At 42.0% G+C, this 240,204-nt stretch overlaps 2 protein-coding genes across 20 annotated transcripts; one reads left to right on the top strand and one right to left on the bottom strand.

Annotated features, from left to right (window-relative positions):
• The first annotated feature begins 17,611 nt into the window (after positions 1-17,611).
• Positions 17,612-129,212, top strand: svila (supervillin a). Of its 15 annotated transcripts, none has more exons than XM_030398404.1 (42): positions 17,612-17,694; positions 20,416-20,461; positions 87,450-87,513; positions 88,794-88,885; positions 90,387-90,450; positions 90,584-90,726; positions 90,818-91,544; positions 94,133-94,216; positions 95,313-96,185; positions 96,633-96,800; positions 97,454-97,488; positions 98,920-98,984; positions 99,434-99,570; positions 100,742-100,837; positions 101,346-101,676; positions 103,205-103,270; positions 104,039-104,555; positions 106,116-106,299; positions 108,711-108,828; positions 111,125-111,178; positions 113,285-113,341; positions 113,534-113,699; positions 115,735-115,818; positions 117,080-117,166; positions 118,216-118,393; positions 118,501-118,673; positions 119,439-119,594; positions 122,166-122,302; positions 122,885-123,032; positions 123,121-123,266; positions 123,432-123,607; positions 124,276-124,429; positions 124,543-124,822; positions 125,055-125,209; positions 125,336-125,441; positions 125,930-126,137; positions 126,348-126,481; positions 126,594-126,749; positions 126,885-127,028; positions 127,195-127,316; positions 127,584-127,739; positions 128,312-129,212. In XM_030398404.1, the coding sequence occupies exons 2-42, from the start codon at positions 20,458-20,460 to the stop codon at positions 128,396-128,398; spliced, it is 7,032 nt and encodes a 2,343-aa protein (XP_030254264.1). In that variant the 5' UTR covers positions 17,612-17,694; positions 20,416-20,457; the 3' UTR covers positions 128,399-129,212. The 15 variants fall into 15 exon arrangements, with proteins under 15 accessions (XP_030254264.1, XP_030254253.1, XP_030254252.1 ...); XM_030398393.1 differs by lacking the exons at positions 17,612-17,694; positions 20,416-20,461 and adding exons at positions 21,096-21,393; positions 127,911-127,930 and having other exon boundaries at positions 128,312-128,449; XM_030398405.1 differs by lacking the exons at positions 17,612-17,694; positions 20,416-20,461 and adding exons at positions 21,254-21,393; positions 21,558-21,651.
• Positions 129,213-171,894: 42,682 nt separating this feature from the next.
• Positions 171,895-229,698, bottom strand: znf438 (zinc finger protein 438). 5 transcript variants are annotated; one of them, XM_030398718.1, is made up of 4 exons: positions 229,487-229,698; positions 189,326-189,421; positions 174,802-176,580; positions 171,895-174,620 (listed from the first exon to the last, which is right to left on the bottom strand). In XM_030398718.1, exons 3-4 carry the CDS (start codon positions 176,550-176,552, stop codon positions 174,023-174,025), a joined length of 2,349 nt encoding a protein of 782 aa, XP_030254578.1. In that variant the 5' UTR covers positions 176,553-176,580; positions 189,326-189,421; positions 229,487-229,698; the 3' UTR covers positions 171,895-174,022. The 5 variants fall into 5 exon arrangements, 4 of the variants coding, with proteins under 4 accessions (XP_030254578.1, XP_030254576.1, XP_030254577.1 ...); XM_030398716.1 differs by having other exon boundaries at positions 229,422-229,698; XM_030398717.1 differs by having other exon boundaries at positions 189,260-189,421; positions 229,487-229,697.
• Between the last annotated feature and the right edge of the window lie 10,506 nt (positions 229,699-240,204).

Consider the following 240,204-nt stretch of genomic DNA (forward strand, 5'->3'; position numbering starts at 1 on the left):
ACAAAGTACGTCGTCACACTCAGAATTTTTTAAGATGAAAGGTGAAACATGTAAGAATTGGCAGACTCTAAGTGCTCAAAACAAATAGAGGGCAGCACATCTCTAGTATATTAACAGCTACTGTGGGACAGTGGCTTAAAAGGACACCCCCCTACATGTTTATTTGTTACCTCAATAGCTCACCTGGTAGGAGTTCTGCAACAAAAGCCTGTTGCAATTTTTACTGGAGCGGCACGGGTTCGAGTCATGTTGTGTTTCCTTTTTTTTTTTTTCAGTCAGGTATATTTTATTTTATTTTATTTGTGTACCATCCATTAGTATATAATATAAAAGAATCAGCTGGAAACATGCAATGTACAAAATAAAATAGACCTATTTAATAAATGTTATAGGCTACATGAGATGCTGATAAAAAACAATAAAAACAATCTTAGATTAATTATGTTAATATGTTGGTTGATGGTTTCAAATAACTACTCTTGCCCTCTAAGTGTGCTGAGATTAGCCTTCTGTAAAGTTTAGATAGGCTATGTATTTTATTTTTTTTATTATTATTATTATTATTAAAGTTACACATTCGGTAAGTGTTTGATTATTTTGTCTTAGTTAGGAAAGTCTGGTGCCTTTAGTCCCTTTCACATGGTGGAAGGTATACAGTTTATTATTAATTCAACAACGGTATCGGATCGGTATCGGGGATCGACAGATACACAAACAGAGCCGTTTCTTGCTATAAGCGGACTATGCGGGTGCATAGGGCCCCCGCGCAACTAGGGGGCCCCCTGAAGTTGCAAGGTCTGCTGCAATACCTGAGGAATGATCCGAAGGAAAAGCTGTGAAAAGGACCTGACACCTGGCCCGCTGATTGGTCAGATCTGGTGTCTACCACGCCTCGTTGCTATGACTACCAGTACTGCTAAAGTAGGAGGGGGCGGGGAATAGAGCTCAACAGTGACCGCCCACTTTTTTAATGGCTCCGGTTCCGGAAGTGAATTTGCCATTCATTTACTCCACTGACGTTTAATAAAATCCTTATATAAAGAGTTTTAGGCCTGGAACCAAGCCAATCAGCTAGCAGATGAATCGTGACCATAAAACATTTAATTCGGCGCAAAAAAAATGTTGGAAAACGGAGAAAAAAGCAAAGGTACAAGACTGTGTACATAATTATCTTAAGAGTAAAGCAACTACTCATCCCATAAACCATTGCAAATGTAACAGCGACGTCTCTGATTGGTGGAGCTCGCTGTTACCATGTAAATGTTTACCGAACCCGCAAATTTCATGTTCGGCTGAACCCTTAATAAACTCTTCTCCTCATCACTAAATGAACGCAGTAGGTCAGAAAGTGAAATCATGGTCGCTCTGTGGTAAACGATCGTAGAGTTCAGTGTTAGCAGTAATTAGCTAACATGAAATTCGCGGGTTTGGTAAACATTTCCATGGTAACAGCAAGCTCCACCAATCAGAGACGTCGCTGTTGCACTATAGGATTGTGGGTAGTGTAGTACTTATCCATGACATCGCGAATAAAACATGTTTTTCTCAAAACAAGATTGATATCATACAGACTTGTGGCTTCTACAGGATCATATATCATCGTTTGACAATCTGATAGCTCATGGTAAGTCTACTTTGGATGGTTACGACATTATGGCCAATAATCAAAATCTATATGCAGAATATGAATGGCATTTTCACTTCCGGAACCTCACTGTTGAGCTCTATTGCGCCGAGCCGTAAGTTCAGGTCATTCACGGCATGGCGACCAAACTAGCGTATTCATCTGGCGCAGCAAAAAGAAGAAACTCGATGAAGAAAAACGCTCGCTGGATAAAGGTATGGGTTTTTTTTTTTCATTATGTGGGTTGGAGGGGCTAGCTTAAATGCCGATTTTTTTAGCTAGCTTAAGTGTTTGCTTTAGGAGAGGGCTAAAATAAAATGTATCTCTTATGTGAAGGCCATAACACTGATTGACTGAAGTGACACCCGTTTTGGTGAATCACAGCAGGTCCAGTTCGTTGGCATTATATTTGTGAGGGAGGGTGTGTGTGTTAGGCAGATATCCTCCTGACTACCAGGAAAAAAAATATTGTCCAATCACATTTTTTTTTAATTCCCCAATCTTTGTAAGGTAATTAGAATACTGAAAACATTTTCTTTGAAAAAAAAGCTTTTATTTTTGCCATATCATATGTCCATGTTACGACCCTCTAGTAACAGTCCACTACAGTGGACATTGGAATGCCATACATGTGAAACTGAACCTTGATGGCAACCAAGGTGCTTCTGAGAATGACTCCCTTTCTTTTCATTTAAAAAAACAGAACAAAGTGGAGGAAATAACTACAAATGTCCACTACAGAGGACATTTTTAAACACTTAGATACTATGCTAAAATACAGTTTAAAAATTCAGACAATGTTTTAATGTGTTGTTAAGAGACTTATATAAAATATGCCAACAACATTTCAAGCCAAAATTTGCTCAATAAAAAGTATTATGTGCTTACTTTTCCTCTTCCCATAAAATGTGCTTGCCATTTTCCTAAATGAGGAAGAGAAAGGTACCAAAGCCCCACCCCTTCACATTTGGTATCATTGAAAAGCCCTAAATGTCCTCTGTAGATAGCAGAAGGAGTTAATTTAGTAGTATAAAGTGGGTGGGAGATATTCAGGTTTAGAAATGTCCTCCACAGAGGACAAATTTGAACTACTGGTAGTCAGGAGGATATCTGTCATGTCTGCTGGATCCTCATCCAGTAGAGCTGCTTGTCCATCATAGACCTCCTCTGCTCTTCAATATTTGTCACATAACATCACTTTAGGATTGTTTTTATGATTAATTTATCAATTTTAGTGTTTCCTCAGTTTGTAGGTCTCTAATGTGAAGAGTGCTAAACAACCCTAATGCATATGAGGCCTAATGTTACTGTGGATTATTATGGACTATTGTGGCAGTAGATTATTGCTCTGAGTGGATTATTGTTAACTCTACTGAGCTAGTTGCGTCTTTCTTTTCCACATTTATTAGAATATTTATTGTGACAATATAATTTGCCTACATTTAGTTATGTTTTTGATGTATTACTTTGTTTTATTCAAAAGAATCATAATAACACAAATTAAAGTCAATTTAAAGTGAACTATACTATATAGGACTGTTTGTTCTGCCCACAGAATATATTAAGACCAAATCATCAGTTAAGCAAGTAGTTCACTTTGTAATACTCTGTGAAATATAAACTTGGATATTCCTTCAATATCACATAAAGCTCATCAGTCATTTATCTTTGTTTGATAACTCTTTAAAACTGCTTAAAAGTGACTTTGAAATTGGTTGCATGCTTTAAAGGGACACTATGCTGTATATTGCAAGGTTTAAAATAAAAGCAGATTATGAATTTCTCCATTAGTGTAACATAACTCAATTATATAGTATGATAATTTGCTAAGGATCTGTTTTGCTTGGTAACCTGAGGAGTTTCGTCTTTGCAGGAGCAATTCTGAAGTATGTTGGAGCCGCAGAACAGGAAGCAGCACTGCCGCCTTCAGCACCAGAGATTGGCAAGCAGCTCTCATATGCTGGCAAGGAAGCAGAAATGTTGAGGTTGGGCAGGGTAGATCTGCCTAAAACACAAGACTCAGATGATACTGATAATCATCACAAAGTGGTGTGATTGTGTTATATAGTTCTGTATGGTTCCTTTAAAGTATTGTTTTTATTGTTGGTTTGTTTTCATTGTTGCATATTTATTGTATGCTGGTTTATTGTGTTGGTCCTGAAGGGCTTGTGTTACATTTGAAAGGTTCCTTACTACCTTAACAGTATTATTCTTGTTAGTTTTTTGTTTTTATTGTTTGCATATTGATATGGATGCTGGCTCATTGTGATTTTCTTTTCTAAGTAATAGCCTATTTTATTTTCTCTACAACTTTAACTTTAGTTTTGGGTGTATGTATGTTATATGTTTAATGTCAACTTAAAATAAAATAAAATTGAGGAACACGCCATCAGTTTCATTTATTGACCTATCAAGGATCCCTGTTGTTTACCTTGTATTGTCATTTTCTATCAGTTCAACTTACTAGTGTTGGTCAACTTAAGATGTTTGATTTTAATTTGAGAGAGGTTTTCACGACTCTAGCCTGTTTTCCTCTTAAAATGTAATAGATTGTTGCATCTTTATGGATCACCCAAAAAGGTCAGGAATCTATCCATCGTAGTTTGACAAAATACGGGCCCTCAAACAGCATCTTGCATAGGGCCCCCAAAAAGACAGAAACGGCCCTGTACACAAAGTCCAGGCATCGGTATGGGTATTGGGACTGAAAAAGTAGGATCACAAGGTGAGAAAGAATCCGCAGTGTTGTGTTTGAGATGGACTGTTGAAAGGTCCGACAGACTTTTGAGAAAAGTTCTGTCCTTGTTGAGAATAGCTGAAACAGGTGTAAATCCGTGTACCCTTCGTTCTTTGGTTTTTCCATTTCAAAACCAAATTAAAATAACAGAAAAACAGCTTTGTTTGGGGGGAAAAGATTAAAAAAAAATTTTTTTTAAATCACGAAAATTCCCCCCATGTCGAAATGCAAGTGGTTGGACTATTATAACACACAAACAAATCATCCTTCTGGCGACTTTTTTTTGTCAAAAGCGACTACCGACAAATCTAGCGACTTTTACTGGTGTTATTGGAGACTTTTTTGGTGTTTGGAGACTGACTTGAAAGCACGTATCACTCTGCATTTACTGTGCTCAACGAGCAGCGGGTGCTGCCGTGAGTCCCTCCCCCGTCCAAAAGCACTCACAGGCGGTCAGTCTCTCAGTAGCCTCGTGCAGCAGTCCAGCCTGCAGTCAGAGCAGAGAGTAGACACACAGCACTCCGCCTCCAGGCTGTGAATGAATCGCGGATGCGCATGGCCGCCGCTGCTCCGGCGTACAGAGCGGGGTGTAAATGTAGGCTACCATATATTACCAAATAATAGCCGGGTTTCAATTAACCACAGGGTCCCCTTTAAACACTGGGTGCAGGTGTATATTTTGATAAATAACCGCAGGGGAAACACCCCGACGTCATCATCATGGCGTCTACCGTCACGTCTCTTTAGTAGCAGCAGCGCAGCTTTCTGTGTGAATTACATGAATTACAATTACTGCGCTGCCTCCTAAATCCGAATTTTCCAAATATCACAATAACAAAACAGTAAAAATAAAAAAACTTAATTTTCACGTTATCCTTCTTTTGTTTTAAAACAGAATAACAGCTACAAAATGTGTGATTTTGTGTTATTTTGTTTTTCCGTTTTTCCGTTCTGGTTTTAAAACAAAATAACAGAAAAACAAAGTTGTTTTTCTGTTAATTTAATTTGGTTTTGAAACGGAAAAACTAAAGAACGAAGGGTACACGGATTGGTATATCTCAGACTCCACAGACAAATGGCTGTTAATTCCTGAGTAATTATCACCATACTGAAATTTCTTAAGAATTATATTCTTTAATTTCTATATATAAGACTGTGAAAGAACTACAAACACTGACTTAGGAAACATCCTAGCCTCTATCTTGGAATACTATTATGCGTCATTTTGCACAGGTTTGTGTTCATAAACAGTAGAGTCCAATCCGGTAGAGAGACATGTTTTTCCATGATTATAGACTGATGGCTCCACCCATCTGTCTATGGCAGTATGTTTCCAGATGTAAAGATGTGTCATCCAGGGGCTGACAATTAGTGAAAATCAGTGAGCTTGTGCTGAGAACATACTCTGACTACCAGACACCAGGACAGCCAGCAGCTTTAAGCTGTTTTCATTTGAGGGAGCACTGATGATAAGGCCACTGCAGGAACGGATACGGATACAGTTTTCAGCCAGTAGCAGGATCTATTGTATACTAAAGCTACTTCCTCGGTGTTACACAGTCTGTTTCTTTACACAATATTTCAGCTCCTGAACACTGAGATCCAGCTGTTGTTGAACCACTGTGGTCTTTCCACTGAGGAATTTGACTGTTGAATTGTTTCTAGCATCTCAATAAAAGGGGTCAGGGGCTTAGGGAAGAGGCTATCCAACCCCTGTAACTGACATCATCCTTCTCTTCTCCACCCATTCTCTAACATGTGGCCAAAAATGAGAAAACTTGTTTTTGTTCGGTGTCCATTATGGCTAAGTAATGCGACAGTCTGTTGCTCTGGTGAGAAGGCCTCAGGGGGCAGAATGCCGCATTTTTTTTTCCTTAGACAGACTGAGCACAGGAGAAAGAATTAAGTGAGGGCAACACAGCAGATTGTTTCGATTTCCTGAGTTGAAAGCTTGTAAAACAACGCTACTTGAAGTGACACAGCAAAAACATTTCCTCTGAGAGTTTTGGGAGAGCTGTTTGCAAAACATTACCTCACTTTGTGAAAGTACACCCAGATTAGCAACATGACTGCCTGGCCAGCTGAGAAACTTTACATACCACACTGCCACCAGCTGCCACATTGTTAAGAAAAAGGTATATTGCAGCATCCAAGTCCTGCATAGCCAGCTGCTATTTTCTGAGAACCCTCCTTTTTGTATCCATCTGACTGATTATGTAAATTACAAAGGTACACAGAGTATAGCTATGGAGAGGAAACCTCTGTCTTTAATTATTCAGCCTGGCTAACAATGCGCCACAAACAGTGCAAGGCCTTCCAGCAGAGGCTTAACCATGAATTATGGATGAATTGGAGAGTCCTTAGTGGCAGCAGAGTTTGTTTTGGGAGATAGACCACTCAGGTTTGTCCAGTAAATACTTAACATCTTGGCTTTTTGACATGAACTCAACTTGTTGGTTGTTTTCACATCTGTTGTAGTTTCAGTGCATTCATATGTCACAGTTTAAGGAATTTCCCATAAGAAAATACTGTGGTTAATACTATAAGTTAATACTATAAGTCACAGCTTTGTTAAATAGTGTACATTACTTTACGAAACAGGTCCCATGCTACATTCTCCCGTAACCACATTATAAGAAAAAAAAACAAGAAAATGAATGATTAGTGTCATGCGATGTTACAATATATTTTTATTTAACATCTTTTAGGTTTATCATAAAACCAATGACATTTGTGTCTCCATGGTAGAAGCATCTCTGGAACTGTAGTTTATGCTTCTATGGTTAGAGAGCAAAAGTGTAAATAGTTTGGAGCAACATGTATTGTGTTAAGTCTGGAAGGTTGCCTTAATTCTGCAACTACAGACAAATCATGATATCGATATGTCAATAGCATCTGCTGTTACTGTTAGATCCCGAGTTTACCCCTGTACAGGAAGTACTGCACCAGCTCTCCGTTATAAAGGGTTGGGTCCCTAAAGCTACAAAGTTACCCAGAGTTGCTGCTTTTCCAATTCCTTCCGTGTGGATAGGGTGCCTAAATGGCCTAACTATGCATGCACGGGACCATCCTTCCCTTGGGTGTCTCGTCCCACTTCTCAGTCGTGGCAAAGAAGGTATCTCTCTGCTGCATGTAGAGAGCCACTTCCTCTTTGAGTGTTGAATTATCAGGAGATACCGGACCAGCTCTCCAATATAAAGGATGCGTCCCTAAACTTAAGGTGTAGTATTACGTTAAAAAGGGATTTCAATAGGGACTGCTTAAGCTAGTAGCGAGGAGACTCGCCTACATTCTCACTGCCTACATCCAAACATCTACCCTGCTTCTTCTGGTTAATCCCCCCGTGCTCTGTTATCCTTGGATCCAACTGTGAATGTCTTGAAGTCCATTCTGCAATGATAGGCTGATCACATACTCCGTCTTGTAGGTTAATCTAAGGCAGGAGAGTGGAGGAAGAACCTTGTGTCCTCTGTTACTGCGTTTTTTATACTCTCTCAGCTGGCCATCTATTTCTTATGAGGGAGATTTTGCTTACTTCCTCATGAGGCTGTGCAGCCACTTCCGGTATCACCATAACGTACTAGTCAACTGTTGTACCTCTTTTTCTGCAAACTCATTGTGAAATCTAAACCTTAACCCCACCTCAGCTTGTACTTTTGTCTGATTAATCTCTTAATTTTTTTGTAATCCTGGCAACAATCATTACACATTTGATTATTAATACTATACTCTAATAGCGGAGCTCTTACATATTTCTTAATCACTTGTTAGAACTAGGTATAGAGTGTCCTTTTACTTGCCAATGGTATATGGCCAGTGTGTAGAGATCTCAACTCTTTTGACATTACCAAGGATAACTAAACAACAAATATGTCCAAAAATGTGATGATCGGTCATATTTTGTGGTTGATATTTTGTGCTTGGTGTTTTGTTTCTTTTTCTGTTGTGCTCGCAGAGGTGAATTGAGAGGCTAGTCGGAACTTCACACTCACCAGAGCTGCTGACACACTCACCTGCAGCAGGTTGGAAATCAGCGCCTCCTGACAAGCCCTGTCCACTCTACCTCATGCCAGATGATTTCATCAGTTAAATTAATACAAAACGATGATCCATCAGATCATCATTTTGTATGACTGCTAGTAATTTCGTGTTTCTCTCAAGGATATCTAATGTGTTTTGTGTTCTCTCTACATCCAGTCTTCAGCTGCACTTCAACTACCTGTGTTTCCAGCTTCAACCGTCCAGCTCTCTGCATCTCTGCAGTCAAAAGCCTTACCCTTTGCCCACCGGAGCCTCAACCTGCCACGCTACCACCAGTGCCACCGTAGGCTATCGCACCTCCACCTTCACCTGCCCAGACTGGGCGAGTGAAGATGTCCTGTGTGGATTTTTCTATACCTTTACTTGCATAACCCTTGTGAAGTCAAGAAATTACATTCTATCATACTTCCTGCCTCATTGTCCCCTTTTGGGTCTACACTCCACCAACCGGGCATAACACAAATAGACCTCATTATTACCATTTGGCCAGAAATGTTCAATATGAAATAAATGATTGAGTCAAAATGAAACAAATAACAGGATACAACAGATGAAACATTAACACAACCCAGAAATTGTGAAATAATGTATTAGTTTTTAAAAACTCTAAATCCTTTTGTTAACAAAAGTTGTGGTGGTGGTACAACAGAAGGTCAGTGACCATACAGGCCAAGCCACCACTGTGTTACTGTCATGATCTGACAGTGACAAAGCAGCTGTGGAACCAGTGGTTGGATCTGTGTCTCTGCTGTCTGTTTGACACACACACATAGTCACACACATGTAGTTTTTTCAACTCAACTTCAACTCTCAACTCACACTTGACAGGATAAAGAACAAAACAAAATGGCAGTTCCCTCTAAATATCAGAATTAGAATATTAGATAGATACCCTCACTGAGTTGTGTTGCCAGAGCCTCATTGATAAATCCTCCAGGATGATTTTGTCCTTTAATATGTGGTATATCAGTATATCTACATATGTGGGGAATGATAATTAAACTGGAATTTATGTAAAGAAATGCCGCAGATATGTATAAGGAAACACTGTTTTTGAAAAAAAGGTAGGATGATGAGACAATCTATGCTTACACGTTTTGGTGAATGTTTTAGGAAACAGTTGACTCTCTTCACATTCTGCGGACATGGTGCAACATTAGCATTCATTTGGAGTTATGTTTCAGGTAACCTGATGGTTGGCTTTTTCATATACTCACTTCATGATAAGAGTAATTAGAACTCTCTGTTATTTCAAAGTCATATGGTCCTTTTCTTCAGAAATGTAAAACATTGTTTTGGTTACATTGTTATTGCTGATCTTTGCATGATAGTTCCGCAATTTGACGTTTTCATCTTAAATCCTTGCAGACTGGCAGGCTAGGAGCACGGGTCGCAAATGTTAGCTTATAAAGCTCCGCTAAGAAGCCAGGTAATGAAGCACTGTCCCTTTTTATTTGATGAAATTAAATCCATCATTTACAATTGATGATGTATGTGGTTTCAAAGGGTTGTCTCATCTCATTAGCAGAGATTTGGTCCTCACAATCATAGCAACAACAGTAAACGGACAAAACCAAATCGTTTTAATCATCAGATCACGAAGCCATCTCTCACTTGTGTTTCCTCTCCACTTCTCCTATTCTCATCTTGTTATCCCCTCCTCTCATTCTTTCATGTTTCTACTTGTCGCGTCTCTCTTGCGTGCAAAGCCTTCCATCAACACAAGTCTGACCTCTAAGCAACGAGCAGATTGTTTTCTGTTCTATCTCTGATCTGAAAGGGCCCACTGATCTGTTGCGTTATTCATGTTTGTCATTACTCTTTGAACTGCAGGGGCACATGCTTTCCCAAATATTGCTCATTTTTCCATGTGACTTTGCTTTTGCTGGAGAGGAATAAGAGGTGTGGTTAGATGGATGTTCATACACCATTGCATGTCTGCAGGGTCAAAAAAGGGTGAAGAGTTTGAATGTAATGCAGAGATGGCATAGTGAGGACAATCACTGAAGACAACAGGCAGCTCACAAAGCCAAAGCTTATCATTTTCATCCACCCTGTTCTCTTCATGAATTATCTTAATATTAAAATGTATAAACTGCTGAAAGTTTTGAGTAGGTCTTTTGCCACAATCACTACCCAGAAGTCTATGATTATCCAAGAACCATGACCTTTCTGAAAATAACTGTGTGTTGTGTCATTCATTCTGGCTCGCAGCCAAACCGTCTCATTTCATTTGCTGTTACTTCGCCACAATTAGTTGCAGATGTGAATGTCTCATTGGTTGGCACCATCACAGGTCTCAGTAATCTTAGAAAAACACAGCCTAAAAAAAATAGATCTCTCTGACATTCAGTATCCTTTATTGAAGGAAAGTTTTACACCTGTTTTTCATTTCTACTTCCACCAAAGGATGGCTGTACATCTAAACCGTGTCACGTAGTGCGGTCACATGGAGTTGCTCATGACATTATTGTAAAAATCAGAGTGTTTCATGAGCAGAATATTTGATGACACAAAATGAAACTGAGTAAATGTATGTGCTGCATGTTCCCAAAAGAGAACTGTACAATGATGCCACATCCTTTTTATAGTCCACAGTAAAAAAAAATAATATATATATATATAATATATATATTAACTGGGTTTGCCAGTATTCAATATACTGTGACATAAATTGCTTCTCCAATACAGTTTTATTGTGCAGTGTCAGAAGACGCTAAATGAAACACTGATTACCATGGAAACTAGTCAAAAGTTCTGAATATACAAGGACTGAATGACAAAATAAAACATTTCTTACAGTTCAACTCTAACTCTAGCCTGGGCTACTTCCAGAGGCTGTAGAAAGCATGCACCTGAATGAGTGAGGATTTAATATGTAGTGGAAATGTATGGGGTCAGTCAGGAATTTAAGTGTACCAGGATCACATCCACCCTGGAAACGTTAATCCAGCAAGCACACACTCACACACACACACACACACACACACACACACACACACACACACTGTAATACTATTGGCCTGTCTACTCTTTGCTGGTCTTTCTCCATCAGTGAGCATTACAAGATATGCCCATTAAAAAAAACACAATGGCCAATACAGATCTGAAGTAATACAGTAGATTGGAATAATAGACAGATTTATTTTCTTACCAGCGTTATATAAGAAAATCAGTACCAAGTACAGAGTACAGAGCTGGAGCTGAGGGCCATTAGTTAAGCTTCACATAAAAAAACTTAAAGCAGGGAGAACATCAAACCTGGCTCAGTCTAAGTTAAAAAAGTGTCTAATATCTACTAGAAACTCCAACGTCAATCAGTCTGTTTTTATTTTTTGTTGAATCCATACACAAACAGAAATGTAAAAACAACAACTTGTGGTTATACTCTGAGTTTCCCACTGTGAACATTTCTTAGCAAACAGTGTCTGGCCACCAATTTTGTATTTCTGTTTGTGTTGAAAGTAAAAAATTGAGACACAAATGGTAAACATTGAGCTTTTGCAGTCTTAGTAGGTTTATTATTGAACTTTAAAGTGAGCCTGGCCAGCTTGCCCCTGTCTCCAGTCTTTATGCTCAATTTAGACAGGTGTCTACCAGCTCCAGCTGAATAGTTAGTACAGACATGAGAGTAGTACTGATTTGTTTGTTGAACAATAAAGCCAATAAGTATACTTCCCAAAATATCAAAACAGTTTGAAATTGTAATTATCTCTGATAATTTATCATTATTAATAGCCAAATTTAGCTTAAATGTTGCGTAATGCCTCAAAATGTTACTTAAATTACTTATTTCTGTTATTTAAAGTGCACAAGTATTTGGCAATAGACAACTTTTTTGCATAACCCGTTTCCTAGGTTCCTTTCCCGAAACAAGTGTGTCTGTCATTGCGCACCCAAAACAGGAAGAGGCATTGTTTTCCCCGGTCCCAATCCAATGGTAAGGCTATATTTAGACCAAATCCGGTGGTGCTACGAAACGCCAGTGTGGGAGTGTCACTCCTTGATCCATGTGTGTGATGTGTTGGGAAATGCCCTGATCAGTTACCTGAAAAGCAAAGCTGCTTTGTTGTTATGCCACTTGCATGCTGATCCTACTAGTTGTCCTCATTGATGGATTTAAAATAACAGTAAACAACCAGGATGTGAGGTGGATTGTTACTGTGTATTCTAAATTGAGGCACAAGACCAAACCAAGTGATCACAAGTGAAACATAGCATGAAACAGACAAATGTCTGTTGTGTCCCTAATTAACATCCCCTGACACTGACCCATTCTGCTCAGCCTATTATCTCCGGTCATGTCTCTGTCACATTCAACTGTGATTTCCGTCAATTATGCAGCAATTCTAATTGGCAGCTTAAGTGATGGGCAATGTTGGGAGTAACATGTTACAAAAGCAAGCCTTACAGTAATATATTTCTTTTGGCAGTAACGGAGTAATATTGCGGGTTACAGATGGATGTTATGTAATTCCCTGAAAAAATGCTGTCTGTTTCCATTTGTGAAAGTACCAACTCATATGCAGACTGGCCCTGTTATAAAGTTGCCCTAATACCATCTGTTGCACACAGTTCTCACACACAGGGACATACAATTCTATTTTTAATTCCATCATTGCTAGCTTTAAGGATTTTACTTGTATTGTACTATGAAACACTGCTGTAGCACTACTTTCCCAGGGTTCAAGTATTTTTGCCATCATTATCATCTTTGAATCTAACATAGCATTAGCATCAGGTAACATCATTAGCTACCATTTTAACTTGCTATGAATCAACAACAATCATAACCAGTTGTAAGACAAAAGAGACATGGCTTGCTTAGTTCTTGTAAGTGTTCTGACTGGGAACACCACAAACTGGCAATGCTCATGCACCATTTTTTTCAGCAATCTGCACTTTGCAAGTGCCAGGTGAAGACTTTTTTGAGTCCATGTCTCCTTCTTCCTCCACTGGGCCAAATCTTACAGGCCCATTTTAAAATAATAATATATTAAATCATTGGATTATAATTAGAAATGCATTAATCTGTAAGCAAGACTAATGTGGCAGCTGCTTAAAGTGGAGCTAGTTCTCATATTTTTTCCACATTGCTGGGTAGATTAATCAATAAAAATATGATATCACTAAATGGTAAATAATTAATATTGATATTTAGATTTGTGCATTTAGATTCTGATTCTGAAACTGCAAAGTAACTATTGCTGTCAATTAAATGCAGTGGACTAAAAGGCATATGAGTGGCTGCCAAAATGCAGTGGATAAGAAGTGTGAATTAGCATAAAAGGGAAATAGTCAAGTACAAGTACCTCAGGATCATGTTTAAGAACAGTACAGAGTGAATACAGAGTGAATCTACTTACATTCCATCAATGCTGGTCTCTCTCTCTCTCTCTCTCTCTGTCTCTGTCTCTCTCTCTCTCTCACACACACACACATAGAAACACACAAAAAAACTGATGCGTCAGGGTGTCTAATTTTCATGGTATGAATCAATTTGAGGCAAAGTTCACCTTACTGAGAGTGTTTGTTCAGGGTCATATATCATATGAAACTGCTCACATCCAACAGCCTCTCTCAGGGGTGCACGATCCCCCCGTGAGAGCATGGAATATGATGGTGGTGGGAAACTTACCTCTAAAAAATAAAAGCCTCACCACAGCAAGGAGGACAAAGCTTAAATCCAAGCGATGTGCTGTACAATCAAAGCTTTGCTGAAGTCCAGAATTATACCAATTAGAGTACCTTGTTGGCCTCGAATGACATCTCATTTAGCTAAATTGGGCATCCACTGTAATTAAAACCCAAGATATAGATTGGAGTGGGTGACAGTTTCTTTACACAAGTGCAACGTTGTTGACAACTCTGTAATTTTCTATAGCTGAGTTTTTCTCGCAGGTCATTTCCTGCTGAGGTTGATGGAGACCATCGTAAGGCATGTGGATGATGAAAAATGCCAGAGTACACTGCTAGTTTGACCTCATTACTGGAGCTTATACTCGTCACGGAGTTGACGAGGGGCGGAGCGGCACATTTAAATGCCCTCAACAGACACGACATCCACATGCCAAGAATGCACTCTCATTTAGCATGCAGCAATGAGACAGACCCACACAAACTCCGCTCGCCTCATTACTCTGAAGCCTCACAAGCATTGGCATGTCACTAAATGCTTTACAGGACTCTAAACAACAGAAGCGAGCAGAGCATGCAGGGAAAGTAATTGCATGTAAAGCCGTTACAGCTCTTGCGATAGCCTTTTGATTGACCATATTCTTTAGCGGTATCATTGTGTTGATTAGGGGGACTGCAGATATACAAGTGACTGCCAATGTTAATTAGCTCTAAACTAACTCTGGTGCAATGCTTCAAATGGCATCATTTATGTTTAAAATTGTAGATGGTCCCTCAACAAATAAAATAAATAAATTTAGTACAGAAGAAAACTGCTAAGAGTGAGAAATGTTAGGGAATACTGGGGATATACGGGATACGGGATGGTGGAGGGAAAATGAAACTTTGTAAAGCTAATTTTTTAACGAGCTAACAAACTGCCTTGTTGATGACAACACATTTCATTCAGTCTGCCTTTCTCAGTGAATCCAATAGTTTATGTAACTAAATGTCCCCACAAATCCTTTTCTTATCGTTGACAATGTTTGTCTAATGCCAATGTTAAGTGTGTTTGCAGGAATTAGTTTGTCCTTTAAGCATGGAGGCCTAAGGTAAAGGTGTGGAGGTCAGCATGGTAGATGGGTATGCTAACGTGTTTAGCTCAGCAGCTACACTGAAGATTGGGGCTTCTAGAGACTTGGATTACAATGGACCAGCTGTATGGAGCTGTGTTTGTACATTTACATTTACATTTACTTTTTACTATATGGGTGGTCTTATCCTTTGATAGAATAAGAAATTACTTGTTGCTCTATGAAATACAAAGTTGATAAAAACTGTGTTAGGTGCCCTTTGAAAATTTGAGCATTTCAAAAACCAGAGGATATTCAGACACTCCAAATATAGGAAAATGTATTAAATGAGGAATGGAGGGATGCCGTTTAGCTCGGTTAGTAGAGCGTGCGCCCCATGTGCCGAGGCTCTGCAGCGGACCAGGGTTCAACTCCCGGCCCGGGTCCCTTTGCTGCGTGTCAGTCCCCCTCTCTCTCTCCCTGTTTCCTGTCATATCTTCAGCTGACCTATCAATAAAGCCATAAAAAAATATTCAAACAAAAAATGAGGAATGGAATATTAAAAACTCCTCTATTATTGTGACTAAATCAAAAGGCCAGTCATCACTGATTGCATCACTTTCCCACAATCTTTCCCTTAACGTAACCATACCATTTATTATGATAATAATACATTTTATTTATATGGCACTTTTCATGAGACTCAAAGACACTTTACATTTGAACATAAAAGTAATACACTATAGAGACAAATATCATAAAAGCAACAAATTGCAAGCAAATCTAAAAACCTACATAATACAACATTTATCACATGTCATTAAACGCAATTTTGAAAAGGTGAGTTCTGAAATTTCATTCACAGATAAGCACACATATTTAAAATGTTGTTGTTAAAAGACTATGGTATGAATATTAATGACCCTTAGAGCATGATGATTAATGGTTTTGGTAACTTAATGACCTTTTGTCCAGCAATCTTTGATCAGCACTTTGGTCCATGGTTTATATTAAAAACTATAGTAAAGATTCCATGAAAATTTTCAATACATTTTTCATGGTGCCTGTAGCATGAACCCTTTGGGGTGATTTGTGTGACCCCTTGACCTATGAAGTGTCCTTGACCTTGGCAGCATGGCTCTGTGGATGGCAATATCTGTTCATTAGCTGTTTGCCCTCTGATCCAGGTTGAAAAAGCTCAACAGCTATTGGATGGTTTTCCTTGACCTTTGGTGCAGATATCCATGGTGCCAAGAGGACAAATCACGATGACTTTGGTGACCCCCTGAATGTTCTTCTTGTGCCAGTAGCAGGACAAAGTTTCCTCTCTTCCAATAACATAGTTCAACACCTATCTGATGGATTGCCATAAAAATGTGTATAGGACTTCAGAGACCCAAGAGAGTAAAACAAACTGACTTTGGCGATCCCCTGAATTTTCATCTAAAGCATCCTCAAGGCAAAATTTCCCTTTGGTTTGTGACTAAATATGTGCCCTCAAAGATGAAATAAAACTTATGCAATTTCCATCATTTTTCATAACTCAAAACTAAAGCCCCTTTCACACAAGTTGAAATATTGCTCCAATATTCTGCCTTGGGGGGACACTTTCATTCCTCCCAGATGAGACAGCCAGGCAGCTCCTGCTGTTTACAGGCAGTGATTATGTGACACCATTTTTCCCTATTGTGTTGTTGTACTGTCTTTGGCAACTTTTACAGAAAACAGAATCACTACATTTAATGAGGAAAAGTCACTGCTACCGAGTTTTTCAGTGAACACCCAGAAAACAGCATCCCTCTCCGACATTTAAGTGAGACATTTTTAGATTTACAGGTGGAAGCATGCGAAAAAAAAACCCTGGATATGAGCATTAGGATGTGTACCATCACACCTTGTTTGGTCCAGTAACACCAGCATGTTGCATGAAATGACTGGTGCAACTTTATGTCAACACTGCTTGGCTCAGTGTGCACTATGTGGCTGTAGGCTCTTGTTTTCAACTTTTTACCTAAAGGCCCATTTCCATTTGCAATCTAGAAATATCAAAATCTGTTTTACGGAGCAAAATGTATGCCATTTGAAAAATGAACCTTGTGTGTGTGTTTTATACAATCCCATTTGCTTTACTTCGGTTTCATCTTCAGGTCAAAATGACACACAGTATACTCACATAATCAAATTGGAAGATTGCTATATGGTAGACAATCCTTTTGACTTTTATGACCTAGTGGTATTTCCTCTAGAGATACACCGAGGAAATACAGTATATTTTTAGCTGCACTGCTGATTAGGGAAAGTATGTCATTGTTTACTGCATCCGTTTATAAACTTACATCCCACTGACAGATGTAATAAGATTGCAGCCTGTAGGGGCCACTGGAGGGGCTTTAGCCTTTCAAGATCTCTGGGTATGTATTCACCAACCCCCTACAAATGTTATTGGCTGATAATCCTGAATGATGAAAACTGATGAAATCTTCAGTGGAGGCATTGTGACTGTTCATTTTTCTGCTCAGACATGACTGTGCACTTCGATGATGATGTTTCTCAGATGGTCTTCACTCCATCTTATGATGTGAACCTCATGGTTGCCTGTGCTGGTCAGTATATGACAATCTTTGATATTTGTTATTTTTATTTTTATTCATTGTTTTTTCGGATGTCCCTCTGTAAAGTGTCCTTGAGTGTCATCAAAGGCGCTTTGTAAATAAAATTTATTATTATTATTATTATTATTATTATTATTAGTAGTAGTAGTAGTATTAGTATATGCCAAACCCATATGTGCAACGTTACAACCTCAAAGACTGCTGAAGCCACATGTGTTTCTCATGCACCAAATGGAGCTATCAAACCACTCCTGAAGTGCTGGAGAACCTGGTCTTGTTTAGAGAGCATAACAGATTGTATTTCTGTCAGTGGCCCACAAGTCAGAGCAATAAAATATATCTCATGACATGCATGAGTCATAACATGTAATTAGTATTTCTGACCTTCATCTTTCTCTAAGAGACCATTTTGACATATGTGAACAAATATTGACCCAAGTCCATATCAAAAACTTGTCTCAGAGGGCTTTACAAGCTGTGCAATATACAGGAGACTCAGTCAGTAGATCCTTGATTTCAAAGAAACAACTCCATTACAACCCAGATGATATTTAAGAGAATAGTAAAACATCTATATTTTGATTAATTCATTAATTATAGTTCAAATGATTACAAATTATGTAAAGGTTGTCGCTCACAAAGAATTATCACCCAAATCTGCCAGTCCCCTCACTTATATGTAATGAAGAGAGAAAGTGGCAGGGGGAAAGGGAGGGAGGACAAGAAAAAGAGAATGCACAAGAAAAAAAAACTCACCTTCATATTTTGTGTGTATTCTCTGTGACACATTCTACTGATACAGACAAATGCAGGGAAAAACTGGCAGGATGTAGATATGACTGTTGACAGGTCTTTTGCAGGTCTATTTTTGCCAAGAAATTCATGCGTGCTGCCGTAAAAATAGGTAAGACTCAGAATCTCTAGACGACATGCTGCTGCAGCCTCGCTTAACGCACGAGTCACAAAAGCAGTCCGTCTGCTATAATCTGTTATTATGGACGCCTATATGAAAAGCAAGACATTCCAGCACACTCACACAGCAAGTGTGTCCAGCCTGTAAGCTTTTTGAGTTGCCAACTACTGTCAGTTAGCTAAGGGCCCTGTCAGAGGGGCCGAAGTGAAACCTATGCTTTCTTTCTCAAAAGCTATTTGAGGTGCTCCTTTTTCACTATACTATTATTTTTAACCCACACACACACACTCAAAACATTCTTCTTCATCTAATCTCTTTCATCTCTCTCATTTCCATCTGCCCATATACACTACATGTAGTTCACAGTGTCCATTGAAAGAACAAGCAACTGCCTGTTATTCTATTCTAAGGGAGGTGTCAGAAGACATCTGGTATCAGCAGTAACAGCAGAAGGTCACTTTGCAGTGTGTGCCCATATGCTGTCTGTGTGTCTGATTTACAGCTTTCATGTCCTTGCTTATGGCATTTATGGAATGCACAACATAACAACATAACTGTTATCTTTTTCAGCATTGTTAAGTTATTGGGTTACTGCTCAGCAGCAACATAAGCACTGTGTTTGAGATTCCTGTATTGTAACAAAAGAGTCCTTTATCTTTCATGGTTAGCACATGATTGTGTTACCAAGATGGGGAATACATTTGCGAACACAATGCTGCATAACTTAGAATATCATCACTCTTTGAGAATGGCTAGACTGAAATGTGGCCTACAGGTCCACCCCTTCCTCCTTCTACCAATTAACTCCTCCTCTGTGGTTTCCATATGGCTGCTGGTGAGTTTTATGTTCACTACAGGCTCATCAGCTATTCTGACTGCGGTCTGGATCATTTGTTTGCCATTGGCATGTTTCCCTGAGCAACATGCTTTGACAGTGGCCACTGCAGACTATTCAAAGGAGGCAATGTGAACAAAGAGCAGAGGTGACGAGTCAGGCCAACATAGTCGGTCACATGATTACCTTTACACCTCAGCGACTCACATCTAATTTGAATATGGCTTTCAATACCATGCCCTAACCTCCCAATAATGTATCCTCTCCTTCAACCGGGTCTGACAGCAAGAGAGGGTAATCTGTTCACCACCACCATTTTGCATTTTACAAGCCTATTAAGAGCTGGCGTCACAGAGAGAGGAGCAGCTCGAGCTGTGGTCAAATGAAATGTTCATCTGGCTCGTTTTAATAGACAGGACATGGCGACTGTTAACTCTGCCATTAGCGCAGATTGAGAATTGATTGTCTATTGCACTGAGGCTGACCCCATAAGTCATTGCAGGAAAAACACTTTCAGCGTGTTTGTGTGTGTGCATGGATGTCAGAGAGGTGACTGTCAGGCTAGAGAAGCATGTTCAAATAAACATGTGGGAAAGAGGACAGCAGTAAACATGTTTGATTTATTATAAAGAGAAATGTAAAGGTTGAGCTGACGGGCCGCTGGCTCAGATCTGTCTGACCACAGGTAAACACATTAACTGAATGCATAGAATTCATATTCCTATTAGAGTTCAACAAGAGTATTGAGATCATTACTAACGGAATTAAAATAAAAGCTTGAAATGAATCACTGGAGAACACAGAGGCGTCAGTTGTACACAGAAGTAAAATCAGTGAAAACTGGGAACTGTGTATAAGGTCACTACTCACATGGTTTCTACAGTTATTTGCATTGTATCACATTCTCTTCAATATTTTGTCATTTTGTTGTTTGTGTCTTTCTTTTTCTTTTTTTTTTTTCCAGATGTAAGACGATGACCACGGCTCTGAAACCAAAAACAACCAGATGAGTAAGTTCACTAGTCACGAGTAAATAAAACTAACCAAGTCTGTCCCAGTTCATAAACTAAAAGTGCAATATGTAAGAATTGGCCACCTGTTAAGTTCATGCTCTAAACAAATAGGAGGCAGCATAGCAAAGTAAAACAGTAACTGCCTCGCAAATATTAACTAGTTAGCTCCGTTAGCTTTGCAGCTATAGCAATCTGGACTGGGAGCTCCGAGCAGCAGAGAAGTGTTTACACGGCTAGCACAGGATATTGACAAGCAGGCTGTGGCTAGCTGGTTAGCATGCTAACATAATTTGGAAACAAAACATAGATTAAATAACGTCAAAACTGTTATTTCTTCAAATTATGACAATAATTTATTTACATTTGGAATCTTTCAACCAAAATTATCAGTTAAATATTGAATACAAAATACAACTTTAACAAATAGCCCATTTATATACTATATTAAGCACTAAGCTGAGACGAGATGAGATAGATAAGAAATGAAAAGGCAAGAAAAGGAAAGAAAAGAAAACAAAGGAACAGAAAAGGAAAAGAAAAGAATAGAAATGAAAAGATCAGGTGAGATCAGATATGATCAGATGAGATATTTTGAAGTAGAGAGTAGAGAGCACAATAATGCACTGGAACCAGCATATAATCCACAATGTACACAATCAAGAAGAAGTCAACTCTAGTCAGGCCACAGTTGTTCACAAAGGAAGTCTACACTACGCCCTTATTCAGTAAGGCTTTTATTTTGAAAACGCTGTCCCCTCGTTGTGTTACTGTAGTTGACTTGACAGAAGAGAAGAAGTTTGCGGCGCTGTGCGGGTCAGTGTCTGTGTGTGACAAAGGAGTGTGCGTGCCCATGTGTGTCTTCGGGATATTCCAGGCGTGTGTGTTGGTGGTTTCACAGCCGTCAGAGAGGGACAGTGACCCGCAGGGAGGTGAGTCCGTCAGCGTCAGTGTCTGTGTGTGCGTGAAAACCAATTCCGCGTTGTTTTCTAGACTCTGGATTATGTCAACGTGTTTTCGCACAGCTGTAGAGCAGAGCAGAGGAGTTTGAAGAGAGTGCTGTTACTCGCAAACTAAACGCTTTTTTTTTATTCAGCTCACTTTGAAGCGTTCAGGAAGGTTGCTGCTTTATGAAGAAATGATACGTTCATCGCGTGGACACTGAAACATTGAGTGCAGTGTTCATCCAGGTGAGTCCATCCTCCCGACAGGTGGAGACCGTTCACACTAGCAACTCCATCCACACCGGTGTTTCGGATTAACACGCGTCTATGTTAACTGGCGACCGGAGCCGAATGCGTCTTTGGTCGCCGTAGCTACAACATATGTTGAAAACGGGAAGAGAAGACGTAGCTGTCCTCTGATCTGCCTCTTTGTTCAGGTTTTCTCTGGTCAAAACATACCTGATAAGTGTTTGGGCTCCTGTTTGATTAAACGTGTCTGACCCTCAGTCGCTGTATCAAAGTTGCTGGTTGTTACGGAGGACGTTGTAAACAGGAAAAGAGAGAGCTGCTCTTCCTGTGAATGTGTATCTCCAATAAACCTTTATTAAAAACACGTACTCGTGTCTTCTCCCTGTTTGAGTAAACATGCATCACATAGAGGAACTATGGCGCCCTTGTAAATAAAAGAAATACGGGACTTGAACTCACATTCACTGAGGGAAAAAAACACACCAGCGCACTAATCATCCCACTATGTCAATCAGATCAAACAGGTGACGCGCGGTATCACCTATTTCTCTCCTCACAGCAGACACACGGACACCTCTGGGTCGCAGGAGGAGGCCAGATCAACTTGTGACCGAAGTGTCTGTTCACCGCGTCTGTATGGTGATGATTTATAACACAAATAAGCATAACCTTTATGAAATGCACGTACTCATCTTTGCTGTCTATTTGAGTAAACATTCTTCACAGAGAAGAACTGTGGAACCCTTTTAAACGAAACAGAGAAAAAAACAAATAAAACATGGGACTCGAACTCAGACTCAATGAGGGAAATAGCAACCTAAGGCGTGATAACCAATCCACTGTACCGGACTAACCACAGTTTGAATGATAACATAGCCTCTCAAAATAAGCAGACACCTTTTGGACGCAGAAGGTGGCCAGGTCAATTTGTGACCACGGTCTCTATGCACCAAATTTATAATCAATTTATGTTAGTGTCTTATCTGTAAGAATATGTTATAGGCCACTTTAAATGTGTAAGAATGACAGTCTTACTGCCCAAAAGATGCAACAACTGGACAATACTAAAATGTATGAAAACTGTCCTCCTCTTTATCTGCTCAAAATATAAGATAGACCCAGTTATTTTCCATCATTCAAGCATTTTATTTCATTTTACTCCAATATAGAAGGTTTTTTTTTTTACCAAGAAAGATCATATTCTTTTGGAAAATCTTATTTGTGTTATAAATCATCACCGTACAGACACGGTGAACAGACACTGCGGTCACAAGTTGATCTGGCCTCCTCCTGCGACCCAAAGGTGTCTGTGTGTCTGCTGTGAGGAGAGAAATAGGTGATACCGCGAGTCCCCTGTGTGATCTGATTGGCAGAGTGGATTGATTAGTGCGCTGGTGTTTTTTTTTTTCCCTCAGTGAATGTGAGTTCAAGTCCCACATTTCTTTTATTTTTTTTTTTTGTTTACAAGGGCTCCATAGTTCCTCTATGTGATGCATGTTTACTCAAACAGGGAGAAGACACAAGTACGTGTTTTTAATAAAGGTTTATTGGAGATGGACATTAACAGGAAGAGCAACTCTCCCCTTTCCTGTTTACAACATCCTCTGTAACAACCAACTTTGATACAGCGACAGAGTGTTAGACACGTTTAATCAAACAGGAGCCCGAACATGTATCAGGTATGTTTTGACCAGAGAAAACCTGAACAAAGAGGCAGATCAGAGGACAGCTACGTCTTCTCTTCCCGTTTTCAACATCTGTTGTAGCTACGGCGACCAAAGACGCATTCGGCTCACGGTCGCCGGTTAACATAGACGCGTGTTAATCCGAAACACCTCAACCAGAAAAGTAAAAGGCGGAGTAATGAGTCCGCGTTAAGACAGCTTGTGAAACTGGAGACTCAGGCTCAAGGCCACAATAGACGATTTTGTTATCTCTGAACGGAGCCCACGGCACCACATGTATATTATGTTACACTGTGCATGACATCCAATACTACTGCAGAGGAGAGAGGACATTGGTCTGCGGCGACGGCGCGTGCAGCTGGGGATTAATCCCATGCCAAATTGCCTTTAAAAAAATCAGCTACTTTTAACTTGTCAATCTCATTTGTTAAGATGCATCGCACTTTATACATGACATCGAGTCGTGCTTAACTCAATACAACATTTCTTTAGTTTGGCGTGTATGCTTTACATCATACAGCGTTTATCAGAATGAACAAAAAAAGTTTTCTTATTAGCAGGTGCGTTTCCACACTGTGTTTTGTCTGCTTATACATCATTGATGGGCTTTTACATGCAACTAACCAAATGCGAGTATTCTGAAGTCTAATGCTGCATGGAGGAATCTCTCACCACTGAATTTACTGTAGGGTGCTAAAGACTCATTAAAGATATTAATATATATCCTGGTTATAATGTACCAATGATGATGAGCAAAGCAACTTCGAAGTCTAGTTGCCCATAAAGTGTCTGGCACAGTAAAACCAAATATCCTGCAACAATTTATGGATATTATATGACTTTGATTCCCTGTACCCTTAAGGGAAACTTAACATTTACAAGATTTGCAGCAGTATGTAACTTTGCACAGTAAGTCTATATCAGTTGTCTGTATCTGTTGCATCCAATGTAGAATATGCCTACAGCCGAGAAAGTGCACATTTTGTCAAGTAATATCGTGCACTTTAAACAAACACATATCCACATGCACACACAGAGCACTGCCCACGTGTTTTTTCCTTACCTTCTTATTTGGCAGGTGATCCGGTAAATCTGATAAATACCGGTAACCTGTGATTAATAGGAAGGCTCCACACTTGGAAGCAGGGGCGTAGCCATCATTTCAGAAGTGAGGGGGACAAATTGTTCAGAGGTCTATTGAATGATTTATCATCCTCCCGCATTCAATTGCACCTCTCCTTAGTGGCTAAAGAACCACATAACCACAAACAACACAGCACCAGGGGACTGACTGTAGTTCTTTAAAATTACATACTATTAAAATCTAAAGTCAAAATCTAAAGCTGCCAAACTCCAGTTGAGTTGACACAGAATGACCCTCGAGCATCTACAGGCAGGGGCGGACTGGGGTTGAAATTCAGCCCGGGAGCTTGGTTTGGAGAGGCCTTTTATCCGATTGCATGACGGACGCAAGTGGAACCATAATTTTAACATGAATACTTTATTTGCACTATAATAACTGCAGGAGAGGATGGGCTTATTGTTTCTGTGTGACTGGAATTGGAACATCAACATATGACATCTTAATATAATTCTATGCAAAGACCTATTGCCAACCCAGTCCTGCACACTGCACCTGTACCTGGCACTGTTTTTTTGGTGGTTCCTGCTCAACTTTCCTCCTTCTCCTCTTGCTCCTCCTTCTTCTCCTCCTCCTCCTCTTCCATCTCCTCCTCCTTCTTCTGTCCCTCCTCATCTGTCACTTCCTCCTCCTCACTCCTATGACTGGCATTATCCTGTCCCTCTGCATCAACTCCATGACTGACACTGGCCTTGTCAGCTTATAATAACAGTAACAGCAACAAAGATAAACGTTATGGCACTTTTGCAAAGAATTCACAAATACAATATAAAAATCAACAAAAGTGCCTCACACACACACTGTAAATGAATTACTCACTTTCATGTATTTTTCTTGTGCTGGTAAAAATGGCTATATATTAATGTAGAAACAGAACAGGAAAACAGGATGTATAGCCTATATATTCAAATAATATCTTTTTAACTTTGAACACAGACTCTCTCCTGAAATATGTTTTCTTTGCAACAAGGAAATTTGTGCGCTTTTCTGGTCAGCCAGTGTGGATTTTATTTTTAATTGAAAAAGCAGATTAAGGATTTACGCAGGTATGGTGTAACATTGCTGATAGGCTACCTTTAATGTTCTGTGTAGGCTTTATCTGATCAGGATTTCTGTCTTTATGTCTTTGTGGCGTTTATGTTTTGAGCCCTGTCACTATGTGACAGACAATAAAGTTTTTTTAATCTTGAATCATTAGCTAGCAACATCATCACTAGCAAACAAGCATGTCGGTGCTGTGGAACTTCTTCGGAGTAAATGAGATAAAACACAAGCCATCTGCAACCTATGCAACGGGAGCATCTGCAAACAGTTTCAACACGACAATGACGTCATTGATCGGATCAGTGAATTAAGACATTAACGGCCGATCTTACAAATTGCACAAAATGCAAAATATCGGCCGATCCAATCGGCGGACAGCCTTTCTGTGTGCCTTGAACTCATCCAAAAACACAAACTAGAGTTCTCAAGGGGCCTGAAATTGCAACCCGACCCATCGCAGCCCGACATACCGGCATTGGGTCTCATGAATGACATTAACTGTAAGTCTGGCAATTCATAAAATAAGATAATACTTTATTCATCCCACATAGGGGAAATTTGCAATTTTGCATTTCATGTTGATAAAGTTCAAACCCTGGATTATTAGCCTGCAAACTACATTAGTGCACTAAATTACATCACAAACTCACATTAACTTAGGGATATTGCGAGAGACTTCGTTGGATTTCATACATACGGTGTTTGTTTCACTTCAGAGAGTTTGGGGATAGGGAGGCAATTGTATTGGGGTGATGGAAACACCTAATTTTGTGTTTTCCACGTAATGGTCTCACTGTGTACAGTGTGCCTTACATATTGGGGCCAATACCAAAAAACTAAAAGACAACCCTTTTCAATGTGGCATCAATTTCAACATTCTGTGGGTATAAAAAGCTGGTATTGTCAGTAAGTCATTCCAAGTTCATCATTCAAACAGCCATGAACACACGACGTCACTTAACGGACGAGCAGTGCCACCAGGCCATAGCGCGCCTTCGGGTCTGTGGCAGGCAGTCAGATGTTGCTCGTGAACTTGGTGTGTCTCAAAGTGTCATCAGCAGACTTGCATCCAGACACAGAACTCCTGGCAGAGTTCGTGACAGACCCAGGAGTGGAGCCCCACGAGTGACAGACCGCAACGATGACCAGTACCTAAGGACCTATGCACTCAGACATCATTATGCAACTGCCACACAGCTGCAGGCCCAGTTACGAGATGTGAGGGGTACTAGAGTTTCCAGACAAACCATTCAAACCGACTCCACCGCTTTGGCTTGAATGCCAGAAGACCGTTGCAGGTGACTCCACTGACACCAAGACACCGCAGTGAACGTTTGCGGTGGGCACAAGACCATGTGACCTGGACAATGCAGCAGTGGTCTACCGTCCTGTTCACTGATGAGTGTCGGGTCACCGTGCACAGAAATGATGGTCGTCAGTGTTGCTGGAGAAGGTGAGGTGAGCGATACGCCGAGGTCAAATTGGTCCCCAGGGTTCCCTTTGGTGGAGGAGGAGCAACAGTCTGGGCAGGCATCACCAGTCAGCGCAAAACAGATTTGGTTATTGTAGATGGCTCAGTCACTGCACGTTCTTACCTCAGAGACATCATAGAACCCATCATCATCCCCCAATGGCGCCAGCACACCCCCAACTTTCTGTTCATGGATGATAATGCTCCACCACATCGTGCCAGAATTGTCACAGCTCGACTTCAGGAAGTCAGAGTGCCTCATATGGTATGGCCAGCAATGTCCCCAGACCTGAACCCCATAGAGCACGTCTGGGACCAGCTAAAGCAGAGACTGGATGATCGTACCCCACCCCCACGTGACCTGGCAGAACTGCGTGTAGCACTTGTGGAGGAGTGGAACGCATTGCCTCAGAACAACATCATGAGGCTAGTGAGGAGCATGAGACGTCGCTGTCAAGCTGTTATTGCAGCAAATGGTGGAAACACCCGCTACTGACATTATCAATTTTTGTTATTTGGGGCTATCCTTGTTATTGTCTAAATTTTTGGGATAATAAATATTGAACTAATGAAAATGGTGTTTCTTCTCATTCATTATCAGTAATATCAAAGGGAACTTTTACTTATTTCATTAAAATTCAGACCAGGAAAAGCACTCATGTAAATAACAATATCCCTAACTTATTGTGAGTAGTGTAAATTACAAAATATATTATAAATTATTGACAAAAATGTACATGCTATGATTATATTACTAGTACTGGTTGACTTAAAATAGATCATTTATAAGTGGTGTTGTTGATCAGCATACTTGTGAACACCAGCGCATGTTATAGTAAAGTTCATGTTACCAGTGTGAACGTTGTGTTTGCATACAGAGATGCTGTTGACTTTACCCCTGACTGCCTCCTGCAACTCTGATGGGGAAAAAAGTTTGCTTGACTTGCATCCGGGGGATATTTAACGTTATGTTATCTATCGCTAACCTGCGGCTCTTTGAACTCTTTGAACAAGTCCGCATGTCTGTCAGCTGAAAGTGGCATGAGTGCTCCTGAGGACCGTCCTAGGCTTATTGAAAAAGCAGACGCATGGAGCGAAATATGGAAATATTTCACCTATGTTACTGACAGTAAGGGCACGGACACCACAAAGCCCGTCTGTAAATGATGCTTTAAATATGCAATGACAAAGAGAGCCAACATGTCTGTCTCGCTCTGCTCTGTGACTGTCTGTCACCGTGAAACCACGCCCACTGGTTGCAGGCAGTGAGGAAGCAGAGAGAAGCTGCACACAGACACGCTGCCCCGCTGTCGCATAAAGTTCATGAAGTACCGATACTCATAAAACGTGAAAAAGTATTGTTCCTTTCTAGTATCTGTTTACCGTGCATCATATATTGATCATAGTAGAAAAAGCACAGGTGTAATTGTTTACTGCTGTCTTCCATTTGGGTCAGTGGCGTGCACAGACTTTTTGAAGGGCAGGGGCCAAAAGAAGGGCACTTTAGCGCACATTTTGGCTCCCAGGAGGACACTTTAACGCGCTTTTTCGCTCCCAAGAGGGCACTTTAGCCGCGTTTTGGCTCCCAAGAGGGCACTTTAGCACGCTTCTTGGCTCCCAAGAGAGCACTGTAGCGTGTTTTTGCTCCCAAGAGGGCAGTTTATCATGCTTTAACCAGCCAAGGGGGCAGTTTAGTGTGTTTTGCCAACCAAGAGGGCACTTTGGCACGTTTTTTGGCTCCCAAGAGGGCACTTTAGCACGTTTTGGTTCCCAGGAGGGCACTTTAGCCGCGTTTTGGCTCCCAAGAGGGCACTTTAGCACGTGTTTTGGCTCCTAAGAGGGCACTTTAGCGCATGTTTTTGCTCCCAAGAGGGCAGTTTATCATGTTTTAACCAGCCAAGGGGGCAGTTTAGTGTGTTTTGCCAACCAAGAGGGCACTTTGGCACGCTTTTTTGGCTCCAAAGAGGGCACTTTAGCACGTGTTTTGGCTCCCAAGAGGGCACTTTGGCACGCTTTTTTGGCTCCCAAGAGGGCACTTTAGCACGTTTCGGTTCCGTTTTTCAACAATTGCGCCACGAGGGGGGGGCAAATGATTTGGGTATGCGAGTGGCAGGGTCCTGGTATTGTGCATGCTGGCATGGTGGACACTGGAGTTGCGTTATCAATACTATTATTATTAACAACTGTACTTTTCCCATAACGGACAAGTCAAAATGTCTGTTATGAAAAAGGCCTATGAGATAACGTGCGGGAAACAAAATGTCTCCTGGCAAGATTACCTATTTTAAGTTTTTGTGATAAACCAACAAGTAAAGTCTTAATGTTGAAATCCTAAACCACAGTAGGACAGGTAGAGTATAGTCTTACACTCAGCTATGTTTACATGGTTTTCATTCTGATTGAAGATTTCAGATCAAAGTTGACTGAAGTCACATTTTATCTGAATACATAGATGACACAGACATCTCTGTAAGGATCCCACATATTTGATTGACACTGTATGCACTGTCCTAATAATAAACTAACTTCTGTCAATATCTACACAACATTTTGATTTATCAGACTGTAGTGTCCCCAACATCAGTTTGGTGCTTTCGAACGGGTGGCTAAACCAAATCATAACTGACTAAACTGCACTTGCTCTCAAAACCTGGACAAATGCAACCAAAATCTATCTACAAGGCTAGATGGTGTGAAGTGAACTAGAAGAAAAACATGTATTTTTGTACTCTCTTAGTACCAACCTTTAGATAGGATCCATCCATTGTGTCGCTGTATGTTTGTGCAAGTGCAAACATATATGCACACTCTGAATCCCAGTTCGGTTTTGTGGTGAATGTTCCCAGGGTCTCCACCTTGTTTGTTTCAGAGTGAGAAACTGCCAGCCGAGGTTAGTTACATAAGCCATTTGGGTGTTACATCATTGTTTTGGGGGCCCTGGTCCAGAGAGCTGGGGCTCAGTCTTGGGCTTTATATGGGTCCGATGGGCCTGCTGCCTCCCATAGACCTCATCTGAGGAGGAGGTGGAGAAGGAGGCGGCGGCAGGGGAGCTATTGGAAGCAGATGCTCAGTGATTCTCTCCTGCTGGGAGTCATGGCCCAGCACCAGTGATGAAACAAGCTTCCGCCTGTAACATCAGTCTTGAACACAGCAAAATGTGTTTGCATGTGTTGTGGGATTTTTGTCTGTCAGTGTTTGCTGATTCACTGATGTACGTTGGAAGAATGGTTTGGGTGGGCTTGGTTTCCCATGACATCAAAGGGGAAACATGCAAAACAGAAATGATTTATAGGCCTATAATCCTCCAAACAACCCCACCTCTTTTGTCACTGCCAGTAAATCAATCTCAAGAAAACCTATAAAAATTCATAAAACCATTGTGGGCAGTAGTTGTAGTAAACAAATATTTGGGGGAAAGCAAAAAAGTAAAATGTCATATTCTGAGGATTCTGTGGATTTGTTATACTTTGGTTCTTCAGTAATCTGGATCAACAGAGAAACCATGACGATATACACAGGTCAGGCATAACATTATGACTGACAGGTGAAGTGAATAACACTGCATATCTCTTTATCATGGCAGCTGATGGGATATATAAGGCAGCAAGTGAACATCTTGTCCTCAAAGTTGATGTGTTAGAAGCAGGAAAAATGGGCAAATTTAAGGATTGTAGTTTCTGGGCTTTCTTCATCAAAGGTGTCGGTGTATAGTATGTTGATCAAATGATTCTGCGGAAGCCAGGCTGGTGGAATGTTAGAGCAATCTTTACTGAAAACAGATCTCAATGCCAGCGTCCGTCCAGGCACAGCTGCTACCTGGGTTTCTCAAATTTATGACAAAGTTCTGCTCAATGCTTTGCCCTTTGCTCTAACAGAAATCCTATCCTTCGATCTTGGAAATCTAGAAAAGTACCACACCCTTCTCCGCTTGTGCGGGCCTTTTTAAAGTCTAATTCCTTGCATCGTCCCACTTATTCCAATTGGTCACTTTGGTGGATTGAGGGTCCATCTATCCAATAGTAGAAAGAGAAGTTAGTCTGCCTCCTCCTGTACATTATCTAACTTCCGCTGAGGTCACTTCTTGGAACTCATAGCCTGAAATGGACCGAATTGTCTCTTCATGCTTATATGGCTATGTATACCTTAAGTCAACTCTAAACAACTAGTATGGGAGATAGATTCAGTTTTATTTCTCCATATGGACCTGTCCTCTAGCTAACCTTTACGCACACACATAGAGAGCTGTTTAATTGCTCCGGGGCCCCTAGATATGTAAACATCATATCCGCCATCTCTCTTACCTCACAGTAAGGGAAAACAACTATCACTATTAAAGATTAGCTCTGAATGTGTAAGTGTGCAGACACCTCAGGATTTGAGCGAGTTTGAACAGGGCTAAAGGGTGATGGCTAGATGACTGGGTCAGAGCATCTCCAACACTCTTGTGGGGTGTTCCCAGTCTGCAGTGATCAGTATCTATCAAAAATCGTCCAAGGAAAGAACAGTGGTGAACCGGCGACAGGGTCATGGGTGGCCAAGGCTCATTGATGCATGTGGGGAGCGAAGGCTGGCCCGTGCGGTCTGATCCAACAGACGAGCTACTGTTCTTCAAATTGCTGAAGAAGTTAATGCTGGTTCTGATAGAAAGGTATCAGAATACACACTGCATCGCAGTTTGTTGTGTATAAGGCTGCATAGCCACAGACCAGTCAGGGTGCCCATGCTGACCCCTGTCCTTGCTGAAAGTGCCAACAATGGACACACGAGCATGGAGAAATGGAAGAAGGTGGCGTGGTCTGATGAATCACGTTTTTATTTACATCATGTGCATGGCTGGGTGCGTGTACGTCGCTTACCTCGGGGAACACATGGCACCAGGATGCACTAAAGTAAGAAGGTAAACCAGCAGGGGCAATGTGATGCTTTGGGCAATGTTCTGCTGGGAAACCTTGGGTCCTGCCATCCATGTGGATGTTACTTAGACATGTGCCACTTACTTAATAGGGCTGTCACTTTTTTGTGACGAATTTCAAATGACACGCAATTTATTTGAATGAATTCTAATGATTTTTTTTGCCTTTTTCCCGGTCGAGAATTATGGAGGCTGCATTGGCAATTATGAATGAAAGTTTTGACAGCATTTTGGGTGCAAATTCAGGAGGCTCATCAGAAGAGCAAAATCTCGAAAGATGTTTAGATTGATAACATGCATGGCAGCATGCGGTAAAGAACATGTTTCTATCTTTCAACAGGCTCACCAGTTATTATTATATTAAACGTATCCATATCTAACAGTTGCGCTGCTCCAACGATGGCTCTGGTGCGATCGATCCGGGGGATAATGTCAGTAAATTGAAGTTAAAACACAGACTTTGCTTATCCCGTGCAAATGCGCCGCACGAAACACAGACGTGGTGGGGTAATTTCTAAATCACTTGAGGTCACCAGGTAATACTAGTCCCTTGCGAATACAGCTGCTTTGTTAATTATTTTTCCATCTACGTTGTTGAACCCGAAATACTTACATACACTACTTCTCAGATGCTTTGGTGTTGTGAATGTCTGCTCAGTACGGCTCTGCTCGCTAGTGTCCTCCATTTTCGTAGCAAACAACATGACATTACTAGCTGAATTGATAGGTCAAGGCTCAATAGGGCATGCAATAGGTCAAGCTGATTTAGAGCGCCCTCTGCTGGATCACAAGTCGAACTACTTCAAACAGTCTGTTGCTCTTATAGACTGTACATTTTGATTTTGAACAGGTCATCACATTCGAATACGAATGAATTCGAATACTTTTCCCTCCACTTTCAAACACATTTTTGAATTTCGAATAAAAAGTGACAGCCCTACTACCTAAGCATTGTTGCAGACCAGATGGCTGTGGCCTATTTTAGCAGGATATGGTTGGAGGGGGAAAACAACTTGTTTGAGGTGTTGACTTGGCCTCTAAATTCCCCAGATCTCAATCCAATCAAGCATCTGTGGGATGTGCTGGACAAACCACTCCCATCCATGGAGGCCTCACCTCGCAACTTACAGAACCTGCTGCTAACATCTTAGTGCCAGATACCACAGCATGCCTTCAGGGGTCTAGTGGAGTCCATGCCTCGTTTGCCGCTGTTTTGGCAGCAAAAGGGGGACCAACACAATATTAGGAATGTTATGCCTGATCAATCAGTGTAAAGCCCATTAGCCTGAGAGAGCATGCTTTATAGTGGTTTTGTGAGTGCAAATGTCATTGGTACTTTCAGACCAAAGCGGTTGTCATTTTCATGCACAAGTTGTGTAGATAGCAAATGTACTTGAGCCCACCTGTGCTCCCCTGGGTGTGTTGGTCTTAAAGTGAGGTGTGGTCTGGAACACTGATGGCGGCTTACTAGCTTGAGGCAGCAGAAAGCGACAGTGCTGTAGACCAACAAAAACTTGTCTAGATGCTTTCAGTTATTTCACAGCCTGTGAATTGTGCACACACAGAGGGATCAGTTTAATATTAGTGTATTTCTTCATGTGCAGTCAAACAGAGTTCTTGATGGGACAGATGATTGTCAAATGGCGGGGCAGAGGGTCCAGCAGCCAAGTACCACATCTCTGTCCCTCAATGAAAACTATTGGTACTGTTTAATATGTGTCAGGCCCTAGCGCACCTGGCTCTTAAAGGGAATGGGAGTAAGACTCGGATTGGTTTGATATGTGTTCAAGCCAAAACATACCCATGGCTAATTCAGAGTAATACCACCTCTTTGCGTGGTGTGCCACACTTGACACCAAGATGATCCAACGTTTATCTGTCAAAATGTACTTTTGAACCTTTACCCTTCTCTACAGATAAAGATTCCTGTTATTTTAAGAACATCTGTGTGGCTCAGTGGTCTTAATTGGGCACCATGTAAATTCAAGACCTGAACCTGATGCAGGTCTCGATTGTTACAAGGTTTGCGTTTGTTCTCTCAGTCTTTTCAGATTCTCCACTTTGAACAGTCTAAAAAAAGGCAAAAGACCTTTTTTAGTAATTTAGATTTTTTCATTAGCCTTGGTCGGCAGTTAGATGGAACTGCACCAAGATTCAGATTAAGCTGATGAGTAAGTGAAATTGTAAAGGTATTTGAGGATGTAGGATTGGGGGGTTCAGGGAGGAAAGTAAGTTTAGAAAGCCAGATATTTGATGGCAATCACTTACTGTTTGTATCAGTTGACATTGATTATAATAATTATTTGCCATGTGATGGTCAAGAAAAAAAATGTGCTTGTTGCAAATTTAGCAACATTCCTTGTCAAATTGTGCAATATGGATAAAATCATCACTCACGGTATATGGAGTTTTGGGTTGTTAATATATATCTTGTGGCTGACATTAAAAGTTTCATCACAGATTGATTTACAGATTATTTTCTCAATTAACTATCGGTCTATAAAATGTCAGAGAAACATGAAATGCCAATACAAGCTCCTAAAGCTAGGGTTTGTCCCAAACTTGGCACTTATGAGGGAACCGCCCGAGCATTGGTTCTAGTGAGTAATGATTCACGTTAAATCAATCGGCGCCTAAGTTTGGTGCCTAAGAGTTCTTCTTTGGAGTGACCATACAGAGAAAGAGAGACAGCGTGACATGACCCCTTCCAACAAGTCACACTTTTGTCATGGAAAACAATTGCTACAATATTTGTAACGCAAAATAAAGACACAACAAACATCAGATATATCCAATTCAGCAAGAGTGTACCGTGTTTGTTTGATAGCCTTATTTGTGCTTTTTTCACTGTCTTTGTTGACATTATCGTAGCTCACACGACGTGAGCCAAAATTCAGCCAGTCTGCGTCAGTAATTCCTCGCAAGTTGAAACATATCTGAGGTTTTTTAGGACTAGTGCATTGCCCGTAGGAAGCATGTATTTCTATAGAAAAGTGGGAGGTTAAGTAGCTTTTTCATGGATGGCCAAATGAGGCTGTGTTTGAAGGTGGGACGTCAGGGATATAATTGGCTGTTTTTGACTACTTTTGATTATACCATTATATGTCACCTTAAAAACTATTTACCTTGCCTTACTTGGTGTAATTATTTTTAGCACAACCTCACATGTGTGACTGTACAGTTATTTTTTCATTTTAAGGTACTATATTAACACTATGGACCTAAAATCACAAAATAACATAAAATCAGAGTAGAAAAAGTTAGTTTTTTTACTGTGAAAACCACAAATATGTTTAATGGACCAATTGCATTAGTTATAATGCAAATATAAATTGTTGTTTGCTAAATTGGTGCATAAGTTTTTGAAATTTACAAAGCTATGTTTAACTATTTACATTTAAATGCAGGCAATGCCTCAGGCTCAGGGCTCAGCTCATTCCTGCCTGTTCCACATTCAGCCGTCTCCTCCTTGGTTTGCCTCACAACACGACTCCACTACTCACTAAACACACTACACCAAATACTACATAACACACTAACTATACACTCCAAACACGCTATATGTCACAAATCTCTCAAATCTCAAAACTCGCTATCTCTGTCGCTGTCTCCAACACATCACTGCTGCTGTCAATCATCCGCCGATGTCCCTCCCACATCTTCCTGTTCCTCAACAACCAAACTTGCTGCTTGGACACTTTCGTGACAAAAGCACATTTTTACTGTTTCTTCCTGCACCAGACATAAAGCAAACGTAACGGCAATGTTCGCGAAAAAGCGTGTTGGACATTATTTACACTAAATCCGGTTTTGGACGTGCCGGTGCGCCCGCTCCGTCAACTTGGTAGGTAACGTTAGGCCGTGTGGGTCGGCTAGCGGCTAGCAACTAGCTACACACAAACATCCACAGATTCCGATCCCACTTTGTTGACCGCGCGTCTCCGGATCGCCTCAGACCCGAACAGACTCAGTCTGGACTTGTTTAATCTCATTATAATCCACAACAGTCAGTTAGATGAACAGAACAGAACAGAATGGGACCGAACCGCCGGCAAAATCCCGGTCCAGCTCACGCCGCTGCAGGTATAAATCCGCTTGTGACAAAAGAACATTTTTACTGTTTCTTCCTGCACCAGACACAAAGCAAACATAACGAAAAGGCGTGTTGGACATTATTTACCCTAAATCCGGTTTTGGACGTGCCAGTGCGTCCGCTCCGTCGACTCGGGCGGTGGGCCGTGTAGCTAGCGCTAGCTAGCGGCTAGCGCGGCTAGCGCTAGCTACACACAAACATCCACAGATTCCGATCCCACTTTGTTGTCCGCGCGTCTCCGGATCTCCTCAGACCCGAACAGACTTGGACTTGTTTAATCTCATTAATCCACAACAGTCAGTTTAGATGCACAGAACAGAACGGAACTGCCGGCAAAATCCCGGTCCAGCTCGCGCCGCTGCAGGTATGAATCCGCTTGTTTTTTAAGGTATGTCGTGGGCTTGAGCTCTGCAGTGATTGGCTCTGGTGCGCACTTGGCCACGGTGTGCAGTGGTTGGCTCTGGTGCCCACGTGACTGTGGTGGCTCTGGTGGACAATGCTTGCAGAATTTGTAAAGCATTTATGAAATAATTTATTCACGCTATCATTGCAGTCCAAGCAAATGCTTATTGCACACCACTGAACCACGCAGCAGCCATGTTGAAAGTCTCAGGTCAGTCTGATCCTGATCCGCAGAGATATTTGAGGAACACACACACACACACACACACACACACACACACACACACATACACAGAGACAGACAGACAGACAGAGATTCCTTGTATTATAGATAGATGTCTGAAACCTAGGGCCTGGAGTTGTGCAATATCCAATTTTTTTTACCTTTCATTTTTTTCAAATTTTCCCAAGGCACATGGTATCACCACCAGCTGGTTACAAATAAGGGAGCTGCCAGTCACCACTACAGTATGCAGATTTTCAGTGCTGCAGTGCACTTCAACTGTAATTTATCATATCATGTAACGTTTCTAACATGTAATTATGTTAGTTGTAAGGTAACATTATATGTAAAGCAATCTGTAATTGAAATTTTAGAAGTATTTTTAGCGTATTTTCTTGTATGAAAAACGCTCAACAAATATCATCATTCTCGCAGGTATTCATCACATACGTCTGGCGGCGGGAGCGGATTGCCAGCTGTATCTTTTGACGTTAAGCACACTTTTGGACGAGATGCCAATGCTGTTTGCATTCTCTGGCCCAGGGACACTACTACAGCAAAAGCCATATTTCAATCTGCTACATTACTGACAAATTATAGTTGGCTAGCTGGCTACCTCACTAACATTTGCAAGCAGATGTCACATAGGTATGAGCAACATGATGGTTGTCAGGGACATGGCTAATGATGGGGTATATAATTCACTCACAGACCAGTTAGCAACTTACTGTGAAAACACTGCTTCGCTCTATCTGTCCGTACTACTGCCTGTACAAGTAAGATAAAGTTGCAGATTTATCTGATATAGATGTTGCAGATTTATGTTGCAGATTTATCTGATATAGATAAATCTGCAACATTAACGATATGTTTGCAAAAGGCCCATTTAGTGGCCATAATCAGTCAGGCGCTAGTCAGGATGGACTACGACAGCTGACGAGGAGAAAGTGTTTACTGGTAATTAGCACCGCTGCTAAGCTGAAAAATGTTCTCTTTTGCGGAGAGGATGTCATGTGAAGTGTCTTTTTACACAGATTCTTTGTGTGGCAAATTTGTTATTTACGTATTCTGCCATCACTTATATAGCATAGACAGTTGTTCTGCTGGACACACACTGTTAAGGCATTTATACACATTGTGCAGCAGAACTTTGTAATGACTGTGAGATACTATTAAATACCAATGGCCTTCAGCTCGACTTTTGCTGACTCAAGTGACATCACTCGAGGACACTCATCAGATTTTGAGCAGCTTGGAGCCACAGGTTGTATACACATTCTCATATTGACCAACTATAATACAGGAGTTGTTGTCTGTATGTCCGTGTTGCATTCTAGTCACTATTTAATTGTAACAGGGCTGCAGGGCCACTTGGTTCACAGACCTTACTTGCAGTGGAATCTGTCAAGTGTAGAGCGGGTATAGGCTGATATAGGTTACAGAGACAATGCTTCAGTGTTGTCCAGTTATTGACAGGCATTGGAAGTGTAAATGGAGTCTCAGTGTTTGATGTGTAGGTGCTGACCATCCACTCCAGCAGTTTATATCAAGTATATTAAAGTGAAACTGCGCCGGAGATGCAGCAGCTAACGTGAGTAGTTCAAAAACCCTCTTTTTCATAAACTCTGTGTACACAAACAATGTTCTCAATGCTCGTGTTCATGAGTAGAGACCCTGGTGATGCTAAGAGCAAAGTTTCATGTTGTGTCGAGCCTTCTTAGTGTTCTAAAAATAGCGACTTTGATGCCATTGTATCTCTGCCCCTAGCACTCACGTTCAAAATTAACGTGCCCGAAAATGCAAATACGGTAAATCTTAAAAGTGCCTCTATCGTTGTAAGAAGGCAGCAGGGTGAACAGTATGTGGCTGGGTTGGGTGTTGTGTTTTAGTATCCTTTGAATTCTGAGCAGACATCTAAGGAAAAGGTCAATATAAGACCTTAGACATCTAAGGTCTTATCATATTGATATAAGACCTTAGACATCTAAGGTCTTATGTTGAGTTGAAATCCGGACACGCTGCAGTGACTATTTTAATATGTCTTCAGGACCACCTGGCGTTCCGGGTCCTGGACACTGTGGAAGGAGAAAGTTGAACACTTCTGTCTCAATGGTCATCTTGTATGTACATCAGACCATTTGTTTTTCTCATTAAACAGGTTTTCTAAATGTTTCTTCCATCTTAATCTGTGCCAATACAGTAGAGTGCATTTATCAATTTATTTTTTATTGAATTCTTAATAGCAGAGTATATGAGTACAGGGTTGGTCATACATTTCTGAATCTTGGCATAAACATATGACATGTCACAGAGGAAAAATAAAACTTGAAAAATAAAGTAAGAAATATAAGGGGGCAATCTAGTCTACAGAAGGACAAGAAGCTATGCTGTATTTAGTCTCTGATTTCTTTGGCTGAGTTTTCGTTAGTCCTTGTGTAGGTCCAAAAAAGATCCCAAGAGGTCATCCCATCCTCCTTGTTAGCCGACAGTTTGTGAAGCATAGACTCATAAGATGCTGTCTCCACCATTGCATTAGTCCAGTCTTAGGAGATTAGGAGATACAGCAGTTTTCCAGTGTCTTAAAATAACTCTGGAAGTTGTGACCAAGCCCACCATAATCACAGAAAAAGTTCTTTTTGATACACTACTAGTTAACAATAGAGGGGAGAGTTGATTGACATAGCTTTGCTGAGCATTAGATTGCTAAGGGCTATTACGGGTTCACCTAGTTTTATTGCAAGCCCACCCAACTGTCTCTGATTGGCCTGCATCTGTCCTTTTCTAGGATGAAAGCTTTGACAGCTTTGTGGTCCTTGTGTTCCGTGCTAGAAACATTATCAACGTTTTTTGACTAGAGAAGGTGAAAAAAAGGGCAGACTTCCGCTGAAAAAAAACAAAATAAATATGAGAGATTTTTGTGGCCATTGTTGTCCTCTGGACAATGGGAGGAAGGGAGATTGGTGGTGCCATTGCTAATGGACAAGAGTCTGCTCTCAGCTGTCCTCCTGTGTCCACACATCCCTCAGTGCCCTGTAGTCGGCTAGAAAACGAGAGGAAGCAAGGTCAGTGGGCCACAGTGAAATAGCTGTTTAATCACAACACAAAAGAGACAAATGTTAGCTAGTGTGCTATTTCCTGAATGTATTATTAAAGGTTATCTGGTGTTAATGGGTTGTGTCTGTTTGTCTTGCAGTAGTTTTTTTTTTTAAGACAAACAGCCAGCAGTGGAGCTGATACAGTAGATTTTGAGTCATAGGTTCCTTTGGTAAACCCACTCCTCGGCTGTTGCAGCTGTAGTCTCTCTAGAATAAAGGACCAGCAGCAGGGCTGCCCACCTTGCGGACATCCAGCCTGTTAGCTCTGCCTAGCCCAGAGACACTTTCGCAGCAAAGAGCTTCGCTGGAGAATGAGTGACACGAGAGGAGATAATGAGAGCAGCAGTAGAAGAGGTCTTTGTGTTTACCAAGGAAACTAACTCATAAAGCACATTGTCTGAAATGGAAGAAAACAGACATCCACCTTCATTTTCCCTCTTAATCAAAGGCCTTTTGGCTACCAGCCAACTGACTACCAGCCAACTGACAGCCCCCCTCCCCCAGTCAATGAAGATCTCTACTAATTAAAATGCCTTACCCAGAAACTATATCGTTTGATGTCCAAAAGTATAGATGTAGTTAAAGTCAGCTCCTCAGACATGTGCCACACATGCAGTTTTTTCTTATTGTTTACTCATTAATTTCCCAGCCATATTACTTTAACTTTCTAGCTGCACACGAGTGAACATGCAGGGACCGGACATTGAGATGGTCACATCTTGACAAGTACCTGGGAGTTCACCAGCATTGCGGATGGGATTGTTTCAGGTTTGATGCGCAACTATATGACCAATTAGTGCTTGTATCTGCTGTTTCAGACCAGCAGTGAAGTGCACAGGTCATACTGCTGACATGGTCTTCTAATTTTGTTAAACCAGCACCTCATTGGCTCTGATGGACACACTTTAGGCTGTTTATAGATGCTATAAGAGATTAGAACTCAGCAGCTGCTGTGTTGACACAATAGGCTGTGTGTTGCCAAGTACACACACACACACGCCCAAGTGCGCGCACACACACACACACACACATACAGACACACACACACAGAGGCTTGAGTGACCTAATTGTGTCAGTCAGTGATGGAGTGCACTGTGAGCTTTAGTGCAGATCCTGGTGGCATGCTCCACTCACCAACATGTTTATTTCGAACTCTGAAATTCTCACAGCAAGAAGCTACACCAGATTCTCAATCCATCCATTAGTCTATAGGTTAAGTAGGTTTGACTGTATGTTTCTAGCATTTATACTCTAATCAAATAGCAATATTCAGTGTTTCCCACAGAATGACTGCCTACCTGTGGCATGTGGTGGTGGTGGTTGTTGAGTTTTTGTATCATCATCCTCAATGATCTATGTTACTGCACGTGGCTACTTTTTCATCATTTATATTCCCTAATATTTGCCTAATAATAATAATTCCCTAATATTTGCCTAATAATTGCCTAATATATCAGGCAATTATTGACTCTGCTACACACACCTCTCTGAGTTGGACGCCAAAGTTGACAGCACCTCTTCGGATCTTTGCTGATTAGCTGGGCTTGTTGTTACAGTTGTTATGTCTGCAGATGTTCAGGTGAAACTGGCTAACGTGATTAGTAATTGTTGTATCCACTTCATGGTTCTCAGCAAGGTCATACATTTTTTTTTTTTATCACTCAGATGATCTCTGCCTCCCTTCGACATACCTCCTATATAAGTAATGTTAGCCTAATGTCCATCTACAGTTCAAAGCATGGGAGCAATGCCATGATGCAATTTGATTGTCCAACTGAGCGGGACAATCAACAATCAGCATATGCTGCAGACTCTCGATAATGTGTGCTCCGTCTCTGCATCAGTGCAGAATCTTCCACGTCCGCAGTCTACTGAATCTTATAATTGAGACATTTCCACACCTCTACAAAAAGACATCACAATTTGGATATTTTTCACAGACTTTAACCCTGAATGTTTTTTCTACATCCTGCCTTGTATGTGTTAGTGAAAGATTCCTCATTAGATCCTGATGGAGCTTGTTGCTTTCTGAGTCAGATAGACATGACTCATGCTGAAACAGGATACTCCCATAACAGCAGGACTGAATCTAACAGAGGTTGCAAATAGCCATTGCCAGTTGTTTGAGTCCAACATATTTTTAAATCACTTGACTTCATCATTTCTAATTGATGGGATTCGGCTTCAGTGTTCTGCTGTGGATGGAAACCTGGTACTCCACACAGGTCAACTCTGCCCAAATATCTGTAACATACTGTGTACTGATTCAAATATCAGACTGATGCAGCTGATTGTGTGAGGTTAAAGTGTTTGATGTTTTCAGGTGCTGTCCATCCCCCCGATGTCTAACCAGTTGGCACTATCAGTGATATCTCTGTCAGAGGTTCATGGATGAATTAAAGAGGAATCATCATAGAATCTAACTGCTCTGAGTTAACAGGTGTGCATGGACACACACCTACATCTGGTGCTGCTCATCATTGTCCCTGGTCTGATGGCATGTTTGAGCTAAGACCTTGCCTTTTATAGGAAAACATTCATACAGAAGTAGTGGGAGTGTGGGGTTGTGTGGCTCTGACAGTGTACACATGTGCACGCCCATAGACACACATTCCAACTGTGCAACCTTGATGCACAGTACAGAGCTGCTGAATACTTACCATTACATCACCTATACCAATGTATCTATTATTAATCTGATTTGCTTCAAGCACTTCCTGCTACAGGGACTCATGTCAAAGCCTGACTGGGCTAGAATACCTAAGGTCCATGAACATTACAGTGTTTATGGACATTGTCATGTCATAATGACATTGACCCTACAAACTCAGACAAAGAGCTGAAAAAGTATTTCATGTGAATATTTAGTGTTTTTTTTTAAATGGTTACCAACCAGTGTTTGGGCCTTTCTTTGCTTGTTACTGACACATTCACTCACTTTAATCTAGGGCTGACCTGAAAGCTTCGAGGCCTGATCACAGCTGTTGATCATATGCATTTAAGCTACAAGGAAATGCCGCTCTGACTCTGTTGATTTGTTGTTTAATCTCTTGTCTCCACTGGTGTGATGTGTTGCATTCGTCAGACATCTGCTGCTTGTCAATTGCATTTTTTTTCTTTTAACTTTATATTTAAATGCAAAGTTTTAAAGTTTTACAAAGACAGACAAAACACATAGGCTAAACAAACAAACCCGAACATTCAGGTCACCGGGGGAAAGAAAACACGCTGTTCCAGGAAGAAAAAAAAACAAAAAAAACACACACAATAGTATTGCTCCATGTAATATAGGGTTACAGAGATCCATAAGTGAGAGAAGGGAACTGCTCTATTCTGTTTTCTCGTTTACATACAAGAGCCATTTCAACCAATACTTCTGGCCTTTATTACGGTTCAATCTAAGAGAAAAAGTCAGCATCTCCATTTCATATATTTCTTTTACAGTGGCTGACCACTCTTCCACCGTCGGCGGCTCCCTGTTCAGCCATTTCCTTGTTATCGATTTCTTGCTGGCTGTCAGTAATATCTTAAGAAGATACTTATCCTGGAAGTTGAGATCAACTGGTAAATTACACAAGTATACAGTCTGAAAATTATACTCAATGTCAAAACCAAGAATTAAATGTATTTCTTTAACTACAACTAGCCAGTACGGCTGAATGACTGGACAACAACAAAAGATGTGACAGTGGTCAGCCATCAAATTATTACATTGCCCAGGAATGCCCAGATTCTGTTCTGCCACTCACCCTCTTGGGGTGATAAAAAACCTGATAGTATTCTTCCATGTAAATTCCCTCCATTGCCCTGAACTGGTGGTGGAGGAGTTTATTACACATATGTTTAGCCAATCGTCCTCTGTCAAAGTTGTATTTGCTTCCCTCTCCCAGTTACATTTGACATATGATGTTGAACTTTTTTTGTAAAGTTGCCGGCGTAAGTATATTCTAGAGACCACTTTCTTATGGATTTTACCTTTTATATGCATCAATGAGAATATTAATGAGGTCCAAGTCACCTTCCTTTAGGATTCTAATATTTCTATCGAAGTGATGCCTAAGTTGCAAATATCTGTAGAAATCGTTTTTGTCTAAATCATGGTTTTCCTGTAATTATTGAAAACTGTCCAGGCCAGTATCAGATGAAATTACACAATATGAAGTAATGCCTTTTCGTGTCAGTTCCTTAAATCTCATGTCAAGTTGTGCTGGTCTGAAATCCCTATCATGCTCAACCCACCTTAATAACCGTGTTTTCCTCTCTAAGTGTGAATTACAAACCTCTTTGAACCCGATATTAAGGGGGATTTTTGTAAGGTCACTTAGTTCACTTGAGTATATGGTCTTGAGGGTTTTGTCACCCAGCAGAGGTTGAAGAGGGATATCAAGCTGGTTCAACTCTAGTTCTTTCCATTTTGCATCATAATCCTCTTTACACCAGTAGACTACATACTGCAGTTGTGCTGCTTTGTAGTAGTCCTCCAAACGTGGGAGTGACATCCCTCCTTTATTTTTTTGGCAGGTATAATGTTTTATAGCGTATCCTTGGTTTCTTGTTCTGCCATATAAACCTAGAGATAGTTCAATTCCATTTGTTGAACTGTTTAGTTGGTACTTCCACAGGCAGCGATTGAAAAAGGAATAACAGTTGAGGTAGAATAATCATCTTTATAGTTTCTATTCAGCTGTACAAATCAAGTGTCCAAGTTGTTTTTAATTTTGTTTGTGATAATACCATAATTTACATCATATATGTCTTCAAAAGTCTTGGGGATATTAACACCTAGATATTTCATAGTTCTAGTTTTCCATTTAAACTTAAAGGTTTTACGTTTTTTTTCTGAGGTAAGTAATTAAAAGAGAGAATTTGAGTTTTCTCTATGTTCAGTTTGTATCCTGAATAGAAACCATATTGGTCAAGGCAGGACATTAGCTTAGGGAGACTGGTATCGGGGTCAGACAAAGTCCAAAGACCAAAATATCGTCCGCGTATAAACATGTCTTATGTTTTCTTCCCTTGAATGAAATTCCCATAATTTCCGGGTCTTCCCTGATTTTCTGAGCAAGTGGCTCTATAAATAGAGCAAACAGGATGGGGCTCAATGGACAGGCCTGCCAGTAGGGCTGCAGCTATCGATTCTTTTTGTAATCGATTAATCTAGTACTTTATCGATCGATTAATCGAGTAATCAATTGTTTTTAAACAACCAAAACAAATAATGCATAACGAAAATAATGTGGCTGTAAAATGATCAAGCATTTCTCAAAAAAACAGAGGTATTCATTCCAACTCCAACATTTGGCTCCAAAACTAAGCCCATTTATTAAGTGCCAGTGCCAATAATTAAACAACAGTACAGTTAAATCAACTTACTGTAAAACATGTATAACATGTAAAGCTGTGAATACAAACTTAAAAAGTAAAGGCCATTTGGCCTTGGTTTTGTTTTCTTCATACAACATTACAAAAAAGGATTGCACCTTCTGCAAATTACCCACCTGAGAACAAAGAATGAATATAAAATATCTAGCCAAACAGGTACACAATGTGTACAATTTATAAAAAAATACATGTAAATAAAACAATTATAAATAAATAAAATGAATAAATTATAAATAAGACTTTTTCAGTCTTCATTCCCCAAATCCATGATAATCACACTAATCCACCAATCACAAGGAGGCAAATACACTGTGTGGGAAGACTAGGGTCCTACCTACTCCACATTATATGCGTCCTCCTGGAACCAAAACTTATCCTGAACTGTCAGGAATCATTTCAATGTGACAGAGACACATTGGATTAGCCGGTGGAGGCGGTGTAATGCACTCAAACAGAGTTTATAATCACAAAACAGCCAATGTTGCACGTAATTCATGATCATGTCTGTATAAAGTGATGTTTATTTTTGCTCTTCTTCGGCGGCTGTTTCAGTGAGTTTTGGGCGCAGAGTGATGAGACATATACCGTTGAAATTTGTAGAGTCCCAGCTTTCATATGACATGCTGTATGTAGCATTAGCATGAAGTAACGTAATCGCTAACGCCGATTTTTCGGACATGCGCCATTAGCGTGTTTTTTCTAAGTGCTCCTTTAGTTGCTTGTGTCGGAATTGAGTTTCGATTAGGTGAAAATGATTATCATGAGCGTTTAGCCGAGCTTCTTCCCGTTAAGTTGGTGTGCTGCATTAATATGTTGCTACATGGTTAGCATGCTCGCATGTATAATGCAACATGCGCAGCTCGGGTTGAAGAGGTTAAAAACATCAAAGCTAAACATCATATCTAGTCAAACCGCATCACGACATCACTACAAATACAGAGCTAAATTGTGTCAGCCAGCTAAATTCAAAATGTATGACGCGCTGGTGTGCTTCCTGAACAACGGTCCGTGTGGAACAATCAGATCCCTGCGCGTATAGTGCGCGTCATAGGAATTTAACGAGGCTTCGAGGCAGAGTTTTTGCCTCGAGGAATTTTTATAATCGAGTAACTCGATGAATCGTTTCAGCCCTACCTGCCAGCATCCCCGCTCCAAAGAAATTGTACCTGAAAGACCACCACTTATTTTATTCCGGGCCACTGGTGAATTATATATGGATTAAAGACATCTTATAACTGTATCATTAAAGCCAAACCGTTGTAGAACTAAATATAAAAATTCCCACTGCACAGAGTCGAAAGCTTATGTGCGTCTATTTTTAATAAATCCTATCTGGTCCGTGTCAGGGATAATATTTTCTAGTCTGCTAACTATAATTGAGGTGAATATTTTATAGTCGGTGTTCAAAACAGAAATGGGTCTGTACGAGCTGCACTCTGTCTTATCTTTTCCTGGTTTCGGTATTACAGATATTATAGCTTGTTTCTAAGATGGTGGAGTCTCGCCCCCCTTAAGCTCATAATTAAAGCATTTTAATAACAGTGGGGTCAAGGGGTCCCTAAAAGTTTTACACCATTCTGTGGGCAGTCCGTCTCCCCCAGTTGCTTTGTTTGTTTTCAGTTTAGAAATGGCCTCATCAACCTCTGCTATTGTAATATCTGCAGTTACCCGCTTGTTTTGTTCTGTGCCAATAGATGGCAAGTCTGGAGAGTCTAGGAAATGCTTTACTGTTGCTGGTTCTGCTAATTTGGGTTGAGTGTATAAATTCCTGTAATATATTTCAAATGATTTATGTATTTCTTTTGGCTTAAAACACATCTTGTTGGTGATAGGGTCTTTTAATTTATGAATGGATCTTTCAGACTGCTTTTCTTTGTGTCCAGGCCAATATTTTTTTCTCTCGAGGCCCATTTTCATAATAAGTTTGTTTGATATATTTCAGTTTGACTTTCACCTGGTCATTGAGTTTCTTATTTAGTTCTGATTTTACAACAGATATTTGTTCCAGTAGGGCAGGATCATTAGTCTCTATATGCTTCTGCTCCAGTGAGTCTAGTTTATTAGTCAAGTCATTGAGTTGTTAAAGTTTTTCTTTTTTCTTTTGTGATGTCCACATTATAACTTTCCCGCGTAATACTGCTTTTGCAGCATCCCATAAAATACTTGGTGACACCTCTGTGTTACTGTTAAATTCTATGTAATCCCTAATTTCTTTTTTAATTAAGTCCTCAAATTGATTGTCATTTAGCAAGGAAGTATTAAGTCTCCAGATGGTATTTTTGTGTGGGATGTCCAAATGTATTTTCCTATAAACTCCCGAGTGATCTGATACATCTCTAACACCGATGTTACAATCTAGGACTCTGTGTCTGTCTGATCTAAACATAAAAAAACCCTTCTAGAATAGACTGCATGGGGGTGGGAGTAGAAGGTAAATTGTTTAACGAATGGGTGAAAGTCCCTCCATACATCAATCATACCAATCCCTTTAATCATTTTCTTAATGTACAGAGACTCAGAGTTCATTCTCTTTGTTGGGATTTTAGAATCTAGGGTGAGGTGCATCTCCCTGATGTTATCCTCCGGCGGGAGCCCCCTCTTTCTCAGATCCTCCATGGCCTCTGCTGCACTGTTATACAAGACTGGACCACCGTCAAAAAACACACAAAGCTTAGCCGGTGGCGGGGTCTGGAAACGGAGGCCCTTTTCCTTTAGAAGCTTTCTGATGGGGGCGTAAGCTCTCCTCTTCTTTTGAGTCTCTGCTGGATAGTCTTGGTCGAAGTACAACCTATGTTGGTCGAGGCGGATCTCTCCTTTTTTCCACGTGGAGCGAAGCACCAACTCCTTGGTTCTGTACTCCAGAAAATAAATCACCACCACCACCGCTGGCGTTCTGGGGTGGTTTAGGGCCCAGTGCGCGGTGACAGCGCTGTATGCCAAGTTCAGTGTCCTGAAGTGACAGCTCGGCTTTAATAAAACTTTCAATAAACTCTTGCAAGTTGCTTCCCTCTACATCCTCTGGAATCCCGAATACACAAATATTATTTCTTCGTGAGCGTGCCTCTAAATAAGTCAGCTTGGCTTGGATTTGGTCTTGATTGATCAAAGTTTGAGACAGCACATCTTTTGCCATGGCGTTCCACTCCTCCATGTCTGATACATGCTGTGCTGCCTCCTCGGCTCTGTCTCTGGTTTCTTTCAAATCGGCCACAATTTCGTTCAGTTTTTCATTAACGTCCTATTTGAAACTAGTCAAATCTCTCTTCATATCTCCGGAGAGGTTGTCACGGAAACAGCCCAATTCCACCTTCACGTCCGAGCGGATAGCCAGTATTTCTTTGTGGATGGCCCCAATGCTAGCTTGTAAGCTATCCATAGCCTCAAGTTTGTCATACACGTCTCCACCGTTTTTTCCCCGTCGTGTTTTCTTCACTTTTTTCTTGGTTCTGGGTTGGTCTGCCTTTAGTCGTTCGTGTCTTATCCCCTGACATCATAAATTTGCGATTTCAAAGGGTTGAAACAGCTCTAATCTAGGGGTTTTAGCAGACCACAGTGTTCCCCCCAGTATTTTCTGAGACTGTGGCGCCGCCATCAAAAAGCCACAAATAATGCTCAGAACAGCACCAAACTTCAGCAACATTAGAAACAGGGTCCCAGCACATATTTCAAGGCATCAAAAACTCACCACTCGGTAATCGACTCACAGGGCTTCCTCACAACGAGCCTGCAGCTGGAGAGGTGAGTTTTGTTAATCTATTCCAACAAATCCGGCAATGATATCAAATGTTTGATGCCTCGAAATATGTGCTTGGACCCTGTGTCTAATGTTGCTGAAGTTTGGTGCTGTTCTGAGCATTATTTGTGGCTTTTTGATGGCGGTTTTATATTTGGACCCATTTAGTGCAGTGTATTGTTGTTGTGCGGTCATTTCTGAGGATGCTAAAACTACGTTAGCTAGTGGTCTGCAAACTTGATCTCTCGAGAGGGAGTCTAACACAGTTTCACGGTGTGTTAGACCATGGATTAAACTTACACCGGAATAACACACCAAATTTGTGATTTGGTGTGCAAAGGCCTTGAGACTGACGGTGCAGGAAGACATCGCCTTCAGCTGTACAGAACTTTGAAGCCCCTTTTAAGTCATTGTTTTTTTTCAGCATATCACAAGAGTAATTGACTGTTCTTTGCTAGCTTGTACCTATTTATCTCATGGATCAATTAGTCGTGGATCCAGTGGCTGGACCAAGATCTTAGTTGTGCAGCGTTAGATGAGCAAAGAGAGTCAGCAGTGGTGTATAGATCCAAAATATTTTTACATTTTACTCTGTGAATTGAGGATTTATTTTGACCTAACCCAATGGAACTGTGGAAATACAAAGACTATTTTGTTGAATGTTGTTAGTTAGTTAGTTAGTTTGTCTTAGTTCAGTAAGAGAGAAAACATGGAAGTCATAAGGTCTGTGACGGTATTTAAGTCCTTTCTAGACATTTTGTGCTTTTATTATGTTTGCTTATTACACCAAAAGCTGCAGATAAATTGTGAAACTCTTCCAGCTGAAACTATGGGAGCTGTCAGACTGTCACCTCTTGGGGTACAAAGTGGTATTAGGAGACAGGATGGGCCAGGACTAACTGGTAAGCATGCTAACTTCAGTAGACATCTCTGCAACACAGTACATAGACGTCTTTGAGGTAACATCATTCCTCAACATTATTCTGGCCATGTCTTACACATTAACCTGGCAATCAGTCAAATATTTCCTTGGGAGTTAACTTAGACCAAACTATTTGTAAAAGGAGAAAACATCGCCTTATGTTGCTAGAAATGGAGCAGCAGATGAATGCCGTTGCTGCATGTCTGCTATAAAGCAGTTTTTATGTGTGTTGTAAATGACTTACTTTCAATCTTTAAATAGTTGCCATGGCTCACCCTACCTACGAATTGCAGTGGCCCAGTATATCACTGCAGTATTAACATAGTCTTTCTTGTCTGGCAGGGTGTTAGAGTGTTAGAGTCAAACCACTAAATTTGGTGTCCTCTTCAAGTAGTCCTACCCTCAAAACGTGATAATTAATTTTCGCTTGTGCACATTGAAACTTTCAGATGAGTTTAAAAAGACTGGCTCATCACATCTCATATGACACATAGGAAACGGCACCATCCATGAGGTTTCTAACATACAAAAAACTATTTGTGCGCATGTGACACTTCCGCTGCTACAACTTCATTGTGGCTAATATTTACTGCTTGTTTAGGAAGAAGGCTATGGTATTCCATTCTTGTATAGGCTTTTCCATGGAGAAGATTTTTGTACAAATATGTAGCTGACAGTATATTGATTATTACAAGATTTACTTTTTAATATCAGCGGTGTGCTGCTTTCAGTAATTTAAAAAGAAATGGTCATCAGTTGCTTTAGGTCAGCTTTGAATTCTGATATATAGCACAGCACCAGTTTAGTTAATCTCTGACCTGGAGAAAAGCTAACTGTCAAACTGAGAGGGAGAGATGCAGCGCACTCACAAATCTCCTGCAGGACGCAGAATCATGTCCGTGTCTGTGTTTGTCAGTTACAGCCAGTAGGCAATTTGAGGGGGTATGAGGGGGGATGCTGTCCCCCTTGTTAGCAAAATTACCAAAAAGCATCCCCCTTCAGTGTCCAACATAACATTTTTTTCTTACTGGCCCGCTTGGCCAGTAGATTCGAGTTTTTCCCAGCCACGAAAAAATAAAATAACTATTTAAAAAAAAAAGACTTTTTTTCAACTATTTATTGAAATTGTTCCCATTTAATTGTTTAGAGAGTCTGTCCCTGCAAAATCAGTATGATCTGGCAATGATGGCAAAAAGTAATAGGGGTTTGCGTAATAACAAGTGTTAAAATTTCTAAATTGAAAATACAACATATTTGATATTTTGAGATGTATCATTTCTCTCACTCCTATAATTCTGTGATCATTTTTCAGGTGATTGATGGTCTGAAAGCACTGTACAAACAGTACCGTTATTATTATTACGCTGTTACTGTGATGATAAATGACACTTAAATATTGAATCTGTGTCTATAATAACCACACCCTGACATGTAAATGTGACATGTGTCTTGATTCATTTAATTTAACTTAAAATATGGACAACTGACTGCATAATATATGAATCAGAAACAGAAATGCTTTACAGCAGCTCCCATTCAAAGTCAACAACGACAATGACAACAACAACGAAGCCTACTGCAACTTTACCTAACCTAACTAACCCACTTTTTTTTACCATTAAATGTTATTTTATACATTATCATATTCTGTAATGTTCTGTCACGGAGTACATCACTTCACTGCTAACAGAAAAGAAAGCAGCTCACTGCCAGTTGCAGCTTCTTATCGTGATCTGCAGTCTTTGTTAATTTTTTGTCATGATTATTATTAGTACCCATCAAAAATCACAGTTACATGTCACGATGTGGTTATTATGGACATATTCAATATTTAACTGTCATGTATCATCACAGTAACAGCATTACATACATTAGCAGCTGTAAACACATAAAAACATTATAAAACACATCATGTGGTCCCCTTTAAAACGCTGGGTGCAGGTGTATATTTTGGTAAATAACTGCCGGTTCCAAATAAATGCAGAGTCTAATTTATTTTGAAAAAATATCAAGTGACCACTGACACTGCATGTTTTTCTTCTTCGCCTTTTTCACGTGTTGTGCCCAGAAGGATGCCAGAGAATTCACAGAGAAGCTGGCGAAGTTTGTGACATTTTCATCCCGGATTTTTGTGAGGAGGGAATTAAACGCCTGTCCCAAATAAACGCCTGGTCTGTTAAGTGGTTGAAACAAATAAACGCCTGGCTATTATTTGGTATTTGACGGTAGTTCCCGCATCATCAGCACGAGCTGAACAATAAATCCTACACAGCAAGAGAGGCGGGACTTAAGGCAGAACAGCCAATCATCAGCCGGTCAGTCCCAAAGCCGGTGTCATGTTTGAAGCAGCAACAGGAGAGGGAGGGGGAGAGGAAGCAGCTGCAGCGAGCGCTAGGGGTGGGCGATACTGCAAATTTTGGTATCGATCCGATACCAAGTAATTACAGTGCCAGTATTGCCAATACCGATACTGTTTGATTTTGTACTTTTGCCTTTATTGAGTTGATCATGATTATGATAGTAATAAAACACAGGACAAAGATTTTAGCCAATAAGAAAATAATATTTAACATAATTAAATCTATAACCTATCTGCATGAAGCCTAAATAGGAATACTAATGTTCCTTCAACAGCTACAAAAGAGTAATTATACTCTGCCATATTCATACTTCAGGTATGAGGTAGGCTATATATCTAAATATAAGCATATATTTTTGAGTTCCTCAGTGAACCTGAGTGAGCAGAGTGAGAGAGGTGGAGAGGAGCACTGCACATAAGAGAGACGCTGCGCTCACACAAACTCTGTGAAGAAAAACGAGTGATTTGCTGAACTTATAGAAGAGAAACTACAACAAAAATATCGATCTCATCACGCTAGTATCGATCTGATACCAGTACTCACCTTGGTATCGATACTATCGATATTTGGATCGATCTGCCCACCCCTAGCGAGCGCAGACACAGAGGGGCCAGAGAAACTGGCTGTAGTGAGGCGTTTGTGCAAAACTGCGGATAAACGGCAGAAAAAGTGTGGGTGTTGAACCCTCTCACCGGTAAAAGTGTGGGTGTTAAAACACCCACGTCCCCCACGGATGCGACGCCCCTGTCCGCGGTCAGCCTTCGCCGGAAAAACTGCAGACACACTTCACAATACATTATGCCGTCACGGTGGTTCAGCCAGGTATACTGATCCCTCCACCTCGGGAGAAATCCCCTTTTCCTCCTGTTGGACTCATAGCACTCCTTCGCCGACATTTTTCCGAATCACTTAACCGCCGTCACTCTGAGCATTTCCCGCATGCATTCTAGCGAATCACGATTGTCGTACGGGCAGTTACTGGCCAATCACTGTAATCAGTGTAATCAGCGATTGGTCTGGGCCAGTGACTGACCAATCGACATGCCCTGCACCTACTTTTACTGGCCCCGGGCCAGCGGGCCATGAGTTATGTCGAACCCTGCCCTTGTTAACCTGCCATCAGTCCCCATCCGCTAGTAGCAGATAGTGTGTTACAAATCACAAGCGGTCGCGATCAGCTCCAACGCACAGTTAAGTCAAGCCGAGCAAGGCTGCTTTGCGATCCGGCTGCCCGGTTTATTTTTGACGGAAGCTGCAACAAGCTGCACAGCGCAGATAGTGCCAACCAGAAGACACAGGAAAGACATAGAGCATCAGGTCAATTTTCAAAATAAAACACCATGTGCAGACTCCCAATTGTATAAAAACGAAATAATGACCAGATCAATAAACGCTTGCTATTAATGTTCTATAACCAGAATGTTACTTTTTGTTAGCATTTTAAGTGTGTCTGTTCAGAACATGGTGGCTTATGTTATGTTGCCAGTTGTCATTTTTGTGCTGGTTTATAGTTTAACAGTTATAGTTTAAAAAGCACTCTGTTGGACAAACTACGTATTTACGCCAATTTTTAATTACCCCAAGCATGTTTTCCTGCATTATACTTTTTAAATATAAGGTTTTAAAATCTTATAAATCAGCTGGTAAATCGATATAGCCAAATACCAATAAATCAGTCGGGCCCTGCTATTTTGCACAATGTTCAATGTGTGTCCTTCCAGGAATTTAGACGCTAAAAAATTCCAAGGGCTCATGTGAGTCATGTAATTTAAAATGACCCTGCTTGTAGTGTATTGTGAGAAACATGAGAAAACCCTGCCTGAATAAACTGCATACAATTTAAAGGTGTATTTACTCATTACTTTAATACAGTTATACAAAGACAAGTGTAGTAGGGAGAGAAGGAAGATAACTGGATAAAATGGAATTGTAGAATTAGAAATGTCACGTTATGGTTAAGGCGACCTGCAATGTCCTTTGGGAGGTGTACATAGGTGTGTCGGGGCAGGGTGGTGCTCCCGTTGGACCATCCCCCTCGTTAAAAATTGACAAATCACCTACTGGTTACAGCTATTGCTTTTCAGACTTGTGGGAAAGTAGTTCCCTCAGCCTCTGAGCAGTTGCTTTGCCTGATTTACTGTCCCTCTGTTTGACTCATCAGGGCTGCTGGAAAGAGTCAAAAGGAATTCCCTCCCTATCTCTGCCGGGTGACTCCTTCCAACCCGCTCCCACCTCTTCACCCTCATTCCTCATTGGAGCTCATTAGGACCAGTTCCCAGTTCTATTCATTGCTGCCACAATGTCCGTTAGCGCTGTCAGACAGACTCCAGGTGTACACGGCTGTCAGCCATGAATCATTGGCTGGGGTCCTGGTGACCCACTCCCAGATGCCAGGCTGACTCTGAGTGTGCCTGTTGCTGCCTGAGCAGCCAACTCTTGTGTCACCGCCAATCCCACCCTGTGGTTTTGTGGGCTGTGGTTACTGGTGAGCCGCCAGTCGCTTCCAGTCTAGTCATGTGACTCCTAGTCCTTCCAGTCCTGCTCTCTGGCAGTCTCACTCTTTCTCTGTCCTGTTCTTCTCTACTAATCCTTGCTATCTCTCTCCTCCTTCCTATTGATTCTGATGTTGGATACTGACTTTTACTGGAGATAATCTATTCTACAAGTAACAACTGAAAGCAGAGGAGCTATGAAAGGTACAGTTCCTTGTTCATACATCATCTAATCTGTCGTACCCTCTGTTTTGACCATTTTGTCTTGCTTCAGATGTACGGTTGCACTCACCGCCCTCTGCAGTGGATGCATCTGCTTATAAATGTGCTCTGAGGGCCTATTTATCCACCAGGACCCTGGGTGGCAGGCTTTTGTGGAAGAGGGCATCTGGTTTGTGTAACAGCAGTTTTGTCTTCCGTTGAATAGACATGTAGGTCATGGCTGTGTAGGATGATATAGGTGAGAACTGGAAAGGCTAAAAGCTACAGCCCCTCTACCCCCTCAGCTGTCCCCTGGAGCTGTCATCAATGGTAGCTGTCAAGATAAGGTGCCCTCACACTATGAACACAGCATTGACTTTCCGGGGAAGAAAAAATAAGCAAAAAAAGTACTTCTCTTCTCTTCCTTCACTGTCTTTATTGCTGGTGCTGTGCCCTCTTTTACTCATCATTTATTTTTTCCCTCTTTCTTTCCTCCACTAACCTCCTTATCTGCCCTTTCTGAAGCCCTTATCGGCTACTGCTCTGTCTATTTGTGCCTGGAAAATGACACCTCCAAATCTTGTCTAAAGGGTGCTCTGGGGTAAACTTTGCCTTAGGCCTTGTCTTGTGTATGCTGATGTGCACTGCATCTGATGCGTAAAAGATGAGTTTGTGGATTGTTTGGTAAGAGGAGGAAACTTTTAAAACCAGCTCAATACATCTGGAAGCTTACATTGTTGTCTGGAAGACAAAACTTTGTTGATCTGAGTTGAGTTGGGGTACTAATGGGAGTGAAAGAGCTGCAAAGTCAAGTTGAGGGCTTTGCTTAGCTGTGCCTTTTGCTTCTAAGGATGTGATTAACAAAACAAGATTGCCTTTCTCACGTTCATAGAGAGGCTTTTTAAAATGGTTGTTTTACGGTTTGACATAGATGGTTTTTAAAGAGGAGTAAAGGAATCCATCTGTCTCCTCTGGCCAAGAAGTTTACATTGTTGTCCTCAAAGGAATGATTTTTCTCCTTCACACGTAAGTGGACAGCAGAGTCTTGACCTGAGGAGTTGACGCTCCTGTTCAAAGATGGTCGTTCCAGTTTGACCCACAGAAGGGCTGACTTACAACATTACTTATTACCCATCTACAATGCAGTACTGAGTTCTCTCCCCAGACAGCTTAACAACCATTCCCACCTGGGCTCACCTAGCGCTAGCAACCCACATGAAGGCCGGTTAAGTCAACGATTCACAAGTGTCCCTAACGACTCTGAAACTAACCCAGAGATTGCACAGATTACACATCCCCCCCAAAAAAATCTATTTTGGGGATTTTTGAGTGTTCTATTTTGAAAATTAACCAGATGTTATGGGTGTCCCTAACGACTCTGTAAGGATACTCCCTTGCAGAGTTTGGAAGCCTGCATCTCCCGTCCTGTTAGTTTTAACTAAAGAAGCCTCGTGGATGAGAGGTGAAAGGTCTTCAAGAAACCAAAACCACTGAAGTCCACTTGTCTACGATACGGCACTTAGAATTACCATGACCTGGATGACTGAGAACCTTCATCAACAATTTATCCCATAAATGAGGCATGGGAAATATTTTAATGAAGGAACTGTCAAATGTTTGGGCACTTCTGTACAAAAAAATCCTTTGGTGATTATCAATTCCTCTGATGATTATAAATGACCTGTAATAGCGAAAGAGATCATCAGCGGCAAGACTGTCATTTTTATATAGTTATTATTAATGCTTGTGCTCAGGTCCGATCACATCTATCACATATAAAATCACATATAGATACATTAACTCGTTGCGATCCATCCTGCTGTCTCTCCGTCACTAGCTTCCAAAATAAATTGCAAGTCTCACCAACACGCACAAAGATCTTTATAACAGCAGGTGCTGGTGTCGTACCGCTTTTGTCCAAAGGGGCAGCTAGAATAAACAAAAATTGAAAATTCCTCGTCGTTTCTTTAAAAACAGAGTTTTAGCATCATGAAACATGTCCATCCCAAAGTCTACCGAGCATTTTACTATCCTTAACCCATAAATCTACTTCTGCTATTGATCCCAGTCATATGAGATGGATTTGTTTCTTTTGTCTTTGTCTCTCCAACCTGTTCTTGTGTGTCTGTTCTCATTCTCCATCTTTTATTTCCTTTCACAACACTTTAAACAGACTTTTATTTATTGGTGCTGGTGGTTCAGGCTCAGTGCCTAGTTTGAATGATGTCTCCTGCTGCTGGATGGTTTCAGGGCTGAACGGTCTTAGTCTGGTCTGTTCTGTCCGAAGAGTCATCCCCCGTTCATGAGCTCTGCATGTTATACAGAACATTCCTTTTTAAACAAAGCTGCTGAGTCTGAGTTTGCCTGCATGGCTGACCCTCATCAAAGGCAGTAAGGGAGAGGAGGGGGTTTATTAGTACACATATTTCCAGTTTTTCTGCATCTCGAGACATTGTTGTGGTCTATCTGTAACTGTTTATGGAAAAACAGGAGTCAAGGTTTTTTTGCCCTCAGTTTTGTGTGTTTTGCTGACAGTTCAGTACAGTCGGGGCATGTTAACAATCAACATTCAGCTCTCATCTAACAAGGGGCTGAATTGAAATCACATTTACTCTTACATTTCTCTGCTGGCTTTGGAAGAACTAATGTTTCTGCCCTGCTAATTAGCTCTGGAGTGGCCGAACCCCATCGCTTTTAAAGTTTTTTCAAAATACAAAGAGCCTGCTGAAGAACCTCAGAGATTGACCCTGTTCCCAGACCTGCTTTCTGAACCAGCTGAAAAAAAATCACAAATAAATTGTTAGGGTTTCACACTGCCATAAACAAATTAGTCGGTTTGATAGATTGGAGAATAAAGTGGTGTGAGGACTTGGAAAGCCAGGAAAGGAGAAGGGATTAGGGGATCATTGTGGTTGTACTTAGTACACAACACTAGATGGAGCTCTTTGCCGTGGAGCTCCAAACCAGAATGAAAGTCAGTTTTTGTTCATGATGATAGTGAGAAAATGACAATTCAAATGATTCTGTAGCCAATTTTTCTAATAAACTATGATCCTCAAAAACATGTAATTAAAGATCTCTGCCTTTTGCTTTTATGTCTCCCTCGCTCCCCTTTTTCCTCCGACTGGCAGTGTCCCTGTGCCCTCACTTTGCCCAGTGTGTCCTTTGTTCATTGGCCAGCTGAAACAGCCTTGTCCTTATTTTTGGGTCTCTGTGTGTGTTCGATTCCCTTCCTTCCTGTCCACCTGTCCGGTGCCTTTCTCCACTGTGCTTTTGAACCTCTGACGAATCATCAGCATGATGAATGAGACATTGAGACACATTGTTTAAAACCCCAGTAGTGGATGGAATACATCACATGTAGGTAAGGCTGTGCTATATGGCCTTAAAATAACATCACGATGCATAATGTATATCTCGCTATTTTGAAATCTTCTCAAAAGGATGAATGATAGGACAAGGTGACAAAATCAGATATCACAATTTTTTTGACCAAATGCCTCTATTGATATTTTGACATATATGACATATTTTTATATATTTTTAACAGTGAAGGGATCACTGTTACTTTCAAAAACACAGTAAGATTTTTGATGAATTATATTAAGTAATGTGGATATAATGACTAAATGACACAATACTAACACAATAAGATTTGTGTTAATACTACTGGATACATCTGAATATTGTACAAAGAAAATTCTGCTCTATGTGACCTAATTCCTTGATTTCAAATGCCATTTCAAAACATTTGTACAGACATTCTTGTTCTAGTACAAGTGTATTAGAACATGTTGAACAGTCTGGTATGTTAAGACAGTAACATCACTTAACAGTAATGCAGCCTTTTAAACCAGAAAAAGACATGTCATGCTGTAAAGATATCCTAAATCTTTGAAGATATAAAGCTATTTAATAACGATAATTTTGTAATATTGATATATTGCTCAGCCAGCTCTGTTACAGCTCTCTGTATCCCTGTGACTTGATACAAGCTGCAAAGTATTTTCAGTTTTCCCCGTTAAGTCAATGTTTTACAGACTAAGATTACAAAAACAGTAGATTATAGTTTATGTTAAAAATCAATGAATGAAATAATCTATTCTATCTACAGAGATTCATCAGTGTTGGAACTTCTAGACTACTTTTTAAATTTAGCCAATAAACAATGTCACAATTTGATTAATTACAATCCATTATGTAATTCGTGGTCTTTTTTCTGAATTTGAAACACTCTGTAGACTATAGCCAGACTTGAAACAGTCTATGATTTTTTTCTATTTATCCCACTAAAACACATTTATGATAGCATATCAGCCATTCTTTTAACTGTAATCAGTAAAGGAAAGCGACATTAAGTAAATTTGTCTAATCAGCATAGCCATCTAGTTGGCTACATTGTTCCTTTAGTTTGTCACAAGTATCTGCTAGTCAGTGTGGTTATGTAGAGAACATTAAATACCACAATCTGTTCAATTGTGGACACCCTCACTATTGATAACGATCCATTATTATTATTTTTTTTTAAATTAAGGACACCACTACCCAAGTAGCTCAGTTTATTTTAGTTTGTTTAACAGCTCAATTTCCACCCGATGTATTATTTTTAACTTATTTTATATAGATGCATTCATTGAGTCATTTGTAAAGCTGTAATGAGAAAATAACTGCCATTGTAGGCCTTAAACACCTCATCAGTTATCACATTCTTAATTGATTAACATTTCTATGATGGACTCCTCACTTCAGCACTACCTAAACGTGTGTTGCAACACAACCATGTGTATAGTTTGTAAATAAATGCGGAAAGTTATTTTAATGCATGTGATTCAATGATCTCTAGCTTTTAAACAAGACTCTGAGGTCATTTTGCTTCATCTTGGCTTCCCAATGCCCTCAACTTGATTGGCTTCATGACTGCCATTTGTCACTTTTGTCAGTGGATTGATCTGGCCTGGTGCTCACAAGGTGGGAAAGCACCGTTCTAAATTTATCAGCCAGCCGCCCACCCCGGGTTCATGCCTGTCGTGGATCTAGCCACACATGTGCCTCTAAAGGAGTGTTGTAGATAGAAAATGGGTGGGGGGGTGGCGAGTGTTGGCTGGCAGTGCTTGAAAACCAGTCTATCTTTATGTCCCAGTAGTCATGCCTCCAGAGCTCTGACCTTCTCAGGGACAGTGGAACCAGTAGAAACAGTGAAGTCTTTTAGCTAACTTTTTACTGTACCCACCAGAAAGGCTTCAAGCTTTTTTTTGTTTTTTTTGTTTAAAGAGTCAATGGCTCTTTGAGACAATAACCTACGATAAAAAGGTATGTGGCTTTCAATTGGTGATTGACTACAAGATTAGTTGTGTGTCAGAGTTGCTCAATGACTTTGAGTGAAGCATTGTACTTCAGTGTACTTTTTGTTAATGGTTTTATCAATTTGATTAACATTTTGATGGTTTTAGGATTGATTTTAGTGATTTTAAATGTACTTTTTTGAGAATGTGTTTCCATTCTGGATTATGGTAATAATTAGAGTACAGTCTGGTTAATTTAGCCCCCTCTGATGCTACTTTTAGATCAATGTCAGATTCTCCATTTTGACCTAGAAGCAGCTCGGCACCAAATTAGAGCAAACTGAACATGTGTTGGGGATCCATCACATGATAAGATTGTTCTCTTAAAATGTGTAGTTCTTTCCAAACTCTGGACTGGAAGTGGTCCATTGGAAATTCATACCTCCATCAGTGCATTTATCCATGGATATGTGAGTTGAGGCATAGTCTAAGTGAGCTTTGGATTTTGGGACTGCTGAGCTCCACCATGTGTGATTAATTCAGTGGTGAGTGACCGGCTGGATAGACCACAGTTGTTCATTGTACTGCACCTGCTCTCTCTCTGTCAGGATACACAGACGTAAATAGAGTGCTGCCTAACAGGGTAACACACACACGCACACACACACATGCGCACACACATGCACACACACGCACACGCCAATCATTTCACTCGAGTTTTTCTACTGATACAAGACCCGTCTTAAATAGTTACTCATACACTCTTTGTCTTATCTTATAGTTAACACCCAACAATCTAAATGCATGTTATAATTGAGCCTCTGCCTTCACTTCATAACTGAAGATTTATTCAGATGCTGCTGTATGCACCATTTAATCATGATGCTCTGAGTAATAGGTTTATTTTAACTTTTACTTAATTGACTGAGGTCTGATCTGATTTCCGGCTCTGGGTCAGTGCAAGCAGAGTGGAGATGTTGTGACTGTCTTGTGTTACACATTGTAAGTGGTTGACTGCCACTCTGGGTGTGTCACCGTCACTTTTCTCAGCTGTTTGTCATGGTGTCAGACTGCCGTGGGGGTAATCGCTGTGATTTGACTGGCTCAGGACTGGAGCAACTGATCTCAAACTGGGGTTGAGAGGAAGTGCAGTGTGTTCATGTGTCATCATGAGTATCAATGTATCATTGTTGTGTCTGGGTCCAGATAATAATTCAGAGAGAAACCAAGTGTTTTATTTTCCTTTGAGGGGAGTTGAGCTCTGGCTCTGATGGCTTATTCACCTGTCAAGATGACAAGAGAGTTACTCCTTGTAGGTTTACCAGCCGCTGCTCTATTACTACAGGGTCAATCTAACCCAGTGTGTTTTCACAGAACACTGACAACAGAGTGTGTGTGAATTAATGTCTCACTGCTAGAAGCACCATGACTGAACATGCCTCATACTGCTGTTCAGTGACTTATTTTAGCCTGGATGTCCTCTTGTCAACAGCCAGGTTGACCAAACACAGGGTGAACAAGTTAAATAGGGCCTAGATTGACCTAAGACTTACATTTGTTTGCTGTTCTGTTACCATAGTTGGACACAGCACAATGTGTCTCAACAGGATGTGAAGTCCACTGCAGAACAATCTAAACTGAGTTAATTCAATCCGTTTTGCCTGTATCATCATGTAGCAAGATAGTGTAAGATTCGCATGTGATACTCAGCTCACAAAAAAAATAATTATTGAACAATCTGTTGATCAATTTTTAAATTCATTTTGGATGAACACAACATCAGAAAAGGGAAAATGCCCATTTTAATTTTGCAGAATTGCAGATGACGTTTTCGAATTCCATGTCCAACAATGTTGGAAATCCACCTGCGTAAAGTTGGAAACTGCCATGTACCCTGAAAGCCCCTGGTTTAATGTCTGGTTTGTGGTAATTTGATTGAATTCAATTAAATATCCTCATTATTTACCATTTGAAGTGCTGTATTTCAGCTGACATAGTTATTTAATGGTGCTTTTCCAAGAGCCACTTTTTTTTTTGTTAAAGCAGTATTTCTAGTTGTTTTGTATTTCCCGTACTTGTGAGCAGGGTTGTAAGCTGTGAGCACAGTGTGCCTTTTTATACCATTATATAGAGTGTCATAAAAAGTCCCCCAAAGCCTGTCTGTCTGTATGTATGTCGAGAAGTCTCGAAGTAACAAGTTATTAAATAAATGTAGTTGAGTAATAAGTACAATATTTGCCTCCATTATTTATTTTTGTGGAGGAATAAAGTAGCAGAAAATGGAAATACCTAAGGACAGTTTTTATGTGGTTGTACTTTACTTAAATACGGTACAATGCTTAGTTAGATTCTGTCACTGTCAGACACAGAGCAACAAAAGCATGCATTTAAGTCCAAATATGCTTTTAGCTCTGTGTTACCCTCAACCAAGGAAAATATCTGGCACTAAAGCTGTAAAACTCTCCACTATGATCACCAGCTAGTTCTCACTTTGCTGTTTGAGGCTAAGCCGGAAGTGCACAGTGAGTTTTTCGGATGTTTTTAGATAAGGCAGCTGGAAAAGGATTTGATGCATTGGGTTTAATTAAACTACAAAGCTGTGGGCTGTAAAACTAAAAAAATTAGCTGAAAGATGCTGAAACTCATCAGCAAAGCTGAAGGAGGATATTGGGTCATTTTGACCCTGCTGACCAACAGTCCCAAACCTAAGACATTCAATTACATTGGTACAATATGAAACAGAGAAAATAAAGGCATTATCATAATGTATATAGCACTGGTTGAGTCAGTAAACAAGTGTTACGGTTTGAGTGATGACTTGCCTGTCTACCATAACTTGATTTTGGTCATTCTGTCTGAAGCCAGGTAAGGGTGAATTGTCCTTGTGTGCAGACTCACATGAAACTACCTCAGGCTTTATGTAGCCCCCACAGTCTTGCAGAAGGATTAGTCCTGGTGGTCTCACGTGGTAGGTCTTAAGTGCATGTTTACTCCTTCCTGACAGCTTTCCCTTTATTTTAAACCCACCAGCCCCAGTTCAAAATCTATTTAGTGGTGATTTATGATGAAGCACTAATAGCACATAGGGCTTTCAGCTGTGGTCTGACTGTTGGCTTTGACTGCAGACTTGAGCTTTGGTAGGGCCACAAATGATAACGCATCTTACAACGTTAAACAACGTTTTTTTAATTTGACACAGAGGAAGACAAACGCGGCTTCTCAGTTCTAGCCAACAACCATCGATTCTGCCGACGGAAATCATGGCAACTGTCACAGGAGTTTTTTTGTGGCTATCAAACTAATGAAGCTATTGTTTACAGGATTTGCATGAAAATACTGTCTCCAGCTGAATTTGTGATTGTTTCAAGCTGACTTGTTTCTCTACATGGATCCTTTAGATTGGAAGCTAGTAGTAGAGTTGCTAGTCCTATGAGTATAATAATAGAAAAATGTAAGGTAAGATTCTTATTTCCCTCTGAGTAAACCTTTTTGGTTGTTAAGCTCCCATACATACCTGCTTTTAACATAAGAAGAGAAAAGACTTTTAGAGTATGGGCCAAAGAGTGGGCCAGCTCTTCTAATGTTATCCTAAACTCTAATTGCATCTAGGACCGATTTACAGACTGATACTCTACAAAACTTGATATTTCAATGAGGGGCGGTGCCTTACCGTGTCACATTGAGCGTTGCCTGAGGGGCGTTCTTGTCGGCTTGCGTTGGGTGTCTCATCACTTGTAACATCAAACAGAGATGGTTAAATTACAGGCCCATGGTCTTTTCTAAAACCTAACAAAGTATTTGTATTACCTAAACCTAACCTCTAAATTTTGCTGAAAATGTGAAACATTCCTTTGAATATACATGTAAACAATAAATTCACAAAATGTAATGGTAAAAAAAGAAGCCATAAAACAAAACTCAACTTCCACAAACTCTGCTCACCAACACAAAAGTAATCTGGCTTTTCCACTTGGCCAATGCAAGATTACAGTAACAGTAGTATTGAGTACTTTTGTACTTTATCTTCTAAAGACCTGCCTTTGAAAAAAAACGTAAGTCTTACAAGGCAGGATATCACCTTCCATGCACATAGGTAAGGTTAAGTACACAAATTACTGGAAAACAATATTCACTTTGAGTTCATCAAAGCATGCACTGCTACTTTCTACAAACACCCCACCCCCCACTACTCATCCCAATGCTGATGGAAAGGTGAAGTTTTGCAGTCCAAAGAAAATTTCACCTGGCTTTTCATCATCATGGGGCAGAGTACGTAATGAATACATTTTTGGAGGAACTGTTTCTTTGAATGATCAATTTGCGGAAAATCTGTTACCTATGCCATTGATATTTAGTGGTTGAAACGTAGCAGACCTGCACCACGGAGATCCTAGTTCACTGAGTTCCCAGCTCTTATTCAGGAAAAAGGTGTATCCTGCCAGACACCGAACAGTGCAGCTACATTTGGTTTAGTTCACTAATGGCAGCCTCTGCTCAGCTGGCTCACCTCACACTGTGTTGACTCTGAAGGGAAATGAGACACACAAGCTTTCCACCACTGTCTCTCCATCCCCTTGAGCATTCCCTTTCACCAGGATGACAGTTCTTGGGAAGGTGTCTGTTGCACTCGGGGATGGAAACAAATTCCCTGGCAAGTGGGATCGATGAAGAATTCTGGTGCTGTAGCTCTCTCTCCTGACCAGATGTGCTGTGTGTATCACACTGAAGCACACATGCATGTGTTTATTTAACAGCTGAAGACTCCAAGTGTGCACTGACTCGGGTATATATTTCTTTCCCTAGGGCTCTGTTTCAATCCGGTAGTGTAGACGTGTTTCAGGATATCAAGGTGCGTCACATGCCACAAGGGTAACATCATCATTGAGCAACAGATGGTGCTATATTGGTTCATGTAATAACAAATTAATCATGACTGTGATTATGGGTTTGGACAGTCTGTAGTACAATCACAGTTTTTAGTCTCTTATTCAGCAGCAGGAAAAGGAAAAGTCTTAAAGAATGAAAAACGTTTCTGACCTTGTATTCTCAAGTCTTTTGGTCTGTTTTTGTTGTTTGGTGTCTTTTTTTATTCCCATAAAGAATTAGCCAGAGATCGACAATGTGACTGTGATGAGGTTTAATAGAAGAAAGTAAATAGCTTTAGCAAATGTCAGGTTTAATGTCAGCACTGTGGAATCGTAGAGCCCCTTTCTAACTCTTTATGGAGCTTTGAAGGTATTGTAGGAAAATCATCATAGCATTAAACATCAGATTTGCAGCCTGAACACAGAAATATCTGTGAGTGGAATGTTCCTTGTACATGTCCTTCTGTAAAGCTCCCTACTTAAGACCTCTTATTGGTTTTATTTTGGGGAAAGCCATGCTGAGGTGTGTGTGTTTCTGTGTCTGGGTGTTAATACACTGTACAATGGCTATAGAAGGTCAGTGTAGTCTTGGTGTATCTATTTGCACCCGTAAAGTTTCAAAGACTTAAGGCACTTATGAAAGGAAGTCGATAACGAGGTTTGCAGCTCTTGTCCAGGATTGTGTCTTGAAGTTTAAAGTCTGTTATAACTGACCTTAGTGGCCCTTTGGGGCACAGGGTGCTACTAAAGGTACACAGGCATGATGACTTTTATGCTATCTAGAGAACTGTATTAACACTCAACTTTAACAGTATAAGAGGACAGATTTTGCTCACGGTTTGTTCTGATTGAAAGTCTGTTTTTAATGTAGCTACAAGTTTCTAATATATCTAGATTTGTTGTATCAAATAACATTTTTTGAAGTTACTTTTGAAAAAATAATATGTAATATAGTACAACACATTCAGATATTTCATTTACTTGGAAATGTTCCAGAAGGGAAATGTTGAGAAGTTGAATTGAAATCAAAACCTGGGTTGTATTTCACCTTTACACCTGTAATTTGTTTCATTTGATCGGGACCAATGGGGAGTGTAGAACACCCTCTCAATTACTTTCATCTGTATCTCTACCACTGCGTTGGTATTCAATCAATTGCTCACTTTTCAATGAGGAACAACCAAAGTACATGGAGTAGAACACAAGCTCAACACACATTTGTGTTAACCACAAGACCAAAATGAACATTTCAACTGCTGTAACTACTTGAATATCAACAGTTGCCTCAGCATTTTTCAATTGAAGCCTAATATATTCCCCCTCGTGGACGAAAATAGAAACATCCATCTCAGACAATGTGTGACTACCCATGTACTTCTGTGTGTGTACTTCTATACATTCGTATGGATGTTAAGAGATGCATCCAAAACATAACAATATGTTTTTATGGCTACAACATGATTTTGCATAACTATACAGAAGGTCACTTTCTTGACAGTTTTCTAGTGCTTGCTCTTCAATTCATGCCAGCATCACATGTCTGTTATCACACAATCCTGCTGTGCCCCCAAACAGCACTCTGTCTCTGTTGGAACCAAATTAAGATACATCTTCAGGTCGTCTTGTTGCAGTTTGTTTTGGATAAAGTGTTCACAAAATGAAACTGTCCCCAACAGACAAACACACCAGAGTTCTTGAATTTGAAAAAAAAGTATGTCCAGTGATGCTGTTTACCTATTACATTTGACGGCCTGGCTCTACTCGGTTTGACTCAACGCACCATTTGCATTTCCAACACAACTGGGCTGCCTGCTTGAAGGTCTGTCTTGACGCAATGATGCTCTTGTCCCAATCCCAGTTCTATCAAAGAATCACCACCACCAATGTGCTTCTGCTAATTCAGTTACAAACATAATTTAATTTACTATAACTTCTTCACAATAAAGGCCCCCTATTATTTAGTAATTTAAAAACTTTAACATGAAGCGGCATCACCGGAAATGTGTTTTTAGCAGCAGTAACTAAACGTGATGGCGATTATGTAATTATGTGATTTAGAGCGAAAAAAGTAACTTTGTCATTTTTCAGGATATTTGGTGGGTCAGGATCTCAATCACTACACATTATAATCATATGGATGCTGTTACAAACTGTCAGCAGGTACATGTTTAGATAGGAGGACACCGGGGAAACGACTTGAAAAAAAGACACAGACATCATCATCATGACGTGTACCACCACGCCTCTTTAGGAGCCGCAGCGCTGATTTTCTGTGTGAATTACACAGCAGTTTGTCTTTAAGACGAGAACTGTCAAACTGCCACAACGGCGATAATGCGGCGTCTCTGTGTGAAAAGGGCTACTGACTCTAATGAGTTGAGCATTTATTTTAGGGGGAGAATGTGCTTATTATCGGTTGGTCACAGTCACAAGACATCACGTAGCCTGCCTGGAGGCGGGGTGGTTGTGGCTTGGCCCTACTTTGGAGCAGGTCCTTCGGTGGTGCGACTCGGCTCAACTCAGTGCAGTAAAGCTGGTGATGGTAAATCAAATCTGCACAGCTCGGTTTGACTCACCAAAAACAGAATAAGTGGATTCAATGCTTCAAGGCCTCAAATTCAGTTTTGACGTTTCATGTTCATATTATACATAAACCCTAGCAGGAACTCCATATGCAAATCCACATATTTTAAGAACATTTTGTTTCTCAACACAACATTTTTACTCTTTGAAGGTTGAAAGACAAGTAAAAGAATCTGTTTGCTTCATACTGAAATCACATCATGCCTATTACAGACATCAGACAACTTTTAGCCTCAGTTTTCCTCCCTCTAACTCCCTTTATGTGTATATATGAATATCTTTATGTTTCATTCTCTACCCCCTCAGCTGAATTTATGGCCATGGTGCAGTGGCTCAGACTCTGTTATGTGTCTGCAGAGACGGCATGGCCATGTGCACTGGATCCCTCTGCTGTTCTCTCAATAGACAAGACGGATATCTTTCATAGGGGATGTCATATATCTGGACTTTAGTTCTAAGATGGCTGTGAAAGAGCCCAGAGCAGGAGACAAACCCTGCTAATGCTTATTTCTTTACATCTTTCTGAGCATTGTCTCCTCTGAAAGATCTTCAGACCGTAAAGGTGACGCAGCCATTAAGCATTTCTCTCGTAGCAGACCCGTCAAGATGCCTCTGCGCACTAGAGGTCATATTAAGTGCAAACATGGACCGTCTGGAAGTGTTTATCTAGTAATGACCCACTGACTGGCTCCACATGTGAGCTTGTCCAGGCTGAAATAGCATCCACTCTGAACGTGTGCCTGACTGAACATCTTGGGGGATGATTAGTGGAGAGGTGTGGCTCTGTTATTATGATATGAAACATATCCTGCCTTGCTCTTGGTGCCACTTAATTAAAAGAGCCTGAAGTGCCTTTCTTGTTGTGTTTTCCATGTGGACATTGTTAGAATGACTAAAATGTATTTAACAGATGAATATTTTAACAGATTTGGCTGCTTTGTACAAGCTAACACTTCAACTACTTTCTACTTGCACATGACTGGACAGTTGTTCAGTGCTCATATCACGAGCTAAACAGTAATTCCGGGTAGGGAACCCACCGAAGACTAGAGAGAGGGTGAGTTAATTTTTTTGTTTTGGTAGGGGTTGAGGTGTAATTTCGAAACATCCAGTCATCCGGTGCTCACTAGATGTCGCTTTAAGTTGTAGTCTTGTGCACTGCGAGTTCAGTGTTGTAACAGGTTGATCTGTATTGGATTAGACTTTGGGCTGCTGTGATTTAATGGGTTTTACCCATATTCGTTAGTCTAAAACTTTGATTCTCCTGTTAAGTGTTGTGGTGTAGTTAAAAGGCCTTTTTGAGAAAGCTGTGGTCATTTTGGGGGATTTAATGGCCACTTGTTAGTATTTTGTATTCTAGTTGCAGCCATTCGAGTTTGTTTGTTTGTTCGTTGACTGTCACCATGACATCGGTGGCTGAGGTTTTTATTGAAAATCCGTCGGTGGAGGCATTACATAGCCTCACGAAGGATCAACTGTTAGAGGTGGCAACTGCGTTTGACATTGAGCTTAGTAGCTCGGACAAATGGTTAAAACGCACAGTTAAGTCAATAATGCTTCCTTTTCTTGTTGAAAAGGGTAAGTTGCCACCTGTAGATATGAAAGAAGCTATCCGGCTGAAAGAGCTTTCTATCAGAGAGAAGGAACTTGATAACGAAAGAGAGAGGTTGCGTTTAAAGGGTGATGAAAATCAGTTTGAGTTGAGACGTCTAGAGAAGATAATCTTGATTTAGCTCAATCTGGCTCGTTTGACATAACGAAGAACATCCGTCTCGTACCAACATTTGTTGAGAAGGATGTAGAAAAGTATTTTCCGCATTTTGAGAGGGTGGCATTGACTCTTAAGTGGCCTAGAGATGTATGGCCACTGTTGTTTCAGTCTGTTTTAACTGGCCATGCTCAGGAAGTGCAGACTACAACAAAGTTAAGGCATCTATTCTCCGCTGCTGTGTGCTTGTTCCAGAGGCCACCGGCAGCACTTTAGGTGCCAGTAGAAAACTGAGCGTTAAACCTATATGGAGTTTGCACGCAAGAAAGAAGCGCTTTTTGATCACTGGTGCAAAGGAGGTGAATAGTCAGGCGAAGATGCGTGAATTAATGTTGGTAGAAGAGTTTAAGAATTGTATACCTATGGCTGTGTCGACCTATCTTAATGAACGTCAGGTTAACACCTTGCATAAAGCTGCAGTCTTGGCAGATGAGTTTGCCTTGACCCATTGCGTTTTTTTAAAGATGGGCACAAGTATGACTCTTCCCAGTCTAGTCATACAGAGAAGTCAAGTAATTCTTCCAGTAATTCTGAGCTATCTGTTATAACTGTAAAAATCCCGGGCATATAGTGGCAGAATGTGCCATGTTGAAGAAGAAACAGGCTGCTAAGGCCGTGGGTTTGATTAAAGCGACTCCACAACCATCGTCCGTTGTTGCATTTCCTAATGACTCCAAGTCTGGGTACAAGCCTTTTCTCAGCAACGGTTTCGTGGCCTTGCCTGGTAGTGAACATCTTTTCCCAGTGCACATTTTGCGTGATACTGGCGCTGCGTTGACCTTGCTGTTGGAAGGGGTTCTACCGGTGTCTGAAGAGTCAAAGACCGGCACCAGTGTTCTTGTTCGTGGCTTTGAGATGGGCTGAACTGTGAGTTACTGGTAGCATTGCTGTTGGTATCCGCAAATCTCTGCCAATTCCAGATGTAACTTTTATTCTTGGGAACAGCATTGGAGGAGGAAATGTGTGGAAAAATAATGCTGAAGTGTTGTCTCATGTTGCTGTTTCAGACAAGCCTTTATTCCATCAGTGCGGACAGCAACACCCTGATGTTTTCCCTGCCTGCGAGGTTACGCGTGCTGTGGCAACGCATTCCAGCTTTCTTGTTGCCCATGATGATTTTAAGACACCTAAGTCCCCCAGTGCTTCTTGTGCTGGGTCTGAGAGATTGAGTAAAGTGAGTAGCGAGACTATGCACCTGTCTCCTGAGAAGCTAATTGATGCTCAGAAAGTTGATGTGTTCCTTGCCTCATTGTTTCAGCTTGCCTCATCCTCCAGCCCATATCAACCTGAAAAGCCAGGGTGCGCTGGAGCGTTATCACCAAACGCTGAAGAGCATGTTGTGTGCATATTGCTTGGGGTCTGGTAAAGCTTGGGTAGATGCTGTTCCCTGGTTACTGTTTGCTTGTCGAGAGGTGACACCAGAGTCACTTGGGTTTAGTCCCGCTGATTTTGTTTTTGCACACGCTCCGTGAGGTCCTTTGGCCATCTTAAAGGATCAGTTTTTAAGTCATTCTCCTGCAAAGGACATCCTAAGTTATGTTTCAGATTTCCGTTCTCGTCTGCACCGGGCTCATGACCTGGCTCGAGAGAATCTAAAGCGAGCCCAAGGTAGAATGAAGGCGTGGTATGACCGTAAGGCTGTTGTCCGCCACTTTAAAGTGAGTGATCAAGTTCTTGTGCTTCTTCCCATTGTTGGATCGACTTTGCAAGCTCGATATACTGGTCCAGTCCTTTGTGCTTTGAGATAAAGCACAAAGTTTCTGATCGCGATTACGTGATTGCCACTCCCGACCGGTGCCAGCAGAGGCGTCTGTGTCATGTTATCATCCTGAAGCCGTATTTTGAACGAGGCTCAACTTCTGACTGTTAGGACTTATTTGAGAGTAGCCTGTCTCGCGCTGTATTTGAGGGGCGTCTTAACAACACAGAGATGCTCTCTGTTTTAGTAGATCACCTTCCTCACCTTTCCGTCTCTGAGAGGGCTGATATCCTGAAAGTGGTTCACCAATTTCTCGAACTTTTTGGTGATGTGCCACGACAGACTCAGGTTATCGACCATGACATTGATGTTGGGGATTCAGTCCCAATTAAACAACACCCATGCCGCGTCAATCTGGTGAAACGGGCCGTGTTAAAGAAAGAAGTTGAGTACAATCTGTTGAATAACATTGCTGAGCCCAGCATGAGTGCATGGAGTTCGCCATGTATTCTTGTTGGGAAGTCTGATGGTACGCTAGGTTTGTGCACTGATTACAGGCGTGTTGATGCATTAACTAAACCTGACTGTTATCCATTGCCTAGGCTGGATGATTGCATTGACCGTGTGGGATCAGCTGTTTACGTGAGCAAGTTTGACTTGCTAAAAGGCTACTGGCAGATACCACTTACGAGTAGGGCTAAGGAGATCTCCGCATTTGTTACGCCCGATGACTTTCTTTCCTATCGTGTCATGGCCTTTGGAATGCGAAATGCTCCCGCGACATTTCAGCGGTTAATTAATACCGTACTGTCAGGTATGCCAGGTTGTGATGCCTACTTAGACGATGTGGTTCTTTGGAGTGTGTCATGGCCAATGCATATTGATCAAATTCGCCAGCTGTTTCAACGTCTTTCCTCTGCCAACCTTACCATCAATTTGGCAAAGTGCGAATTTGGTAAAGCGACAGTTACATACTTAGCCGAGTCATGGGAGGGGGTCAGGTGCGTCCACTTGATGCAATTTGCAATTTTCCTGCCCCTGCTGATCGCAAAGAGCTCCGGAGATTCTAAGGTATGGTGGGCTACTATTGTGGATTTTGTGAAAACTTTTCCTCTGTAGTGGCACCACCGACAGACTTGCTAAGCCCAAAAGTAACGCATCAGTGGACTGAGCAGTGCCAAAAAGATTTTGAAAACATCAAGGCACTGTTGATTTCTGCCCCTGTGTTGGCTGCACCAGAGTTCACAAAACCTTTTTCCCTGGCGGTTGACGCTAGTAATCAGGGTGCGGGCGCTGTTCTTATGCAAGATGCTGCATGAAATGTCCATCACCCCTTCTGCTACTTCTCTAAGAAGTTTAACAATCACCAGCGGCGGTGTTCCATCATCGAAAAGGAGACGCTTGCCCTTAAAATCGTTGTGTACAGTGATCATGACCCTCTGAAATTTCTGTGCCGCATGAGAAACGCTAACCAGCGTCTGATGCGGTGGAGCTTGATCTCGCAGCCCTTTAACATTGAGATCAAGCATGTGCGCGGTACTGATAACATCATTGCAGATGCTCTGTCAAGGGTACCTTAGTCCCTGTTCTCATTTCTATGGTTAGAATTAACTGTATGACATGGTGTTTTGTTTTTTTGTAAGAGTGTTAGCATTAGACTGTGTGAGTTCGATGTGCATGTTTTGAGTATGAATGCATGTGTGTTTGAGCTGTTGTGTCTGGTTGACTGTGTTTGGGTGTGTGTGTGTGCGTTTCACTTTTTACAGCATTGCTGTATTTCTTGTTTTTCTTTGTAAAATTGTGCTCCACACACCCCGACAATGGATGTGTGGGCTAAATGTACTGTTTTGTTGTATATAATGATGCAGACTATAGTCCCCATTTTGGTGCGGAGGTGTTATGTCCTCTTCCATCTCTGGGTGGTGTAGTTCTCCCTGTTTGTGTTTTCTTTTGGCTGCTCTAGTTCTCTGCCTATCCCTAATGTGTTTCAGGTGTGAATCTCAATCATGGGGTGGAGCCACTACCTATAAGAGCAGGTCTTCCTGCAGTGTTCGGGCTCTCTCTCATCCCAGGGGTGCCTCCACGCAAACTGTTGGCCTGCCGTTTTCCTGCTTTTGATTTCACATTCTTCATTTCCTTTAAATTCCCTGTTTTATATTATTTTGTAAATAAATACCCCTAGACACGTGCTCCTTGTGACTTTGGTCATTGTTGTGTTGCAGTTAGGGTACCTGGTTGTAACACTGACACTTAAACTACTTCCACTTCTTAGTCTTTAAAAGTTTGTTCAACTACTTCCATGGCCTATAAATTAAATTGTCCGCAGGGCTTATACGTAAAGCAAACATTTAAAATGCCTCTCAGGGATTCCACTTCAACTGCTTTCAGTGCTTTCATGTTAACTGACATTTCCTTTGTATTCAGAGCTTAAGCAGCAACTGGAAAATCGTAAAGTTGCATCTTTGAAACACTTTCTCTGAAGGCTCACAGCTTTCAGCTCTCACTCTTTAACTCAGCCACCTTAAACTATAAATATAAAATATATTGAGCCTTGATTTTGTGTAGTAAAGTCTATGTACAATCTTGAAATTTATGCCAGTGTTTGACATTTATTGAACTGTTTTGTATCCTATTAATAATTGCCGTGCATGTATCATCTGTGATTTCGGCACCCAGCTCTTCTACCCAAGCCTTCCTAAATTTAGCATCGGACAATACAGAATGGGCCTGCAGGGATGAATATAGAATTGAGATGGATCCCTTGTGGTTCAAATCATGGCGAACAATGCTGTCTGCTACAGTATGTGCAGGTATCGTTTCATAGCATGGTAAGTGGGTCCTTATCTAGCTTCTTATTTGGAGGTATCTAAAAATATGTGATGATGATATGTTGTGGGACTGTTGCAGTTGTTGGAAGGATGCAAGTTTCCCCTCGCTGTACAAATCTCCAATTTTGACAATGTTCTTACCCTTCCAGATAGAGTAGGATAGTCATTTTAATTTCTAGCTACTCTGATACTGCAGCCAATGCTTTATATTAAGATTGTTGTATTTAATGTATCAACTATCATATTCCAATAATAAGTAAAATGCTGAATAACAGCTCTGATAATCAGCCAGGCAAACAATTAGTCAACCTATGGTAGAAAGTACATGTAATTTTATGTATACTTTATATTGACTTGTACTTCATACTTTTGCAGTACATTAATTGCCAGACAGTAACTTATTGTTTAAGCTCATGCAATATCAGATACTTTTTCTATTGATATGGGTGACTTTCATTTTTTCCAAAGTAAAATTTTAACACTGTATCTTTTACTCAGGTATTACTTTGGGTACTTTTTACAACACGGTATGTTATGTACAGTGTTGGGCAAGTTACTTTTAAAACGTAATTAGTTATAGTTACTAGTTACTTCTCCCAAAAAGTAACTGAGTTAGTAACGGAATTACTCCACTATAAAAGTAATTAGTTACCAGGAAAAGTAACTATTGTGCTACTTTTATTACTTCCCCCTTTTGAGCTCGGCAGTCATTTTAGCGTACTCGGCAGTCATTACATATTTAGAAAATGTCTTTCTGCATGGCGGACCGCTCCTGCTCTCCCCGATATTTTGCCAATGAGTGCTCTGAAGGAGTCTGAGTCAGCTGTTGATAACGGGAGCAAGTTCTCAACAACATACCTGTCTATCATTGTATTCAGTTCAGTCTGTGTCACAAGTTTTTGTGAAGCTGTTAGTGGAGCTTACATTAGCCACACCTGGCCTGCGATCATCATCAACAGCGTCAGCAACGGAGTTTTTGGCCAGTGTTAGTTTTGTAGAAGCGTGTGCCACTGAGAGATGCTTCATTAGATCAGAGTTGCTTACAACGGACGTGTACAAAGGAGATTAAAGTAGCGTCTGTACCTCCACTTTGAAAATGTTAACTTTCCCTCCGGACTCGCCATTGCTGCAGCTCACCTCTGCTAGTTTGTGTGTGCGAGGCTGCTGTGTGCGTGTGTGGCTCGTGTGTAAACCGAACACTGCCTCTGATTGGCTTAAGAACTCTCACTCAACGTTAGAGAGCCAATCATCATCACTTATGTGATTATCTCGCCCCTCCCTCCTCCCTCACCGGAGGAAAAAAAAACCGCTCTGAAGCTTCGGTGGCTGAGAGCCGACTCGGATGACAACAGCTTCAATGATCAGCTTCAGTTTGTAACACGCCACATTTAATAGTCGGTAACGGTAACAGTGTTGTAACGATGGAAATAGTAATTAGTTAGATTACCCGTTACTGAAAAAAAGTAACGCCGTTAGTAACGCCGTTTATTCTAACGCCGTTATTCCCAACACTGGTTATGTATCACTAAACAGTATTTATTGAACAAAAGCTTCTGGCTAACTCTAAACGCCTGTGTTTTGGCCTGAAGTGTCACCACAAAAGCCTTTCGACATTAGCACAAATTATGGTTAGTAGTCAGCTTTAATCCAAACATAATGGTACTGTAACATCGCCAATTTTCTTTCTTCCAAACCTGTATGGATCCCAGCATAGTTTCCTGGAATGCTCTCCTTAAAGGCTATAGATTTGCTGGGACATATGCATTTCACCACAGTTTTGTAGTGGGGTTGCAGTGATGGCTTCAGTTTTCATTCTCATTGACCTTTGATCCAGTTTCTGGTCGCTGTGCAGTCATTCTTCTAACCATTTAAAGGCTAGTTTATGGTCAATGTGTAAGCATTTAAAGAAGCAACCTTAAATCAGTTGCTGCAGAGCTTCAAAACAAAGTAGATGGCCCCCTGGGGGGAAGGCTTGACTCTGTCTAAGATTTATTAGATTAAAGGATTAGATAGTTAAGTTTTTATTTTCATAATCAATTTCAGGGCGCACACTGTGTAAACATTCATATGATTTTCCTGGGTGTGTTCGAAGTGCGGCTTCCCATTTGAGATGTGTAGCAAAAGTTATGCCTCTTAATGCAGCACTGCACATGCTTGCATTCCTCATTCCTGCTGCAGCATACAAAATAATTATCACTCATTATGTGGTCTGAATGCCTAATAATTACCATGTCTTTAAGTTTTTTGTTTTTTTTTTGCTTTTACACATGCTTTTTGTTTATATGCATGCTACTCTTCTCTGTGGCTTCTACTCCTCTCTGAATAAATCCTACAATCCTCGACAAAGATTAAAGAACAAGAGCAGTGTTACCTCATTGCAGCGACCTGTAGAGTCTTGCCCATCCTTGGCAGCAAAGACTCATCATTGCTAATAACCGGTTAGAAATCGTCGGTGGTTTTGTAGGTCTGATGTCATCCCTGTAGCGGATGAGTCAAAGAAACAAACATTACATACAAGTCAGACAGCCAGATGTGAGACGGCAGGGGGTAGGCACAGAGGTGATGATGACTGCTTGGATAGTGAGACATGTTGTGGTTGGCATTAACTTTACCAGTGATTGTATTTGATGCCATTAAAGGTGCTTCATAGAGTGTTTTGGCATTATTATATTCGCTCACTGAGAGATATTGCTTTTGCTTTAACAGTAGTTGAGATGCTCAAAAATAGTCCAAATTCAACTCCGCATTCTTAGGGAAATGGTGGTGGCTTGAATGCACATAATTAAAAAAAACCCAAATGAGAGTATATATGTGGCATAATAACTGGAATGACTGTATGTCAACAACAAACTGAAGTAACAAAGAAGATAATTTTTGTTGAGTGTTTACAAGGCCAACATCAGAACATTGTGAACAGAACAGTGCTCAAACCACCCAGTAAGACCTTCATAATCACGTCGCAAATTATCTTTAAGTTTAGCAGTTTCATTTTGTCATTCCTGCCTAAGGTTATGCAAGATGATAAGTGAATTCACATAAAGGAAAAAAATGTATTTCTGTGTTCCAGAACGGACATCGTAAATGTGTTGAGTTGCGTGCAGGTAGATCTTCCCAAATCTGCCCTGGTGTGGATTAGGAGGTATGTGATGTATACTTCTGTCTATGTGCTCATCTCATAGAAGGATCCAAGCATGCCACCTTGGAAGTTTTCACACCTCAGTCAGTCAGCCTGACTCTTGACACACCTGATGGTGAGGCTAGACAGATTTACGTGATATGACAAATGTACTGATGTGATAAGCCTGTTCTGTGTTGGTGGTTCTGATGTGGTTCATCAACTTGGCTTACATTTAAAAGAAATTTAAGAAGAAGTGCACTGAGAACTGAAAAGCACAGCATATGGAATAGCATTCTCAGATTTCTTCTAAGGGTAGAATTGTTGTCCATGCAAGCCTGAAGCTCGTCTCTATGCTTCCCATTCATTGTCTATGTGGGCAACCACGCAATGCATTCTATTTGTGCTGCGTTGCAATTCAAGAGGCTGGGTATCGATGCCCCCTCTTCATTTGTGTGAAGTTAAGGACAAGGCCTCTGATGCAGATCAGGGGGCTTTAGCACCACCTGCCACCTCTGGAGAATACTGAAAACTATTGAAACCATTGTCAAATTAAAATAAAGACGGAATCAGCAACTGGCTGATTTCTTGCCTTAGATTTCTTCAGAATCATATATCAGTGATCAATTTTTTATATCAGAGAAAGTTTCCAAATTAGCCACTATGTAGGTCCGGTTTGAAATCTTGAACACCTGATGAGGGGCGTTCATCCAGTGAGGTACAGCTAAGGAGTCTTTGCAAGGTTGTGGCCTGTATTTGTCAATTGTCCAGTGTAGACACACTGTTGCATGAAACATGCATGTAGCCTGTTGTACTCACATAGATCATTGAGGATGCCATGCACTGAGATGCATCACAATGCATCAAGAATCGTTCTGCATTTGAATCGTTGACAGCTGAATCCAGATTGAAGTGTGAGGGCAGTGAAGATTCAAACCTGTACAGTCCACCAGTGTGTACGAGCACGTTATGTAGTATTGTAAGGTCACTCTGGATGCCAGTTGTGTCAGTTTGGCCCGGCCTTGTCATTAGCATACTCGTGTGGACCATGTTTCTGCTCTTATTACTTTTCTTGCCATTCTCTAGCCACTAAACTGAAAAACTGACATTTGCGATTGTTTCCATCCACTAGATCTGCTTTATGTTGAAGCCGGGGTGTTTAGCACTGACAGATCTTGCTCTTTGTGCAGCATGAAGATAAGATACAGCTCACTGTTTTCCCAACAGTCGCAGGCTCTGTGCCAGCCTCCCTGCAATGCCTCCTCAGTACAACGATAAGCATGTCATCGTCACATTGATGCATAGGCGAGGTGCACTTACGTCTGTGCGATTGCTTTTGTCTAGTTCTTGACATTCTCTCAGAGCATGATCAGGCTATGAAATGGGTTTATAGGTATCACGCCTCACAGGAATATCACTCTATGTGTGCTGTGGGACAAAAACGCTCTTGATGAGTGTGTTAAAAGGAGAACTGTAGGGGCAGTCGATAAATCCTCAAATTTTTCTTCCCCTCCTGCCTCTTCTCAGCTGTTCTAGGAAGGACCAAACTGTGAAACATAATGTTACCCTTAATCTCAAGTGGACATAGAACTCCAATTCTGTCTGTGTCATCATTGTACACATGCTCTCTCTGTCTTTCTCTTCCTGACTGTTTTTCACTATCGCTCTCTCTCTCTCTCTCTCTCTCCTTCTCTCTCTCTCTCTCTCTCTCTCTCTCTCTCTCTCTCTCTCTCTCTCTCTCTCTCTCTCTCTCTCTCTCTCTCTCTCTCTCTCTCTCTCTCTCTCTCTCTCTCGTCCCCGCTGAGAGATGACTGGAATTTCTCATCTGGCTGAGAGGGTCATTTTAACTTTCCCTACCTTCCCTGCTCACTTCATTTCTACTTCCATCCACCCTGTCTGTGCACTCTCTCTCTCTCCCCTCCCTTTCTGATGCTATGCACAGGTTTCTTTGGCATCCTGCTCATGTGCGTGAGCCAAGGGAAGGCAGCACTCTCCCGGGACACTCTTAACTATTTCTCCCTCCCCTCTGTGCCTCATTCTGTCCGGTAGCATGCAAGACACCTCTTTCGATCTGTAGTAGGGATGGGGCCTAATTTGCTTGCCTTAGCTAATGAGCTTAGCCTGTGTTGAGCAGCTTTCAGCCCTGCAGGTTGTTTGTAGTGGGCACTGGTTAGCACTTAGCGGTTAGCGAGAGGAACCAGAGCAGAGTGTATCTGAAAAGGAGCAGAGCTGCAGCCACAGCTTCACCACTCCTCTGTTTGCCTGCCAGGACCACCTCTACTTGTCCCGGCACTGCGGCTGGGATCTCTCTCTCTCTCTCTCTCTCTCTACGCTCTCCCCTCCCTCTATCCCACCCTCCTCTGCCTCTCTTTAACACTACCTGACTCCTCTCTCTGTCTGTCCTGGAGCACTGACAAATAGTTAGGTTTTTGGAGCTGCATCACCTCTGAGGCAGCTGCTCTGTCTTTCAGTCTCTTCTGCTTCTTTTCTGTGCAACCCTCTCCACTGACTTTGTTGCCAAAATGTACCGGAACCCGTGGATCTCGAATTACCTGACTCACGTCAAGTTTTGCAGCCAAGGTAAGAGCAGCGACCTGGGGCTCTGCAGCAGCACGTAGAGCTGAGATTGAAGAGAGCGCTGGGACAGGTTACTCTGGTTGTGGAGCTGGGAATCTGAGCTCTTAGAAGTTGGCAGGCGAGAAACTGCAGACTCCCTTCCTCTCTGCCTCTCACTGTGCTGCTTTCTAACCAGCTGTCCTTGCACTGCAGCTGTAGCCACCAAGGACACTACGTAGCAGAGACGAGGGACCCTTTACACTGCAGGGGGGCTGATTTAGAGAATATGCTATTTCTAGGCTCCACTGCTACATAAACTAATTTAGGCAAGTGAAGTTGCATATAAGGATGTAGGCTGAGCTATATTCATACATGTTGGCCCACTGCTGCGTATTTGTGCATTTTGCCAGGATAACAAACAACACTGAATTTTCAAAATTTTACATCAATCTTAATCTGCTCTTATCACTTTATAAGATAAATTGTCTCAATTCCAAATAATTCAAACTTTCAATTAAGTTTCAACCAGCCTGTCGACTTAAAGTTTTGGACCTTGTCCACAATCAAGGCCACAGTAAATCTGCGCAGTTGTTTTGCATTGAGTTGTACTTTAGCAACCTTTCAAATGTTGAGGTGTTGACCATTATTAAACCATTTTGACAGCGCAAGTTAGAGTCCACAATGCAGGAAGTTATTGTTGCTTATTAGCTGCATTGCACCATTGTCTTTAATTTAACCTCCCTTATTGGAATATGAACTGCTCCACAAAAGAGACATGTTTTTGACGGAAATGGGAGAAAATATACTGGAAAAATGTGTCTGTTGAATAAATTGTGCAAGTGAATTCTCTCGTTAGCCAACAAGTAGTCGGCAGGAGGTTTTCTCCCTTGTCTGTAACTTTATTGAATGAAATGACACAGACCAAAATGTCAGGGAGAGATAATTGCTCAGATTACACATATTCAAGCTTTGAAAGCGATTGTAATTGTCTCTTACCAGCATATTTCTGAATTGCTGGTTTGCAGAGCACCAACTACTGCAGCATGGTGAGTAGTCACTGTGTCACCAGTCTTCTAGAACCACAAAGTTCCTAAAGCTGTGCGGGTAAATATCCCTCTACCCCTTTTGGTGTGAGCTGGCCTTAATACAGAAGTCCTGACATTCTGTGATTAATCAGAACAAATGAGTCCGCATGAGAGAAGAAATATTAGGAGTGTCATGACTCTCCAAAATTAATTTCAATTTTATTTTTGGTCAAAACTGGATTTGTTAAGCTCCACAAATCATTGATTTTATGCCAGAGTTCAACAAAAAATACCACGCTTGAGTGACTCAACAGTAGACAACAAAAGGAATTAAGTTGTTGGAAAGTTTCTCAAAGTTTCTTCATTCGTCTTTGTGCACACGCTAAATGTTTGGAGGTGCAGCAGCAGACCACCTGTAGGCTCACTGTGCCATCTTGAAGCAGGGGTTTTGTTTCCTAGAGCGCACAAGTACACAAGGGTGGAGAGAAAAAATACTGGGAGAACCTCTGATCCTGCTTTTAATTTAGCTGATTTCAGTCAATTTTTGATTTAGAATAATGCCACATTTAAAGACGCTACAGTGCTGTGTTGTAAGGTGTCTGCTGATGTTGCATACCTTTTGGGGTGATATTTGGAGCATGTTAAGACGCTTAAAACACAGTGTAAAGTTCTGACCCTATGCTGTTAGCTGTCAGTGCTAACTCTCCGTTCAAGGAGCTCTGTTAGGGGTGGACCAAAAGTGTTCGCGTTTTCGTTACTGGCTAGTCAAGGGTAGCTTGAGCGATAACGCTGCATGTTGAAATCGACCGAAGTTCTCCTTTAAGACACAAAACACCCAGAGTGCTAACCAAAGAGGCATCAGGGGCTGAGCATATGTCCAAACTGAGAACTGAGATCGAGGATTAACTTCAATTCATGGGATTACAACAAGCCCAAAAGGAAATGTGTCACTCTGACAGTCAGCATTACATCACTGTGTGTGTGTGTGTGTGTGTGTGTGTGTGTGTGTGTGTTGCCCACCTACTCTGCCTTGCCTGCTGGGGGACTCAAGTTAAAACTAAAGCCACACTCAGAGCGGCTTAAAAAAAAGGCATTACAAAACAGATGGAGAATCAGAAATTAGGTGAGACGATGGCTACAAACAGTAGACTTACATGACAATAAGCCAATTATGTCTTTAACACGAATAACAATGAGAATACAAGCAGCGACGTCTCAAATTCAATTATGGGGAAGAAACAGAGGGGAGAGGACAGCTACAATGAAATAATGAATCCCTCAAACTTCAAGACACATACACCCCCCTTCCTCCATAAACAAGTCTCACTGTTTCTGTAAACTATGGGCCACCGAGAGGCTAGATCTCAATACTCACTCACTCACTCAGGAAATGTTACAGCAAAAGGTGGGAATAAAAAGCACCCCGAGATGCAGACATAGACCTGTGGCCAGTCAGCGGTGCAGAATCACCCATAGGACACACACAAAGGTTGTGTGTAACGGGGCTAGATTATATTATCTATGAATGTCCCTTAAAGGAGAACTTCGGTCGATTTCAACATGCAGCTTTATCGCTCAAGCTACCCTTGACTAGCCAGTAACGAAAACGCGAACACTTTTGGTCCCCCCCTAACAGGGCTCCTTGAACGGAGAGTTAGCATTGACAGCTAACAGCATGGGGTCAGAACTTTACACTGTGTTTTAAGCGTCTTAACATGCTCCAAATCTCTCCCTAAAAGGTATGCAGCATGAGCAGACACCTAAGAACACAGCACTGTAGCGTTATGACTCACAATGAATAAAAAAGTGGTTAAAACAGTGTGTTTGTGCAAGCAGCTACATACCGTTTGTTGACATCCGTGTCGTAGACCAAACTAGTCGATCCGTCGAGCGTGCGCTTACTCCCTCACTGGCAGCGACGGAAACTTGAATTTTGCAGACAGAAACGTATTCCAGCATTTTCGTTTTTCTGTTCATAACGTACATGTTCATGTTACAGCCTGTCATGAGCCATTAGCCTTACAATAGCCTGTTATGAGTTTATTCGCTCTGCACCGAGAGCTAGCTTGTCTGCTCATGCTAATGGTTCTTACAGAGAGCAGAGCAGAGAGTCCGTGTTGATCGAAGCAGCGCTAGTTACTGAAAATGGTACAAGTTTGTGCAATGCCCAATTGTGGCAATAGAATGAAGAAATATAAGAATATAAGCTTCCACTGTTTGCCTCTCTATGACCCCAAAACATCACCGTTGTGGCTGGTCGTCCTTCAAATAGACGTGCAAACTCCGTTTGAACTCTGTGCAGTGGGGTGACACACTGTGCGCTATCCTGGGACACAGCAGGCTGTATGATGTCCCACTCCTTACAGCATAGGCTTTCCTCTTCTGTATCCATTTGGACACCACATCCACAAGAGCACCACCAGGTCGCCGATGTCCTTGGCCGTGAAGCCGCCTCTGCCTGTTCTGCTCTCTGCGCCTCTCTCTCCGCTCTCTCGTTCTCTAGTGCTAGTAACTCCTCATCTGTATACTCCGATACGAACAAATTTGGACTACCGTTGAATTCAAAAGGTTCGTCGTCGATGTCTTCCACTTCGACATCAGACAAGCTCTCTATCGTGACTATTTAGGAAACGGCTTCGATCATCACGGACTCTCTGCTCTGCTCCTTGTAAGAACCATTAGCATGAGCAAGCAAGCTAGCTCTCGGTGCAGAGCGAATAGACTCATAACAGGCTATTGTAAGGCTAATGGCTCATGGCAGGCTGTAACATGATGATGTACGTTATGAACAGAAAAACGAAAATGCAAGAATACGTTTCTGTCTGCAAAATTCAAGTTTCCGTCGCTGCCAGTGAGGGAGTAAGCGCACGCTCGACGGATCGACTAGTTTGGTCTACGACACAGATGTCAACAAACGGTATGTAGCTGCTTGCACAAACACACTGTTTTAACCACTTTTTTATTCATTGTGAGTCATAACGCTACAGTGCTGTGTTGTAAGGTGTCTGCTGATGTTGCATACCTTTTGGGGTGATATTTGGAGCATGTTAAGACTCTTAAAACACAGTGTAAAGTTCTGACCCCATGCTGTTAGCTGTCAATGCTAACTCTCCGTTCAAGGAGCTCTGTAAGAGGTGCACCAAAAGTGTTCGCGTTTTCGGTACTGGCTAGTCAAGGGTAGCTTGAGCGATAAAGCTGCATGTTGAAATCGACCGAAGTTCTCCTTTAACACATAAAGTAAATATTACAGTTTGATTGACATCCATTCCATTCATCTTGTGGATGGCCCCCTCATGTATTTGTAATATGATCTAACTGTAAGTTATGACCTCAGATTCAGGTTAAAATTGGATTTGTCAGAGCAGAGCACCCTTTGCCTCTTCCATTGAGCTCTACCTTGGTAGTTAACTGGCTAGCTATGGCTACGTTGTTATTGCTGATTTGCACATAACAGTCCTACATTTTGACAAATTTCAATGTTGCATGTCCCCTTTTAATGGCATATGACATCTGGGATTTAACTCAGGTCCAGCAGCGAAGATGGTGCCCTTGGTACCACTCGGTAGCTAACCAGCTAGGTAGCTAAATTTACATTGTTATGCTGATTTGTGCATGACAGTCCTCAATTTTGCTGTATTTCAATGTTGCATTCCCTCTTTTGATAGCATACAACACCCAAAATGGTACTTAAGTTTGGCAGGAACTTGCTGAGTTGTACTTGGTACCATTATTCTAATATCAATGCAAACTGGCAGGGGACTATAGATGTTTTATTTGGAAGCTTTTCTATCTCCATCAAATGAATGGCAAATGAACACATGATAAATCAGCATAGGTTAAGATGGCATATTGGAAATACCCGCTTGCGTTTGTTTACATAAATGTCATCAACGACTGCTGATGACATATGAGGGTCTTGAAAGGTTGTCCCGTTTCACAGGGGGCAATTTCAACCACTACCCTCTGTAACTTTGTTCTGTTCTGAGGGGCAAGGGGGAGCTTAACCATGAGGGTTAGGGGTAAAAATTTGAATTGGGTTGAGCCATAGTTATTTTGTGTATAGACAGCGTTATACTGTCTTTGTGCTTCACACCTTTGATACCTTCACATAAAAGACTTCCCTCACTTCAGAGCCTGAATGACATGCCACTGAATCATGAAATAATTTCATCCTCATGTTTTATCAGTGTCGAGTCGCTTTTACAGCCTCGTCAACACACACAGGGCACGGTGCTGAGGAATTCCTGGCACAGTCCCTCCCGGCTATAGCAGCTATAGTGTTTCTGTAGATTACAGCAAGCATCAAAGGCTCTGCCACATCTGTGAACATTGTGGAGGTTTTTATGCCTATGTCTGGAATGACGAATGTATTGAAGCACTTGGGCTTTTCTAGGGGGTCACCCCTGATGGCCCACTTGCCACTACAAATAGGCTTTGTGAGGTGTAAAAGGAATACAGGTCTGGGTTGTGGAGAACTCTATACGTTGGACCTGACAAAAGCTTTAGACAGCTGCCCCTGAGGGACAGATGATTGTCCTATTTTCACACTAGCAGCTAATTAACCTTTACGGTTACATCTGGTTTTGTTTTACATTTCTGCTCAAAAGGAAATTCTGGTATTTGTCAAATGGTGTTAAAGTTTTGACCTTTATGACTATTAGTCATGATAACATTTTGCTTGCCACCTGCATTGTAGAGATGTGGGAAACACAGGCTCTGGTATAAACATTGATGCAAGGAGCCTTCCGAAGCTCTCCCTGTACAGTGTTTCCCCTAGGTTTTTTTGTAGGCAGGGTGGTATCCGCGGGATGGGGGGGCAGAACATTCCTGAATTAAAAAATAAAATAAAATTTCATATATATAGATATAGATATAGATGGATGGATGGATGGATGGATGGATGGATATATAGATGGAATGTAACTATATATATATATAGATGGAATGTAACTATATATATATATATAGATATAGATATAGAGATAGATAGATAGATAGATAGATAGATGGAATGTAACTAAGTACAGTTACTCAAGTACTGTACTTAAATTACAAATTTGGAGGCACATATTTTATATTTTATTTCACTCATGCATTTGATAACTAGTTACTTTGCAGATTTCTTGCTGCATCAGAGCCAAAGCAGCACATTTGTCAAATAATTGTATCTGCAATCAGATCCATGAGTTTATACTGTGTTCATTTGCCTGAATTGTTAAGATATTCAGCTCAAGCCAAAAATATTTCAAATTGCAAGACAAAAATGTTAATAACCTATCCTATATTTGAAGAAAACACCCACAGTCTGGTCACTTGCTGCTGTCTGGCATTCAAAACCGTTTTTGTTGTCGCACATACATGTAGGTGTAAGTGGCAGAATCAGCTACAGTTCTTCAATTCCTACAGACAAGACTTCACTCGGATTCATTTAGATTTTTAAGCCCTGTGAACACATTGCTACAGTGGCTATTAGAGATCACTGAATAATAATATGTTACTGTTTCAGTTAGTACTGTAAAGAATATCTGTCCACAGGATTTATCCAACCGTTGTCTTAAATTTTGAAACTTTCGATCCAATCTTTGGGTCACTGTCAAAAGAAAACATGTACGGCTCAGATTACCAGGATTATCATTCATGGCTTGCAAGGAATGAGCGGTGTTTTCACCCAGCCATATATTTTAGCCAGCTGAAACAATACACGATCATCCCCAAACATATCCAGACACACCGCCCTCTCCAAATAAGCCTCCTTTCTTCTCCATTGATGTTTTGCTTAAGTGGGGGGGGATTAAAGCATCAACCAAAACATCCATAATAAGGATTTACAGATCTGCAATGCGTGGTTAGGGGTAGGCGGCCTCGGGGGAGAGGTTAGGGGTTTGGGTGGAGCAGTGGGGGAGTTGGGGGCGTCCTGAGGCCCTGAGGCCCTGAGGTGAACTTGCAGAGGACGGAAATGGGACCACATGTTTGTCCCGAAATTGCATAGCTCTGAGGTCCAAGGGCAGCCAAAACTGCACGTTTGAGGTTTTGAGTCAATAAGTGAAGCAGACATTCCTTAAAGGGATGATCCACAGAACTCACATTCCTCATGAGATTGTTTGTGATGCTAATGATTAATACCCAATAATGCCCTTTTTCTCGCTAATGAGGCAGAATTTCTCTGGAGGCAGGTGTTTATGTCACATTTTGCTGTTGATTACTGACTTTGGCCATTGTCCTAATGGACACCAGATTTTACTATGTTAGATTGTTAACTCTTAATTGAGTTTAATCACATAGCTTGGTAATAGTGGGTTTGTAAGCTTTTGGGAATTTGACAGAATGTTTTTTCTGTCTCTTCACACTGTCCCCTATCTGTATTCATGAGGGTGCTGCCTAGCGACAATAATGCGTTTGGCATTGTTCCAGCTGCACTGCACTGCAACCTTGACATGTGATCAGACTTTACAGCGCCAGTCTCAGTGACACATGCAGTCACTCCTCCATCAAACCCTTTAAGACATGACCTCATACACAGCACATAGACTGATAGTTAGGAGGGAGACAGTCACTGTCTCTGGATGTATATGCTCTGATGATTTGTGTGTTGCTGTTTCTGGGAATGGGCAGGGGGGTGGGGTTTTCAGGGGTGCTAGCGACCTGGCCAGCCTAAACTACACAAATCACTTGTTATTTAATGTGATTCAGTCTGGCAGGCAGATTATTGTTTTCTACACCATTTGTTTTTCGTCAGTGGAAGTCCACTTAATTAATGTGAGTCTGTGCCAAGGATCTGCACAAAGACTGGCTGCTTCACCTGCCTCACTGCGCTGTGTCTGTTCATTAAAAGCTAAAACTGAAGGTTCTGCTGTTGGAAATTGGGTGAGTGAACATTGTGACATGACTAAATGTTACACTTTCTTCTTCTGTTCACAGGACTTGGGAGTGAGACCCCCATTAAACTAAGTAATCCACGATTGCTACAGAAGAGAGCTTTGAGGTAAGAAATGCTAAAAAATTTTCATCAAGTTGTTTTCTTTTCTAAGACCTAGTGGGTAAGAGCTTGTCCTTTCAGAGATGCATATGAACATATGGCTATTGTTAGTGCTCACTGCTGTTGAGCTAGCATGTTAGTGTCAGGAAATCTTCCATTCTTGTGTAACTACTTTGCTACGCAGAACCAAAGATAGGCCCAAACAAACATAAGAGTCTCAGAAAGCAAACAGTCTACAACAATAAAGAAATAGAGAGAGAGAGAGAGAGAGAGAGAGAGAGAGAGAGAGAGAGAGAGAGAGAGAATAAATATGACAATAAAGCTTTGATTGATTGAAGATGAAAGGAACTGAAATGGAAACGTGTCTGTTCATTAGACATGTCATTTTTGCAGAGAATCAGGTAAAGCTCAGGGGCTTGGACATGGCCTGAGTCCAAGCTCAGTTAGAAACTAGAAGATAAGCTTACTTTCCTGCTTAGCAGTGTAAAACCTCCCTGCTGCAGCATCAGTGAGATTGTTCAGCTAACATGTTGTTGGTCGGACATCAAATACAGTACAGTAGCTGCTTGACATGTTTGCCTCCATAAAGAAAGTTCTTTGTACAGCAGCAGCCAAACTGTTTGGGTGTGGCTTTGACTAGAAAACGTACTGCATGTTGAATTAAATGTTGGAGGATTGTCAAGAAAATAGATGCTGCTCTAATAAAAAAACAAAAACAAAAAAAAACAAAGATCTTCTATGAACACACTATACAAATACATATATTGTGTTCACACCACTCTGTGGTTGCTGGAATGGGAAGAACTAAGAAATCAATTTTTTTCCCAATTATTGACTGTTTCCTCATGAATAATCTCTTGGCAGTTTCTCTCTACACTGTATTGTAACTGTGGTTTTGAATCAAATCCATAAATGATTTCAGAATTGTCTGTTTATAAGTGTGAGGCAGAGGGTGTGACACTGATAAAACTTTAGATAATTTCTAGATAAATATTTGGGAATTCAAGGCTTGATGGTAATGTACAGGTTGACGACCAAATGCATTGTGAGATGATTATTCACTTGTTTTTGTAGCTTTATCCAAAATCCACTGGCTGATTGATGAGATTCTTGAACATCGCTCAAATGTATGCTGCTTCCAGCAACGTGTTTTCAATGATGTGGAAAACAATTTGATCAAATTGAGATTGATTTAATGAGCCCTGTCCACTGCACTATAAACAATCCTGTTTCCCACAGCTCAGCACTGTTTCAGTAACAGTTGGTATTTTGCCTCGTCCCCTTAGCTTCCAGAAAGAATTCTCCTTCGACGAAAAAGACGACCCAGCCAAAAGCACCAAGGACATAGATGTTAGTCTCTTGGCAAATCTTCCCAAAGGTGAGTAAGGGTTTTTCTTTTTCTTTCTGTCTGCTTGCGAAAGGCTTTCACAATGTCAACCATCCCAGGGTTTTTGAAAGTCACTGTTGTGCAACACCAGCCTCCTTGCCAGATGGCTTCATGTCAAGGTTCGTCTGAAACCATTTTTTTTCTTTATTTTTTTTCTTTCTTTATTTAAATTAAGTGTAGTGCAGCTCTGATATTGGTTGTTGCTGCCCTATTTTCTTAACAAGTAGCAATCAGTCCAACATGCAGGTCCAATAAAGAGATCTTGTCCTGTAGAGCTTTGTTGGTTTTGATGTATAGTTTGCTGAGCCACTGAATGGACAGGTTGTCTCTCATTGCCAGTGTCCACTATTTCTTTTGATGTGGACAAAAGTTTAGAATGTTAACACATGTATGTTTGATTCAGACGTTCCAGGGCTCAGCAGTCAGTAGGGAAACTTCTTTAGTTTTTATCTCGACAAAATAGTGATTCTAGTAGCTGGTTCCATTTTTGATGTGGTTCCCTTTTGGTATAAAACCTTGATTTGCTAAATTCAGACCAGTCTTTTATCAAACGTCTCATCTCTTCTTGCTTCCATGCTCTTCTATATTTTTTTTATTAGCAAAGACAAATGTACAAAACAACAACAAACTATTTTTGGCTGCTGCTGGCCAACACAAACATTTCCAGACTAGCCTTTGCTCATTACGATTGTCCTGTACTTACTGTCCTTTGTTGTACTGTTGTTATGTGCGGTGTCCTTGAGGGCTTTGAAAGGCGCCTTCAAATAAAATGCATTATTATTATTATTATTATTGTTATTATTACCGTTACTAACCATAACTAAGTTATCCACAGACCACGACTTAAAATGTTGCTATTGTGTAGTTAAAACGCACTCTGGAAACAGGTGCAAATAGTTTGTGAGCCTAATTAAACATTTCTAGCTAGTTGCTAACTTTATTTGCCTTTTGGTGCTGGGCAGTTAGTTTGCAATGGGTTTTTCTAGAGCCTTTTCACGGAAAACCACTGCCTACTCCTACCATATTTAGAGCACTAAAAGTGAACCAAACAGTCAGGTTGTGAGCTGGAAAATCAATGAATAAAAAGACACTACACAACTTTGTAGAGTTGATACCAGAGTTAATTGATAATTCTTTCTGGGTTCATCAGTACAAGCAACCTGACAAACAAACTTTTGTCAAATGATTTGAATCTGAATATTGGAATATTAGAACCGGTATTGAAACCAATTAAACAGAATTTGGAAGCAGGTTAACTACTGGATTCAGGAACGACATGCTGCTCTAGATGCTACGCTCACCTCAACCCTGTATATAATTGACAATAGTCTTTATTCAGAGAACTGTGTCAAAAATCTACCAGCCTGATCAAACTGATAAATGTCCCTAACGTTCCTCGGGAACAGTGTGTTTGGCTTAGATGGCACTGCCATGACAGATGGTTCCCTATTACAGAGCTGTAATAGTACTGTGCATTTTGTTCTTCCTTTAGTCTCTGAATTAAGGAAGCGATTTGAAAGCATCACCACAAGCGCAAGTGACTGGGAAATGAACAGGTGAGTTGATGATACATGTATAAAAAAAGATTTATTTATTTATTTATTTATTTATTTTTTTGATGATGGTAATATTATGAAGGATGATACCAAGCCTGAGGTTGACTACTGCATGTTTATTGTCTGTGTATAGAAAGGAACGAATCGCTCGGCGGCTGGAGGGCATAGAGGGTGAGGTGCATCCATCTCTGCTGCCTAGCTTGGTGGCAAACCGCCTTCTGGAGGAGGACACACCACGTTACACCAGGGCATCTGACCCCTGTGAGCCCTGTGGGGGTGAGAGAATTACAATACTAAAGCTATTATTTGAATTTTTTCTGCAGTCTAATGTGAATAACTGACTTGTGTCCTTTTTTGTGTCCTCTAGTTACAGTGCAGCGGTATGCCATGGAGGGTTTTGAAAGCCCAGAGATGCAGCTGATGGCTCCAGAGCGCCAGCCCAGACCTCGATGCAGACCTGACCCCCAGTCCTTCATCCATACAGAGCCTGTGTTCAGCTCAGGCTCCACCACCAGTGCCCCAGAACTGGAGTCCAAGGCTGAACGCATCGCCCGCTACAAAGCGGAGCGGCGCAGGCAGCTGGCCGAGCGCTATGGCATCCCTTTGGATCAGGAGCCGGACGTGGAATGTCCCCCCCGATACACTCACTCCCGGAAGGAGTTGGAAGGCTCCGAGAGGCGAAACAGGTCGGAGTCAGTGGGGGAGGAAGACAAGGACATCACCCTGAGTTCTTACACTAGTACCTCTGCCGTTAGCCCAAGGGTGGGACGCACTGCACCACAGCAAGGTCATCCCGACAGGGCGTATGAGATGGGTCGTAGCAGGCTGGACTCATTCTCAGAGAGGGAGAGGTTGATGAACCTGGAGAATCAACGTCGAGCTGCTCATCCTGAGCCACCATCTTCTTCATACATGGATGTGACATCAATGTCCTCAGCTGCCTGGGTGCCCGACAAGGACTATTCAGTCACAGGGATGCCACCTAGTTCACCCAAGCTGAGCAGGGACTCTTCTGTCTCGTCACCCAAACAAGGAGTGTCTCCAGGAGATCACTTCATCGAGCAGCAGGCCTACAACATCCTAAGCAGACAGGGGTGAGTCGTGTTGATCCCTGTTCCTGTTTGATCCCTATTTATCCATCAAAGTAGTTTATTTTTTTCCTTTTTTGAGATCTCATTAGCAGACCACCCCCTCTCTAGTGCTCAGACCCCAGCTTCACTTCAAATTCATACACACAAAGTTCAAGCATGGTTTCCATGTGGCCAGAACAGTGCTGTATCATTCTCTTTCATAGGTGAACTCGCTGTGACAGCGTTATCCATCAGACTGACTCTCCCTCCCTATAACTATGTTATATACGAATTTGAAGTGAAGCTCTGTCCCTCTTATCCGCATATTCCCAAAGCAACCTTTACTAGCCAAGCTGTTGCTATTTTGTTAGGAAGATCTATTATTAAGGTCAATGTTTTTTTGGTCACGACCAAAGATTTAGCTATGTTTTTGTCATGTTGATCATGTTTCATTTGGACCCGCCCAAAATCACAGTGTATACTGACCTTAAAACAAGGCACTCATAGACCAAAGTATTGCTGAAAAAAAATACAATTAACATTTTTTAAATCTGAATTGAAAAAAACCCAACTGACAGCAGGTGTTTATTTTCCTCAATGCTGTCTATTGGGCTTATTGGTGATTTTATCTGCTACAGAAAGTAAGTAAGGATAGTTTTGGTTCCACCGATAGTATCAGCATGCACAATGCTATATATCTCTCCTCTCCATTTCTGATGTAACAAACAGCTGTCCCAGCCTGGGTCTTGACCAGGCTTTGGCCCTGCAATCTGTGTTTCTAATGAACAGATGAAAATGATTCTACACTTGACTTACACTATCATTCCCATTCCTATGTTCTTGTCTGCATCATCCTCTCTCACTGTTCACTAGTCCCTCTCTCAGGTTTCAAGACTTGGCCTGGGTGTGTGTCTGTGGTGCGGAGAGGGTGTTGTGTTACTGGGTGGCTCAGTGTGACTCCATGGTCAGATCTCTGACTCACAGCTGGGCCTGATCAAGACCAGCAAGGTCAAATAGGAAAGAATTACATGGGAAAGTGTCCCCTCTACCTATTCTCAGGGTATCTTTGGGCCCTGAAAAATTATTTGACAAGTCTGGAAAAAAAGGCTGAGTTTTAGGACTTCACGGTAAAATGTTATGAAGTCCATCCTTTTTTTGACCATGACCTCGAGGTTCACAGTTCATTTGTGGCGAATCTTCCACAGAACAAGATTATGTATCCTATAAATAAAAACTAAAGCGGTCCTTGATGTTCATGAAATCTTAATCAAAATCAATCATGCTGAATGTGGCACTTTATTGTGGTCAGTTTGAGCTTAAAAAGATATCCTGATTTTTTAAGGCTGTATATTTGAAATGTCCTTCAAGCCAAGCACTTCATAAATACTAAGACTGGGCGATCAAATATCATAATATTATATTGATACTACGACAATATTGAATGGGAGGCTTATTGGTACTTTATTTAAGTATTTTAAAATGACATTTTTGATAAATAATCATCAGTGATGTGGATATATTGTCTAAGCAGGTAAAGCGAAGCATTAGAACAAATAGAACAGTCTGGTAAGTTCAGAAAATGACACCACTTGACTATAATGCAGTTTTTAAAAACAGGAAAAGACAAAACTTATGCCATATCATGATGAAGCGATACCTGGAATCTCAGACGGTATACATTCTCATATCACAATAACAATGTATATTGTATATATTGCCCAGTCCTGTTAGACAACATTTGGTGATAGTGGTTGCTGCCATGAACTTGATCAGGAAAAATGTATGATGTATGGATCAGAGCTGACACTGTATAGATCCAAGCATGCTTGGATCTATACAGGTGTTAAAGATATTGACACACAGACCTGATATCCGTTGCAGTAAATCTGACTGAGCATAATTTGGAAATGGTCCAGCTTGAATCCTCCTTTTCTTTATTCATCAGTCAGGGACATTCCCTTTGATTTTGTTGAACAAAAGCCTATGCTCAATAGAACTGATTAGGCTATCTGTATTTCTGCAGCATCAGTGGGCCAGCCTGATTCAAGTTGTGGGTTGGTGGGATGGCATTTCCCCTGAATATCTACTAAAGTAGATAAGACCTCAGTTAGACATCTCTGACTTAAATGAGCCCCTCTCTCTTGATACAACAGGTCACTGATAACCTTTAGGCCATTTGAGGGGGTTGCCATCCCAAAACTGGGTCTATCCTCCAAGTTACATATCAACAAATCGCCCACTGCTGCTAACATTGGTGCAGTCTGTGGCCAGATCTGACCTCACGTCATATTCAGTTTTTCTAGTCCATGCTCTTATTTTGACAAGCATTCTGAAAAAAGAAAATGCAGTTCACACTTGATTGAGTACGCTGTCTCTCCTAAAACCACAATAGCCATGAAACCCTTCAATGGGGAGTTATGCTTGTATTCTTAGCAGGATCCTGCTGGTGGCCAAGCCTATTCTCACTCTGGTCAAACTCAATGTGAAGTTAATGTTGTGTGTAATGTAGTGGTGTGTGTTCCAAGGAAAAAGGCTGAATACTGAATCTAGACTGTGACCCACCCACCCACCCACCCACTCACATGTTTCCCATTGGGTTTCCATTGGTATAGTACAAGGGCAAACCTGAGCACTGATTGGTTCCTCCAGACTGATGCTGAGGGTGACACCAATTCTCTCATCAACTGGCCCTCAAGGTACACCCAGGCTGGTTGTGTCTCACCACAATATCACCTCTCATGTTGCCATTCTGCCGGACTTACCAAAGCCCTTCAGCCCTTATGAGCAGTGTTTCTTGAACTGTCAGAACACAACCCAGTGCCGTTCTTTTCTCATCGTATATGGTTAAACCTCATTTACTGTCCAGGCTGATGTTCAAGAACCTCTGCTCTGAGCGTATGTTGCCGACATCATGGTCATCCTCATTACTTCAAGCTTCCATTCCCTTGACTTGATTTAACATTCACATTTTGCTGTGTTCAGTTTAACCACTGAGTGAAAACAAATGTTTGAAGGAGCATATTATGTAAAACATATTAAGGATACATAAGGGGATGGTGTTGCAGTACTGTTCTTCACCTAGAATAAAACCCACCCTTACATCAGTGACTACGGGTTTGAGGACAGTTGGCATCCTCCAGTTTGTTTTTCCTCAAACTATCTTGTTTTTTCCCTGCCACTCTCTACTTATCGATTAGAAATCTTGATGCTAGGTGCCATCATAAAAAGGGTTGGGTATCATTTGAGATTTTTCAGTACCAGTGAAGCAACTTTCAGTTCAGGTACTAATTTTAAATTATTTTACTGAATTTCATGACATTGTATTTCCTGCTTGGAACAATCAGGACATTGAGAATTGGAAATGGATTTTAATTGGCTCTATTTGCAGTGTTCTAAGTTGCCCAAACTACTCTGAGAATATCGATGCCATGCCTAACCATGACTCATAGCTGCTCTGCTTGAATTATACAGGGAGTAAAATAGAGCAAAAAAGACAAAAAAAAAAAAAAACATCTGATCAAGAATTACATTTCAATATTTGATATTTATTATTTTTGTAATTGATTTTATGTACATGGTTATTGATGGAACACTGCTGCAGTTTGGGACCCAGCCCTGATATCAAACAAGATGTGTGCAGACAGGCATTTCGATTAGAGTACGAGATGACTAGGGTGCTGTTTGTCTGCTCCTTTTATCAGACTAACAACATTCATATTAATCATTGTAAGAGAAATATGCTGTGTCTATTCATATCGTACAGATGCTAACCAGTCTATCTTTTCCCTGAAGAATCAGAGTTAGGGAGAGGCTTGCGAGAGAGGAAGGCCACCAGAAGAGCCCAGAGCTGGGGAAAGTTAGAGAGACCCCAGCTTACTGCAGACAATTTCAATACCGCAGCCAAAATTCTACACAGTACCATGCAGACCCACTGGGTCCCCAGCAGGCTTACTCCCATTCTCACCATCAATCCCAGCCTCAGCTCACCCAACCTGGGCCACTGGGAGTACAAGAAGTTGGTGGATACCCCAGTTACCTGTCCATGGCCTCTGGTCCCTCATCCAGAGCTGGGGAGCAGCAACCGGAGGTAGAGACTGAGAGGACAGAGGACGCAAAGACAGAGGGCCTTCTGAGGAGCAGACAAGCAGTTCTACCCTCTGAGATCCGCCGCAGGGAGAGGAGCACTGAAGACCCACGGAGAGGATGGAGGGAAGAGGAACTAGGAGTGTCCAAGGCGTTGAGTCTAAGCCAGGCACGGGAGGCAGAGGACCTTGCAAGAGGAGGACACCGAGGCAGAGCCAGGTTGGACGAAACAGAGCACATCTACCATATGCAAGCATCAGAGATCAGTCCTCGAGAGCATGAAAATGCCATCTATATCCACAAAGGGTTGGCTGCCACCCACATCCAGCCCAGAGCGGCACATGCAGGCCTAGGAAACCCCACCTCCATCACAGCGCTGAGCCGGCCGGTGTCAGATACAGGGGCTCTTCAAGCGCCCATTCAGAGGAACCGGCAGCACCAGACCCATGATCCCAGAGAGGTCAGGGAGGGTGATGGTTTTGGTAACAAAGAGAATCAGCAGGACAACCGGGTGTCTGTGGCCCAGCTCAGACATTCCTATATGGAGAGCACCACCCCACCAACCAGCCGCAGGAATGAGCTGTAGGTGGCAAAATCGTATGCTACTCACTGGCTGGCTCACACTGATGGTTGTTAACTAACATTGGCGGGCTACTGAATGACTAACAATCAAAAAAGGCTGGAGTGACATTAACATTGAGGCATAGTGATCTGTAGAAATGGCTTTCATGCAATAATTGGCTAACACAAAGCTTTCTATGATGTTTGCTTTTTGGCACTGTGACTTGCACTGTTTCTGCCTGGGACCAGTGAATGTATGCATGCTTTTAACGCAAATAAGTCTACATGGTCTTCCTCATATACTTGATGTTCAAAACTAGGGGTGTAACTGATTATTCAAACCTTCAGCTCTGCTTTGAAACATTGTTTGCTACCAGTCCCTTTCTATCTATCCCTGATTATGCTGTATTTTCTCTTTCCATTGGGTACTCTGTCTGTGGGTACCTCTTCTTGGGGGGGCCTCTCCAGTGAGGTTGAGGGAGACAGGGTGCTCACAGGCTACGAGGCCCCATGGAGAGGGGAGAGGGACAGGGGGCGAAGGCCCCAACAGTATATCTGTCCCTGGGAAAATAGAAAGACCTCAGAGAGGTTTAGGACGCAGCCCATCACTTCTGCTGAGCGCCAGGATACTGATAGGTACTGTTCTGGACTAATGCATGGGTGCAAGTGAAGAATGCAAGAAAATATCCATATGATCATGCATGTTAAGGAAATCATAACATAATGTTGATCTCTGTTAGATTTGATGCAGAGAAATGTTGATTCCAATCAGGATTTAGTTCACTATACCGATCATCATCATGTCTTCTTTGGTGCACAGTAAATTGTTAGTTTACCACAGGCCAATGGGCATGACATACACACAAACGCATACACACAGGCAGATATACACTTACTTTCTCCTTGATTTTCTAACTACTTTAGCAAACAGGGAAGCTTAAAGGCCAAAGGTCCATCTTATTGGGCCCTGGCAGTGGACATCACGTGACCATACCAAGGAAGCATGAATTGGCCTTTGTTGGTAATCACTCCCTGAGACCATGAAACTAAACGGACTTCTGTAATGCTGTCTAATTCTCCAGCTTAGTCTGACTGTTTCCCTTTTCCATTTCTCCTCCTAACACTTACTGTCACATTTCCTGCATTCCAGAAATGACTGTTCTCACCTCTACTGTACCTAGCGCTCTTTCCTTTCCAACTGCTAACCACCTGTCGATTTAACTTAGTGATTGTTTTTTGCATGGATCTGAGTAGCTTTTACTAATTTTGTTTTTTTGCATTTCTGAAAGGTCCTGTGTGAGTTCAGATCTTGCTTCCGCTGAAGGTAAGTAACTTGGCTTGGTAATCAACCTCCAGGTGCAAAGTATTTGCATAGCATGTTAACAGCAGGAAATTTGGAGCAGTTTAGTTTGTGGCTGATGAATATATTTAGTTTTGTGGTGTAATGTCATGTCATCAGTTAATCTGACCAAAAGCAAGGCAGTGTAGGGCAGGGCTTGCAATTATAAACCACCGGGGTCCCTAATAATGTACTATTAAGTCAGTGCTTGACTATACTAAGTAACATCTTGAGGGTTAATACAGTTGACAGTGACAACAACAGGACTGACATGATTATCATCCACCCACAAATAACTAAAACTACTATCCTGTGTTTGTAAATCAAAGCTTCAAGAATGGAAATGAAGGTGGAAACCAAATGACTCAAATCTCCCTTTAAGGCCTTGTTTTTTAACAGAAAGCACAACATTTTTATCTGGAGTTTATAGAGTTGTTACTGGTGCTCACAGTAGCATAACAGCACAGCTGGTGGCAGAAGCAGCTCATCTGCTTTTTATAAGCACACACTCAGCTTGGATGCTTTTCGTACAGACAGAATTACAGGGAGCAGAGCTCAGTTCAGCGGCATCAGTCATAGGGAATAGTTGTTTGGTGATGTCATATCATATGTTTTGCACAGAGTATGTGAGTGTGTATGCAGCCGTGCTACTCACACCTGTCTAGCCCTGCATAGTCTCTCCTATGACATCAGTTGCAGGTTTTGTTTTTGATCTTTGCTCGCAGCTGTAAAGCCAGATGGTACTGGTTGTGTGTAACGACAAATCTAAATATGATCATGGTGATCAATGGATTTGAATGTGTAACACAATTTGTTTGTTTTGCATTAAATTTGCTGTGAGGATGTACACTCCTGGTAAATAGAGAATTACGCTGTTAATACTTAGTTTTATATGTTCATACAATCTTGTATACTGTAATGTCATTCATTTTCCACCCATTTCATTTCTTATAGATGAGGCTTTCCCATAAAATCTTACCTATGGAGTGAATACAAGTAAAGATGGTTCACTAAACCCTGCCAGTTGGTGGCTAAAATGCATTGTGGGTATTGTATGTGCCAGGTTCTAAAAGCAGTAAAAAACTATTATTGCAGATTCAGAGATATCACCTTTATCATTCTTTTTACTTTCTAAAACCTGGTGCTTACATTACCTACAATGCAATTTGGCGAGTGAGTGAAATCACTGTAGGTAGTTTATCAGATTTCATGCAACTTCCTCTGGAGCCACAAAAGGCTAAGTACTACTTTCTTCATGTTTAAGTTATACTCGTCAAGACCTGTAAACACACTTAAATGTGTAAAATTGGTGGAGTTACCGTTTAATGGAGATCATTTTGACCATATTTATTTTTACGGAGCAGACATCTTACGTTTCTATTGTCATAATAAGTTATTCCCTCTCTGTGTCTGCAGCTGATGAAGAGAAGCTAGATGAACGGGCCAAGCTGAGCGTGGCAGCCAAGCGCTCTCTCTTCAGGGTGAGCTTCAACTCTGCCTGTCTGCCTTCTCTCAATGTGCTTTCAATCAACAACAATTGACAATTGACACTTTTTTCTGCTTTTCCATCCTGTCATTCCTGTGAGGATTTAGAGATGAAACTTGGAAATACTCACCATTCCACAGAAACAAACATTTTAACAAAGTACATTTTTAGTCACATCTGTGAATCAGACCTTAAACATGACTTGTTGTCTAAGTTGCAACAGCTTTGATAAAAGATGTGATCTTATCTATCTTTATCTGCTGTTATGCTCATTCTTTATGACCCATATGGTAATCTACTGTAGCCAATTAAGACATAATAACTGTTTCAAATAAATCTACACCAGTCTTTCACTTACAACTCAACAAGTTTATCTTTCTAAGGTAACGTGAAGTATTACACAGATTTTTTTTCCCCCATGTTTACCTCATTGTTTCCATCCAGGAACTGGAAAAGAACATTGATGGTGGTGGCCCTAAAGTGAGGTCCAGGAATGCAGCGGTGGACAGGAAACTAAGACGGACACAAGGTCGATCCAGGACTCAGCCAGTCACCACAGTGGAAGTAGTCATTGCTGCCACGTAAGTCTTTTCAAGTTACTTGTCAGATGCTGATGTTAAAGCAATAGTAAGGAATCTTTGGAAAAGTAAGTTTCATAAGAAGATTGGTACCAGGTCTGTGTGGATGTAGTCTCCAAAAAACAGATCTCCACTGCACTGTGCCAGAACTGGGGAGTGTTCTAGCTGCACTGATTTTCATTCTGGTTTAGCAAAAATATTGTTTCCATTTCTTTATTACATTCAAAGCCATCTTGGAATGGAGCAATAGTGGTTGGGGAAATTTAGCATTAAAATGGCTAAATATGGTTTCTACTGTTAGCAAAGAGGTTAGTGTTTTAGTGTATAGATTGCTAGCTCGGAGGTTCTATTGGGAGCTAGGTTTTTGAAACAGTGTTTTCATTGCCTAGGATTATCAACAGATTTTAACCAGTTTTACGCTTTTATGTCTAGGGTTTCCTGATTCTTGCTGGGTAAAAGGGGTAGCGTAAATTGTTAGGGCTACATGGTCCTCTGCACAGAGGCACACTTTTAACCGGGGGTTATTAGAACTCTATGCCATGTAAATGTATTCTGGTCCCTTTCTTTATATAGATGATATAATGATTGCTAGCAGTTTGCTGATGTCTCGGTTGCTAACGTTACATTTGAAATATGACCAGATGTGCAACTGTCATGCACAAATCGGCAATAACAATGTTGCATCTCTTTACATAAACACCACTGACAGAGCATTACCCCTCGTAATTTGACGTAAAGAGGGGTATGGTATTGGAAATGGCACTGAGCCTTAGTCTATGAAAACTATAAACAACGGATTGTGATTGGGAGCAGTGACTATGGAAACACAGGCGCTGAACATCTTGATGGTTCATACAGTTGACAGTGACAACAAAAGGACTGACATGATTATCATCGAACCACATTTCCTGCTCTGGCCATGAAAGCATTTAATTTCTAAGTCAAATTCTTTGTGAATGTTGAAATGAAATGTTGCTTCAGCCCTCCACCCATTTTTTCTGAATGCCTCTCTGAACCTCAACATGTTTTTCATTCCTCCTCCTTAGCTTGAATTAACTCTTTTCTTAATTTACTGGAAATCAGGTGGTTCATTCTCTCCTGTCATGTGTGTGCTGTCTTTGTCACCTCTCCCTCTCTCTCTCTCTGACTTTGTCCTCTTCCTTGGCGAGTGTAGCATCCCCACTCACGTGCCACACACAGTGACTGTTCACACTGCTGTAGCACGCGTCCCCAGCCCCACCCTAGTTTGCAGCACTGTCCCGCCATACAGGTACATGGCACAGCTATGAATGCTCCAGTCGACCCACAGCGTGTAACTAACCTGACTGTGTTTTTACGGAATGCTGCTCATTTATCACTGCAAAGTCTTCTTTTCAGAGTGGTTGTTGTCACATGTGGGTATGACCCTACAGGATGTGAATGGATGGGAGTTCTCAGTGGTGTAAAGTCGTCGTGTTTATTTGAGCTCTGGTGCCCTCCTGTGTGATTGGAGCAAACTACATGATTAAATGCTTAAAGAACTAAGAAGGCTGTAGGGATTTAACATGATATTATAGTTTTGTTTGCTTTGAGCATGACTCACTCTGCGTGTATAACAGCCCAATCATAGCTCTACATTAATCCTTTATTGGGTGTTATTTTTTTGTCATTAAATGCACTCAGTGCCACGATGCTGCCTGCCAGGAAGCATGCCACTGGCTAGCTTGCATGAGCTCCTGCTTACCACAAGTCTCCTTTTCTTCTGTCTCTGTGTCTCCTGGATGCCATCCTGCCCTCAGCCTCCAGGCATCATCACAGCAGAGCACTGCCACTCGGGAGCAGGTGTGGGAGGCCCGGCAGGTGAAGTGTACCCAGGAGGTCCAGAGCACTATGCCTGTTTCCACAATGGAGGGAACACAACAGAGTCACAACCAGAGCCAGGGTCAGAGTCAGGGTCAGGGTCAGGAGGAGCCTGACCTCTGCACCCTCAGCCTCGCAGAGAAGATGGCGCTGTTCAACAGACTGGCTCAAACTCCCACCAGTGTGACCCGCACCAGAGGGGACACACGTCAGCGCAGGGCCAACGCTCGCTACCAGACACAGCCCATCACACTGGGAGATTTGGAGCAGGTAGGGGAGGAGCAAAAGAAAATTCCATTTATCCATTAGAATAACTTTTATGCTCGCTGGACGTCTGTATTTAAACTATAGTTGTTGTAACTCATTTATTCTAACAGTGACATATTCCAGGTTTTTAAGTGTTTAAAGTTAAAAACAGGTATTCTTTAAAGAGCTCTAAAATGTCACACTTGAAAATATGAATAACTGTTTTGTAATTTTAAATGTATCTATATCTTGGGTGGTCACAGCAACTGTCTTATCTTAAAACTTGATATTTCCAGGTAACCCCACCCAAAGGAAAATCATTTCTGCTGCTGTTTTTACATTGGGTGTATGGAATAAACAAATGAGGTACTATGTGCTAATGAGTGCACCTTAGTCCAGAGAGTGGTATCAATCTTCTCATCTTAAGTCATTTACACAAGGAACCTCTCAAATTTGAAATAGTCGCCTGTGATTATTTCACATCAAAACTATTCATACTGGCAGTGATGCAAATGTGTGACATAATTAAGCTCTAGTATGTGAATTTTGACACACATATTATCTCATTAAGATGATAGTCACCAGTCAAGCACAGTACACTGTATTAATACATTGAAACATCAAGTTTAAAAATCTAACCAATCAAGGCAGCAGCAGACCAACAACTCCCATTGCCAGTTAAAATGACTGTTTATTCAAGTGTAGTCGATGCATTTGAAGACGGCACAGATGCATGGAGCAGTTTCAGGTCCTCACTGACAAATCGCACATTTACAGCAGTTTGTCTGTGGAGGGAGAAATCAAGGTCACTCAACCTGTGTCACTTTTGTGACAAGTGTTTTTATGATTTTGTTTCCTTTATCATACAGTACAGGATGATGACAAACAATTTTTGCATTCTACAGGTCCAGCATTCTCATGAGATGAGACATTTCGCACATCATAATTGGTTGATGCCTTCATTCCCGCGACAAAATCTCAGAAAAATCAAACTTATTCCAAAAAAGACCAACAACACTATTTTGTGTGTGGAAGTATGACAAAAACAAACAAACAAAAAAAGATGTGCAAAGTATTTGCACATAAAAAAAGACTGCAGTGTGTGAAGCCCTTAACTCTCTGCAAGAAAAAGAATACAGAGTTGAACATTTCAAGGATATACTTATAAAAAAAAAAACTTCCTGCTCATGTGAGATTTCTTCATGTTCATTGCTCAAAACCACATAAGAGGGCTTTACGATCTGTTCAACATCTGATACACTCTTTCCATTGATTAGGGCAAGGAAACACTCGACAGACAAACCTTTAATGGAAAAGGTGAACCTTGGAGAATGCAGCAGAGGATCGATCCCTCATACGTAGAATATATAGATATACAGAAGTAGCTGTAGTCAAATTCAAATATTAAGATAGATTGTTTAGTTAGAAAGAAAGTTATAAGATATCATATTAAGAAAATAATAATTGTATAAGGCAGGTGTGACGTGTTCCTACATTCAATGTGTAGAATATATGAACCATGCATTGTAGCATGTGCGTCTTTCTGCTCCAGGAGTCTTCAGACATAGACATGAGGGATGAACAAGAGCTATGCGACAGGCCAGTAGAGCTCCTACAAGTAAGCTTCCTCTGAACAATCACCATGCATTTGCCTGAGACAGTGAAGTCCAACACAGCAGGAGCTCTCTTCTCAGAAATGTATGCCCATTTCTGAGAACAACAAATGCTGTATGGCATCTCATTTTCGCCCCGTATTCATGTTGTGTGATGTCATTCTGAATGTACAGCGCATGACTCAGCCTCTGGCCAAGTTCTGACTCACTTCCCATCATCCTGCGGTGTCAATAAGTAAGGCTGTGCAGATGCCGACGGCCACATTTCAGCTAGGCCTTAGGCTTGAAAGACGCCTCTGGGGTGGAGGAGAGGGGAACAAAAGCTATTCAGCTCTCACTCACCACCTGCAGCCATTCATTATGCGATCATTTGAAAGTGCCTCAGGGAGTAGAAGCAGGAGAGAGGAAACTGACGCAAAAAGAAAAAGCAGTTAAAGGACTATTTGCAGAATTTTTTAAAAACATTTTTAAACTTAACTCAACAGTTTTTTGTGGTTTCTATGGATTTTTACTGTTGTTTCTCATTAATTACTCATCAAAACTGCCAGGTTAGTGTGTCTCTAGAATGTATTGTGCATAGGGGGCTTTGCTGGCATGGCTTTGTGATGTGGGCTGCTACTGACTACTGAGTGCAGTGAGTCAGGCAGGCGGTGATTAGTCAGCGTGATTCTCTTCATTTTGTTCGTGTGTGTATTTTGCCTGACTTGCTTCTCAGCCTTTGTGGCAAACTGACCTTCTTCTGTCTTTCTCTGTTCCGCCTTCTTGTGGAACAGCTTCAGAATGGTACAGGCTCTCAGTTCAGACACCTCCCTGCTTCATCATCCTCCTCTGATTTGAGAGCAGGAGGCACTCTCTCCACTGACCATGCTGGAGACATCCACCTACCCAGAGGGGAGCCCCGGGTCGAACTCCTACCCACCTCTACCTCTGACACGTCTCTGCCACCTCGCCACCCAGAAGGCCCTACCTGGAGGTCACAGGACCACCAGAAGTACGGAGTTTTTCCCCAGGAAGAAGACAGAGCTGATCTCTGTGGAGGCAAAAGGAAGCTGCCCTCTCCTGAAGGAGTGGTCAGGCAGGCCGCTCTGCCCCAGCCCCACACTGGAAAAGAGAGGAGGGCAGAGGAGGAGCAGGAGGAGGAGGAGGAGGAGCAGCGGTGGGTGACCAGACAGGGGGCGGCCGTGCAGAGCTCAGAGAGCCACATGCTTCAGGAGTGGCAGAGAGAGAAGGTGTATCAGAGGGAGGAAGGACACCACCCAGACAGTCAGAAGAACAGGGCCATTAGTGGAGGTAAGAAGAGCAGTAGAAGAAATCACACAATCTGTCTGAGCTTCTTACTCCCTGCTGTCTTTAAAACATAGATTTCAGTCTTTGGAGTTGACGATACAAAATATTTTTAGCCTTTCCTTCTCTTTCTTGTTTACTTTCTTTGAATGAGACATAAAATGATTTAAAAACGGTGAAAAGGCCTGTTTTATTTCACAGTTGATACAGGATGAGGCTTTCCAAAGAATTTGAAAGCACAATCACAACACTAGCCAAAGAAATGTTCCTGTGTAGCCCACTGAAAAGTTAGTGTGACAGGTAAATGGGTGTTATATTTGCTTTAACAGAAAAAAATAAAAGGTGAAAGACATGGACACGCACACTGAGATGGTAATCTTTAGCAGGTATAATGTTTTTGTTTACCATGTTAGGATTGTCATGTTAACATTTGCATTTTATAATCAGGTTTTTCTTGGAATTTTCGTGGAAAGTATATGTTTGTAAGGATGTTTGCTTGGTTAAACCTTAGCAATTGGTAGCATGCCAAAATATAATGGCTGCAAGGTATCTGTCACTATCCGATATGGGTACCATATGCACAAGTGGATCCACCATCTTAGACCACTCGATGTGGCGAAACCACTTGGACAAACTGTGAAATGTGTTAAATTAGTCTAGCGGTCAAAGATGGTGGTGGTGCAGGTGCATGCCCTTCTCAGATCGGGGAGCTACTGTCATCATGAACATGTTAGCATGCTGTTATTAGCATTTAGCATTTAAAACACAGTTTTACTTATTTGTACATTTTACACACTAAAGGGAGCAACCAAGTTTGTGGATTTTCAAGAAGTAAGTTATTCTGGATAGACGAGTGCAGTGGGCTTAAAATGTTAAAAGAGCAAAACTGTCAGACTGAATTAACAACATCAGCGACAATTTCAGTTTTTAATCAACAGCCATGTCTCATTTGGCCACACTTCCTGTGTCTGTGAAAATGTCCCATGCAGATTGTGTGGGTCTTTATGTCTGAGCGTCTGTATCACTGAGAGCACAAACATAATGCAGACAGCTGTTGTTTTGTAGTTGTTAGTGCAGAGCAGTATTGATGCACAGACAGAAGTGCTTCGACAAGCGAGCTCCAGTGTTTCTACAGTGCAGAGTGTGTTATTTGATTAGAGCTGTAGCAGGGAGGTTCGACACTGTGAAAAGCATCTGCCCTGCTTCTCTCAGATGGATGAGAGCCTCGGTAGGCATGAAAGATGTGTGCTCCCAAGCTCTTTTGTGTTGCTTACTTTGCATTGTGAGAGTGATGACTGTACTTAAATGTAAAACCCTGCTGATTTTTTGGAATATTGTGTTATTTAGAGGAGTCTATCCTAAACAGGGAACAGTTTGATAAAAGAATTATTTGGACATTTCATGTTGAATCCCGTTTCACACCTCTTCTTATTCACATAAGCCCTTCCTAAACACAAATGTAAAATCTAATCCACCATGTGAACCATGTTGTTTATTTGTGTAGATGCTGTCACGTTATTGATTCCACTCAATCCTTTGTGTGTGCATGTCTGCTCATGCTCACAGAGTTGCTGGAGTCCACCGTGGTAACATCCGGAGCAGCGCCTCGTTTGCCCAGGACTGTGTGTCAGCCTCCAGCGGCAGACGCACACGCGGACGACAGCAGACATACAGCAGGCCTGGTTCAGCCTGAGCAGGGGGACGAGCTGAGCGACATGATGACAGCCAGACACATGTCCATCAGAGACAGGTGAGCCCAGCTGCGTTGTTAGCTCGGAGCAGAGTTGTTGTAGTTCTCCTCTCTTCGTGCGTCCAGAATGTTGTTTTACTGCATGTAATTTCTTTTAAACATTTTTATTCTGAATTCATCTGATTGGCTTTAATATTTCTCATCTGCATCAGGTGGTCAGTAAATAAAGACAACAGAGGCATAGATAAAGGCAGAGGAGATTTCCGTTGGCTCTGTGCGTGACCTGTGGGTTAGATCAGACAGAACAGGAGAAAACAGAGCAGGGTAGATGCTTGTTAGGGTTTTCCACTGCTACTGCGCAAGTTGAATATTGGCAATAGAAGTACGTTTGAAATTCATTTTAAGTTTTCACGATTTTGAAATATCTAACCCAAGAAAATGCCACTCCTCCTTCTGGAGCCACAAGCATGTTAGCAGCAAAATAGCAGTTACTGACGTATCTGAGACCGAAAAGGTTACCCACCGTTACATTTATATTTCACTGTGTGCTTGTGTGCTAACTGGGTTAGCTGTTAAACAAGGCCATTGCTGCCGCGCTGTGTGAGCTGTATTAGCTGCTAAACGACAGGCTCAGAGGCTGTGTACTGTGAACACAGCGCATCATTGTCATTGCTAAACTTATTCAACTACCTCATGTCTCATTCACATGTAAGAAACCAACTAACATTATCATAACATAACCATCAAACATCGCTATTGTCAGAACTCACTGCTGTCCATCTAGAATGTTAGTATTTGGAATTTCTGGCTGCGCTGTCTCTTCCATTATTGGGCTGTTGGCAAAATATTTGTCTAGCCTTGTTAAAGACTCCAGTCAGGCACAATGAATGCATGAGCAGAGTGTGTGCAGAGAGACGGGTAGCTTGCATAGGTATACAGGCAGGTAGTCTGTCCAGTCATTTTAATCAGTTCTAGAGATGTGAAACAACTGGAGGGGCTTCTAAGAGGCCTGTGCCAGACACAATACTGGATTTTTGTGTTTAATTTGTCAGAGCATCTTCTTACTGTGGGTAAACACAGGTTGGCAGATCAGTGATTCTATATTGGTCATTTCTATATTTTCAATTTCATTGTTTATGACCTTGTTTGAACATGGCATTCTGTTAGTTATGCACACATTGTGTGTTCATGTTGACTATCGTTTGAATGATATAAAGTCATTGCAATACATTTTAAATGTATTGCTTGTCCATTATGTAATGTTTAACTGCAGCTCAGTATTTGATTCCTCGACGAATTAAGTGATGTTTACATAATTGGTTATGTCACATGGGTTAACGAGCTGCTGGACTCACTCTCTCTATTGATTGATGGCGTAATGGAAGCACTGGTGTGTGCATGTTGTACTTTTTCACATCTCAGTTTATCACCGTGTCAGGAAGTCTTTGGATTTAACTGCAGGCAGGGTCTGTATTCCTCATACAGCTGGCGACATCTATTCAGTGTTACTTTCATCCAGTTATTTGGAGCCCCGGGGCAGAACAGGGCATCCCCTCACTGGGTCACAGAGAGGTGGTTGTGAGAGGGGCAGAGGGCACCTCCAACACCCTGCCCTTTTATTATGGGCCTTGTTTGCTCCCTGCTCAGAGATGAGAGCTCAATAATCGAGCCTCTGTTCTTGTCACTCTATATTTCACTTTGTCATCTTATAATCCTCCATGTACTTTATCTGTCAGCCCACTCTTCTACATGTCATTTAAAATTCTATATGTCCAAAAGGTGATTTAAACAAAAATAATTACACTCTCCCAGCCCCTGTCACACTGACTGACATCTCTAAGTGATTTTTATGTATAATTGTACTCAAGCCATCACCCGTTTGTTTATACTGTACATGATCCAGAGATTCACAGTATTTGTAACTTGAACATTTTTTTTTACCTAGCAAGAAATCCTATTTCTCGGAATGACTAACTATTTCTGTGATGAGAGATGTTTATGCCGTGCCGACCAAGAATAAAGTGTGGTTGTTAGAAGTGTTGATAAAAACATACATATATTGATAAATGGTGAATTTGATTTGTTGAAACCGTTTCAATACTCTTTTTCTGGATGCTGTTGTACATAACACAAAATACAGTCTTGTTGAATTGATTTTTTTTTTTTTTTATAAAAAAACAAAAATTTTTTTTTTTTTGCGGAATTGAAAATGGTACTGATGGCACTACTTGATAGTACTCAAACACTTTTCTGACCTCATCACTGATACACTCACTTAACAATGTGCTGTGAGTATGACTCTGATCAATTTGAAACTTTCAATTATGATTAGGCGGTGAAACTTAAAGTGATTTCTAAAACAACATTTTTGTTTTATTTGTATTTTTATTATTATTGGATCATTAATATTTGGTTATGAGTTTCTCTCTCATTATGACCTTTTATTGTAATTGTTCCCTCCTTGTGCTCAGAGTGGCCTTGTTGAAGAAGAGCGGTGAGCAGGACTGGAGGAACAGGATCAATAAGAAGCAGGATGTGGGTGAACAACACACTGAGCTCCGGGAGGTGGAGGAGGGCTTTAAGACGAAGGTAACCACCTGACCTGCACACATCAGCAGAGCAGCCTGAGCCAGGCGGTCTGTGGCTGTTCTGTCAGTCACGTCTGTTATATTCTGCTGTTTATACTTAGGACTGTGTGCTCCAGTCATAGTATATTTAAAGATGGGAGAGTGTCTAGTTTGAACTACTTCAAAACAAATTCAAACACATGACCAACTGCAGGGAACTGCTTTAAACTTTCACTTCAGCAGTTAATGGCCACGAGACAGAGACATGCCTCTGAGGCTGCACTAATTTGATTTGAGCTCTTGTCACATTATGACTGCAGCATTTCCTGTCTCAGCCAGGCTGATCACCAATCAGTTCTGGAGATGTTTTTGATCTTCCTTTGCTGATGTGTCACTAGAGTCAGAGGAATGTCAGAAGCGTTTTAAATACATTTTGCAGTAGAAATCTGCAAATGCACCTGGAAACAGTTTTGAATATCTCTAAACAGAGAGGGTGTGTTGTCCATGTCTTTGTCTTTTAATCTCTCCGTCTCTGCCCTCTGTTCTGCTGTTCTGTTTCAAACTGATTTAATGTATTTCAGTCACGGCAGTAGAAGTTGCACATTATATTGTAGTGCACGCTGTGTTTATTTCAACTGTATGGAAGTGCCCTGATGCCAAAATTGCATTTAATTCGATTGAGAAATATTTTTTCATTTGTGCATACATGACTCATGATAATAAGAATTATATTGTAATTCATCAATATTTCATTTTCATTTCTATGTTTTTGAAAATACATATTTACAGCTGGAAAAACTATTCTGATTAAATTTCGATTGAGATATAATTTTAAGTGTACTTTTTAGCTTAACACTGCTATGCTGGTAATGAAAATGATTTTTAACGGTCTCCATTTTCAAATGACAGACAGTGCCAGATTAAAATGCCAGCTGACCTTTCGCCATTTAGCCATTTCCATTTATATTTTATAAGTGCAGAGCTAAAATAAAGACATTACTTCTATGCAAAAGTCCAATTTGCAATTTCATTTTCAAGTTTAGGTTGTATTTTCTCACTCAGTCTGAAAGCATTCATATCACATCTAATTTAGCTTTATGTCATTATCCTGTTTTATGCTTTATTCTGATAGCAGTAATAGCATTTTAAACTATGAAATTGGATTTTAGAAATTTCATAGTTTTGTCAAATTAAGTTTCGATTTGAAATCAATTTGATTTCTTTTTTAATTTTCCCAAGCACAGAATTTCATAAAAAGCATTTCTTTTGTGTGTTTGTCACAGTTGTATTGATTAGAGATTATAAAGATCAGAATACATTAAACCTTATGTAGTGTCAGGTACACACATACTGAGATGGAAAGTCTGTATTGAGCACAGAGAGAAGATAATTCCCTTGTGTACAGTTTCCAACCGTATGTTTCACTGCTAGGACTCAGTGACAGTGATGACTAACTCTCCTGTGTGATGTATTCTGGCTTCATGTGTTCTTCCAATTGCATGTTACATGTTACTTTTCACTCTTCTGTTAGCCTTTGTCTCTGTTTGCATGTCCTTCACCTTTTTAAAAAATAAACCTGTTTCATCCTCTGCATGTTGAGTGGCTTTCTGTGTTGGCATCCTCTGTTTGCTTTAAGGGGAGAGTTAGGGTTAGACTGTACCTCTCTGTTTAGACATATTCAAAACCACTGTCTGCCACATCAGCTGGGCTGTTGTTGTTTCCAGCTGCTCATCAGGGTTTGTTCAGCTCAACTGCACAACTCTGCTTGGTACATATTATGACTGTAGGTTATCAGCCTATCGAATGTCTGTTAATGCTCTGATGGTGTTGTGAATGATCTGTTGCAATGGTCTAAATGACTACATAAAGTTTTAATTACATCAAGGATTAAGTTAGAGTGATAGCTAAGTACAGGTCAAGAGGAGGGACAGTTGATTTAGTTCAACTTGTTTGCATCCTTGCAATCATCAGAGCCATTGGACACAATTAGGGGAATTTCCTGTTTCAGATCAAAGAAGAGTAACACTAAAGATCAACAGAGTCAAGCAAATGCTTACAGCAGAGCAAATAAAGACTTCCATTATATCAAGTAAGGATGTTTTTTGATGAAAGGTTTTGTCAAACCATATATTATACATACTTAAGTCTTTATATTTTCAACAAAAGTATGTACGTAGCTACTTAAAATGAACAAAGCAATTCAGAAAGTCAAAATGTTGTCTCGAATGTGCATCAATAGTTTGTAGGCCATTGATCATGTGATTTGGCCACGGTATCATTTTGGGACAGCCTTCAGAAAACCTGTCCCCTCTCTGTAGGAGGATGAAACACTGATGATGATCGATGAGTTTGCTGTGTCCGACCAGCTCATGGTAAGGCCAGCATGCAGGGCCAAAATGGCACACACGTACTGTGGTGGTATTTATCAAGTGCACTCAAATTGGATTGGATTAGAGATCTGAATTCTACATCCTTAAATGCATTTCCTTGCTGCTAACACCACTCTCTTGATAAATACATCCTGTGTGTGTTTATGTACATGTGGTAGTGGTATTCTGTGTGAGTGTTGGTGATGGTCATGGTGATAATGCTCTGCTTATTGTGTGTTTCATTAAAACATCCCACCTCTGGTTTCTGACTGCGTCTCACACACAGTGGATGTGTTTTCTGACTGTCCATATATTTAAGGTTTCACATTTGATTCTGAAATTGAATCTTTGCCAGGATATTTATGAGCAAAGTGAGCTGTGAGTGTTGTTTGTGAAAGCTGGATTATGACTGTGATCCTTCTCCCTCTTCCATTATCTAAATAGCCATAACTATTGTTGACTTAAAATTCAGTTTAACACTCTTCTCTGCTCTGCCTCTTATTTCCACTGCATTTCCAGCGACCAAGGGCTTTTAGCTACGGCTGATGTCATGACCTTGGTCATATTTCTGTGAATGCAGTGGTTTAAAGAAATGAAGAATAGTTTACATTCTGATAACATAGTTTTTTGGTGCTGATTTGTCTGTTCAAGGAGACTCAATACCTTAAAATTTGAATTTAAAGCTTCACCAATCAATGTTTTGGATCAACAGTTGTTCAAATTTCTAATTGTTATTTCGAAAGGGTCACCTGTACTGACAAACTCACAAATAATCAACCAGCTCTGCAGTTCTGTACTAATAAAACCCACCGTATGGCACCTGCAATGAACTAAGCAACAGACAGTGTGTGTGTGTGTGTGTGTGTGTGTTGGGGCTTGGTATTTCCTACAATCTCACGATACGTATCCCGATACGCGGGCTACGATACGATACGCATCGTGATACACGTACATTTTGAAAAATGACAACATCCTTTACACAATTAACCACAGTAATAATAATAATTATTTCACATCTCATAGATACCATTTTTTGAAAATGATTGTTACTGCTGCCGTTAATATAAATGATATGAATATCTGTGAAATCCATATTAAGTTATGACAGAGTCAGTCAGGACTTTTCGTAGCTTTTTAGACAGAAATCTGACAACAGAGGCCCTGTAGATTGATATAAGTAAGCTTATTTCCAGGACAGAGGTCGACAGCTCCCTCCACCAGTAACAACATATCATCATACCAGTATGTCTTTGACTTTTTCTTCCATATCTTTGTACAACTTCGGCAACGCTGTTTCTGTGATGAACCGAATCCCGACCTCCGGCTGTTCTCCAAAATCCAAAATGCACCCATATCTTTGTTTTTAGCTTGGACGGCGGTGGGTAAACCTTCTCATACATACTTGTTCGTCTGTTTTGGCGAAAAACGTGCACTGCATTGTGTAGATGGCCCTCTACCGCCACCTCTGGCCAATATGTGTACCGCACCTTGGAAAACGTGTCTTGAAACGTCAGTCTAGGCATTTATGGAAATATCGATTCTTTAAAGTGTGCATCGATGCAAGTATCGGAAAAAATACGTGACGATATCCGGCCGTATCGATTTTTTGAACACAGGCCTAATGTGTGTGTGTGCGTCCTTTCGCTTGCTTCCCCTCCTCCTAACCTACTTCACTGAGCTCTGTAATATAAACACAAATCACAAACCCTGTTGTTTTATCATGCAACCTCATTATTTTTTTTTTGAGCTCACTCATTGATGTAGAGTATCCGTTGAATACCCTCTTCAGGAAGTGAGACTTTCAAAAATACAGCTCAGCCATACCTGTGTGGTTATTTGGTGCTGCGTTCTGTCCAAACCCTCTCACCTCAGACTGGCTGTCTGTCCCTCAGCTGTTGGTAGAGTAATAATAATCAGCAGTGTTCTGCAGTTCTTCACAGCCACCCTGCTTCTGCTTTGTGCCACTAAATGATTATCCCCGTCCCAAACCTTATGCCGCTGCAGCTTGTAATGCCTGTGCAGAGCTCGAACATTCTCGCCATCTTTTCATTCTTATCTCTAAATCCTCATCCTTTCTTACCTTCCTCATCCATCCCTGTGGTTGTGAAGGCTACTGGATCTCCTAGACCCATGCAGGTGGATGAGAGACACCCCTGGAGACGGAAGGTGATAGGTTGATATGATTCTCACTGTTAAAGGAGATTCCACATTTAAACGCTTTAACAATATAAAATAATTGATATTACAGTGCCCAATTACCCTTAGGTGGATGATTCCTTTAACTTTGATTGCAACAAGATTATACAGTGTAACTGATCGTAACTTTCTAACTAACTAACTAACTCTCTGTTTTCATAGAGATTATCTGAGTCTGAGATGGAGAGCTACAGCATCGAGGCTCACATGTCAATCCAGGAGAGGAAACAGCTGATAGTAGCCCAGGAGGAGGCTTCGAAGACCAAAGGCCACGGAGCGGCCAACGACTCCACCCAGTTCACTGTGGCTGCACGCATGGTGAAGAAAGGTCAGAGGGCATCGCTGGGTTAGGGAACTGAACACTTTCTCTACAGTCTTCTTTCTCCATCTCCCAGAAGTGAATGCACTCATGCAGAATTGAGCTCAGTCATTACACCACAGAGAGTTAAGTCCTTGGTTCAGTCTCGACTCTCTGCCCTGAGTCCTCCAAAGCCCCTATCTCAATTAGCAGTCAGGGGAAAAAGACTCTTTCTATTTGGGTGTCTGCTGAGACTCTGTTCAGGCACAAAATCATTTCATGGTTGTAGTTGTTTCCCATTAGCCCCGAGGTAAGCCAGAGGAGGCGGGGAAGATTTAATTTTGTGGTTTGGGAGAGTCGGTGGCTTTGGCCAGATTATGGCTAATGGAGAGTGACGTAAAAAGGATTAGCGCCAGACATGTTTGTCTCAAGCCGCTTCAAAGCCATATCAGACAGCACCTCTGCAGCTTTGGCCACCTCTGAGGCTAGTGTTGTTCACACTAGTTCCAGTGGGTTGAGTCGAGTCAGTGATGCACATCATTCCTCATTTGCATTGCATGTGACACACGCTGTTTTTTTTTTACAGACACACGACAAGCCTGTTTCCCAGCATTGATGAACTGAAAAATTGTGTTTCGAACAATGCACAAACCCTCAAATGTAAAGACAAAGGAAACAATTTGATCTTTTATCAGCAATATTTTCATGCAAGCATAACTTCGAGTGATTCTGAAAACTAGAGATGCACCGATCAGGATTTTTGGGGCCGATCACCGATTACCAAAAGCAGTATCTGCCTATCCCGATATTGCCGATCACCGATCACAGCATCAAATCCATGAATTCTTTTATATTGTTGTCTTGTGTTTTCATATATTTAATTAATGATTCTTCTTACACAACATTGACATTGTATTATTAAGTATAAAAATTAGGAGATGAGAAAGCGTCATGAATTGACCACCGTTTTATTGCAGGCTGAGGCAATGTGCAATATTTCACACTCTAGAGACTCTCTTAGAGACAACTTGGACTCAGCTTACGTAGAGTAGCTGTAGCTTACTAGTGGGAATGCATGCAGTCAGGGTGGGAATTTTGTCATTTTAGGGGCAAGTCCATTTGGCCTGCACTTTTTTTTTTCAGGGGCACCAAGGCCACATGACAGGGCACATTTTTATTTTACAATTTAAACGAGACATGCTTTTCAAATCACTTGCCTTTTGGGCCATTGAAGACACTATGACCTGCACATAACACAGATGCACACATTGTCTTAGTGATGTAAAGTACAGTATATGAAAGCTCCTATAATACACACCCATATGAAGATTAGATTATTCAACTTTGTCATTGTGCACAGTACAAGTACAGAGACAACAAAATGCAGTTGGCATCCAATCAGACGTGCAAAAACGTGTGTAAGTGTGTACAGAATAAATAGTGCACATTAAACTGTGTCTACTCCTTTAGATCGCAGGGTCTTCAAGTGTAAATTGAACCAATGTTCTGGTCACATCACAGTCTTTTTCTTACAGGAACAGTTCTCCCAACAGTCCCCCCCCCCCCCCCCCCCCCACCACCACCACCACCACCACCACCACCATGCTGATGGAAAGTCAAATGACGTTTCACAGTCCACAAAACATTTCTGGAGCTTCACAGTTACACACCATTTCAGCGTTCTCCTGAACAACTGAAGTAGCTGGAAGGACACATAAAAGTCTTCAGATGCCCTGAGATCCAAAATTGATCTGAACATTTTTTATTTATGCCCTCGATTCGTGATCAAGCTTGTGCACCCTCTTCAAAGTGGAAGGTGCTTTTAGCTGAACAGCAACAGTGGAGAGTTCAGCTTTTAAAGCGGTGTGAATACTGTATATTTACCAGACTTTCCTTCAGAATGTGAGTGACTGGATATAAACTCATTTTCATTTTTGGGTGAACCTGTCCTTTTACCTATGAGTTTAGACCAACCCATGATTTAATCACAGCCTAACCATGACAGTAACCATGTCACGCTTCACTGGTTGTTGTATGTTCATGTATGTATGTGTTCATACAACAGGGTTGGCCTCCCCCACAGCCCTCCAGTCTCCATCATCACCCAAACCGAAGAACAGCAGCCTTGCTATCTCCAAACCACAGGAAGGTCAGTTTTACTTTATATATCCTCTGTATCTGCCGCTCATACTTCGACACTCTGTTGTCCTCTGGTTACCCGTTATATCACACTGCTGTCATGTGGAGCCGTTAAGATCATTCAGCAGGAGTGCTCAGCTGCTGCTCCAATCTGATTTAGACTTAATGACATGACTTTGTTACATCGTAAGCTGTCACCAGACACACTTTTTCCAAAACACATCCTGAATACAGTTACTCAACTAAAGTGTATTTGACTTAGATGAATACTTGTATATGATATCTAATTCTCAGCCATAAAGTAAGTCCACTGATGTAGAGTTCTTGAAATGATTCAAGAACGAATGTGACGGGAACAGAAAGGGTTAATTAATAAGAGTGGATAGTACAGATAACACTGGACACAGCAGTTAACCACTTCTCCATCATCACCCTAAGCTGACAGAACTGAGCAGTTTACTGACGACATCTTTCAGGGTTGTTGCCTTACATGAATGATTTTATAGGTTTATTCATGGTGACTATCCCATAGGTGCGGCACGGCTGCTACTGATCTGAAAGTATTTGATATTTGAGTAGAAAAGAGGCAGAGGCCTTATGGATATGGAAATTCATCGAAACACACGTCATATACGTCAGCGTAGATGAGAGCCAATTAGGGCAAAGTCCTGACGTCATGAAGGTGGGTCTGGGGTCGCGCAGTACCTGGAGAGCAACTGCGCGAATGCTCTGCAGCAGCCTCGCTCCCGCGATAACTTAAGGTCATGTGACATCAGATGCGGAGCAGAAACCACTCCCATCCAGATCATCGTGGACACATTTTAACCAGCATGCATCACGATTTATGCAGCGCTGCTTGATCTTGAACTCGCCTATTCATGCGTCTTTTTGAGAAGGCACGTGTTAACGCTCGCACGAAGATGATTGAACATTTTTGTCACGCGCTTACGCGTACGCGGAAATGACGTGCGCAAACTCTGTCACACGTAACAAGAAGCTGCGTATGTATGAAGCAGCGTGTGCACGTCTGTCTGTCACTGTTTGACAAATGTTGTTAGGCGTTCACACACACAGTGACAGACAGACGTGCACACGCTGCTTCATACGTACGCAGCTTTTTGTTACGCGTGAAATACAATCTGCACGTAACAACGCACGCACGCATAACAAAATAATCGTGCGTGCGTGCGTGCGTGCATGCGTTGCTGCGTGTCTCTCTGGTTGTTTTGACATCGATTTAACGCCATATGTGTGCGTGTGTGTGTGTACAGAGATCAAGGCTGTACCAGATCTGAACCTAGAGTCCGACCTGAAGCTGGATAAACTGGAGTCATTTCTTGGCAAGCTCAACAGTAAAGGTCAGTCGAGTAGATTCACACAAGTTCAAGGATCTGATTCCTGTCTGATTTATAATTAATAATAAGAGAATCTATGAGATCTGAGTTTTTTTTCCAGGCAGATATGTCTTACATGTAGTGAAACCTGCGATAACAGTTTGTAACAGCAAGTGTGTTTTAATATTGCCCCTATCAGACATGCACCACATTATGTAAATAAGATGACAATTTAACATGTCCGTCTCATGTGTAATTAAGTACCAGTCACTGAAAAGTAATGTCTATACACATTTCTACACTGCAAAAGTCTATTTGAAGGCACTTACACAAGCAACACAAGGTCGAGATGAAATTTCTTCTTCAGCCTTCAAAGAGTACTTTCATAAAACAATCACTAAATTATTATCAAATATATTATAAATCAAAACAACCTACAGGTTTTCCACCACAATCATAATCCGAGCAGAGAGCATGAAACAAGCCTCAACTTGATGTCTTGATGTTTAATGATGGTTTTAAAAGTCGGGGCGTGTCTCCCTAACTGCATTGTGTTTTCCTGTCTGATTTATAAAGTGTGTCCATAGATCTGTTCTTTCTTCTAACAAACAATTGCATTGAAGCCCTCATGTTGTTACTGAACCACTTTAGGTTTCAGCATCACCTGGTAATCTGCATGTGTCTGTCAGACAAACCAGACACACTATTGGGGGAAATAGCAACATTTATTAGAATAGCCAATCACCCACCACTTCCATTTTAGTCCTGTCTTGTTAACCAAAACAAAACGACACTTACATGTCTTCATTATCAGAGATATATTTTGAGCTTGTCAGGATCTCATCTTGGTCACCAAAAAAAGTCGCTGACAAAAGTTTTCTTCATGACCAAAAGCAACAATGTAAACAATGTATGACATGTATTCATTAATAAATTAATGTATAAACATAACTTACTGCATTCATTAGCAACGCATGGTCCCAGTGATGAGTGCACAGGCTTTGTCTTCAGTGAATGAATGAATTGTCGATATTATATCATTCTGACAGAGCCTAAATCGTGTCTCTTCTCAGTGTCTGGACTGCCAGAGGCGACCATAACAGTCACACAGAAGAAGGTCAAGGAAGTGATGGCGCTCGAAGACGAAACCTTCTTCAAGTTCTACCGCCAAGTGGAGGAGCTTCCCATCACTACCAGCAAGATGGAGATAGACAACGACTTTGATGCCATCTTCGGCCCCCAGATGCCAAAGTAAGCTCACTGCCAGAGGTCAACTTTGAAGTAACAGCCCTGACTTAGTCATCACTGTGAGACTTCACTTTTTCTCTGTTGATCCCTCACCTCTGACCTCTCCTTAGACTGACCTCGGAGATGGTTCAGCACAAGCGGGCGGTGCGCCCAGCGCGTAACGTCCAGGCCTCAAGGAACCCTCTGAAGATGCTAGCTGCCAGGGAGGACATCAGGCACGAATACACAGAGCAGAGACTTAACATCGGACTGCTGGAGAGCAAGAGGATGAAGGCTGAGAAGAGTGAGTGAGGGTTGAAGAAGAGCTGGAAAGTGCATGAAGCCAAAACACTCAGAGACAACATGTGACAGGCCCCTTTGTCAACATGAGCTCTACATTTGCACAATGAAACTAACTTTAATTTTTGATGTAGCAACATTAAATTAAAAGTTCAGCCAAAAATGAATCAATGATTTTCCTTGCTTGTAAGTAAACAGCTTGTCTTCAGTGTGAAGCAGTGAGGCAGGGATTTAAGGAAAAATTCACTCAAACCTTAAAAATCATTTATTATTATTACTCCCTCCATGTTTATGGAAAGTCAGGTGAAGTGTCGTTGTCCACAAAAGTTTTTGGAGCATCACAGCAAAACGGAACTGCAGCATTCTCCTTAATAACTGAAGTAGCTGGGGACTTAAAAAAATAATAAAAATAAACCACCTGCTCCCACTTGAAAATGAGAGGGAGCAGGACATACTGTTCATCTCAAAAGCTCATATGTTTGTGGCAAACTTTTAAACAACACTATCACATATCATGTCTCCTCCTGCATCTCCTCTACAGCAATAAAACACTTGAATTGTCTGGAGTCTGCGACCCTCACTGAAAAAGCAGAAGAAAACGGAACGGAACAGATTTGTCTGGAGTGTGTGCAATGTTTGTTGCTGTCATAGACGCCTGTCAGACTTGAAAGCTGATTTCCGCTCTGTCGTCTTGTCGGTGCACGGGGGGGCCAAATGTGATGATTTAATGTGTCTGTTTTCTCTCTGTGCTCTGTTCTGTTGACTGCAGTGAATAAGAACTCTGGTTTCTCTGACGTTGCTCTGGCCGGTCTGGCCAGCAAGGAGAACTTCAGTAACGTCAACCTGCGCAGCGTCAACATCTCCGAGCAGATGTCCAACAACAGCGCTGTGCCTTACAAGAAACTCATGCTCTTACAGGTCAAAGGTCAGTTGAGTGAACACGCCCCTCTGACCACACACACAGGTGCACGTGTACTAACAACAGTGTTTGTTTTTGGTTTATTTTACTGCAGCATAATTCAGCATAGTTATACATAGTATAGTCACATAGCATAGTCCACAAAATAACAAATAGGTTCAATTGTAATTGAAGCGTTTTTATTCAAATCATCTATGTAATACTAACAGTTCTCATCATGCCCACATTTCCACAGGCTGTTGCTGTCAGAAATGTTTCATGAGAAGTATTTATGAAAACAGTAAAGAGCAGTGGTTCCCAAAATGTCTAGATCTGGGTCCACATTTTAGGCTAACTTAATCCATTTGGGTTTATTTCCATCCATCCAGTCCGCCTGACATTGGTTTTAAACCAAGGTTTAAACCTCCTCGCTATGTGTAAACACTGCCAACTCCTGCGCTGCCTGTTTAATATCATGTCTCTAAATGAAAACAAAGGAAAGAATTGCAACTACAGGGTAAAGATTGGAGAGAAAACAAATGGTACAAGTTTGCGACAGGCTTGTTAAAAATGAATTGTATAACTAAAAGCGAGGCTAGTTTCTTTTTCCTTTTTTTGCTTTCATGTAGTTCAAGCAAATTTTAATCGTGTCATACTCATGTTTGGCCTTGTTGTGCGTTCAATTTGCTTTAGGAGCCATCATCAGGCTTGTTGCGTGGTAAAAATGCACATGTTGACACCTGGCTGCTGCCCACTCAGCCACCGGAAATGGTTATGACACGATGCTGTGTTCTTGACAACACTGAAGGTCGTAATTTCCTGAAACTCCCAGCTTCCGACCTCCAAGTGTTCCAGGCGCACTACGCCAAAGGGGTACAAAAAACTTGGCTGACTGTAACAAAATGTCTCTTTAACAAGTGTCCACACAGTTTAAACCCCAGCAATGAAGCCTCCCTGCATTAGAGACAAAATAGGAAAACAACGCAACGAGATAATGCAGGCATGATGATGTTAGCATGCTAACATGGGAGGCTGATGGAAATGTCTTGAGGTCTGCAGGTATGGCACAGTTAAAAAAAAAATGGGTATGTAGTCAATGGCAAGACACAAATTTCCTGATCCAAACTGAATTGTGCCCTGACCTTACACATACGATTTTTGTCAATTTATAAGATAATTTTTCGATGCAAAGAAGTCGCAGTTTGTCATAAAACTGATGAAGTATAAGACTGTAGAAGTTGGAGAGACTACACCCGACGTTATGACGGAACCTGTGTTATGATTTTCACCTTTATAAGATGATCAGAACTACACAAAACTAAATGGTGTTCTACAATCTTTATGACAAACTGTGACAATACTGACTTTCAAAATTCTCTTTCAAATTGACAAACATATGTGTGAATTATGGCACAACTCAAACAAATTTAAAAAAAAGTTATGTGTCTCTTGCCTTTCACAACTGTACACATTCCTTTCCAAATAAGGTTCCATGGGGAACAGTGGAATGGGTGAGACTTGGCCGCTCTATGCTAGCATGCTAATGTTTAGCATGTATGATTTTCCCCGTCTCAGGTAATCTTGTTTTGTTTTTTTTTGCTTTTTTTGTTTTGTTTTTCAACTTAAACTGGGGAAAACACTACACCCACAGTATTTAACGTTTGAACGGCAGCCTCCAGCTTGAAGCCACAGGTTTACAGCAGGGACTCTCGCCAAACGTCAGGCAGCCACAATTCCAGCAACAAGGGCATCTGTTGAAAACACAACCCTTACAAAAGTTAAACTGAGGGCTGCCTCCTCAAATATCATGTGACAATACAGCTAGGCAGCAAAGGATACAAAAAAAAACAATGGATCTACATTTTCCTATTCTTTTTAATTGGTTTGTTTGCTTAGTATAGAGGTAAATGTGATGTATAGAGCCAGTGAGTCAGCTTCTTTACCAGCAGTCACATGCCCTTGTTTAGGAGAATAGAAAAACACATGGCTGCTTCCATACACAAAGCTCTGGAGGATGCTGCTTCAAGGGTGTCCTTTTCAGAGGATATTTAAAATGGGAGATGAGAGTTTGTCTATTTTCAGCGTCTCTTCGCCTCCTCCTCACGTCTGCTGGTGACAGCTGTGGCTCTAAATCATTCTCCCCGTGTCACCTCGAGCTATCCTGGGCTGATCCTCTCCTCCAAACCCCACTGTCTATAATCCTGATCAAATCCACCGCACCAGGGGAACCGCTTTGTTCAGAGGTTAGCTGGCCCAATGTGGAGAGTAATGACTTAGAACAGCTTCTGCTGGTTTCTGCTTGGATCACCTGAAGGGCCAATAGGATTAGGAGGTAAATGTGGCCCGCCAAAAAAAAGAGGAGTCTTGAGATGTTGTGTTCCTGATTTGATGCAGCTTGCATACTGACTACATTAGTACTTGACAAGGTTCCTGCATGTACATACATGTCCATGGTCTAATGTTGATGGCTGGCACTTGTTGCCCCCACACCCGTTGTATGATAATCCAGGCATGCTTGACAGTGATAATCGGTGCTGTCACTAATAAGCCACCTGTGTGTGTGTGTGTGTGTTTTTTTCCCTGCCCATGTATCAACAGGCCGACGGCACGTTCAGACCAGGCTGGTGGAGCCCCGAGCGTCCTCCCTGAACAGTGGGGATTGTTTCCTGCTCATCACGCCACACCACTGCTTCATCTGGACCGGAGAATTCGCCAACGTCATCGAAAAGAACAAGGTCCAGCTTTGAGTGCTGCAAAATTCCACCAAAACGATGAGAAAACAAGCTTGGTAGACTTGAGTTTCACGCGCAAAAACACAGATGGAGTGAGAGTGCTGTTAGATAGGACAGAACTCAGTTTCCAGGGTGTAAACAAAACCCTGGGAAGAAGCAACAGTTGAACAGCACAGAGAGAAGTGTGTGTTGATGGAAAGGAAAGGGGTGTTTATGTGTGTGTGTTGTTGGTGAGATGTAACAGGAAACGGATGCAAAACATGGCCACTGTTCAAAGCTTAGACTGGTCTTATGACCTTTTATTGGCTGAACAGAGCGCTGACCTCAAATCAGACAAAAAGGGAAGTTATGAGCCACATTATTTTTCAGGGGTTGTTTTAGTTGAGTTTATTAAAGGGAGCAGAATATTCTTTGTATTTTAGGCATCCAAGAAAAAGGGTCACAGAGTCAACCTTAAACCAAGTTTGAACAGCATGTAGCCATGTCTGATATTTATTAAAACACAAAGAACGTCAGTTTTTGGAATTAAATGAACAAATCGCCCACTGAGTATAATGTAGTAAGTTTTCATCCGTCTTTTTCCAGGCTTCAGAGTTGGCAAACTTCATCCAGAGCAAGAGAGATTTGGGTTGCCGGGCTAACTACGTCCAGCTCATCGAGGAGGGTGTCAGCACGAGCAGTCATGCAGTTAAGGACTTCTGGAAGATTCTGGGAGGGCAGTCGAGTTTTCAGTGTAAGTAATTGAAACTGACACGAACCACGAGGAAACCGTCCCCGAGGCAATGGCATGTGACCCGATTCCTTTGTCTTTTCTCCTGCAGCTGCAGGAACACCAGACGAAGATGAGCTGTACGAGGGTGCCATCGTCGAGACAAATTGCATTTACCGCCTGATGGATGACAAACTGGTTCCAGATGACGATTACTGGGCCAAGATGCCCCGTTGTTCTTTGTTGAACCCCAAGGAGGTCAGATAAATAGTTTCTGAACAGCTCTCTTCAGTGTGTTAAGATGTCAGTCACACCATCGATGTGTTTTGGTACAACACGTGGATTTAAACCCCTATGTGAAGGGAGACAGCAGTGCACCCTGGTACTGCTGGGTTTGAAAAATAAACTGTGTTTTGTGTGCAGGTTTTGGTCTTTGACTTTGGCAGTGAGATGTATATATGGCATGGAAAGGAAGTGACACTGGCACAGAGGAAGGTGGCCTTTCAGCTGGCCAAGCACCTGTGGAACGGCACCTTTGACTACACAAACTGTGACATCAACCCGCTCGACCCGGGAGAGTGCAACCCACTCATACCCAAGTATGAAAACATTTAGTATAGTACACGTTTGATGATTTGATGATATTTACACTTCAACACCGTCACATGTCATCTGTTGTCATTGATGGCGTTTATTTAAACGTGCGTGACGAGACATCACACCATCTCCAGCTGTGGCGGCTTCTCTTCTTGCTTTACTGTGACAGTCCTGGTTATTATCACAGTGCCATTTGCCATTTCATCTGACGGAGATTTTGAAAAGCATGAACACCCCAAATTTGTTCACAGCTTCCCCCATTTATCAAGTCATCAAATAAATAGTCAATTTGATTTCAAAATAAATAAAAAAATGAATGAAATCTACTGCTGTTGGTGATGGAGATGTGTGGGTGATAATGACAAACAGTCATCACTCTGCCTTTAATCTTGCCTGTCTCTTTCGATCTGACACAATAATGAAACCAGACAGTGATGCAAATAAAGTTGCATCACTTGATTTGCAAATGGTGAATGGTTTCTGTTTTTATGGCTTTATTTTTATATTCAGTTATGTATGCAGTAGATCACCCTAGTGTTCCAATTGCTCAATGGTCCACAGTAGTGCTCTTAGTATTCTTGATGACTGTGTGACGGTGTATCGAGAGCATTTCATTAACTAAAGGCACTGGTGCTGTGTCACTGACGCGCTGCTTCCTGTCCACCTGTAGGAAAGGTCAGGGCCGGCCTGACTGGGCAGTGTTCGGCAGACTGACTCAACACAATGAAACCACCCTGTTCAAAGAGAAGTTCCTGGACTGGAGCGACTCCAGGAAAACACCAAGTCCCACAAAGAATACCAACGACCACATCACTGATCAGAAGGTATCAAGGATCACCTCTGTATTGTTAAAGTTGTGTTGCTATAATCAATTTGGCACAGAGGACAGTATACAGAATCAGATGCAGTCGGATTTCTGTCCTTCATCTTAACCCAGGAGCAGTCCACCTCAGATCAGCCCCATGCGTACAGCGCCACCCTGATGCTTCCCCTCCATGAAGGGCCAGTCTGCACCAGACTGGATGGGTTCAACGTGGGGCGGGGCTACGGCCTGGTGGAGGCAGAGGAGTGGCGAAGCTGCGAGATCAGCACGCTGGCGGTGGAGGTGTGGCACATCCTGGAATTTGACTACAGCCGCCTGCCGCGCCAAAGCATCGGCCAGTTTCACGAGGGCGACACATATGTAGTGAAGTGGAAGTATATGGTCAGCACTGCAGGTTGGCATCCATTTCTTTCACCTATTTACCATCAAATAGATGATAGAGTTAGAGATATTCTGAAACTCTTGGACATTTTTCAAAGATATTGTTAAACTGATATTATCATAAGTAATGAAAAGAGTTGAATTACATTTGAAACGAATGTCCTTCAGTGCAAGCAAATGGACCTTGTAGCGATACATTACAGTTACATTTTAGAAAAAACAGAGAAGTATCTCTCTAATATCAGTTGGGAGGAGACAGAACCCTGAGCAGCTGAAGACAGCCGGGGCCGGGAAGGAGAAGTGCTGCTACTTCTTCTGGCAGGGCCGCAACGCCACTGTCAGCGAGAAGGGAACATCGGCGCTGATGACGGTGGAGCTGGACGAGGAGCGAGGAGCACAGGTATGTGAAAGAGTGTGTGAGCGTGTCAGCGTGAATCATCCAATGTCTTTTTTTTTTTTTTTGTCTCTGCATTTATTTTACACAGAACTATGACGCCTTCATTCCTCTGATTTGATTGTTCGCCAGGTTCAGGTCCAGCAGGGGAAGGAGCCGCCATGTTTCTTGCAGTGCTTCAAAGGAGGGATGGTCGTCCACTCGGGAAAGAGAGAAGAGGAGGAGGAGAACTTGCAGAGTAAGCCCACATCGCTGCTTTAAGATAGTCATCAGTTAACACAAAGGTTCAGTCTGCGCTTTGCTGCTATTCCATCACTTCCAGTGCAGCATTAATTAACAAACGGTCTGTTTAAACCTCCATATTTATTTGTATGACTTGATCTCTGAAAGTTCTAAACGAATGGCTTTGTAGACTTCTGTTTACAGTTGTGATTATTTACGTTGTGGTCATATAAATTCATCTCCTGCCTATGAATGACTCATATAGTATGAGAACCCTTAAAGCTTAGAGAAGAGGTTGATTTTAAATTAGAAACCGTCCTGAGGGATCAACACAACTCAAATAAGTGACTTCTTTAGGCTGCCAGGTGTTTTCTTCTTCTGCAGTTCTACACCAAACACATCTCTCTGCAGATAATCATTACCTAAATGCCCTAACATGTAAAAAGCAACAATTTGTGGCAATCTCCGTCCCTGACCGCTTGCTCTGTCTCTGTGTGCCCCCAGATGACTGGCGTCTGTACTGTGTGCGTGGGGAGGTGGAGGTGGAGGGCCACCTGCTGGAGGTGGCCTGTCACTGCAGCAGCCTGCGCTCCCGGGTCTCTATGGTGCTGCTGAGTGTCAGCCAGGCCCTCATCTACCTGTGGCATGGCTGCAAGTCTCAGACACACACACAGGAGGTGGCACGCACTGCTGCCAACAAAATCAAAGAGCAGTGAGTGGAAAACATGTTCTTCCCACAAGTTTTAGCCAGCATATGTCAAAGTGACATGAAAGGTGGAAATGAACCTATTCGATTTGAAAGCAGCCCTGAAACCTCTAATGATTATCTGGTTTAAATGTATTGGGATCCAGCTGTTAGAAACCGTTAAGCTGTTATACTGCAATCAGTGTCAGTCAGCGGGACACCTTTGTCTTCCTTCAGTTGTCCTCTGGAGGCAGGCCTCCACAGCAGCAGCAAGGTGACCATCCGGCAGTGTGATGAGGGAGCAGAGCCCACAGGATTCTGGGAACCCCTCGGCAGGAGGGACAGGAAAACGTATGACTGCATGTTGCAAGGTGGGGAATTCAAACCGCACAAAAGCTGATATGATTTTTCAGTATCAGAGCTTTGTATAGTGTCATTAACTGGTGTGTTTGGGTAAATGTAATGTTGACCTTTGACCCTCAGATCCAGGGAGGTTTAACTTCACACCACGTCTGTACCAGCTGAGCAGCAGCTCAGGAGAGTTTGCTGCTGTGGAGTTTCTCTACCCGGCAAGAGACCCCAAGAAAGTCAACTCCATGCCTTTCCTGCAGGAGGACCTTTATGCAGCTTCACAGCCAGGTACCTGTGTGCATCAGTCATCACAGTACATGTGAACCTAAGTTGCCCGAGGGAACTGATCTACTTATCGGCATTGTCCTCACTCTAAATGTGTCAAAAGATGTCGTTGCCTTGTTTTCCTTCTCTGCCGTCCAGGTCTGTTCCTGGTGGACAACCACCACGAGGTGTATCTGTGGCAGGGCTGGTGGCCTCAGGACAGTGAAAGCACCGGCTCAGCACAAATCCGCTGGGACTCGGACAGGAAGTGTGCCATGGAGACTGTACTGCAGTACTGTAGAGGTATTCTCTTCTCACTTACTGCTTGATGTCACATTCAAAGCAGTTTCTTTCAGAGCCAGGTGATGTCTGGTTGAAAACATCCTCAGACAGCAGTTTCAGCCACACTGGACACTGATAAAAAAGACAATGACTCAGCTGCTACTTTCAAACCATTTTGTTTCCACAGAAAAGAATGAGAAGAAGCCTCCCAAAGCGTATCTGATCCATGCTGGTCTGGAGCCCCTCACCTTCACCAACATGTTCCCCAGCTGGGAGCACAGAGAGGACATCGCTGAGATCACTGAAAGGGTGTGCAGATCAAATCAGACGGATTACTCCAAGCTACATCATCTGATATGAGCCAGTACTGATCACAGTTAGTGCATTAGTGTATGTACAGTGCTTGAAACGCACACACATCCAAAAATAATTAGCCTTCTGTTTCATGACTACAGGTCAGTCCAGGTGGAGGCAACTATCTTTCATTGATTTTACTCATGGCATTGTTATCTGAAAGCTTTTTCTAACAAAAAAGATGTATTGTGCATGTGTGTGTGTGTGTGTGTGTGTTCTCAGGAGGCAGAGGTGTGTAATCAGATTATCCTAGTGGAGGACGTGTTGGCCAGGCTGTGTCAGACCGCGTACCCCCTGGCAGATCTTGTGGCCCGGCCGCTGCCCGAGGGTGTCGACCCTCTTCGTCTGGAGGTCTACCTGTCTGATGAGGACTTTGAGGTGAGAACCGACTGCGTCTGCGATCATAAAAAAAAACACTTCTTGTTTAGAATATTCATTGCTATCTACTTCTTCCTCTTCACAATCTTGTCTTTGATCATACTTCCACCATCCACTCTCCGTCTTCTTTTCCTTTTAAACTTATCTATTTCCTTCGTTCCCGCCCTCCAGGGTGTAGGGCTCATGGGAAGGTGAGTCATCTGACTTCCTGCTCCTGTTGCACAGCATCCTCACTCCTCACACAACTTTACCATAATTCCCTTTCTTTCTATCTCTACCTCACATGTTTGTCCTTCTGATAAAACATCATGTGTTTAGCATGCTGTTCACTCACAATACACCAGCTGATGTGGACACCTTATTGAATCCTGGCATTTTGAGCTCTTTGACTATATGTTACTGAGGGTCTGTGCTCTCACGGATGCATGAGTGTGTGTCCATTCAGAAGTAACATGTACTTTACCATGCAAGCAGAAGGATTTGTCAACTTGAAATCTTTAACCATCTCTCTGTTAAATGATCATGTGACTGTGACTGCCTCATGCTGATTGTGTGCGTTGCCGCTCCTACAGAAAGCCCTGGAGATGAGCAGAGAGGAGTACAGGGCCTTGCCCAGCTGGAAGCAGGTGAACTTGAAGAAATCCAAAGGACTTTTCTAAAAGTTTGGAACAGGGGGATGAGCTGACGTCATCAGAGAAAGCACACAGGAGGTTGTTTTATTTTTTTTTGCCCGTTTGGACGCTACAGAGGCACAGGAGCTGCCTCCACCTGAGTTAAAACTAATGGAAAGTTGAGGATGGATGAGGGAAGTAATGAAGGTGTGGAAGATGTGATGAGTGAATGAGGAGTGTGTGCTGTTTGTGTTTGCTTGGGTTAAGTAGGAGATTGTGTTGATGTAGACTGATGCACCTGTGTGTGGATGTGTTGGTAGTTCTTCTTTAATGTCACAATCTGTTCATGTCTGTAAATATGTACTATACTGAGTGGGGATAGCCAGTGCCCTTCCATTATGAGCCATGCAGCCGTCTGTTAGATTGGAGGCAGGTCTGTCAGCCTGTTGGACACGCAGCAGACTCTCTCGTCTTCTGCTATGAATGCTTGTGCGTTACAAATGATTTATATTAAATAGCAAATCTATATAGGAATTTTTCAAAAAGGCTTCATGAATATTGACTGAGCTACAAATTATTGAATGAACTGTATAATGACTGTTGAGGATCTCTGTGTCATATGTTAATAAATACCAGATATTACAGAAGTTCTCTCCTGCTGTACAGTTCACCATTTGCCATTTACACATCAACTGACGCAGCTTTATTTGGATGTCTAGTGTCATGATTGTGTCAGATAGAAGTCCAGTGTATAGTGCCTTGCTTTGTGTACAGTTTATATACAGAACCTAGTCTGCTTTTTGAAGACTTTTTTGTGATATAAAGAAATATTAGAGAAATAAACCCTGAAAGTTGGATAACAGAGCGTTTTTGTTGCCTTACTCAAGTACAAAATGATCTCATTTGTGTACTGGATTATACACACAACACACATCAGCCACAGCATTAAAACCATTGATAGATTAACATTAAAGAGGCAATCCAAAGTCAAGAGAGAAATCCAAACTCAAAATTGTAATATTTAGAATATTTAATTAGGTGATGATACAAGTCCAGAAATACTATTTTTTACCAGAAGTGAATAAACAAACTGTTCTCTTGAAGCTAGGATGGCTGCAGGGTCCGGTCCGGTTCAGGTCAGTTTGTTTTTCAGTCATGAAAACAAAGAGCATTTGTCCATTTAGTTTGTTGAGGCAGAAAAAAAAATGTAATTGAAGACTTTTTCTCTTCTGGTTAACCTTTCTTCACCAAACCTACAGAGTGCACCTCCAATCATCTTGTTACATCAGGTGTTCAGCTGGGAATGCAGGCATTAATGTGGGTGCCACTTGACACTCACCACCCATCCAGAATGGATTTAATGTTACGTGTGTTGCGTGGTGTTGTGGTTTACAGCTTTTCCTGATTATGTAAACATGTTTTCTATAGCTAAACAACAGCCTGAAAACAGTTACAGTTTGGTCAAACCTCCACAAATCTCTTACAAAACACAGCACCCAAAACTATGTTCTCTTTCCACCAAACCAGTACATATACTGTATATACAGAAGCATATTGCATTAGCTTGAGAAAATAAAATTCTGTTTTTTTCTGAATTGGCAACATAATTAACTTGTTATTTCAGATAAATAAATGTAAAAAAATAAATAAATTATCAGTATATTCAGTATATTCTTTGCTATGTGAGCCCATCTGTCCTTTTTACAGAGCAGCTTATTTCCTCAGAATGAGACTTCTCAGTTCATCCTCAACACTGCTATAAAAAAAGTTATTTGTCTTTCATATGTAATATAAAGAGATTCAACTCGCATTTTGTTCAAGAACCCAAATGACTCTTAAATGAATCTTTTGGTTTTGGTCCAAAACCGGTGGTGCTGTTTACAGTGCATACAGTAGGAAGACTGTTGTCACATTGTAATACAATAGTGTGGATATATCGTATGAATTTTACATTGATACATAATTGTATCAGAATAGGACAGAATTGTTATTTGTCTAATGAGCTCAAATTGGGTTTCTCTGAGTCAAACCATAAACTTAATACAGCAACCTTGTTACAATTCCAGCCACAGGTGCACAGAATGTATTAGGAATGCTGGCTGGCCTCCCTCTTCCTCCTCTCCCTCTTCCTCTTCCTCACTGCTCTGCATGCTGCTACATTTTCCCAACACAGGAGAGGTATCTTATATTTATTACAGACTGGCATTTTAATGCAAAAATGTATACTCATAAGTTCAGTTTCATGTAAATATAGAAAAACTGTGAATTCATATGTGACCACAGTATGTGTACTTTACATCCAGCAGAGGGCAGTATAATACTGATTTCTGTGACGTCAACACATGGCAAATGAAGAAAAAAAATTTGGCGGATCAGTTGAATTCGTGTTAAGTCTCATTTTAGATTTCTCTTTAAAATCAATAACACTGAATGCTCCATTCTCTCGTCAAACTTTCCTGCTGTTGACTAATTTTATTCTATGGTAACAGTTGAATACTGACAAAATCATGCTTATTGTATCCAGAAAGAAAACATATACAGTAGCAGAGTGATTCTACTCCTTAGGGTCGCTGCCCTTACAAGTGGTTGGAATATAAATCAACCAATGATTGATAATACAGGCAAGCAGGACACGAAATTTCCCCTGCACTAGAATTTTCCCTTTCTCATTTAGAGTTTCTGTGTCGGTGCATTTTTTCTCATGAAGTAGTGGAGGATTCGAAAATATGAAACAGAAAAAAATATTATCAAAGGCGGTAAAAATAGACCAGGTTGCACACTGACATTGCGCTGTTTTAAGGGGTCACAACCAGCCAGTAGCTCAGCTGCCGTTTACCAAAAACATTAATTAGAAATCCCAGCGTCGATTCCTGACAAGTACATTCTGCTTTGGGTGAATGTTGTTTGTCCACAGCTATTGTGATATACATGAACACGACCAGACAGGACAAGAACAAAAGCTGAATGAATCTATCTGATTCCGGTCATCTTTCATAGCAGGGAAATTATAGGTGTTACTAATAACATCAAAAATGACTGTGTTCATGATTCCCAGTGAGGCAACATAAACTATACCAGGACAATAAAGAAATGGAATTCAGCAACCATCCATTTAATTATTTACATATGTGCTTCCCTTCTGGAAAAAAAGGAACAATAAAAAAACAAGTGTTCTGATAGCTCTTCTATAAAGACTGAGGTTAGAAAGATTAATTCATTATTTATCACTGATGTGAATTGATCCAATACGTCAGCCAATACTGTAAAGCAAATCTCATTGTGTTTACTGTCAGTATAGTGAGAGTGCCTATGCTCTTTAGTATCTTAAAATGAATTTAAAAGATGTTATTTACACACATTTTAAAGCTGGACTCCTCACTCTAGCTACGTTGAACGCATTGTGTGAACCCAGTCTGAAGTTGCGTGAGCTTGGCACCATGTCAGGGTGTGTAACGTCTTTTCTAACAAATGTAGGGTTTTGGATTACACAGGACGAGCTGTATGTAGCGACTGTATGGGCTTTACTTTGATGTTTTCCAACAAGTCTCCAGCTTGCTGCAATGCTGTTTTGCTGTGAAGCTCCATAAATGTTTTGTGGACTACAAAAACTGTCTTTTTCCATCAGCATGGAGGTGAGGAGATAATACAGATTTTTCATATTTAAATGAACTGTTACTTTTCAGAATGATCATACCTGCACTTTAATATGCTACAGTACATACTATTGTCTTTGGGTGAACTTTTCCTTTAAGACCTCTCATCACCACTGACTACTACTGGGTTCTGATATGCAGTAACAACCTTCTATTGGGTCTTCTTGGCGACTTTATGAATTCTGTCAAAGCTCAGTTAACTTGTGATGCAAACTCTCTCTCACACACACACACACATACACACACACACAAACACACACAGGTGAAATCAGCCGTTCAACCTGTCAAACCACACAGCCTCATTTTCCAGGCTGCTCTCCAACTCTATACACAAAGACACACACACTGAAAGCTCTCAGATGTTCTCAATATCAGCCTTTGGCCTGTGTTGAGGAACAAGAGCAATTAGAGGGGAATTTCATGCAATCACAGTAGAACAATATACACAGCAGGTTTCTGTTCATCCAACTGTTGCTCGGGTGTTGCTCAATATTTTAACAGCCTCACTGACAGCCCGCCCCGAAACAGCAACAAGAAAAAGAAGAAGCCGCTGCCTGTTCCAAAAAGCTTGGCACAGCTCTGCGTGGTTCTCGCTGGTTTTCATCTGCTCGCCCTCTCTTGCATGCTAAATTGTTGGATTCTACTTGTGTGCTGGATTATTCTGTTACACATTCCTCCTCTGAACTCCTCTGGCCTGCAACGAGTTTGATGTGCGACACGGTGCGTATCCACCCACCCGCTCCTCCACACCCACTCAGTGCACCATGTTCCACCCCCCACAACCCTCTCCATCCCACCCTCTGTATCCAGGAAGACAGTAGAATGTAGGCTACAGTACATTGCTCTGCACACAGTCAGGTGTGTGTAGTATCCCTGAGCCCATTCTGACTCTGAGCCCAGTTACTCTGCTGAGCTCAGACCAGCTTTTCTTTGGATACAATCCCTTTATGGGAGGAAGACATGAACGCAGAAACACCACACACACACACACACGTACTATACAGTACAGCATATATATATACACACTGTTAACTTGTTTGCTCCAAAACTATAGGGGTGGACGTGTGCCCACACAGCTTCCTTGGATACTTGGGCTCCAACAGCCAGCCTCCCAGTTAAAACAACTGTACACCAGACTGGTCAGGACACAGCATCAAAGGTCAACAGAATTTTAAGAAAGGGGTTACAGTACAGAGGTGATTTACAGCAACTTTGATGATGGCTATGATGACAGGACACAGCAGATGGGGACTGGGGGGGCATGCAGCAGCAGAGGAGAGAGAGAGAGGGAGAGAGTCTGGTGCAAAAAGTGTGTAGAGCTGTAATATTTTCACATCATACTCTGTGAACTTAAGATTTATTTGGACCAAACAAGAGGTGACTGTGGAAAGAAAAACCAAGACTGTTTTGGTGAGCTTTATTCGTTGTGTCGATTTTGAATAAAGTGTGTTTTATGATGAGTTAATACAACAATTAAGCTTTTCTTAGTTTGATGAAACCTCAAATTCAGATGATGTATGGTTGTATTTCTCTGTTCGAAAAGAAAATAAACCAGCCAGCGAAAAACAAACCAGATTGGGATCCAAAATCACCGCTCCATACAGCCACTTACGGGCAAAAACTCAACAGGACCCCTTTAAAGGGATACTCCACAGATTTAATAATGTCCCTCCATAAAGACGGGGCCCTTAAAAAAGAATGGTCGAAATTGATGGAACAGAGTAGTGGTGTTTATGTAGTCCCTCCAAAATGCTGGGTCCTAAATTTCTCATAATTGAACCATCATCATCATCATCATCATCATCATCTTTATCATTATTTGACCCTCCCTGTCTTTAAAAATCCTGCTCCCAATTTGCACCACTGTGATGATTTAGATTTTAGTGTCCAAGCTCTGATGACATCATCAGTGTTATTTATTTGGAAAATGGTAAAGTTGCATTTTTATCGAGTCTACTGACCGCCTAAAGTGCTTTACAATACATGCCACATTCACATTCACACACAGATTCATACACTGATGGCAGATGCTGCCATGCAAGGCAGCAACTGGTCAATCAGGAGCAATTTGGGGCTCTGTATCTTGCTCAAGGGCATTTCAGCAGGCAGCTGGGGGGACGACCCGCTTTACCTCCTGAGCTCAGCCATGTTAAAAAGACAGTGTTTTCCTGTTCTTACTCGCTGAGTAATCCTCCTTATGACAAATAAAGTAAATGTGTGTATAATTGGTAGGGTGCACCTTTATCACCAGAGTGCAAAAAGTGTAGTGCCCAAAAATATATGTTTATATTCTAGTATTGCTCCCTAAAGCCAATGATCCAATTATTTAAGCTATGCTATTGGAAATAAATGGTGGCGAAACAAAAACATCACCTGCCTGATCAGCATGTGACGGCACATCATACTGAGCGTGTACACAGAATGATGTTGAAGCTCTGCATCTCTGAAGCAGTGCTGGGAAAAGGTGAAACTGTAATGTTTGTGATTAATTATTCGATGATGCAAAGGGTAATTAAAATATCACTCAATATTTACTGGGCCATATGCCTCTGGTGCTTCGCAGCCATAGCTCGCTGGTGAATTTTAATATCCCAAACAGGGGGTGAAAGGCACCCTTTGGCAGGTATCTCCCTAATGCTCTTAACCATCTGTCGACGCTCAGCCCACTTTCACACTAACATAATGTTTTGTTTATGATAACGGTGTTAATTCAACACAGGCTTAGGTGCAAAGTGGCACAGTTGAGCTTTAGCACCGTTTATTTCACAATATTTGCATTTGGCTGTGTGCCTGCCTAGCAGCACTCCTCCCCTCTCCTCCTCTCCTCAATCCACAGAAGATGACAAGCAGCGAACAATAAGAGTCCAAACGAGGCTTAGCACATATTCTTCTGCATGCTGTGTTTCCTTTTTGTTCAGAGTTTCTATTTATGTGTGGATTATCACTGGCTCTCAGCATCACAATGGAAATATGGGATCTCCTCTCCTCTCCTCTCCTCTCCTCTCCTCTCCTCTCCTCTCCTCTCCTCTCCTCTCCTCTCCTCTCCTCTCCTCTTTTTTGGGTTGGAAAAAAGCTCTAAGCCCCACACTTCCTGTCCAAAATCTAAGAAAGCCACTTCAAAGACTCTAGCCCGAGATGATTTATGGGAAATGAATTTCAGAAAGGAGACTTTTTTCTCTTTTCTGGTGCCCTGGGCTCTTAGTGGTAAGCTCTGCTTGTTAACCCAGATTTAGATCTCTACCCCGATGGAGCCCATAAAAGTGGTGTGGATTTATATAATGTGGAGCGGAGCCACGTGCCTCAAGTCCCCTTGCTCTCTGCGTCTCTCTTCTGTCTCCTGTCCAATTTAGACCTGGATGGTCCACTGTTTTATGATGGAATTAACCTCTGGATGGAAAATAAGAAGAAGGTTCAAGGAAAGTTGTGGATAGGGCTCCAACTAAAGGTTATATTTTGACAAAATAATCTTAAATTCAAGGTCCAATTCGAAACTTTTTCCAGAACTGTTACTGCATCTCAGATCATGTCATTCTTCTTGCGTCTTATTTCTGTATGTACATACAAAACGTTCCATGGCAATGGCTATAACAGAAAAGAACTGAGGAATTGAATCCCAAAATGTTAGTGTGTGAAGTGAAGATACCACTTGAGTAGATACCATAAAAAATTGAGTAATTTAGTAGCAATTTTCAATTTCATCCATCATCCTCTAAACATAGTTAGAATGAGTATTTACTGTGAAATGTGGATAGAGGTTCAAAGTAGAAGTCACATTATTCCCTCCATCCAGAATGAAGAGAAACTGCTCCTCTTCAATCTGCCAGGGTCAGTCAAAAGGATCGCAGTGGCCTTTTAGAGGAGCTCCCATACTACGCACTTCACCATTTGGTGTGGCCCTGTGTGTGTTTGTTCCAAGTGTACAGCACACCTCCAAATCGAGGCCTCTGGACCAGAGTCAAGAGACTGCCCTCCCACCGCCACCTGGCATCATTAGAGGCTCTGATCCTCTAATCAACACCAACAAACACTCCCCTCCCTCCTCCTACTCCTCCATACATCTACCCCTCCACCTCCCCATCCTGCGGCCCAGCCCTGGGTCTGGCAGCCTACTGTGGAGACCAGAGTGGAGGATGTTTTTAGGGAGGTGGGGGAGGGTGCTGCTAACCAGGTGGTTGATGATGAGCGGAACCGGCAGACAACATGCTGGGTGGTGGTGGTGGTGGAGGGATTTAGAGAATTGCAGTGCAGTTCCACTCACATACGTGGTACTTGTGGTTGTTTTCCGTTCACAGGCTCACTGTAGAAGTTATTTTCTGCTGTATGAGTGGGCCAGAGGTGGATTTTTGGATTTGTAAAGCAGGAAGAGGTTGCGTGTGTCATCCAGAAAACATGTGCCGCTCAGAACTTAAATGAGCTTGACATCAAACGTTTTTGGTGTGTGTAGGGAAAAGAGGAGGGTCAGGTGTATAATTTGAGACGCACAGGGACCCAAACAAAAACACAAAAAGCCGTAACCAAGAGGAGAGAGTGACTCAGCCTCAGGACTCACTCCTGCGCTATCCAAAACCCAAAGCTGGGGAAATAAAAACACACGGCTCATCTCTTTAGTTTAGCTCCAATCTTGCCTGACTGCTCTTTACTGAGTGTAGAGAGTGATGAAGGGACAACATAAACACTCTGGGGGCCCCCAACAGCACATTCCCTTTACAGTTGTGGCACAGTTCACCCTCAGGTAACAAACAAGCTCATTTCATGCACATAAACACATATATACATCAACACAGCCGGACACCAACTGGAGGGAGAGCAAACAGCTGGCTGCTGTCTGAAGCCTAATTAGTGGTTAATTAAAGAGGCTAATAAGGACTTACCTTAATAGTCAGTAGCATAATGAAAATAGACAGAGATCAACAGAGTCTGGCAGATTGATTAGACTGATACAGTATGTGACCTACACCTGTCCTCCAAACTTTCTCTTTTTTTTTAATGTTTAAGTACAGTGACGTCCACTTACCTGTCCATCCTCCTTCTAATGATTTCCCAGTCTCCAGGATTAAATTGTTGGCAATAAAGTTTTCTAAAAAAACACTGATGTTTTCACATTAGTATGTCATTTCAAGTTCACTTTACATATTTATGTCCTGACTTTCGTATCAGGAGGTGGAGAGGATGGTGGTGGAGTTAAGTGAAAAGGCTTCGAAGAACATGACCGCAGTGTGAAACTACATTTCGGTATATGTCAGTGTGAAACCACTGGATATTTTTAACCAGACCTCAGCCATAAGCACAGGGTTGTCACAAGATAAAATTAAAAACCAAACCAAAAAAAAGTTTATGTTGTGTTTTACATAGATCTGAACCCAAAGGCACGACTCAAACCACAGATGACAGTGAATAACATGTATTTTAATGTTCAGAACTGTGAAACTGGTGCGGGGGGGTAATGGTGCGAGGTCCCGGGGTCCCGTCGTGGCATGTAGATTCACCAGGAGTGACGAGGGTGAAGGTGTCGAGGTGCGGCGAGGCGTGGTGAGGTCCGTCTTCTTGAGCGTACTCACTCGGCAGGGAAACACAGGAGAAGAGACGGCTTGCAGGGTAAATCCACAGAAGGCAGAGCAGTAGCAAACACGAAGCTCCACAGTCAGTACGGCAATCTGAGGCAAAGCAGGAGAGGCACAGAGAAGTCAGCTACACAAGCTAATCACAGAAGCACAATGCAAAAATACACTGGAGAGTCAGGCTGTGAACCACCACATAGACTGACGAAACGATCTGGCGACGAGCAGGAGGGAATCCAGAGGCTTTAAAGGGAGTTGATTGGAGAGTGGATTCACCTGGCTGCTGCCTGTGGAAAGGAGACCACGCCCACATGCAGACACAGAGAACAGACAGGGGTAGAGACACAGGAGGAAAACACACAGGGAAAACACACACAGGGGAGAGGGCAGGGCTGCCATGATAGAATCATGACAGTTTAACCTATCTATACCCTACCTATACCTACTGTTTACCATAAGTTATCATTGGTTGTGAATGCAGGAATTCTTTATTTGTCCTTCTGGAATTTATTAAAGTTTTTATTCCTGCTTCCGTAAGTTTTTCAGCTCACTTCACCTCCTACAAATGTTGTAAAATATTTCCCATTCATCCAATTTTTCAAATTTCATTCTACTAATTCAGCATACATTCACCTATCAAAATGTTTAGCTTTTTAAGCTCTTTCAGCCTTTTCAGCTTTTTCAACTTTTCGGCTTTTTCAACTATTCAGCTTTTCAAAAAAAAAAGAAAAGAAAAAATACAATGGAAGTGATTCTTTCAACCACCTTTTAAAGAGCAGCAAGACTTTGAACTATATAGCATGTATTCAGCTTTTTAAAATCTTTTATGGTTTCGAAATCATCACAGTTTTAGTTTTAAAGATTTTTAGCTCGTCTTCAGATTTTAAAATGGGTGTGTATTGCGTGAGCTAGAATGCGTGACATCATCACTGGAGTGGATAGCAGCTGGAAGAACTGGAGAAATAATGATTTGACGTATTTCAGATGTAGGACTTACATTTTTGGCCGTAGAAGCCCTAGAGCGACAAGCACTTCAGCAGCTTCCCCAAAAGCCGCAATGATAATTTTGAGCCTAGAATTCTGTAGGAGAGCAGACGGTACCTGTTTTTTACCTTTTCTCGCTCTAGCGCCCTTGTTGGTTGTGAATGCAGGAGGCACTTACAACGTATGTTCTTCTGTGCACAGAATTCTTTAATTTTCTTTAAATCATATCTTTACTCGTTCCACATTTTTCAGCGTATTCACTCCATTTAAACACCAAAATATTAATCTCAATTGGGAATTGATCGCCTCTATTTTTCTAATTGATATCATTCATAATTTCAGAGATATTTGACCTTTCTCAGCAGTTTTTTCCCAGTCAAGCAGATTACAGAATGCTCAAAATATCCCCAATTTTCCCACTTTTTCAAGCATTTTCAAAGCTCATCTATTCATTCTCGCTTCCAGATAGAAACTCCATTCTAACTTTTAAATATTCAACGATTTGTCTAAATTCAAGGTTGTATTCATCTTTCAAATCCCATGATAAATATTTTGCTTTCTTTGAAGCTTTGTTGCATCCCAATTACAATGGTAGTCGATTAGAAATCACTTCAAACCCACTCATATTCTAACTCTTCTCCCTCTTTCATACATTCTCATTGAAACTCCATTTAAACTCTGAAACATTCACAAAGATTAGGACTTTCTCACATCAATTCAACTTTTTCACAGCATTCGTACTTTTTACACAGTTGCAGTTCAAACATTGATAACCTTTCAGCCATTTTGAGATTTTTGCATTGGTGTGTATGGATTGTAACACTGACATGAAGCCAGAAACTCCATCTGAATAATGAAATGTTCCCAATCATTGATACATTGAGATTTCTCAGTCTGAGTATTTGATTCATTTTCACTATAACATCTCTTTATACTCCATCAGCTGCTTTTCAACACAAATTCAAGCCAGCATTGCAGTTTGGATCTTCTTATATTCTATTTTTAATGCTTCATTCTCAGCCAACTATTACGAAGCTTCATTATCTTCAGACGAGACTTCAAATAAATAACAGCCACCAATTTAGTTTGGCCTTAGCTTTTCAACAAACCCTGCATTATTTCACAGTTTTGAGATATTATGGACATTATTCAAAGTTTTCACAGCCAGCAATGCACATTTGGCTTTAGCTTCTCAACAGCATTCACAACAGCAAGAACTAGAGACGTTTTTTTACTTTAACATTTCATAATGAAGTTATGTTGATTGCACAATGCAATGGCCATAAACAAATGAAACCATTGGCACCGAGATCGGTGAGCCTCGCTTTCACTGTGCTAGTTTGTCTGCCACTGGATACAAAATCTACCCTGAAAATGAGGCTGACTGGTGTTCCATTCAGCCTTGCACCATTTATAAATAGACTACTTAAATGTATAAACTCACATTTTGTTCTGAATTGATGGCAGATGCTGCCTTAAGGAAAATGGAGGAACAAGTTGTCCTTCTGCTTTAATCAGAATTAACCACTAATGAATGTCTGTGACTGTCATTTTACAGTTGCTTTCTTGCCCTCTGCATTTGCTTTCAAGCCTTGGCAACTACCTGGACCATACCTTCCTCTTACATGTATGGATACCTGCCTGTCTGCATGTGCCTGCATGTAAACCCCTCTCTATCAATTTCTTACTGCTATCATTCTGCCTGCCCTATTTGGCTACATCTGTGTATTACCATATTGGTGGCACATCCTGCAAATCTGCTTCTGAATCATTATCTTTTGATCACTTCCACAGCACATAAACATAAAATCCTCATCAACAGTTGTGTCTGGCATGTCTTTACTTTCAGTGACTGTGATCAAAACCCTCCAGTATGAAAGAATGAGTTGCTGTGCAGTGAACCTGACAACACATCACCAACACTTCATTACTTCACAACATTACATTGACATTTCAGTTCACTGACTATACAGGTGCCAGGTGAAGTCTCCACATCCTGAAGTGCTTTCCAGTTTTTTATGACATCATGTTCTGCTGAGAGTAACAGTCATGGACTACTTTATGTTAGCATAATGACTAACATAATGGTCTGTAAATACTGCATGTGCATTATCGACTGTTGACTGATATCAGGTGACACCTCATCTTTCCGTTTATCCCCCCCTCGCAGTTCTCTGAGATATAGTAGCTCTAATTTAAACCTGATCCTGTGTGCTCCCATGCCGTCCTCGGTGACCTCACTGACCACACCTCAAATCTTTTCTGTGTGTTCAGCTCTGCAAGCTACCTGGCCTGCTATGCTCACTGTAGCTGTGGCCACCTCAAAGCCTGATCACTGCTATGATTTATTCTCAGTACCTGAGGGCCAGAACACATAAATGTATATTTAAAACCTGTAAACTCCTACCATCCATAAAAATGATTAAAGTCTGTATTTTGGTTAACTCTGTTCCCTCCCACTGCAACTGGGTTTGATTTGTCAGCGTAAACCAGATGCAGGTGATGTTCCGTGCTCTCTTCCAGAGATGCAGTAAATCAAAACCAGGACAGGTCCGAATCTGATGAGCTCTGCGATGAACCTGATACCCACTCAGGTCTTGGCGAGGACCTGCAGACATACCTATGGGCTTAGGACTATGGATTCCTTGGGGGTCTGCACTGAGCTGTCTTCACCCTGAAGTAAATGTTACAGCTCACAGTTTTATTACCACCTAGTAAGCACTAATTCAGCCAGGAAGGCAAAATGATGCAAGCCAAAGCAATCCGCTGAGTGTGGGTAGCTTTCATTGCATTTCCATTTACCAGATAGCTGTGATCCTGCGCTGTCAGCTTTAAAAAGCTCATCAGCCGGGGAGGCACAGGAGCAGTGCTTGGCCAGAGACAAAAAAATTAAGATGTGACTAATTTTGATAGTACTATTTAAATACTCCCTGGGAGCAGTTCATTTGCTCCCTGAAAGTGAGGATTTCCCGAAATTTAGCATGAGTATGGTCATTTTTTTATCTGTTAAAATCAACATAACTGTGAAGTTTTTACCCAAAGTGAGAGGAACTCTTAACATTTAAATCAACAATGGACCAAATGATAAATGTGTAATGTTAAAGCTGTCACTCATAGTGACAAACCCATTTTGAATTTTAAAATAAACACAGTTCCTCTCAGCTACATGTATGTTGAGTTTTAGCATCTTTCAGCTCATTGTTTTGGTTCATGTTGTCTATTTGGTCCATGACTCTACTGTTTCAGTTCAGAATTACAGTTCTCATCAACCTCATTTCTAGAGGTCTACACGTGTGAGACTGCACACTACAAGTGTTTCCCTGTTAATTAAATTAAATCAAGTAACTGAAGTACAGGACTAGCTTATGAACATAGCATTTAGCAGTTAAAGTTAACCTAAAACGGTCAGTGGAGTGCTATTGGCTTCGGTATACATACATGTTTCCTGTAAAAACAGATAGCTAGGGAGGGACTCACCATCCAACCCCTGAGCCATTAGGTGGTGGTGTGTTCGCTCCTTGTGAATAGGGTCGGACCATAACAGCACAACAGTCTCTGAGAAGACAGAAGCCAGTTTGATGACAGGAAATACAGCACCAAGGTGGCGTTCTTGCTAAGATCGGCTTGGAGTCAGCAAACAGGACTGCTTACTAGCTAACAACAGCTACATTTAGAAGCAGTTAGTGATCACTTCAGCAACAAAGCTACTTAAAGGGATATTCCGGTGTAAATTTAATCCATGATCTAACACACCGTGAAACTGTGTTAGACTCCCTCTCGAGAGATCAAGTTTGCAGACCGCTAGCTAACGTAGTTTTAGCATCCTCAGAAATGACCGCACGACAACAATACATTGCAGTAAATGGGTCCAAATATAAAACCGTCATCAAAAAGCCACAAATAATGCTCAGAACAGCACCAAACTTCAGCAACATTAGAAATAGGGTCCCAGCACATATTTCAAGGCATCAAACATTTGATATCATTGCCGGATTTGTCGGAAAAGATAAACAAAACTCACCTCTCCAGCTGCAGGCTCGTTGTGGGGAAGCCCTGTGAGTCGATTACTGAGTGCAGTAGAGTTCCGCAGCTCAGTGATGATCATTACTATGGGACGCTACTGCACTCGGAAAAACATGTAGAATAACCCTTTTCCAGGGATGTAAGGGACAAGGTAGAACAGACACACTTGAGAGCTGACGAGGAGGGAAAACTCACAAAGGCAGCTTGGAGGTGAGCAACAGAGAAGTGAGAGAAAGTTACAAAAGGAGGCGATAAATTGATGTTTAATCCAGTTTGGAAAATATTTGAACTAAAAAGAAAACCAGTGATGTATCAGCAGAGTGGCAGTTGCTCCAAAGACAAGTGATACTTCCTGAACTATGGTAGGCAACAATGGCTGGTGCAAACGAGCTGATCCCTGGAGTTTGTTTGGTTTGAGCTGGTCTGGTCTCCTTGTAGGCCTCCTCTTGCTTCAGGCTAACATACATTTCCCCTCCTCCTCCTTCACTCACTATATTAATGCATCCCGTCCCAGCACTCTCTCTCAAATGTTTGACATTGTCTTTTGCTTTATGCTTTTTATTGTCTGTAACTATAATTATTTGTTTGTCCATCATGCCTTTAATGAATTTTTTGAAGTTATTTGTTATTGAACAAATTGTCTGTTGTTTCTTCGTCTTCTTTACATTTTGTTACTTTAAAATAAACATTTCAGTCAATTAATCAAAAATGATCATATTCAAATGATGTGTTTACAAAGTAATTGTAAGTCCTAAGTGGCAAAAAAACAATGAATGCACCTTCAGAACGTTTCATCTTAGGATGTTGTTTTCACACTCATCCGCTGAAGTTTCACCTCAAACAAGTGTTAAAGACATACAAGCATGATTTTGTGACATCATAACTAGTTTAACACACGCACCACATCAGACAGATTATAATTCAAAGCAGAGTATTTTTATACGTCTAAGACATGGCTGGATGGCATTTCATCTATCTTAATTTAAAAATCTTTTATGTGAAGGAGACCACCACAGTTTGTGTTTTCTTAACAAACTGTCCTAATTCTTGCATTTGTTATTTTAACTGTCCGTTAGTGTGTAATGACATGTTTGAACTGATAACAGATCTGATGATACATCATAAACTGAAAATACTACGCTGTCATGTCATGAAGGGGATAACCACAAACATCTTCAGTCAGTTGAAAAACGGTTTAATGAAAGATGACAGAGAGAACACCTCAGGCAATAGAAGCAATAGCATACCCAAATTAACATGAACATCATTGCAGTTGTCAAGCCCATTTTCTACTTTATTGGTATTTTTAAGTCAGGATAAACCTCAGGAATGGAACCACCATTAGAACAAACAACGATTCTGTTTTCTCTGGCACAGAGCGGCTTTTCGGGGGCAAAGAGAAGAAAAAGAGACGAAAAAAAGGGGGCAAAGAAAACAGCTACGACTGCTTTTCTGGCAGAGGAGTGAGATGTGGTGGTACGGAGCCGAGAGTGCTGCTCGTGCCAGCACATCCACATGTCATTTCTGTTTAGACACACCTTAGAGAATGTGACCTCTTTCCAAGCCTGGCCTGGCAAGGGGTCCACGGTGAAAGGAGGAAAAGCCCTGGATTGTGGATAACCTGTGCCAGAAAGCTGCCTACCACTGCGTGGATGCATGCATATATGTGCTCATGACTCACTTCATGGACGGTATGCATGCTTTTGCGTGCGGGGTTCGCAGATTAATGACGTGGGCTCTGGCATGTCAAGCGCTCACTGGCTCTATTACTGTATTGCGAACCATTGGTGTCACAGTGTCGACACCACAACCTGAGATCAAAATCCTCCCTCCTGCCAACTTACACTTCTGTTTCGGCAATCATGACTCTTGTGTGGGAGCAGAGGTGGCATGAGTGAGCACACCCAGCCGATGGTAAAATTCTTAAGGGAAAACCATGTCAAAAATTACCCAACACAATAGTGGATTCGAGATGGCAGCTTAGCAGCGAGGGGGCACCGAGGGTGTCCTGGGGTTGCGGGAAAACAGCGGGGGATGAGGTGTAGAGAAGACAGGCAGGCAAAAGGCATTCACCTGTGTACTAGAGGGATAAGCAAGCTGCCAGCCACACAAAGTACAGACACAGCAGAATCCTACTCCCTGCCCGCTATTTGGCCTCCGGCAGTGAGGGATAACTGAATTACAGTAGCAGCAAAAAGCTAATCTCACTTCCTCTGTGGGGGTCGCGTGTGTGTGCACTTGTACGGCTGTCTGTGGGAGGGTTGTGAGCGTTCGTTTGTGAGGCCATGTGCGTTCGTTCAGGCTCAGCATGGATTTTGGAAAGCATGTTATCCTGACAGTGAGAGTGTATGTTTACTAGATGAGGATGAAGGCTCACATCCAACTGTCCTACAGGGACCAGAAGGTGAGGAGTAATAGAGGTGAAAAGCATGCAATTGTGTGTGCGTCTGTGTGTGTGTGTGTGCGTGTGTGTGCATGTGTATGTTTGCAGCTTGTTCACATATTCTGAGCATGTGTCCGCCAGTTTAAGCACGCCCACTGCTGTCACTCAACTTAGCGAGCTGTCATCCAACGTGAAGCTGAGTAACCAAAGGCTCCATAGATTTCCAATGAACAGATGGAAAACACAGCAAAAAAAGAACAAAGAAAATTCAGATTGTTTGCTGTGATTTTGGGTTTGTTCAGGTTTGTTTGCGTGTCTCATTTTACCCTAGTTGTGTTTCTTTCATTGATCTGACTTTCATGCTCTGTTTACTAGCCACAACCTCAACTATGGCCAGATTCATGGTCAGGATGCAGTTTGAGCAGGATGCCATCCTCCTTGTTAGTAAATTGACCCAAATGCATTGTTAACCTGCCATTCCTCTTCTTCATCTCCTAGTAGCAGAGAGGGTTCAGGGACAGAGGGGTTGTTTAGTTGAACATATTAGCCTTATCTGCCTGACTCATTTATAACTATGGCATTTATGACTTCCACCATGACTCTGAAACCAAAGGAACCAAAACAGTCTTTGATTTAATGTTGTGAAGCCATTCGTTCTCTTACCAAAGTTCACTAAGTCTTTCCTCCAGTTCAGTTGTCCAGTGCACTCTAACAAAACAAACCTGTTTTGCACACCATTCTTCTTTTGCTCATTTATTGGTACGCCCCCAATGGACGAGACTCAAGTGAAATCATTGGCCTGAGACCAGGGTGTTGGTCTCAAATAAGCATATTTATAAAGATTTTTATAAGAATGTAGGGCAGCGACTGGATCTTAAGAACTGAAGACGAGAGTCTTTACATATCAGACATGTGATTGTATCTGAAAACTGTCAACGCAAAATCTGGTGACCTTGGTCCCATCAGCTGTGAGGCAGCTGCAAATCAGCTCAACAGTCATGATGTGTATACATAGGCAAAAATTTTATTGAAAAAGTCGATAGCTATGAGGCAGCTCGCTTACACCAAGAGCACATATTGGAATGATGACAGGGGTTTGCATTCACAAATTCAGAATTTGAGTATAAGATGCCTTTGATCGACCCTGATCCGTTAATCATGATTTGACACATGAGCTCCAGCTGCAGTCTTTACTAATATTGCTCTTAATCATTTGTTTCTCTGTAAGCCCTTTGAAACATAAGATAACATCATTAAAAAAATACAGTTTAGTGAATTGCAGAAAGATGTTTGTAAAATGAATGCAGTCCCCTTTCAGTGAGTAACCTGTCAGTTTATACACTGTATTCATGAATGCTCCTCTTGTTTTGTTTGTAATAAGTCAGTATGACCACAAAACAAATCAGAGTGTATTCCCCTTCAGCCGAACCAGCTCAACTGAACTGTGAGTACTACAGTGACAACACTCTTTCAATGACTCAACCAAGTGCTTTGAGCTGCCCGAACGGAACCATAAGCATTGTCATCATGTTTTTGTTGCAGCAGGTGCATTTTTTAACTTCAAACCAGTTTTCAGATACATTGTTCATTTAAAGGTTTTTTTTTGTTATGTTGTTATAAATCATAATCTGAGTGCCATTTCATGTCCGTGGAAGAGGATTAGACCTACTCTAAAAAAGATTGAGTTCTGACGCTTTTTAATAATATACAGTATGATTTAACAATATAGATACAGTATTAATTTCGTTTTTTCTTCAGTGGCCCTAATCCTCTTCTGTGCATACTGTACATAATGTGATTTAATGCAGATTCATTGTATTTGACTCATCTGTAAACTTAAACCAAAGTTCTTTTTAAATATGATGTTAAAGCTTTGGTGCTGAGCAGGGCTGACCACAAGTGTCACATGACATCTGGGCAAAAACGTGACAAAAAGTGTCTCTTCAGACCATAAGCATATCCTGGTTGAATAAAGATTTTAGAGCTTCTACGCTATTGCCATTGTTACAATCAAATGCACACAATGATTTGGTAAAGTTGCATGCTGTAAATCAGACATACCTATCATCCCCCTCCCCGGGCATGCAGCCTCACCTCTGAGTCTGGACAGCAGAGTGTTGCTGTTTCCAATCTGCTCGAGCAGCGCGGTCAGAACCGGCTGACTGGGTTAAGCTGGAGCCAAGGTTCCTGTCCAAACCTCTGAGAAGCACATAGCGTGAGCGCGTGTCGTTATGCTAAAGTTTTATCGTGGGTTCAGCGTGTGATGTGGTCGTGATAGAGGTAGGACTCGCTGGTGTTCTCCCACACAGAGAACGAGGCTGTGTGAGATTTGACTGTTTGTCTACGTGTGAATGCTTCCTTGTGTGTGTTTACATTTGTGTGAGCATTGTAAGCTGTGATGTTTGCTGCTAAATGTCAGCAGCTGGCAGATAAATGCACCTCCTGCATTCCAAACCATTGGGTTCACAAAGATACAGTTGACTTCATTTGACCATCAGACATCTGGAATGTTGTAGTAGAAATTTGACTATATCTCCAAAAGGCCTATATTTAATCAGTATTGAAACCTGGTAGCAGGCAGGGAGGGTTTGACACCATCTACACTGGCTGTGTATTGGGCCACTTTAGTGTAAATCTTTCGAACATATGTGGATGAAGTTAAACTAGTAAAGTGCACATTGTAGCTAAACTGTGAATCTGTTGAGGGTGCACATGCAGCAGACTTCTGAAAAACATTGCCAAAATACACAGAACAGTAGACAACTTCTAATGGAAACGCTGGTTCTATTGTGTTTTCTTAAGATTCAAACCCATACGTGGAACTAAAAGTCAGGATATATTAGTCTCGGCTCTATCCATTTTGACCATTATTTTTAAAAGCTTGGGTATTCCTATCCTAATTCTAAAAAGTTAAAATTCAGTCACTATCTCCTCACTTTCACGCTGTCAGGTAAAGTTTGGTAGTTCGCAAAACATTTCTGGAGCTTCACAGCAAAAAAAAAGTGTCGCAGCATTCACCCTACACAACTGAAGAAGCTGGAGACTCGTTTTGAAATGTTGTTATATTTAAACCCTCGACAGGCGATCGAGCTTGCGCACCAAGATTTTAGCTATTTAGCAACAATGAAGATGTGTGGCTTTAAAAATCTGAATCAGAAAATTCCTTTATTAGTCCCGCAAACAGGGAAATCTGTGTGTCACAGCAGCCAAACGACAGCTGGGTCTGGAAGGCATCCCAGGATGGAGCAAGAAGGGTGAAAACAACATATTTTCAAATCGATTTGGGATGTTTGAGCTCAGCTCTGCCTGGTGGTTGATTTTCGAGGGAGGTAATCGTTTAAGACACTGATTGTAACACACAGGACCTGGATTGATTGAGGACCATTGTGCTTGCCGCCCCCCTCCCGCCTTTAAACAGCTTCAGAATCATGTTGATGGTACAGTGTCTTGTAACATGGTGAATGGAATCTCTGTCACTTGTTTATGCACTGTGTAACTTCCGTGAGAGGATAGGATCACAGTGTTACATACATGTTAGCTTCAACATACAAGTTTTCCACTGTTTTAATGCAATTAATTGTGTTTGTTAGTTAGTTGTTCTGCTGCAGCTGTTGTGTTTCCCTTCATTTCGATCATACCACTGACTAAAATTGGATGCAGAAAGAGCGAGGGAGTTCTTTTTATTTTCCTTTGATTTTCATGCAACATCTTTGTTATCTAATTTTATTCATTTATTTCTTTCTAGTGTAAACAGTTTTTCCCTCCTCACAGGTTGATAGTGGGCAAAGAATGCAGCTCAGAAAAGCCTTCTGTGTATTTCAAACAGGCAGATTGAAGGCAGAGAAATCACCGGAGGAAGAGAGCGCTAAACCCTGAGCGATAAAAACATCCTCTTAATCTTACCTTGAAAGCCACGACAGAGGGGAGCCTCCCCTCGGAGAGAGAAACAGGCGGATTATTTCCATTTGAAAGAACATGCCAAATTACACAAACGTGTTTTCAGCTGCTCTTTTCAAAAGTGGCAACAGATGGAGGCCAGTCGGCGTTGTGAACAGGTTGGAGTTGACGGTCTGCCGCTGCTGTGTTTCCTGCGTCTGCTGGTGTTTATCAGCACACACAGGTAGCCCAAGAATCCATTATACAGAGCGCTGATCTTATTCAGCCGTACTCACAGAGAGATGGTGTGTGCTTTCTTTCACATATTTTTTTAAAATGTTTTTATTTTCCTGTTTTGAATACAAACTATGGACTTAAAATGCAGCAGCTGCTGCATAACTTATCTCTATAGGAGTTTGGGACAAAGTGTAGGGAGTGATTAGACAGCTGAGAAAGGAAGCTGGGAGCTAGGTGAGTGTTGCTGGAGATAAATGATTGAGTTTTATTTTAGCTGCTGTTCTGTGGCCAAAACATATATTTGAGAGTAAGCTGCACGCAGTAAAATTTTAGTGTCTATGTGTTTTTAATCTTTATTTCCCAAGCTTTTTGAGGCTAGAACGGTTGCTTCCAAGGCACCTTTCACCTGTTTATACCAGACTGTACGTCCTGTTCACACAGAATCAGGCATTGCAGCAAAAGCGCCATGCTTCCCTTTTATTTTTATTACGTAGAGTGTTTATGCTGCGGACAGCAGCAGACTGGCAAAAGCTGAAAGAGAATCAACTTTTAAGAGAACTTCAACCCAACATCGCACCACATGCAAAACAGCATTGTTATCACAACCACAATAAAACAGAGTTAATTTAATTTAATAGCACATTTTTATTCATTGATCGAAACAATTGAAAAAACACTTTTTTACTAAGTTAAGTGCCTAAAATATTTGTTATAGCGAATAGTTTTTGTTATAGTTTTTATTGACTGAAGTAACACATACAGTGTGTTCTGGCTTTGGGAGGCCAGTCAGAAAGATGGAGTGTTTGCAACAGACGCCTCTCTACACATCCTGGTTTTAATTATTCTAGACCCCCATACACACACACACACACACACACACACACACACACACCCTCCATCCATTCTCTTCACCAGCTTAGATGAAGAGTAGTAATCAAGAGCTGGCAGCAGACAAGAGGCCATTTACTCAGGTGAGGAGCAGGGAGATGGGGGCCACTTCAGAAGACGCAAAGCGTAGCCTAAGGGTGCCACTCAATCATTTCCAATCAGGAAAATCCCCAAGAGGCCTCTGAGCAGCATATCACATGCCTGCTTTTGTCTGATATGTATTTCCAAGGTGAAACAGGCCTTTTGAACGACAAGATGCTTATTCACAAAATTGTCTCGAGTATTTTCTGGTCTCACACGGAGAGAGCAAACTGAAAAGACGAAGAGCAGCGAGGGCTTTCCAACAGAGCTGCCCCGGGCCACAGCCGTGATGAAGATACAATCCAGAAGAGGCTTCTCTCCGCTTCTCCCTCCTCCGCCTCCTCCTGCTTCTTTTCTCCCCTTCTCCTCTGACTGTGGCATTTGCCAGGAGAGGAAAGAAGAAGAAGGAGAAGGGAAAAAAAAAAAGACAGGCATTGAAGTCAATCCCTTTGTGAATAAAGCAGCCTCTGAATCCAATTTCGGTGAAAAGAGACAGAGTCAGCATGAGGGTGGTGCCGTAAAGAGGCAGGTACAGGCAGATGAATCAGGAACAGGAGAAGCCTTGGGTTGGAGAGATCAAAGATAGTGTGGAAAAGAGAAGAAGAAGGAGAGACTGTTGAATTATTTTGGAGGTGTTTGAGGGGTATTTTCCATCTAGCGTGTCTAACCTCAGAGGGGCATGTACTGCCAGTTCTCGCTGCGTGCAAAGCCGCACTCACACACATGAACAGAGGGACATGCACACACAACAGGGCTTTAGCTTCAGATTCTTATGTGAGACTTTACCTTTCTCTCTGCAAAGTCAAATTTCCTGGACGGAGGGAACGCAGCTTTTCGAGCCTCTTCAAAAGCCCTTTTGACATGCTCTCTTCTACACTCACCGCTACAGTGAACAGTCAAGTCAAATCAAAGCAGGCTGTACAGTGAAGGGGGGATGGCGGCAGGGTCATGGTGGGCTGTGTCTGCCTAAATAGAGTAGAATAGAATAGAATTACTTTATTGATCCCAGACTGGGAAATTATTTTGTCACGGCAGCACTTAAATGTGTCTAATTTAATGTCAATGAGAAATGAGGCACCTCTGAACCCTGTGTGGAGGTGGTGACCCAGAACAACCATATGACTCCACAGCACCTATGGCCCTGGGCATCCAACTGGCTGTAACAGCTGTCTCCTGCAGAGCTCTCTGTGGAACGGCTGACCTTATGCCTCTCAGGTGATCTCAAGTATTTTCTTCTCCCCTTTTTAAAGGTCAACAAATGCAGTATAAATTTCAGTCTCCTTTGAGAGCTGAAATATTACTAGTTGATTCAAGTGTTTGGACTGTCTACTGTGAAGGTTTTTTTTTTCCCATTTCATTTGACACATTTTATGATGTGACAAGATCACAAAACCCAGATACCAATCTACCAAATTGCCAGAAGAAATGTTGGCAATGTACATTCTGCATATTTTACATTTCTTTATGTTGCAACTTTAAACTCTGCAGTTCAACTTTGATAGCACTTGGGCCGGCACCAGCTAGCTATGGGCTCAAAATATGTCCAGTGCCTCAAGCAATTTTGTAGTTTTTCATGCTCTGTGCTTTACCTAACGTGTGCTTTATCCCCATGTTTGCTGGCAACACATTTTGGTTTCAAAGTGCAGTCTCCAGCTCTCTCTGAATGGCTTTCTCCACCTACACACATCTTCATTTAACCAACAAGCGTTCTTTATTTTAGTGCTCTTCCCGGTACAGTGGTTTCAACTTCAGTTGTTTAGGAGAACGCTGCAACACTGTTTTGCTGTGAGGCTCCAGAAATGTTTTGTGGACTACGAAACTTCACCTGAAGTCTCACACATTCTCACACATTCCATCAGCATGGGGGGAGGAGATGATGACTACATTTTCATTTTTGGATGAACTTTTCCTTGAAATAGGTTAGCTGGGGGGGTGAGGAATATTATTGCCTTAAAGATTTGATAAAGATTATAATCACTTTTAGGAGAGAAGGAGAGGTGTTTTTTTTGTATCATGATTACACATGAACATTATGTTTTCTTGTGCAGAAAAAACATTTTTTTTGAGTGATTTCTTTGGTACAAACTCTATTAAAATGGGCACAGTACAGTGGAGAATGAATGGAAAAACTGTATTGTGTTAGTGTTCCTGCTGGGGTCTGGTTTGTGACTTGCCACCACATGGTGTCTCTGTAGTGCAGTCTAGAAAGGTGTGAAGCAAGAACTGCAACCGAAACCTCCTTCATCACCGTTCAGAGGCTGTCCATCAAACAGAACATGCGGGGTTATGGTTAATACAATATAAAAACTTATCGTCAGCTATGACTAACTCTCGAGTGTGACTCGGAAATGGGATCCAGTTTCCCAGCCTTCGCAGAAAACAGGTGCTGGCGCCAGTTGTTCTTTTGTCCCATTACGCATCTTGCGCCTTGAAAGTGGAGCCAGCACCTGTTAACATTCCTCAGCGCTTGTCAAAGAAACAGAAATGCAGGAGAAAAAGGAAAAAAAACGCTGTGGTGAAATACAAACGATCCACGCAGGAGATGAGAATCTGACTGACATTCCACAAACTATTATGTTCAGTCCCTAGTTTTGTACATACATATTACCTGTTAACTGAAAGATTCTAATATTCTTGGTCTTGATTATCTTGCCTCAGTAAATCACTGCAATCCTATCAGTTTGCACAGCCTGCTGCAGTTTTACAGGAAAACTAGGGTGTGAAAAAAAAAAATAGATTTTAAATGTCTCCACTAAGTAAATATCTCAGTGGCCTGCATTGTTATTTGAGGGGTGGATCCCGGCTAATGCTCCACTCTGCTCTGACCACAGCTGTGCAAAGCTGTCGGGAGGCTCTGATGTCATGTATAATGGGAGTCCACAGGGATGGAGGGATGAGGGAAGAGTGAGGGGCCGAAACCAGATCCCTGCCCTGCGCTGGGCTTTGCTTTGCTTTGCTTTGCTACTCAAATCTGTGGCCGAAGGTTAATGTGGAGCCACCTGCTGCATGCATGCATACATCCGATACTGTTGCACGAGCAGAAAGAGGATAAATTGCGAACAGACAGATTTTCTTTGTCGTTCTTGTTCTGTTTTACATACGGTGACTGTCAATTTAATTTAAACAAATTGGCCGTGCAGGGTTGTGTGTTAGTACGTGTGCATGTGTGAGCACAGGAGGAAGCATGGGGAAGGACGCAGGCTGACAGTTATGGTGACTTAATACCACTTGATATTTCATGGCTGGGGGAATGTGGCGGCACTCCCTGCTTTATGGAGCTGGCCTGGATTATTTAGTTCGATGGAGTCCTGCCCAGAGGAACAGCTGAATGATGTCATGCAGCACACACACACACACACACACACACACACACACACACACACACACACACACACACACAGAGAGAGAGAGAAGCATTTTCTGTTGATTCATGCAATCAAGTTGTGGACATGCAGTTGAGGTGTTGTTCTAGTTTGCTCTGCAGTTTTCGAATTGTTAGAGGGTTTTAAACAGTGGGATGCTGGGTAATTGGGAAGGTGAGCAGAGAGAAGGTGGGTGGGGTTCGCTAATAAGAGCCTGGGTTGATTTCACGGGGGGGGGGCACGCTGGGGAGCAGATGTGTGTTTGGAGAGCGTGATGAGAGATTGAGGTGGGTGTTTTCAGGGGGCCCTGTGTTTTTGCCGGTAAGCTGACCTCACGGGGCATATGGCCACGCAGATGTGTGTGTGTTGTGTGCTCAGATGCACGTTTGTTTGTGCCTGCATGTTCCCGCTGCACAAATCAATATCTGGCTTCACTCTTAATGGATAGAATCAGGTTCTCCCCTCCTCCCTGCCGCTCACAGAGGAGCTTGTTAGCATGCAAGGCCCTCTCTTCTCTCCTCCATATAAGAACCTAAATATGGAAACAGTGATTGGAAATTGTTTAGACAACCTGAAATGGTTTATCCCGGGGCTGCACACAGCTCGCAGATCAAAGCAGAGGAAACATGAATCATCGGGAGTTTCTGTACGGAAACAAACCCTTCGCCTTTCTTCCTTCTGACATACACACTGGCACAAATAAGAATGTTAAGGAAAACAAAGAAAAAAAAAAAAAAAAGGCAAAGACATGAGAAAAAGAGAAGAGTTCAGTGGTACTGGCTTCTTCGTTTGATCACACTGTACTCGACATCGTGTTGCCTGTGACTAAATAGTCTCACAGCAAGGAGCCACCCAGAGAGAAACCAGGAGGAAAGTCTCCAGAAATTAAGCTCTTCAGAGATCACCCTTCTTTCTTGTAAACTCTCCACCTTTCATTCTTTCCTTCCTCTGCTCTCTCTTTCCCTCCTATCCATAAAGATCAGCTCAACAGCTCTCCTGGGGGAGCAGCATCTATCACAGGTTCTGCCTCCTCGGCTCAGCGATAACTGATCCACTGTCCAAAGAGCATCACTCTCCTCTAGCCAGCTCCGCTTACGCTCTCCGGGGACAGGCCAGGCCCACAGTGCAGATTGAAAACTGCCAAATGACAGCATGGAGTCCTTGCAGACAGTCCACTCTGGCCAAACTTGAACCTTTTTTGTTCTGTCGAACAAACTAGATGCTTCCTTCCCTCTCTTAAAGGGCTTTGATTAGGATTTTTAAGTCTTTTTCCTCACTTATGTCTCACCCTCACCCTCTCTCACAGGAGAGATTTGGTCCCATGCAGCCTGTAGTCAGTCCGTCTGATCTCTCAGTTTGATCAGCCGCACTACTCATCATTCATCAAGAGTAAAGTAAAGGAGGGGCCAGAATAGGTTAGTGATATAAAGAACAAGTCTTGCTACTTCTTGAATTAGAAATTAAAATGTGATTTACTACTACCCACTGAGTACTCTCCTGTCCACCTCTTCGGTTTTCTGGCCATTCTGACGGGCCCTCTACATTCCCTTCACTTCTCTCCTCTCGTCAGATGGACAGAAGCGGCTGACTCACCCGTTTCAGGGAAGTGAGGCAGCGTTGAAGTCATCTTGACAGACGGAGCAGTCCAGTAAACACAGCAGATGTGGCGTCAGACGTCGTGCACATCACCCGGCTGACAGAGGTGCGAGGTGATGTCAGCACGTGATGAAATCATTATGCGGGCACATCTTCCAGCTGGTGATGTTGGTGATGCACGGCCTTGGCATGACTAAGCGCTATGTAGCTGTGTCCCCTTTAATGCTGGAAATGAGGTGGAACTTGGAAACGCATGATGTAGCTACCTTGCTTGTGTTTTATACATTATAGTCCTTACATACGCAGTCCTTGTGTAGATGTGTAGTCTGTAGTAGAGTAGTTCAGAGGTTAAACTGAAATCTGAGACTATTTGCAGTGTGAGTTTGATTTGGATGAACTGTCAAACTTAAATGGGTCATATGTAGTTTTTTGGTGTGTTTGCAGAGTGTTGTGTGGAGGGTGGGCAGAGCAGGGAGGAGGTTGCACTTTTAAGTTGGGTGCAGAGCCAGACCTTCTGGGGGAATAAACACCCGGAGTCGTATCAGATTCAGCTTTGGTGCAGAGGGGATGGGTGGAAAGTGATCCTAAAAGCATCCTAAAAAATGTTTTTTTAAAAAGCAAAAAAGCGGCACTACAAAGATTTCCCAGCTAGTTTACCAGTTGCCTGCAGATGAACACAAATATATGTGTGCATGAAGACATTCACCTAACTGGTACAGGAGATAACTCCAACAGTGTCTCTCTGGAGAGCCTTTATTCATTTGTTTGGGAAGAGGGTTTACTCAAGATGCCAAAATTTAAGCAAAACTTTGTTGTCTATTGCTGAGTCACCCAAGGGTGGTATATTTTGTTGAACCCTGAAAAGAAAATGTAAAGTTGTCAGGGTGTAAAACCAGTGAAATGTCGATCTTCAGATGATTGATTGAAATCCAGATGCAATATATTATAGTGGCGTAGCTATAAAAAAAAAAAGTTTAAATAGGAAAAAAAAAAAAAAAAAAATCAAATGGTGAGAATTAAAGAAAAATCTAATTGTGGTTTTGGAGATTTGTGAAAACCTTACTGCTGAGACTTCACCAGGCACGGCTGCCACGTAGCTCCGGAGCAGAGCACGGACACTTTAGGCAATGCTTGTGATTTTAGCAGACGTACTGCAGCTCTCTGCTCTGCTCGAAATATCTGCCGGTCTATTTTTGATGGAAGCCGCATGAAGCTGCACAGAGCAGATCAAGCCAGGCAGGAAGTCAGACACAGGAACAGCAGAACATCCATTCATTCATAAAAGACGAAGCAGTTTGAGCCCTGAGCATTATTCCAATCATATATAAAAATGACACCATTTATATACACCGATCAGGCATATCAATATGACCACCTGTCTAATATTGTGTTGGTCCCCCTTTTGCTGCCAAAACAGCCCTGACCCATAGAGGCATGGACTACTCTAGACCCCTCTTGATGGCATTCCCTGACAAAAAAAGACAGAATGAAAAAAAAATGTTTGTACTGTAGTTGTATGGTACACATCATTGATCATTACTACAGTACTTATTTTACTAGTATCAAATGCTTGAAACAACATTTTCCTGGGAAGCTTAAATACATCAAACATGTTCTGTGTGAATCAGGTGAGCAGGTGAACAGTACACCCTCTCTTTATATTTACTGCTGAGGGCAGGTTGCACCTCTCAGACGAGGCCTCTCTGTGATCTGCACCCCAGACTGTATCATGTGTCGTTTTAAATATACCTCTGCGGATGGTTCATTTCATGGTCACTTGAACATACAAGGCATGCAGGATTTAGCGCCTTATTGTGTCACTTCCCGTGTTGCTCAAGTGAAGCAGTTTGAGCTTTAACCAGCTTAGCATGGAGAAGAATTTCTCCTTTGTTTCCTCAAGCCCGCCGGCTCGATGCGTAGCCTCAAGGAGTCTTGGCCCTGACCTTTGGCAGGTGCACAGAATGTTACCTAACCCACAAGCCCCCTCCCCATCTGCCTACAATCAGACACTATTTTCACACCTACAACATACACATACTGTACATACTCACACTCAGGTTCCCCTGAAATAAGAGACTGGCTAAAGATCTATCAACAGAAAAACACAAGTCAATGACATACTTAACTCCCTGGTGTTTGTGTGTGCTGGTGTGTGTGTGTGTGTGTGTGTGCGTGCATGCGTGTGTGTGTGCATGTGAGTGCTCCCTCATGTTTGCACGTGCACAAAATGCAGCCAGGGCAGCATCCCCCCAATCCTTCCTCAGCCAACTCGGCAACTTTCGCCTCGCCTCATTTGCTTCATGGTGAAGGGGCTGATTAAATATTTAAAGTATGGAGTACTTTCTCCTGGCATCAGGTGTAACTCACTCCTGTAATCTCGCACAGCCTGGTGCACTGCACAGTAATTATAGTCGAGTTAACGAAGAGAGGTCTACGACAGGCGAGCCTTTGTTGTTTATGTCTGCTTACAAGTTTATGGGCCTGTTTTCTCTGTCACTTGCTCCTGTGTGCAGACATGTGGCCTTTCTGCATCTGTGCTCGTAAAAGTGATATTTTTCTGTTTTGAGATGTAAAAGGGCAAGTAAAGGTTTTGTGAACATGATTAAATTTTGGATTCACCATTACTGCTACTATGTGAAAAACCAAGGCACCCTTTATTAACGGTTTATAAATTATATCTATGGCTTTCTTGATGGTTAAAATTTGACTTATACCTTATACATCAGTTACAAGCTATTTACAACAGGCCTTGCCTTGTACTCCCACAGGCAGTAGCGTAACATCATGGTGATAGGCCCCGGTGCGATTTTTTTTTTTGTGCCCCCCACCCCCGGCCAAAACACAAGTGCACGCTCGTGCGCACTGCAAGCGCGCGCACACACACACACACACACACACACGCTTTGACACACACACACAGCCACTTGAGAGAACTGCTACTGCTATCCTCATCAGGAGTACCGGGATTTTTCAATAATGGGCCGATGGACAGCCATTTTTTATTTTATTCTTATTTATTTATTTTTATTTTTTCTTCTGTGCCTTGCCTTGGTAACTACCGTAAATTACCAAATATTAGCCGGGTTTCAATTACCGCAGGGTCCCTTAAAATGCCGGGTGCAGGTGTATATTTTGGTAAATAACTGCCGGTTCCAAAAAAATACTGGGTATAATTTATTATTATTTTTTAATCAAGGAAGAAGATGTGACCGCTGACACTGCACGTTGTTCTTCTTCGCCTTTTTCACGTATTGTGCTGCTTTCTGTCAGTCATCACACTGATGATCACCATGGCTCCGGTGCAGCAAAAAATAAAAAGTAGGACTTGAAATTCAAACTTTCTGTCTTAAAATATCCAGAGGGAAACTCGGGAGAAGCAGCCGCTAGACGTTTCTCTGTCGACCCCAACAGAGTGAGAGATTGGCGAAAAGTCAAACTGAGCTTCAGCGTCTGTCCGAGGAGGACAGCAGCAGGGCCAGGCTGCCTGCTGGAGGGAGGAAGAAGGCTAGCGAGGAGCTGGAGATAAACATGCGGGGATGAGTTATCAGCAAACGGGCACGCCACGAGAGAGTGTCCCGCAAAATGATCAGGGTGATGGCGAAACAAATGTCCGCCACCGTGAGTGACAGCAGAGATGAGGAGTTTGCAGCGAGTGCTGGTCGGCGACTCATCATGACTGACAGGCATCAAGGCCACTCAGTGTTACCTTACCGACCCGCCCCCAGCTATTTCATTCACCAAAACAGGGCCTGTGGCAATTCTGGACAGCTGTTTTTTTTTTTTTTTCCTTCCTTCATGGGCCCCTGACGGTGTCTGGGCCCCAGTGCAGCTGTACCGGTTGCACCGCCGATACTTACGCCACTGCCCACAGGGAGCATTACTGAAATGCTCTGTCTGTCTGTCTGACCCTATGCATGGCGTATCATACTCTGTCCAGACTAAAAAATGACCTTTTGGTAAACTCCCAGAGAGAAGATATTCAGAAACTCATGAGTTATGTTATTGTGCGGTGTTTGAATTTTATACATTGACGAAATGGATGTTATGCTGTCTATATTAAGAGGGACACCAACAGATAATTAAGTATTATCATGGAATAGGGAGACAAAAACAGCTGTTGACACTGATTTTATTAAAATCCGCGAGGATTCTGTAAAGAGCAGTTATGTTCTTGAAGGAAATCATGTCAGTTTTTTGTTGCAAAACAATATTTTCAAAGCTGATAGGTCAAGGTGAGCCAGCTCACTTTGTGAAAATGAAGCAACACTAGCTTGTTGTGTTGTGATGGTCTAAGGAACAAGCTTAAAGTCAACACAATTGTCCTGGTGGAGGCACATAATTATTAAGATTTAAATAACCTAGCAACCCCTATGTTGTCCTTTTTAATGGTTCATATATGATCAATAAACCATTTGTAAATTGTTTATGGCTCATTAATTATACCATTAGAAACATTTAAAAAAATGTATAAAGAAGGTGATGGACAAACATGTACACTCAGCTCACATACAACTATGAATTATAAAGCCACCAGTGGTCCGGATCTGGTAGTCACACATGCCCATGACATAAGCCTTGGTGCTACCAGCTGTATGACTTTAGCTGGCCCTATTCCTGCCCAGAACACAGCCAGCTGTGACTACCAGATCTAGCTTCTGGGCTTGGCCCACCTCTGGACTGCAGTTAATAGTTGGTGTATTCATGTGGGCTCAGTGTAAGTGGCTGTGCTGTCACTGGGCCACACAAGCTTTGCTTTCTGGTATATTTTGGGTGCTCAAAGTAAAGCTACTGCTCTAGGAAAGTTTTCACCTGACAGTTAAAAGACATATGAAGTTTTTATGTTTTTTTTTTCTTCGGGAAATTACCAAATACAAACTGTAAAGGTAATAAGTGAGAAAATCCCATAATCCTGTAGGAAAAGTGTGAAAGACTTAAGGCCCAGGTGAGATGCACCACTACATAAAAAGCACTTCTACCAAATGCTATGCTGTGCTGTGAAGGCTCGTGGACAGCCCCCTTTAATCTGTGAAAACAATACACTTTCAACTGTGAAGCACAACCTAAGAGCCTTTAGACGAAGAACAATAGATGGCAGTGTTATTCACCTCCAAATGTCTGCGCCAAGCTCTTCTGAACAGACAATTCAGGAGCTGTGCGAAAGTCACAGTGGGCGGCTGGTGGAACATCAAAGCATACAGTCACAAAGATACAGTGAAGAGGATATATGCCTAAATGTCTGCTTTGTACGCGGAGTGAATTGTGACTTTAATCCATTTAGGTGCGTACCTCCTCCAAAAAGGATCCCTTGAATGTAAGATGAGTAATAAAGCAAAAGGAGCCACATTCATGCTTTACCTTAATCCCACACACTCTCATTTTTGTCACTAATCTGACAGATTTACACCCTTTTATTACCTGAATGTGCCGCCCTCTACATATTTCACCTCATGGAGAATCCCATTTGAAAATGTATAAGTTGGAGGAGCATTTCTTCATGGTTTCTGAGAACGTGTTATCTCAGACAACAGTGAGGAGACTGTGTGGAGAAAGGTGAAACACTTTCAACTTTAAGATCCTGCCAGCTGTGGAGCTGCAATTCTGAATAAAGTTCCTTGGATACGTTTATTATACCATCAGGATTTGAAATACAAGCCCCATAATTATCCTTCAGAGGGACTAATGTTGTAAGTTTAGGTAAGATGACAGTAATAACCTGCTAATGCATGAGCCTTACTGACTTTATACTCAGAGGCGTATACATGAGGCGCAGAAAAAGGGATAGTGACAAATTGTTATTAGTCATGTTGTGTTCATAACCCTACTCCTGCTTCGAATATTACTTGGGCGTTTCCATTACAAGATGAAGAAGGTCCCTGTCTTGCTCTCCGCTGATCGTGTTCTACAAACTGCTTTGATAATCTGTACTGTGGCCAAGGATATTTATGAATTTTTGGCGAGTGATTCAGTCAAATAAACAAACTTCCTCACTGTTTCCACAGCAGGAGGAGTGCTGCCCCGCAGTGTACTGTGATCAATGGTGGTTTCAACTCCTGACTAACTGCAAGGCCCCATCGTGTTATGAGGTGCTGCCAGGCTCTGCTGAAACAGCTCGTGTGGTCGCATTTGGAATCAGTCTAATACCTTACATGTGTCTGCGAGGGTGTGAATACACAAACTGCGATTCTCTTTGGCTTGTCTGTTGTAGCTTTTATCACGTGGATTGATGAACTGATTTTAAGGGAATGAATCTGTCGAGCTCTGGCGCTTCGGTGATGTAAGTGTTTGACTCTGGTTCTTTCCAGCGGGAACAGTGAAGAAGCTCTCCTTCAGCGTTTTACTTTCACCCTCACTTTCTGCATCACCTCAAATGCCCTCTGAGCTGAATTTTTCACATGTGCTTCAGAGAGATGATAGAAAATCTCCCAAGTTGTATTGAGTGGGCGGAGGTGAGTTTTTGTGAAACGGCTGTGTGAGAGGTGCTTGTTTTCCCACAAGTCTTCAGGGGATTCCCCTCTCCTCTCTCTGCTGTAAACCAGCATCACCGCATCGCTGATGGACGTCTCTGTTTGGCAGGTGCTCATATACTTGGCGCCTACTGTTGCCCACAGCGATGAGGCTGTCAGGGCAGAATGCTTCCAAGAGTGCAGGGGAACATTATATTTCACATTATCTCAGAACAATAGGCCATTTCCTGCTTGCTGCAGGCCAGAGAGGCTGAGCAGGGGCTGCCAAGCTCCAGGAAGAGAGCACTGGCCTCAGAAGAGGTTGGCGTCTAAAGGGGAAACTATATGAAGTTGATGAATTGTTAGGTAGGTGGTTCCAGAGTGGGTGCGAGGTAACTAACCTGCCAGTTAGAGTGAGCAAGAACAGTCACGGTAGGTATTTTAGGTTTGAACAGAATCACTTGTCCAAAACTTTGCAGCCAGTTGGATTTTTTTTCCTTTTTTAGCCATGCTAGCCATGCTCCATGGATAGCACTGTCAGTCTGTCAGTAGATCAGCCTCTCAGTCCTGAGCATGGACTGAAACATCGATCATATGACTATTAATGCACTACCAGCAGGTCCAGTTTTCTCTCATCTACTGAAATATCTATATTCTAGCTGCATCACTGTGCAGAAGGAAGCATGCATCTACTAGCCAATGAAGCAAACTGAGGAGGACTCAACTATTGTTTACATCCCAAGTCTCCTGCCTGAGTTTTCTTGGTTTGGGCAACTGAAATTCTACAACTCAAAACAAAACCATCTATGGATAAATAGCACGACAGGTGAGAGGAACAATATGTATAATTATTTGCTGATTTTTGGGTTAACTGTCCCTTTAATGAGCTGGATGTACTGGCCAAGAGTTTGTACAGACATTAATGGTTCCCAGACATTGAATTCTAGAGATGTCACTGAACCCCTGACAGTTGTGGCCTTTCGGTCGGTATCGCTCATCATAGGTTTGACCATTTATTGCAAAAAATGGACTACAGTTATGCTCGGTGCTGGTGGCCCTGCTTTTAAGATGCTCCTTGTTCAGTTCTTTGGTTTCAGACCAAATTCCCACAAAACTAATGATGAACTGATGAATTTCCGTCAGCCTAAACCAACCTTGTGTTTAGTGCTACTTGATAGCATGCTATCATTCTAAACTAAGATGTACACCGTGGTGAACTTTACCTGCTAAACATCAATATGTAAACATCATCACTGCGGGCGTGTTAGAAGCTATCTTAAAGCACCATGGTGCCTTGTACAGCCTCACAGCTCTGATAGCATTCCTGCAGACTGTGATGAAGTCATTATTGGAGTTGTTTTGTTTTGGTAAATCTCAGTGATTTCACCACTACATTTTATCTAAAAAACAACTGGGAGGTAACTCAGGGTCACTGGCCTCTACCTCACCCAAAATGATCCAACCAGTAAGCACAGGTGCCAACTGCTTCGCAACCTCTGGAAATACCTTTTTCCTGAGTTCTCTCTCATTCTCTCACCCCTTTCTTTGAGTTGCGTAACCGCTTTTGTGTTGTATTATTGAAACGTTTGGCTCTGATTAGTGCAGCAGATGAAACGGCTAAATGCTAATGTGTGATTTCCCAGGGGGTCGCGCGGCTTATATGGGCTGCAGGTGTTTGCAGGGGAGGAGGAGGGCTTTTAAAGTGCATCAGTGCCAATTACGCTCTGCATTATTTGTGTTTGTTACTCATCGGGGCAGGTAAATGCTCCAAGTTCCTACGTGGTGCCTGTGGCTGCCTGGTACTGTTGGTATCCAATCCCTCCTCCCGCTGCTCGTGGTGTATGAGCTGTTAAAGTCAGTCAGGCATTATATATGAGAAATGTTGCGAGCCGAACCTCTCTTGGCTGTACTCTGCAGATAACATGGTATTGATTATCTTGATGGACACAAACCCTCCCACATATCAGCCCTAGGTCATAGATCTATTGTTTTCTTCTCAAAAGAATCTCTGATACCTGAGTATTTATTTCAACAGCTGGGCGTGCATGTCCAAGGCGGTTCTGCTTTGCATTTATGTTAAAAGGTGTTTTTACAGCTCTGGCTCATGAGGAGCGTTGAAGGCTCCCAGCTGTGTGATATCCTGTACGCAAACTCAGCTGCCTTCAAGATCATGCATCCAGGGTCTAAGGTGAGTAATTCACTTTTACTGTCCTGTTTCACCCTGCCACTCCTCTTCCATCTCTATCCTTTTAGGATGGACTATTCTCCGTTTCTGCTGTGCTGAGCAGACAGGCAGCAGTGCTGAGCCTCCAAGCTTCCCTTCTTTTCTCCTTCATTTAATTTTTTCTACAGTACATCACCGCAGATTTATCACCTTGTACCATTTTCCTCCCAAAAGCGTCGGAAAAGGAGGGGAATTATTCCTGGGTCCTGACAGGGGGCCTCAGGGTGGTGGGGAGGGGTTGGGCCGTGTGTTGTGGGGGAAGAAGAGAAGGAAGGAAGGAAAGTGGTGAGGTTTGAGACTGGGTCTGAAAAATGTGACTCGTGTTAATGCTTCTGTGGAGGAAAAAAGAATGAGTATAATTGATTCTGACGACCCAAGTCGGATGGCGGTCTTCCCCAGGGGGGAGACGGTGAGCGGATCCCAGCCAGAGTCACCATTGTGGGGGAAGGGACAGAGGACGAGATGGAGGGGGGGGGGGGGGGCGCCCTGCACTTTAAACACACAGACATACACACACACACGCACACGCAACACACACACACACACACACACACACACACCCTTACTCATCTCACTTATCATGTAATCCAATACATCCCTTTCCAATCAGGCTTTGGACAAAATGCACTGAATTTCAGTCTGCCCTCCTTAATCTGCTCAACCTGTGGTTAACTGCATATGACATTACATATGAATGAGCTAATTAACCTATCAAATCAGTGATGACAATTTCCCCCACTTGTCTCTTTTCTTGTCTTAATTGCAGGTGGGAGTGAGAAGAAACAATGTGTGGATGATGGGCTTCAGCTCTTAAATCAAAACCTCTCTTACTCATAGACAAACACGCACTTGCACACAGTTCTGGGCAGAAGAACCCTCCTCCTGTTATTAGTGCACGCCCACGGCTCCTTGGAGCCAGACTAAATAAATAAATTACAGATTCAGATGCTTGCTTACTTACTAACCGTGTTAGCTTTTGCGCTACATCAAACAGGAACCTCTGTGTTTGTTTGTTTGTGTGTGTGTGAGACTGTGTCTACTATGATTGTATTGATGATCGTTAGATTTGTACGTTTTCACTCATATGAAGGGTCAATTCGTCCTCCAGCAGGCCTGATTCATTAACCTTATGCGTGTGACTGCTCGGTAAATGTAGGTTACTGCTCAGGCAAACGTAATTCCCCAACGGCAAAGTGCAGCATTAGCATCCGGTTATCTCGCCGCATTCCCTGGAGCTAAGATGACTCTAGAAAGATGCTCTCTGTCTTGTTTGAATTCTGCTTGACACCCCCACTCATACAGTATGTTACCACCACACACACGTAGCAGAAACAGAAGCTAATCAAAAGCATATTTCTGATTTGGCTCAGTGAGCTGAACAGATCAGATTCTACCTTACTGTACATCACTGGATCAAAGGTATTAGTAACCATTTAACTTTGTCTAAGTTCCACAGTTTCCTCTCAAACTGTTTTGAGTCCTCACCAGTCTGGTTTCAAAGCTAAGCATAGTATTGTTACGCATTCCCTGGAGCTAAGATGACTCTAGAAAGATGCTCTCTGTCTTGTTTGAATTCTGCTTGACACCCCCACTCATACAGTATGTTACCACCACACACACGTAGCAGAAACAGAAGCTAATGTGAGAGAAATGGGGCCAGGGGTAAAATAGGCACATCATGACAAGAATAATGACACGTTTTTCATCAACTCCTGGCACGTCTTTTGCAGATGTCTAGATCTCAAGATGAGTTCTACTTGATTTTGTTGACACATCAGTCAAGGTGAAAATCAAGATGGGACAGAATCAGACCTTTATCAGGACCGATCCAAGCCCTTACATTGAGTGGATGGAGGCTTAGGGAGTTATATGAGAAGGGAGGAGAGGATTGTAACAGATGGCAGGAGTCCCCCTGGGCGAACGGCGCCTACCCCGCTTAACACTGGGAGCTTTTGACCATCTGGACCAAAAGGCAATGAGCAGCACCCCGTAGCGGATTCCCCATTGAAGCGACATGGAAAAGGAGACACAGGCTCACTCGTAGCAATGTCACCAACATACCGTCCATCAGCTCTGTGTTGTTCAATTAAAGTGTCCCACTTACACGTTGCAGGATTGAGTGATCCGATCTGTTGCTCTTCTTGCACAGGAATGAATGAAGTGGGTCGGAGGTTGGAATAAGATGCATTTGTCAACCCTTCAACAGATTAATGTTCCCGACATTTCACACCCAAACAAGGCTTGTCTTGAAGTTTATGTAGTCCCACGTGTTTACATGCCCTACCTTGGAGAGAAAAATCTTAGATAGATGCAAAGGAAGGTGCAGATGTCTTCGGAGCTGTACATTGTTCCATGTAAGAAGCACTTGCTAGAATATATGACTTTGAAGCAGCTGGTTAATCGTGCTCCTCTGGCAGAGATAATGTATTCTTAAAATCAAAAGCATATTTCTGATTTGGCTCAGTGAGCTGAACAGATCAGATTCTACCTTACTGTACATCACTGGATCAAAGGTATTAGTAACCATTTAACTTTGTCTAAGTTCCACAGTTTCCTCTCAAACTGTTTTGAGTCCTCACCAGTCTGGTTTCAAAGCTAAGCATAGTATTGTTACTGCTATCATCTAAGTTATTAATGATATTACAGCTGCTGTTGATATAGGGAAATATTGTGCTGCCTTCTGTTTGGATCTAACAAAGGCTTTGGTCACTGTTGACCATGCTTTGTTCATACAGAGGTTAAGTGATGTTGGTTTTAAATGTAATTCATGTAATCAGTTCAAGGACTACCTGTCTCATAGATAACAATGTGTGACTGTAGGAAATTATCGTTTCATGTTTATACCATCGTCTACTAGGGGTGTGCCAAAATATCGATTCTACGATATATCGCGATATTTCGTCTTGAGGTACGTTATCGATACACTGGTGCCAAATATCGATATTTAAAAATGTAAAAAAAATAAATACATTTTTTTTTTTTTTTTTTTTTTACATTTTTTTTTTACATTTTTTTTTTTTTTTTGGCCCACCACCACAACCCCTCTTCGGAGGACAGCTTTATCTTTATTCAAACATAGGTGGACAACCAAATACAATTTAAAAAATGGTTTAAGTAGCTCTGAAACCCACACATATAGATATTAATGATAGTTGTAGTCAGTGTGTGTGTGTTAAGAACAGTCACTGTGCAATATACTCTTTGTTTACTTGGCTGTCATTCATGTGAAATTGATTGACAATGTTTTGTAATTCCTGTGAAATGGAGTCAGTGCAGTCAATAAATTATGAATTTCTTCAGTGACACAGATATCGTGATGTATCGTGGATGAAATTTTTTGCAATATATCGATTATTGCAGAATCACTGTATCGTGATATTATCGTTATCATGGGCAAAATATCGTGATAGTATCGTATCGCGAGATACCTGGTGATACCCAGCCCTATCGTCTACAGGGATTCCGCAAGGTTCAGTACTGGGTCCTGTCTTATTCACAATCTATATTAACAATATTATATCTTCTATAACAAATTGTAATGCCCATCTTTTTGCTGACGATACAGTCTTTTACTGCTCTGCTAAAACTACACATAAAGCCATTACAATTCTCCAGCAACCTTTTGACTAACTTTAAGATTATCTTTTTAACCTTAAATTAGTCCTCAGTGTAAACAAAACATTATATTCTCAAGAGCCAGAGATATGTGACCACCCTTCCAGGACGCAGTATTAAAAGGGTTTCTGAATACAAATATTTGTGAATCCGGTGAGGTGTAAGGGGTATTTAAATCATATTGTTCAGATTTAGATTCAAGTACAGAGCAGCACAAGACTGTTGGCAATTGCAGATTTACATGATGTGTGGTCCAGACAGGTCGCTCCAAATCACATCTGATTGGATAAAGATTAATTCAAGATGAGTCATTAAGAATATAATGAAAGAAGATTTTAAGTTACCGGGGTCACAGGTGGTTGTAAAATGCATACACCTTGATAAGAATCAAGTACAACCCAAGCCTAATCATTTTCAGTATCAGGTGCCCTGGAAGAATAGTGACTGTTATAATCAAAGGTATCACTATTGTATCCAAACATAATTTAACACTTTATCACTTTGATAAGTAAATGTGATAAAACTCAGTTTCATCATAAATGGGTCATGGTGTATTTTTTGGAGAAAAACCTTGAGATGCTCATGTTCTCCAGCAGTGACTCTTTATCCTTTTACTCTTCATGAAACTGACACAAGCACTGAATCCCAATCAGCCCATACAGCACAGAATGTTGCAGTGATGTACCTGTGCCTGCTTATCCTCCTGAGGGTTCTCCTTCCCTGCTCCATTTAGAGCCACAGCACTGCTCGGATCGATGTCTTTCTCCAGCCGCCCATCATCAATTATTCACCTGATCAGCCCTGCTGCTCATTAGATGAGTAATCTGGGGGGGTGAGGAGAGCTGGGACGCTTTGAAACCTGAGACCCGAAAGGCAGCAGGGAAGGGAAGGGCGGATCACATCTCCAGATCGAGAGAGAGAGAGTGAGAGTTCATGGATGTGGGATTACCGATTTGTACATCTAAGTCCTGACATCCAGGAGGGTGTGTAAATCTTTGATGAAACCATAGCATCGCTTTGATGAATGTGCACACGTATCACCAACATACTGCATGTGCCGACAGCAGCTTCACAGATGTTAGTGTATTAAGACAGACTGGCAACAGGGCATCATCGGTGAGAAGTGAGAAGGTGGGAGGGGAGCTTCCATTAGCCCAAAGACTGCATGTTGCACTCAGGTTTCACCCCACCTAAGTTGTTTTCGAGGACATCTGTGGTCAGTGTGGGTCACATTTTTACTACTCTATAAATCACGCCCTGCCATTCTTCCAGCGATGCTAGTTTTGTTACTCTGTGCCTCTGTGCATGTTGTTTAGCGGTCTGGTTTCTTTATTCTAGATCCATGCATCAGGGTCAAACAGCATTTTCAAAAATAAAATCCTGCTGAGAGTGAATATCAGACACAGTCTTCACACACCTTGAAATCAAAAATCAAAATAATCATAGCACTCTGCAACACGACAGAGTCGAACAGGTACACACACTGAGCAGGTATATTTCATCTCATATAAGCATCGATCGATAAGTCGAGAATTTGCTCTCTGGCAGAGCTGTACAACTGTTTGTCCCACGTCTTTCTTCCTTAATCTCAACACTTCCAGGACTGCAGCAGTGTTGAAAGGGGTGTAGCTCAGGACCCAAAGAAAGAAAGAACAAGAGAAAGAAAGAGAGCAGCCCCCAGTTCTCCTTCTTTCTCACTGATCATGTACAAGCAGGGGGGTGGCTTTGATCTCCCCTGTCCCCCTGAGAGCCACAGTGAGGTGGGAGTGCAGTGTGACGGCTGTGGTACACGTTAGCTCTGATTAAAGGGAAATATGCATCACCGTATAGCGCTTTCCTTTTTATCTGTGCCTGCGATGTGGTGCGATGGCGACGGTAGATTGGGTCCCGATATGTTCTGATGTCGCAGCTTTATCTGTGTTTGGAGCTGAAAGCCACCTGAAGTGGAGACACTCTCGTTTGAAACCTCTGAGTCCCTCTCAGGAGTTTCAAGGAGTTGAGGAGTTGGCGTAAACCTAGCGGAGGTTGTTTTGTGTCACAGAGTTGCTCTCTCTCTCTCTCTCTCTTTCTCTGGCTGTTGCCTGTTTGAGTAGCAGCAGAAATCACAGTAGAGGTGCCCTTTGAACTTTAAAAATGGGGTCATGTGCCTCCAAATCAATTGGAGCTGAGGACCTGCATTCCACACTGGTGTGGCAGTGACTACCAGGGCTGGGCCTGCAGCAGAGAGAGCATTCGGCTCTGACCACATAGAAACAAATGTTCGCACAAATTCAAATGTTTGTTCCTGTTTTCTGTAAATCTGAAAAGAGTAGTTTAGCATTTCTTTTTTGCTTTGAATGCATCTTACAAGCAGAAAAAGACAAGCACGGGGAAAAAATGGAGCTCAGAACTCATGTCATCCCCATTTATTAAATATGAAAAGCATACAGCTATTGGTTTTATGCTCTTCTCAGAACAAAACCATACCTTTCTCTGTGCTTCCACAGTCTTTCAAATATTTAAAAATTCTCCCACTATCACGTTACATTTCCAAGCTAGTTTTAGTTACGTGGCTCATGTGTGGTCCTTTTAGTGAAAGAGACAATGGTTTGCATCAAAAGGTAGAAACATTTCTACACATATCTGTAGGTTTTATTATGCTAAAACGGGCAGATGTAAGGTCTGTTTGGTGGGGGCAGCACAGTGGTAAAGCATATGTAGGCTCTTAAAAGCCCTTTGGCTAACCCACATTGCTTGACCCTTACATATGACACACATGTACAGACTTAAATATCAATTAACCCGATTCTCTGAAACTCATCTGATAAATACACAGTGACCCTGACCTCTGTCGTTTGTGCTTCAGGAGATGAAAAGATCACATCTGCAGGGTATGTGTGAACTCTTGTTTTTTTGTTGTTGTTTTTTCCTAAAGCTGAAAAGGTTTAAAAGCAGTTGTTTGTTTATCAAGATCATTTTTAGTTCCAGCTTCTGAAAAGTGACTCCTCAAACTATACAGACTAATAAAGAAAGAATAATAAAGTCATGGACATAATTTATTGGTGGAGTGTTGAGGCTGAGTTCAGGAGTCTCACAGTCTGTGGAATGAAGCTGCTCTGTAGTCTGGAGGTAAGGAAGTGGATGCTTCTGTATCATTTGTCAGACGGCAGCAGGGTGAACAGACCGAGGCTGGGGTGGGTGTTGGCTCTGTGCAGACATCTCAATTTACGAAACATGCCAGTTGGTGATGTTTCAGGTCAGAAGAATTTTTATTGTTGACAAGAACTAGAACAAGAGATATTTTTTTTTATATCAATGCTGGCTCATGATTCTATAAATAACCCTTTTGGTCTGTCTGTCAGTCCGTCTCTTTGATCGAGGAAGATCTCAACTACAGGATGGTTCACATGAAATTTGGAAAGCATATTATTGTCCCCATCAATATAATTTCTATCTTAGTTCCCCTGAATTTAGTCTGTCATCATCAGGTCAAATGTTTAATTTCTGACAAATACCATCTCAAGTTAAAGTGACAACAAGGAACTTTTAAGTGTTTATGAAACAGTATGGTGATTCCTCTGATGATTTTAGATGACCTGTAACAGCAAACGAGACCATCAGCGAAAAGACTGTTATTTTTATAAAGTTGTCATTATTGCCTGTGCTTGGGTCTGATTGCATTTATCACACATCAAAATCACAAATAGATACTGTACATTACCTCATTGCAATCCATCCTGCAGTGTCATACTGCTTTTGTCAAAAGGGGCTGCTAAAATCAACAAAAACTGAAAATTCCTCGTAGTCACTTGACATCAACATCAAGCTCAGCTGTACTTACTGTGAACTGCTAATTAGCAGATTCTGGCACGCTTATGCTTTCAGCTAAGATGGTGATCATGACAAACATCGCTTGCATCACGCAAAAGCATTGGTGCATCTACTGCCGCGTTCAAGCAACTCCAAACCCCAAACGTTTCCGACCCCTACTCGTAAAAAGTACAATGGAAGGCCACTTTAAGTCAGAAATTCCTACTTCGTTTGGAACACAGCTTAAGAACAACTCCACAGCAGTGCTCACAGTCATCATTGTAAACTGTTTATCTTTAGGTTTTGAAGAAACAATTCAAAGATGTTTCCCCTCATTTTTATGACATTTTATAGACCAAACAAGTAATTAATAATAATAATAATAATAATAATAATGATAATGATAATAATAATAATAATAATAATAATAATAATACCAATAATAATAATGGTATTAATAATACCAATTAATACCTTAATACCACATTAATACCAATAATGGTATTAATAATACCATTAATTATTAATAATACCATTAATAATAATGGTAATATAATACCATTTCATGGTGTTTTTCAATTTCTGAGGCCCATATACAGGTGGAATATGATCATACTATGTTGTGTTTAAACTTTGTTCCTGGTCTGGATCATACCAATGTCAACAATCAGAGCAGCATGGTGAAACTTAATGTGGCCAAAAAACATCAATTTAGAAAATGTATCACAGATCCGATCTCAATTATCCACCTGTCCTTGACCCATAAACTGGTCAAATATAGTAAAAAGATTTCTAAGTAAGTCTGCTTTAAGAATGCACAACAGTCACAGAGTCCTCAACAAAGCATATCTTTATTATCAGAAACATTGGGTTCTTCAGGTACACAAACAGTAACAAGCACAAACACTTTCAGGCTTTTTTTTTTTTTTGGACACAGTCAAAGTATTAAGTGAGCCAAACACATTATATGACCAAATGTGTGATTTTTCACTTTCTGACTTGTGCTGACAGTCATGTATGTTTGTCATCTAACTGAGGAAAGAAGAGTCTGACCCATAATTCTGTCACTTCCTGGTTTGTGTTGAGGGCTTGAAAACAAAGGACAGCTCACTGACGAACACCCCAACATGGCATTCAATCAACAGTAATACTGTTAACCGTCGTTGACCCTCTCGATATGCAAGTGCAATATGTAAACATCAGTGCTTTGCCCTTCATTCAAAGTCCAACATTTTGTGTCAGAAACATAAGGACAGCTCGACATGGCTTTTGCTTTTTTGTTTTGCCAGTTTTGGCAATGATATATATTCATCTCGTTTCCCTCCTCCACTGTGACAGAACAAAGCAGCTGATTCACTAGTTACTCTATGTAAATATATATTTTTTTCTCAATATATCTATATATACTATCTATAGAATTAGTCTATATAGCATACATATACTTTTGGTAGAGTTTTTAAAACATTCAGGTACATTCACTTGACCCTGTGATGTTTTGTTTTTTTCTTCATGTGAAAGATAACCACTGACAAATGTTAGCAGAGCTACTTGCCATGTAGTAATGGCCTCTCAATCAATAAACAAGACATTAAGCATCCCCCAAATTAGAAGCATACATAACAAATGTCCCAGTGCTGGTTCTTCAAGGACCAACAACAAGCATAAATATACTAAAAGACCTCTGTATTAATCTAGAGTATAAAATAGCATATTTTCTGGACTTGACAACAGTTTACATTAACTCTAATAATAGAGTCTGGGTGCACAAAATTCCACAGGTGCGTACATGAGCTGGCAACCACAGGTAGGCAATTCAATGGTTTCCTTTGCGTATTTACTAATTCAACAAAAGGTATTCTGTCAGTGGTTAAAACGCTTAAATGCTAAACTCACTTTTACAATCACTAGTGTGAAAAGACCCTTGGCATATTACAGAATACACATAGAGGCATTTATCAACAAGTCAAGGAGATAGAACTTGGCCTACAGAGGACCACACTGACAATAAGCCACATTACGCATGAACACTGATTTTTTTTCGAAAGGCCACAAGGATGTCACTTGGGTGCTGGTTAAAGTGTTCCTTCATGGGTCCAGGTTGGCAAAGGACCCTAATGCTGCCCTTATCAGACAATATAAATTTTCCGTTACAGGAGCAATATCAAATCACAGGATTGTGTACATACTGATTATTTTTAACCTGTAAGAATCCAAGGCCAAAGGATTAATTGACAGCCAGTGTGATAGTAGACAGTGTGCCCATTTAGGAGATTTACATTTCTCAGTATTTGGAAGGGTCAATACCCCCCCCCCCCAAAAAAAAAAAAAAAAAAACCCAAACAAAAATATTAAAAACTTCACGTTCCCATAGTGGTATCTAGCAATGCAGATTTGGATGTTTTAGACCAGATGTCATCCTCAAGATTTCTGCCTTCACCTCTAGAAGATGGAGCTGAGAATAAAACCAAATTATCTGCATGGCTAGATAATCACAAGAGGTGTTTGGGTGAAATGACCTTTTAACAGTTTTATTGTGTCAGCTAGGTTATAAATTACCCTTTTAATAACATTTAAATAAGCAGTACAAAAAAAAAAAAAAAAAATCCAACAGGATATTAAATACAAACCTCCAAACAAAATGAAGTCCAAAAACAGAACAGTGCAATCAAAACAACAACTTGAAAAATAATATTGTCTATAAAACTGGATTCTCTGACCTGGAGAGAATATCCCATATGAGTTCTAACACAATTTCTAATTTCAATTTTCACCATTAGCTTGATATTCTTTTTCTGTTCTTTTTGTTTTTTGTTTGGACCAAGTCAAATGCCTCAACTGGTGAAAGATGAAACTAGTGTTAAAAGACATAAGAGAAACCTTCCATCCCTGCGCTGCTGATTGTTAGGACTGAGTGTGTATGATGTGGAGCCACAGTGAAGGGCTCCATGCACATCTACGGGCTAGGCTGGATAGTGCGGGCTTGGAGCAGGAGTGTCCAGATCCCCGTCCACCTCAGCCTCTTCCTGGCCAGAATATGAGCTCAGGGCATCCCACAGCAGGCTGGGCTGCTCACAGTGGTGGCGACTCCTCCAGTGCTCCATAACTCCCTCTTTAGTGTTCAAGACCTCGCTGCAAAGCACACAGTTAAAGGCTGCACCTGCTGCAAGAACCCCAAGACCATTGCCACTATCTGGTGACGAGAGGATCCCGCTCTCCTCTCCCCCCTCGACACGGTGGTGGGACATGATGTGCCTCTTAAGCTTGGAGAAGGAGAAAAACTCCTCATCACAGCTGCCACACTTCACCAGGTTACGCTTCTCGTTGAGCTGCCGCCAGTAATGGGCAGCGTGTTTTACGAGCTCCATCTCAGCCTCGCGGCCACCTCGCTGGTGTTGGCCATCGGGAGGCTGGACCTGGACCTCCTCCCCATGCACATACAGCAAATGCATCTTCATGTCAGCAAAGGTAGGAGTGATGGCCTGGCAGCGACCGCATTTAATCTGCAGCTCCACTGGGTCCTCACGATCCTGCTCATCTGATGGCTCTGGGGAGTTGGCCCTGGTGAGGAAAATACATGTTACAGCTTATTTAAAACTTTTTTGTAATAAATGTTGTCTAGTCAGGCAATTAATATCTTAAGCCACCTAATCTTTATGTTGACATCTTTGCATAAAACTTGCTACAGGGTTATTGCCACAATGAAGTAGGTGCACAATTGGTAATGACTCAAATTTCTCACCCCTCCACAGACACATCATCCTCATGATGGGTGATTGATGGCTCCACGGTCAGCACCACTTTGTGGACCTCTCTCAGATGACTGAAGTAAACCCCCACATATCCAAACGCCTTCTCGCAGAACTCACAGCCTAGGGACCGACGTGGACGTACCTCAGAGTGGTGAAGCTTCATGTGGGTGCTCAGGCTGCCAGAGTGAGCATATGCTTTGCGGCAAACTGGGCACACGTAGGGCCGACTATTGGTGTGACTGTTCATATGGCTCTGGAGGTGATGATTGAACTGGAAACAGCGGCTGCAAGTTGGGCAACGGTGGAGTGGACGGCTACCTATGAACACTCTTGGATGGGAGGCACCTCTCAGGTGGAGGGTTACTGGGGCTGATTGAGGGGGACAGTCCAGGGCCTTGGATGTGGTAGTGGTAGGAAGCTGATGACCAAGTACAAGCTCCTGTTCATGACAATCTGGGGTGATGGCAGGCAAACTAACCAGCTGGGGAACTGTCTCCATGACCAACATGGGTTTGGGTCGGATGCTGCGGTATTTCTTTGAAATATCAACTTCCTTTTGTTTAGAGCCTGGAACGACAGCTGGCGGTTTTTCTGGGACCCTTCTACGGAAGAAAGACAAGGACCTCTTCTTTTTGGCCTCAAATGCCAAGATGTCTTCCATTGTCTTTCTCTTCCTCCCTCTCTTCTTGCCAGGTGGTTTCTGGAGAGTTCCCAACTCAGGCATGAGTGTGGTCTTGGCCTGGGACTGTAGAGTGGAGTTTGGCACCTGGTTGTGACCAAAGGCTTCAGCTGTCTCGAGGGTCTTGGATGTAGGATCTAACGGGCTGGTGAATCCTGTTTGGCGAGAGAAACCCTTCTTCACTGGGGACAAATGGCTGAGCTTGGTGGCTGGGATGAGGCTGTTCTTCATTTTAGAGTATGGCAGGATGGGCAGTTTACCCTTAGGCGGGGATGGGATTATCTGGACTGCTTTGCTGAAGATGGCTGGGGACAGGACAGTAATGCTGCCCTGGGGCTGGGCTGCAGCGGGCTTAGATTGACACAGCCTTACTGTAGTCTGACTTTCCTCTGGGGGTTTGCCTGGGGAGCTTTTTACAGCAGCAGGGGGGTACTGGAGGTTCTGAATAAGGCTAGCAGGTCGTTCAGAGCCGTCTGGTGCTAGATCTAACTGAGAATCTGGGTACTGGACAGCATTGTCTGGGAGTAAAGCAGTAACAGAGATGTCAGAGGAGGCTGGGTCAATCAGAATTACTTGCTCTGAAGACTCCTCTTTCGGCACTAGGGTTTTTGTGTGCTTGGACTCGTGTTGTTTTTTCATCAACCCTGTTGATGCCCCACTCACCACTGACTTGGTCTGTGCTGTCACATCATTCTTGGAGGCCGTTTTCACCCTAGCAGCTAGTGGTGGAGATTTTACCTTATCTGTCATCCCCTTGCTTCTCACTGGCTGGTATCTGGGAATGGGCAGCTTGAGATTCTTTTGAATGGACTGGGTTTGTGGCTGCTGTGGTGTCTGAGAGGAGACAGAAGGGGGCAGTGCCACCAGAGAGAAAGTGCCATCCTGACCAGCTATTTGCATCAATGCATAGTTTTGGGTGGGCACAATAATGGACTTGGGGCTGGAGGCAGTGGACGCTTCAGGGAGGGCAGAGGGAGGCTGGCAGGACAGGACCGCAGGGGAGGGGGAAGGCACCACGGCTGGGGCCTTAGGGGCGATGCTCCGGAACTGAAGACTCTTCATCTGAAAGGCTGGACTCAGTGGCTACCAACTGAAAAAAAAGAGGAAACAGTTTTATTAGTTATTGCACTCGAGACGTGAACCTTTCCAGACTTAACTTAACATTTTAGCCCAAACCCTCTGAAAACCTCAAGTTTCCATACCAACAGTGAGTATATGATTGCTTAAATTTGTTTGGTTTAACATACTTAATCAGAATCAGAATTCCTTTATTAGTCCTAAGTAAATTTGTGAAATAGGAACATTCTAGATGGACACACAACTTCCTGTGGTCCTTATACCCCTCTACTTCCTGGAAGGATCAGCCAGTGAAGCATGAAAGCTGCCCAACGGCAGGATCTTTACCAGATCAGGAGGGGCTTCTCTCTCATCTCCCCCTCCACTGACCAGCACTGCAACCTGGCCGAGGGCAATGAGGATGCCCCTGAAAAAAGCACTGGATTTACTTTATCATCCGTTGTTCACAAACAACGTTTCATGGTCCCCAGCAGGGATAAGGCTGTTCCACTCAGTGGATTGCCATTCTGACTGTGTTGATACAAAATACAGCTGAAGTCGAGGGGGAAACTATAACCTCAGAGTGAGGTTTTAAACAACTCTATATTATCTAAATCTACCATAGAGTTTCCATCCATCAATCAAAAGCCACAGGTATGCCTTCAAAAACAAAAGGCAAATTCCCTTCATTTATATCAATACTGTATCTTTATATCAAAAGGAGGGAGAGATTACAGTGGAATGCTTCAAAGGGCCTAATTGTAAACAGACTCAGAGGTTTGAATTTCACATTATGACCTGACCTTCAATAGCAGCGTTTGATACCGGCAGAGTTCCAGCTCTACTCTATATTACTAATCAGATTAAAGTGCAACAGTCTGGTGTCACAAAAGGCAAATATTCAAAAACAGCTTCTCACAAAAAACCCTCAGTATTCATTTTCAAAGCAATCTGGGCAAGAAGCTTCACAGTCAAAAAGAAAGGAGAAAAGAAAATTTGCAAAAGGGCATATTGTTTAACAGCTGGAAGTGTTTCTGTGTGGGGAGACTATTTATACAGTACCCCTACCACATTACGACTCCATAAATCTGGAGATAAAGCCGCGGGAGGCATTTTCCTTTGGGCATTTTATGTGGCTATAGAAAGTGGGAGAATAGGATGGAGGCAACGCTTGGCGATTAAGTCTACCAGGTTCACAGTAGGACATTAGGGAGAAAAAAGTGTGTATCAACAGCTGGAGAAGCAGCCAGTAGGCCTGAAATCCTTTTGTCACAGATGACTCAGCAGGAATCATCTGACACCAAGTAACTCCGGACAAAAACAAATTCAGCTTCGCCATATTGTGCAATAGTGTCTCCTTCCACCTGTAAAGGTAGGAATTGAACTGGAGCAGGATGGTCATTGATTTTGAACTTTAAAGAAAATGCAAACACAAGGCCTCTCCCAACAATTGTGCTTCTTCATATGCAAATGTGTTCAGTGTGTTTGGTGTTTCAAACACGTAATGTGCTTGAGTTACAGTACATATTGCAGGAGGAATCTGGGACAGGAAGAAAACCGGAGGAACTACACTTGTGATTGGATCTCACTTCCCCGCTCTGTATGCATGTAAACACATAAGTACATCACTGAAACAAATGGATCCAGCATTTTTTGCACAAATTACTTAATGTATAATGTTTGCAGAATGAGGAAAGGAGGCCCAAACAGTTAAACGTTTGTTGTAGATAGCATAACAAAAAAAAGTTTAAAAAGCTTCTGATGATAACTCACAAAATTGACCAGTGCTTTAAGGCAGTCTGGGGACCATCTCTACAGCTGTCAAATACCAGTAAGTTGCCTGTATTGGTTATGGTTTACTGTTCCCTATCAATTAAACTGTGTTTTCATTTATACATTTAGTATGAATAAAGAAATCAGTTGAAACTTTGCTCAAACAACTGTTGAGAAGTAAGATGCACTATAGACACGGATGCAGAAAGGCTGGAACAGCAATATCGGAACAAACTTTTTACAAGAAAAGAAATGCTTGGGGTTAAATGCTATTGTCAGTGTTCTAATGTGCTCATAATGATCTTTAGCAGGTAATTATTGCAATATTCATCAACTTACTTTGATCTGATGATGATGCTAGATAGAAAGTTGAATCAAATTTCAATAGTCAAATAGTGTCCAAGAACCATGAGTGTATATCAGATTTTGTGACTTGACACGTTGTAGGTGTTGAGATACTTCAACAGATAAGTCAAATATTTGATCTGCTGGTTGCACTGGAGGAAAAGTCATGGGATCAGGGAAATTTCAAGGCAATCCATACGATAGTTGCTGCTGTATTTCAATCTGGACAAAAGCGGTGGACCCAGAGATCTTGCCATTCCTTAAGCCACTCCACTAATGTGGTTAAAAATAGTGAGAGAAGATGCTGACTAATCCTCAAACTAGTACATCAACAGGACATACCAAAACAGGCCCAGAGCACCTTATAATGAAGCATTCAAACCTTTTCAAAACCATGGCGATGACATTCAGTGCATTTACTACAAAACTGTGTTTTCATAGTCAGACTAGATTTTCTAATTTGCATGGGAGTGAGTTGGAGTTCGGCGAGTAGAAGCTGCGAAGGCCAACTATATGTATAACTGATCTGAGAACAGCTGGTATTTTTGCAGTACAGCGTTGCAATGATGTCTAGAGGGACTGAAGCTGCTGATTTAACACACACTCACACTCTCTGAGCTCTACTACAGAAGTACACTGATACAACAGGTGAGTGTCTGTGTTGATGATACAGCCTCAGGTCACATCTAATTATTCAATAGACAGAATGGAGCAGTCTCTTTTAAAAAGGTGCAGGCCGACCAGTTTTACAATGTGAAAAACCCCAAAGGCTGCCCATTTCCACGCTCTCTTTCTATTATTCCTCTCTACAGCATGTGAGTCCTCTACTTTCATGCTTTGCTTTATATTGCGGGATTCTTTCCTCAGTGTGTGCTTTTGTCAGTATAATCGGCATGTTAACAACCCTGCCTGTAGTTCAGCCATGTGGGAGAGGTTAGAGGACAATGGATGAGAAGAAAGGCAGAAGGCCTTTATTCACTTGTTGATGCATCACTGACAGACGACTTGCCCCGTCATCATCAGTCTCTTTAACCACTCTTCTATTTTTTAATCTGGACCACTTATGGTGCTCTAAAAAAAGATTTGTTATTGAAGGCTTTGGAAACGGTAGATCTCGTGCTAAGTATTTTGTCATTAAAGTTTTAGTTTTTTTTAAATCGGACAAGGGAATCCTTTTCCTAATATTCCTAATGTCAGAGTGCTTTAAATGCAAAACTCAATGCATGTTGTACAGGACTGCTGAAACGCTGTCCTAGAGGTGAGAGTTGTTCTCTGTCGCCTTTGCGATTACGCCCTCTTCTCTGGAACTTCTTGGTAGGTTCACACTCATGTTCTCTAATGAACATTGAAAGCTTAAGAAGTGTCTGGTATACATGTTTCAACACAATTTGATGGCAGAGGTCTATGGAGACTTCACAAGACTTCATGGCTTAGATTTCGGTCCAAAGCACTGTGAATTGTGTGCTTTAGGAAATCATGTCCCACCAACTGAATTTGCCTCTAATGCAGATCTATGCAGGGAATCTAGGGCAGGGTTTCCTGCCATGAAGTTTAATTTGATCCATCAGATGTTTCCCGTGAATGTTAAATAAAAAAAATGAATTACACAAGCTGATCTGTACAGTTTTATTTTTTAATAAAGTTAAAATGTCCTTTAAGTCCCCACAAATATTTTCCATACTCTCACACAATGACGTGTGTATAAAGAAAAGTGGTCTTAAAGGACATGTTTGCCCAAAAATGATCATCTCCTCCCCCCGTGCTGATGGAAAGTCAGGTGACGTTTCCTAGACCACAAAACATTTCTGGAGCTTCACAGCAAAACAATGTTGCAGCGTTCTTCCTAAACAACTGAAGTAGATAGGGACTTAGATTAAAACATGAAAAAACAAAAAGGTAAACAAAAAATGGCTCCATACAGCTCATCTGACATAATCCAAATCTTTGGAACCACCAAGATCCTAAATTGATTTGCTCCAAAAATGTTTTGTGAATTATGAAACTTCGCCTGACATTCCATCAACTTGGGGGGGAGGAGATAATGACTGAATCTTTCATTTTTAGTTCAACTATTCCTTTAATACTTTTAAAAGCAACAACAACCCACCTGATACTGAACACTAGGGCTCAGATGCATTTGCCTATTAACCAAGGTATTGTCTCAGGGCTTGAAAATGCCCTCAACTGCAAACCTGTGTCCAACTGTTGGTGAGATCTGACTGGCTTTGTCTCAATTCTAAGGTGGCGTCACATGGCTAAGCAAACGGGAGAAATGTACAGGGGGCTCACACATGCTACTCAAATCTGCTGCTGGATTTGAAACAGCAACCACTCTAATCTGACTGAGGTCAGAGGTCACGGCTAGGTTGGTGCAAAAACCTAGTTTCTGGAGAGAATGTGAGAGAGTGAGAGGGAAAAAGAAGGAAAAAAAAGGGTGGGGGGTTATCTACAGAGACAGATTATCAGGTAAAGCCAGTGGGGTTAGAGGTGAGGATCTGCTGTTTATGCTGGAAACAGGTCAGGGTTGAGCAGTAGGGCAGTGTTGGGATGGGCCAGGCATCCACCTGGAATGGAATGAAATGGTATGATGTGAACTGCACAAGCTACACACACGCAACTAACACTCTCGAGCCCGAGCCCGAACCCGAGTCACATGTAGAGGTGGTCCAGCCAAGGCCGATTGACTAACCAGCCAAAACAACCTGCTTATTGTTCGCCCGTAATGCAATTTAGTGCGAGGCTAAAGCGCTGCTCTGTGAAATGTCAAAACAGGAAGAGTGCTGTGTTTTGGTAGCATCCCTGATGCATTCTCTGATTCCACTTTGTCTCGCGTTTGGCCAGCTACTGTTCAAACTGCAGAGTCCAGCGTTTTGCTCTCAGTCCAGTCTGCAGACCATGGCCGGGGGCCAAACACAAGACAACCTCCCCTGTTCACAAGAAAAAGGTAAGCTTTTAAAAAAAACGTTCGCATGTGAAAATGTCAGTCTGTGGATGGTGTTTGTTGACAGAATAGAAAAGGGGAACGGAAGGTAGATTTTCTTTTTCTCTTTTGGAGAGTTCTAAAAAAAAAAAAAAAATCTAATCTGAGATGTTTTGAGGGGAGCAGAGCAGGGAGCAGAGGGGTGTGAGCTCTGTTATCTCCCTTGTAGGTGAGAGCAATGCTCATCTGGGACACAAAGATAGAGCCCGGAGATGGAGGGGGTCTGGAATGAAGTGTGAGTGTGTGTGCATGTGTTAGTGTGGGTGTGGGAGGGAGGGATAGAAACCCAGCAGAGGCCAAGCTCCCCCAGGTTTTAGCCCAGATGAAAGGCCAGGATCTGGGCTAGATAAGAGGACAGATCACGGGGGGTCGGGGCCAGCCGGCTGTGAGAAGCCATGTCCAGCGGCCATCTTTCTCCAACCTCCTCCCTCCCTCCCACCCACATACACACACACACACACACACACACACACACACACACACACACACACGTAAACACATGTACACAGCATGTGGGATTAGTGACCCTGAGAGAGTTAGACAGGTAGTTAAAATAATTTAACATTTCTCTCTCACCTTTATCAGGCCATTATTAAAACACAATAAAGGACCACTCTGTGACTCATTCAGTCCAAGAGGAAATCAGATCATTCCATTTGTTTTTTACTCCTGAGTGAACTTAAGCTTTATCTGTGCTCGATTGCTTCTCCCTGCATGCATGCTAACTGTTCATCTTTGCTCTCCAGGCTAAAGTGTACATGTATGTGTGCGTGTGTGTGTGTGTGTACGGGGGGGAGCTTCGGTCTGGAGCGAAGGCGGTCATGTGGAAAATGAAATTAGTGTTTGCAGTGCTCCTTGTTTAATCTCAGAGCTCCTCTGAACGAGAGAGCCAAGGAGTTGGAGAAAAGACGCATGCGTGCGCGCACACGTGCGCACACACGTACACACACACACACACAGTGAAAGGTGTCGCAAGTGAGAACATTATGGCACCATATGGTATTCATGGCATGCGAACAAACACACAACCGTATGTCATCCACTGTCACCTGAGCAAATCAATAACAGGGAGAAATCCATTCCAATTAGGATCCTGCTTCTCTGCCCTGCTTGTGGATGTAGATGAATCGATACAGAAAGCCCTCTGCTAACCTGTCGTTACTCTTAGAGCATACGCTGAACTGAGACTTGTTCATCTACCTGCTCTTAGAAATGAGAAAACTCACTTATCACTTTCATATGCAGCTGTTTCTAGGTATGAACATTCCAAGCAAAGGCCCCGATTGGTTTAGGAATTCCGGCTTGGTGTTTCACAACAGACAAGCTGGACACTCAAAATGAGGCAGCACTCTTTGAAGGCAGGATGCTGTAAACCACTGACAACCAATGACCTTTGACCCAATGTCCTGCAAGGCCATGTGTCATCTCTGGGAAGCCGTAACATCTTCAACCATCCATGCTCATGGATGAACCAAATGAGCAAATGACTTCACGCACAAACAAACAGTCACATGCTCATGAACAACATGGCTGCTGCCTCAGAGCTGAATGGCGCTGACATGAACTGGAGGTGACAGCAGTGTGCCCCTGTGTGTGTGTGTGTGTGTGTGTGTGTGTGTGTGTGTGTGTGTGTGTGTGTTCAAGGTCTCAAGTGTTAGGCCGCCAGCACCGTGTTAGCCATCCAGACTTTGCTCGACACTAAACCTTTACCTGACCTTACCCTCTGCCGTGACATTTGGACCCTTGTGAATAGGTCAAACAGCACTTAAGAGTGGTGGAAAAATGGAAGAGAGATGGAGGAGCAAAAGGCTCTGAGAGGGGCTGTCAAAGCAGGAGAGCGACAACGGATGTGTCTCTGAGAATGTGTTAGAAGCATAAATAACTGAAACTTGCAATATTCCTCAAATTCCCATCATCAAAACTGTCGCAGACCTTATTCAGTGATGAGTTAGTTCTTTGGTTTGTAAAGAGCAGAAGGCCATCACTCTGTGTGACAAAACATCAGGATGAGCAATTTTAAATGCCACTCTGCTAAATTCAAGTCTGTGAAAAAGCACTGGCAGTGTCAGATATTTTGTTTCAGAAATGTGCCGGGTCACTGATGTCAGGATGTTGCTCCAAGTAGAGTTTGCTGGGTGACCAAGAGGAACAAGACAGGGATGACAACATGCTGGTAAAATAGCTACAGAAGTAGATAACCCACATGAAAAAGGGCATATTGGTGGATGAGTGACAAAATAGGACATACAATGTGTCATTGTCTACCAGTGTGGAAGCATTTAAACTCTCATTGCAAAGCTGTAAACACTTTTCAAAATGGCCAAATAGTGAGGCTCTGGGTTATTGGGTTAGGCCAGCTACCAAGCCAAAGCATCAGTATTTGATGGCCTGGGAAAGAGACTCAACAATCAGCTATCTTCAGAATTGCACCTAAACCAGCAGACTTCCAGAGTGTGAGGGGCCCAGACACACCACACCATTATAAAAAGAACTAGCAGTCTGTGTTTGGGCCAAAAAAGCTGCACTTGAACGTATCAAACAGACTACAGCTGACAGCCAGCTAACTCATCTGCCTACCGTTTTCACACCACTCTCACAAATAGAGCAACTTCTAATCGAGAATATGTTCGATTAAAAGCTGCAAATATCACTGGTGAACAGGCAGAGGCAAAGAAAAAAGAAAAAAAGAAAAAGAAACTGCACTACATGGGTAAAATCATGGATACGCAAGCAAAAGGCTCTTGCTGTCTTTTTCCGTGTCTCTACTCACGCCCCAATTCACTTAGCTGAGCACTGTTGTCTAAAAAGCAGATGACAAGGGACGACACAACAACTAGGGCCACAGACGTTCACCAACATTTGCCAATGGCCTACCTTCAGCCAGGTGTATCAGGACCCTTGCAGGCATTACCCTAATATCAAGACCATGCTCCCGTTAAAGCTGGACAAGACATACAGAATGTAAAATGGCCACCAGCTGATGACGATCTGTCAATCATCAATAAGGAGCCACAAGCATGGAGCTTGGTTAGACCCTGGACCACAGTGCTTCAAATGTTGAGGGGCATGAACAGATCTTTGGCACCTAACAATTACAATAATATATACAGCAGGTCTGTGGTGATGTGTGCAAGAACCTGTAAACTAGCACAAAAGCCATCCGAATGACCTACAGGCCTCGGTGTGCTTTTACCAGATTTATGTTCCGTTTGGAAAGTGACTCAACAAGTCTTGTGCCTTTCCATTAGAGACAATAATGAGGAGGTGTGAAAGTAGACATTAGGAGATATCTGTATCAGGGATCATGGCCACAACATAATAGGTTGAACATTGCATACAAGATTCGTACATTCAGACATACTGGACTATTTTCAATATGGTCGTCTCTGAGCTGAAACCTGCTGAGCATGCAGCGGCAAACAACAGCTCTGTCCTCCTGTCCTCTCTCCATCCACGCTGACAGATGTGTAGATATACAAATACAAGCAGAAAACCTGTTCAGACACATACACTCCCACAGATATGCAACGCAAAGAACTTGGCCCTTCTAAGGAAAACTGACGCCACTGCAACCTCGACTGGGACACTAAGAAAACACCTGCGTTCCCAGTCACACCTTAATGATCACTCGTCGCAATGGGAGAGCTTTAATGGGGGCCTCGGAAGGAAGGAAGCTGCCAGCTTGCTAATTTTAGGCACTCTGCATCTCAGATGAAACGCGGGAAAAGGCAGAGAGGAGGCGTGGAGAGGCAGGAAAGTTCTCTGTCTCTCACTTTCTTGACTTTCCTGCATCATGTCTTCCTCTAACTATCATTACCCCCTGCATCCGCTACAGAAGAGTCTCATATCCCTTTGATTCTCTGAATCAGTTCTCCCTCTCTTCCTGTTCCCAGCCCTCCCTCTCGCTTTCTTCCTCTTCCCAGCTTTCTGTCTCTTTCTCCCTTTTCCCGACTCTCCCTTTCATTCTCACCTCCCTCCCCTTCTGTTGGTACCTGGGTAAATAAACAGTGTTGTGTGGGATGCTAATTAGAGCAGGTTCAGGGACGTGACGAGCCCAGAGACAGATAAACAGCAAGGTAGGGAGGAGAAGAGATGAGATGGAGGGGAGGGGCTGGAGGTAACCCACCCCAAGGGCAACACAACACAGACACAAACATGTCAGCTTAGCGGTGAAGGACAGACAAGAGTGGTTTTGGCTTTCAACCCAACTAAGGGCGTCTTTGAAGCGAAGGGCGCTAGCAGGGTATAGGACTTTGAAGGAGCTGCCATGGAGTGAAGGGCAATAGCGAAAGAAGGGGGCACATGGTGGAGTTTCAGCCATGACGAGGAGAAGAAGTAACGTTGCACAAACTTCCTTAATGACGTGCTACTAGAGACACGGTGCGAGATCAAAAGAATATGCAGATGATTCCAACAGTTCTCCTGTTGAGGTGAGCCCGGGCTTCTGAAAGCAGGTCAAAATGAGATGGCTTGTTCTTATTGAACACAAGATGGCCTGTCTGGGGGGAATAACCTGCTCGAAATGCGGGTCAAAAGGTAATGCTACAAAGGAGCGGTGAACACAAACAAGTACACTTACACTCGGTGGTAACTTGATGTGACTCCACACTGTCCAAGCAAAAATATAATGTCATCAGACAGCAGGCTGATTGGAAGCGTACTGTTTATAACCTCTTTAATTACTGATTCAAAATATTACTACTTAAGCTCAATTTAATGTGACATGGCAACAGAAGAGCAGTCATAAATATGAGGACTGAGGAGTTATTGTCTTTTTCCATTAAATTAACTGAACAATCTGCACTCCTGTTTAAATTGTAAATGGAAAACTCACGGCATATCACAATACTACCCCTGTCCAAAATCTAAGACCATATATCATATCACACTAATTGTATAATACCGATGCTGTATATCACCAAGCCCAAGTATAGAGATGTTGTTCTGATCCCTAATCCTTTTTTTTTTTCCCCAGTGTGGAGAAATGTTCCATCTTTCAGACTAAGCACCTCGGACAGAAAAGATTTACATGTTTTTTTTACTTACTGGTGTTTTGGATGTTCTTAAAAAAAAAACTAAAAAAAAAACAAAACAGAAAAAAGGCAGCAGTGCAGATATTACGTTTAATGTTTCACAGGGGAATAATAATAATAATAATAATATGGGAATAAGCTTTTGTGGGAAAAACAACAAAGGAAGAATTGGCGCTGACACTGTTCCTGCAAACATTACATACAAGTTAATACTGTATGCTGATGGAGAGCCCAGACCACTGCTGGGGCCAGAACAAGCTGCTCAAACATGGCTTCCAGAGCGTCAAACCAATTCAATTTCATTTTTTAGAATGAATGATGCATTCGATTGACCAACCACAACCTGCAAATCTGCCGGCACCCCCCAAAGTACCCGGCGTTTAGAATCACCTATTGAGTAAAGCAAAAAGAATAGCTCCTTAAAGCCTATTACTGGGTCTCAGCATTGTACCAAAACATAACAGTAATAATACAGCTTGGACAGGAAAATGCTAAAAACTGTGACTGTTTATGTGTGTCAGGTAACAGTGAGAGATGTAATAGAATCCAGGAATGTAGACAGGATTGTACACGTTGGAAAAGGTTTCACAGTTTCATCTAATTTACATTTCGTCATGATGATCATGACGTAAAACAGAAATAAAGCATTCACATTTAAAAGTAATGTGCTTGGAATTTACACTTGCATGTATCATATTGTCCAATGTAGCACTTGACCACATAATGTTGCGGTGCGGTGCAGCAGAAGTTCAGGCTGATCCTACTCAGTCCTGGTCCATTCAAATGGACATGGTACAAGTGGACGAGTCATATCCCTCTTTCTGCTGTGTGTGTGTAAAACATGGACAGGAAGCAGAGCGGAGGGAAAGGGGTTAGAAAACGCAACTGCAAAACACAGTAAAGACTCTCAAACTGACCTGAGCAGGTAATTAACAGAAGCAGTCCTGTTGGGACACGCAGGTGACATTTGTTAATGATTGGCTGGTCATCGGTTATGGCAGATTATACTGAAAACCATCTGATTTCTGATGTCTGGCCAATCGATCGGTGTATCTCTACCCTTTTATTCTGTGCTCTCGACTACAACAATTCCGTGAAAAATAAATGACATTTCATGCCCCCCAAAATCACATTCAATACACTCCCTCAGCCCTCTGATTACTGTGACTGCATACTTTGAAAACTGTTATAATTATTAGAATCTTTATACTTCTGCCGATCATCAGCACCCTGAGCTGCTCCAGTGGAGAGGCTCAGCAGCAGGTCAGGTTAGGGTGACTGTGTATTACTATGAATGTAAAGCAGTGCTTACTGAAAAAAAAAAAACACGATGAGCGTAGTTTTTTTGCTTAATTAAAGTCTTAAGAAATCTTTTTTTTCTCATTCCTAAAGATTTGGTGGACCCTTCCTTCCTTCCTGCCGGTGTGTGTCTTTGTCCGTAACGTGAACATCTGCTAAGGTGTCTTTTTTTGGGTTATTAAAACTGTAGGAAACACTGTCTGGCAGGATCAAAGCCGGCCTTGGGTCGTAATGATCACTGATGCTGCTGTTAAATTAACCAGACGCGAGAGCTGTTCAGTCTAATGGGGGGATTTCGCTCCGCTAGCAGAAGAGGTGAAGAGAGGCAGTGGACCAGGTACAAGACAGGAGAGAACAATGGAGTACAACCGCCACAGCGCTGTCTTTCATGTTAGTCAGAGACGTTTCACGATTAAAAGACGTCTTATGATCCCAGATTACGGGCAGATTGGTAATGACAGGTGCAGGGGGAAACCTTGCCGACACAAAGACTTGCGTAAGCTATTAATCTCATGTTAAGTCCAGCACAACACTGATGAGGAGCCACAGAGGGGAAAGTGGAAGGTAGAGAGGACCGCGGTATATCGAAAGAGATTGCGGAGGAAAGGGGAAATGGAGGGAAGTGTGATAGCTGGATGGATGAGCTATTTTCATAATGAGGTCACTGTGAGCTGTGGGATTTCACTCTCCTGGGACACGCACACACACGCACGCACACACACACACACGCACACACACACAACCTCTAAAGAACTGTGGCGATGTATCATTCCCTGCTGAGCGGGGCTGCCTCTGTCCACAGCAGGAAGGAGGAGATGAACAAGAGGAGGAGGAGTGGGCAGACAAACCCAGATGTCAGAGGATCTGGAGGATTTTGGTTGTAACCTGATTGGTCAGAGTAGTTGCCCCTCTCTAGCACTACAGCACGAGGACTGATGCTTAATTATCTAAAAGGAGTGACGTCCACTCATCTTGCCTTTGTTTCTGGACAAACAAACACAATCCTCGCGACATGACTTCTACTGTCTCTAACTCAATACAACCTGAAAACATAATGACAGAAAACACTGCTACCAAATAACTCGACCCACTGCTCGATACATCCATCAAAGAGCAACTCTGGAATCAAGTACCATCTTTTAACATATATGTATACATATTCTGCACCTTTTATGCATTTCACTTAGCTTCACTTGAATGTGTTCAGTATGTATGTATGTACGACTCCTAGTTTTTTTAAGGATCTGTTCTTGTACTTCTGCTGCTGGGACACTTTAATTTACCAGTGTAGGATCCAGTGGTGTATCTCATCTTGAAAGCAACTGATCCCAACCAAAAAAAGTGTTTACTGATTGGGTGATCCTTCCTCCTCAGCTGCTCCCTCGCTCTTCCCTCTTCTAGATGGTGCCTGGGATGTGGTCCTGTCCCGCCTCTCCACACAACCCCTGTAAAGACATCAAACATCAGACCTTCAAATAAAATGGGAGTCCCAAAGTGTCAAAATACCTAAACAAAGACAACACAAATAATAAACAAGACATCAGTAATAATCAAATGAATAATCAGAATAAAGTTAATCGATATCTAAACTTACATACAACTTAATGAATGATTAAACCCATTATAACAAAAGCTACGGACATTAGAAAATCAACAATAAAAGCAAGGAACTAGCTAGCCTGCTGGTAGTTGTGTTGCCTACAAGGAGGATAAGAACGGGTATGATTAGCTCGTTCGTTCGTTTTCTTCCGCTTTATCCATGCAGGTCGCGGGTGATGTTACCGCTTTTATACCACCTTTTTCAAGGTGGAGCGGGGATACTGGGGCCAAATCCAGTGGCTCTATGGGCGAAGGCCAGGGTGCTCCCTGGATGAGACGCCAGCTCATCGCAGGGCCGGGTATGATTAGCTGAAAAGTGGAAATTGGACTGCTAACAACTCAAGTCTCAAGAGACTTGATATTATGTCGTAATATCATTGTGAAAAAAGCAAGTATGAAATAAAAATATACCAAAAAGTAATCAATTTACAATAAAAAAGGACCAAAAAAGGACCATTGTCATTGTGTACTATTTGTATTACTGTTATAGAATAGAATAGAACAGTCTTTATTGTCATTTTAACTTAATGTTATTGTTATTATACCTATAATAGTAATAATAGTTATTATACCTATAATAGTAATAATAGTAATAACAACAACATATTTTTTTGCAACACTTAATAATAACCATCATTAATAAATGGTACATTTACAGTTCAACTTTAGTTAAGTTCCTTGTTAACTATAATGAAATGCTTTATAAAACAATTGTAAAGGTTTATAAACATCAGCTGCAACTTTATGATGGCCATTCAAATAAATGACAAAGCATTATAAACAAACAACTGCTTATTAAATGGTAAAACGCATGTCATTGTTTGTTTGGAGTTAAATAACCATTAGCTGATATTGAATTAACTTTTATTTTACACTTATTACTCAGGGTTGTCATACAGATTACACATGTAATCTGTATGTACTGTCTAGAGCTTGAATTCAGCTCTGTATGCTACTGCTGTAATATGTTTTGTCAAAGGTCATAACAAAAGAAGTTGAAAAAAAAAAAAAAAAAAAAAGAGAAAAGAAAATGTTAAATGCAAATGACAAGAAAAGATCAGGATGAAGATTTTATCCTGTGGGTAATGGGGGCGGGACTTGATAAGCTTTGGCTTCTCCCGCTTTTCCCTTTCGGCCATGTGTATTGTATTATTTGAACAATGATGAAATGTGATGTTTATGAATTGACATGCCCGAAATAAACAACATAAAAAAAAAAAAAAAAAAAAAAAAAAGGGTGCTACCTATATTTCTTAATGCCTTAATTGTTTCATAGTGACACATTTGGGGCTCCATAAATTAGCACCAAACACACAGTGTCTATAGTGTGCGCCGTCCTATAAATTACTGGAAGCATCATGAGAAGGGTCTCAAATGATCCGTCTGCATCGGGAAAAAAAAAAAAGTAACATGGTGTGACGACAAAGCACATTCAGCTGCGGCTCTGTAGGGCCTGTTTCAGAAGCACGCATATACACACCATCTACAAACTCTCTCTTATACACCCCCTTGCTCACTCTAAATGCCTGTCGCTTTGGACCTCCATTAAGCAAAGCAAGCTCGTTTAGCCGGTGTTTCGGCAGTTGGGGACGCAGGCTGCCCACTCAGTCAGCTCCAGCCGTATTAAATAAATAAGGAGCGCTCTTCTGGGTAAATTATTCATTTAACATGTCTTATCCTCTTCCAACAACCTTGTTAGAGCAACTCAGTAGTGGAGAGGGGGCGAGTGCGGGGGCCAAGGGGGGGTGAGGGGTGGCGCAGACACCGCGGCTCATGTGCGACTCAGCAGAACCTGTGGTGCATCTCTAAACTCTCTGGGCGTTCAGTCGTAGGGGGGCTAATTCGCCCTGACACCTCCTTTGTTTCAGGGGGAAAAGCGACATGTACACACAGCATTTGCTCACATGCACACACACACACACACTTGAGCACACACCGACATGCACAAATGTAAGAGAAAGAGCGCAAGAGAGGAAATTTTAGCGCATATTCATAGAATAATCATTCTAGTTGTCTGGATAAATTATTGAGAAACGGGAGTCCAAGACACGCAGCGCTGGAATGCGGAAGCTGTTTTTTGCGCTGACTGAACTCCAGTCAGACAACACAGCAAGCCATCCGCCCAAAGCAAGCTGATTCTGATGAGCCAGGATGGGGACGGAGAGGAGGATGCGCTGCGAAGGAAAAAAACTGTACTATTTATGTGTACAGTGGGGTCCAACACACTTCCACCATTAGTCGAGATACTTCTACTTTGATTAGGGTTAGTGTTTGCTTAAAAAAATTGAGTGAAAAGAGTCTTGTGTTGTTTTTTTTAATAAATGATGATTCTGAGATGAAGTTGCTTTTCCATCTCGTAGAGAACTGAGCTTGGTGTACTGTGCTTCTGATGGTGTGGGCACTTTGGGTCTTCCCTGATCGAGTGGAGTATCTTAGAGTTCCACGCACTGCCCCCTGAGAAACCTGACCTGAGTCTACCCATGGTGTGATGCTGAGAGAGAGAGAAAAAAGTAAATCTTGCCTAAGATAACAGTTTGACTTCCGACACTTTCACTTACTTTCTGACTCTTTAAACTTTGTGATTATTTCCAGGGTTATGCAACGACAGAGGAGATTTCAGTGTGGTTTCTCTCAGTGTGATCCCTTTGTTTCTAACCCCACAAAGTTAGGAGTCAGAAACCAGACTCCATTCAAACTCAACTTAATTCCTAATACTTGAAAACTCTAGCGATCCTTAAGTTTTAAGCCCCAGCGTTAATTCATTCAAGTATGAGGGGAATTTCATGCAGTCACTGTAAGTTAACATGATTTACCTGGAACTTTAACCTCTCCTGTGACCGCGTATCACAGCGATGGCAGTCTGAAGAAAAGGGCATTTAAAATGGATTTCAAGAAACTGAGATACTTTTTCTCTAATACCATATGAATATAAAGCTATTGGCTCAAACACAGCTAAAACTGACAGGGAGTTTGACTGGTTAATTTGCAGACAGTCCCAGGATAACGGCAGCCCCTACTCTGCTCTCTCTCTCTCCGTCTCTCTTTATGTCTCCCTGTGTCCGACTCCAGTGTTCAGCCCCAGAGCGGGAGGTTGTTATGTCAACTCTGACAGTGCTCATTACCAGCCTCTACGCTCGGAATTGGAGTTAACAGGCTTTGGCCCAGGCAGAGGCCAGCTAGACCCGACTGCTACAATGGCATCAGTGTGTGTATATGTGTGTGTGCATGTGCTGAGAGTTAATCACAAAACGCTCTTTCATTTCTAAATCACACCCCAAGTACCACTGTACATTACAGAGGCACTGATACACAACGTACCATGACATCTGCAGCTTATTTCCATTTTACTCTGATCTGTAGCGTCCTTTTACCAAAATGCTTGGGTGAACCAATGAGCATTTCTCAGTGAACAGCACTGAGCGACTGATCGGTTAATCAATTAGTTGTTAAGTATTTACATAATTGGTTAAATTTTTCGGAAAGAATAAGTAAAATTCTCTGAATCCAGCTTCTTTAAAATGTGTATATGTTCTGGTTTCTCTCCTCCTCTATGACAGGAAACTGAGTATATTTGGGTTGTGGACAAAACGAGGCATTTGAGGACGTCATCTCGGGCTTTGGGAAACACTAATCAAAAATGTCAACATTATTATGCATTTATCATACCAAACAATTTGTCGATTAATCAAGAAAATGGGGAACAACTTAATCGACAGTGACAATAATCACGAGTTACAGCCCTTAACTATGAGATTATCTCTTAGATCACACAGTAAACTATTCTATGATTAAATCGATGTAACAAAAATACTTTTACCACCAGTGAGCTGTTTTTCATCTCTTCCATAATGAAATATGATTTTGTACATTTGTCGTGTTACACCTGTGTTGTGTACAATGTGTTGTTTTATAATGGAAAGTATCTTATGGAACTGGCAAATAACCTTTTTGCAAAAAAAAAAAAAAACTTGTATATTTACATTTACAGTTTGAAGATTCACCACTAGGTTTTTTTTTTTTTTTAATAAAGGCAAAGGGAAAGGGAAGTCAGAAGTTATAAAGAAAGGGAAGTCAGTAGATGAGACCTGCATGATGACATTCATGTGTGAATCACACCAAAAACACCACTGCATTAAAGATCAACGTGAAGGATTTAGTGGCATCTAGCAGTGAGGTTCAGATTGTAACCAAAAGCAGAGCTGACTGCTAAAAACACCAAAAAGGCCCAGTCTAGACTCAGGTTTTGGTTTATCCGTTCTGGGATACTGTAGAAAACATGGCAGAGCAACATGCGGCAGACTCTGTGGCCCAGGTCTTCATTAGGTTTACTGACACCACACTTGGCCCAAAAATGTTTTTTTCCCAAGTAGACTGACTGATGAATTAAATGAACTCCACTCTATATTTTTATCATTTGTTCCGACAGTGACAACAAAGTCCCTGGGGATGAATACAGTTCTTGCTACTCTTAATGAGAAGTATACAAGAAGCAAAGAACATTGTTTCACTGACTTAATCACTTCATTTATTCTGCCATCATAGCTCCTCGTGTCTACAGTGAAACCAGAAAAGGCACATTAAATGTTGCTGCCTTGATCAAACAATAAATAGAGCGTTATTAAGTAAGCAACATACAGATATTTGTATAATATGAATGTGCAGATCTATGTTTGTGATGCACCTCTGCTGGAGTTGGTGTGAATTGTTCTTTCTTTTTTTTTCTTTCTTTGTTTAAAGGCAGCAAAAGACCACAGGAGTTTTGCTTATTGAGTCTTGTGTTGTTATTTAAGAGTTTCTGTATCAGTGATGGAATCGCTTGTCGATTTCTCAGAGAACTAAGTTTGATATATTGATCTTCTGACGGTGTAGTCACCTTGGCTCTGTCTAACTGGCTTCGGATACAACTGATCCAGTTTCGGTAAAGTGTTCCACGCACTGCCCCTTCTAAACCTCAAGTCTTGCAATATTGGATGCTGAGAAAGACCCTCTTTGCATAGAAGATCAATAAAAGATCGACAATAATCTCTCACTTTCTGAATCATTAAACTTTATCGTTATAGGTTTATATTAAAGTATAAGAAACTTTCAATGTGTTCTCAGACTTTTGGACCCCTGTGTGCATCACCTAAGATTTGTATAAGATTGGTTTTAGTACTCGAAGTTATCCGATTCTGTAATATTGCTTTCAAGAGTAAACAATAAAAATGTTTAACCCATCTCTAGCTTATCCCCAGAGACAGAATCTGTCCCGATCCTTTGTCTCCTGCTGCCATCAGGTGTCTTGATGGCATCCCTGGGCCGTTTCTGCCCCTCCTAAGGCCAGAAACCACCAAGCAAATGTCAATGATTACTCTTGCGATTAAAAGCTTTCCACTTCAAATGGGCCTCATGTTTATACAGGCCCTGATATGGCGAATGGGATAAAGAGCAGGTAGAGCTCTGTGTTTGTGTGCATGTGTGTTTGGGCGTGTGCCTGGATTGGAGGATGAATGTCATTACGCCCCGGCTCTGTGGACATACAATCATAATGACACCCAGAATGCCATTCTGCATATTGCAGCTGCTTCTTTCTCATGCTCTTCCTCCACCACCACCACCTACGTGGGCCTATAGAAACCACACTGTGTTGTGCTGTCATATGTTGCTTTAGATTCAGAATAAGTGCCGTTTTCATGGAGTAGGTGGTGGGAGGGGTGATTTATTTCTCCGAGGCTTACCTAAGAACTTTGGTGGTTTTGCAACAGGGACTGGAACAAAAATATTACCCAAACCTTCATAAAGTCCAATTTCCATGTCAGTGTTTTGCTGGGAAAAACTGCAAAGTCTTCAAATGTCTCACCAACAGTTTATTCACTTATCCTTCGGTCTGTCTGTCCTCCTGCATGTCTACGTCTGGGCATGACCAAAGTACCTTCCAAAACAAGTTGCTTTTCCCATAATTTGTTTTATCTCTAGGCAGAATAAGAGGGACAAACGTGTGAGGTGTCCCACAGCTGCAGCACTGAAACCTAAATTAGCCCCGACCACATGAAAAGCTGTCGTCTCTATTCCAGTCCGGGGCGGGAAAATTACAGCCCTGCTCGCTCTACTCTAGCATTAAACCTCAATTAGTGCACAACTACACCGATGATGTCATCACCGAAGGACCCAAGAGCCCTGAAAATAAGGGGTGCGTTGCTTTACAGAAGCAGACACTCACAAACCACCTCAAACTTTCAGGTCCTCTTCTGAGCACCTCAGCGGCTCAGAGAGGTTGTTTTTTCCATCTAACTGGCGAGAAAATGAGGTGATGTTCTTTTGATACGGCCTGAAAAAACAAAAAGCACAAGAACCTGTGGTCCGCTTCAGCTAAATTTACCAGGAATGTTAATCCAGAGTCGTGACTGGAGCTTTCAAGAGGTCAGGAAGGTAGGACAAGAAAAACTTCTGTTTGACCTCCAGTGACCTGGCAGGAGGGAGAGGAGGAAGATGAGGAGGAGGAGGGTGATGGGGCCTGGCTGGAGTCCAAAGACTGTTTCTACTGCCCATTTGTCAGAAAACCAGTGATATTACACAACAAACTCACATAATCGAACGCTGGAGAAGCTTCAATTTCTGCTGCACACATTGAGCTGAGCCTGAATACTCCTGTTCGATTAAAGGGAGGGTACTGCTATTCTTGAGTAATATTAAGGATAAAAAAAGGTGATTCATATACAAAAATTCGGTAGGTGGTTTCTAAATTGGTGTGTCTAAATAAGTAAAAATCTGTTTCTTAGGTCATTTATCTGTACTGAGGAATCCAACGAGTGAGATAAACCTTACAATGAATATGGTTTGGTGTCATTTTTGGTCTTCTGCTTTACACACAATGAGCAGTAGTCATGGTAGACTGCAAACAGAAATGGTTTGAAATGTGATTAGATTTTTTTGTAACATAAATCTGCTAATGTCAGATGCCTTCCGGGGCTCTACCCACAGACAGTCCTAAGTTCTTGTTCCAACTTCCGACTTCAACTGGCACGTTTAAAATGAATACATGAAGCTTGTGAGGTTAAGAGCATACATTTATAACAAAGCTCAAAACACAAGTTTAATTGTATGTGAGGGATGCACTGATTCAACTTTTCCAGTGGAGATATTGATTCCATTCCCTTAAACTGGGCGACACTGCCTTAGAATAAAGTTGCAGTATTTTTGGGCTTTATTGCAATACACAATATCCATCTTGATAATTTTGACATCTTTTCAAAGCACTTCATAAATACATATTTCTTAAAGCAAATGTGACAATATATAACAAAATCCCTTGATGTCGATGTTGGGACAAATTATGTAGTAATGACTGTTGGTTATTTCATAAACAAACAAGTAGAACGGTCTGGTAAGTTTAGAAAATGACCTCAAAATGCTGCTGTTAAAACCAGGAAAAGACAACACTTATGTCAACAGGACTTTCTATGACTCTTGGTGGCACCAGCCATTTTCTATGGAGTAGCGTGCTGGAGTAGCAGCATCTCGGCAGCAGACAGGAATGACAACAAAATCTAAGAGTATAAAGTCTCATTTAACAATAATGATATAGTATTGAGATATTGCTCAGCCCTACCTAAACTCAGGGTATCTGCTGATCCGGATAAAAGATATAACAATTGTCTGCTCTTTACAGCAAATGTGTTAATGACAAATTACAAGCTCTGTTAAGTATAATGTCATCATAACTGATTGGAATGATACCCTTAAAAAGTAAGAAGTAAGAATAAGAAGCAACGTAAAACCATGGACACAGCACTGAGCGGTCAGCGGTTATGTAGTCTAATGTAGTCTCCCTCTTGCTGCAGGGTCACTGTTCCTTTATGTCGTACAAAGGAGGGTGCACCTTCAACACAGCTCAGCATGGGAACGCTCCCAGGCACCACCTCGTACCTTTTCCCTCTTTGTAACACAGAGAGCCGTTCCCCACACTGTGTGAATAATGAATCGACCCTCCCAGCAACTTCTCACCGGTTGTTCAAGCGTGCTGCCCGAGGACCACAAGTCCTCTTTCGGTGTGCCTCCACCTGAAGACACGGACTGCTCTCACATCTTCAAAGAGAAGTCAATCACGCAATAGATTGTTAGTACCACCCAGTGGGTTTACAGAACTTACACTCGCTCTTTCACAGGTGCAGAGAAAGGGGATGGGGCCCACGTTTCTCAGAAAGTGGAACAGATTTTTTTTTTTTTTTTTTTTTTTTAGAGCCAAGCTCCAACAAAAACTTCGAGCACGGGTGGGTGAGTGCAGTGAGGGGGGGTGGTTGAGATCAAAAGCCTGCAAGTTCCTGGCGAGCGGACCCAATCAGCCAAGAGGGCCAAGGAGAGGAGGAGAGACAAGCGCTTCCTTTTTAAATTGATCCCACTGAGACCCTCAAGGTTCCCCTCACAGGACTCGCAGAAAAGCGATAAAAATCTGGCCCTGTGGATCAGACGAGAAACTGGGAGGGTAGAAGGCGAAGAAGAAAGGTGGTTTCAGGGGGGGGGGGGGGGACAGAGAGAACAGAGGGGAAATGTGGGGGGGAAAGGAGCCAGTTGAGGCAGATCAAGGGGAGACAAGTGAGACAAGAAGGGTGGGCTCATTCATCCGAAGGTGTATCCAGGCATCGTTGTGTGCCAGTAAAGAGCCAGAGTAGGCAGGACTGTGCTATCAGCTATCAAACCTGTGTTGTATGTCTGATGATGTGCTCAACCAATTAACTGCGGGTGTATCTTTATCCTGCCCAGGTCCTGGCAGCTGAACTGTTGGATTATTTCCTGCTGGCCTGAGATCAGACCCTGGACGGGGCTGGTGTCGTTATCCTTCGCATGCTGGGGCCTCAAAGGAACAAGCGCTATCAGAGCAACCCAGAGACGCAGCAGCCTGCCAGACACACCATAGACCTGCCCAGTCGACTCCAGGAGCACACTAACACACAGCAAGGTGGTGTTGTGTGTGTGTGTGTGTGTCCTCTCCAGTTCCATGGATGTATTTTACAGTACGACTGTGAAGCCATTATCACAGGGCTTCGGGACAAAAGCCAGATGAAAAATAAAAAGATCTGTAAATTAGATTTATTCAGTGTTTCTAAAAATGCATTTTCTCTTCTCACTTACTTTTAACAGAGATCCTACTGTAGTGTTAGTAGCTCAGATTCCATTTATTCTCTCTCACTTTTTAAAAAAACGGGGTTGAACAACTTCCACAGCTTACAAATGTGACTTCCTTCTGGTTTGTTAATGTTTCTTTGTCTTCTCAGAAAATACTTATATTTCTCCAAAGGGGAATCACACTATAATAGGAATTCCTGACATTAATAGCATGTAATCATTTTTCCTGACTGGAATACACTTTCAAAAATCCCATTACAGTTCATAAATTCAATTACAAAACGGAGTAGCTTTTACACGTCTGGCAGAAAATAATTTAGCATTTCTTTGTCACAGGGAGAGCTTACAGGTCCAATGCCACTTTTCGCACTCATGCTAGACCTTGACATGTAGAGGAGTGTGTCGCTGCGTGTCCTTGCTGACACAAACATGCATGGTCTCTTCATATATTGGGTCTTGTTAAGTTTGATCTCTACATTTCTCAGTGAAAAGCTTCTTGGGGTCTGAACCAAACAAACTTATATCTGGAGAACATTTGTAGGCCAGGACATACCTGCAAAGACTACAATACTTCATTGTAATGAGTTTGATTGCCAACTAGATGCCAAAATACATTTGTTAATACTGCAACAAGACAGGATTTTACAGCTCTGACATTATATTATGGCATAGGAATAATTATATATGCTAAAATATGACCGCCACTGCTGATTTTTTCTTTTTTTTTTTTAACGAGGAGAGAGGAGAGGTGGAGAGTGGACACAGTCTTGTCTCTTTAGAAACTAACGTTATATTTTTTTGCGCTATGGACGCTTCATATCCAGGTCAATCACACACCTGTTTGAAACGATTTATGAAAATAAAATCACAAACCACAGTGGGCCACCTATAGACTATGAAGCTGTTGCGCTATTTCTTACAGCTGTAAGAATGATGAACTTTACTGAACAATTTTGGCTGCCAGTATACATGGTTCTATTGTCATATTATGCGTGGCAACTATCATTATCACTGTCTCTATTCCGTTACCGGCTGATGCAGATGATAAGCCGTGCTAAACTCCGCTATTCCGTGCCGTGATGCGCTGTCTCTCAGCATACACCACAACGGAGGTAACGTTAGCACCAGGTTTGGAGAAGGTGCAGCGTCAAACTTTTGAGTTTACTTGATGATGTCAGCATAAAGATTTGAACAAGCACCGAGTAGATGTCAACCATGAAGCAAGCAACACTGATCACGGATTCAGGATCATCATTCAGGTTAGATGGATTGGTGCCGAGTTCAAAAGTAAGGACTCCGACTTTGAGTGCCGCTCCAGTGTACTTTTTTCTAGTAGGAGGTCGGAAAATCCTACTGTCCCGAACCCAGCATTACTATGCGCGAGGGCCACTGTGAAAGCTGTCAATCTCAAATTACTGACAGATTACTCCAGAGGCACAGACATTTTGGATTGTTGTAGTATCTGTGTTATCATGTGATTTTACTGTATATGGTTGGTTAATACATTTTTTGTGAAATTATTGTCAATAATAGCTCTGAAGATTACACTTTTATTGTGTTCAATAAAAGTGTATTTTCCTAAAGCTTGAGACACTCATATGTAAGTTAGACAGACATTTCCCCTGCTCATTACTGTGCACAAATGTACTGTTATGTACTTAAGCCCAAAGAGCCCCTCTGGTGCCGGCAGACACATAGAAACCTCCCGGCAGGGTGCACTTTGCGCTTTGCCTTTGCACGCGGGCGAACACTCACCTCCACTGCTACTACTCCATCCTAGGGGAAACACTGACCCTACACACAGGTGAACACACAGGTGAACATCCAGGTTACGGACACCGAGTTGGTGACATCTTACAAGTACCTGAAGACTTCAGTGCAGGGGGCACTCCTGACAACTATCTACGACTCTGTGGTGGCATCTGCCATTTTCTATGGAGCAGTGTGCTGGAGATGCAGCATCTCGGCAGCAGACAGGAGGAGACTTGATACACTTATCAAGAAGGTCAGCTCCATCCTGGGATGTCCTCTTGACCCAGTGCAGGTGGTGGGAGAGAGCAGGATGATGGAGAAGCTGTCATCGCTGCATGTGAAGGGGTCTCACCCCCTGCAGGTCACTATCACAGCACTGGGCCGCTCCTTCAGTGATAGACCGATACACCCTCTACAATACGCACTGCTCCCAGTAGACCCCACTGTGCACCGTGCAATCATATTGTTAACACAACTCGTTTCTCATTTTGTTTTGCACTAACTGGGCAATTATCATACTCATATTTACATGTCCTAAAATTACGAGCACATAAAAAGGTTTAGGGCACAATGGAAATGTATCAAATTGTTTTAGTTTTTCCTTATCAAGGGAATGCAGGGAAATCTTTACATGCACAGTAGACGTGGCATTCTGAATAACCTGACCGTATCTATAAAATAATTACTCAAATAAGAGATTTATTATGAAAACAATAAAGTTTCTATTTCAAGCAGTTTAAACTTTAACTTGATCCAAAAAATGTTATGACACTGAACTGTGAACTGAAGCCACCACTCTGCCACCTGCTCACTGCTTCTATCTAGTTACTTGCAGCCCTGACAGGAGTCTGGTCAAATTATTAAGTTATAGTTATTAGTTATTATAAGTGTCTGTAGCTACAAACCCAAAGTACTTTTACTTTTACTTCCAAACTGGACTCAGCTGAAGAACTTAGTACATGCAGCGTCAACTTGATGTGTTGTAAAATGAATTGCAGTTCACTGTTAACTTTAGCTTTGTTAGCTGTAGACCAGCAGTTAACAGCCAATGGAGCTAACTAGCTCTCCTCCTGTTGATCTCAATACAGACTGTCGGAGCACTTTTGGTAAGATCAGTGCAACACTTTCATGATGTCCTGCCCTGTGAGACTGAGGAGATAGACGGACAGGTAATGTAGAACACTGCTTGACACATTGGGTCTCCTGCTGAGAAGCCAACCAGTGATTGTAACTAGCACTGTGGAGACAGAGAGGGATAACGATGGTACCAGCATGAGAAGACATGCTGCGTAGTAGTCAGTGTAGTAAGTTCAGTTTATTATCCTCCAGCAGAGGAGGGAGCAAGAGGTAGCCTTCATCCACATCTCAGATACTGAGGACAAGTAAGAAGCAATGTAAGTGAAGAAAGACTCACTTGGTCAAAGGCGGATTGGCAGACATCAGCATTATAACCCTGCATTCTGATCTGAGTGAATATGAGAGTAGAGGATGAAAATAACCTTATCACATTATCAGACAGTCTGGTAGAAGTACAACTTCACATAATAAGCCAACCTAGCTGTGATGGATAGCCAGTGCCGAGCATGAATAACTTACAGCCTCATAAATAAGCCGATCTGAACTAACATCATTAAAGTAGCCTTGGGCTGACACACCCCCTTATCCCAGTGCAACACCTCCACCAAAGCCTCTCCTCAAATGCTTTGAAATCACACAACTATTCAATGTCAACATTTTGACATTTCATTCAGCTGACTCTCCAGTGGGAGCCATTTATTTAACTAGCAGAATAAAAATTGGCAGGAGATCCAAAGTTACGTGACTGGGACTCAGTTGCCACAGGTAACCTTTTTGGAGGGACTTAGTGTGGCAAATTGATTGCTGAGAGTGCAGACTCATCATGAGTGCTAATTTTCAGCAGCAGTGCCCAGCAAAGGGGGAAATAAGAGGCTCTATTTATAACAGAGGAAAACAGTAGAAGGGGATTAGCTTGTCATTAGAATAAAGAGCGCAGAAGAAGAATCACTTTCAGTGTTTAAAAAGCTGACAAACACAGTTCACTTATTCTTTCTCTCACTCCCCCTCTGCCTCTGGCTCTCAGGTCACCTTTTGACTTGACAGCCTACTACCGACAGGATATGATGGAGGTGAGTTTTTTGAGGCGGCAAGCTCAGATTTCACTTTAATGATAGCTCTTTGTGTCTAGTCTAATGAGCATCCATTCAACAACACAACTGCCTGAAAATAATAGTGGTTGTCTTCATACCACCAAGGCTGGTAACAGTAGCTCTAGTTTGAGTTTGCTAACCTAAAGCACCTTATTACTCATTTGTGATGAAAGAAAATGCTCCTTAATACATGGTTTCTGCAATCAAAGTATCCTGACAAACAAAAAAGAAAATCACATACATCTATATAATCCTAGCAAACCTGTCATAACCACAATCTCTGTGACATGATCTACATTGTTTTCAAAGATGAGGGAGTCAATGCTGCACTCCACACCGTCATTAGCAGAGGAAAGACTCATGTAGATAATATGGAGACCTTAATCTGTCAGTAAAGAGACACTTTAAAATGCTAAAGACAGTTATGCTGACTGGTTTTAAGGACAGATCATACAGGTGGGGAACGCAGCAACTACTGAAACAAATTGTGTCTCAATTATGGACTTCCTGAGAAAGATATGAGAGGCGTGATGATGAAGGTTCTCAGTTATACAGGTCATAGTAAGTGCAATATCATAGGCAACTGGATTTTCAGTTTCTTGAAGACATTTCACCACTCATCCAAGAGGCTTATTCAGTTCCACCTAACAGTAGGGGAGTTGCAGGCCGTTAAAGCTGGTGTGGGAGTGTCCTCACTGAGTCTTTCAGAGTTTCAGAGTCTTTAGGGCCACTTATGAGTCGTTGACCCAACCGGCCCAGACTTGACACAACTCTGTTGCCTATGATATAGCACTTAGTGTTATGTGAGGCTTTTTTGTCAACCACCAATAAAAAAATGCATCTTGTGCATCTACTGTATGACTTTAAAAGTCATGATTTTTGTCAATGTCCATGTCTCAAAAGATCAGGCCAAAGTGAATCTTCCTCCTCGTGGACATAACCTTACTAGCTTACTTCCCTGTGGGTGTTGCTAGGATGGGTGAACACTTCTTTCAGTAATTTGCACTGAGGTCAGGCTCTTTAGCCTAATTTCCACCAAGCAGTCTGGTTCAAGTTAACTTCATTTCACATTAAAAGGGTACGTTTTGCATTTCCAGTATTAAAAGTTGGGGATAGTACCAAAAGAACCACTCCATGCCATCCTGTTTTTCCCCTTCTGCTGAGGTACCTAACACACTGATCCAATACTAAAAGGTGAAGTTAAAACACTGCAGAACAGTGACTGGTCATCCTGTCATCTCTGATGTGGATTTCCCAAACTCCAGTGTGTCTTCAAACAAGTCTTCTCTGTGGTTTCCCAACCGCTGGAAACGTGACAAAAAAGATTACCCATGAGGCACAGCCATTACAAAACCCGCCTACATGGAAGAGTGGATTAAGGTACAGTTACCACAGGTTGCGTACAGGTTCAAAGGGTACTAATCTGAAACTACTCTGATGGAAATTAGGCCCATCAATATGCTCGGAATGTGCTCCTTTTCAGGAATAGCCTGTTAAATCATAATCTAATCATTAGTGATCAAGATGGTGACGCGTCCAAACGCAGCGGCCCCAGCGCTATTCTAGTTTAGACACCTAATTTGTTTTTGTTGTGTTCTTTTTGTGTGTATCCTTTTTTTTTTTGCATGTTACGAAACAATGACAATAATCATCCATTCTATTCTATTCTATTAAAGTGTTTGATATAATAATTTTCATGATTGGTAGTCCACGTGGTCTCACTTCAGGTGTGCATAATGGAAAGGCCTTGGAAAAAATCAGCTTTCCCAGCATACCTTCGGGAACTAGACCAGGAAGGAAGCTCTGGGCTGATTATCAGGCAGAGCTGGTACAAACTGATCATCCTACTACCCCTCAACGCACAACCCTCAGCCCCTGACCTGGGCCATCATGTGCCCACTGTTTAACCTGGACAAGTCATGGGGACAGGAACCACACAGGAAACACACAGGAAACAGTGTAACTCGACACGGACAGGAAATCATGAGGGGGATGGTGAAAACAAAACACCAGAAAGTAAACTTTTCCAACAACGCCATATTATAGCCGAAGCGAGTTTAGCTGGGCAGAGGCACTGGTACATTTCTCCACTCAGCCCAGGTTAGGCCCACATAGAGCAGCTAAGCTGGCTGTAGGAGGCAGCAGTGGAGGGATTTATCATTAAAAAAGGATTGCTTAAACAGGCACCAGAAGGGGGGATGAACAGAAGACAATCTCCCAATGTCTCCTGTAGAGGATGCTGCCAAGACTCCTCACATTACTGATACAGTAGCAGGAAAACATATTCAATTAATACACTACAGCAGACAGCAATACTGGACTCTCCAATCCAATCGGCTTATACAGCATCTAATAGCATACAAGGAGGAAGGATATTGTGCTAATTTGTCTAGTCTGTGGAGCGCTCTGACAGCCCCATTGATGCTGACATCTCTTTAACATGAGGTTAGTGGGTGTTTGGCCTCCCTTCCAGCTGTTTGTGAGCTGCAGAGCCTGGGAATGATTAGGCCTGGGAGGGCAATTAGCCTGAGCATCGCTGGGCTAAATATAGTCCGGCTTGGCCCAGCTCTGCTCCTGGGTCATATCCACAACACAGCCTCCACGCAGGCATGTTAGTTCAATCTGGATCCCGTTTGTTTTATGACTTATGCGAAGGCTCAGCTGACTCAGACGAGATAACATAACTCAGCCGTCGATCAGGAGTCTCAGGAGGGAGTTAAGTGAGTGGGAAGGAGTCGTGGAAGAAAAACCGAAGGTATGACGTTTGAAAAGGAAGCACATGTTAAACTCAATAGACGGAGCAGAGTGTTCCTGAAGTTGACTGACTCATATTTATTCATTCCATCACACTTTAAATGTGTCTACAGGCAGCTACCTGCTTTCTTAGAATCAAACCTAACAACCTTCTTTCACAAGAAACACTGTTTAAAAAAAAAAAAAAAAAAAAAAAAAGGCTTGGGAAAACATGCTTTTCCCACAGCCTTACACCAACTAAACGGAATGCAAAGAAAGAATGCGTTCCCATCTCACGGCGCCCTGCCCCTCCAGTCCCCGCATTTCCCACCCCCTGTGAGAGATTTTATCCCTAAAAAACAGGAGGTTCGCCCACTTGTTCACCTGGGACAGCTCTTGGACGGTGGAGGCAAGCTAGAAGGTTATAGGAGCCTGGGAATGTTTAACATCAAGAAAGCAATCAGAACGTAGCTGGAGCTCTGGGATTTAAACAGGAAACATGGAGAGTAACCCCTTCCTGCCTGAGAGGAAAGAGAGGAGGAAGTGATATGGGTTGTGTGAAGAATTTCTACTGTAACCTGAAAGGGAGCTTGTTGGCATGTATATAAATACTACAATGTTAAGTGCTAAACTTAGCCAATTTACATTAAGACATATAAGGAACCTGAAAAGTTGCACTTCTCTTGCAAATAACACTTTTGGGCTGATCTCAACCTACATCAGTGTCCAGAAAGGTGATTCCTGCAGACCCTGTGATACAGGCAAAAAGACACAGACAGAAAAGGTAGTAGCCATGTTACTCAACATAGACTCAACTTCAATCTCCCCATCACTGACCTGACCTGGTGCATCTTTCAGGAGAGTATACTGAGGTGAAACAAAAGTGATAATGTTCTGAAGCTGCACAAATTGCACAAGACAGCTCAGGAAACAGGGGTTTGCTTTCTACCCTGAGCAGGGAACACTTTTTTAGGTAAGTCGAACTATAAGAGGTTATTCCAGTGCGGTCCTGTGACCGAAACTGGGCAAAAGAGTTCCACACACAACTGCATATACGGAAGAGTACCACTAAACAAGACAAATAGTCTACATGCACACTATCGGCCATGTCATCCATATGCTCACTGTAAAGGAAGTCAAACTGCAAGAATAGATACAAAGTGAGGTCCAAAGTTTGAACAGTTGTTGTTGTTTATATGCACATATATTAGTGCTGCTCGATTATGGCAAAAATCATAATCACCATTATTTTGATTGATATTGTAATCACGATTATTAAAGAAAGATTATTCACTGATTTGAGAACAAGCACTTATTGAACTTTGAACTCTGGTATTTCTATTAACACGATAAGTTTGAACTGAAAAACAAGAAAAATGCAAATAAATAAGAGAAAAATACATAAATAAAATGAATTAAATAATAGGCCTATGTAAAAATGAAAAATAAACACTATCCCGGTGCGGCTCGAACATAGGTCTGTTGTGGTGGCAAAGTATAATGCTGTTGATGTGATGGTAACACAGTGTGTCCTTAATTAAGGACTGGGTGGCGGTGGCAGGAGTCGAGGAGCTCTTAATTTTTGAGTTTTTTTGTTCCTTCTCTACTTGGTTGTGTGTGTGGACTTTAAATGGTTAAATAAATTGGTCGTGTTTCCTTGAGGTGCAGACACGGTCGCGTGATATATCTTGCACAATATGTTCATCTGTTCTGAGTCAGACTCCTCGAAACCAAAGTGTTTCCACACCACAGAATTCGCTCTACCTTTCTTCCCGACCAAAGGCTGCACTTCTGCCATCTTCTACCGTCTTCGTCTAAACGTTTTTCAAAACACGCACTGGCAATACGCACCGGTGTGGCTGAAAGCGACAATTTTCGGGTGGGGGCCGGGTGGAGCGGAGTGCACAGGTGGAGATGGAAGGGTTTGCTGCAGAATGATCGTTTTATTACGATTATCTTGTTTTCATGATCGAGGGAAGCCAAATCGAAATCGAAATTCAATTAATTGCCCAGCCCTGAAATAGATATGTTATAATCATGTTGTTCATTCAATAATAGATGATCAACATGCTTTACTCAGCGAAACATCTGACCTGCTGGTGGTGTCAGAGCAAAGGTCGACAGGCTAAATCTTCTGGGAACCATCAATGTCCGTGAAAATGTCATGGTAATCCATCCAGCAATCGCAGTAGCTAAATAGAAAAACACTAAATGGAGCGTACTGTAACTGAAATATGTCCCTTTTATAAGTGGTTCATTTCTCTGTACTGTGGTGTCTACTTGGAAATCAACATCTGACTGAGACATTAACTGTTAACATGACATGAGAGAGGACTCCCGTGAAGAATTTTACTCAAGAGGCCGTTCAGAGAGGAGATGCAGGATTTAAAACACAGTAGGCAACAGCACCACCTAAATATTGCCACCCAGAAAAGTCCCACTGGCCTTAAGCCCAGTCATAAATCACATCCAATGTGCACCCACTATATGAAATTCCCGGTAAGCTCTAACATTATGGCCATACCCATAGATATCCTTGCAGCTTGTAGCAGCAGAATAAAAGTGGAAAATACATCCATCATGAAGAGAGGTTATTTTGGCTGTGTGCGGCGATGATAAAACTGTGGACATACTCAGTGCCCTGTTTATAAACTGTTTGTTAATCTATCATTTGCCACAAGAGGAATGAGATAACAATATGGTGTGGTTTACAGTCAGCGCTCCCACCGTGGAAAGATCGAAGTGTGTCCTTGGACTGACATTATTTATTGAAATATATTCACTTAAGCTGAAATATGTATAGCGAATGCATTATGAACAGTGCTTCTGATGGAGCAGAGAGCGCTTTAACTCACCGTAACATTGGCTTGCTCTTTTCAACAGATGTCCCTTGTGTGACACACGGTGGGGATAAAAGAGAGGAAAGGGTCTGAACGCTTTAATTTACCCCTTTCATGAATGGAAGGGATTTCCTTTTGATGGCCTATTTGAATGTATAGACAATTTAGAGTCCTTCTCCCAGCAGCGATTCTGATCTTAATTACTTCGTTAATTAGCTGTGATTCACAGGGAGAAGCCTTGCCCTATCCAGAGTCCCTCTGCATTGCTTAGGGGGCTTCTCAAAAGCCCTCACAGCCTCCTATTTTAGAGCACCAATCCTGCACTTGTGACACTGATTTGCAAGTCTTCCTTTGCTGAAGGTGGGCTTTTTTTCCTCAAATGTCAGCAAACCCCATAGAGCTCCGACTCTCTTAGTCTACTGCCTGAGGAAAGCGGACCGGATCAAACCCAGCCCCCTCCTCCCTGGTCTGCTGTAGACTTATATCACACGGCCGCATTCCACAGATTTATGTTTATAGTTTTCCAATGAAAGAGGGACAGCCGGTGCAACATCCTGCATGCTCCCCTCACTGTGTGATAAATATGGCACCCTCGCTCTGGGGGCCGCAACTTTGCAGATCGATGGAGCATTTAGTTAATCACAAAAGAAAGCCATAGCAAAAAGAATAAAGAGGCTTGTCATTTGCAGGAGGCAGACAAAAAATCATGCTTATCATTTGCTTGTGAGGTTTACTTATAAAATTCCCCCAGAGGAGTTATCACTCATCAAGGTGGATCAAGCTTTTGCTTGTACAACAGGCAGTGCAGAACATGCAGTGCAAAAGTAGGTGCTTTGGCATGCAGACTAGCTTGAGAGAACAGCCGGCCAACTGAAAGAAAAGGTAAGGTCCAGCTGAGGCAGCTGCTTGCTATTACATCCACCCCACCTCACCCCCCTGGCAGGAAATAAGCAATCATTTAGTACTGACAGGTACACGATGAAGCAATGCTATCTCTGCACTCAAACCAACCAAATCATGGATTACACAAGTTTAGAATTAACCTTAAGCCTCTCAAGTATCTCTGCCAAGGTTTGTCAGTTCTATTTCATCCTTACTGACTGGCGGTACTTCAGCACTGAATGTCTCCACCTTGCGCATGTGCAGGTCGAGTGTTTATACCATAAAAGTCACCTGTGACCCCTGATGATACCGGCTAGCCTATATCTTCCGGTGACATCAGAGGATCGGTTCCTTTTCATCTTCTCGCTTCGCAGGTAGACGCACATCAGTGAGGGAAGGGCTTTCGGAGGATCCGTGCATGAACTGTAGCTTAATGCCTCGGGCAGTGCGGGTTGCCAGACTGGCTGAGGCTGAACACCTGCTGGGCCATGTTCCGGAGCCGGACCAGTGGACCCCAGCCCAGCGATTGCCTCCAGCTCAGCCTAGCCGACCTAAACGTCGAGCTGCTGAGACTGCGGGCGCCCCCTCCGGGAAGAGGGCCAAGGACTCTAAACTGGCCTCCAGGGTGGACAAGCTGACTGTGGAGCTAAACCAAGTGAAGTCCCTCTTCCTAGCTATCCAGTCTGGGACTGGTGCAGGGGATGTGGGTGCTCCTGTATGGAGCCAGAACGGTGACTTTAAAATTTGGCATCCAAAAAAAAAATTGGCATTGAAAACAAAACCAGTACTGAAAAAAGAAAACATTGTCATTGAAACATTTGTATTGAAAACAGTTGTATCGGCATTGAAACAAGTATTGGCACTGAAAAAATAAAGTAATTCAAATGCGAAAATCTTATCATTTTATTTTATTGGGATTTTTTTTTATTTTTCAATGACAATCCTCAGATTTTTTCTTCATGTCACTTTTTTTTCAGTGACAGATTTTTTTTACGATGTCAGTTTTTTTTCAGTGTCACTGATTTTCAGTTTCAACTTTCTGTCACTGTTTGGCGTCGAGAGGGAGGGGCCTGAGGGGAGGGGCAAGTAGAGCGTGGTTTGCATATCATTTGAGAAGGTAATGGCTGCAGCCTGCGGGAAGGTGGGGCTGGACGGTCCAGCCATAATACACCATTTTGGGGCCCGTGTGCCGGCCGTCTCTGGGCAACACAGAGTCCAACTAACTCGCGGACTTTTCTTCAAGCTCTCTCCTGATGTGTCCAAGTCTCTGTGTATCTGGTTCTGTCCCGGAGCTCCCTAGCTTCGGTCTCTATATGCATATGGAGTGTGGTAGTAGTACCGGGGCGCCGAGCACAGAGCATTAGCCACAACAGTAGAACAGCCTGTTGCTCCGAGCCGGGGCTGCAGCGCCGACTGCAGCGCTCTGGTCTGCTCCCCGAGCTCTGTGCCACCTTACCGCTACTGAAAAAAAAGTGACATGAAGAAAAAATCTGAAGATTGTCATTAAAAAATACAAAAAAATCCCAATAAAATAAAATAATAAGATTTTCGGATTTGAATTATTTGAATTACTTTCTTTTTTCAATGCCAATACAACTGTTTTCAATAAATGTTTCAATGACAATGTTTCTTTTTTCAGTACTGGTTTTGTTTTCAATGCCAATTTTTTTTTTGGGATGCCAAATTTTAAAGTCACCGTTCTGGCTCCATACTCCTGCTCCTCCTGCGGCCATGTTCGATCTAGAGGAGGATGTGCTCTCCGTGGCGGCTTCAGCCACTGAGTTCGCTGACTATGGGGCGGACGTGGTTCCCCAGGATGTTGCCTCCCACACCTCTGGGGCGAGTTCCCGCTCCTCAACCCACGGTTGTGGCGCTGGGTGTAAGAATAGTTCTATGGGAGCCATCATTCGTATGGCCCTGGCCCGCCTGCAGTTGGATGTTCCGCAGGCTCAGCCAGCTCCTACCAGTGCTTTTTTCAGGCGTGGTCCAGCCCCTGCCATCTTTACTGTGCCTCCGTCAGAGGGAGTTGCACGCATGCTGGAGTGATACTAGAGCCCTCTCTCATGCAACTCCTGATGGCCGGACCCTGGAAGCTATGCAGGATGCAGCCAAGTTTGGCTTGACCCCCATGCCAGCAGTTGAGCCGGCTATAGCGGCTCTCATTGTTTTGCCTGATGAGGCTCTGAGGCCGGATGCCAGGTGTCCGCGCCCCCCAGTGTCGGGTTACAGATGACCTGCTCTCTAAGGCCTATGACGCAGCAGCACGCATGGGACGCATTGGTAATTCCCTGTCGCATCTGATGCTTGCTCTTTCAGCATCCCTGCAGGAGGCTACGCTGGACACTTCCGTCCATAATTTTGGTGATGTGTCTCTGCAGGCTTTTGCTTCGATGTCCAGAGAACTAGGGCGCTTGATGTCCACCTTTGTCCAGGCTCGTCGCCAGGTGTGGCTGGCACAGTCGCCTCTCACCGAAATGTGCCGAAGAACCCTCCGCAGTGTACAGAGCCAGTACACCCCCTGTCACCCTGGGGGTTCTATTCGACTTACTTTCTTGTGGAAAAGAAAGACAACGGACTCCGCCCTATCCTCCACTTGAGGGGACTCAACAGGTTCCTGAATGTCTAGAGGTTCCACATGCTCAGCACTGCAGAGGTTCTGTGTACCGTTGCCAGAGGGGAGTGGTTTACTTCAATAGACCTGAAGGACGCGTACTTTCATGTCCCCATAGCACCACACCACAGACAATTGCCTGATGCATCCCTCTCATGGCGGGGTGCTGTGTGGCAGAACCGGACAGCTCGAGGGTTGTGGCCTGCACGGTACCGCTTGAGCATATCAATGTGCTGGAGCTACGGGCAGTACACATGGCACTGCAGCTTTTTCTTCCGTTCCTGAGAGGGAGGCATGTGCTAGTACGGTCGGACAACGTCTCAACCGTCTCTAACATAAACCACCAAGGGGGAACCAGGTCTGCACGGTTGTTGCAGGTGTCCTGGGACCTCCTGTTGTGGGCGGCCCCCCCCCCTAGCCAGCAGTTGAGCCGGCTATAGCGGCTCTCATTGTTTTGCCTGATGAGGCTCTGAGGCCGGATGCCAGGTGTCCGCGCCCCCCAGTGTCGGGTTACAGATGACCTGCTCTCTAAGGCCTATGACGCAGCAGCACGCGTGGGACGCATTGGTAATTCCCTGTCGCATCTGATGCTTGCTCTTTCAGCATCCCTGCAGGAGGCTACGCTGGACACTTCCGTCCATAATTTTGGTGATGTGTCTCTGCAGGCTTTTGCTTCGATGTCCAGAGAACTAGGGCGCTTGATGTCCACCTTTGTCCAGGCTCGTCGCCAGGTGTGGCTGGCACAGTCGCCTCTCACCGAAATGTGCCGAAGAACCCTCCGCAGTGTCCCAGTGGAACCCGGTGAGATTTTTGGGTGGCTGCTCTAGAGGCGTTTGAGTGCACAGTCCAGGCCAGACAGACTCGACAGCAGCTCTCTGGGCTTCACAGCCCCCAGGCGCCGCTCTCAGCCACAGACTTTCCAAACCAGTGGCTACCTTAGGTCTCAGCGACCGGTTCAACAGCCTGCTCAACGAGGGGCTCAGGGCTTTCGAGCCCCTGAACGACTACCCTCCAGACAACCTCAGAACCTTGACGCTGCCCGTCGTCCCCCCAGGGCCTCTAGAGGCTGGGGGACCAGGCGCTGAGAGCCCAAGGCCGGTCGTCAGCTGTTTTTCCCAGCAGCAGCTCAGCTACTGGGCTGCTTCCATCACGGACCCCTGGGTGATTTCCACCTTAACCCACAGGTACAATCTTCAGTTCCGACGCAAGCCCGCACCCTTTGGCCGGATCAAGATGACCATCATACGCGACCCGGCAAAAGCGTATGCCCTCAACCAGGAGTTTTCCGCCCTCCTGGACAAGGGCGCCATCGAGCCAGTACACCCCCTGTCACCCTGGGGGTTCTATTCGACTTACTTTCTTGTGGAAAAGAAAGACAACGGACTCCGCCCTATCCTCCACTTGAGGGGACTCAACAGGTTCCTGAATGTCTAGAGGTTCCACATGCTCAGCACTGCAGAGGTTCTGTGTACCGTTGCCAGAGGGGAGTGGTTTACTTCAATAGACCTGAAGGACGCGTACTTTCATGTCCCCATAGCACCACACCACAGACAATTGCCTGATGCATCCCTCTCATGGCGGGGTGCTGTGTGGCAGAACCGGACAGCTCGAGGGTTGTGGCCTGCACGGTACCGCTTGAGCATATCAATGTGCTGGAGCTACGGGCAGTACACATGGCACTGCAGCTTTTTCTTCCGTTCCTGAGAGGGAGGCATGTGCTAGTACGGTCGGACAACGTCTCAACCGTCTCTAACATAAACCACCAAGGGGGAACCAGGTCTGCACGGTTGTTGCAGGTGTCCTGGGACCTCCTGTTGTGGGCGGCCCCCCACCTAGCCAGCATAAGGGCGATGTATTTGCCTGGCGAAAGGAACCAGGCTGCAGACTTCCCGTCACATTGCAAGCCTCCACCGGGGCAGTGGCAGCTTCATCCAGAGGTGATGCTCAATATCTGGGACGTCTTCGGCAGGGCAGAGGTGGATCTCTTTGCCACAGAAGAGTCGACCCATTGCCCCCTCTGGTTCTCCCTGATAGAGGAGGCCAGCCCTCTGGGCCAGGATGCTCTCGCCCATGATTGGCCAGAGGGTCTTCTCTATGCCTTTCCACTGACCCCCCTGATTCCTCAAATACTGCAGAGGGTCTTCCAGCAGGGCCACAGCCTGCTATTGGTAGCCCCCTTCTGGCCAGGGAGGACATGGTTTCCTCTGCTGCACAGGCTCTGCCGCGGCTCACCGTGGCGTCTTCCCGACAGGATGGATCTCCTGTCTTAGTTAGGGGGCCAGATCTGGCATCCCGACCCTCATCGCCTGCAGCTCTGGGTTTGGCCACTGCAGGGCCCGACCTGCTGCTGACAGAGCCCTAGCATTAAATATGGTATGTTGGACAGTGGTCCAACATACCATACTTAATGCTAGGGCGCTTCTACCTGGATGCAGTATGAGTACAGGTGGCAACTGTTTTCTGTCTGGTGTTCGGACAGGGATGAGGACCCCGTGTACTGTACAGTTCCAAAAATTCTGGAGTTCCTACAGTCACTCCTGAATGGCGGACGGTCTCCTGCTACTCTGAGTGTGTACGTGGCGGCCATTTCCTCTCGACATGCTCGAGTTGATGATAACACGACTTGTGTCTCTTTTTCTAAAAGGGACACAAGTCTCTACATCATGGGCGGCTCTGTGTGGCGTGCCCCTGGGGGACATCTGTGATGCGGCATTGTGGGCATCACCAACTACCTTCTCCAGATTCTATCGGGTGAATGTGGCCACTCCCCACCCACTGGGTGTGGCCCTGTTGCCCACCTCTACTGCTTCCTCTCACTGAGGAATGTATTAGCATTCCTCGTGACTTTGTTGTTATGGGTCATCCAGTGCTGAAGCACCGCCTCTGGCAGTCAGTAAGGATGAAATAGAACGAGAGTTACGTATATAACTACGGTTCTATGAATCCTGGATGATCGCCAGAGCGTTCTGTCACTCAGAATCCTTGTGGTTTCGGGAGAAGATTCTGCAGGAACTGATCCTCTGATGTCACCGGAAGATAAAGGCTAGTCGGTATCATCAGGGGTCACAGGTGACTTTGTTGGTATAAACACTCGACCTGTGCATGCGCGAGATGGAGACATTCAGTGCTGAAGCACCGCCTCTGGCGGTCATCTAGGATTCATAGAACCGTAGTTACATACGTAACTCTCGTTTTATACCTTGCACTGTGAGCGTATATTTTCGTAAGTAGGATAAAACGTGCGCACACACATGAGCATATGTGAGAGAGATTTTTCTTTGAACAGCAAAGAGAGTATCAGCTCACACAAGCAAATATATCAGATGTACAAACCATCTGTGTGTGTGTGTGTGTGTGTGTGTGTGTGTGTGTGTGTGTGTACTTTCTTTCTGAGACAGAAAAAAAACATAAAGGCAAACAAAGAAAAAGCTCTCTTCAAATCCTCCTCAAACATGTGATGCTGTGGTGCTTTTCTGCTCGTGAAAAGCAGCAATTTAGAGGTCTCTGGTGAGCTGTAGAGGGCTTAGCGTGTCCAACTGGATCTGGAGTGTAGCTGCAGCCCTGCCTTAATGCACTGTCAGGTCACCGTAACTATGTGAAAATGGCAATACGAAGCCAGTATGGCTGCTTGTATCTTGGGGCACATAAACAAGGTGGCAGTACAAGCAAAAAGTTAAGAAAGTCCAGTATACCGAATGCCACTACCCTTAGTGTTTTGCCACACAGGCATGGTGTTCAGCTAGGATAACCAAACCTGACAGCAAATAAGACACCAGACTGGGAGCGAACACAGCCTCTGAGAACATTAGATGCATTGATGAGTTTTATTTTGTTTATGTAATTTGTATGAAGTGTATTTTAGATGAGTAAGAAGGCATCAAAATGTAATTAAAATTCAATAAATCTAACCTAAATATAGCATGGCAAATGAGACTGGGCCAAGGCAGTGTAAAGGCCAACTAAAATGCCCACGTACATGCAGTCAGCTCTGTTATATCTGTGACAGCTCTAAAGGCCCTGAGGCTCAGTAGAATTTTCTCCATCTACAAACAGCTCTGTTTTTCCAGCCCCAGATGTCTCATTACTGTAAAACAAGCAGAAAGATGAGCGACATACAAGCCACTGGCCCACAGTTCTGCCTCCCTTTCAATTAGAAAGGATTAGCCTAGCCTGAGCGGGCCTTCCTGTGCGATATGTTACCTTGCATTGCATAGGACAGCCATATGTCAGACCTAAATAAATTACTGAGGAGCTGAAAGCTTGGCGATATCTGAAAGGGAGTTACGGCTCCACTAGACTGCACAACAGGCTTAACAGGAGGAGGATGCTGTAGCCTCTATAAAACTTTACACTCTATGAGAGGGCATGGGCAGAGACACAGGTATACACCATTCCTGCCTCACTCTCATAAATTAGACCTATAGGATGCCACAATTCCTCAGTAGATTTAGTGGTTTTACTCAGCCTGCATTAATCAAGTGATAAAGCCAAGCCTGTGAAATTTCTGCAGTGTCAAGCTTTGGCTAAGCCAACTGGACAGATCTCATACCGTCCCATGGCACATACTGGGGGAAGAGAGACCAGACTTAACGGGATAGTGAGGCCCTCATACCACTGCCTGCATCACTCACTTTTATGAGAATAGGGCGGCGTGGGGTTTAACAAGAGGTTTTACTCGTCAAGGGAACCGACATTACATAACCATAAAACGATGAGGTCCACAAATCACCAGTTGACTTGTGACGCATGGCAAGGCCGGGCTTTTGCAGCTCACAGCCCCACTGCTAAACTCTTGTGATAGTTGCTGTAAGAGTAACAACAAAGAGAGTTTTAATGAAACCTATTTGTTCTACAGTGTAATGGAAGCAGGGTTTCGGCTCGCGTTTGCTCCCCCCCCCACATGAAACTGAAAATACAGCTTTGATACTTCAGTTAACCCTGCACCCCGCCACTCGCTTGCTCGTCTGCAGAATTTTCCAGCAAGTCTGTGCCATAGCTGGAGAGACTCCACTGACCAGGGGCGTCTGTGGTTGAATCGTGCTAGTCCGCAGGTCCGGAGAGGCAGGCAGCGAGCAGGCAGTTAGGCTCCGCTATGCCTGACATGGAGCACCCTCACAGGGGGAACAACTGAGTAATGGCAGGGTAACTTGATCCAGGGCTGGGAGGGAGTGGGAGCAACCCTGACGCCTAAATCATAGCTGTGGGATGGAGAGAGAGAGACACGCACAAATGTGTTTGCAAAAAAGATATGCAGAGGGATGAGAGGCTGAGGAGACAGTGGGTGGGACAGGTTACTTGGGAAGCGGCCAAACGACAGGGGATGAAAGTGAACGCCTCTCTGCTGCCTTCCATGCACGTGCCATGGCGAGGTGGGAGGGACCGCAGAGGAATGACAAGGCGTGGGCTTGGGTTTCTAATTCATCAGTCTGTCTCAAACAGAATAAACATGCGTAGGCCCAAAATGACTTCTATTTTCCCTAGTGCCTGACACTAATTGAGAAATTTGAGCTTGTAGACATAAATAAATGTATACCTCTTTGTATAGGCCAAAGCATTTAACCAGGAATTAACCTGTCCCACAGCTCTATGGGCTCATGGAGAATCACTTAATTACCTCTGGAGCAAAAATGCAATACATTTCAACACAGTGAAGTTATTGAGGACTTCAACCATACTCTGTGATGCTCCCAGAACTCCAGGGACTCCATCAATTCATGTAAAAAGAAGGGCTAGTGATTCCACAATAAATAAATTAATTTAAATCTGGACAAAAAAGGTAATTAGTTCTGAAAAATGCTATTCACAAACAAATCTTCAATGTAGCTTATTTTGACCTACAAACAATCACAAACACAAAAATGTTAAATTCAGTATCATGTAAGTTAAAGAAAAGCAGCATAAGGTATATCAACCCTCAAGAAATTATTGGGCCAGAGATTGCTCCAGATACAGCATACACTGTATACAAGTATGTTTCAAAATTAAGTTTCTCTTGACTGACAGACAAATCATTTATAACAATATTACATTGGAAACATTCGTTTTAAAAAAGCCCTTGAGAAGGTACCCTTCTAAAAAGGCAGAAAAACAAACCATACAACAATAGAACATAGAGAACAAAATAGATTGCAGAACTCTCATAGCACAGCAACACAGCTAAGACACTATGCCTGTGGTAAAACACAACTTCCTTTTTTTTTTTTTTTTTTTACATAAATGGTGTTTACAGGAACACCCTGCTCCACACTGACCCTGTTCAGACCTGCTATCAATATCAGTTTTAAGTGGACAGCTCTAAGTAAAAGTATGAACACTACCAACATGCTTTGAGGATGCATTTGAGATCCGATCACTCAGACCACATTTCAGAGGTGGTCTGGGCCACATGTGAACACGTTCTTTAAGCAGCGTGCACGCACAGTGTCCTGCGCTACACTGAAGGACTGCCTACTCAACTGTGCTCTGTGAAACAAGAAGAAGCCACACCAACAGGCAGGATGGTCTGATTTTCATGTGGTTCACTGTAATGTAGATCACATGTTTGGGGCTCTCTCTGCCAATGTTAGCAGCAGATGTTTGTGAACACAATGTCTGTTTCAGCTGATCATTGAAAAAAAGCAATATTTCCAATCTCCTTTAACAAATCTTGTAGTTTTAAGAATTGCTGAGCAAGGAGAAACTTTGCGAATCAGTTACAGCAAACTGTAAATCACTTTGTGCCTTCTTGTAAATTTGGGATTAAATAAAAATACATCATGGGGTTTCTTTCCCTGTAAAAATTGTCAGCTGTTTGAACACACTGTTTCAACGGATTCCACCATTTACACTCAATTTATGAAAGAAGACAACATTTAATTGATAGTAAACATGTCTATTTTACAGATAGAGTAAACAGTAACCAATATAGGCTACTTGCCTTTCACCAATGGAGAAAGACTTCCTTTAAAAAAAAACCATGCAATTTCTAAGTTGTTGAGTTAGGAGATACGTTATAAACTTTGTGAAACGCTGTCTGTGAGGAATTCTTCCTAAAGAAGCCTTCTTGTACATTAGCCAAATGTCTCACATGAAGATTTCTTTCCACGTGTTGAAACTGACTGAGTTAAGGCTGTTCACTTGTGACTGAATCGTTTCAGACCTGAATTTCCTCTTTGATTTCTTGTCTGTACAACTACAATCTCATCCAGGCCCAGAGTGGCTAATCGGGAGGATCGGGACAATTCCCGGTGGGCCGGTCTAACTTTTGGGCCGCGAGGGCCGGTGTTCAATTATTATTTTTATTCATTTATTCATTTTGGGCCGGTGTTCAGTCATGGCACTGTGTGGGTATTATGTTTGTGCTGTTACTGCTGTCGGACTGTCCCACTGGCAGCTCTTTTCTTTTTTTGCAGACAAAACACATCGGTGCACGCCGCACACTGTCAGTGGTGTTTGTAGCCTGGCTCCAGCCCCAGAAGTGCAAGGGTGTTTGCAAAATGCAAAATAAAAAGAGCAAGGGTGGCGTAGAAAAAGCGAGAATTAAAAAGAGAAAAGCACTGGAGACAGCTGCAGCCAAATGTGCAAAAATCGGCAGCTTTTTCAATAAAGCGAGCTTGTATTCTGAAACGACCAATGAAGATGATGAAATGGGTAAGAAGGCAAGATGTTAAACAAAATGCAACTTTACCTGCTCCATTCAATTTAATTAACTAACCATCAAGTCAATGAATTGCGTGGCATTGTAACATATAGCCTTGTCTAACTTAAGGTAACCTAACGTTACATAATTTAATAATACGATGCAACGCCATATAACTGGGAAACTTTGTCTTGTAGCCCCTCATATGCACCAAGCACCAGCCATGAGCCCACCACAGGTCCAGAGTGGGCAGGTAGGATTGCTCATTGAGTGAATATTATTAGAATTAATATAATAAGGAGTATGGTGTAGACCTGCTCTATATGATAAATGCCCTGAGATAATTGATGATAGATGATTCAGCACTACAATAATGAAACAGACTTGAAAAAGGGGAGATTTATGTTGAGAATTATGACCATTTTTAAAATGTGATTTAGTGTCAGAGGCAGAGGCAGGAGCCAGTGGTGAGGAAGGGATCGCTGCTGGCATGGAAGGAACAGGTGAGCTAGTGTGTGAACAAGCAAGCATCAGTTCCAATATAACCACTTTCTATGCCCAAATGATAGTAGTGGCCCGATATACTTTTTATCATTAAAAGTATGATATTAAACAAAGCACACAATTGAAAGTGAATAGGATGAAAGTAATATGGAATAAGCCTGCATATTATCCCATTGAAAAAATATTAATTGGTTCAGTCAAAATGTTTTTTCCATGTCAAATATGCTAAAGCCATACAGATTATTGTTTTCTATGTGATACAGGTGCAGGCAAGCCAAGGGAAACTGGAGGACGTGTGCAACACTTTTTAATTTTTTCAAATTTAATATTCAATATTTTAATTATTCCTTTTTAAAATTTGTTGAAAAGGTTGTTGTGTTGCAAAGAATAATGGTGGAGATGTGCACTCATGTTGAAATATATCCACATTGTGCAGCAACCATTACTTGCACTGAATCGGGATTATTTTAGAAAAAATACACAGAATTACAAGGCTTTGGAGAACAGGGCTTAACATGTTATAATTACATTATTTTAATATAATAGGCCGTGATCTAAAGTGGGCCGGTCTGAGGCATGAAACTCCAGGGCTGAAAATGAGTCCCACTCTGGCCCTGATCTCATCTGTTGTTTGCTGCTGGAACAGGTTGGGGTTAGGGGCCTCGCTTAGGATCCACTCAGCGGGGTTAGGAGGGAGGGGCAGATTAATTTGGAAAAGCCAGCCTGTACTCGACTCCATTTTTAAAAACTGACTTCACTTTTTCAGTAGCAACTTGTGATGTATCATAAATATGTCATTACACTAAGCGAAACGACAGATCTGTCTCAGCCGTTGCCATGCCAATGGCCACGCGGGTCTGATGCTGCAGTCTACTCTCATCCAACCTCTTCTGATGTCACCACACAACGACAATTTTTTACCACGCACACATCACACAGAATGGTTTGCTAGAAGTGGAACACAGCAAGGAACTCAACTAATGCTCAAAGGAGCAGTCTAATATAATAGTATGCCTTAGCTGCCTGCAGCCTACAAATCCTGTAAAAGTAAGTCATTAAGCTTCACATGTAATTTTCATTAACTTTTCTTGGAAACAAGAGTCTAGCAAGACCAACAATTTAGCAGAAAAAGAAATGTTCACAAGACCATTACTGAACCACATCCTCCCTTTTCCATCCACAATATGGTCTCCATCCATTATTCAGACTAGAGATGCACTTTCCTTGTTCAACTCTCCACTCATGACATCTTTGGGCAGCACTTAACAGACGCATACATATCAGCTGCTTATAATTCAGGTAGAAACTAAAAAAAGAAGACTTCTCAAGTTTTATTCAATTAGGCTAAACAGGCTGATGGACTTCTTCCGAAACCCACAAAAAAAAAAAAAAAAAGGACTAAATTAGCTGTGTAAATGTTTTTAGTGGAGACCTGCATTTTAATTTAGTCTTGTAGCACCTATATTAAGGCAATAATGTAGTTATGCCATAATTAGAATAAGTAGGCCAAGCCTAGAAGCAAACTTTTGCTTGGAAAAACAATCAGTCGCAGCTACACTGTCCATCCGGCAAGCCACTTGAGTAACTGAATCAACACATGTCTGCATTATCATACTCCTCGTGCAAAGTGTCAACAAGATTTAGGAACAATCTACACATTTGTTGTTGATACCTTCTAGTTGGACTGTTACTTCAAAGTCTGGCTCGATTGGTGCCTGAGTAAAAAAAAAAAAAAAACCTTGTATGTGTTATGGTTACATGATCTTGGTTATGATTGAGCGGAAATGTTAGACAAACATCTAAGTTTCCTCTGCCTGCTTCCTCCCTCCTCATCTAGCCACATGTGAAACCACACTGGAACTGCTCGCCAGCCAAAGTAAACTCTCCAGTCATCCACTTGGCATTTGTTTACACTGGATGCCAGCTTTACATGCCAATCCCTTACTCATATTCTGGTGAATAATGATATCACACAGTGGAACTATTCTACATAATCACTGTATGCCATGAGTGTGATACACGTTATGGAGGCAGTGTGTGTGTGTGTGTGTGTGCGGGGAAGGTGTCCCTCTCACTGGCTCATCTATAAAAGGTACAGAGCTACTCTGAGTCTGCAAAATATGGTCAGCAAAAAATGTGTGGGCTAAATTTTCCAAGTGGTGCCCTGAGTTGAACAATGAATGCAAATGTAATGTCATTTAGCAGATGAACTAGAGCCAGAGTGAAAGCTGATTTATGTGTGTATGATTAGCTTTAGAGCTGGATACGTCAAATGCTCCAGCAAATACCTTAAATGAACTGTATGGCCTGTTTACAATCTTCTGCCTAGCCAAAGTGACCCGCGCTTACGTAACATGGACTGTACAGAGTTCTCACGTGGCACAGCCCACACAGAATTGGGCATTATATAAAGTTCAGAGCATGAAAGGGTCAGTAATATGTTAGATTTTGGTTGAAAAAATGTAAAAAAAAAAAATAACTACAATTATTAGCAGAATGTGAAGAAAATTTGACATTACAATGTTGTACTGTGTTGCAGAGATATAGAAGTTAGCATGCTAAGCTAGCCCCATCTATCTTTGTCAAAAGCTCCTGTGTCAGTGGTGTAAACATCAACAGTACCTTAGTGCTCAAAGAACCGTTTCGGGGCCGCTAGCTGCATGGCTAACTGAGCTAACTAGCTAAGTACAGCCATATATAGCAGCAATTAGAAGTTACACAACCGCACATGGGATTTAAGTATGAAATTGACAGGCCAAATCTTTCATATTGCATCTTTAAGAAAAAATTAGTTGAGTTGTATATATAGCCATGTAAATATTTTCAAATATTTTGAGTTCTCTTTCATAGAATTCGTTTTGGTTCCCACATTGGGAACGCCTTCAGCCTGACATCATCAGAAGAAATATTTTCCCGAACTGAAGCTAGCTTCAGCGAGCTAACACAGTACAGAGCAGTAATACTCAGCTGTATAACATTATTCCGCCTAGAGGTCGAGACCCTCCCAGTTTGTCCATGCTTTCATCTAACCACACCAGGTTAGCAGAAGAACATTAACAGGGACAGCATAATGTTAGATTCACAGCTAATTAGCCCTGCTAGTGACCATGGCTGCTGCTAATGTCCCCATGAAAGCAAAGGAGGAAAAACAGCCACATGCCAGCCTCAACAAATGTGTGTTATGTGTCTCAGCCTGAAACATGCCTAAGCTGCCTTTGAGTCCACCGAGGAGTGCTCACATTGTAGCCTGTTCTCCATCAATGTCTGGCTGGTCAGACGATTTGTTGGGCAGTGACCCAGTTATGACTTCCACTGTAGCGGCTCAGGAGCTGATGTAGCTGGCTGAGCTGATCACCCTCGAAGCTGGAATGTCAACGTTGCCTAGCTGGGGGGATCAACTTGTCTTCATTGACCTGCTGCTTGTCCTGAGGTCTTTGCTAGTCCTGACTTAACAATGGGCTTGGTGGATTGTCAGAATATAATGGTGGATGATGAATCGGACGGTTTCCTCAGTCGCCCCTTAGAAGCAATGCATCGAGGCAGCCCTGGGGCCACTGAGAAGGCCCCAGAGCTGGTTTAGCCCTTTTTCTCAGAGGGAACTAAGGGCTTATGGCCACAGCCCTGGCAGTGGTTCCAATGGGACGCTTGCATATGAAGGGTACACAGCATTGGGCGCCTCCCTCTTGGGCTTGGGGGGCCTGATCGAGGAGAGATCTGTAAACACGGTCTTCACATGCACTTGTCTCATATAAATGACCTGGAATTGTTAGCCATTCAGCTGTTCATCGGACACTGAAATATTTCCTTTCTGTTTTGTGTTGGTCAGGACAGACAACACCACTGTAGTGGCTTATATCAACAGATGCAGGGGCCTGCGATCTGTTCAGGTACACACACTGGTACATAGACGGATTGTTTGGAGCAGCAAACATTTCCTGTCCCCGAGGGCCACACATGTCCCAGGGATACTGAACCATGGAGCAGACCTTCTGTCCAGGGGGAACCCCCTTAATGCAGAATGGAGACTTGTGGTAAGCCTGGTTTTGGAACGGTACAGTTGGCAATCCATAGACCTCTTTGCAACGAGGTAGAATGCTCAGTGTCTTGTGTTGTCTCATATGTGTTTCCTGCTAACAGTTCTGGTTTCCCCAACCCTAGCCTGGGTGCAGGAGGAGGGCCTTTTAATGATTCTGAATTCCCCCACTAGCCATCAAAACACTGGCTCGCATAACCCAGCTCCATGGACTCTGCCAATACGCAGGAACCTGCTGTCCCAGGCACGGCAAGAAATATTTCATCCCCACCCACAGAGACTAGCTCTGTGCGAGTGGTTCAACCTTAGGGCAGGGGGTCTCCCTCCTGGTGTGACTGAGACCATCCAGAATGCTAGGACCCCCTCAACGAGGTCCCTTAATGGCAGAAAGTGGTCAATATTTTGAAACATGGTGCTCAGATTTACAGGAGGTTCCCTTTCAGTGTGTTGTAGCTTTGATCTTGGGTTTCTTAAAAGATGTGGTGGACAAGGGGAAGGCTTTCTCAATCATTAAGGTGTACTTGGCAGCTATCTCTGCCTGCCACATTGGTTTTGAGGTGAAGGCCACAGGGCAGCATCCCTTGGTTTTCCGCTTCACGAGGGGTGCACACCGTAGGCTGGCGGTCCCTGAACCTTTGGCTCCATCCTGGGACCTACTCACTGTTTTGGATGCCCTTTTGGCCACACCTTTGAGCCACTGGAGCAGGTGGAGCTGAAAATGCTGACTTTAAGCATTTTTTAGTCCTTAGTAGGATCTCCACCCTACATGACACTCAGTGGGTTAACATGACACTCGAGAAAACCGAATTACTGGGTTAGTCCGACTATGATCAGATTTTTAAAATGCATGTATACACCTTAGTCTGACTAAAATCGGACCGGATCGGATTTCTCATAGTTGGATTAAAACACTGATTAAAACACCATTATTACTCGCATTACTCTTGCATGTATACGTTCCATCAGATCGGACCAGATTTCTGCATTTGCACAGGCTCGAGATTTTTTTGGCTCAGTTACCACTAGTTGAAATGGGTACAGCGCCACCTATCGTACTGGGGTATGACATGCTCCGGCCAATAATTCAATTTTCTCACCGGCATGTATAGCAATAGCAATTGTCCGATTGAGTAGCATAGTCTGACTATGGCTGTAATCCGACTAAGCTGTGCATGTAAACATACTGACTGATGTGCCTTGCCCCAACGAATCCTGGTTGGCAGAATGCAATAGGAGTTTCCAATGAAGTCAGGCCGAAGGAGTTCCCAATTTGAGATACTCACTCATGCTACTCAGAGAACCGGTTTATGCAGTTAATCTAAAGTTTTGTGTGCCCAAATTTAAAAATAACCCCATCTGATGTTTCCATGACTACCACAACTTACATTTTTTGATAATCCACAACACAGTAAGAACAGTTTCCATTGAACTGAAACTAATGATTATTGACCAATAGTTTGGTCTGTAAAACATAAGAGAACAGTGACAAATAACAATCATGATATTCTAGTTTACAATGTGAACAACATCAAATGTCTTATTTTGTCCAACCAACAGTCCAAAAGGTCGAAAAGGTGACACCGACAAAACGTACAGCAGAATGGCAAATGATAAACTCTTTCTCCTGCTCTGAGGATTACCAGGGCAAAGGGTGATGGAACCAGTGGCTATCTGCAATGTTGAAAGGTTTTCAAGAGCCGCTCAGAGCGGATGACCAAAAAAGGCGGCGCTTTTTCTCTAGACGGCCATATGCTGCTACAGATGCTCATTCCTAATTATTAACAACTGAAAAAAGACGCTGACACTCCGGAACAGATGTTATGTGAAAAAAAGGTGACAATTTCAGAAGTCAAACTGTTAACCTAAGCAAATAGGTTTTTTCTCAGCATTAGCAAGGTTTCTAAGACAATCGTGTGGGGACACTAAAACATACAAAAACTGGGTCAGGCGAAGCCAAAGAGAGAACAGAAGATCAATACATCAAGCTTAGTTCCCTGAGAGTTAGAATGGCTATTCCATCACAGATACAGAATTTTCTACATAAACAACACAAGGCTACAATCAGTAGTCCATGTAGTGACTCAGAGGACAAGGAGCAGTTTCCAAACCACTTCTCAGGAGGGGAAACAGGGACAACCACTGAAGTTGTATGTAAGGAAACAGACAGGAGAGAGAAAGATACCTCAGTGTTTCAAAGCCACAATGAAGCTTCAAGTCTGGGGCTGATTTCTGACTCATGCACAGAACTGACTCCACCCTGACCAAGGAGAAGCACCACTCAATTCTTCAGAGATATGCTCCACCCTCTTTGGTCTTTGTGGAGAAGGATTCATACTGCGGCAGGATAATGAGCCCAAACACCTCAAAGCTGTAATACAACTACTGAAGACCTAAGAAGACCAAGGAGTCCTGACTGTCATGGACTTTCCTCCATAGTCACCCGACCTCAACCCCATTTAACATTTATTGGGGCACTGGATGACTGAGAAAGCCAAACATTCAGTGACATCACAACAAGCCTTGTTGGGTGCTGTCAGATCATGCTGGGATAACATGAGTCAACATGTTTTACACTAACTTGTGTAGTCCATGCGGCTCAAGAGCATGCTGGCATTAAAACAAAAGGGGGACAGAACAAAAAACGATATTTTGAAAATGTTCAACTTCTCACTTAAAGTTTTAAAATGAGATTATTTAGACTTTTATGCCCCACTGTATGTAACATGTTTCAATAACATGTTTGCAAATTAAAATATCTAATCAGTCCCATGGCATTTTATTTATGCAATGCATCACTTATATTTATTGAAATAATATAATGAGGTCAACTATCATTTACTATCAAGTCCTGTGACTGTAATCAAACTGCAGAGCGTGATAGTCGGAAAGTAAGTGCTAGCTTGTTGCCTTTCTGATTTGTGTGGTGTGCCCACTTTTCCATCATCAGCAGAAAAATACTGCTGAGACAGCTATTTTTCTACAAAAAAGTTGTAACAGTGAAAGCCTTTTTTTTCTAGAGGTCGTAATATTATTTCCTGAACATTAGTTAGGCCTTTGTTGAACAGATCTGAGTCTGAGTTACATCAGATTAACCCCTGGAGCAAGGCACCAATGCACCAAATGCCCCGAAAAATAGAAAATTGTGTTTTTACCGGGTGCCTCCCAGTTTAGAATTAGGGATAACTTAAGTGAAGTGAAGCTCCTGCTGAAAACATTTCCAAAAAAAGGCTTAAAATGTGTGGGGTTTACTGACCTTTACAGAATTTTTATTTGACAAAAACTGGGCTTCTGCAGATAGCGAAATAATAAACTGTTGGAAAACCATGAACACTCACTGGAACATTCTGAATATCACAGTTTACACATTTCCAGTTCCTGAAAGATGGATCCGACTTCAACACTTCACCACACAGCAGACCACAGTCCTCGTTTTACCGTCTTAGAGGTGTTTAATCTAATTATTCAAGTCAAACCCCTCAGGAACCAGAAATTGTCTCAAATTGACAGTAACACCGGTGAGACTAGGTCAGTACTTCAAATTCAAGGCAACATGAAATCATGGTCTCAGTGCTTTTTATCATATGGAACGAAAGCTTTTTTTCAAAAATTAAGTACTTTATTTTAAGATGCCCAATTTTTAAAAGCCGTTTATTTATTTTCACCATTTCATTTTTAAATGTGGCCCTTCTTTTCCTTAAAGAGAAGAAAATAATATATATCTACAGTATCATACATCTGTATATTAAATGTTAAGTGACCATAAATATTGTCAAAATGTTTTTGAATTGTTCTTTCTTTATTTGATCTGTCAGTTCTTGATTACATGCAGACGTTGATACAACTGCTAGACTTCAATATATATCACACTGGTTCAAATGTGGAGACTGTGCAATAGTTTAATTTAGATATTCAGTTGACTGTGTTAAATTTGTGTATATATATATATCTATATCTATATCTATATATATATATATATATCTATATATATCTATATCTATATATATATATATATATATATATATATATATAAATAAATATATATATATAATTATTTTTTTTTTTTTTCATTATCATTTGCAGCAGAAGAAAATAAATCCTGTCTTCCAATTCAGTGCATCTGTAACCTAATAGTCATTTTTGTGGTAGAAATATCAGTATAGGTACTCGGTATCGGCAAGTACACAAATGAAAGTACTCATACTCATACTAGGTTTGACAAAACTACCATGGGTGCAACCCTAATTTTGTTTAAAAAAACCAAAAACAATTCTACATAATATGACAAATAACAACACATCAAAAATTGATTATGACAAGCTCAGGGAACACTCACTCCAAGCACAGTTATTACAGATAAGAGCCCTTCAGTGGGTGCTATGAATTATCACAGTATGTCATTTTACATCATCATACAAAAATATTCTGCAATTTCAGTTTAGAAGCCATACATCAGTTTCAACAAGTCAATGAAATTCAATATGCCTTGATGCCTTGAACATTAAAGAGCAAGAATGATAAGAAAAACTAATTTGAAAATGAATATCAATATCATAACTCTCACACATGCCGCGCCAACAACACTATCTGATTGGTAACACGTCACAATTAATAGCCCATAAACAACGAATAATCTGAATCTGCAAGTAACTCATAACTTAACGTATCAAATAAATAATAATACATTTCTTGCAATGGTCTGCACATATACTGACATTATCTCTCATAGCTGGCACATGTCTTTCATCTCACAGTATATTTAAGCAAACTGCCCAAACCTTGGGCCCGTCTGCATCAACTCAGTTGTAAATTAAATTATGTGCGTTATGTGAATACAGTTGTGTAATAAGATAAAAGTCAGTCAATACTAACTGGACTTTATACTGTGTCATCAAATCTTCTGCTTCAACTGGGAAACCGGCTCTTCACTGCATTTTATGAGTATTATTATATCCACAGCAGTTAAATGAGTTAATTTCACCTGATAAACACCAATATTACTCTGTTCAAGGTGAAAGCGGGGTATACACCCAAGTACACCTAGTTTACCCCTCTGCACAATGTCTTTGGAAAAAAAACAAAAAAACTAAATCCACCCAACTTGACAAGCTCCCTCCTCCTGGCTTCACATCCATCATGGACACTTACACAGGTGCACATCCAGCACTGCTCACAAAGAGCAGCTGAGCTGAGGACAGACGTGAGGCTGTTCACGGGACAGGAACAGTCCTCTGTCTGTTTGCACATCTTGCCTGTGTACACATCTTACTGCAGGGAATTCTAGCCTGATGACGTATGCCTGCGATGCACAGCTGCAGGGTTAGCCACAGGCCTGCTCTGCATTAGCTACACACGCTCTGACACCCACGACACCTTTACCTATGCGCTGTTTGCACTTTCAAGCCAAACCTACACTTTGTGAAGACTGCTATTTGAGTTGGACTCTGGTGTTCATACTGTAAATACAGAGCAGAGCCAGAGCGCCTCACTGCTGCATGTAGAGGCTACCGTGATAACACTGTCAACGATCCTGGTTTGACTTCATTTGCCTCGCAGAAAGCAGCTGGCTGGGTGAAAATGTCGGAAAGACTGTAAACATGTCTCACCTGGATCCCCAGTTATGTGGAGGATGCGCCTTCAATCTACAGACAGGCTCATTTTTTGTAAATACCTGGCAAAACCGTCGATCTTCATAAATGTTCCTCTCCAGCCATTTTGAGCCAAACCGTCAGCTCGGTCCGGCGGGGTGACACAAATAAGACCGAGTTGTAAATAACCACATTTCTCTGCTTATGCGTGAAAAGACAATTAAAGCAATCAAGTCCGAGTGACGTTAGTGCTTCGATGAACAGTGTGCGTTTCAGACGGGTGAGGAAGTGACATCTTACAGTCATCAATTTCCTGTATGAACCCCCGTGTAGGCGCAAATGGTACTGCTCGTAACATTCCGGAGACCTACTTCGCTGTGCTCAGTGGCTGTGCTTGGTGAGAGCAGCCAATGAGCGGCTGAGTAGTAATCTGAGCGGGACAACACAGCGCGTCACTGACACAGCTGAGCGCCTGCCACATACTGTTGATCAGAGCGTCATGCTGAACGTTACTGTGATGGCAATGTAACGATGAGATGTACGCACACACACACGAACACACACGCACACACACACACTCATAGCGAGAAGTGTCATACCCATCAACTATTTTCCATATATGACGTTTAAGCGATGGTGGAAGAAGTATTTACTGTATTTAGCAGCAGCAATGCCACTGCGTCAACATACTAAATGGCAAAAGGTAAAAGTCATGCGTTTGATTTTTTTTATTAAAAGGAAACTGTCTTTAAGTCCAATGCTAGTGCCCTACTGACCTTCAAAGGAAAGTATGCCTACAGAGTTTAAGTGACAGTCTATATTAATTCTTATTAATAACTGTAATTTTATAGTAAATCAAACTTAAGTAAATAACTAACAATGACATGCTTTATCAACTATTCATTTAGCAGTTGTAAAGGTTTATATAGTGGTGTTGTTCATAGTCCTGAAACACAGAAATCGGTTAGCATTTGTGCACATCTGGTTCCCCCATCTCAAAGTCTGTGAGTTGTTTTAATTGGTTTTCAGTAAAGTGTCTGAAATAAGGTGTGTGGTTACCACAGGCTGAAGATATATACCAGTTTTCTTCTATAACATAAAATGCATCATTAAATGTCTTGCATTTTTTACATATGTGTCTTTAAAAAGTGTCTAAATGAGACTACAGAGGTTGTCGGGTACATTAAACACCATCACAGCGAACACAGAGACTCATCTACTCACCAGTCTGTCTTTACAGGCTGACTTTAGTTAAAATATATTGTAACTCTCACTTTACAACTACACTGATGAGTTTACTCCACAAAAATATCTGCGCAAACATTAATGTATGACACTTTGAAACTACATTTCCATTTTTACGTTTACATTAACATTTACCTTTTGAAGGGTAAATGTAGTCACCAGAAGAAAAAAGCTAACGTTTAACTTTAAACTAACTACACAACTGTCACACTAAACTATACTATACACAGTTTAATGTAAACTGCCCAATGTGGTAGTTGTAAAGTTAGAGTTAGAATAGTTTGTAACTACAGTGGGCCTGTAAAGACAGACTGGTGAGTAGATGATTCTCTGTGTTCGCTGTGATGACGGTTAATGTTCCCAACAACCTCTGTAGTCTCATTTAGACACTTGTTAGCAACCGCCATTTAAAGACATATAAAAGCTTCGCAACTCACAAGTGAGGTATTTACTGACGTATATCATATCAGAACAAAACATTAAAATCTCTAAAGCTTGTGTTTACTACAGACCTGATTTTAGGTATAGTCAAAAAAAACATTCAAAAACCCATTGACTATGAGACGAGGGAAGCAAATGTGCAAAAATGCCAGCTGATTTCCTGCCAGTTGTCCTGTCATTTCCTTCTTACTGTGTTTTCTGTATTTTCTCCTCCTGTGGTGTTCCTGTGTTCTTCCCCAGCCTGCTTTCCCTCCACACCTGCCCTGCATCTGCTTTGTTAGCACAGCCCTGTTCCCAGTGTTCTTCCCAGCTCAGGAGGTCTGCACGTCACTCTCCTCACCTGTGTTTCTCCACCTCTCTTCACCTGCACCGCATCGCCTTGTTAGTTTAGTTTGTATTGACTTCCAGTCAATATGCTGCATTCCATTGCACAAAGAAAAACGACCTCTGACTCGGAAAAGTGCAATGGAATGGTCGTCCAGTCGAGAATTCCAAGTGAGAACCTCGGACAACCACGAGCCTGGCATCAATGACATAAACACACATCATCACAGCAACATGCACACATTGTGAACAATTATCTTTTACCTTTTCATCAAGTTTACTTTATAATATGTGTGTGAGCATGAGGAGGGAACACACTGCTCATGTAGATGCTGAAGTTCACAGACTTAACATACAAACATCCATTTGATGCACGTGTCCAGGGTTGTCCCGAGCAAATCCGCATTCAGATTTTCAATTCATTTCCCCCACAAATATTTGAATCCTACTGCAGTATAATTAAATAAAGAATTATGTCATTTAGAGTCCTGGGTGACTATTTCTTTGTGTCTTGTTTTAGTTTGTGCTTCAGTCAGCTTTTGTAATCCTAATTAAGTCCATATTAGTTATAGAAATACATGGGGTGAATCTGTTATGGAACAAATGCATACTCATAAACCCACACATTTAGACATACATGTGAATTGACACACACACACACACACACACACACCCTTTCTGCTGGTATTTCACACCACGTTCTTGGTGCAATGAAGCATGGTGTTGTTAGTTTTGCAATTTGAGTCACCTGGGGCTACACATGTCCTGTTCTGTTAACCACTGTCACAGGCCGCTGTGTATAGTCTGTGGCAGGTGGCGATGCCTTCTGTGTGTGTGTGTGTGTGTGTGTGTGTGTGTGTGTGTGTGTGTGTGTGTGTGTGTGGATGACAGACAGACAGAAACAGAAAAAGACACATTCAGTTTCAAGCCACTCAGGATTTCTCTGTCTTTTTCTGTCTCTCTTTCTCTCTCACACACCCACACACACACACACACACACATACACACACACACACCGCACAGTGAGAGGCAGCAGCAGTGACAGAAGCTTTGAGAACAAAGACATGTAATCAGGAACTTCAGTACAGGTGTTATGACTGCTGCTTTTCTCAAAGCCTCTGTTTCATGCTGATAGTGCTCGGCGAGTAATATCAATATTTCTCATCTCCCAAAACAGGATATGAAAGACAGTTGCCTTTTCTCTGTAACCCCCGATGAAACACTGAGCTACCACTTACTAGCATGTGTGTCTTGTGACTGTAAACTTGAATAAATCCTCACGTATGACTCTGAAACGTGTTTAAACATTCAATGATATTCTATTTTTTTTCAGTGGCATGTCTCTCCAGAAAAAATGCTGGCAGTGTACATTTTTGCAAACCAAAGTTGCAACTTGAACTTTCTTTAGGTTAAATTATTAATCTTAACTTATGACATCACTGTACATATGGTGTGGTTGGGTTAAGAAAAACATGGTTAGGGTAAGGAAAACATCATTTTGGCTTAAAACACCACTGTTTGTCACCATGAACACAGCAGGAGATTGTCCTGAGGGCTCCTTAAAAAATATTCTGTGGTGTCAATCTTACATGCGTTGGAAAATGTTTTAGTCCCTGGCAGTTACATAAAAAAGCAGTTGAAAAGCAGTCAGCAGTCACGGGCTTGTCTCGCCTGTGACTCAACCACCATCTCCTCCACTTCCAATGTGAAGCTTGATGACTAATGTCAATCAAGTTGACATATTTGTATGTACAGTGGCCCTGAGGATAAAACATAACAACACTTCCGATCACCGAAAAGGTGGGACTTGATTCTAAATAATCACAACCGAGAAGTGCTGATCTGTCTCTCCGTGATCTGAAAAACCAGCACGTTTTCAGAAATGTAGTTGTGTTTAAGAAACTGGTGTTGTGTTTTTCTGAATTGTTCTTCTGTTTGCTGAAATGTTGTGGCGCTTCTTAAATGCCGTTGTGATTTTACACTCAGGGCCACTGTACATATGTATCAATGGTCTGCAGAAACTTTCACTGCCAACATTCTATCCTGGAAACTGGGCCGGGCCTGTGTTGTGGACTCTGTGAGCTAAGTGCTTTTTTTTTTTAACACCACACATAGAGGTCTTAACTGTAGAAAAAAGTAGTTGTGGCATCCTGACTTTGTGATCAATACAAGGATCTTTAGCTCAGGGGCAAATAGAATTAAGAATTGCTTTAGGATAATGACAGTATCGACCAGCGCTCAGTAAAGCGTTTCAAGCTGTGGCAGGTTAATTCCCATCTATGAAGGTGTACAGGGAGCCAGTCTGAGTCAGGTTTTGACGGTCAAAGTAATTCTCTCCTGCCTGGTGCTGCTGAAGCACTATGCACAGCACCTATTTCCCCCCTGTATCACAAAGCCATTTCAGGCTACTGCAATGCAATTTACAGCCTGTTTTTTGGAAACATTTGCGAGCCTTCATGCCATCACCGAAATGGAGAAGATTTTGCAAAAGCTACACTTACGTAGACCACACCAGTAAAATTTAACAGCTGCAAGGCTATGGAATAATTCATCCCCTCCACTGGCATGTGCATACATATCTGTAAACCCAAAAATCCTCAGGCAACTAATGGACGGCAAGTCATGAATTACAGGTCAGTATGAGTTATTGCCAGATCAGACTACAAAGCATTAAGGCTGACACTGTAATATAACATAATAAGACAATTACAGCTCTGAAACGGGCTCAGGCAAACAATCATGGAAAAGAATTAGCTCTTTTTGCATGTTAAAACAACTGGTTCCTCCAAGGACACAAGGAATTCTGGCAAAATGCAAAAAAAGACTGCTGTAAGTTCTCCCTCTTCTTTTCAAGCTGATATATTTTTTAAGCGAGGTCCACTGAGCGAGCACTCCTTGTTGCTTATTCCCTCTGTGAATAAAAGTAATTTACCTTGCTCATTATCTGAGACGTTGAGGTGTTTTGATGTTTGGAGACGAAAATGCTTGAGATGAAATATTCATTTCTTTTTGTTGGCTTAATTATGTATGTGTCCACTGTCAAGTTGAAAACTGCTGCTCCTGTGAGGGATGTTTCAAGCGTACCTTTTTGCCATTGGCGCAGAATACATTACCTCCTTATTACAGGGATTGCCTGGCATACACTCATATGCAACCTTATGGAAATATTAAATGAAGAGGCTGCACAGCTCAGTGGACACACTGAATAAGCATGAGCGTCTCTTTTACATGACTCATAATGTGAAGGTTGGGATGATTGTATTTGACTCATTTACTGAGTCATCCATTGTTTTATTTCAAGACATTGTTCTAGTCGTATAGATAAAGAATATACCTGTAAGCTTTGTTCTGTTATTTAAAATATCCTCATCCCAACAGTTACATAATGAGTGAGTGCTCTGAATGATGAGCAGATGGTAGGTGTGCCTTAGGTGTAATTTGTCTGGTGTCATGAGAGTCATATTCCCGTGTGTGAGGCTTCATGGTCATGTGAGTAATCATCAGCATGTCAAGCTGAGGTGTTTTCACTGGGGCCATGTCATATGAATAGGTCAACACTTTGAGAAATACAAAAACTGAGAGTGAGATGAGAAGGCTACAGTAAACATAACGATACAGATAGCAGCCAGTTAGCTTTAGTTAGCATTCAGACTGAAAACCAGATCCTGCTGTGTTTACATTCCAGTTGTTGTGCAGACGAAACAAACAGGATATAAAATGAGCTTGTACGCCAATTTTATTACGTTGGATAGAGTCAGGATAACTGCTGACTAAAGCTGCGCTGATTAGTCAATTAATCGATTAGTTGATAAAAAGCTAAATTAATTCCCAACTACTTTGGTGACAGATAAACAATTTCAGTGATTCGAACATTTGCTGGTACCAACTCTTAATTTAAGGACTTGCTGCTTTTCATTTATGACAGTAAATTAAATGTTTTTGTGTTTTGGAATGTTGGTCAAACAAAAGAAGCAGAGCAAGAAACAAAAATTGTGATGAGCATTTGCCACACTTCTTTTAATAGGCAAAAAAATAATCAATCATGAAAATAATCTGCAGATTAATCGTTAATGGAAATATTAGTTAGTCTTAAGTTAGTGGTCTTAAGTCTTAAAATAAGCTGTCCATCCGCTGGCTCAAGCTACAGATTGAACAGACATATATGAAAATGGTATCGATCTTTTCTTATAATGATTCCAAAAAATACTCAACTATTCCTTTAAGTAAACCTGGAGTAAGCAAATTCTTAGCCTTGATTCACATAAAAATCTGAAGCAGAATCTTTCGTAAGCGGAAAAAGTGCTCGCAACCCTACAAAAGCTCACCAGCATGTTGTTTCTAATTTGTGTAATCAATACACAATCAGAAATGTTGAAACAGGAAGTGGTTTTAGAGGGAGTTACATGCACGTGCTATTTGTTGCTCAAACAACAGCTTGGGTCAGTCACAGTTCACAGGATCCCAGAGGGTTGTTGTCCCAAGTTGGCAGATTTGAGACCTGCCACCTTACCAAACTAAATCATGAATGAATTATGCAAGCCATAGCCGCTGCACAGAACTGCACGTAATGAAACTGTTGGTCATCATGGTATAGCTGTAACATACAATTCCCACAAAAAAAAAAAAAATAGGATTTTAACACCAATAAAATGTGTTAATTAGTGATCTTCTGAGGTGCTGACAGGCTAACTGTGTTCGCCATATCTCAAGTATTTATGATAACCTAGACTACTAAGCATATCCTGACTCCAGCACCATACCAAGAGCAATAACTCGCCATTTTAGGATTAGCATGTTGCTTTCCTGCCAATAGATACATGTCTGCTTTATATGAAGACATAGCCAGCAGCCTGTTAGCTAAGATGAAAACAGAGGGAAACGCCAAACCTGACACTGTCTCAAAATGAAGTAACATTTGTCGACTAAAGCTCGCCTTTTATCACATAATACCTGGTTTGTTTAATTTGTACAAAGATTGAAGTGTAAAAATAACATCTGTCACTATTTCTTGGCTAGGCGCAGTGATTTACGGGAGTCCCTGCTGGTTGCCTGGCAACCGTACAGCAATGACAATAGCCCACATAAACTCAAGACCAGATTTAGTCCAGCACATAACCTCCCTTAAACCTGAGTCAATCTCCTGGCTGTTGCTTCATATTTACAGTACAGACATGATCATTTTAACAATTTTCTCATCAAACTATTGGCAAGAAAGAGTATAAGCATATTTCCCATCATGTCAGACTAATCAGTAAATGCTCAAATATGACAATCATACAAATCTTTTCAGTCTCAGAAAGAAAAATGACTCCTTTAGGCACTTCATCTCAGGGTACATGGGGCAAAGAGAAATTTGGAAAAAGGGAGTCAGATGAAATATCTGCAAAATGAAGGAAGGCGATTATTACATTTCATATTCTTTTTCCTTGTTGGATTATCCGGCTGCGTTCTATGAGTGTGTCATCACGCTTGTGGTTGTGTAGTTATGTGTAAGGGGTTCCAACAGCCACGCTTTGTTGCTCTTTGGACCTCTCCTGCTTTCCAAGCCATGAAGTCAAGGCCCTCTCACTCTTACCAAGGTTGCAAAATCATAAAAATTAGACACTAGTCTATCTCACTTTCACTTTTGTCCAGATGTCATATTGATGTGTGATACTCTCCACGTGTTACTAATCTGGACTTTTGCTGCACGCTTGTCTTATACCCTTGGGAGGAATACTCAAGAGGGGATCAGGGTTGAACTGTTAAAAATACACATGAATAAAACTGTACGTGTGTTGACATCTGAGACAACAAAATGCCTCCACTTATGTAACCCATGATACCTGCTAAATTGGACTGTACATAAAGGTTAAGTCAATCTGATGCTCTACGCCAAAAATTCGAGAGTGGCTGCTCATAAAGTAGTGTTTATGTATGAATTAACCATTGAGTCATCTGTCAGAAAATCGATGAAAGATCATGTTTCCTATCGTTATCACACAAAATGTAAGGCCTCTTGCACGGGAGCTTCTCAACAGTGTGCAGGATGACAATGTAAGGGATGAGGAGATGAACTACTGTGGCAGAATGCATATGAAAATGAGCTAAAAAGCAAACAAACTAGCAAGGAGGTAGCTAAAGTCACACACAAACAGCTCACTCTTCTCTGCTCATTTGTTTTGAATTACTTCAGTTAATTCACCCATGAGCCCGCAGTTTGCTACATTTAGACAGGACTGCCATTTCAGCTGTTTCAAAATTCAAAATAAGCAAGCCTGTCCTCATCAGAAATAAGAGACCATATAGGTTGAAAATTAAAGTGGATTATTACGACCCATATTAACATTGTTGCTAGGCGGCGACCTGTAGCCACTGAGCAGCAAAGGAAGAGATGAGAATTAACAGTATGATGCAGGAAATTCCCATTTGGAGAGGAAGTAGGAGGAGGGGACTGAAGTGACATTACGTGCTGAAGTTACTTACGTAACGTAGGTACACTTGTAACTGAAGTAACAGATGTAACATAGTTATTCTAACCCAAACCACCGTTTTCCTTAACCGAACCACGTAGTTTTTGTGACTAAATCCAACCGAACTTTGACCATACGACGAAGGCCTGGTACGTGTGTCGCTGTAGAGCTGCAACAGTGATTTGCTATTTAAGGAATGTTGATATATGCTGTTTCAGGAGTTGCTGGAAATCAACCTATTCAGTCGTATTTACGAGCGTATGTTGGAATAAGCAGACGGTGCAGTTTGTGGCAGTTGTTTGCTTTTTTGTGAATGCATATGAGTCAAACCTTCACGTAAAAGCATAATTATGACGAAAGAGGTGCTTTTAAGATTTACCGTATTTAAAATTTCAGGTCAAACTCATTTTCAATGGGAGTGCTACGGGCACTCTTACAATAGCATCAAAATTGCTTTTTTTTAAAACACTAAGAAGGTTCGACACAACATGAAACTTTGCTCGTAGTGTCACCAGGGTCTCACATTGTTTGTGTACACAGAGTTTCCCAAAAGAAAGTTTTTGAACAACTCGCGTTAGCAGTTGCTTGTTCTGGTAGCCGCCAGTGGAGAAGTATCGATCTCCGAATGCGACGTAACATGGAGGAGAGTAAAGGTGGACCGCTACTGTCTTCGGTCAACAACTATGCACGCGATATCTCACGTGACTTTCCCGGCTTTTGATTTTAGTATTTTTTCTTATATGAGGCTCCTTTTTCAACTTCAAGGTCAGTATTGTCTTAACCGTCCTCCGTGTTCCGTTGCATTCAGAAATCGACACTTGGCAGGACGGCAGCGAGCGGAGGAAACATCTGCTAACGTGAGTTGTCCAAAAACTTTCTTTTTAGTAAACTCTGTGTACACAAACAATGTTCTCAATGCTTGTGTTCATGAGTAGAGACCCTGGTGATACTACGAGCAAAGTTTCAAGTTGTGTCGAGTCTTTTTAGTGTTTTAAAACTAGCCATTTTGATGCTATCGCTAAAGTGCCCCACGCACTCCCATTTAAAATGAGTTTGACCCGAAAATGAAACTACGGTAAATCTTAAGAGTGCCTCTTACATCGTAATTATGCTTTTACATTCGCAAAAAAACCTAGGTTGCATTTTGGCGAGAGTTTCACTTTAATAATGAAAGTGAGTTTGGCTCTTCGTGAACATTGCTCTTATCACCTGCATACAATGTTCTTACACAAGGGCACAGTTTCATAGTCCTACAGAATGAACATCACATCATATTACTCACATCAATCTGTCCTTTTAGAAACAGCCAAGAAAGTATTTATAAAGAATCAGTGTGTGGACCAAATCTTGCAGTGCATCACTAATAATTTCCATATGATAAATATTAGAATCCCACTCGATGTCTTTGAACCTCCCCACATCAGATATCTGAACACACCCACTGCTGGGTAAGTTTTCCTTTCCTGAACACTTCATTAGAAACACTAAATGAGGACTATCTCTGTACATGTTTATTTCCAAAGCCTTACTGGCTGTTATGTTATTATTGCAGTCATTTCCTGTGCTGGAATTTCATTCTGGGGCTCCCTTTTCGCTCCTAAAACTTACTAGCAGCCTGTCACCCTTTCAGCACCTCTCGGCTGGCTCTTGTAAAGGTGTGGGTGGCCATGGTTGGACCCTGAAGTGGCCGCACGGACGCTGAGCTGTGAAATTACATTAAGCCGCCAGCCTAAGGCCCATGGCAATCCTCCCTTAATGAAAACAGTTTCACAGCACAAGCTGCTCGCAGCACCGGAGACAATCTGTTTGACAACCAGGGCTTAATATGGAGAGGTTGAGTAAAGGGACACCATAGTAATTGGCTGGCATTTTGGATGTTCATTTATAGTGCACCGCCGCTATTCATGTGCGTAGAAAAAAAATGTTCTGATGATGAGTGTGTGTGGGAAAAGAGTAGGTGTGTGGTATTCATATTCATCCAGTGAAAATGGTGGTAGCCTATCACAGATCGAAACATGAGCGCACACACAAACATAAACCACCCACGCACTATTCACTCATAGAGCTTCATCATTGTACCTATACACGGTCTCAGACGTGTAACCATGTAATGGAAATGTGGCGTACATAGAAATACACTCACATAGGGGGAAGGCAGCATATTAGTGTGCATTAAAAGGTTCCGTCATCAATGAAAAGTGAGCTCCATTATTTTTTTTGAGCTGCTATGTGTCTTTTTTTTTAAGCCGTGAAGAAGAGCAAGTCAAGATATACACATCCCCTCTATTAGCTTTGTATTTCAAAATGCTCATTCAACCCATATGGTTTCTGGCTGTTCA

This window comes from Sparus aurata, chromosome 19 (assembly GCF_900880675.1).
Source record: "Sparus aurata chromosome 19, fSpaAur1.1, whole genome shotgun sequence".
Classification (NCBI taxonomy): Eukaryota; Metazoa; Chordata; class Actinopteri; order Spariformes; family Sparidae; genus Sparus; species Sparus aurata.

Coding starts and splice junctions, on each gene's coding strand:
- znf438 (XM_030398718.1), bottom strand. CDS start 176,552: ATGAAGAGTCTTCAGTTCCGGAGCATCGCCCCTAAGGCCCCAGCCGTG. Junction 174,621..174,801: donor GATGATGTGTCTGTGGAGGG/GTGAGAAATTTG, acceptor TTTCCTCACCAG/GGCCAACTCCCCAGAGCCAT.
- svila (XM_030398392.1), top strand. CDS start 21,111: ATGTACACAATCAAGAAGAAGTCAACTCTAGTCAGGCCACAGTTGTTC. Junction 100,838..101,345: donor AGCACTGTCCCGCCATACAG/GTACATGGCACA, acceptor TCCTGCCCTCAG/CCTCCAGGCATCATCACAGC. Junction 103,271..104,038: donor GGCCAGTAGAGCTCCTACAA/GTAAGCTTCCTC, acceptor CTTGTGGAACAG/CTTCAGAATGGTACAGGCTC.